The sequence below is a fragment of the Mus caroli genome, unplaced genomic scaffold (genome assembly GCF_978045245.1).
Source record: "Mus caroli unplaced genomic scaffold, Mus_caroli_1 scaffold_9, whole genome shotgun sequence".
NCBI lineage: Eukaryota > Metazoa > Chordata > Mammalia > Rodentia > Muridae > Mus > Mus caroli.
In genome coordinates, this window is record NW_028227264.1 from 75,066,277 (window position 1) to 75,353,528 (window position 287,252).

At 46.2% G+C, this 287,252-nt stretch overlaps 2 protein-coding genes across 15 annotated transcripts; one reads left to right on the plus strand and one right to left on the minus strand.

Annotated features, from left to right (window-relative positions):
- Positions 1–1,721: 1,721 nt before the first annotated feature.
- Pcbp3 (poly(rC) binding protein 3) lies at positions 1,722–197,929 on the minus strand. 10 transcript variants are annotated; one of them, XM_029482483.2, is made up of 17 exons: positions 197,746–197,929; positions 132,031–132,130; positions 86,650–86,726; positions 65,654–65,786; positions 40,732–40,886; positions 39,485–39,508; positions 38,656–38,688; positions 37,829–37,945; positions 29,770–29,901; positions 28,423–28,551; positions 25,026–25,169; positions 21,766–21,807; positions 10,846–10,924; positions 10,145–10,204; positions 7,736–7,788; positions 3,136–3,305; positions 1,723–2,445 (listed from the first exon to the last, which is right to left on the minus strand). In XM_029482483.2, the coding sequence occupies exons 4-17, from the start codon at positions 65,661–65,663 to the stop codon at positions 2,409–2,411; spliced, it is 1,185 nt and encodes a 394-aa protein (XP_029338343.1). In that variant the 5' UTR covers positions 65,664–65,786; positions 86,650–86,726; positions 132,031–132,130; positions 197,746–197,929; the 3' UTR covers positions 1,723–2,408. The 10 variants fall into 10 exon arrangements, with proteins under 10 accessions (XP_029338347.1, XP_029338346.1, XP_029338343.1 ...); XM_029482485.2 differs by lacking the exon at positions 86,650–86,726 and having other exon boundaries at positions 10,846–10,921; XM_029482482.2 differs by lacking the exon at positions 86,650–86,726.
- A 69,287-nt stretch (positions 197,930–267,216) lies between these two features.
- Slc19a1 (solute carrier family 19 member 1) lies at positions 267,217–285,756 on the plus strand. 5 transcript variants are annotated; one of them, XM_029482480.2, is made up of 6 exons: positions 267,217–267,274; positions 273,204–273,433; positions 276,767–277,520; positions 277,733–277,925; positions 280,048–280,189; positions 284,849–285,756. In XM_029482480.2, the coding sequence occupies exons 2-6, from the start codon at positions 273,251–273,253 to the stop codon at positions 285,113–285,115; spliced, it is 1,539 nt and encodes a 512-aa protein (XP_029338340.1). In that variant the 5' UTR covers positions 267,217–267,274; positions 273,204–273,250; the 3' UTR covers positions 285,116–285,756. The 5 variants fall into 5 exon arrangements, with proteins under 5 accessions (XP_029338340.1, XP_021030578.1, XP_029338339.1 ...); XM_021174919.3 differs by lacking the exon at positions 267,217–267,274 and adding an exon at positions 267,558–267,624; XM_029482479.2 differs by lacking the exon at positions 267,217–267,274 and adding an exon at positions 267,765–268,039.
- The last annotated feature ends 1,496 nt before the right edge of the window (positions 285,757–287,252 follow it).

A 287,252-nucleotide genomic window follows, 5' to 3' on the forward strand; every position in this document is an offset into this window, starting at 1 on the left:
AGAAGATGGCTTCAGGGCTCCTAGCAGGCTGCCTGGCTTGTGCACATGTCTCCCTAGTGCTGGGGCCAGCCTGAGGAGGAGTCTGAACTTCAAGTCTTGGGGAGTTGCCTGATGTCCAGGTGACATGGACCATTCCTCAACTACCCCCAAGTCCTGTAGCAGAAACACTGAAAATCAAATTATACATCCAGCCAATTCCACACCTGCTGGAGCCCCAAACTCCTCTGAGGCTTCCTGGCTCCAGTCCCCCTCTTCCCCCCACACAAACTGCCATAGGACAGACTATGCTCAGGCAGGGGGCACACATCTCCTGTCTGCTTATCCTCGAGGATGTCAGGGGGAATCAAGATCCCCTTACCATGGCCGCATCTCACTTTTAGCATACATCAGATGCAGAACACGTCTTGGTCCAGTAAGCTCTACAGACCCATATTCTCCTGTGAGCCATGACACAGATGTTGGGATGTCTCCACAAGAAAGAATGAGGCTCCTGCCTCTGAGGCTTCACCATCCTTGGCTCCCCTAGCCCTAGAGGTGTGGGTTGGACTTCTGTTCATAGAGAAGACCCAAGTCTACCTCACCAAGCACACCTACAGCCTGGAAGGTACCAGACCTCCTAGAGTTCTAGAGTAGAGGTGTGGGGGCGATGGTGAGAGCCAGCACCCACACACTCCCTGAAGGACATCGCCACCTTCACCATATAATAAACAAGAAGCCAAGCAATTTCAGCCTAGGGCTGGGTGGAGCTCTCTTACTCCATGGCCTGGCCTACACTAATGCGCTCTAGGCATGTGGTCCTTCACCTGACCCTTTCTCTCTAGCTGCATGCCCACCTGACTCCTCACTTGCCCAGTGCCCCATCACCTTTGGGGCCTCCCTTGGGCCCCATTTAATCCTGAACTTTTGATACCCCTATGTTGCTTGCTTCACTTTTTTAAAAAACCTTACACAAAAGCTGTTCTTACGGTATTCCTGGTTGACAGGCCCAGGGAAAGGCTTGTGTCCTCTGAGTCCTTGTCATCCCTCAGACCCTGTGTCTGGGTGCAAGTGGGCATGGGATTGAATTCTGGCCCTGACTTGCTGAGCGTGAAGAGTGGCCATGGAGGCTAAGCTCCCGTTTGCTGCTTCACTGAGCAACATCCACAAGGGATGGATCCAGGCAACGGCGTCAGAGACTCCTGGTTAAAACACAGGCCATGTGCCTGTCAGCCTGGCAGACAGAGTTCTTCCTGCCAAGATGGATGCTGCATACCCCAGTATCCTGTCTCAGGTCACTGTACCTAGAGGTGAGGACAGGTTCCAGGGCAGATGGCATATGCTGGACAGCTCTATCTTCTCTCCCAGCATGAGCTGCTCCTAGCCTGAGCTGGTCTCTGCCATGCTGTTCTTGCCTGAACCCCCCTCCCCCCAATCAGAGGTTGGGGGTAGGTACCAGGGCCTTTGGAGTTGGGCCACGGGCTACAACCAAGTTGTGTTGTGCCCTGGGCAACTGTACCTCTGCCCCGGCCCTCCACTAAGAGAAGGGAGGAATGGAACTTCAGTGCCAAGGGGTGACAGTGAAGAATGGTCCCTTGGGTGGTGTAAGGCTGTATGGATGGTGCCCTGTCAGACACAGGCAGTCTCCATGCTGGGCAGCTTTACAGGCTAGGACCTGGTGCTCTAGGACCTGGGCAAGAACAGAACCAGATCTTCTTACTCTCAGGCTGGGTACCAGTGCGTCTCACAGGGGGTATGGGTACTGAGGACAGGGTAGCAGAGAGAAGCCAGAGCCATGGGGGAGGAACACGACATTTATTAAACTCTGATGGGTGTAGATGAACTTTCTGGCAAGTCCTTGTTCTTAGCCATCTTGGAAGACACCTGGAGGGCACAAGTGCCCCCTCCCCGAGATATCCCAGTGAAGTCAGGGTCCCACCCCACCCTCTGGCACTCTACCCTGCTCCTTAGATACACCCCCAAGTCCCTCCTCTTCCAGACACTCCCTGCAGGTTGCAATAAAAGTACCTCTGATCCCTGCATACAACCTAGGGCTTGGAAATGAGTCAGTAGACTGGGTGAGAGAGGAGGGTCTCTGAGAACAAGGGACAGCAGGACATAGGAAGTGCTGTTAAAGCATCAAACCAACTTTTAAACAGACAGTCACATGGATACTGAGGAATAAATCTCTGAAACATCACATTTGGGAATACGTTGAGCAGTAAAGTAAAGAGCTGCATGCCAATGCGTGGAGGGCTACACTAACACGGAGCGCACAGGGCCTGAGTGGGCAGACACGCACTATCATCTGTTTGTAAAGAAAACGCTCTATTCATATCTGCAAGGAAGGACAGGCAGTCTGTACAGTGTGCCAGCTGGTGAGGCTGCGGGCTGGAGCCATCCGATGTGTGCAGTGGAGGACCTTGGGTAGGTTAGAGTGCACCCATCCCGGTGACCTCAGACGTCAGCCTGGAACAGACAAAGGCATGGGAGACATGTTACAGACTTCTGCGATGAGATGGGTGTGAGGCAGTAGGGGGAGGGCAACTCTCCATGTCCAGGGGATGAGCTATTACTTAGTGGCCATGAGCTGCAGGATCCACCAAGACAACAGGGGGAAAGCCTGCCCCATCAGCTCTGTAGCACTTAACCTGGCCCTGTGCCTGTCACTCAATCTTGCTGACAGAGTTTGGATCCTTCCAGGGTAGAGCATTGGGCCAGGGGCTAAGCACCCAGTTGGCTCCAGTGGGGGCTCCAGATTTTTAAGCAGGGGCTTCAGGACTGTCATAGAAGGAGCTGTGACATGCATAGGAACCCTGCGCTGTTTCAGGAGGGTTGCTCATACTGGATTTGGGGCAGGCGAGGCAGGAGCCAGGCATTTCCCTACATCCCTACCCCCAGACTTACTACAAGCCTGCCAAACCCCTTGCCTAAGGCAGACGGGCATAGCCTAAGTACAGGCTGGGAAGAGGGAAATAGGAAAATGGGCACGGCTCTCACCGTAGCTTCCTAGCTCCTTGTTGAACAGTGGTCCATTTCCCTGTGGAGGCTGGTCCCCATCACACCTCTCCCCACATGCCTGAACTTCTACTGTATCAGTCAGGGTGTGGGGCTGCGAGTCATAGCTAGTGAGGGCCCAGCCACTGAGGAATTGCTCACCTAGCGTTGATGAGATACTGGGCAAGGCTGATGTTGGCTGGGGTCCCTGTGATGGTAATCTGGCGCTCTGATGACCCTTCAGTGGCATTGGCGATTTTGATCTGAGCTCCAGACATCTGTCGGATTTCATTGATTTTGGTGCCTTGGCGTCCAATTATGCAGCCTATAAGCTAGAAGGAATGACGGAGGCATCTCTTAGAGAAAAGTCCAGCCTATCCCTTTGGGGGCATCTGTGGAAGCCCTGTGGGGTCACCTCAGGGGATAGGCTAGGCTGGAAACACTGCCTATGAACTCAGCGCTCTGGAAAGAACGCAGGCACTGCAAAGTCCCGAGCCTGGTCCCTAGGACAATGTGAGAGAGGTTCCAGCTCCACTGTTGACAGTCTTACTGCCTCTGCTGAGTGTCTTTCTGGGAAAAGTCCTCACAAGGGACATGGCCATTCTCATAGTGGCTTCCTCTACCTGGTCAGATGTGATTCAGGCTGAGTGGGGGAACCCTGTACCAGCTCTGGCCTAGCTGGGTCAGGGCCTTCTGGTGGTACCCTCACAGGGAGGACGGATGTGCCAGAGAGTAAGCACCACAGACACGTAGGAGCACCTGAGCTTCACTACTGCTGAAATCTATCCTTTGGGGGGACTCAGATGAAGCTGAGGAAAAATCCAAGTGTTTGCATGGTGAGCTCTGTTTAATGGATGCAGAGACCCGGGGCCAGTGAAGCTATCAGGAGTGTGGACCACTTCTAAGGCAGCTTAGGGAGGAGAGGACCCTCCATCCTGGAGGTCAAGATCTTTCCTCTGGCAACAGCTACAGGTGGGTATGTGTCTCTCCCGTCTACCCTGTTCCATGGTGGGGGCATCCTGGACCCCAGAGAAGACTGCAGAGGAGCCAGATGACATCCCTCAACTTTCCTCACCAATGAGTGCTCTGAGGTAGGAAAGGAATACTGGCCAGGCACCTGGCTGGCTGGGCAACATCCTGAGGTCTAGACACAAGCTGCTCTCAAGCACTGAGATGCCAGGAAGAAGGCTGGGCTGGACCTGAGGTACAGGAGGAGAATCTGCTTCCAAACCTGCACGATGGACAACAGGGCACCTGGGTGAGCGGAGGCACCAAGAGACCAGCTCTTGTCCTAAGGGGTATGTGCTCTGCGCTCTGCTTCCCATTATGGCCATCTGCTGATTATCTATATTTCTCACTGAGCTCTGACAACGAGGCTATCTGAACACAGTGAACCTCTCCTCCAGAGCTGTTCAGCATCTTGCCTTCTTATATGTCTCTGGGTCTCACCCGTCTTTATTTCTCAAGTCCTGCCCACTATTCTCTGCTCTGGCTGGGCTCTGCCCATGGCCTACTTCTCATGCCCATGTCAGTCTGACCCTGTGGCAGAGAGGAGGGCTTCCTAACGTGCACACAGCCATGGCTCAACTGACTTGCCTGCCTGTGCTCCGTCCTTCTGGCAGAAAAGCTATGGGGCTCTTCTGTGGTCAAGGCTAGGTGAGGCAGGGTGGCCCCTGGGTGGGAGCATGGCTCCTGCGCTGAGGGACAATGTGTGGCCACATGTCTTTGAAGACCATCATTCAGGAGGGTGCACCATAGGTATGGTCTCTTTCGCTTCTCGTACCCCTCCTGGCAGCTCCAGGATCATCTGGATTCACACTCAGGTTTGGGTGGCACTTGCTACCCTCCCAGCACAGACCCTGCCTGGTTGCTGCCATTTCCTCTCCAACAGGACCTGGAGGAAGCTGACCCTCCCTTCCTGTTTCTGTCTAGATTCATACTCTCTTCTTTACACCCGAAGTGTGTCTCTTGAGTGGTCCTCCCTCCTGGGCTCATACCTCAAAGATCCTAAGCTGTTCTGTGGCCTGTGCCCCACACTTGGAGGGGTTTGGAGCAGGAGAGATGTTGGCTGGCCCTTGAATGTACCAGGATCCCAACACACTGCTGGGCCCTGCTCTTAGAGGTGCTCCTGTGATGACTTAGGCCTATGGCGGGTAGCAGCTCAAAGTGCTCGCCCACGTGGCCTCACTAGGACCCCACTGACATCCAGCCCTAGGCTCATGCTATTCCCACCTATTTGGCTTCACACCACAAATTTCAAAAAGCTGTAGGAACGTGCAGAAACAGGACGGGTTCTGAAACAACGCCTGCCAAGCCCACAAGCACTGCGGCAAGACTGACTGGTCCCCTCCTCTCAGAACCATGGGGGAAGTATTGGTTTCCTTTTCTACTAAGACTCATGACCAGGGAAAGGCCTGAGCCTTCAGGCAGGTGCTCACAGCAGAGCATCGGGGCCTTAAGTGCCCCAGACTGAATGTCCTAGGGCAAGCTCTATAGCATTAGCCATATAGGAATGGTCTCCAGGTCTCCACCTAGGAAAGCCCATGTATCCTGGATAGAACAGATACATCATCTGCAGATGAGGGAGGAGACTGATTCCACTGTGAGCAGGAGATAGATCTAGACCAGTCCCTAGAAAGGGTCAGGATGATCATGTTCTGGTTCCTTCCTTGCGTCCAAGAATGGGAGGCTGCAGGTGTCCCTCCACTGGTCCTTGGAGGCCTTTAGCCTAGTCCCTTCTATAAAGGTCAGGGTGAGCGGAAACCCTCTATGCCATAGATTCTATGGCCTTCCTGTGCAGGGTGAAAAAGGGGAAGCTCTGAGCTGTGAAAGACTTCAGGGTGACAGGACAGGCTAGGTCAGCCAGTGTTCAGCCACTGCATGGCAGCAGAGCAAACAGGTCTGCTGCTCCCCACCAGGCCAGCCCTGGGTGCCCTTTAGTCCATTTCAGGTTAAACAGAAGCTTGTGTCCCAGTGCTGGTAAGGTAGGGTTCACGTTAACAGCCTTTCAAGAAGCCCTGGCTCCATCTGATGGAGCATGTACTGGTGAACCCCTGTGCTGGAGGAACCATCACACAAGGAGTGGGAAGAGGAATGGACAAAGCAGAGATCCTCTACACTTACAAAGCAGGAGTCTCACCCATAAAGATAGCCGCCAAGATGGTCCAACCTCCAATGTTATCAGAGCTAAAGGCTGCACACCAATGCTACCAGGTCACTGGGGCTGATGCCTATGAAGGCTCCTACAGACTAGGGAAACCTGAGGTTGTCAGGTAACAGGACAGATGCTTGGGGCTGGTGGCAGAGCCCCTTCTGGAGGCCATCTGCAGCCAGACGGGTTGGGTGAGGGTAGTGACAGTATTTCCTTGAAGTTCAGGGGCACTATGCAGATGGCTCATGGTTTCTCTCCTGGCCAGTTTACTCTGCTGCCCAACTGTTTGCCATCTACACTCAAGCCTCGGGGTCCCCTTAGACTCTTAACCTCTGAGTTTCCTGAAGTTGGTTCAGATGGAGGGGAGGGGCTGGTCTTCTAAGTCCAAGGTCTGAAGAGAGAAATTAGTAGGTCAAGTGCTTGCCACCCAAGATGAAGTCCTCAGCTTAATCTCCAGCACCCAAGTGTGGTGGCACATGCTTGTAATATCACAAGAGTCAGGTGGACTCCCAGGGTACCGTGGCCAGCCAATCTAACCTAATTGGTGAGCCCCAGGTCCTGGTGAGAGATTGTATCAACACCAAAGGTTAACCTCTGACCTTCATATGGAAACATACAGAAACACACAGACAGACAGACAGACAGACACACATACACACCCAGGGCCTGCTGTGTGAGCATGGGGACCCGTGTTTGGATCCTTGGCACCCACATTAAAAGCCAGGCTTGATGGCCACTGTCTGTATCCCCAGGGGCAGGGATGGAGACATGAGAATCTCTCAAGCTTTCTAGCCAGCCAACTAGCTGAGAGAGAGTGCTCTAGGCTCAGCAAGATCCTATAACATGGAGGAGCAACTGAGACACACAGCCCAGCGTCAACCTCTGGCTTCCACAGATGCCTATATGGGCAAATGTATATGTACACCCATAAAGTCTCTGTACAGACAGGCAGGCAGGCACAGACAGACAGACAGAATCAGACAAAAACAAAGACGGAGGCTGACTAGCTTTAGGGCAGAGAAAGCCTCAATACTAGACAGGTTGAAAAGGAGGTCACCCCTGCATGGCCCACACAGACTGTCCCTTCTGCTATCTTGGCACCCACTCTCAAAGACATGGGCTCTTCTTCTTGGTTCTCCTGGTGTGGAGCCACTGATTCAGAGACTACCACCACCTCTCGAGACCCCTGTTCAGCCTGAGAGGGCTAAGTGTGCTAACAAGCTCTTGAGACCACAGCTGTGGTTGGACAAATTAGGGGATGCTAGAGTAAAGGATTCAGACACCCTGTGACATACAAGCAACTTCTTGTGTCAGAGACTCTCAAACCTCCAGTATGGGTCATATCACTCCAGAGCCTTCCTGGACCACCCTACTCGCAAGGCCCCTAAGCCAGGGTACTGCTGCTGTTGTCAGACTCCCGGCCCAGCTCTGGTGCTGGCTGACTTCTGATTCACCCTGATGTTCCACTTCTTTCTTGTCTGCATCTTTCACGGGAATGGTATCAGTTGAAGGTGGAAAAGAAAGGAGGCAAAAGATGCAACAGTGGGTCCAGCCTTGAGGGTATCACTGGAACTGTGTGTGTAGACAGGCAGGAGCAGGGGGTATACTCACATCATTGGGAATGGTGAGCTCATGAGTGCTGGCCGGTGGGCTGGCATCCAGACCTGGGCACACCAAGGGAACATGATTAGGTTGGAGGAAAAACAGTTTACTGCCACAGCCAGATCGGGTCCATATTTCCTTGGGCCAGCTGAGGTGAAGAACAGCACAGTCTAGGGGCCCAGGCCCTGGTGCTGCCCAGGATAACCCAAACTCCAGAGTTCTAAAAACTCACACCTTGCATATACAGCCTGGCAGGCCCTGAGCTAAAAAGAGGGCAGGCGTCACACCTCAGGGGGTTACAAGGCAGCTGGGCCATAGACCACATTGGTCACATTGACATTGAGTGGTCTCCTCTGTTCAAGAAGACTTGAGGGTGCTGTACCCCACTCCGTTCCACACTGAGACCTTATGTGGGTTCCGCTGCAGGAAGCCACAAGTGGCCAAGCACCCACTGATAATTCTACTTCTGACACAATTCTGTCCAGAGGCCGCAGCCCATGGCTAGGCCCAGCTTCTCATCTTTGCAAGTCTCAACTATGTCACCAGATAACAGGCCACATGCAACTTCTCCCTACCTCAGAAACAGTGACAATACCCCCAAGGGACCGCCACAGTGGAAGGTACACTGGCTGTGCTTCTGGGATGGTGCATGCTTTGTACACAGCAGCCTCATTTCAGCAACAGACAGACAGCTCAGGTCTGCAAGTCCTGAAGCTGGTCCTGTTGCCTTTAGACTCAGCAAAGGTCCCTGCACAGGGCTGCTGGGTCCGGACTCAAGGCTCTATATATTCTCTAGATGGCCAGCTCTACACACACCGCTTCAGAATGCCCCAGAACCCAGGTTGTCCCCTCACTTGGCACTCTTACTTACTGGCCCTGCCTCTGCACTGACCCCATTCAGTACCACATCCAAACAGCCACAAAACCCAGGCTCCTCCCTATGACAATCTTGGGGGGGGTCCCTACTTCTATTTTTTTGTTTTGTTTTTTTTGTTTGTTTGTTTGTTTTCTGAGACAGAATTTTTCTGTATAACCCTGGTTGTCCTGGAACTCACTCTACAGACCAGGCTGGCTTTGAAGTCAGAAATCTGTTTGCCTCTGTCTCTCAACTGGTAGGATTAAAGGCGTGTACCACCACTGCCCTGCAAGCCCCTACTTCTCACTGTGCCCCTTATCTTCCCAACTCCCCTTCCAGCCTTGTTCCTTCCCACTAGCTCCCTGGATAGGCCACCTCCTTAAAGTCTCATCTCACATGGTTATTGGCTCCTGCCAGAGGGTGACCCCCAAGGGCGGATGTCTAGCAGTCGGGCCCAGGCAGAAGTGCTGAATGAACAAACCCATCCATCTCTGCCATTTACAGACTGAAATCTGCAGTTTCCTACCCCTCACCTCCTTTTAATAATAGTTTAAAAATACAATTATTTGGCTATTTTAGGGAATCTACAAACATTACAGACACAGGGACATATAAAATATCACTTGAAAGTACTACTGGAGTACTGGACAGGAGTTCCTGGGGCAGCAGGGGACATCTGTCAGATGTTACATTTGACTGGGCGAAGAACAAGAATCCTTTTGCAGGGACACCAACGTTAAGTGGGTAGTTAAGGGCGTGTCTACTCAGGACAAGGCTTCAGAGCCAGTTGCACTGCCCCATGCAGCTAACTGTTGCCTCAGCACACACCCTTCCTGCCATGTTCACCTGCATATGTACTGTACTCTAGGTTTCTACGGCCATGATCAAGTTGTCACACAAAAGCATGGCGTGACACTCTTTCTGAGGCTGCATCAATGGCCACGTGTACCCACAGTGGCACGAAGGTCTGAAGTGTATGATAATTCCCTCCTAGGACCCAGAAAACACACTTGGCCCCAGTCTATCTCTTTTCCCAAGGCTGTTTGTTCCCTGAGTCACCGCATCACAGACTACATACACATCACCCCGCTGTGTCCTGGGGGATGACATTTAAATGAAAAACAGAAGGTGCAGACACACCCAGCCCAGAGTTAGTGTCTATCTTCTAAGAGTTAGCGCCTATCTCCTTGGAATCCCATCTTTAAGAAGCACATACCATTCTGTGGTCCCCACAGTCATGTTCTCGCTATGCACCCCAACACACTGCACAGCTGGGGAATTAGTGGCAACTCGAGATAGGCCCTCCTCATGTGGGGCACAATGCCTTAGGCTACCCAACTGTGCACAGGGTGGCTCTGTACTTGCTCAGACACACCATTCACTAACAATGGAGCACTTGGCTCCTGGGTGGTCCCCACAGCTCAGTCCACAGCTTACGCCCCCAGAAACTTTCTACTGTCAGCCAAGTTGGGAGCTAGACACTCAGCTGTCATAGGTGTGGGTACCCTTGTCCTCTGTACATGCCCCCTGGCCTGCTCCCCCAGTCCTGTGGTCTGTTTTACCTGACGACTGGCCCATCAGATTTTGAGCTTCTTCGGAGGAGTGTAAAGGCAGCTTTTCTCCTGGAGAGCAAAGAAGAGAGAGGTTTAATGTTTTGCCCTCAAGGAGAGAAGCAAGGTCCCTTCAACTAGGAAAGCTCAAAATATGATTGGTGCATGCACAGCCGACATGCATGGCCAGTGTGTTTTCCACCAGCCATAGGGGTGGCTCTGCTTCAGTGAGGGACATCTGAGGCAGATGCCCGGCCAGGCTGTAGCCAGCCCCTCTGTCTGATTCACCACTGGCCTGAGTGCAGGCTAGCTCTGTCAGTGCTATCCTAGGAGGGGCTGCAGCAGCCAGGCCTGGGGGTCATTTCTGCGGTCAGAATGCTTGATGCAGGAAATGATGTGCTCCAAGCCTGGCCAGGAAAAGCCACCTGGGGATGGACTGTGGGTGACACAGAGCGCTGCTCTGCATGGAAGTCCCTCAAAAGGCAAGAACATGGAAGCCGAGGGGCAGTAAAGTAGCCCACCGCGGGAGGCAGACCGACCCGCCCGGCCTCAGCTGTATGCAGCCCACTGCGTTAACACTGCAAGATTCAGCATCCAGAGCTCTGGCAGCACCTGTGCTACTCACTGAACCGCAGGGAGCTCAGAGAGAAAGAGAGAGAAAGCGAGTCCCCAGGTGAGAAGAGAAGGTCAGAAAAGGGCAGCTGGGTACGTACCGGGGAAAGCGGGGTTGGTCTGTCCGAGGGGAGGAAAGGGGGTTTGCTGCATGGCCAACTGGTGGAGCTTGGTCAACTGCTGGGGGTAGGAGGGACACGAGAGCTAAGAAGGTTATTGTCATCGAGTACAAGTCACACCAAGTTAAAAATGGCAGTCACAGAACTTTTGCACAGAGAGGTTCAGAGGGGCCATGCGGACACATGGCAGACAGTGCAGCAGGACACAAGGACTTGGCCTGGGTGGAACCAATGGGCCTGGCTGCCAGCAGGCAAGAGACTGAGTGAATTGTGCCTTTTCCTTACAGGTCTAGTGAGGAGGGGAGGAGCCAGCAGCCCTGGGGGCGGGGCTCTGAGAGACACAGAACAGGACCAGCAGGGCTCCTGGGAGACCAGCAGATTCAACCTAGCTTCTCTGGTTCTAGCTTCACACCAGGCTTCCCCCACCTCCTGGACTGCCGGCCCCATTTTAAGGCAAGGCAGCCTGGGGGGTAGGGTGGGGAGCAGCTGGCTGGTAGATCTAGAGCCTGCCCTGTCTTGTCTTATATGGGGTCCAGGGCTTAAGTGAGATGTAGAGGACCCCTGAAGAAGCTTTCCATAGAAGTAGCATTGCTGCTGCTCGCTGCTGTCCCACCAGCTACACCTCAGCTCCCACCAGCCACTGAGCTTGTCAAGACAGAGCTTGAATATCTGATTCCATAGTTCATTTTCTCTGAATATAAAGATCAGAGAATAAGAGACTAGGCCTAGCCACACTTTTTGAGCAACAGTGCAGGGTGGGTAGACGCTCTGAACCACACTACCCTTTTGAAAAGCTAGGGCACCGTGCAGAGGATGGTACAAGGGCATCACAGAACAGGGGCCCATCAGACTGCAAGCACACCCACAGGAAAGGTGTTGACCCTTCTTTGCATGTCATCAAGCACAGGCTCTGGAGTCTGGCCTGGGTTCCTGCTGTCTTCACAGTTAGGTGACATAGCTGTCAGGGACTGAGACATTGTTATCAGAGGGCATTATGACTAGGGAGTGGGGTGCTCTGTAGAGATGTTGCCTTTGCTGCTGGTGAGCGCACCTCAAACAGAACGAGGGTCAGATGGACTCAGGGTCAAGCTGCTTGTCTAGATGCCTCCATCAGGGCTTTCCTGCACTCAGCCTCTCGGTGCAAGGCACCCTCAAAGCTTACATTAAAGCCCTGCAAAGACTGGGGATTGGCCCGATGCTGGCCTACAGGATGGCTTCTGGGGTACTTGCTGGCTGGTCAGCTCTCTCCTGCTCCTGTAAGCTGAGTGCCATCTCTGAGACAGAACTCACGAACCTGAGGCTTTAGGGTATTAGCAGATCCAAAAAGCCAGCGTCCTTAGCCTGGCACTGGGCTACTCTACCTTTTTCACATCTGACCTCCTCCCCAGGAAGATGGCAGAAGGACCTGGCTGCATCCTGAGCAGGTCAAATTAGGGGATGTGTGACTTGGGGTCAGACTCTGCTCAAAAGTCCCTTGAAGACATGGTATATGACAGGCCATAGCAGGAACTGATACAGTACCTCTAATCTCTGCTGTGTTGCACCATATAGGTGACTATGCCAGACCAGACAAAGCCTAGTTTTCATATGGCCTACATCTATGTCTGTTCTGACTCTGCATCAATGGGCATACTAAGCCACTAGAGTGGACACACTCGGCAAAGGCAGAAGAGCATGTCCAGAAGACCTTGTCATGTCTGAGGATGTAACAAGCTGTCTTCATCTGCCTGAATCCTCAGACTACGTATGGGGCAATGGTTGGTTTGAGATGGCAGGAGAATGGAATATGGAACAGGGGATATGGGCTAAGTGCCAAGGGAATAAGCCTGATGGATTTAATGTGGACCAAATATGTGGGGTCTCAAGGCCTCAGCAATTTCCTCTGTGACTGACAGCAGTTTGTGGGGTGCTGCCTCTATACCACCTAGGGTGAAGAGTCACCGTGAGCTTTGAAGGGCTTCCAAGCAGCCCATCTGCTCCATGGTATTGTCTCCTGCTGGTCTCACAGGTGATACCCATCTGCCCATGCTGGGCCTCAGAATCTACTCACTAGCAGGGCAGAGGAAAAACAATGAAACCTATGAAGTTGGCTCCACTCATATCAGACTCTGACGTTCAGAAGCCCAGTAGTCCCAGAACTCTAACCTCTTCTCTATTCCAATAGGTTTTCTTCTATTAAAAAAAAATTGCCACACTAGCAAATAAATGCAGTGGTGTCACAGGGGCAGGGCTAGGCCAGTGGATGGGCATGTGCTGAGGTAGTACACAGGAGAGAGGGAGAGCAGTCAGTATTCCCTTCTCGGAATGGCTCTGTTCTCATCAGGCTACTCTACCTCTTTGGAACTCAGTCTCCCCAACGGTTAGAGGATTAAATGCTGAGAGGTCTTCTACTTTTGCTTTTGGTAGTTCTGCCATGTTAAGATTAGTTTTAGGGGACAAGCCAGTGAATAGCAGAGCTGGAGAGATAAGGCTGCCCAAACCTGTAGGAGCCCAGATGAGTCCCAGTTGCCAGACAGAGTTACAGGATTTAGACTTTTCCCTGCTAAGTTTAGGCTTCCTTTGATCTGATTGTTTTTCTAGCCCAGTTCTTTTGTTTGAATTAAGCAGTAAGGTAACCTTTTTTTTTTTTTTTTTTTAATAGGAGCCCACATTTTGACTTCAAAACAAAACCAAAACCCTTGAACATTTAAATTATGGAAAAATGTAAAGTGTGAGACTTGAAAGTTGTACTATATTCTATGTTATGATATTGACATGAGATCTTGGAGACAAGAAAGGAAAGGCTATGGCTTAACAGTGATATTTTTGTACATCAAGTTGACAAGGACTAGTTAGTGCTAATTAGATCTTATTGTCAACTTGACATAACTTGCACTCACTTGGGAAGGGGGAGTCTCAGCTGAGAGACTGTCCAGGTTAGACTGGCCTGTGGTCACATCTGTAAGAGACTGTCTTGATTGATGACTGATGCGTGAGGGTCCTGCCCATTGGGCAGCACCTCCTCTAAGGGATGGGACTGGGCTATATGAGAAAGCTACCTGAACATGAGCCAGAAAGCAGCATTCTTCCATGCTTTCTGCTTCAGTCCCTGCCCTGATTTTCCTTAAAGATGGATTCTGACCTGGAAATGTAAGCAAATAAATCCTTTCCTCCAAAGTAGTGAGGAGAGGGAGAGAGAGAGAGGAGCAAGAGAGGAAGAGGTCATCAAGCAGACAGGAAAGAGACAAGTTGTCACACTGTATGATCTCCTGTGACCCTTTCCACTTGAGGGTGCTTGAGAATGCAAAACATAGACAAGTGCTGGTATGCTTGTAGCTCAGTGACTCATGAGCAAGTGAAGGCAGTGAACCCATCACACGGGCAGATGCACGTCATTGCACTGGGGAAATAGTTGTAGGATCTTCTGCCCAATTTTCAAACACAGTCAGTTGCTGCTGATTCATCACTGCACAGACCTTTCTAATGGTGCTCTTGAGAGATGATGACGCTGTATTGAAGCTCTGAACTCTGGTCTGTGCTTGTGTTTTCCTTATAAACTCCTTCCCTGACCAGAGAACAGATAGACCCTCTCCTGTGTAGTTTTCTTTCTAAACCTGCTTGCCACCTTTCTCCTCTTGTGGAGCTCTTGATACATGAGGATGTTTGCTGTCATGAAGAACAGCCATTGATTACCTCACTGTTGGGCATTCACAGATGGTCCCTTCTCTTGGGAGTATAGTGAATGCTGGTCACGATAGGCTGCATCGCCCTAGTAGCTTTAGACTCTGGACTGTCTAGAGGGCAACAGTCTAGTCAGACTCTCTCAGCTTCTTGGACCCAGATTACACTGTGTCCATTATTGCAACCCTAGAATAAACCTTAGTCTTTAAAAGGGAGTCTTTACAACGAAATCCTTCATCATCCTCCTTGATGATACCTTGTAGATTTTAGACCCATGTTCATTTATATAACATTTAAAACAACACAATTTCCCCCAAAGGCCCTTTGGGGTCTGGCTGTACTTGTAAACCAGCGTGGAAAGACCTGGCACCTTTGCAATGCTCAGTGTTTCTATCCATGAATGTGATGTCTCTTCACTCAGTGCATCTTTTAGTTGGAACTTTCAAAAAAGCCAGGGATTTTATTCGGTTTGCTTTGGCTTGATTTTTGAGGCAGGGTTTCTCTGTCTAGCCTTGGCTTTCCCTGAACTCCCTCTAAGGATCAGGCTGGCCACAAACTCGGGGATCTCTCTGTCTCTGTCTCTGCCTCCTGAGTTCTGAGCAACAAAGACAGGTTTTGTTTTGTTTGTTTTAGATGTAGTCTCACTTTGTAGCCACAGCTGGCCTGGAACTGTGTGGACCAGCCTGGCCTGGAAGTCACAGGGACCTGCCTGCTTCTGGGTCCTAAAAGCAGGGTTTTCAAAGCTTCCCTTCCTCATTAATTTCACACGAGGTTCTCTGTGAGAGGAGAATGGCCTATAATTCTAAATTCTGAAGTCTGCTTCACAGTCGGGTATGTGATCAAACTTTGTGAACCTCCCTGGGAATCCTGCAGTTGTGCCAGGTGTAGCTTATGGCATGGCAATCCTAATTAGGCCCATACATGATCTGTCGCTTACTGTCAGGGAAATATGCTGAGACTCCTGGGAGCTGTTTGTCAAACTCTCCAGGTTTTTTTTTTGTTGTTGTTGGTATTTTCCTAGCATCTCACATTCTACTCTTCAATTGGGGATACTCATGTTTCAGGCACGACTCTTGAAAGAAAATAAATAAAACTTCCCCCCAAAAGTTTTCATAGCCAGTTAGCTTTAGAATACACACACACACACACACACACACACACACACACACACACACACACAATCTTATATATGCTTTTCTCCTTGAATCCCTGGTACTGGGGATTGAACCTGGGCCTTGCATGAACTAAGCAAGCACTCTACCACTCTGCTACATCCTGAATGTATGTGCAATGATAGACTTCTATACAGTTAGCTCTATTATGCTAATCCTACCAGTTGTAAATTAGTAATAATGCTAATTTTGTAGATTTGTGTGTTGGGAGTTGGTTCTAATGCTTTGTTTTAATTTGGCTCCCAAAAGTCACCTTTCCAGACCTGAGGGTCCCCGGCTCCAGCCGGGCTTTGACTGGTAATAAAAAACTGTAGTACAGCCAATGGCTGGGCAGGGAGATGGAGGTGGGACTTCTAGACTGTGCAGGCAAGGGATGGAGGGAGAGAAGGAGAAGGTGAAGGAGTCCATGAAGGGGCAGTAAGGAGAACGTAAAGGCCCACCAACGTGTAAGCTTCCGGAAAATGGCTCTAGGGGCCAATCCCCCAACTGGGTCTGAGGTAGCAGAGATGAAACATGGATTTAGCAAATACTAATTCAAGAATACCAGAGGGGAGTGTGTGGTAGCCACGGGGAGGTTTAGAAGTGCCCAGCCACTGAACTAGCCAAGGCATTTCAAAATGAGCTGGTGTGTGTATGCACACGTGTGTCTTTCACTTGTGAATCCAGAGCTCTTGGCCAGGTACAGTGCTTGAGGGACCCACCAGGAGCCAAAGCGGATTAACTAACTCACCACTACATTTGTGTTTCTCCAATGCCGACTGTTTTCTTTGTTTGCCTTCCAGCCTTCCTCCTGGGATAACTTTTCTTTTCCTGAATGCCATACAGGAGGCTGTTAGCTATGGTCCTGTTGGGTCTAGCTGCTTTTCTACAAATGGCTATACTGAAGTCCTTTTGAGGCTCTTCTCGAGGCAGACTTTTAGGACACTAGCATTTCTGTCACTATGCCACCATCTTTGATTGTCAGGTTCTGATGAGAAGTCAACTATATCTCTGATCCTGTCATGATCTTATTCTCTGTGGGTCTGACTTGACCCTCGATGTTACTGTTTTATTTTGGCATGTCTACAGTGGAATAATTTTGTTTATCCTTTTGGACCTTGTTGGGATAGCTAACTGTGATGGTTAATTTCTCTTACTAATTTCAGAGACTTTCCAGGCTATCCCTCTTGGCATCCCTCTCCATCCTGGTGTCTCCTGGGCTGTAATGGCTGCCCGTAATCAGATCCGCTCTCCACCCTACTTAATGGTACTTCGTAGGCTTTTTAATGGAAATAAGTCATGGCCATAATAATAGGGGCTTCTGAGGTTGTGGGTATGCCTCAAACTCGGGGTGTGCCTCAACCACTGGCTGGCTCAGCAGTGAAGGAAATGAGGGAGAGGAAGAAAAGGCTGGGCTTCAGTCAACAGAAGGCCCATCGAGTACCTGGTTCTGGGGTGAGAACAGAGTCAGAAGGTGTGGCGACAGCTGACAGCCACAGAGTGCTATTAGCTCTCTCCTGTCTCACTATCAGAGGGAAGTGTATCCTCACCCATTCCCACAGGGTTCTAGAGGCAGATACTGAACAGGTAGGAGGGAGGCACCCGAGGGAGCCAGCCGTGCAACACTCTGCAGTGCCTGGCACCACCTGTGTTCACCACGACAGCCTTCTAGCTCAGAAGGTCTGTCACCTCAAATGCCAGGTTAGAGGGCATTGCCAATGTGGCACCCAGGCTATGCCCCTTCTCACGCCTCTACAGTTTTCAAGATGTAATAACTAAAGAATAAACATCTTACCAGGTCCAGAAGTTCTACATCCCCAGAGTCCTTAATGGCTGCTGCAGACACACTGGAATGCCAGCTCTCCCACTGACTTTCAGGGATCCTTGTCAAGGGGACCTCTAAGAGTATCCTCCTCTGGGATGTGAGCGATGGCCCTGAGGTCCATGTCACAGGCTAGTGCAAGGTGAGGTTAGGACACAGGTAGAGTGAGAGCACTGGGCTGGGGAGAGGGGAGATCAGGCTGAGAGAACGGAGCCGTAGTCTGTCAATATCATCAAGCTGCTGACTCACATTTACTTGCTTGCAGTCATCCTTTAAATAACAGGGATGCTAAGTAAGGGGGCGACTTGGAAGCTGAAGATGATCTAAGAGATTCATACACGAGGGTGACTTTGAAGTTCACTGCAGACAGTCCTGACTTAGGATGCTCTTGTTCAGCAACATAAACTGTACTGGGAATTTTGACCCTTTTATGGACTAGGCAGAGATGATCCATAGTCTCTTATGCTGGGTAGCATCAGTGCTTCAGTCCTGAGGGCAAGCCACTGACATTTGGTGCAGCAGTGCCCACCTGGAATGCTAGTATGTTAGGGTAGTTATATTTTTCAACTTAGGATACATTCAACTTATTCTATCTTCATTGGGACCTTGCTCCATGTAAACTGAGACCATCAGTGACGTCCTCCAGAGGAAACAATTGTGTCTTGGTTCAATTTCACTGGTGCCAGGAAAGTGACAGAGACATAAGATTCGAGGGACCAAGCAGTCCACCCCATTGCTCAGCTGTACGCCCAGGCTCTGCCTTCTGTATCACTCCTGTGATGCTCTGCCTTCTGCATCACTCCTGTGTCCCAGGGCACAGTACTGTTTCCCTTTCTTACTTACACCAGGCCTGACTGATGCTTACGGGATGCAAAGGTGCCTAGACACTTTCTGAGGAAGGCTTCAGAGCTGAGAACTGGATACAAAGGGACTCTCTGATGGACACTTTCCAGAGCTACTGCATGGCCATTCTAGAGAAATGGGCACAAAGGTGTGCAGACACCTAAGGCATTTGAGAGAACCAGATGGAAAGGATTATGGGAGCTTCACAAGGCTTCTGAGTACAGAGAATATACCAGACTGTGCTGGGCATGGCCCCTCATAGTTTCTGCAGTTCAGGAGTGTGTCCTGATGCCTTGAGAGCTCAGAAAGCCCTAAAATGTTCAGTAAATCTATGGCACATGGCATGCAGGCATGACAGGAGACAGATGCTGACTACAGATCAGCAGATGGGTGATTTCTAAACAAGAGTCAATCTAAAGCACTGCTTAGCCTGGGGCCAGGAAAAGGTGAGTGTTCTCATTCAGATAAGGAATATTCAGATCTTAGGGATGAATCTCCTGATAGCTCCCATGTCTGACTCCTGGACCTGCATATTCAGGTAAGTAATTAAGTAGCTAAACAATGGCTGTCACTGCCCTGAGATAAACTTCATAATCAATTCATATTTTCTAATAGCTATATTTGTATTCTAAGAAATTTAAGCTTAAAAAAAAAAAACTCTCTCAAGTCCTCGGCTCAGATAAAAGTCACCCTGGCCCTCATTACCCCTGTCACTGAATAGTCATTTTATTCCTCTTTGATGTGGATTATCCAAAGTCTTCAATTTTGTATGTGAAAGAAAGGCCCTTTCAGAAGTTTCACGTTTTGCTCACAAATCACATCATCTTGCTACAGAAAATAGAAAGACTGCCATAGGAAAAGCCATCTCATGACAAATGGCCCAGGTACTAGTTCATTCTGGCTCTTCTAGCAAGACGGCTTAGAACGGGCAGCTTATCAGCAGCATGGACTTGCCACTCCCAAGCATAGAAGCTGGATGTCTGCCATTAAGGTGCTAGAAAGCTTTGTCTGCTAAGGGCCTGGCTCATTTTCCAACACGACACCTGCAACACTCACTATGTCCTCACATGGTGGAAGGCATAGGAAGAGGGAGGTCAGTTCCCCAGATGCTTTCTAAGTGCATTAATCCACTCATGAGAAAGAACCAAAAGGTTCAACTAGCTCATGGAGACCTCGTCTCCTAATACGAACACCTTTGTGATTGGGTTTGAATATATGAATGTCAAAAGGATCTATACATACAAAGAACAGCACATGTCAAACCTCACAGGACATAGGCGGTAATAACTACAGTTGCTTGTTAGTTTAAATTAAGCTGAAATCATCTATAAACTAACCATTAAGCCATCCAGAGAACTATATGAGGAAGGAGACAATACCACACTGACACAGAAATTGACCAGAAAAACCAACCGTTATCATTCTCTCTCATGCATGCCTCACTGGCCTGTAAATCAGGAGGACTTGAAATTAGAGTTGGTTCCATCAACTCTAGTGTCTACATTGTTCAAGGGACACTGAAAGCTACAAGAAACCCACAGGACACCCCTCCAGTTAGTCCTTAAACATCTGGCTTTGGTGGCTTAAGTACTGATAAGCCTTAATCTAGTTCCCCAACAGCCTTCTCCCGGGGCTATCAGATGCTGCATTTTGAATTCGGTAGCACCACTGAATCTCAACAGTCTGCTTTTAAGTCTGCATCAGGACATGTGTATTCCTACATGGATGGAAATGCCTGCCTCAGCATCACGAGAAGACTGGGCCATCCTGGAAGTTATTTCCTGGCCCTCCCTGGCCCCCTTCACTCAGTCCTACCCACAATGGCTACCCTTGCCTGCCATGAGTATACAGGCTCTGCTCCCCCTTAGCCATGGCAGCTGGGGACAGGATGAGAGAGCCACTGCTGTATATTCTGGTCAAGGTGGCCTAAAACCTGGGTGTCTAAGTAGCCAAGGGCAGATGTGTCTGCTGTGATGACTGGAGGGTGAGATGCTATGGATTCAGACATAGCACTCCCAGCCAACCTATACCCAGGAACACAGCCTTGTGGGTATGGCCATGCCTGGGCAGGGATCTTCCCACCTGTGTGTTTCTCTATTTGTGTGTTGTTTTATCGAGGGGGGGGGGGAAGCAACATGTATTGTTCACTACCGGAATTTCCAAGCAACAACAGTGAATCCATATTTTAGATACTTATTTAGTGTTAGTTAATTCTTAAGGCCCCTTCAGCCCTGACTGCCAATCTTATTCTGAAACACATCTATTTCCTGTCCCACTCAAAAGCCAAGGTCTGCTTTCCCCTGACACTGCCAGCGTGTCTCAGGGCACTGAGTAGTGCATACAGGGGACTGTTCTAGCGGGAGCTGCTGAACCCAGGAAGAGAAAGCACAGTCTGGAAATACCGTAATGCAGCAGAATATTTGGCCAGCATGCTTGAGGTCCTAGGTTCAATTCCCACCACTATGAACCCAGAGTCCTTCCCCCTCATGTTTCTTTTTCCCCTCACTCGCATCCTCCCCAGCATCTCCTACAACAGCCCTACCTACTAGCATCTCTAAAGCCCCTAAAGAATGAGCTGTGCTCACGGCTGCTGCCCACGATCTCTTGGCCCCGACAGGCTTAGCATCACCATTGCTCTGAGTGTCTCCTCCTCTTCCTGTGGTACTCAGCTCTCCACTGGAGGTGAGACAAGAGGCAGACTGAGACTCTGCCCCTGATCCCCACAGACTCCCTCAGGAGGTTTTTAATTCTCCAATACAGATCATACATTCATACCAACATGCCACCAGGAGATGTCTGAACAGACCTAGACCAAAGAACAGGTGATGGGTCCAGCTAGATAGGCTTAGGGCTGAGCCCAGGAGTCCACTCCCACGATCAGCATCTTCCTAACTACAGGAGTTGAAGCTCCCTACCTGCTTTTGGCTTTCACAGTTAGGCCTTTGAACATGGGTAGAATCCATGCTTTGGTTTGGACTCTTCAAGTTTGACTTCACCAGACACACTGAATGCCCTTTTCAGGACACCTTAAGGGAATAGTTCTGATAATGTCACCTGACTTAAGTACACAGAAAGTGTCTTGTCTATGCTGGCCACAGGTGTTGAGCCACACTCTGTCAGGCCAGCATACTGTGGGGGTGGGTAGGACAATTTGTGGTCACAGATACAAGGCTAGGCCTGTGTGGGGGAGGGAAGTCCTGGATGGCAGCAGTTTGACATCAGGCCAAGTCCTCAACACAAGCAAGAATTAGTGCTAAGAGGTTAAACGTTATCCAAGGTCAGATGGATACAACAGACATAGGAGACATGGAGAAAACGGATTAATATTATTGTGTAATATTAATATTAGTAGCAATTAACAGCGGCGTGCAGGAAGGTACACAATAATGAAGAGAGGGAGAGAGGAGGGACAGAGTGAAAACTCACATCTGGGTGGGGGATGGCGTACTGTCCCTGGATTGTGTAGGCCTGGAGCAGAGAGAGAGAGAGAGAGAGAGAGAAAGAGACAGTTAGTCAGCTTGGGATGTGGTGGGATCTCTGCTTGTCAGCCACTAGTGACCCAGCCTAGTATGCCCTAGGATGCTAAGAACCTTCTGGGGACAGTGTTCTCCATCAGTGCGCATCTCCACCCACTTGGCCCTGAGTGGGGGGGGGGTCTCAACTACAACTGCTGAGTCCTAGGAGACTGCCCTGGCCCTGAGCTGTGGCCCACTGCTGTTTCTAACCCTGTTTCTAACTGTTGTTTCTCCTCCAACATTCTTAAAATTGTAAACCTATGTACGGATGACCAACTTAACCCCAGGCCCTGCCCCCAGAAAGAGGACCACTGGTTATGATTTAGCCCTCAAATGAAAAGAGATTTTACAAGTGATCAGTACAAGCTTTTGCCAAAGCTGTTAGAAATAAATGGGTATAAACTGGTCACAGTACTGACCTTGTTTGTTTTACCAAATCTATATGGAATCTCTTGGGGTTGGGGGAGTCCTCTCTGAAGGCTAGTGTGGTGCCCACAAGGCTCCTTTCACCACTTCCCTTGCTTCAAATCCGTATACCCTGCAGGCTTCTCCTACCCAGCCCCACTCTGAAACCCCAGGGACAGAGCCCTCAACAGTCCCTTCAACTATGATGCCCTTCGGCAACTCAGACAACAGACAAACAACACAGTCAAGGGAGAGCAAGACGACAGACAACTGTCTGGCTTCAGGGCAGTGCCATACCATGCTGGTGGAGGCACAGGAGTAAGGACATGACTTCCACCACCTGTGACCCACCCCTGAGGTCTCTGGATCATGTGTCATTGCCATGGACCCAGAACCTCCCACAATTGTTTTCAATGTGCTAAGAAGTTGTTGGATTTTTTTTTTTTTAAATCATAACCAAATGCAGTAGCTCACAGCCAGGTGACGACCTAACAGGGGCCTGGTTATAGGCCAGCAAGCCTGCTGTGGGATGACCAGGCTGCTAGCAGATGAAGAAAAATAATTCCAGCAGATATGGCAATTCCATGGAGAAAAAGACAGGTTAACTGCTCTGTGGGCGAGTGGGGGTGGGGGTGTAGTCTGGGCTTTTGGAGAACTGCTGTCAGGAATGATCTCTCAGGTCTTACCTACCCCAGGGAGCACCACCTGAAGAAGGAACTCATGTTATCATTCCTGGCTAGACTACTGGGAACTGAGGCTGGCTGCTCCCTCCCAGTCCTATGTGACTGAGCCGAGTGGCAGAGCGCAGCCTGGGCTGATGTCTAACATCTCTCACTCCCTTCCCTGGGTTGTCGCATATCTCAGTAAGTTCTGCCTGGGGGAGTTGTCAGCTTAGGTAGGCATGTAACAATAGCTGCAGAGTCAGTTACTGAGGATTCTAGGCCTCTTCATATATTTCTCCTAAAGCGTCAGATACCCAGGCAGCCTCTTCTGGGGTCTACCCCATGTCTTAGACACATGGGGGTGGAACCCTAGGGGTGACCTACCCAGAGCTAAGTTACATCTTTATTATTTTGGCTTACCTATAAGCTCCCTTGCAGGATGACTCTCCTAGGAGTCGGTCCCCTAGGTATAGCTAAGGTAATCAAGACCACACTGTTCTAAGGAAAGGGTGATGGCCTCTCAAAAGGCTAATACTTCAGGGTATAAACATAAGAGCAGAGTGACTGTCACTGCTGGGACTGGAGGAGGGGGTATTACTGGCTGTTATATAGGTAGTTGGGACTGGGGGGATGCTGGCCATGATCCTTCTCCATAGTGGCTCTGCCTTTGGAATTGGCGTGGTGACTCAGAGTCATGTAGTTTTACAGAGTGCACATGCATTTGCATAGAGGCCTTCTAATTCTATTGTGGATTTTATTTTATCGTGGATTTTATCCACATGGGCTATTGTAGAACAGAGAGATACTGTTCACACTGTTTCCTGACCTGTCAGCTAGCCATGAATCTGAGGAAAACACTAAAGAGCTTTGATGGGCTTGCCTGTGTGGTCCTATCTCTGACATCAGCGTGCTCCAGAGTGCAGCCCCGAGACTCACTCAGGCTGTGAAGCAGGCAAGATCTGCTGTACCCTAGGATGTGTCACACACTTGGTCTGTATCAGGGCACAAGACTCTCTCTCTCTGCCAGCAGTGGGGCAGTCCTGAGCCAGGAGACCATGTTGTACGTGTATGCACATGCACACATACATGCATGTGTTAGAGTAGGGAAGGGGATGGGGGTAACGAGTCTAACCCAAACATGCTGTACACATCGTTGCTGTTCTCTGTATACTGTGAACAAAGACTGAGGGGGGGTTTTCTATGCTTTTCTTTTCCTTTTTTGAACAATACAGTAAAAACCCCATGTCTATTCTGTTAGCTGGGTCACCTATGGGGAGTCTCTGACTTAACTCTCCCTTGAACAAAGACACACATTGCGGCCGACAGGACACAGAGCTCTTCTGGGCAGACCCCTGGCTGTCCATGTTCAAGTCATCCGTGTGGGTGGGGTCTTGTGGACCTAAGGTGGGCATCTGAGTTTCAGTGAGCTTGTGAGGAGACCAGATAGGGGCCCTTCCCCAATCCCTCCACTTCCTGGCCAGCGCTGGTCACAGACACAAGCTCTTCTCTGCTCTCCCACCCCTCTTCTCCAGGAGACAAATGCTGGCCACTAAATCCTCAAGGACGGGGCTTATAACATGAGCTCTCTGCCTGTGAGGATGTCTGCTCAGGCAGGCAAAGGGGTAGCAGGGATGGACCCTGCTATGGATGGCCATAGCGGAACATAGGGCTAGCCTTGAGGCCATTCATCTCTTCAAAGGAATGTGCCTGCTGCTATCTGAGGGTATGGTAAGATCTGAGATGTGCTTCAGGGAAAAATAGGACCCTGGTTCTCATAGCTCTAGAGGATCCAAACCCAAGCCATAGCCACCCAGAATGTTTCTGCCCATTAACTACCTAAGCTGCCCAGCAACGTCCACAGAGGTCTGGCAGGTGTTGTTAGGCAGCGCCTATATCTGCATGGGTTTGCAGGTCTCTCCTGCCTTGTACAGGGATCTCATTGGAAAATGTGTCCAAGGGATGTAGCTGTGAGCTCCAGTCCTGCTTTCCACCTCACCCCCCCCCCCCACCGCCCCAACCGCCTGGTGTGAGCCAGAGAGCTCTGTGTCCATCGCAGGGTGGGAGACGTGCACGTGAGAAGGCGAGAAAACCTGAGTGCACTAACGGGCAGCGGCGGATGCTGCAGTAAAAGGCTGAGGTTGGCAGTGGAGGCCGCGAGCGGGTCGGCTCTTACCTGACCACCTGCAAAAATGACAGGGGTGGAGGCGGGCTTTGGGCGGTAGGGAATGGTGGCACCTTTCGGTGGGGACTAGGAAAAGGGACAGGAGAGGGAGAGAGTGGTTAGAACAGCTTTGCTGTTGGCCTTGGGCTGCCTTCCCACGCCCACCCCTCTATGGAACCCCACCCCCCAGCCCTCTGGAAGTGGCCAGCAAAGGCTCTATAGGCCACAACAGTAAGGGGAGGAGCCGTCCAGGGCCATCAAAAGGAGATGAGTCTGTCCTCGGCACACGGAGGCAGGCTAAATTCTACATCTTCACTGCCTTCTTCATTGGGGTGGCCAGCCTTCTTCCAAGCTTGAACAGTTGGGTACCTATCCACAACAGACCTGGTGGCCAGCCAGGCAGGAACAGGCAGGATCGAGGTTCCACAGGAGTGCCAAGGCAGGTGGACCATGTGCTAGTAGCTGATACCCTGGACTTTGCACACCACTGCCGCAGCCCTTTCTTCTTGGTTTAGGAGATGCTGGTATGAAGATCCAATGGTAGACACAGCAGTGACTGCACAGAGGAGCAGCTGGCATCCTTTGCTAAAAAATACTCTTGGGTTCCTGGGAAAAGCCAACGTTAAGCACAACTCACATTAGGAACATTCTGGGTGGCTATGGCTTGGGTTTGGATCCTCTAGAGCTAGCCTATATCAGAGGCTGCTAAAATGGCTTAGAATCATTCCGTTTCACCAGGGAAAACTTCGGTAGCTTGCAGATGCCAAATGAGACTCCATGAGGATGAACTCTGCTGTAATCTTCCTTGATTGCTCTTGGGTCCAGAATGTAGGCTTCTCCTCTCAGATGAGTGAGTGCCCACAAGATGAACTCAGATGAGTTCTCAGGTGCCCACAAGTCCCACCTTCTCCGCTCTGGGTTAGTCAGAGGTGCTCAACTGCCCCCAGCTCCCGGCCATATCAGTAGCTGACGCTACCAAGGCAGAAGAGAGAGGCTGGAGCTCTTGGCTATGTGACAGACATAATATTCTCAACTTGACAGAATAACCCGGGAGACAAGCCTCCGGGCATGCCTGCAGCGACTGTCTAGGTTAGGTTAGTGTCTGGGCATGCCTGGGGAAAACCATTCTATGGGCTGGAGTCCTGCACTGAGTATAAAGGGGGAAAGTGACCTGTGCATTATTATTCATTGACCTCAGCTTCCTGACTGCAGATTCAGTAAGCCCGGGTGCCCTCTGACCTTGCCACCATGCCTTTCCTGACCCCATCCCCATGGTAGATGCTAAAATAAACCGTCCCATACTTTAGCTGCTTTTATCAGCTGTTTTGTTACAGAAACAAGTAACTATAGCACAGGCCATCTCTGCCTACCAGAGCCCGCTGAGGGTGTGACCTTGGAACAGTCCTTACTCTGGAGCTGACAGTAATGAGTAAAGGACTCTGTGCGGGCCCTTGGGAATGCCCGTATTCCCCATTGCTGGAGCCCTGCATCACAGAGAGCCTCTGTGCAAACCCTGCTTGCTGAGGTATCCCAGACAGACCCTAGGTCTGTGGTACAAGATCATAACCAAGAGCTCCAGTGTCCAGCACCTACAGTAGCTGCTACATCATTCAGACCAAGTACTTCAGATCCTAAGGCCACTGTCACCTGTGCTCCAGGCTGCTTCCCTCCTAACACGGGGATTCCCTGTGCCCATTCAGAAGGCCCAGTTTCATTTTTACCCACCCATAGATAAGTGATCTTCGGGGCTCACATGATCAACCTTCCCAGGGTAAGCAAGGGTGTGTGAGGTACCAGAGTTGTGGGGCAGGAGGTGGATAATGGCAACACCTGTTTTCTTTGCAGGCCTCACCCAAGTACATCTGCTGAGCTCAGTACTTTTCGTCACTGTGGAGGTACAAAGGACACACCCCTTAAGCAAGCCTGAAAGGCCTTTGATTGACAAGCAGGGTCTTTTGCCTCTTCTTGGCTGCCCTTCAGGTAGAAGGGAGGCTCTTTTCACAGTGCCTTCTTCCTTCCTGGTGAGGGAGGCCGTGCCCTTTTTGCAAAATGCATCATGTGAATAAGAGCTGGGTGATTGTTAGGTCAGCCAGTACCACTGACATCCACGATATGCACCGCCATGGTTTCTCTCATAGCATCTAGAGACTTGAGTTCTGACACACAGCCCTCTGACCCTGGCTCCACTACCATCAGTCTGCTTGGGACTTCTGACAACGATACATAGTCTGTCCTGAGAAGAGGGCTGCTGGCCCCTGATGTCCACTGCACAACTGCTATCACCATTCTTTGCCATTCCAAGGGTGCCACTGAGCGGACCGTGTGCTTCTCATTGTTTGGAGGTAGATGACAGGACAAGGAGCTGTAGTCTTTAGTGATGACCCTCGGCCTTGGGCTCCTGGGATTGGACCGTCCCATCACCCTGACCAGTGCGTGGGGAAACCCATATGAGAATAACATTTTGAAAAGCATTTTAACTTCACAAGATAGGCTTTAGGAAAAGAAAACTATGCAAACACTTAGAAAAGAGTTAACCGTGAGGTTTGGCTGAAATGTCTCAGAGCTGGTGACACAGAAGGTCCTTAGTGGTGTCACTTTTGTGGTGATGTGGCAGTGGCCTCAGCTTGGCCTGTGGGAGGGCAGAGCCCAGCAGTGCTCCAAACAGTGAAAAGCCTTGCTTGGGAAGGGTCACAGAAGTCGCTTGAGGGAAGGGCACAAGTGTAGAAGCTGAGGTGAATTCTCTCCATCCTTGACCAGAAATTCAGGAGGTTGCTCCTGTCCGGTGGCTCCTTCTCTCATCTCTTACCCCTCTGTTCCCACATCTCTCTCTTTACATGGTATTTCCCTGGGTCTGTCTGAGTCTTACCCAGTACTACCCCGGGATAGTAGTTCCCTTGAAGTCTGCAGACCTATAGGCCTGTTGTGCTGGACGGCCTGACAGACAGGAGATGCCTTCTTATCCTTCACCACACCAGCCTCTAGTCAGAGCAGTTACCACTGCCAAGGTTGAAACCTCATGATGCCCACCCCAACCCCCACCATGATCCCCCCCACTCACATCTAGACAAGACAATGGCCACAGGCTAGCATCAGGAGACACATCCAAGGGTGTCCCTTCAGCCTGCCTGGCTAGTGCTGGAGGCTAGGAAGCCCAAGCCTGAAATTTGCTTGTCCTTAATGTCTAATCTGCCCTCCTCCCTCCCCACCCCCATCCCAAATGACTACCCAGTTTCTCAGGAGCCTTAGCGATAAGGCTAGCGTATCACAGAGAGTGTAGCCGGCTCTGAGTGAGGCGGGAAGGCGATGCTGGGTGTGTTGGCCCACCGTGTTCATACTGTACCTCCAGCATGACCACACAGATCTGTTTCACACACTGGATGATGGCGTCTGGGGTCCCTGAGATAGTCACTGCCCGCTCTGTGGAGTTGGGCAGCATGTCACCTGCCACCTGGACCTGAGCACCTGTGGACTGCAGAGAAGGGCCGTTGGAAGGACCGAAAACTGGAGGCAGTGACAGGTTAAGAGGAGTGGCACCCCCAACTCCTGGGGACACATTCTGGGTGGTCTGTACCTGAAAACTCTTCACTAGAAACAGGGCCTTAACTGGTCACAGTCCCTCCATCCCGCATCTTACTAAATGTCACTGTCCTGTCACTACCCCTCAATCCTGCCTCTGCACAGCCTCTGAGGAAGCTGTGGTTTCCTGGAATGAATGGCACTGTCCCACCTCAGCAAGTGTACTGACTTGGTAGAGCAGTGGTTCTCAACCTTCCTATGCTGTGACCCTTTAATACAGTTCCTTACATTGTGGTGACCCTCAATCATAAAATTATTTTCGTTGTTACTTCGTAACTGTGATTTTTGCTACTATTATGAATTGTAATGTAACTATCAGAGTTGTTCAATAGTCTTAGGTGACCCCTGCGGAGGGGCCGTTTGACCTCCAAAGGGGTGGCCACTCATAAGTTGAGAACCACTGCTGTAGAGGAAAGTCTACAGGAGAATAGGATCGCCCTTTCCAACACCAAGAATAGTTCTTCCTCCACGGAAGTAGGTCACATGGTGGCCAGGAAGCCTGAGCCTGGGACCTGCCTGCTCTTGCTGTCTGGCCACCACATACCTCAGGTGACTACGTGAATCCTCAGGACCAGTGGGCCACACAAACTTTAGTGACAACCTTAGGGGTCATGCAGAGTGGACCAGGCATTGGCCAAGGGTCAGGCTTCTTACTTAGCATCTTTTGAGTCACAGAAGAGGACAGGAAGGGATCAAGGAGGGGTGACTGTTCTCCTGGTTAAGGGAAGGACTTAGCCTTCCTGAAAGTAACCTACTTTCAATGTCAAACCCACATCAGGTTCAGACTCCAATTAAAATCATCCTACGAGGATGCCCTGAACGACAAAGTGGCATCTCTCAGGCCCAGAGCATGGCTAAAGCCACGGAACTTGGGTGCTAAAATCTGCCTGTCCAAGGACCTCTAGCCCATCCTTGTTCCTGTGCAGGGCCTCTCCTGGCACAGGCCACTGTGTGTACATGCCAATGTAACAAAGTTTCCCACACCCCACTTCTCACTGGCAAAGCAGATCATCCGTTACATTTGGACAGCAGCTTTGAGCCACTGGGGGCTGCGGCATCAGCTCGTGCACTTACAGACGGTGTGGGAGACATGTGATAGGATGGGCAGTACCTCCCGGATCTCCTTGATCTTGGAGCCACCTTTGCCGATCAGGGACCCACACTGGCTGGCAGGGACCACTAGTCGCAATGTCACTGGGGGCTTGCTGGTGGCAGGGCTGTTGCTCATGGAATTAATGATGTCCTAGGGAGGAGAAAACAGGTGTGTTGGACTCCTACTAGTGAGCACAGTGTGGGGCTTTGGAACACTGTAAGGACATGTATGTAGCATCTCTGCCTCGTACCTGCTTCACTGCACACTGGGAAGAACTCAAGGTGCCCCATCCCACATAGGGAAGGACTCAGAGAGCAGAACCGGCAATCATGGAACCTCAGAGCCAAGCCAGGCTTAGAAGGAACTGGGACATGGGCCAGATGGTCACATGCACCAACTCTGCACATGGAACTACAAGGCTGAGTGGTCAGCAAGTCACAGTGGACTCAGGTCAGGGTATAGGTTAAGAAAATACAAGATCATGTCTGACTGCCTCATGAAAACCTATTAGGTATGAGGACAGACAGACAGATGTGTGGGGCCAATTTGCCTGGGCTCAGTGAAGAGCAGGTAGAAGAGCACTCTCCAGGGGCTTTTATAGCTACTCAGATGGACCTGCCAAGAGTCCAAGGCCCCATTTCCATGGAAACATGGAGGTACCTCTGCATCATGAAGCCTGATTATATTATAGAGGAGCTAGCCCAATTTGGGGGAAAGAAGCTGATACCAATATATACCACCATCCTAGAAAGCTACATCCAAGCCTGTGGAGTGCCGGGCAAAATGGCCAGACCTTGACCTCATGCCTTTCCCAGGTCTAGCTCCATTTCTAATTCCCAACTGTCCAGAAACAAATGAATCCCTATGTTACCAGGGAGCTTTGTTTCTAGTGAGCCACTGCTCCTGCCCAGACACTTCATCTGTGCACCAGGTAAAGTGGCTACCGCCTTGCCCCATCCAGACCCTCACACACAGCTTTCAGATGCTTTGGCTCCATTTGGGCAGCTTGCTCATGGCTCTCCGTTTCCTCTTGCCCTGGACCCAATCTAGGCAGAGGGCGCAGAGGCCTCTGTGCTCACTCTGCATCTGGACCCTCTCAGTACTGAGCTCTCCTTCTGGTCATCCCCAGCCTGCTCGCCATCTCTGATGGACTTGGGGCAAGACCTTTCACCCGCTATGGTGGCTTTCATGTGGCTGTCATATGCTATCTTGCCATTGACTGGAAAGGACTAGCTAGAATTTTGAAAACATTGAAGAGAGACAGACAGGACATTTTCAGGCCATTTGCCACCTTTTTAAGCAAATAAGGTGGTAGAAGGGAGGAGGCAAGCTTGGCTCAGGCCCTGAAACCACTCCCTATGGGTTTTTATTATGGTTTCCTGTCTCCTTGATGAAGGGTGTTTTTGGGACTATATGTGTGTTTTAGGAGGTAACAAAGCATCTCTTCACAGAGAGCTATATTCCTTAAAGCTGCTAAAAATGTCTTGGTTTTATTTCATTTGGGGGCACATCAACTTTTATACCAAATGTTGGGATACATGCTTTACAGGAGCCTGTAGCCATTACTAACACGGCCTAACATACCACAGTGTTCTGGGAAGCGGGTAGGATTGGTAGCAATTAAAATTACTAACACTTTCAGGACTTGGGGTTTAGTTCAGCAACAGCACGTACTTAGAATGTCTGAGGCTCTCAGTCTAATCCCTAGCATAAAACATAAAGTTCCCAGGATACCTTGAGATCCTTAGGCTAAAGTAAACCAATACTATAGCCATACTACCCACAACCTGCAGATACTTTTTTCTGCAATGGTCTGTTTGATGCTATGCTCTGCCCTGCAATAGGCAAAGATAGATGATAAATTCCTATCTAGGGGATTCAGGCTGCCCTATTGAGGCTGTTTCCCAGACACTGAGCCATAACTTTCCACTAGGAGGCGCTGTTTTCTTAAGAAAAGCAGCTCTGGAGATTCAAGGACAGAACACCAACAGCATTAACACAAAATGCAGTTGTGAAACTCTGGGGAGCTGATGCTTAAATCTTGGTTTCAAGTTTCACAGAGCAAATCACAATCTAGTATTCCACATAGCAGAAAAGTCACTCCAGTAATCTCAGAGATCCCGCAGAATCAGCAGCAGAGAGCTCATTTCAGACAATCACAGGGAGCTACTAACTGTGAAAGATGGACTGTCTCTTCCTGAGATATCATTTCAACATCCTCATCCAATTCATTGTGATAGTTTCCATCTGGAATGTCCTCCAAAGGTGCGTGTGTTAAAGGCTTGGCTTCTAGCCTGTGTTGCTTTGAGGAGATGGGATATTTAATTTTGTCGGTTAACTTGACAGGATCTAGAATCACCTAGGAGACCAATCTTTGGGTGTGTCTGTGGGGAGGTGTCTAGATGGCTTAACTGAAGTGAGAAGACATACTCTATAAGAACACTCACCACACCATTGCCTTAATATGAGCATCACCATAGCACAGCCTAGGGTCTCAGACTGAATAAAAAGGAGATCGTGAATACAATAGCAGCACTCATCTCTTCTTGACTACAGATGGAACGCAAGCAGGTGCCTCGTGCTCCTGCTGCCACACCTCCCCCGCCATGATGGATGGTACTCGTGACCTGTAAGCCAAAATAAGCCCCCCCCCCCCTTTAGTTGTTCTTCGTCGGGTATTTTACCACAGCAGCAAGAAAAGTAACTCTAATATAGGAGGTGATGGGAGCTTTAAGAAGTGGGGCTTAGAGGGAGGCTTTGATATCACTGGGCGTGTCCTTGAAGGGGAGTGTGGGAGTTCAGTCTCATCCTTCTTCCTTTTATTTGCTTCTTGGTTATGGGGTAAATGGTTTGGCTATATCACACATTTCTGCCACCATATGACAAAAACCCGAGTCCTAAAAACAAAGAAGTTACAGCTACAATTAGGTGTGATGCTAACTCTGGAGAACTATGGGCCAAAATAAGCCTTTCCTTTAGAAGCCGATGTGTCTTAGGTCATTGTTAATGGGAAACTCACCAGAGACCATGGTTCTGAGGAGTGGGGATATTGCTAGATATTACCGTTAAGAGTGCTATGAGGCTTTAGAACTGTTTAAGAGAGCAGTTTGGAGAGCCAATCTAGAAATGGCATGGAATATTCAGGTGGAGCTTGGACATGATTCTTATGAAGCATCAGTGTGAATGGGGGTGGGGAGGGTGAGGGGCACTGATAAGGCTGCAGTGGAAATGAGGACTCCACTTGGGGGAATAAAGAGCATGAGATTTAAAGACAACACAGCACATGCACACACGCACATGCAGAGAGGGAGAGGGAGAGAGAAAGACATGGGTAGCATTGGCTGCTCTTAGCCAAATTTCCAGTGAGAATCATAAGTGAAGATGAAGAGCAGGCTAAGTTCAATTCAGTTGTAGAGAGCTTGCTAGGCCAGCTCAGGACCCTGCTGCAATTTAAGAGAGGAAAACAAAACAAGCACAAAGCTGGAAAGTTTGCATTTTTTCCCCCAGAGAAGGAACATGTTCACAGGTACGGCAAAGGGTGACACAGTGGCCACAGAGATTTAAGCATCACTGAGCTGAAGCCAAGTTCTTTGGACCAGGGCAATGGCGGACGATGTCTGGAATAGATGTACCAATTCGTCTGGCCGCTGTCATCTCAGGCTCAGAGATGTGTAAGCACATCTTTGTCTCCACCATTTTTCAGAGCAGAGGCTTTAAGAAGAGAGCCTTGCCCATCCAGGATGGCCTAAGCCTACACCAGGAGGGTACTTAGACACCATTAAGTTGTATCCATATGAGAAAGATGAGATGAATCCATATCCCTGGATACTGGGCAGGTTTTAAAGCTCTTTCTAATCATTTATTTTGAATTACTGATAGTGTTAGTGATACATTCTCCAACTTTACTGTAAACATTCTTTTTAAATGTCTATCACTAGGGATATGAAATTTTGGTTCTCTAATTAGAAGCTATTGAACATTCTCTTGCTATCTAAGCTGCCTTGGGTATAAAGGATTATCAACTGAACAGCTGGCTGCCCTTAGCCCTGCACCGGCATCTCAACACAAACGAATACCTTGAGACACATGATGCAAGAGACTACAGCTGATTGTCCTGGCTCCTGAAGGAGCAGCCCTGGCCAGGGCTGTCTGAGTAGCTGTCCCAGACCTTTTGTGGTCACAAGCCCTGTGAAACTATTTCTAACTTGGTTGGGTGCGTGTGTGCAATATTCTATTATTGCTAGTGGCCAGGCTGGGATTAATCCCAAATACAAACCTTAGAGACCGTGATTTGTCCAAAAACTCCTTCTCCTGTCCTTAAGCAGGCAGCTCAGGCTTATTCAAGGATTCAATGGAGTCTCCTGGGGTGCCTCCCCCTGGTGTTGCAACATCCCCAGTAAAGACCTGGCTAACACAAAGACAGAAGCAGACTGCAGAACATGGTGGCTGTGGCAAGCCTGGCATTGGACACAGCTTGCCCACTGAACAAATGCTGGCCTTCAGCTTTGGCTTTGTGGCTGGGAAAGCATTGGCTGTGATCCTGTGGGCACCACGGGAGCCCAGTCTCACTGACACCATTTCTACTGCTCAGCAACCTGGTAACTGAAGATCCAGTGAATGACAGGTAAACCTGACCCAGTGTAGTGCTGCCCACAGACAGGTTGAACCCTCCCCAACCCACACACAGACACAATACTCTTTAATACTAAGCTCCCCAACAGCCCTATTAGGGACAGGCACCTGGTCTCTGAGACCCGGGCGCTGGTTTCTCAGAGCAAAGTGCCTGCAACTATTTGTTGGCAGTTGAAGCAGCAGCCACTTGCATAGGCCTGGGACTCCCCCATTGGTGGCACCTGCTGGGTTGAATCTGCCCAGTGGCACCAGTGTAGCACCTTGCTACCCGAGGATCCTGATTGCTTACTGGGATTCTGCCCCTAGGAGGAAGGGATGCTTATGATTAAGTGATCCCGACTGCAACTAGAGCCCAGTTCCAGAGCAGCAGCAGATACAGCAGCTGCATCCTGGCTCCTGAATGTGGTCCCAGTGTATCCTAAGTCTAAGCAGTAGCCACTGATAACTGAAGAAGCAGCTGAAGTTTAAGAATGACCAGGGAAGGAAGAAGAAAGGAGGAATAAATAAGGAGACAGAGACGTGACAGAGACGGCAACAGAGCGAGAGTGAAGGGAGAGCAAGCTCTGGAAGGGGCAAGAGAAGAGAACCTGCAGGTACTGGTTACCAAAAGAGTTTCCAGAGAACTGTCAAGTCTTCAGGGCCATGGGATCTTAGACCCCAGGCTCAGAACTTTAAGCCAACTGCTGCTGATAGCCAAAGGTCACGTGATACCTAACCCTGACATCAGGACTGTAATGCTTGCAGGGTTAAGTGTCCCAATGCCTGTGGTCTATAGGAGGATGGTAATACTAGCAAGAACCACTTGTTTCTGCTTCTGCCTGACTGCTGCCCCTGGGCACTGCTGTCAAGTGGTGAAGAACACCGAACTGCAAGAGGCCAGCATTGGAAGTTTCCGTCTACCTATGCTCTTTCCAGGTGAAGCTAAAGAACCCCAGTACACTGAATGGCAACACAGGGGGCTACGCATAGCTCAAGCTGGTGGTCTTCACTGGCGTTTGTAGGCAGCAAGCATGTAAGAACTCTAGGGTGGAAGGAAGGTATGGGAGCTCAGGCAGTATTCAGTAACAGAGTTACATAACTCAGTAGCAGAGTTATGGCCACCTTAGTTACTTTTCTAATGCTGGGATAAAACACTATGACCGCAAGCAACCTGGGGAAGAAAGGATTTATTCCAGCTTGCAACTCCCAGGTCACATTCCATCGCCAAGGGAAGTCAGGGCAGAAACTTAAGGTAGGAACCTGGAGGCAGCTGCTGATGCAGAGGCCATGGAGGGGTGCTGATTACTGGCTTGCTCATCATAGCCTTGCTCAGTCTGCTTTCTTATAGAACAGTGACCACCAGGCCAGGGATGGCCCCACCCACAATGGGCTGGGCCCTCCCACATCAATCAAATCAAGAGAAAATCCCCACAGACTTGCCTACAGGCCAATTTGACAGAGGCCTTTTTCTTAATTGAGGTTCCCACTTCCCAAATGACTTTAGTTTGACAAAAGCAGACAAGCAAACCAAACAACAAAAACACCACCAAGCAGGACCCAAGTCCTTACAGTCTTTAATTACTCATGCCCTCCCATGGTAAGCTTTGGAAACCAGACATATGACTACAGAAGCCAATGCTTGCCCTGCGAGGTGGTTTGTTTTGGCTCAGTTCCTTCCTATTCCCTTCCCCCAACCCCAGTTCCTTCCTTCCTTCTGGAATGATTGTAATGGGAATGTCTACATTATATCTTGAGTATGTAACTTGTGGGATTTTTGTAAGGGTCCACAGAACTTTGCCTTTCTTCTCTCCGAGACTCAGGCTTCTGATAGATGTCACAACAGTTATGACTTTGGGGACTTTGGGAGTTTGGACTGAGACATCTTGTATTATAAGATGAATCTAAGCCTTTAGGGCTAAGGGTAAAACTTCATGGGTAATGTCTTCCAAATATTCATCTGTCAAAGGCTCTCAGCTGACACTACTGAGAGGAAGTAGACGGGCCTTGTGGAGACTTTACCTCCTCTGAGATATGCTAGCAAAGGGCACTGGGGGATCCTGGCCTCTTTCTTATGTTCATGTCCTGGCCATGAGGTGGATGATTCTTCTATACCATGTGCTCCTACCATAATGTATGACTCGCTCCCACCAGAAGCCCCAAAGCAGCAGTCCTGCCTCACCATAGGCTACAAACTCTAGAAATGTGAGGCAAAATGAAGCACTATACTTTGTAAGTGGACAGCTCAGGTCTCTTACACTGACAGGAAGTTGAGCAGTTGTGTCTATTGCTCCTCCTCTCATTTAATCAGCCCTCGCTTGTCATCCACTCAAAATACACCTTCCTCCCTCATCGCTCCTTAATTTATGAAAACTGGAATAGGAGATATTTATTCTAATTCCATCTGTAGATAACCCCAAACAGAAGCCATAGCCCTCCATCTCCCAGAGTATCACTGATTCAGAGAGCTTAGGATAACACTGGGGAATCTGGTTCCAACCACTGAGACGTAGAGAGGTTCAGCAGTAGCGTTCCAATCAGTGACAGATACCTGGCCCTCCATGGACCCCCAATGCCTTGGCTAGCTTCTCTTCCTTCTAGGAATGCAGTCATTACAGTTATCAACCAGGCAACTGTAAAGTTCACAACTTTCACGTAGCAGCGGCTGTTCTCGTACCCACAGCCACCCTTGGGGCATCCCTAAAACTTCCCTCTGTCCATTATGTGATGTTCTCCTCCCCCAGTAATAAAAGACCAAGGCTGATGATCTCTTGCTATATAGCGAGCTCTACGTATATACAGCCTTTCCGTTCTTATTTTGCTTATACTCACAGAGCCAACCTCGTGATTGAACAACTTAACCACCCTTATTGATGACAGAAAAACTATGCCAGCTTGGTCATCACCATGTATGAATTAAATGGAAATAGTAAAATCATGAAGAGTAGCTCACCGAGAGCACATAGAAGTATTACAGATGTATGTGGATAGATTACAACACATGTATGCGGATATATTACACATGTATGTAGATGTGGATATATTACACATGTATGTGGATATGTTATACACGTATGTAGATGTGGATGTGTCCCAACATAAAAATGTACTTCTATCTCTAGCTAAGACACTCTTGGGGTGGGGGGCACTGCAGCTAAAACCAGAGTTGTGCTAACCAGGCCCTGAAGGTGTGAACACAGCCTAAGAGACACAACAGCAGCTATGTTGGGAGGCGGGAGGCCTGTGTTCTGAGGTTACCCATGGTGCCTGGGAAACCAAAAGGATGAACTTTAGGAAACAGGTAGGACATTGGTCCTCACAAGCTGGACAGAGGCAGGGTATTGAAGGTGACTAGAGCCCTTAAGGCTACCTTGTCACAAAGCAAGCCAGTGCCTCAACCAGTGAGACAAAGTGCTGGACGGGCTACGGCTGGGACTGGGTCTCACGCACGTGCCAACCTATGCCTTACCTCCTCAAACTTGTACGCGATCATAGCAAAGGCCTTGAAGATGGCGTCAGTTGGGCCTGTGATTGTAACGATTCTCTCTGGGCAGTTTCCCTCTGAGATGTTGATCCTGGCACCACTCTAAGGTGAGAGGAAAGAAAAGGTAGCTGGTGGGAGATGAAAGCTATCCCATGTGGGCCTTGCTTCTCTAATCTTGCATACAACTTTAGGCACAGACACTAAAAATGAAGCATGCTTAAAAAAAAAAAATCATTCTAAACAGTGGACTCCTTGCCAGGAATCCTCATCAAATTGGAAATCCTAAGGTTTTGTTTTTGTCTTTTAAGGCAGGGTCTCATGCGACCAAGCTGGCCTTAAACTCCCTGTGTAATGGAGAACAGCCTCAAACTTCTGTTCTTCAGCCCCTGCCTCTGTTTCCCTGGTGCTGGGGTCACAGGCATGTACCATTATGTATTCCCAGAGTAGGTTTTTGTTGTTATAACACAGGGTTTCTCTGTGTAGCCCTGGCTGTCCCAGAACTCACTCTGTAGACCAGGCTAGCTTCAAACTCAGAGATCCGCCTGCCTCTGCCTCACGAGTGCTGCAATTCCTCACCACCACCTGGCTACAATTTTAATTAGTATGAGGCCCAGTGGTCCCTAGGAGAGCTTATGGCCTCAAGAAGCTGGATGCTGTTTGTGTAGCATGTCAAAGAGGATTGCCCCTCGTTGCCTGGCATCCCTGATACAAGGGCAGGTCTATGAGAGCCACAAGCAGTACTATCCTCCACACCCTAGGGCTCACCAACCTGACCTGGGGATGGGATAACATTTAGGGCAGAGCACACTCACCTCTTCACGCATCTTCTTCACTGTTTCTCCTTTCTGGAATGGAGACACATAAGGAAGTCTGTCACTGCCAGATGCACAGAGGGTCCCTGCGCCTGACACAGCCCAGCCCTGGCTGCTAGTGGGGGATGTGGGGCTGCCTACCTCTGGTCTGCTCCCTGTCCTTGCCGGCCCCCATGAGTTAGCTGGTCTCTTTACTCACTGGGGCCCACAATCCAGGGGCACCACAGATGAATAAATCGAGGCATGAGAAGGGAGGTACAGTCACCCAGAGGTGGAGCTGGTGAGCTTTGATCAGACTCAGGCCCATTGTTATGACAGCACTACAGATCCAGTAGCAAGTGTGATGCCTGGCAGGAGCTAGGGTTACGAGATAACCAAAATACAACATCCAGGAGGGCAGTCTCTCCTCTTTCACAGGGCAGGGGCAGCGGGCTTTTGATCCCCCTGCACTCCCCTACTCTGGGAAGCAGCTTTCACTTTCATTGTATAAAGAGGAGGACAGTAATGCTTCCTAGGTCTGAAACCCAGAGCCCCTGCCAGGGCCGAGGAAGAACGTGTGTGTGTGTGTGTGTGTGTGTGTGTGTGTGTGTGTGTGTGTGTGGTGCATCCCGAGCCAATGGCAAGACTCACAGTACAGTAGGTTCAGCAAGGGAGGGGCATGGACAGAGCTGCCAGGGCAGAGCTTCCTGGGACTCTGACTTCCTCTAGGATAGTGCCAGTGAGGGCCTGTGTAACTGCTGGGGCTAGTCAGCACCAGGGGCTACTGATGTCTCTGTCTGTCTGTCAGCTTCTAGAGAACCAAGAAAGGCACGAGTCACTCAATAATTACCTTCCCGATGATGCTTCCAACTTCCTGTAGGGAAAAAAATCACAGAAAGATGATGTCACAAGGTACTCTGGGGTTGATGCTTCAGGAAACGGTGTCTCTGGCATGAGGGAGAAGTAAAGATTTTACAGTGTTGGGGGTGGAACCAGGGCCTTGTGTGCACCAGAGCACCGAGTCATACCCCTGCCCCATGGGAGAGCTGAAGCTCTCATCCAGAAGATGTGTCTGTGTTGGGTTGTCCAGGTTCTCTATGCCTAGCTGACCAGGGTGATCAGAAATGGAGCTGAGCTCAATTAGTCAACTGCCTAGGAGCAAGGCAGACAGTCAGATGCTTTCTAGATAAACAAGGAGAGAGAGTCACCCCTGCACTTAAGGCCTCAAGGAGACCCTGCCACAGATGGACAGGAAATAATGCCCCTGCCTAAGAGCACAGCACTGCCACATTGGTTTATGAGGTAGGACACTTGGAGAAGCCCCTGGCATGGCCTCCACCATTCTGCATTTGGATGTCAATGACTGTGGGGTATATGATCACCTGGATCACTGGCCCCAGCCTGTCCCAGCCCACAGGACAGCTCCAGGAAGCTTCCATCACGGTCTGTTGCTTGGGGCAGGGCCACCTGACTTTCTGCCATGGAAAAATAACCTCTTTCAAAGTCTGACCTGCTTTTTTCACTATTTTAACCAAGCTCTCGGAATGCTAGAGCTGCTGTTGATCCCTGTGGAGGCAAAGCATGGGCTCAAGAACCAAGAGGAGAGAATGGTCCTGTGTGGCGCTGCCATCATAGGAACTGTGTAGAATCCCATGTGGGGACGTGCTACGAGTAAGAAGGATTGGACGCTGTCCACCATGGAAAAGGGATGTCTGGGTGCAAGGGGACATGCTTTCTGGGGGAGCTGGATATTCCAGAACTGTTGTTCTAGTAGTCGAAATAGTACACAAAAGCTGGGAGCTAAATCTCTCAGGGTAGAAGAAGAGAGGTCAGGGCACCAGGTTAAGGGCTTCTGTCTTGCTGGGCCAGGTGGGGAGGTGTGACTCCTGGCTCTCAGGACAGCACCCACCTCTAGCAGTCAGGCACTGGGGTATTAAGGTATATGTGTTAGGTCAACCAGTCTTGAGTAGCTCTAAGGAAAGTGTCATTTGGACTGCACATGCAATAGCTTTGTGGGTTTGAGATTGTGTTGCCTAATGGGAAGCACAGAGCAGATCCCTGGTGGCCCGCTTTCTGCCCGACCTCAGCCCATATCACCTTTCCATGCATCAGTAGGCGGATGGTCAGGGTTACGTTCAGGCCACCTTCTGAGACCTTAGATTCCATCTTCCCTCCAAAATGTAGCTCAGGGTGGTGGCTTAAGGTGCCGAGGGTACTGTGAGGAAGGATGGATGGGGCCCAGATGGCGTCACCTGGAACAAAAAGGCATAGTTGTGACCACGGGTACTCTTCTTTGGACCTAGAACCATGCTCTGGCCTCCAGGGACTCAGCCTCCAGGTGAGTGGGCATGCCCGTCACCACCATAGGAGGAGTGGCACAGAGTTGGGTCCTAACCATGGGACCCTAGGCAGATCACTTAAGCCTTTTAGACTCAGTTCCCTCCATCATAAAGGATGCCCCGCTTAGAAGCCAGGCATCTCAAGAAGTTCTAGGGGAAGCCAGTGCTAGGCTACCCAGCCTGGTGAGCCTCCTTTCTTCTTGTGTTTCTTCTGTCCACTTTTCTGTCACAGCAGGGAGCAGCCTCTAGGTTAGCATGACCTGCTCCCCTTGAGGGCCAGTCTTTGCTGTCAGCCATCTAGAAAGGCTCCTAGACCCACGGCCCTCTATGCCCAGTTATTGGCAGCCTTCCCTAACATGACTTCAGTCTCTGGCTGCAGTTCTCCCACTAAAACTAAGATGTTCTCCCTGCACCGTGCTGATCTGTGCACAACAGCTAGTGGTTCACTTTATAGTGCTAAATTAGGACATCAGTTTATTGTCTGCAGGCAGAGATTACAGCTACAGGAGAGTGCTTGTGGAAAGTGACGTATGACTTTGTACCAACGTGGGCGGCCCAGAATCCAGGATCAGGACTTCCTGGTGAGCAGCTCTCCTTACTGAGTTCTCCACAGGCTCTGGGCCACTACCTTATGAAGCAGCAAGCAAGCAAGAGGATGGCTCACTCCCATCAGGGAGATACCAACAATATTAGCCAGGGTAGCATATACACTAGGGAGGCCTAGAAGACAGCAGTGGAGGCTGGGGGAGTGGATGGGGTGGGAGTGTGGGGGTAGGGGAAGGAGTGGCTTCAGCACAGTTTCTAAAAGCAAGAGACATAGCTGTCCATTCTCAGGAGATACTCTGGAGCTGGCAAGCATGAAAAGAGAAGACAGACTGGGAATGTGGGAGCTCAGCTCTATGGGTTGGGCTTGGGCAGCTCTCTGGAAGTTGCTGTCTTATGTGGCTGGTTGCTCACTGCTCCAGACAAAAAGCACAGGCAGATGGGAAGTTCTGCTGAGCGTGGCATTTGCATAGGCCCCAAGGACTGCTGGACCCCAGCTTGAGCTCATGGAGAAGAATCTCAGCAGGAGACAGCATCTGGCTCAGGAGACTCGAGCGACACTAAATAACACACGCCTATGCAGACAGCCTGTGATAAACCAAGCCAAGTCCTCTTTACAGGAAGCCCTGCTTCTGCTAGGGTTGATTTGCAAAGGGACCATAAACTGGATCACACTGTGGCTAGTCTGGGGCATCTCCTACCCATCATGGGGACAGGAAGGCCCTGTGGCTGTCTGTTACATAAATGTTTCCAGCCCAGGAAGGAGAAAGTAGGTCAGCGCCTGCCCCTGGTGCTTTGGGCTCCAGGCTGTCAGGAGTGATCAGTCACTTGGGCCAGTGCCTTTCTGCATCAGAGGATAAGACAGACACAGACACAGACATACAAACCCACACAGAGGCACATACAGAGGGGGTGGCACAAATGCTTTCTGTAGATTGGGAATGAGGAGCTGTCTGGTAGAACAGGTGAGATTGTCTAAGTCTCTCAGACTCGGAGATAGAAAAGCATCAATCTAGAGTTGCTGATGGGAAGAGATAAGCCAGAGGTCTGTTCTCTCAGTCAAAGGATCTGTAGGAGGTAGTAAATGCGGCTACACCCTGAAGCGGCATCTCCAAGTCCAGCCAAACTTTCCTCAAAGTAGGGCTAAGCTTTGGGTACCTCCAAACCCAGGGGCAATGAGTCCTGGCTCATGGTAGCAGTGCAGGCTGTAGTGAACCACAAGGGACTATGTTGTCTTGCAAAGCCAGAGAGGGACTAAGGTCTGGCTCAGCAGTATAGACCTCTACCCTTTTGCTTCCCACTAGCCGAAAAAGGCTTCAACAAGGTCCAGAGCTTTAAGCCTTTAATGTTTAAATGTTCTGATTTTAGCAGAAAATTGTCTGTCATGCCAAGACCTCCAGAGATTTCAAAGTGGATGAAGGGCAAGGTGTAGATGCCCAATCCCAAGCTAGTGGAGACATTAATATTAGCTGACATCTGCACGGCAGCCATCTTAAAAATGTTCCTTGGAACAACTAGGAATATTCTTTGTGTGGTAGTGTGTAAATGCACTGTGCATAAAGACTCCAGAAGAGGATATTGGCTATTCTTTCTATCACTCTCGACCTTATTTCCTTGAGGCAGGGTCTTGGGAACTTGTGTTCTTTAGCTAGTCAAGTGGCCAGCAAGCCATGGAGTGCCATCTCTCTCCCCTTCCTGGGCTAGGTTTACAGGGAGCAGGGGCCATGTCCAGCTTCTGCTAGCGCTGACATCTAATCTCAGATCTCCATGCTTATGCTGCAAGCACTCTTACCCCCAAGCCCAGGGATATGTTCTGCTCAACGAGAAGACACTGGCTTAGTGAAGAAACAAAACCCTTAGCAAATTAATAACAGATCTAAAGAACGGGTATGGCAGATGTAAACCATCAATGATGGAATAGGGGTCTAGACCATGGGACAGCAGAGATGGGCAGGTCATGGCCTACCTGTCAGGGACTAGAGCCAGGCAGGGCTGAGATGGAGATGCTGAGAGGGAAAAGGCTGCCAGATAAGAACTGCAGGGTCCAGGAAAGTAGGCTTTTGGGGAGTTAAGGAGAAGAGAGAACTCCAGGGTGAAGAGAAACCAAGAAACCTCTGGAGCTGCGCTCCACTCCAGGAGCACATGAGGGTGGGGGAGCGAGTTTCCTCAAAAGAAGCAGTGGTAGGAGGGGCTAACCAACACAACAGGTAAAATATGTCAATATGCACACACATATGGACTCACCACAGGGAATGTCACACTAGTTTGCATAATTAATACGTGCTGATAATCATAATTTTAAAAGAGCACTTTTAAATGAGGGTAAATACCATAGGCCTTTGTTCTCTCACTTCTAAAATTATTTCTAACGGCTAAAGTAAAAATGACTGAACTGTCTGATATGAGTCATATCTCTTGGGGCAGGGTACAGGAAGGGAAATTTTCTACCTTCAAACTGATAAAATGATGTCCTAAATTATTAACAAATCAAAATGGAATTTTAAAAAAAGCTTAACTCCAAGGAAGGCAGGAGGAAATCCTAAAAGTCACATAAATGAGAAAATAATCAGAAAAACAAAAATGAAATGACAGGCTTGAGCCCTAACAGTTCAATAATAAAATGTAAATGGTATCATTTTAAAAGTGACAGTAGACTAAAGCATCCACCCCTATGCTGATGACAGGAGTATAGGAATGCAATGGTTGCCTTGATGAGTAGGTCTGAGTATCCATATGCTGAGGAGTAAAACTGGGTTCTTATCTTCTACCTCTGTGTGTGTGTATACATATATACACATATACACATTTATACACATATATACACATATACACATGCTATGTTATATATGTATATACGTGTGTTATGTTATGTACATATGTTATATACACATATGTTATATGTATACATGTTATATATGTATGTATAATATATATATACGCATGCTATATACACATTTTATTTTTATATAACACATAATATGTTACATACATACATACATAACAAAAACAATGGGTGAAAGATCTGAAACTAGAAAACCACTAGGAAAAACTCTGTAACACTGGCTTCAGCAATGATTTAAAAAAAAAAATAATAATTCCCCAAAGCATAGGAAACAAAAGCAAAAACAGATAACAGGATTCAATCAGAGTAAAAAGCTTCTGCTCAGCAAGGGAGACGACCAGCAGCTGGACAAGACTATCTATAAAGCAGACCTCTGATGCAGGCTGATGGCTAAAATAGACAGGACATCTCATCACAAGATAGCGAAGGATAGGGCAGCAGGAGCTTCAGTAGACATTTCTCAACAGGGAAAATGAGAGCCAGGGACCAGCAAGAGCAAACCACAGAGAGATACCACCTCGAGCTGTGTCCTAGTGCTGTCATCAAGAGACTAAATCCTATTAATAAGGAAGAAAGGGACACTCTGTACACAATTGTTAGAACTGTAACTAGTTCTATCATCATGAATACAGAAATTCTTGGAAATGCCACTCTTGGACACAGATCTCAAGGAGATGAAATTAATATGCCAGAGACATCTGCACCTCCATATCCACTGTAGAACTATTCATAACACAAGACATAGAATCGATCTGTGTCCAACAACTCATGATTAACAAGAAAATGATTGTATATATACACAATAGAATGCTAATCTGTCATTAAAAAAAATCATGTCATTCAGTCCAACATGGATGACCTTGCATGGGATTGTGTAAAGTGAAATCAACTGCACAAAGTCACTTACATGTGAAATTTTAAAGTTGAACTCAAAGACGCAGTGGAGTGGGGGGGGGGCGGTTTGGGAAATTCCGGTTAAAGCATGTAAAGTGTCAGTTAGAGAGGAGAAATGCCTGCTAAGGGTGCATCTTATGGCATGGTCACTACAGTTCACAATTTTATACTCTTGAAAATGTCTGGCTCATAGTGAATGAGTTCACCACAAAAATGGTAAGTCTACAAGGTGAAGGGTATATTAATTTGCTTGGCTGAGTCATTTTATACACACAGAACACTGATAAACAGGGCTTGGCAACATATGAAACAGTTATGCATAGTAACCAATCTTCCAGTAATGACGCGATATGGAAATCAACCAGCACAACCCACCAGATTAACAGAAGAAAGAAACACAGAGTCACCCCAATGTAAGAAGAGAAACCTTTAGCACATTTCAGAACCCATAGAAGGTATTTTAAAATGAAAAAGTCCTATGCAGATATAGGAAACACCCTTAAGGACAACTACCAAAGGCCAAACTGGATCCTGCTGTGGCCGGGCACAGACACTCCCACACTCCCACTACTCTTGCCTTGAAACACAAAGTAGGACATGTAAAGCTTGATATGCCTGGTACCTGAGGAAAGGCCACACCCTCCTCTTCCTGGAACCCTCTTGTCTTCCCACCTCCATACGACTCAACCTAGACCTGTCCACAAGGTCTTATCTACTCCTGCCCCCTAGTCTCTGGCCCAGCTGGCTGGCTTCTTTGGGATGACTAGGTTTCTCTATGTATGTCTCAGGGATGGCTGCAGAAGGGTACTCTCAACACCCCCATTTTACCTGGGCCTGTTACCATCACCAGAGCCTACTGTGCTAGCCCCATGGTGTGTTCTTCCCCTCTTTGTAGGCAGAGAGCTCATGTTCTCTCTTGTGAGTCTGGTCTGTGTTGCTGTAACACAATACTGTTACCAGGCTTACCTGGCTCCTGATGCTGAAGACTGGAAGTGCCAAACAGCAAAAAAGTTGACATCCTAGTTTGGCAGGCCTCTGGATGCCTCAAAAAATGGCAGGAGGAGGAAATGGCCACAGGCAAAGGTGGCTAAGAACATGGGGTGCCCCCTTCTCAACCTGCTCTCACTGAAACCACACTCAGACCACAGCAGCCACCTTCACTTACCACCAAATCCTACTCCTCGCCCAAAGGAGCTCAGAGCACATTTAAGGAACAGGGAATACATACCATGAGTACTGAACCCAATTCAATTTCTATACACATCCAAGATTACATATGGCTCCCCATACCCACATCCTTGGATTTAACCAACTGCTATTTGAAACCTCCCATTCTAGGAAGTTCCCAAAGGGTTCTCCAAGGTAAGACTTGAATTTGCCACTTGAATTTGCCTAGCAGCATACTATGTCCACATCCTGCAGGGCTTTGCTACTCAGAACATCTTAGGCTTTCTAGTAAACAGTTGGAACATTTGCACATATTAGTTTGCCTGTCTTGAACACATACAGATATGTTTTGCCATTCTTTCCAAGTGTTATGGCATAAAAACTATGTAACATTGGCACTATATCCATGTATTGTAAGTCACCTGAGGAAAAATATTTAAAAGGATAAGCATATAGTATATGTGATACTGCACTATTTCATAGAAGGGACTTGTCACTCAATTTTGGTACCCCTGAGGTAGTGAGCCAATCATCACAGATATGTCTCCATGGCTTCCCCGGGTATTCATTGCTTCATCTACCCTCCGAGGATTTGCTGGGGTCAGTCAGAGTACAATGAGGAAGCATAGACTTGAAGTGTGTTGGGGTTCTGTGGGAGACAGTCTCAACCACAGCAGGATAAAGCCTGTGGAGTCTGAACTGTGATGTCCCAGCCACACTTCCACAAGAAGCCCACGCAAGTCTTGGCAGAGCATCCAGGCATCTAGCCCCATGCCTCCAAGTGACCATTCTCTCAACTCAAGCCACCGTTTTCAGAAAGAGGAGATGGCATGCTGCGGAAGAGAAGGGGTCTTCCCAAGGCTAGTACACAGGACCAGGAAAACTGTCACGAACCTAACCCTAAACTAAAACCTTACGGGAATCTCTCAAGCTCTTGAACACAAAGACTGCTTTTTCTCTCCTGCTTGACTGCTCTAATGGGAACACCTTGGTTTTGTCCCTGACTTCACTGGCCTCTTGCTCTATTTTATCATTTCCTTCCTTCTGCATGATTGCTCTGGTTTTAAATTTCCACAGCTGGAAACTCAGGATTGTCTGACATTTCTTCTTTCCCAATGAAGCATTCCACACTCGTTCTCAAGGCTGGATTTACTGATATATACTCTGAAAAAAAACTTTAATGCATTACTTTTTTTATTGTCCAAACTATCAATTTCCTTTGATACTTCTTTGACCATTACATCACGTAGAGGTACGTGCTTTGATTTTCCAAGTATCTGGATGCTGACAAAAATTTTAATTCCATTCTGGCTAGGAAGCAAATTTCATACGATTTTAATCATTTAAAATTAGGAGGCCTTAAAACATTAGCATATTACACAGACTACAAGCTACTAAGTGAATAACCCGCACGCACAGCAAGCTATCCATACCCTTTGCATTGTCCCATCGCCTCAGACTCTGGTCAGTTTCCCTATCTGTTTCCTATCCATCAGTCTCGGTTACTGGCGTTTATTTGTCTTCATGCCATAGACTGGTCCCTGTTACTGAGTCCACACAATACATGACTTTGGTTATTAGATTTTTCAGTTCCAAGACATTTATTTTTTATACCTCCTATTCCCTGTGGGTTGTTTTGCCTTTATATTTATTTTAAAAAGGTGAGTTCTGGCTCCTCGTACCTGAAGTCTCTGGTCAATCTGTCATGAGGCCATCCTTGGCCGGCATCTGTCAATCATTTCTCCCTCCGTAGGTCAAGATCATTGGGTTTGGGCATTTTAATGTTACCTGTAGACGCTCCATGCACTATCATATGACTATAAATGTTGCATAAATCTTAGGGGGAAGTTCCAGGTGGTCAGGTCCAGGGCTTCCTGTGTGCTATAGTTCCAATGTCAGGGCAGTCACAAGAGGTTCTGCAGTGACATGAAGTTGTGCAGTGACATGCTGTTGTGCCGACACATGCTGTCAAGTGTGCAGCACACACTGCACAACAGATTATCACAGCAGGAGGAGGGGAAAGGAAAGGGGGAGGGGGAGGGTCATTCCCCGTGGGGTTTTTTTTGTCAAAGGTTTTGCTGTGCTGCGTGCTATCAGATCCACACATACAGAGCCTCGTCCTGGGTGTTACACACAGTAAGAGATCACTTTCTCTTGCTGATCCTCTGGGAGAGCCCAATACCTCCCGGGAAAAAGCCAGGGTCTTAGCTTGGGTGCCAGACACCAAATGTGTCTCCAGGGCTAGAATGAGACTGAGACAAGAGGTTGAAGTCCTCACACCCTGGGCCTGGGCCTAGTCCTTCCTCTCTCCTTCCTCTATGTTTAGATGTATGAGTCATCACTGCCTTGGACAACCTATGTAGAATTTTTTCTTTTTTTAAAAGGAAAGGAAAACAAGTAGTGGAGTCTCTCCACTGCGTCCTAACGGGGCTCCCTCACTGCTGCTCAGATCCAAGTGCAGTATGGCCTCTGACCTCTGGGCAGAACTGCCCCTGTGCCCAGGCTGGAACCCAGAGGCTGAGTTATACTTTGATTCCCAGTCTGTCCCTGACATCAGAGTTCCACAGAAGCTGTTCTACATGTTCTTCCCAGAAGGCACAGTGGGTCCGTAGGAAGGAAAAAGCAGCTTGTGCTGCATTTTGACTAGAGCCCAAACCTTCCTTTAATTTTTATACTGATTAAAACAGCAAAAATCAGTTTATAACCAGAAATACTATAGTGAAATTCTGAAAACCCTAATTGCCTCATCACTCTTTCCAATAGCACTCAAGCCAACAAATGCTAGTAAAGGAGATGCTGCTGTAGCAAGAAGTGCTGTGCAACTATACAGCTGGGCTGCTGGGCGGCTTGGGCAGTTGTACTGCTGGGTGGCTGTATGGCTGGGTGATTGTACTGCTGGTCAACTGTACGACTGGGTGGTTGTACTGTTGGGCGGCTGTACTGCTGGCCGACTGTACTGCTGAGTGACTGTCCTGCTGGGCAGCTGTCCTGGGGGGCAACTGTTCAGTGGCAGCAGCCAAGTGCGATTGGTGCCCATGAGTGTGAGTGTGTGTATACACATCTGTCCTCTGTGTAGATACGCCTCCTGTTCTCAATGGCTCACCTTTGCTTTACATGGAGCAAGGAGGTGCTAGGAAGATAATCAGCAGGCAGATTCCAGGCCAGGCTCCTCACCACCAGCAAGCTAATTATGCACTATTTCCACACAGCTCATAAACAAACCTGTGCTTCAGACTAGAGGAACAAGACCTTAACATTGTAAATATCCTAATGGCAAGATTTCTTGCAGAAGGGAAGCAGACTTCAGGGGAAATGCATAAATAGTTAACAGGCACCCTGGATCTTGCACCAGCAACCACTTCCTCGGTGGTGCAACTTCCCAGAGTCCCTCATTATAAGAGCTTTCACCAAGACAGCGATGCAGAGCACCGGCAGCCACACATCTGTGGCCATGCAACCATGGTGAGTGCTGTCAAGGCCAGTGGCTCTGGCCTGCTCTCATTATCTGTGCTCTGTCCAGGCTGCACTCAGGGCCTCAGCTGTCTAGGAGGGATGCGGGACGGGGGCAAAGCAAACAGACTTGATTTATTCTGTTTAACAGCTCACTGCCCACATCAGGGTGCATGAGGCCATGGCAGCAGAAGCCGACAAAGCTGATTAGCTGCTTCATTTTCCTTGAGAGACTCACAATGTATGTAGGTCCTTGAGGCCATCCAGGCTGAGGGAGATTTCTGCAGTTTAATGCTCTTGCCAGTCACAGTTAGCATTAGAAAGATGTTTGGGACTTATACAACCTTGATTTCAGAGAACATCCTAAATAGCCTGTTCAGCTGTCACTCAAGTGTCAGGACAAAAAGTGACAAGATTAGGAGCAAAGAGCTCAGCCCTTTTGCCTTGCTCCAGGGGCTATTCATGGGCCTGGCCTGGAACCGCAGTGCTCTTTCTCTTCTCTTTCGAGCAATGGGCCAGGTTTCAATGAACGCTACTGACAGCTCTAAATCCTACAATAATAATAATAATAATAATAATAATAATAATAATAATAATAATATCATCTCAATATGCAACCCACATCAGTATACACATCTCTCTCAAATGTCCTCATTTTAAAAATACTGGTATCTTTAATGTGGAGGCTAAGCATAAGAGTTGAGTCCTCTGACATTACAGACACAGAGCTGTATCTCGCATTCAGGGTGTGGAAAAGCCCTGCCCACCACTGTGTCCTGCACCCCAGATAGCAGAATCTCTGCATGCTCTTTGTCTCTCCCAGACCCTCTGGATAAAGCAGGAACTCAACCATATCAGGGCCTTCCATAGGCCCACAACAAAGAGATTCTGGAACATTCCATATCACTATCTTTCTGTAGTTCTCACCAGGGATCAGGCATGAAGGGTGGGTGGATACAGCCAAAATTATAATCAGGGCACCATTCAGTGGAGAAATCAGACTTGGGGCTAGGACAGCTTAAAACAATCATGGTTCAAAGTCAACACTGGATCCTTGTCATGTCTTGCAAATCTATGTCCTATATGCTTCCTATAGGCCAAAGCTCTAGAAAAAAAAAAAGGTCAAAGTCTATACTCTACAGAAAGTAGAAAGAATTTCCTATGGCTCCAGCATCCCTGAGAAAATGAAGAGGATGGGGTGAGACATCCCCTAGGCAGGACTGGTCCTGGAAGATCATCCAGGACAAGCATCTTGAACGGCAAAGGAACAGTTGGACCCCTGCTAGAAGATGTCTATGAACAGTAAAGCTTCGAGCAGGAGGGGCCATGCTAGGCTAAGCATTGTGGGACAGAAGTAGCTGAAGTCCATGGAGCCCATTCACCATGCAACAGCAAAGGCCTCATGTCTTCTAATCTGATCTGAAGGTTACTGTACAGCTCAGTACTGCAATCTGGAACATACAATGGCCTAAGGACATAGCCGATGATTTCAGAGAGCAATGAAATGGACCAGGGTCTGTAGAGCAGGGAGGCCAGCCAATCAGAGCCCAGGGACAGCTAAGATTAGATGTACCCTTCAACAAGGGATCCTGAGACATCTCCAAACCAGGTTGGAAGTTCTAGTTAAGTACTGACTTGGCAACTTGCATGCAATGGGCTACTTTGGAGGTGGCAGAGCTCTCTACCTTGGACTTGGGTGGTCCAAGAACTCCCTCTGAGTGTACTTTCAGCCTTCTAGTAACTTCCTGCTTGAGTGCCACATGTCCCGATATGTAACATGTGAGGACCTCCAGGGTATTTAGTGGATGCACCTTTCCACTAAGGCCATGGCGGGAAACTGCAACAGAGGATAGATGGGCATAGGAAGGCCCAGGGGCAGTCATAAGGGATTTTATCACAGTGACTAAACTAACATGTTTATACCACCCTAGGTTAAAAGTTGAAATTTTACAAAGATACCATTTGGAAGAATTTTTTTAAAAAAGTTCAGAATTGGGGAATTACCCTAGAAAAGTGATGTATGGAATTTCTACATAGAGAAACAGACCCAAGAAGATCCAAGAGACTTAAATAATTAGAGCCGAGGACATTAATTCTTTTCAAACTCATCTATAGAGATAGAGATATAGAGATAGAGAGTCAATTCTACGGGCAAATTCTTTTCACATTTGAAAAATTTATGGGGTCAAGAGCAGTGCTGGAGAACATCCCATGGAGAACATCCACCATGCAACATGAACCTGTGACTTTAGTCCTGGCCTGCAGCTCACTGTCCAGGGCAGCACTGTGATGCTACCATCTGGAATGGATGCTGGGAAAGAGAAGCTGGGAAGACTTCCTGTTTAGGATTCCACACTAAGCCACAGCTGCATATCCGTGTGAGATGTGAGGAGAGAAGAAGAGATGGAGGATGTAAGAGACAGAAACTGGTGCTTAACATCTGGCAAGCAGGGGATAGACTTTCAGGACGTAGCACTCAGCCAACTGGGCAGGCAAGCAGGAACACGAGGCCTAAGCATTCCCTTACAGAGTCTACCCTCAGGCCAACCCCAGTGGTTCCAACAGTAAACATCAACTGGAAGCCTTGGATAGCATATTGTACAAAGTAAGGAAAAAGACTCCTTAGACAAGTGGTTCACAACCTTCGGGTCAAGACCCTTTTGGGGGTTGAATGATCCATTCACAAGGGTCATGTACGACCATTAGAAAGCACAGATATTTACAATTCATAACAAAATTACAGTTATGAAGTAACAACAAAATACTTTTATGGTTGGGGGTCACCACAACAGGAGGAACTGTTGTAACTTTAGGAAGGTTGAGAACCACTACATTAGACCTAAAAAGCTATTAGCGGCTAAGACAAAGACTGAGATGATGAACCACATTAGAATTAAGATTCTCTGTGTCCACAGACACTGTCAACAGGGAGAAAGGCAGCCCATATCGGATGTTTGCTGCATGGGCCTTCACTACTAAGGCACCCAAAGCAAGGAACATCTCTATGCTGCGCATGGAGAAGGGGCAGGAGCCTTTAAGAAGCACATCATGAAGATGTGTCCCTATGACACATATAGTATATATATAGTATAGTTGGCCTCTGTGTCTGTGGCTTTCATATTCAACCAACAGATTAAAAAATATTTGGAAAAAATATTGGACAGAACTTTTTAAAAAATAGTATTTTTTCAGTAACACAGTATGACAGCTGTGTACAGAGCACTTATAGTGCATTAGGTATTCTAAGTTACCTAGATATGATTTAAAGCACATAGAAAGGCGTGTGAGAGTCCCATCAAATACTATACCATCTGACAAGTGTCTGGGGAATTCTGGGACATGTGTGAGGAGTTGTGGGGTAGATATGGGACCAATACCCCAGGGGATGTGGAGGGATAGCTGTTTCTCAAAAGTCAGTCAGCCTCAACAGTTAAGAGGAAGCACAATTTAAAGTCACCATGTCAGTCAGCATGTGACGACCAGGATGACTATACTACAACAAAATCTTATCAGACAGACTAGAAAATTGCTTAGCAGGTTTAAGGCCACACTGCTCTCATCTCCTGGGGACTCACATGATACAAAGAGAAAACAGGGACTTCATGTGTGCTAGAGCACATGAGCATTGACATGCACACCACCCATAAATAAATTAAAAAACTAAAATTGTAACGGGAAGACCTGGGGAGCAGCGGCACAATGAGGAGGCTTCCTCGTTGCATTCCATTGTGTGTTCACTTGGGAAAAGCATTGGAAAAACAATGAAATGAACCATGTGTTTCAGCTAAGATCCAGTCCCAGATTCTGCCTAGCCCAGGGGTTCTCAACTTCCCTAACACTTTGACCCTTTAATACAGTTCCTCATGTTGCAGTAACCCCCAACCATAAAAGTATTTTCATTGCTACTTCATAACTGTCATTTTGCTACTGTTATGAGTCATAAATATCTGCATTTTTCTGATGGCCTTCTGCGATCTCTGTGAAAAGGTCATTCAACTCCAAAGGGGTCTTGACCCACAGGTTGAGAAACACTGGGCTAGACAGAAATGGTAATAGTTTAAACTAAATGATAATATGTAGGCTCAGCAGTACATAAGTAGACTAATGCTACATAATACCTTTGTGAAGTTTATTCTTCGGGTAGACAGGCGTGTGCTGGGCACTGTCCCCACCACACCTGGATGACGAATGCAGCCAGGGCAGGTAAGAAAGGCACATAGACAGAAGATAGGATGTGGGTACTAGGACAGGACACTCATCAGGCACAGCCTGTAAGCTCCCACACAGATAATGGAAAAGCACTGAATATAATTCACAGTATCACTGATCAGATCAAACCAGAGGAAACAGCTGGAAGCACATCTAAGTGGGTGGGGTGAAGATAATTCACTAAAGCACAAATGGCTGCACCACACACGTGCCTGGTTTCACATCTGTGTCCATGTTATTATTTTTTACTGGTGGTGGGTAGTAAACACCAAGAACTCCAAATTCTGGCTACTATCAAAACGAAGGACCACAGGTAGTAAGAGTGCAGGAATCAAGGAAGCTTTTCAAAATGTATCTTTTGAAGGAGAAGATGCTGCCTGCATGACAAGCAGGAAAGGAGAATTTTAAGGAAAAACAAATCCTAACCAGCCATGGAAGGAAGGGCTATGGGAAGTGGGGTCTCTGAACTGGGCCACAGAGGATGAGAGACCCCACCTTATCATCGCCCCTCACTGACTCCTTTAAGACCCAAGCAATGTGCTAAGTTGGACAAAAAGTACATCAGGTGTCAGTCATGAAGCTGCTAGGCAGTCTCACTCCTGCCTGATGGAACAAATGTTTATCGTGCCCACTGCTGTGTGTTTGCTTCCTTAATGTGGTGTCACAGAAAAGAAATCTTGGGCCCTGCTCCCAGAGTGTCACAAGGGCTCTGTTCCAAGATGGCCGCTGGGTCCCTCCCATTTCCAATGAAATGCTGTCTCTGTAGCAGGAAGTATGGTTGCCCTTCCTAAGGAAACAGCTACAAGGGAACCCATGGAAAAATGAGCCTCTTCCCTTTATACACCCTAGGCATGAGCACCAAAGCCTAACCTGGGTGAACTGCTTCCCCTATCACTCCTGGAAGTTAGTCGGGAGGAGCCTCTGTGACCATGGCATACTCTGTGCCCCAGTGTCCCAGCAAGAACTGAGGAACACTCATTCTGCTCTGTAGTGGTCTGCCACTGGCTCTAAGAAGAGGGAGGAGCTTTTGTATACAGGAGGCACAAAGGGACAGGGCAGCCACATGTGGCACAGTACCAAGTCCAGAGATGGGATGTTCTGTCATCCTTAGAACTGTGCGCCATGCAATGCAGATCTTCCTGACACCCTGCCTAGAAAGCTTCTTCAGAGAATGCAGAGTCCTGTAGATGCCATGAGGCCGATCCCCGTCCTAAGACATAGCTCAGTCTCACGGGAGGGCACAGTGGGAAAAGATATGGATGGATCACTGCTTCTTTAATGCATGGATGAGGACAAGGGCAAAGGAAGCTTTCCATGGTTGGCAGTGTGGTGACACAGTGGCCTGGCACAGGGCCATCAGCCCCACGAGGAAGGGAATTAACACTGTAGGCCAGGGCTTCTAGCAGTCTGGTTCTCCTGAGGCTGCAGGCACCAAGATCACAAAGATCTCCATGGAGGTCAAAGTGGGGCAAGGGAAGAACATAGAGCCAGTTTCCCCAGGAGGGTGTTCATGGCAAAGCCCCAGGCATGCAGCCATCAATGAGTTTAGAACCCTCATTCATCAACAAAGACAAAAATCATTGATTATGATTAACCCTGACAGAGAAAAAAACCAAGCTAAATTAGCTTGATAGGTCATCTCTTTGTGTCACAAGGTCTGGGCAGTAATACCGCACTGTTGTCCTGAAAATGCATATTACTTCAGATAAAATAAAATAAATCAGAAAACATATAACTGAGATCATTAAGAATCTTTCTAAATGATTTTTTTTTAAAAAGGAGAAGGATGAAAGACTGAAGTGAAAATAAGATTACAGATAGAAGTGACACCGACGAGCAGTGCAAGAATGTAAAGGGAATAGAAATGAGTGCCGCACAGAAAAGCTAATGCAAAGTAAAAGAAAAATGCAAGAGAAACACATTGGAGAAATAAAACATAAAAGGAAATTTAGACAAATCTGAAGCAAAATAACAAGTACAAAAAAACTCAAGAGCAAACCGAAGCTTGGAGTGTGACTAATTATACAGGATCAAATTAAGGCTCTAAAACCCTGCGAGCCGACGGCTGGCCTCTCGGCAGCGCTGATCTGGAAATGGTCTCGCTGAACCCAGGGGAAAATGGCCTGCGATCCAGGCCCCTGAGGGCCGCTGAAATCCACAGACTCGAGGCTTGGTGACTAGAACCAGAGGCTACAGTCAGGAAAGTCCCTAAGACCCCTGCTTCCCACTCACAGAGTCCTGCACCCAAGTCTCATGGTTGCCAAGGATCTGCGTGCACTTGCACAGACATCAGTATCCTGGAGGTGTCACCTGTCCATGTGTGCCTCAGGGCATCTGCTGGGCTCTGGCAATGTCCAGGCAGGGCTGACTCAGTAGGAAGCTGTGCAAAGGCAGCTCAAGGATTCAGCCTCCATGCCTCGTGACAGCACTGAGCTGCCCCACTTCCCGAATGCAGCTCAGGATTAGATTTAATCCCCAGGACAGCAGTGCCCCAGAGGTGCTGCTCTGGCTCCAATCCGCTCATGGCCTAATCCCTAAAGCCTTACTCACTGCTGCTGCTTTAATTTATTTCGGATGCACTTGGCTTTTTTTTTTTTTTAATGTCAGTGTATGTGACAGACAAAGAAATAGATGTGGAGATGAAAATTAAACTCTGTATTCACTTGCCAAAATATAAATGTAGACTTCTGAACTTAAAAATTGCATAAGCAGAAAGAAAGAAAGAAAGAAAGAAAGAAAGAAAGAAAGAAAGAAAGAAAGAAAGAAAGAAAGAAAGAAAAAGTTCAAAGCCCCAAGCTAGGTATCTAGGTTCTTAAAGTTGAAGCTATTGGATTCCATCAGAAGGAGCCAGGTTGTGGAGGCTGCCAAACAAGAGCATTACTGAGCAAGATCTAAAGGAGACGCCATATGGTCCCCACCAGAAGAGGTGAGGCAGGGAGTTCTGGTATCAGTGAACTCTAGTTCACTTCCAGGCCCATCCTTTCTTCCTAATGCCATGGGCCCAGGGTCTTTGGACACTAGGAATTGTTCACTGGGTACAGTCCTAAGGACCAGTCAGAAACAATGGCCAATCAGTGCAGAGACATCGGGACCCTTGGGGTGTTGCAGGTACACACCTGTGAGTCCATTGTTGGGCTGATATCATTCCTGGGTTCAGCCAACAATGGTGTCTGAAGCCCAAACATATGTCTCTAGTTGTCCAGAGCAGGGGCTTCTCGAGATGTGGCTGTCACAGTAGAATCTTCTTTAAGACTGACAGAAATGTCAGCAAAAGTATTCTGGAAGATACTCCAGCTAGCTACATTCCGCGTGTCCCAGTAGCTAGGCCTTGCCGAGGCCTGCCTTGCACAAGTACAGCACTTCATACATGCCCAGGACTTACACTTTAGGTGCAGACACAATCATGGCACAAATAATGAAGAAGGATAGCTGAAATGTCACACAGCACTTACCATACAAAACTAATTTGAAACCTAGAACACTCACATCCAAAGTGAGGCATTGCCAGGCAGCCATCGATGGCTCTCACACAGCACCGCAGTATTCTGCAGCATCCCCTGTCCCCTCCAGGCCTGGCCTTTGTGACACTGAGACTCATCCATGGTGCTGTGTAACAGGTGTGTGTCTCAGTCAGTATCACAGATCTTATCACAGAACCCCACAGCATGACCACCACCACCAGACCACCTTGTCTCTTACTGATGGTGTCAGCAGTCACTAGTTTGGGCCAGAGAAAAAAGCCACTGTGGCCTGGAATCTGGGTGTCCATGGGGCCATGTCAGAACTCACTTCACCCAAGTTTCACATATCCTGATGGTGAGAATTAAAGGTCTTCCTTATGTTTATTTATTATGCACTTTCTTTTCTTTAAAGATTTATTTTATGTATGTGAGTACACTATTGCTGTCCTCAGACACAACAGAAGAGGGCATCAGATTCCATTACAGATGGCTGTGAGCCGCCATGGGGTTGCTGGGAATTGAACTGAGAACCTCTAGAAGAACAGCCAATGCTTGTAACCACTGAGCCATTTCTCTAGCCTCTAGACATGGATATCTTTGCACAATATGGATTAATCAGAGAAAAGACTTGGCTTGCAGCAAAAACTGTAGATTCAAAGGGTATTTACACTAACAAGTTGGCAGACTTGACCAGCGAGTTCTACAAAGCAATGCAGTCCACACCTGAGCAAGCCTGCAGGGTATGTAGGCAGGCTGCCATCCTGACTCCTGCGCATGAGGCTGTCTGTGAGTCTATTCCCACTGTGCACTCCCTAAGACCTGCACACTGTCTGTCCGATTATGGTTCTGTGCTTGGCTGTAGCATTCCTGCATTTTGAAAGATGCTACCAAAATGACAAGGTGGCAGAGTTCCTGCACACCATCACACACTCATGCCTCCTGGGGGCAAGGGGTCACCTACAATGCCTCTTCAAAAGGACATACAGTAAACATAAAATTTCTCTGCCTGTAGTTCATTATTCTATCCCAAAATGTGTGTAGAGTTTGAAATTTAGTACTTTAAAAGGTAGCTTTCTAATTGACCCAATAGCATTTGTTGACTAGTTTATTCATTCTTACTGAGCTAATAGAGGAAAACAAAACTAGACATTCTTACCTGTCTCTGCCCCTTACTCCTATTTGACATTTTGATTATTCTCTTGTATGTCACACACACACACACACACACACACACACACACACACACACACACACACACACACACATGCATGTATGCATATATGCTCATAGCCATGCACCCCTGTGGAAACCAGAGGACAACTTCAGATGTTCCTACGTGCAACCCTATTTGCTTTTTGAGATGAGTCACTTACTGGCCAGCGAGTTCCCAGGGATCCACCTGTCTTTGCCCCTTCAGTGCTGGGGTATTTATACCTGGCTTTTTAATGTGGGTTCTGGGGACTGAATTCAGGTTCCATGAGTACTTTACTGAGCACCCACACACACGTATGCATAGCAGTCCTGATAGCATGTTCTTATACAAGTTTCCTTCTTTCTGTCCCCATAGTGTTAGAACGACTATACCCCACATCAGCAGTTTAGAATGGGTGTGCCTGTGCAAAGGAAGAGAGGGAGGCAGGCAGCTTTCAAAGTCCAGTACCATGAAGCAGGAAGAGAGTTCACACCCATGCAGTCCTTAGCTTTGCCCTTGAATCCCGGCCCCAGACAGGTCCTTTGTTCAGTAAGACCATCTAGTTAGAGACCTCATGTGACTACTCCAGTCTCCTCACCTCTCTAGGCTATCCCACTGAGTGGCCTTTGTACCCCTATCCCAAGGGAGGTTCCTGAGTCAGCAGGGGTCACAGCTTCTGCCACATCCTTTCCTGCCCCAGCACTGGCCTTGGGCTTATGCTAGAACTCTTCTTCAGTGCTAGCACTGTACAGGTTCCTGATCTCCACAAGCCTCTGAGCCCCAAGCAGGTGCAGATGGGGCAACCTGTGTCCTATCCTACAGAAAGCTCTGGTTGTACAACTGAAGCAGTGTGACTTGGTCCCACAGGCCCCACAGGATGGTCTGCTTGCACCTGACCATGTAAACACTGGCAGCATCCTCTGCTCTTCCAGATCTGGTACTCGGGCAGACACTCTGCACCCAACTCCAGCTGCCATACCAGGGGTTCTCAGACCCAGAGTGGCTATTACATACATATGGTACCTGGGAGGCCTGTCCTGCCTGGCTCCAGAGGCTCTAACTCCACTGATTTAAGGGTCTGAGGGGGGGAATCAGCATCTCCAGAATCATTAGGGGGATGGTGGGGATGCAGAGGTCACACCTAGACAACCAGAGTAACCATGATGTAATGCAGAAACCATAATTATGGGGTTGGGGGAGTTGCTGAAAGGGAGGCTGGATTCTATGGAAGAAGACCTACAACCTTGTCATGTGTAAGAAGCATTCTCCCAATCTGTCCCTAAGGGGTCTAAAGCAGCAAGCAGAAATCAGTCAGTGCAGACCTTCAGAGACTGGGCCCAGCTCTGCCCATTTCAGGGGACCCAAACACGATCATGAACCCCAATTAATGTGACCAGTGGAACCCTTGCCCCAGGCTGCTTCACAAGGCCATGGTGCTTTCAAATGACAGCTGGGCATTTTTACCAGTTTCTAATCACAAAACTGGGGTGGAGCCACTCGGCAGGTGCCAGAAGCATGTACTTTTGGGGACCTCCTGACCCCAACTCTCAATATGGAGAAATTAAACCTCTGAGTTCCCTGCCTTCTGAAGCCTTATTCCATCAGAGTAGACATGTCTCATAAGGTGGCTCTGGCTGGGCAGTGCTCCCCACTCCAGACCCTCCCCAGGTTTCTTTGCCCAGTGGAAGAATGCTTTGTTGAGGCTTCTGGCCTACGATCAGGGCCCAGCTGTCTCCTGGAATAGCGCATCCTTCAATATGGGATGATGACTTGTTTCAAACACTAGTACACCCAACTCCACAGGGGACCCTTCAAGTCCCACATCGACCACAGCTCAACACCATGAATATGATGAGGGTAGTGTGGACAGGAAGCGCCATTCTGTGAGGGGGGGTGGGGGGGATAGGACAGGCACACAGGCAGACACTCCAGCCTGTATTAGGGCTCTCCTCTGCACAGTACCATAGGCTCTATTACTTCCTCATAGCTATATTTGTATATCTCTCCTAAGAGTCCTCAAGCATACCCAGATCCCACAGCTGGGCTCAACTCCAGAGGCAGCAGGCCTCAGCCCTCACCAGAGAAATGATAGTGAACATTGTAAGTTGAGATGTCACATGAACATGTATGGGTGTCACAGCTGTATACCTTTGTCTTCACATGCTATAGATGAGTGCTCATTAAAAGCCTGGTTTCTGGGATACATGTTACATAAAGGTACAATGAAAGAGAAGGTGTTCAAACTGCATCCGTGTATGGGGCTTTCTCCAGGCATCAGATTAACAGCCACAAAAATATGGAGAATGTTACAAATTTCTACTCTGTCTTAGTCAAACAAACGAAACCCCCAAACAAACAAACAAAACTCTATGCTTCCTCAACATTGAAAAATAGTTAACTATTCTTTAAAACAACAGTTCTTAGCTTTTCTAATGCTGTGACCCTTTAATACAGTTCCTCATGTGGTGACCCCCGAGCCATAAAATTATTTTGTTGCTACTTCACAACTGCATCCTTGCTCCTGTTGTAAATCCTAGTGTAAATATCTAATATGCAAGATATCTGATATGAGACCTCAGAGGGGCTGCGACCCACAACCTGAGAACTACTGCTTTAGAATGTCAACATGAGACTGCAGATTGATCGTACCAGGAGTCCTTGTGAGCTTTGCACAGCTACTGTACTACACATGGAGATAGACAACAGTGTAAATAAAACCCAAAGTGCTTGTGCATATTCTTACAATGCTGGCCATATATCCCTGTCCCCTGGAGAATTACAATAAGCACAAATTTCATCTGAAAGGAAAAAAAAATTTCCCCAGTGGAACATACTCACATTAAATTGTTACAATGCTTATTTTGGTACACTATTTCTGGAAGTATTTCTCTGTGTCTGAATATGGCAGACATAGCCAGATCTGGCAAACACATATATGTTACAACTTGCTTGTCAAACACACACATCGGAACATCCTGAGTGCACTGAGCTTATTTACAAGGCAGGCAAAAATGTGAAATTTTATTATTTATAAGCTGTAAAATGCATATTAATTTTGCCAAGGTTTATAAACTATTACACACTCTCACACATGCTTAACCATGTGTGGATCACGTTCAATGACGTGCCCTGCAATAAGATAAGTAGTAAATGCTCAATATAAATATTAAACTCCAAAATGTACAGATTCCATTTATTCATAATGTGTGTGCATCAGGCTTTTGATATTTGGACTTCATAGCGTTCTTACCCATGGAAGCAAATAACTGTCCGAGTAACTTCCGAGGTGGAAGTCTCCAACAAAGACAAGCCCGAAGGAGCTAGTTGAGCCAGAGAGCATCAGGTCCCTGTTCCTAAGGATGCTCATATGGCCAAGGGTAAAGATTATATTCCCTTCTACAGCTGGTATTTATGATAGACAAAATACCTGTAAGATTGTATGCTTGTAAATAATGTCATCTCAATAGTAAAGATCATTAGAATGGCATTTACTCTCCCTAAAAACTGGCTTATGAAAGCAGAGGACCCAGTATGTAAATGTCTACCGCCGCTAGCACACACAACCCAATTCCACTCTTCCCACTGCCCAGCAGCTCTCTGTGCGCCATTATGGCAGTTCCTTTGGTACCTTCTCCCAACACATCACATATGTGACCTCGCCGTGCTCCGGCAAACCACCTGAAGATCTGAGCTAGGACTTAGTCAGTCTTAGCCACCTGTCCTGCTCCATTGACCACTCACCCAGGCCCACAGAATCCCCTTACCTCAGAACAAAGCAGCCCTGTGGGGTCAAGAGGATCAAGTTGGATGTGGGAACCAGACAGATGGTTACTCTTCCCGTTTAGAGAAGATGAAATGCTAACAGAGAAAAATTAGACTGATGTTTTGTTCTCAACCGAAAGAGGCCACCCATCCCATTGGCCTGGGGTGGGAACCGCGTGACATCGCCCAGGCACATGTGACCTACTTTTCGCCCAGCTCCCCTTGTGCCCTTGGAGGGGCACCCAGCACTCGTGGCTGTCATTTCAATGGCTCCTGCCCCCAACAGGACTGAACAAGCCAGTGTGCCTGCAGGACATATGCATAGCAGCTCAGCCTGAAATGGGGAGGGGAGATTGGCTAGCATTAATCCCGACATAGCTTTTCATATCAGCCATTGTCATTGTGCTGACCATCCACATACAGCTTGGGCAGAGGTGGGTCCCCAGCCACTGACTATGGTGTTGCCTCAGATTGACTGGAGACATTTGCAAATGCATAGAAAATTCCTCACCAGGATTAGTTATCCAAAAGGACCCAGACTGGAAATCCCTGCCTTCCCTATTTTTAATTCATTGTAGTCAGCCCTGAGAAGCAAGTCTATGCACACACTCAAAAGTGGAGGAGCACGCTAAGTCATTTAAGGTGTTCCAGATGTGGGCTGTGATGTGCTCATGCAGGATGCAGGGACTGTGTGAGGACCTCTAGGCTCAAATACCTGAGACCTAAATGGAGGGGAAGCGTGCATATTGGCCTCCATCGAACTGAGCAGTTCTCCTATCAAGCAGGAGAGAGTGGCTATCCCACGCTACTTTGATATTGATATGTTAATTTTACCCCAGCCACTTATGTAAGATCAGAGGAGATAATGACCAAAACACAAGCAAGCACATATAAGGACAGGCCAGGAAGAGCTATGGGTGTACTAGAAGGCAGACTGCCCAGTGAAAGGAGCTGGTCACTGTGAGCACAGAAATTGCTAGTAACTCTGCAATGTCCACCACAGCACAGAAAAGAAAGAGGAGTCCTGAAGCCTCACTGTACTGGCTGGTTTCGTGTGTCAACTTGACACAGCTGGAGTTATCACAGAGAAAGGAGCTTCAGTTAGGGAAATGCATCCATGAGATCCAGCTGTGGGGCATTTTCCTGATCAAGGTGATCAAGGTGGGAGGGCCCATTGTGGGTGGTACCATATCTGGGCTGGTAGTCTTGGGTTCTATAAGAAAGCAGGCTGAGCAAGCCAGGGGAAGCAAGCCAGTAAGTAACATCCCTCCATGGCTCTGCATCAGCTCCTGCTTCCTGACCTGCTTGTGTTCCTGTCCTGACTTCCTTTGGTGATGAACAGCAGTGTAGAATTGTAAACTGAATAAACCCTCTACTTCCCAACTTGCTTTGTCTTGTGATCTCCCTGGCATGTATTATTTATAGTATATAATTTCTGGGTCAAAACTACATAAATTATGTCAGGGATGCATGCCTGCAATGCTAGCACTCAGATTTGCTGGTCTCTGATCGGCCACTCATTCAGGGAATGTGTGCCTGGGAAGGACCATGGACCTTCACATAGGGCTCAGCAAGTCCTAGAGGGATGTTCTGGGCAGGGCAGGGAGATGACTGGAGGAACTAGGTCCTTCATCTTACCTGGGAATTAAGGCAGACAGCAGCGGGAACCTAGCCAACCCAGGACACTGACTCAGCAGAGACTGCTGTAAGAACTCTGACCTCCAGGCATACCAGGGCCCTTAACATCTTGAAATCAGAGTTCCGTGATTACCTCTATGGGACCTTTGCAAGAACCACAAAATCAGCCCCTTTAATATTGCCTCCTGGTTCATAAGGCCCACCACGTCCCTCTCCTCTCCAAGAGTATAGAAGTATTCTACCCCAATAATTGTGGGGGTAGGGCCGGAGGGTTAGGGAGAAAGCCTTCAATGATGTATGGCTAGCTGCCTGCCCATAATCTTCCCACACTAAGTAAGCTCTTGCCTATGCTGCTGTAAGTAATTCCAGGAAGTCATTAGTGCACTGAGACACAGTTGGATAGACTTATCCCTTTGGTCTCCCATTGCCCTCTCTTTCTGGGATGAATTAAAAACAGGCTCTTCAGAAAAAGCCACATGGCACTGGATGAGCTGTGTTTGCTCTCTCTTGACGCACACCCATACCCAGGACCCTGATTCTGTAAACCCTCTCCCACCTTGACCAACGAGTCATAACTCTACTGTCCAGCTTACCAGCAAGGGCTGACCCATGAAGTTCCCTGGGGACTGGTAAGGTTCTAAAGTGGGGTGCAGGCCTGGCCAGAGGAACAGAGGGGGTGGCTTAGAGATTGCTCCCCAGAACATTTCTCCCACTCGACCAGAGTGATTCCCCAAGAGCTAACCCTCCAGTCAGTTGCTCTGTGGTTCCACTACTACCTGCATAGAGGGCCTAGGTACATGCTTGTCCCCAGTGTCTGTGCACTGAGGCTCCTTACTGCTGCATGGGCCCTTTCTAACAACTTCTGGGAGTTCTCATAGGGCTTCAGATCAATATGCAGGTCTGGGCTGCCATGAGCCTATGGGAGGCACTGAAAGAAGAGAGAGAGTAACCTTGTGGCCTTCTCTCTCCCACTGTCTTTTGCTTTCCAGAACTCATGGCATTCATCCAAAGTTGCAACGGGTGGTAGAAGTCTTTATTCACTGCCACACACCCAACCAGAAAGCACCTGGCCTTCTTATTACCTATACCATCAGAAAGCACTATGAGTGACGATGAGCAGCCGGAATTAAATGATTCTACCATCGTATCAGCAAGCAGAAAATTGGAATAAAACCCCGTGGTGACTAGCAGTGTTTGGGCATAGACTTCCGTTCTCCAGACTCTAAACCTGTGTTTGCCTCGTGACTCCTGGTTGCTCAGGCCAACTGCAGGAGAGGGGTCCAGCCCGTGTGGGTAGCCTCTGGGGTGGACTGGGCTTGAGGGTATACACGCATAATTTGCTCACAGCTCCGGGAAAGAGTCCAAAGCATATACAGAAGTTCAGGGCCCAGAGGAACAGAGCAGGACAAAACACAGAGCAGTGTCACTGCTAACATGAGTGTTCCTTAAAGCTGAGCCTGGCCTTGCTGCCGCCATGCCTGGTGAATGAACAAACAAACAGCAGGGCTTTAGGGTAACTCACCTTCCCCCATAGGCAGGCTCTATGGTTCAAAGCAGGCCCATAGATCCAAATGCTGAAGCACACTGTGGCTCAGAGCACCAGCCACCGAAACTGAAGGTCTCTGGCAGGGCTGGCTTGGCTGGAGCTCACCTACCTGAAAAAGAAACACAGGTGAGTACTGAGCTCTCAACTCCTGGGCCTTGACCTTAGGACCAGCAGCCTTTCTTTCCCCATTCAGCAGAGCCATTCAGACATTCAAAGGTCTCTGAAGTGGCCAAGGCTAAGGTCTATGTGCGGAGGATATGTAACAACAGGGATGACCACGGATGGCCAGAACAGCACCATAAAGGCAAAGGAACACAAAGAAGTGTCTATTTCACAACAGGTGTCCCAGAGGAGATGCTATGAAGAATTGTATGACTGGTCTGCTATAATATTTAGCATACCTGCCTTCTACTTACATTGTTATCATATATGTCTTCTGCTTATAAGCTTTAGCATATGTATCTGCATAGGCACTAGGTTTGTAATGACAGTTATTAGATACACACTAAGTGCATTGCTGGTTTTCTGTGTTCTCAGTCCACACATGCAAGACCACCAGGCTCTTCAACATCACCTTGCAGGGTTGCTGCTGGATACCCGTCCACACTGCCTTTTCCTCTCCTGCCTCTCTACAGCCTCAGCCTGTGCTTCTGGCCTTTCACTTTGGGAATTCAGATTTGGTGCCAACACCATACGTTTGATTTCTGGTTACACACATCACTTTGTCATTATGCTCCTTGCTGTTTGTTCTACAGGTAATATCTACAGCACACACGCATGATTCTGTTCTACAGGTAATATCTACAGCACACACGCATGATTCTGTTCTATAGGTACATATCTACAGCACACATGCATGCTTAGTAGAGCACTAAACAGGCTTCCGTATACAGGATTTTGTGCTGGGACCTGTGCGATCAGTGCGCCAGCAGTAATCACAACCTAGGCTGTGTCTGCCCTTGCCAGAGCTGTCCAGCTGAGCAGCTGAGGGAGGCTGCTTCCTGCAGGTGTGGGCCACTCGCCCACAACATAAAGTTCCAAGGCAAAGGAGAATACACTGGTACAAAGGGATCCCGTGACAGCCAAGGTAGAAAGGAACCCACCCCCACCCTTCTTCGTGGGTCCCAGAGCTGGGAAAGCTGTTGCACAGATGTGGCACTGAGCGCTGAGTGCCAGTGTGTGGGGCACTGAATGTGTATATGGTATATGACCTAAGAAAATATTTAAAAAGTTAAACAAAGGGGTAAAGAGGTTCCTCATTGGTAAAGGGCCTGCTTATAAACATGAAGACATGAGTGAGTTCAGCCCCAAGCAGCTGCATATAAAGCAAAATGCAGTCGTATACACTTATAATCCCAGAGCTGGGAAAGCAGAGGCAGGGGGATTCCTGGGAGTTGCTGGTCAGTTAGCCTAGCCAAATTGGTAAATTTCGATAAAAGACTCTCTCTCAAAAAAAAATATTGAGGGACATATCTAATATTAATCTGAATTCCACACACATATACATGTGTGTGTACTTGCACATACCATGAAAATGCATGTACATGCAAGCACACACACACACACACATTAAACAAAATAAGAGTCAGGTATGGCTTTTTCCACCTGTCATTTCCGCACTAAGGGAGCCAATGCAGGAGGATCATAAGTTCAAGGCTACCCTACAATACAAAGCAAGACCTTCATTCAAACTCCAAGGGCTAGGGACATAAAGCAGTGCTAGGTTGTTTGCTTGGCATCCACAAAACCCTGGGTCTGATCTCCAATACTACACAAAGAGATCCTCTATTAACCATTGCAGCATTAGCTTGTATTTGTCTTTATCCCATCCCCACCCTGAATCACACTGGCACGACGTGGCGATTAAAAGTACACAGCCTACTTGCCCACACTGAGAACAGGCACTGTGGGAGGGGACTGGAACCTCTAAGTGAGTGAGTGAGTGAAGTACAGGGAAGGAAGCTGAAGCTGAAGCCACGAGCGGCGAACACCACAGGGCTCTGCTCAGGTGTCCTGCCGGAACTATGCTACATCCCAAGAGTCACGGTGAAACCTCTGAGAGAGAATCCAGCCCAGGGAACTCTTGTCCCCGGCATCCCAGGTGCCATTCCCCAGAAGAGGCCTCATCTAGAGACCCCCTCAAAAGTGACTCACTAGTGTTCCAGGTTTAGTGACAAGCATTCTGAAGACAGTGATGTGCCAACACTAAAATGGGTGTCTCGAGGAGAAAGCACCCAAACAGTAGCACCTCCCAGGTCCCTGTTCAAGGCCCTCAGAATTCTAGAAGCAAGGGCAGATTTTCTCAAATCGGCATTGAGAATTCTCCTGTCAATCAGCATGGGGCAAGAAAAAGAGCATAAAGATTCTGTCCTGATGATGTTACAGTGAAGTGGTCAGAGCCATTTGTCATGAAGGAACAATAAAACTTGCAGGAGAAAGAAGGGGAGCACTGTGGAGTTTTTGTAGCAATGGTGGTGGTGGCCACAGTGCAGATGGCAGAAGCGTGGGCAGCCCACACACAACTCCAGAAACAAGGCCAAGAGTGAGGGCAGACAGCTTCAGGACCAACTTCTGGGCCTCCAGTCGGGAAATGGTGTACATGAGAACTAACAGTCATGGACGAAGGTGCTTCAGAGGAGCTGGGGCAATGGAGGACGAAGGCGCTCGGAGCCGTGTTAGAGAGCTAAATAGAGGGCGAGAGAGCAGAACAGAGTTTCCCTCAGAAACAAGGGAGCTAAGACAGTGCAAGGCACCATGTGTTCATCTCCTTTCCAGGTATCCCACTCAGGTTGTTTGCTTTTTGTTTGTTTGTTTATTATTTATTTATGTGCAGGAGTGTTTTGCCTGTGTGTCACATGCATGCAGTACCTACAGAGGCCAGAAGAGGGTATCCGATCCCCTGGAACTGAAGTTTCAAATGGTTGTGAGCCACAGGGTGGGTACTGGGAATTGATCCAATGTCATCTGCAAGAGCAGCAAGTGCTCTTAACTACCAAGCCGCCTAGCCCCTTGCGGTTTTGCTTTTGTTTAAAGCTGCATTTTGCTGTCCAGCAGGAAGGGACATGTTCTATAGCACATGTCTCCATCAGACATTTGGCCTTGTTAGTGCAGACACCATAACCCTTTAGGGTAGATAGGAAACAAGGCACAGAGTATCTCTTGGGGTAAATGACCTTCTCAACGTGACGCTCATTACACTTTGGAGAAGAAACAAAGGTTTCACTGATGGCAAAACTCACACCCACCACAAAGCAGGACACTGGGCTGAAAATACTTGAGAGTAAACCTGAGTCTCTAATGAAACTGTGTGTACTTTTCTCTTCATTTCTCCGTAAATGACACAGTACAACTACTTATAGGGTATTGCACATTTCGAGTGATTCACAGATGATTTAACATATGTGGTAGATGTGACTGTGATATGTAGTATGAAGCTACTCTCTGAACGTCAGTGTCCATGTGGGCGGGGTGAAGGGGTGGGTCTTAGAACCAAGGTCCTAGACATGTTGATATAAACATGTCAGATATAAAAATAAATCTTGAGAACTAAAGGATTATAAAAGGAAAAGATATATAGCGGACTATAAAAAGAGAAACTATAGACAACATACCACATATTAAAAAGATATACAACAAAGAGGACTATGCTAAGTACAGGCTCAGTTCTGAGGGATGGGATAATCCCTCAGTTATATCAGAAGACACATGCACGGGCTTCTCTGCCTAGTCAAAGTTCCAGGTTAGGTCTATGCTATGCTCTCTATGGGAGACCCAAAGACTTTACAAAAATGAAAGCTAAGCACAAGGAGCAGGCAAAAGTCCATCAGTGTGATACACAGGAGGGAAGGGACAGGGCCATAATGTGGTCTCCAAGCCTGAGTGAGACCCAGCAGGTACCTCCTCCCCCAGAGACTTCACTCGCAATGAAGTTGTTTGGTGATGAACATATAGGAACAAGGTAGCAGAGAGGCAGCTATATGACACAGAAGCTTCAGTTGCAAGGAAAGGCAGCATAAACAGAGGATCTGAGCAAGGGTCATGGTCAACCCATCTGCCAGGCGATGAGGGGTCAATAGTAAATAGGCAGGGACATTGTCAGGTCAGAGGAAACAGGGAGGATGGAATACCAACTGGGCCGGAGACTGCAAAGGCATCTTAGCACGTTTGAAATGTCCACCCAAAATCCAACTTACTGTAGGTCACAGAGATCAACCCTGGTATGATTTATATGAATAGAAAAGGGAGGTATCGTAGCCCGTCATGGTGGCGCATGCCTTTAATCCCAGCACTTGGGAGGCAGAGGCAGGCGGATTTCTGAGTTCGAGTGTAGTCAGTCTAGTCTACAGAGTGAGTCCAGGATAGCCAGGGCTACACAGAAAAACCGTCTCAAAAGAAAGAAAGAAAGAGAGAGAGAGAGAGAGAGAGAGAGAGAGAGAGAGAGAGAGAGAGAGAGAGAGAGAGAGAAAAGAAAAGAAAAGAAAAGAAAAGAAAAGAAAAGAAAAGAAAAGAAAAGAAAAGAAAGTAAGAATAGAAAAGAAGAGAGAGGTATCAGAGGGCAGTGCTATTTTGACACAATGTGCTAACATGGCTGCATTTGAGTTTATAACTCAAAGTTGCTCGGGCATACTTTGGTCAGTTCTGCCTATCTTTTTACTTAGGATCATAGAGGCTTGTGGCCAACTTGAATCTTCTTTATGAAGAGCTCCCCACCTTAGGAAGCCCTGTGGTGGAAGAGCGCACATTTCAGCTTTCTGGTGCCATTGGTGTTCTTAGCCAGTTTTAGATTAAAACACAGTAGCGAAATAGTAAGATGTAGTGGCTAAAACTTAAGACGTGGAGCTGAATAGCTTTAACCAAAGGACAGTTTACATCACATGAAGAGCATTCAGGAAAAGATTCATTAAATTAGCCAGCAAGAAGTAGTAGTGTGAGCCACAGAGTCGTTCCTCCTATGTTACTCAAAGGCCTGGAGAACCAGCGCTTGTACAGCTCAATAGGAGACAATGGAAGTCCAGGAAGCCAGTTTGGCTGTCCCTTCTCTTCACAATGGGAATGCCAATGGGGAGGGCACAAAGGTCAAATGATAAATTAGCTCCCTTGCTTGTCTCCTTGTCTGCTGCTTTGAGGCCTGCTAGAACAACAGCAGCAACCATTCTGATGTCTGGCTGATCAGGCTACCATAGGCAATACTATCAGTCTCAAAGGGTAAAGAGCCCAAGTATGTCACATTGTCCTTGGGGGCATGGCAGCCACAGTTAACACCCTCAGGTGCTTTGTGAGTATACAGACTGTGCCATGAGGAATAAACCAATCAGGACATGGTGCGTGCTCAGATGCCTGAGGTCTGGAAGCATCTGGCCAGGCTCAGGGGCAAGCCAAGTATCCAAGGGAAACAGGAGTATTTCCTGTTGGTCAGTCCTTGCTCCCTGCAGCCCATCCAGGCAATCAGCAAAAAGCAGAACTGAGCAGCTCATCTGAACACACTAAGAAACCAGGAGAAAGGGGTCCGAGCAAAATGGAGCCACATGGACAAAATGGCCACTCACAACTCTTCACTAATGGGTTGGTGGCCATTACGTCGGCCATCAGCATGGCCTCTGCTTGGCCATTACACAGGCCATCAGCTCCATCTCTGCTTGCTTCACTGTACAAAGCCCTACTTTCATTCAGCTTTAAAATTAATGTTTATATCGTTTGCAGAAAAGTACAAAACAGTTACGGACAATAAAGAAAAATGTTGCACACTAGCAAAGAAAAATTCCTAATCATTTGGTATCCTTCCTCAAGGGTCATAGGTGGTGGGGGTGGCTGCCTTGCTGGCCATGGCTTGGCATTTTGTCTCCACTTGCTGGACCATAGAGACAGTCTCTTAGTGCACCACACGTTGGGAGGCTAGCATCTGAGGTGGCCCGCAAGACTGCCCACATGAGCACCAAGTGGCTGTTTTAGTGAAGATCAATTTGGTCACATTAGTTTCTTCTCCTGCTGCTGGATGCCCTTGCTCAATGGCCTGTCACTCAGAACCGTGGTCCACCTTGGAACATAGTATGGTTGCAAAATGTAAGGTTGGCCTCCTCTTAGCATGAAGTGTTTTAAAAAGCCTGTATAACAAAGTACTCGGGGGGAAAAAACTGTGATAGTCTTTAGAAAATTCTGCTACTTCTATGCCACTTTGAGGAAGGCTTTCGATGACTAATCCTATCATGTACACATGAATGTGTGTGTATGTGTGCGTGTGCATGTGTATGTGTGTGAAATTTCTCATGTACACAGAGTCACTTTTATAAATGGGTAATAACTACACAGTGAAACTTGATAGTGTTGACAAATTTGTTAAAATAAAAAATAAAACCTCTCAAAGAGTTTGCAACTTTCCCCTTATCTCTGCAGAGAACTCTGTTCTCTGTAGCCTTGAGGGCCACAGACTTGAGGACAGGAAACACAGATGGGAGTGGGTGACCTGCATCCTTCTTCATCAGGAAAGTGGAGCTTACACCTCACCATAGTTCTTTTGGCTGTGTGACTGGGGTCCATGGTAGGGTTTGCAGGGCCAAACAAACATCAGGCACCAAAAGTATCTAGGAGCTATGACGTGGATACCATAGACCAATAGGATGAGACCAAAGGGCTGCAGTGAGCACACCCTTGGTACCATCATTCTGTCATAGTGCCTGTGAAGGCCCCCAGGAATGCTGGGATTATTATACTGGGCAAGGACTTATGAGGTTGGGTTTCTAAACAGTCAATTTGGCAAGCCTTGGGACATGGCCACAGCCTTGGTGAGCCAGGGTTAGGTCGTTAGACCAGCCTTGCTACAAAGCCTTCAGAAGACCTTTTTTAAAAAAGGGGCCAGGAAGGATGGACATTAAGGAGGGCAGAATGGACTCCAGAGATGTGGGCTGAGGAAACAGCTGCTGCTGCTGCTGCAGAGGCTGGGTAGGGATGCCTGCACTGGGGCACTATAGAGGGGCTGCTGCTGAGCTGGGGAGCCGCCTGGGCCAGGAGAGGGGAGAAGAAGGTGAGGGCTGCTTATTTGTATATAACAGGAACAAAGCAGAGGCTGAGTCCATTCCTTTGATTCCTCTCCCATTGGGGAAAAAGCCTAATTCTGAATTATGTTCAGCATCATGTTAGCTGATGCCATTATCTTGATTAATTCCCAACTACTTACTGGTAAGGATTCTCTCTCATTAAGAGTATGTCTTCCATAAATAACAAAAGACAAGTACTTTATTAGAGAAGGGTCCGCTATTTCACAGTTTGGGCAGAGGGGGACAAACTGAGCAAGCCTTTTGGCTGTCCTGGGATGGCCTGCTCCTCTAACTCGGGAAACTGTTCAGAGAATAGCTCCTCAATCATTAAAAGTCCATTTAAAGGATAGATGGAGAACACATGAACATACATACATTCATGCATGCATATACATGCACATATACAAGTTTTATACACTACACATGCACACGCACACACACACACCATGGTGCAGCCTTTCCAGCATCATATTCTCTAAGACTCACTTAGGACTCCTGTCTCCCTCTAAATAAGCTTACTGTTCATAAGTTCAGCTTTGTCTTTATATATAGTATACCAATACGGCTTGGTGCCATCAGAGGCTTCTGTCAAGCTGTGTGTTGAAGAGCTTTCCAGAGAGGGGCTCTTAGAGGCAGAGAAGGGAGCCAGAACTCCTCTAAGGAGTCAGCACACATGACACTTAGGCCTGCAGGGCCCAGATGTGCAGCCCGGGATGTGCATCTGCTCAAATGCTGCTGTGCTGCGGCTATGGGTGTGATGGATTGGTCACTGTCTTGGCACAGACCTCATCTAAATCAGGATACAGGTCATAGGGGCTCCATGGGGGCCCTGGAAACATCATGTGAAGGTGGCCTCCTGCTGCCCAGGGCTCAGGATGGTACTGGCTCGCATTCTCTGAGAAAATCTCTTGAAACACTGGGGTCCAAAGATGCGGGCAAGGCACTGGGCTGTGGCTGTAAGGTTGGCAGGCAAGAGCTAAAGCTGTTGCCAGTTACCATAACCTGGTGAAACAGGGTCTGGACCACCACCTTCCAGTTTGCAGAAAGTTAAAACAGGCTTCCCCTTTGTTATGTGTGGCAAACAGAACAGCTTCTAGGACAGGCAGGAGGGTGAATTCCACACTGCAAAGGCCTAGGGCCTCTGAGCTGACAGAGAGGGTCATCAGCAGGCACCAAAGCAACAAGAACTTTCTGGAGTTTCTTTTCGCACATGGGTTTTTAGTGAGGAAGCACTGTAAGATGCACGTGTAGCTTCAGGTGGCCTGGTTGCTTACAATGCAAGTCTAGCAAACTATCTGATGCTTTCAGCATGCCAGGTTTGACTGTATACTGCAAAAAGCCCAGAGACAATCTCAAGTGTGGAGGAAATGTGGACAGGCTGGTGAGAAAGGGGCTCACAGGACGAGAGCTATGGTAGGAAGGTCATGGCTGGCCAGAAGCTGAGGTGGTAAATTAGGCGCAACTCATAAGCTCTGAGCAAAGGTATGTGTGGCCTTCTTTCTCCCTAGGAACCCCGAAATGTTTTCCATCTCAGAATAGAATATGAAGACCCACAACCTCATCCCATGCCCCCTTGCCCCAGAGTCTAGCCACAGGCTGGAAGAAAAGGTGGGGGCCAGATAAGCACAGGCAGCCACATTCCTTGTATCTGCCTACCATGCATGGCACATTTGGAATCAACACAACTTGCCCATGCAGTCTAATGATGAAGCCCTTCCCATCCCAGTTCACGGAGGGGCTCTTCCATTATAAGGGAGCTGGCAGCCAGCTGGCTTTACCCACTACCTCTGGATTTTCCCAGCCATGCCTGGGTGGGAGTCTCAACAGGACGAAACGCTCAGGGAGTAGAAGTGCTTTTGTGGTTATGGGGGTACCTGCTGGCAGTGATGAGTCTTGGGGGGACTCAGGAGAGGGCAGCAAGCACAGGGCTGCAGACCCCAGCATGTGTGAGACCAGGGACCAATGATGAGCCTGGGCCATGTGGCCATGAGGGTCTTGAGGAGCCTTGGTAGGAGAATTTCAAGAGCTGCGTCCTATGAGCTATGAATAATGACTGGTCCTCTTACAACAGATCATGATTTCCAGCAGAAGCCATCCAAGGAATGAACTTTAACTGAACAAATTTTCCTCTTGCTTACTCCAGGGACGAGGTCTAGTTTAGAGCACAGCAAAGAGAGGAGGAAGCCTGTTCAGGGACACAACTAATGAAGCACACACTGAAGAAACAATTCTACCGCAGAAACATGAAAAACTCAAGCTGGCAGAGATGTAGCTTCAGGCATGCTAGCTCTGACCATGAGCTGATGGATGAAATATACTAAGGGCTCTCTACACAGCTCACAGCCGTAGGCCTGATCTGTGCCCTGCACGTGAGGGTGCTAACCCCCGATGCAGCCCCAGCCTCCCCAAAGAAGGCTGGCTACTGTAGTCTGGGTGCTGTGGTCAGCAGGACTTCCATACTTAACAACTCCAGAAACACGTACTCATAACCCTTGCTGATGAAGCACAAACTATAAAAATACCAGGAGTCATTGCATATGTGGAATCAGTGCCATTAGGTGGCAGCAGAGCACCATGGCCTGCTCAAGCACAGCCGTCTCCCTTTCCTCAAAGTCAAAACTATGCCCTGGGCTTTGGCTACAGCCCAGCACTGAGCCCTCACAGCACCTGCCTCTATAATTCTAATGCGAACAGGAATCACCCACATTCCCACACTTTATCGTCCACAGCTATTTCTAGCTCCCAGGGCAGAAGTGAACCACGCTACAGAACTGAAACTGTTTCCTTCCAGGCTAGTCTAGAAAGTGTGTGCTGGCCTAATTCATCCCAACAGGGTGTCACAGTGTTTGCGTGACTTCAGTCAGTGCCCATGGCCTGTTACCACTTTCCCGGATCAATGATGCCTTTCTGTGACACCATTTATTTCACTGTAGGCAGCACCAAGGCCCAGTCTTGCTATTTGTTTGGGTGGGGGTGGGGTTCCAAAGCATCAAAGACTGAAGTGGCAAAATGGAATGTGGAATAGTGGGTACAGTTTTCTGATAGTCAGCCCTGCCTGGGTTAGCAGGGTGTGTTGTCCCACAGCCCTGTGGCCGTGGTGCCCTCAAGGCTTAGACATTTATGACAATGACTGCTGGAAATGTATGGTCCAGGCAGTAGGTCCAAGATGCTGGCTGAGCAAAGCCCACAATTGAAAGGGGGAACTGAGAGGGGTTCTGGGTTCCATGGAAGAAGATCTTACAATGTGTAAGGAACATTCTCTCAGTCCTTGCCTAAAGGGGCCTAAAGCAGAAAGCAGTCAATGTTGGTCTGCAGCGACTGCTAGACACTGGCCCATTTCAGGGGACCTAAACACGATCATGAACCTCAATTGATGTGACCAGTGGAACCCTTGCCCCAGGCTGCTTCACAAGGCCATGGTGCTGTCATGTAACAGCTGGACATTTCCACCCATAAATAATCATAACACTGGGGTGGAGACACTTGCCAGGCACCAGAACCATGCACTTTGGTTTCTTCCTTGGTCTTGGACAGGAAAGGTCAGGTAGGATCTCTGAGGACCACAGCCACCCCAGACAAATAGCCCCCGGGAAGAACTGCAGCCTGCCATCGGGGACTTAAAGTCACAGAGACAAGGGAACTTAACCTCTTGACAAGCCCACTCTATTTCTACTGTAAATGGATGGACAGGTCAATGACGCACCCATCCACCCAGCCAGCATCCAAGTGCGGTACCATTGGAAGCACTGAGCCAGATGCAGTCTCTGCTGTGTCAGTATGGGTGAGACAGTGTTCACTTGGCCTCACCAGTGAACAACATCCAGAACAGTCTCTCTTCGTGGGAAACTAACAAAAGCATGGCCTCCCTCGGAGATAAGGGAGCCCTCCTTGCTGTTCCAGGACAGTGTTCAGGAAATACGATTGCTTTTGTTAATTTTTGATAGACTCCCCCCTCTTTTTTTCTCCTCCCTCCCTCCCTCCCTCCCTCCCTCCCTTCCTCCCTTTCTGAGACAGATTTTCTCTGTGTAGTTCTGGCTCCCCAGGAACTTGCTCTGTAGAGCAGGCTAGCTTCAAACTCAGAGATCCACCTGCCACTGCCTCCTGAGTGCTGAGATTAAAGTTGTGCGCCACCACCACTCGCTGTCTTTAACAGACTTTCAAAGATCAGTTTTGGACTCACAAAAGACTGGTACCCTCTTATACACTCACAGCCCTCCATTATCAACACCTCCCACCAGAGGACCCTTGCTATAACCAACTATGACACCAACTATGATACATGGTTCCCTTTGGAAATACATTCTCCATCAGGGTTCATGCCTGTTGTATATTATTCAACTTCGGGAGAAGGTATAATGATGTGTACCCACGATTGCAGTACCACATAGACTAATTTCACGGCACTAAAAACGTCTCCATAATCTGCGCACGCATCCTTCCCAACGTCAACCTCTTGGCAATCACTCACCTTTGTTCTGTGCCTGTAGCTGTGCTTTTTCTAAAACAGCACGCGGTTGGATCATACAGTTTTGGGCATATTCTTTCACTCAGTACTAAGTATGATTTCTTCATGTCTTTGAATGACTGGCAGCTCAGTTCTCTCTAACACTGAATAGCGAACTGTATCGTCTGAATGTACCATGCTTTCCTATGGCTTCACTCATTGAATAATATCTTGTTGCATTTACACTTTTGGCCATTATGAGTGAGGCTGCTGCACATCCATGTACAGACTTCTGGACGGGCATAGCTTAGCTCATTTGGGTTGATATCCAGGAGCCTAATGGTGGCATTGTAAAATACAACAACTTCCATTTGCAAGAAACTCTTCCTTCATAAGTGACAAATAATAAAGTCTTCCTTCATAAATGACTATGAAATTTTGTTTCTCACTGTGGAGGACAGAGGGAGACAGGAAGAAGGACGGAAAGGAGAGAGGAAGAGAGAATGAATGAATGAATGAATTAATTAATTAATTAATATGAATTCTCAGTGCTCCACACTTCTGCCAATGTGTGGCATTGTCAATGTTCTGTACTTGGCTATTCTGGTAGCTGTGTAGTGATATCTCATTTTAATTTAATTTCCCTAATGAGATATAATGTGGGATATCTCTTTCATATATTGGCTACATAAGTATCCTTTCTGGTGTGGTAACTAAATTGAAGGAGTTTTCCCTGTGTTTTCCATCATAGTCCCGTAACAGTCATTGTTTTATAAATATTTCAGTCCGGGGCTCAGTTTTTCACTCTCCTGACAGAATCATATTCTATAAAGCAGAAAACTTCTACCAAAATTAATCACTTCTTTCCCCCATAAATTGATACTTTAACATCCTCTCAGGAAAACTAAAAGCCATCTTGATTTTCTCCTCTATGTTCCAGTTTAGTTTGGTGTTTTACAGTAGGTCCATTTTGAGTTGCTGTCTTTTGGTCGGAGGGGCCTGTAGATGCCAGAGTTTCCCAGCTGCTGTCTTGCCTAAGTGCACCAAAGATCAGCTGACTATATCCATTGACTTACTGCTGAGATCTTCTCAGTTATGAACTTGTCTATTCTTTTACCAACACAATATTATCATCATTACTGTAGTTTAAAGTCTTTAATTCCATTTATTGATTAGTGTGGGTGCACACACACGAGTGTGGAAATGTGTGCACACTCATATCAAGGCACATATGCATAGGTCAGAAAACTTGTGGGAATTACATCTCTCCTCTCTCCACGTGGGTCCTGGTGATTGAACTCTGGTCATCAGGCTTGGTAGCGATCTCTGTTGAGCCTGGGGGGTGGGCGATCTCTCTATTGAGCTTGGTGGTAGGCGATCTCTCCATTGACCCTGGTGGTGATCTCTTTCTGCTGAACTCTGTCATCATGTTTTAGAGAATGTTTTGAAGTCAGTAACATCATTTTGCTGTTTTCCTCTTTCCTCCACTGGACTGCTCTGGGTCAGTTCTTTCCCCAAATAAACTTCAGAATCACTTTGTCAGTGTCCAAAATAGAACTACTAAACATATTTATTTTATTGGGGTGACTCTACATCAAGTCATGACAAAGTGACATTATCACAATATTGAATCTAATCCTTGAATATGGAATATCTCTCCATGTAGTTAATTCTTCTTTGATTCAGTTATCAGTTTTTTCTAATAGTTGGCCATATATAGATTTTGTGTGTAGTGTATGCATGTGTGTGTGTTTGCTTAAGTATTGGGGGCCTGCTGAAGTGGTATTAGATTCTAATTTTAATTCTGCTTGTTTATTACTAGCATATAGTACTCTGACTTATTTTTGCATATTAATCTTATATCTCAAACTCTTTCTATAATGATCTCTTAGCTTTGTGACTTTTGGGTAGTTTTTGTCTGCTTACAATTTTTAATCTTAAATGTCCGCCTGAGGCCCAGATGCCCAAGGCTGGACTGGCAGCCTGTGGTTTTCCTGGGAGGTGATGGGAGCTTTAGGAAGTGCTTGCCACCTAGTAAAAAGATGTCAGCTCACTGCAAGTGTGCCCTTCAAGACAACTGGAACCTGGACTGCTCTCCTCTCCCCCTCTGTCAGACAGCCTAATTTTCTTCTCTAAGAAGTCACCTTGTTTTCAATCTTTCCTTATACTTCACTGATTCATATCACTGTGATTTAATTTTCATCTAGTTCAAAACATTTCTGAATTTCACTTTCTCATTCCCTCTCTCTAAAGACTTTCTAACATCACTTAAAAGGCAGGAGGGAGGGTCCTGTGGTTCGGAACAAGAGCCACTCTGACCCAGTGAGCCCTCTTTGATGCCAGGCCCTTTCCTCCTCCCTTCTGGTCCACTGTCACTTTGTGGAACAATAATGTGGGTGCAGGGAGTGCTCGCTACTGGAAATGCTTAGAGCAAGAGCTGTTTTCCAGCTTGAGTTCTAAACTGGAGGATCATCAAAATAAATTCTAGACAGAGATAAAAATGAAAAATAATATGTAACTACAAAATGCCATTTGCATTGGCAACTTTGCCAGCTGCTGTGATAAATTACCCTGATAAAGAAGAGAGGACTTAAGGGACAAAGAAGTCTACTTTGGCTAATAATTAAAGGCACAGGCCATCATGCTGGAAAAGTACGGATGGCTGGCTACACTGAATCCTCAGTCCGGAAGCAGAGAGTGACAGCTGCCAGTGTCCAGCTAGCTTTTTTCTTGTCCATGCAGTCTAGACCTAAGTGCAGGGAATGGTCCTGCCAATTTCGGGGTGGGACTTCCCACCTCAATTGACCAAGATAATCTCTCACAAGCAAGGCTGGAGGCTAAGCTAATCAGCCTGTTCTACGCAGACCTGTCCAAAGGCTTGTCTCCTAGGAGATCCTAGATCCCGTTGGGTTGGTAAGCCTTATTAACTTCCGCAATAGTCAATGTTTCTAGAGCACTACAATGAACAAACCCCTATATATCTTGATCAAAAGCAAGAACTCATAAATGAAAAGCGCTCCCTGGAAATTACCTTCTAACCTGTGACTTTCTCAAAAAGAAACTAGCTCACAAATATAAAACTCTCAAAGGATGAGCAGCAAGGAAATTCAGGGATCCTAGAGCAGGCAGCATCTGTATGAGAAGGATGCTGGTTACAGTGGCATCTAAGAAGCAGATGGCAATGCCAACACAGATCCTTGGAGGACAGAGCCTGCCCGCAACCCTGGGTCAACAGACAGGAGTAGAACCTGGCACAGATGCACTCTGGGAGGCAGTGATCCAGACCTGGGACCATGGCCATTGGAGGCTTGCTCTTCAGAGAACCTCCCACTCCTCCTCCCACTGCCAATCCTGTGACTCAACTCCTCTCAGTTCGGGCTCTTCATTCTAAATGGGGATCATGAAATATCCACCTTTCAGGGCTGCAGGAAGTACTCTATAATTTGCAAATGGTACACAGATAGATAAATTTTCCTCACACAATCCTAAAGTAAAAATAGGAGACAAGAGAGGCATTGGAACACGTTTACTATCTTAGTAGCGAATGATACCAGGATGCCACTGTCTGCTGGCAGAGGGGAAAAGAAAGGAAGGTATTCGTGGTGCACTCTAGATAACACGCCTCACAACCTGACCTCTGTTTCTCTTCTGCAGATTGTGAGGTCCCCAAGGCAGCCCAAGCTCTCTTCCTTGCCACAGTTCATAACCACTTGAAGAAGCCCAGATACCAGCGATGAGTCTCTCATCTATGTGAATCTGTCACACCAGCACTGTGACCATATCTTTACCTGGCCTTCCTTCTCCTGCTGGTTATCAGATGGGTCACACTTACTCTGAACAGGGTTGACACCTATCGAAGAAAAATTATCCCAGGGACATTGTCCCTGAAGACATGAAGGAGGTTTTCTTGATGTCTCTTCATGCCATCTTGTCAGCTCTTCTCTAGGCCTCCTAGTTTCTAAATGCACAGGGAAGGCAGAGGGAGCTGCCCATCCTACATGCAGGCAAGATCAGATGCAGGAATGAGGTACACCCCAGCTGGCCAGGGTCATGTCATAAGAGCAGTGGTGTTTGCTTCAACTGCAGACAAAAGGGGAAACAAGTCACATCCTCTTCAAGCACTCCTAGCTCTACAGTGACCAACCTTTAGAGCTGAGAGAGCTCACTTCTAATGGCCACACCTTTCGCTAGAAGCCTATCAGAGGACACAGAAGACGGAAGACTTTGCTCTGCCTGCTTGCTCTTGCCTTGCTAGCAAGTCCATTCCTTCACTGGCATTATCGCCTACTGGCTCAGGGTTCCAGTGTATACTGAAGACCAGCTGAGACATCTAGCCTCATGGAGTGAACAACTACTGGATTACTGAAGCTTGCACTGATAGCCACTGTTGAACTAGCTAGATCACAGCCTGTAAGACATTCTAATAAATCCCCTTTATCTATATCTATATCTATACCTATACCTATACCTATATCTATAATCTACCTACCTACCTATCTATAGATGATAGGTGGAATAAGACTCATTTTGTAAGTTCTGTGACTCCAGTGTCCACTACTGGCTGGTCTCTCTGAAGTTAAGGGTTAAGGATCTAGGGGATTCAGAAGGAAAGACTCAGACCCCACGGTTATCTTCCTATAGTCCAGTTCCAAATTCTTCTTTGATACTACCTACTACCACCCATCCAGAATGCTCACATTAGTTTCCTTCCCTTGATCTACCTTGGATAGAGGGAGCACTTAGCTTCCCATGCATGCAAATAAAAGGTCACAATTATGCCTTTCTTGATGGGAGCCAAACCCCTAGTAGGGGACACCCTTAGGCTGTGCATTCTCAGAAGGGCACAGGCCAAAACTGAGGCAGGTGTCCCAAGACTACAGTGTGATGATGTCCCATGTGGCCACCACGGTGCCAGGATAAGGATGACCAAGACACAGATATATAAGGAATACCTTGGCACAGATACCATTGTGGGAGGGGAGATGCAAACTACTTCCACACAATAGGGCTGTGTATCACTACAGGGTCAAGACATGAGAATCTTTGCTGGTGGTATCTGACATCCTTTGTTAACCTTCACTGTCAATTTGATGGTGTTTAGAATCACTTGGGAGATATTTATCTGGGCATGTTTCTCAGGGTGACTTAAGGAGGTTTAACTAAGAAGGAAGGATCTAGCCTGAAAGTGGGTGGTGTCATCCCATAGGCTAGCGTTCCCAGACAGAAGAAAAGACAAGAAAAAGAAGAGAGAGAGAGAGAGAGAGAGAGAGAGAGAGAGAGAGAGGGGGGGGGTAGGTCATGAGGAGCAAGCCAACAAGCAAGTTCCTCCATGGCTTCTCCCTCCAGGTTTCTGTCTTGAGCTCCTTTCTGCCCTGACTTGCCTCAGTGATGACTTGTATATGAAATACACCATTCTCTTCTATTGGAATCTTTTTCTCATGTGTTACACTTAGAAACCTGTTCCTTGAACATCCCTCCTATTGTGTATGCACCTCTTTTCCATGCTTTTGGCTTTCTTCAAGCATGTGACTGAGCTTGGCTGTACTCACACTCCTGCTGAAGCCTCAATCTGCCTGCCCTCTCCTGGAGCCCATACAGCTCGATTCTGTTCTCAGGGAGTGGCCCCAGCTCCTCTTTGGAGTTACAGGTAGCTGGGCATACTTTTTAATGTCAGGGCACAACCCATCGTCTGCTTTCTCAATGTGACTTGGGCGTGCACATCTCAAGCTTGTTCAAGAGCACTTCAGGGTGGAGAGCTCGTCCTTCTCTCCCACTCGTCTGTGCATCGAGGTCTTGTTCTTTATGGCCTATCTGCAATGCTCACAAATATTGTTTCAGTTCATTAATCCATATTCCTGGCCCTCTAACTGCAGACATCCCTGCCCCTGCTGTAGCTGCTGCTTAAATATGTCTTTTATGAAGGTTTTTGGATTAAGATGACAGTTCCTAACAACCTTTCTGTTGCAATAAACCACTAGAAGACTCCTGGGCACTATCTTTAGGCTCAAAACTCCCATTTTAAAGTATTGATGACATTTCAATATTGGAGTGCCACATAAGGCCTGAACCTACTTCCCAGCCTCACCTAAGGAGGGTACCACAAAGGCCAAGTGGGGCTGAAGGCTGCTTGCCTTGAGGTCCAGGCACAGAAAGGAAGCAGGAATCCAGTCAAGTGACAAAGCAAGAAGCTGGGAGCCAGAAGCATGGCTTTGGACTGGTGACGGGCCCAAGGGCCCAGCTCCCACAAGTAGCTCAGGCTCAGAAGTGAACTGCACATTGCTCTTGGGATCAGAGGCTAAACCATGTAGCTGCTCTGAATTTATTTAAGACTTAGCCAGCAATTTTTCCGTTGTCTGTAATTACCCCATGCCACTACATAACACTTGCTGTGTAGTTAACCAGCAATAACCATGGAAACCAAGTGCTGTTCTCGAACTGGAAAAAGTGTGTGTGGGGGGGGGAGGCAGGGGGAGTTGCTTTTTGTGTTTTTTGCTTTTTTAATTTCTTGGTTGTTTTCTACTTTGAGGGAAGTTAAGCTACGACCGCCAACAACTGGAACAGAAGCCAGGTGTGACATCCTGCCTTCTGCTATATCATCTCCTCAGGTTCTAGCTGTCCTTGCTCAGATGTCAGCTCTCTTTGCACCCATTTGTCACATGCTCTTACATGTGATAAATGGTACCCTGCTAAGATGCCACTCTGTCAGTTCCACCATGACCGTGCAACTATACAAGCATCACTGGAAAAACAAAAGCTACCAAGTACATGACACAGCTACGCAGGCCACATAACCCCAGAGGTCACAAAAGTCTCCTTTCTGGCTTTGCCCCAATCCCAGATTTTCAGACTTATCCCTGACAGCTGAAACAGACTTTCGATGTACACACTTGAATTTCACATGGAGTCCTGTCTTCATGCCTCTTGGTTTGCATTTTGGGCTGATGGTCAACAGCATCCTTAGGGAAGGACTTCCTTGTTGGAACCCACTGGTACCCACAGTACCCAGTGCTGGCTCTCCTCTCCCTCCTCCTATAGCACCTCAGATAAATGTTGTTGCTTCTCCCATTTCCAAAAGAATCCTAGCTTCCTCCTCCCCTCTTGCTTTTGCCCTGTGTAGTAAACCTCTAAATTACCTGTCCCCATGCCTGCACGTATTACTTACGTAGACTCTACCTTCAGTCTTCTTTTAAAGAAACATTTTCTTTACTCCTATGTGTTTGTGGGTGTTTGCCTGCGTGTATATCTGTGCACCACATGGATGCAGTCCCCAAGGATGCTGTAGGAGGACATTGGATTCCCTGGAACGAGAGCTATAGGTGCTGTGCGCTCCGCTCCCACTGTGGGTGCTTGGAACTGAACTCTTGTGTTCTGTAATAGCAGCAAGAACTCCTGTCCCTAGAGCCACATCTCCAGCTCCCCTGGGCCCCACACTTTCACTCTTGTACCCCCGAATCTCAAAAGCTCAAGGCAGCTTGTGGCTTCCCAGACTCATCCATTGGTCCTCACTCTCCCCCTCAGCAGGTTTGTCAGTGGGGATGGAAATATCCCTGGTCTGTGAGGCTGCTAGCTTATGTGCTTGTGGCTCCTCCTGTCCCTAGTTCCACTCCAGACAGTCCCTGCCTATTCCCCTACCTCCCCGGTTCTGCGAGGCTGCAACACCCAGGCCTCACTCTCTCCTCTGTCTACCTGTGCTCCCTCAATAGTCCATACTGTTTCTAGCTACACATGGGTTTGTCAGCAAAGCACAAGCCCACATTCCCTTCATTTTCTCTGCATGCCAGATGCTTCTCGCCCTTGAAGTCTCATTTCAGCTTTCAAATCAGTTTTGGTGGCCTTCCTGTTGTTCACTGAGCCTAAAGGTTGCTCACGTTCTTTCAGACATCGCTTCTCACTCTTTAGAAGACCTGGCCTTACACTTAGAAGCTGATGAAAAGCCTTAAGCTGCTACCCATAGTCAGCATGTCAACCGAAGCCAAACATGGACTTCATGCCAGGCTCTGATGAGGCTTGGGACAAATTCACCAGTGACCACACTGTTGGTTGGTGGTCTGTCCCCAGAGGTAGCCATCCAGAGTGGACTTCACACCTGAGGAAAAAGAACAAGCAGATACACTCGGCAGATAAAGGAACAGGACTGTCTGTTCTAGTCATGGGGTTCTACCCATGACTACTTCTCACTCGGATGCAGGCTGAGCCTCCCATTTAGTCTCTACTCACCCTGGGTCACCTGAGAGTCTATCCTACCCAGAAGCTATAGTGGTTCTGCAACAATCAGCTCTGGTATCTCTTCTGCATATATCTTGCAATAGCTCTCACTCAGGCTAAAGGAGGCTGTGGGGACCTACCCTTGCCTCTCAGAGCTAAGCTGCCCCATGCTCACTCTCCTTTGACCACACTGGCCTCTGGTGTTCCTCCACCATGAACTTTCATGCCAGCCATTCTTCTGCATGACTGTTCTGCTTACTCTCTCACCTTGGCTAAAGCATCGCCTTCTCAAGTGGGGCAAGATGTGTGCACATCTACACGTACACACACACACACACACACTCATGCATTCACACAGACACAAATGAGCACACACTCATGTGCATATCAACAGTCAAACAGACAAAATCACACATGTGTAAACTACCCCACACACACACCTTCCTACACATGCATGCACAAACACAAACATGTATAGACATATATACCCACACCCAAGGGTGTATGTGCTCATTCATACCCATATAAACCCACATTCACACACACAGGCATACTTAGATGCACACTTACACTAACACACATGTATGTACCCATTAACTCTTCTCCCTCTTCCTGTACCCCCCCTTTCTCCCCTTCATCTCTGAACCTATCACCAGCGTTCTCAGATGTAAAGCCCATGTTCCAAGTCTTAGCAGAGCCTGGCATAGAATCCACTTTGGTTAATGTTGATCTACCAACCCTGTAGCCGCTCAATTCCTCCAGCCTCACTTAGAATCACTCCACAGGTCCATGCTACCCTGAAATCGCTCATCAACTCCACTGGTTCTAACTCGTTGACAGTGACCATGAAGCAAATAAAGCGTTACCACCATTCCGTGTAGACAGGAAGTGACAGTGTGTGCGGAGAAGTCACAGTCATCACGGAATCCAGGCCACATGACTTGGGAATAAACATGTTCTTGCATTTCACTACAAATTACCCTTTGAACAGAAATGAACAGATGCGAAGCAGGGAGCTCTGAACAGTTCCTTCTTGAGAAGTCCCTGTGACGTGACATGGTAGAACGGGGTTACTGGGAAGTGGGTCAAAGTGGTGAAGCAAGGCAGGAACCAGAAGTCAGGACCAGTCCTGAGTCGGGGGGTGGGAAAGGGTGGGAGTTCTGGGCTGAGGTCAGGCACAGGCAGGCACAGATGGGCAAAGCAGGTTAAGGCAGGCAGGGTCACAGGTGGCCATTGTCTGGAACAGGACAGGGCTGGGTGGGCAAGTCACCAGCAGGGGTGGACGAGAGTACCTGGGAGCGCCTCCTTCTCCCGGCCTGGGGACGCCTGTCCTGCCAGCCCACCTGCTCCCCGAGGAGAGACTGTCCATCTACCAAAAAGCAAGGGAGAAGCGTCACATTACCTGAGGAACCTGACAAGGCCAATAACATGAAGGCACACAGGCCATATCCCATCTGACCCCTTCCCATGCCTCTCAGTCTGGGAAGCTCACAGAAACTGGGTTTGGTTATCCACCAGCAAATTGTCCCTATGGTTCATACTACGCCTCAGTAAAGAGATACCATGAATCCTAGCGTAGCTGCCTGCCCATTCCTCACACTAAGTCTTTATTGGTTATCCTTACCCAACCCTTTCTTACAGCACACTGCTACCGTACTCCAAAGCCTACTTTATCTGACCAGATTCATTAACTTTATCTTCAAAATTGTCTGCAGCTTCAGCGAGCACAGAAATGCAGCTTTCAAAATCCAACCGGAAGGCTTTGAAGGAGCTGTAAGTCCCCAGTGTTTGTGGAACAAAGTGATGAAGAGGAAAAGGCAGCCATTAAGGCCTGCAAGGGAGGCTTTGCTGGTCTGTCTACAGTAAGACCAGGCCCATCAGTCATAGCAGGGTGTCTTATTAGTTGGTGTTATGGAAGGCTGTCTTCTAAGCATAACTGCCATTACAGCTTTTTAAAATGTTTTATTAACATTTATTAGCTATACATAATATTAGGTTTCATTCTGACTTTCCATGTACAAGTATAATGTTCTTCAATCATATTCATGCCCATTTCCCTCTGCCAATAAACTTCTTCCCGATTGGCTCCCCCTTCTACCTCCATGTCCTCTACCTCTTGCTCTCTCCCTCCCTCCTTCTCTTCCTTTCCACCCTCCTTCTGTCTGTCTGTCTCTCTGTCTTTCTCCTTCCCTCCATCTCCCTCCCCACTCTCCTTCTGTCTGTTCCCTCCTGCTCTGTGTGTGTGTGTGTGTGTGTGCGCGCGCGCGCGCGCACATGCGTGCATCTTTCCCTCTCTTATCTTGTGAGTTTCTTTAGGGGTCTTTACAGGAGCACAGGCACCTACATGAGTGGCTACACTACTGAAGAAAACATCCTTCTTTCTTCCTATCAGCCATTAGCTGCATATAAACATCAGGCAGAAGTGGCTCCCATGAGATCCTCTCCTTCCCATGGCAGGATTCTGGCAGGCTCAATATTCCTCATTTTTGTGCCCTAACCCTGAGTGTAGCAGCCATATCATACCCCACATCAAGTGTTCCATAGTGCTACCCCACCCCAACTTCCTCTGGATCTTATTCTTTCCATCCCTACTCCTGCAGTGTTCTCTGAGCCTTGGAGGGGTGGTGCCAATGTCCCCACTTGCTAGGAATCTGATAGTCATTCACTCTCAGGACTCTGACTGGTTATGAGTCTCTACAATCACTGCGAGCTGAGTAAAAAGATCAAGGCTGACATTAGCACTAATCTATGGCCATAAACACAGTGGCTTAGAAGGCGATTTGACAAGCATACCGGGTCCATTTAGGAAACAACTATAGTATCTCCCTCACTCAAGCCTGTCACTTCCCAACCATAGGCTTTGGACTGGATTCAGAATATCAGTCATGAGGAGCAGGCATCAAATTAAAGAACAAAAAGCATGTAATTAGCATAAAATAGACCTTCCTCTATTGTACCAGAGGATGCATCTTCCTCAGCCAGACAGGATTGTTGCACACAATATCCAAGCTGAGTACAGCCGTGGATGGCAATTCTCGCTCACCAACCTGAATAGCAACTCCCAACACTATGAAGGCTAGCAAGCAGGGAGGAAGCATCCAGTCCAGTGGTAGCCTCATTTCTCCATGTCCTCCGACCAAGGCACGTGGCATCTTCAGCAATAGGGTCTTACAATCTCCTTCTAATGGTCAACCAACAGCATTTGCCTCTATTGTTTCATAAGCTCCAGGAGCCGCTCTGATCAACCATTAATAGGACAGCAGCCCACTCACATTAGGGCTTTTGGTTACTAGCACATACCTTCTAGGAACAGCTTTCAGTCCCTCCATTCCAAGTCCTTTTTTTACTTTTTGCTTAGCTTATCATATTTATGACCTTTCCGTACACCATGGGTTACTATGCCACTCCAACCTCAATCCCCGACATTTCCCATCTCACCCACTCCCAGAATTCCTATTCCAACTTTATACTGCACATGTTCTATATAACCCTCCATACCACACAGACAACAGAATCTTTTTACCTGTCTCATAGGCCTCCAGTTTTTCCTTCTAGTTTCCTAATACTTCTACATAAAGGCAGATGTATAAGGTAAAAAGCTGGGTTCCACCCAGGAGAGAGAGTTCACCGTCCTCCTGAGCCTGAGTTCTGAGACCTAGCGCATTCTCCAGGCCCTATTGATTCTTCCTGTAAGATTCCCACCTTCGTGTTTTCTGACTGAATGAAATCCACTGTGTTTAGGTACCACCCACTCACCACGGTGGACATCCAGGCTGATTTCCACTCCTTGCCGTTGTGAAGATACTGGCAACAAGCTTGGATGTACAGGTACCTCTGTAGTAGGATATAAAGTCCTTTTGGTAAATGGCCAGAAGTGGTGTACCTGGGTCGTACGCAAGGTCAGTCTTTAGTTTTGTGAGACACCCCCATACTGATCTCCACATTGCTTGAAGCAGTCTATGTTCTCAGATTCCACTTTCTCCACTCCTTCCCCAGCACCCATTTTTTTAATATCATTTTTGTTTTATGTATGCAAGTGTTTATCTGCTTGGATGTTGTTACTGCATGTATTCCTAATGCCTGCAGAGTCCAGAAGAGTGTGCCAGATCCCCATGAAACTACCTCTATGTGGGTGCTGGGAACCGAACCCTGAACATCTGCAAGAGCAAGGGATGCTCTCAAGTGCTGAGCCATCTTTTCAACCCCCATTTACTTATATTCCTGAAGATAGCTAGTCTAACTGCGGTGAGATGGGCACTTGCTATGAGAGAAATTGCAGACTATTTTTAATTTGTATTTTCCTTATGGCTAAAGATGTTGAACACTTTCTGAAATATTTATTGGCTATATGTATTTCTTCTTTTGAGGACTCAGTTCAGTTCCTTAGCCTGTTTTTAACTGGGTTGTTTAGTTTTGGGGTTCCAGTATATTATCCCTCTATCAGATGTACATACTGTAGGTTGTCTCTTAGGGTTTCCTTTGCTGTGAAGGGACACTGTGATCATAGCAACTCTTATAAATATTTTTTTCTTTTTAAGTTTGAGCTGACTTACAGTTTCAGAGGATCAGTCCATTATCATCATGGTAGAAGATATGGCAGTAGGCAGGCAGATGCGGTGCTAGAGAAGGAGCTGAGAGGTCTACATCTTGATCCAAAGACAGCAAGATGGCGACTGTGCAACTGGGTGTCCCTTGAGCATATATATGTGACTTCAAAGTCCACCTCCACAGTGACATACTTCCTCCAACAAAGCCACATCTTCTAATAATGCCACCCTGGGGGTGGTAGGTAGGCCAAGCATTCAAACACATGAGTCTATGGGGGCCATATCTATTCAAACTACCATAGCACACTTTACTATACAAAAGCATTTTCATTTCATGAGGTTCTATTTATCGACTTTTGGCCTAATTTCCTGAAAAACTAGAGTCCTATTCAGAAAGTCTTTACATATGCCTAGATCTTATCTGTATCTATATCTTAATCTATATCTGAAAGTCAATTCTCTTTTCCCCTCTAATGATTTTAAAGTTTCAAGTCTTTCAGTAAGGTCTGTAATCCATTAAAAGTTAATTTTTATGAATGGTGAGAGAGAAGAATCTAGTCCCATTCTTCTACAGGTAGATATCCAGGTTTTCTAGAACCATTTGCTGAGAATGCTATCTTTTCTCCAATGTGTATTTTTTTCTTTTTTTGGCATCTTTGTCAAAACTCAAGTGGCTGGAGTTGTGTAGGTTTATATCCAGGGACTCTATTCTTTTATCTTGATCTATATGCCTGTTTTTATGCCAATAATATGCTGTTTTTATGACCAGGGCTCTTTGGTATAATTTGAAATCAGTGATACCTCCAACCATACTCTTTCTCCTTAGAATTGCCTTGACGGTGCAGGCTGTCAAGGTCTCATAACAACAAACTTGTAAAGATTCTCAACCAAAACATTTCCTCCACTGGATTGTCCCATGGCATGTCTATGGAGTACTTTCTTAATTGCTCTCTATGGAGTACTTTCTTAATTACTCATTGATGTAGGAGGGCCCAGTTCACTCTTGAATGGTACCATTCACAGGCAGGTGGGCCTGAGCTGTATAAGAAAGATTGCTGACCATGAACTTGGGAGCAATCCAGTATACATCATTCCACTGTGGTTTCTGCTTCAAGCTCCTGCCTCAACTTCCTTTGATGAAGAACTATAAAGGATAAGGTAAAATAAAGCCTTGCCACCTCAAGTTGGTTTTGGTCATGGTATTTATCACAACAGAAACCAAACTAGGACACAAGGTCTTTTATTTCCAGATGAGATTTTAAAGTTTTTATTTTGTTGGTTTTTGTTAGGTTGATTGGGTTGTTTGTTTGTTTTCAAGACAGAGTTTCACTGTGTATCCCTGACTATCCTGGAACTCACCTGTAGACCAGGCTGTGCATTGGAATGTTAATGATGATTCCATTGAATCTGTAGATTGTTGGACAAGACAGCCATTCTACAATATAGATCCTTCTAACCCGTAAATATGGTATTCCAATGTCTTTTCAACTTCCTTCTACAGTGTATTAAGGTTTTCATTGTAGAGGTTTTTCACTTCCCACGTCAGGCATATAATAGAGTCCTTGGTTGTTGGTAGTGGTGGTTATTATTGGTGGTTTGGTTTTTGTTTGTTTTTTTATGTTATTGTAAATGGGGCTGTTTCCTTGATTTCTTTCCCAATATATTTATCTTTCATGTATAGGAAGGCTGGATTCTGTATTAATTTTATATCCTGCTACTTTACTGAAGATATTTTTCAGCTTTTTTTTTTTTTTACCCTGAGACAGGGTTTCTCTATATAGCCCTGGCTGTCCTGGAACTCACTTTGTAGACAAGGCTAGCCTCAGACTCAGAAATCCACCTGCCTCTGCCTCCTGAGTGCTGGGATCAAAGGCGTGTGCCACCACTGCCTGGCTTTATTTCTCAGCTTTTAAGAGTTTTCTGGTAGAGCCTTTAGGGTCTCTTGTGTATGGGATTGTATTATCTGCAAATAAGGATTATTTGCATCCCTTTTACTTGCCTCTCTTGTCTTATTACTCTTGCTAAGACTTAACAGTGCCACACTGAGTAAGGGTGGAGAGAGTGGAAACCTTTGTCTTAGTGGAAATGCTACAAGTTTTCTCCATTTAAAATGAGTTGGTTGTAGGTTTGTCATGTGTGGCCTTTATTGTGTTGAGGTGCATCCCATACTACCTTCAGACATGAGTCTGGCAACATCCCCTCCTTTTTTATTTTATAAAATAATTTGGAAGGGATCGGTGTTAGTCTTTTGAAGGCCTAAGAGAATGCTGCAGCCAACTCATCGGGGGTTGAGCAATTTTTAATTTTTAACTTGAGCAATTTTTAATTCCGGCTTCAATCTTGTTTGTTATAGATCTGTTCAAAATATTTATCTCATTTTGCTTTACCTTTATTAGGTAATATGTGTCTAGAAATTTATCCATGTTTCTTTTATACTCTCCTGGACATCTTTGGTATCTTGTATAATGTCTCCCTTTTCTTCTTTAACATCATTAACTTGGGACTTGACTTGTCTCTCAGTCTTTTCCTTAGTTTCGCTATTATAGTTTGTGGCTATTTTTTATCTTTTCAAAGACTCAGCTCTTTGTTGTATTCTTTCCTTATATATTTTTCTTTTATTTCTACTTTATTAACTTCTTCCCTGACCTTAATTACTTACATCTATTGCATTTCAGTTTGCCTTGTTCTTCCAAGACAGAAGGTGCATCATTCAGTTATTTGAGATGTCTCCGATTTCTTACTGTATGCAATTAGAGCTATCAACTTTCCTCTTAAGGCTTCATTGTCTCCCATAGATGTAGTATGCTGTATCTTCATTTTAACCCGATTCTAGGAATTTTAAATTTCTCCCTTGATTTCTTCACTATTCAGTGGTGTACAGTTGAATCAACTGAGTTGGTGAATTTTCTGTAGCTTTTTGCAGTTGGTTTCTAGCTTTGCTCCACTGTGGTTACACAGAATACAGGAAGTTGTGTCATTTTTCCTGAGTTCATTGAGACTTCTTCTGTGTCAAAATATATGACCCATTTTTGAGAGTGCTCCAGAGGCTGGTAAGAACAATAGGTATTCTGTAGTGCTTGGATGGAAATTCTGTAGGTGTCTGTTAATCTGATTTGATCTGTTATATCATTTAACTCCAGTGTTTCTGTTTATATCCAGATAGCCTGTATATTAGTGAAGGTTGGGTATTAAAGTCACCTAGTACTATGTTGGGGTCAATCTATAGCCTTCCTGGTAATATTTGCTTTGTGAAATTGTTTGCACCTGTGTTCAGTGGATATACATTAAAATTGTAATGTCTTATTGATGGAGTGTCCCTTTGACTAGTATAAAGTTGGGGTGGGCCAACTAAAAGCCCTGGATCTGGCCCTGGGTGGTAATTGGGTTGGTCAATCTGCCACCTCTCCTGTGCCCACACCACCAGGGCCAGGTCTACAGTACTGCCCTGATTAGCTCACCCAAAGTGCAGCAGCTGGTAAGGGGAGGGGCCAGCTCTCCGGCCCTCATGCTCTAGGGCTGGCTCACCTGAACCTTCCCACCAGGGTCAGAGCTCTACTGTGCTGCCCAGGCAAGGTACAGGGTCCACTCTCCTGAGTGCTGCAGCTGGCAAGGAGTAGGGCCAGCTCTTGTAAGATGTGTTTCTTGAAGGCAGACAATAGATACACCATATCTTTAGATTGGGAAATTAGGACTATTAATATTCAGAATTACTTCAGAAAAATGTGTATTGATTCTGGTCATTTGATTTTGTAGTATTTTGTGGTTTCATAATACTTGTTTGCTTAACTGCTGATCTAGAATATTTCCCTGCCCTCAGAGCCTCTTCAATATGATTATCATTGTCTTCTTCCAGTATTGTCTGCAGAGCTGGCTTGCCAGTTAAAAAATCCTTTCGAATGCTTTGCTCATGAAATATTTTCCCTATAATTTACAACAGTTTTGCTGGGTATAGTCGTCTGGGTTGTAGTTTGGATCTTACAGAACTTGAACTATTGCTCAATACTCTTCTACCTTTTCAAGTTTCCACTGAGAAATCAGATGTTACTCTGATGAGTTTGTCTTTATATGTGACTTGGTGTTTCTCTTTTTTGGCTCCCAATACACTTTTTTTTTTTTTGGAGTGGTCTTTAAAATTGTGTCCGGGTGTGTATAAGCACATGTACAAGCACATGCCAGGGGGTTTTGTGGAGGTCAGTGAACAGTCTGCACAGTAAGTTTCCTCCTTCTACCACATGGGCCAGGGATCAAGCTCAGGGTCATAGGCTTCTCGGCACGCTCTTCCATGATGAGCTGCCAGCTGATGCTCCGCTATGGCACTACTGCCGTAGGAGGTTCTCTAAGATCTAAATCTTGCATTGCACTTGGCCTACCCCTGCACGATATCTCACATCTTTTGCTTGTATATTATGGTTTCTGATTGTGTTTTTATGGTGTGTGTGTGTGTGTTTCTTGTGCTTTTTTGTTTTATTTTAATTTTGGTTTGTTTGTTTTCTAAAGAGAAAGAAGATATCGAGTTGGGTGGGTGGGGAAGTAGGGAGGATCTGGGAGCAAACTGGGATTGGAAAAGACTGTGATCAGAGTATATTAGATGAAAAAATATTTTCAATTAAAAAAGCATCATCTTTCACATGTTTATTCATTTTTATTTTATTTAGTGTCTCACAGAGCTTAAGTAGGGCCATCTATGTGACCCTGAATTTGTGGCTAGAATAAGACAGACACCTGACTTTAACAGATTGACCCTGTATCCTCTAGCCCAGCCAATCTTCTTCTTAGGTACAGTCAGCTCGTTCTGGATGTTATATAGTGACAGCTGGCTGAACATAAAGGCAGGGGTGCTTCTTCTTTCCCAATTCCAAAGCCTTTTAGTTCTGTGTTCACCAGCGTGAACTTTCTAGAATCTCCAGAACAGTAATGAACAGAAAAACTAAGAGCAGGATCGTGATGTTAAAAAGCATCCAAATTTCCACTGGGTTAAAATTTTAAAATCAGGCAAACAAATCACTTGGTTCTTCAGACTCTAACCCTGATGGACTGTGAGAGTCTAGGCCCTCTGTAGCAGGCCATGAAAAGCATATGACATGTGGCAGTCGACATGGGAGATGCTAGGGTGACACATAACCGAGAATATTGGTCCCAACAGAACACGTGTTCATAGGAGCCAGAGGTCTCACAGCCTCTTCATAACACCCTTTTGCTGCTGCTGATCCCCAGGGTGTGGGGAGCAGTTATGGGACACAGCCCAACTGAACAGCCTGAATGTCTGAAGTCATGTAAGAGACAGTGCTAGACCAAGTTTGAGAGCACACAAACATTGAGACAAAGCTAAGATCCAAATTGTCCCCTCCTTTAGGAAGAAACAACAGAGCATGAGCACATCCTACCACAGAGAAGACAAAACAAAACAAAAAACAGGAGAAAAACAGGAAGTAGAAGAATATGCTCAAAACTATGTATGAAATAAAATGGTTTTAGTCAATAGCCTAAATGTGCTTCAGAAAACAAAACCTCAAGAAGCAGATTAAAGCCCACGGGACCTCAGTCTAAAGAGAAGGGGTAGGAACACCAAGGAATAATCCTAACAATTATAATGGGTTAAATACAAAACAGTTACACACCAATGTCAAATCTCAATAAAGTGTAGGAAAAAAAATCCCACAATGTTAGTCTTTAGGCTTTTGATATATGCTATAAATCTGAATAACCAATGAGGTTAGGTACCTAGTCATGGACTACAGGGGTCAAGGAAAAGGGTCTCCCAAGGAAGTGGAAACAAAATATAATTTTACACAGGAATAAAGAGGAACTAGAATAGAAGGGTTAAACGAGGAAAGGAAGGAAGGGCAGAGGAAAGGAGGGAATATGGGATGGAACAGCTAACCCTAAAGGCTTTCTGAAAAACTATATAGAGGTTGTCTACTGTAAAAGCCTCCTAAAATGCATACATAGATAACAGGAAGCGAAATAGAGTCACCATGTAACAGGAGAGACAATGCCCCACCTAGACCTCTTAAACCACCATGTGAAACCTCCAGTGTCAGGAATAGGCCACACAGCGTGCTTTCCAAAGGATTCCATGGACTTCCCCCACTGCAAAATATAAAAATTATTGCCAATGGACTGGTTGTTCTCTACAACCTGATGGTAAGGCCCTGTTGATGAAGACAATACTTAAGTCACTGAAGACGGAGAAGTTGAATTTCTTTTAGGAAAAGGTGCCCAACTAGAAATGTCACCTATACTGACTATGGTTCATGGAAGGTACTCTGAATGCTACCAGAGGAGAAAGGCAATCTCTATCACCCAGCTACAAACCCTGCAACCTGCACCAATGATCTGCCTGCAAGATGTGTGGGTGCGATAGTGGCACAGACACTATGGGAGTGACCAAACACTTCTTAAAATTGGATTTAAGGTTCACTCCATGAGATGGAACCCACACCTGACACTACTAAAGCGGTCATGGGCCCAGAGAAAAACCTACCACTATTTTTCTGATGTAGAAACATAGCAATAAAATGATTCCTGATGACATTCTGCTAGATCCATAGATCAGTGCTTCATTCATCCTCCATCCAAGAAGCTTCTTCTTGCAATAAAAAGGAATTAACACAGACCCACAGCTGGACAATGTGCCGAGTGAGAGACTTCGGAACACTCAGGCCAGAATGGATGCCCTCAACAGCCTCCCCTAACCCCCACCCACCCAACTCAGTGATCTATGCAGAAGATTAGGTAGGAAGATTGTTAAGAGCCAGAGGTGATGGGTGGCTCCAAGGAAGCAGTGCCTTTCAGACACAACAGGACAGATGCACACAGGAACTCACTTACATTGTGGCCGCCCATATAAAACTCACACAGATCCAAGAGGGTCCAGTATTGAGAGGGAAAAGTGGACACAGAGTTCCACCCTTAACCAAGAAGATATTTGCAATTGATGGCTTCTGGAAAAAGGAAGATCTGTTCTCTCCAAAGGAAGTCTCACTGGGTATTTTAACCATATTCCGGGGTAGGTCCCATGCCCTAGAGTGGTTGGGTCAAAACAAAACAGGCTCTACTATTTTTCTGGCTTTTTGGGGGGAGTGGGGGTTGTTTTGTTTTGTTTGTTTCAGTGTTCGTTGGCTTATTGGATGGTTGTTTGAATTTTCATTTTGTGGGTTTTTTAAAGAGGGAGAAACATGAAAAATATGATCAAAATATATTTTAATGCAATATTGGGTAGGTGGGGTGGAGTTCAGAGGGCTGGAAGAGGAGAGAATACCTAACAAAAATAGACTGCATTTAAAAAATGAGGGAAAACGCCATATAGTTCTAAACAACCACCAACCCGCTTACTTATTCTCACCCATCTCTTCATGTTTCTCACTAGACCTGCTAGCAGAGAGCAGAGACCCCCTGCATGGTTTCATCCAATGGAGGATGTACAGGAGGGAAGATATGTGGTGCTCATCCCTTGGTGACATCCAGCGTCCACCTGGAGGGCCCTCTTTTGTGCTCAAAGGGTACAGAGGAATAAGCAGCACCCCCAGGGCTCAGAAGGCACGTCCAGAAAACCATAAGAAGCAACTGCAGGCAGAACCTGGTAAGGCCCTTTTCTTTCTTTCTGTTCTTCTCATGGAATTCATTACATGATGTGTCTTTCTAACGAGAAAGCTGCAGATTTTACTTGGTTGCACTTTAGACTCAGTCACTGGGCTGTGAGCAGCCTTCCCTGAGAGATAGATGTAACACCTCACTTGTGTGATAGGTGCAGTTCTCCCTGCTTCACTATGACACACACCATAAAGCCCTTCATACAGAAACCACCAACCAGATACGGTAAGAAGAACCACCATGGAATCTGAAAACTCAACAGACTGGTACCTGCATGCTGACCCAGAGTACTGAGAGAAGATACTCTACAGCAGCTGGACGTAAACCACCCTAAAGCCATGGTTCTAGGAATCAGACGAAACAATGTACCAGGAGTCACGTGAGGACAGTAACCGTCACCCCCATCACGTCTCAGGACCAGGGCCCATGGCTGTCCACATTGTGGGCTACAGCAGACCCGTGGGAGCATGCAAATGCAGCATGAGCACCTGACCATGTGAATTCTAGGTACAGTCTTAAGGGAACCACTTTCCCTCAAAGTCTAAGTCTTACCTACCAATCTTAACCACTGAAAAGTCTATTCAACTGTAGCCACAGAATGAATGAAGAAAACATTGTGAATGCTGACAAGAGACAGCAAATACCCTGCAGCACTCTTGGAACCCTGGAGCTTAGACCTCTGATGACCGGGTGAGTTAAACACAGTTGAGGGCTGATCCCAGTGGCTCAGTGCATGCTGCGAGGGCTGGCGTCAGACAAAACCCCAATGCCAAGCATACGCACCCTGGCAGAGAAGCAGGGGCATCACCTCTCTGGAGCACTCTGCACCAGCATGCCTCCGTGCTGGGTTCTCATAAACACTGGCAGCATCTTTGCGCCCATGGAGCAGCTGGTGAGATGCTCAGCTCCCTGCCCACGGAGAGTGACAGTATGCTCTTCATCCATCTCTTCTACCTACATGCCATGTTCTTGAAGAGGCCTGACTCCCATCCTCTCCCCCACCCCCACCCTGTTAGGCAGAGCTGACAGGCCAGTGGGCTAAAACTAGTAACCGAGTGCTGATCCACCAGCATCCCACATGGTGACTATGCTGAATAGGGTGCAGGAGCCTCTTCCATATTTCCTTTGCTAAACAAGTTGGTCTCCACCACTTAATAAAAGTGATGCTCTTGGTTTACATTAAACACACATGGGGCTCCTAGTGACCATCACCCCATGGACGGATGTGATCAAGCTCTCTCAAAACTGTGAATACATTTTCTAGGTAGCATCTGTTTGGCACTCATAGGAAACCGGGATTGCACCACGGGTGTAATCCTAGCTGTGAAGGCCCCGCTAATGATTTCACTGTGTAGCTGAAACGCCCGCAGCCGCATAGCATGTGTAAAGGCAGCATCAAGTTCAACACATTTTTTTAGAAGTGAGTCTGCCAGGGGCAGAAGTCTTCATTTCATCAAGTGTTTGTGCTCAGAACATCAGGGAGGCTTCCTGGCTTAACACAGGCCTTTGACGACAGTTGGATACACATGGCTAACAGCATGGCTGGCCTCTGCCAGTGCCACTGCAGCCTGTATCTATGGGTGTTGTCTCAAAAAATGGGAGGGAAGGCAATTCCATGTTGGGTATTAGAGGTCAGGGAAGGGTACAAACAATAAAGGATGGAAGCTGCTGTACCTGGTAGGAAGAATACTGCTGTCCTGGCATTGGGCCAACTTTAGCCATAGTACCAGTCCCAAGGCTGTATCTACACCCAGGCAAAAACAAGCCAGCCAACCTTGCTTCAGCTACATGAGAGTGGGTGCCCTAACTCATGGCTCCCTTGCCCTCATCCTGGCCCCTGAGAGAGCTGGAACTGGCCAATGACCTTCCAGCTCCAGCCTCCAGTGTTAGCTGATGCTTGATTCATACAACAAGACAGGACTGGGCCACATGGAGCTGACTAATGGCTCCTAAGTCTTTCTAGTCCCACACTCTCAGACCTTCATCTACTAAACTGGGGTGACAATTTACAACTTAGAAAGATAAAACAGCACAGCTCCTATGGAGGACAAGTTAAATGTGGAACTGCCACATCTACATTTAATTCCCAGGGAACTAAAAGTTTCCAAACAAAATAATAATAGCCATCATCGTCATCATCCTCCAAGAAGCTTTATGGCCAAGAAAGAACAAACAAATAGGCAAAAACTAATGTTCATCAACAGAAAAACAGAGTGAAATAAATAATTATTTATTCAGATATAAAAAGTAATAGGGGTCAGGGCTGTAGCTCAATGGTAGAGTTATTTGCACAGCATCTAAAAGGCCTGGGGATCAACCTCTTGAGCTACAATAATAATAATAATAATAATTAATAATAATAAATGCTAAAGCAATGAAGGTCAGAGACATGCTATAACATGAATGTACCTTTGAGAGTGAACACGGAGTGAAGGGAGCCCATCAATCAGACTGTGGTATATGATTACACATGTCTGAAATGTCCAAGACAGGCAGATACAGAAAAGGAGACCAGTGAAGGCAGGAATGGAGAATGGAGATGGCTGCTTCAGAGGATCAGGGTTTGTCTTTAGAGTGTTAAAATACTCTGCAACTGGACAGATGTGGAAGCTGGGCAAACCACAAATACACACAAGATGCACTGAGCAATGGATCGCCTTAAAAGTGGTGAATTCTACAGGATATGACTCATTTCTCAATATACGGGTATATTAAAGTAACCACCATGCAGAGCTGTGTTACATTCAAAAGTTGCATTTGGGGGACGTGAGAAGCAGAGAGAAACGGAGGAGAGTGCTGTTCGTCCACATTTGATCATCTGGTTTTTAAAGCTGCTGTTAATTATGTGTTGTTCTTCCCACTTGGGTTAAAAAAAAATTAACTACTTCTAAATAGTCCACAAGTTAATTAGCCATGAGACCCAAAGTGAGTAGCAACCACTCTCTGGCTAAGCAAAGCCCTGGCAACTACAAGAAATTGGCCTCCAAGTAACTGGACAACATCATTTATCTCTGCAGGGACTACGCGTGTTGTGTAAATGTGGGCTGCTCTCGTGAATGTGTAGCCGGAACTCACATAAGGGGCATTTTAATCTGTGCAGCTGCCATGACAAAATTCTTAAGTAGCTCAAACAGCAAGCCTTTCTTCCTGGCACTCTCGGGGGCTGCAGGATAGGATCAGCGTACCAGTACAATCTGGCTCAGGCAAAAGCTCAATCTCCAGCTTGCCCACTTCATGCACTCTGGGTATCACATTCCTGCCTCCTGCTAAGGGACACCATGGTCCATCAGTGGCTTCACTCAGGGCTTTAACTTAGCACCATGTCATTATGCCTGCTGGTCCCCACTGCATGTGGACCCTCTGCCATGCTTGGTCACTTTTTGAACCCTCCCTCTGGCTCAGTCCCCACTATCCACGCTGGACCAGAAACAGCTGCCCTAACTGTACCGCTCCAAACCTCTGGGGGCCACTGTCACAGTCACTAAGGCTCGATGCACTTCCTCTTTCCAGGAGCAAAGAAGCTCTGGCACAGTCCTGCTGGCTCTCGGGAAGCCACATCTGTCTCCATGCTTGTAATTATCACTTAGCAAACACACAGAATGATGACACCACTCTTTCCTTGCCAAAATGTGACAAATAGAAAACACTGTAAAGCTATTTTTGACATTCGATGATTCTATTTAAATTAAAAGCACGAAAACACCCTTGAGGTAGTGACATTGTCCCCTCCATGTACTGTCACAACCACAGCTCTGTGCCCGCCCCCTTCTTCTACAGGAGCTCTGTCTCTGCCAGGTGTACGAGAGGGTCAGGAGAGGAGGGCAGAGCCACAGTGCCTCCCACAGAAGGGGTCAGCATACAACCAGCATGTTTGGGCTGCCAGGACCGCACCAGTATTCCTGATCCTGTATCACAAAAGCAGTGACCTTAGTGGAGAAGGAAGGATGTCTAGCAGCCGGCTTTACATTTCTAAATAACACTACTTTTTCTTCATTTATTTCAGAAACAAAACACATGCTGTATGTAAACACCCCATCACACTAGAAGCTAAAGGAACTGTTTCATGTAGATGGAATCAAGACTAACCTCTATCAAACAACTCTCAAGCAGGACCACTGAGCAGACTAACCCTCCCTAAGACCACAGCACCAGCCAATAGCGGATCCTAAAGATGCTAGGCAGGGGAATAAGGTAGCGGAGCCAGCTTGGCCTGGGTCTTCCCTGCATATATGGTGCTGACTGCTGCAAAACCCACATCCAGTAACCAACCCTGGCCAGGTTGCTGATCAAATGCTACAACAATACTAACAATGGGACACAAAGCAGAAGAGTAGCAAACCCATGCTCTGCCTCCCCATCGGGGCTCCCCCATGATTCTCCCCCCACTCCTCCTCCTCCTCCTCTCCCTTCTCTTTTCCTCCTCCTCCCCCTCCCCCTCCTCCTTCCCCTCCCCCTCTTCTAAGCAGGTAATTTTGGCTTCTACACATCTGCATTTTGAATGTTTCTCTACACTCAAGTTAAAAGAATTAAAATTAAAAGGATAAATAACAAACCATCTACACTCAGACTCTCTCACACAGTGTTTTGACACATATTACATTGTAGTGCGATGCTCTTAGTACCTAGCAGCTGAAATGTCTGCTCCACATACCTCCCAAGTTATCAGTCTATATATGACTTAAACTACAAACAGGAGCTTATCATGTCAATAGAAAGAGAGAATAGAAACAAATGTTTAGAGCAAACACTCAGTTCTACAGGACCTGAGGACAATGGTGGGACACTTATGTGTCCAGCAGGCGGCAGCTTGAGACCCTGGTGTAGTAGTCATCAGACCACATGGTGCCTGGTCTGGGAACAACACAGAAGTGTGTGTCAGAGCAATAACAAGCACACAGCGCTAAAGGAAGTGAAACACAGAGTCTTTTCATATCACCAGGGAGTGGGGTTCAGGGGAGGAGCTTCCAGAAAAATCTATGAAAATAACCACAGAAGTTATGACACAGAACACCAAGGCTCAATGGCCCCTGAAGTCTCATGCACCCTACTCTTGTCAGACCACAAGAAAATCTGATAAATTCCTTTATGAGAGTGAGGTGGCTGGAAAATGCTTCTGCAGATGTTTTATAGCATTTCACCCTTAAAATGGTAGAGACTAGGCTGCACTTTAGGGTGAACTTAAAGGAGAAGCACTGAGTGATGGAGACAGGAAGGTGGTGTGATTCCCTCCTTGCCCTCTTAGTTCTTCCTTTTAAGAGCATACAATGGTCATGCATGCGATGCCATGCAGAGAGGAAAGGCATTCACTTAGGCCTGCAGTGGAGCCTGAAGGAACAGAGACCTCCGTCCCACAGCCTGTGAGAAAGCTGCCATAAGGGCAGGCCTCCATCCTGAGTTCAGTCAACATGCACAGCATTACAGTAGACCCAGCAAGAAGCACCTCTCCCCACTCTTCAGCTCCTGCCCCACCCCCACAGTGAGATAATACGGAATCATTGCTTTAAGGAACAGTACACAGCAAGAGAAACTAACATAATAGCATTTCAGCCAATGATGGATCACATGCATGGCTATGGTCCCAGAAAAACATACAAGTACAGCACATGCAATTACATGTAGAAAACATATTTTATGATAATGTACTACAGTGTTACTGTTTATGTGGTTGGTATGTATTCATATATTCACCCTACTTCTTATTGCTATTTTAGAGTATCCTGCTACATAGAAAAACAGCTTTCTTTAAGCAGTCAGCTGTGTGACCCCTTGATGTGGTCACCAAGGGGTCATCTCAGGTGACATAACAAATGCCATCCAGGGGGCATGAATGTATTGGATGATATTTGGACAAAGGGGGGGGGGACACCTGATGCAACATTTCTCTAACTATGCTCCCATCATTAAATGACACGAGATTGTCTGGAAAGGAAGTACTCGGATGGAATCTACAGAGATACCTGTCAAGAAGTTCAAACTAGAAAGCACAAGCCTGTGTCAGGAACAACAGCAGGCTTCACCTAAAAGTTAAGTAGAGAAACCACGTACAGTCTAAGGGCAGGCACAAGAAAATCTACTGGACAAACCACCAAGACTGTGTGGAAAGTAGGGAAGCCCTGTGGTACCCCCCTACTTGGGCAATGGTATCTGTGCCATACTATAGCTGACAAAGAAGAAAGTCAAAGTGAATGTATCCTACAAACATGCGTATCATACATCCCCTGGCACTCCATACCCAGCTGTAAGTCTGTGTCATGGCCCAGAGATAGGCCACAGCGGGCAGTCAGCATCCATGGGACATCAGAGACACTACACTGGGATGCAGTGATGGGCCACAGTGAGCACCTAGCACTCTCAAAATGCTAATTTTACTACGTGACAGAGAAACACTTCCTGGAAAATCAGCATTCTGGTTATTAAACACTGAAATATACCACCAGAAGGAACAGTAAGAAAACAGTAATCAGTGGGTTAAATGGCCCAGGCCTGGCCCTGAGACTGGCTGTACACAAGATAACATAGACTTCTAAGGGTAGGAAATACTGTCAAGATCCAGGCCCACCATACAACCTTTAGAGAGAACAAGACTGAGCTAGAGTGAAGTAAAAGTGACAGGAAGGACCTGAGTGGTTTGGTAGTGTGTAGGCAAAGGGGAGAAGCAGCAGGGAACACTGAGGGCAAAGCCTGGCTTCCATGGGACACAGAATGAGACATGATGAGCAATTTTCTCCCTGTGCAGGCTGTTCAAGAAAGCAATTCACTCAGGAAACTTTCCAAAGCACCTTGATAACTGTAGAGGTTTCCAATACATCTGGATTTGCCTACCATTTTATACTGTATTTTCTCTGTGAGGACCTTTTAAGTCTCTTGTGTTGTTTTGCAATTTCCTCCATGTCTTAGTTACGGTTTTACTGCTGTGAACAGACACCATGACCAAGGCAACTCTTATAAAGGACAATGTGTAATTGGACTGGCTTACAGGTTCAGAGGTTCAGTCCATTATCCTCAAGGCAGGAACATGGTAGCATCCAGGTAGGCATGGTGCAGAGGGGAGCTGAGAGTTCTACATCTTCATCTGAAGGCTGCTAGCAGAAGACTGACTTTCAGGCAGCTAGGATGAGGGTCTTAAAGTCCATGCCCACAGCGACATACCTACTCCAGCAAAGCCACACCTACTCCAACAAGGCCACACCTCCAAATGGTGCCACTCCCTGGGCTGAGCATATTCACACCGTCACACTCCACTATTTTACATACTTTTTTGTCTTATTATTCTTTACTCTGGAATTAATTCCTTAAGTCTAGACTTATCAGTAGCGCTCAACCTTCCGAATGCTGTGACCTCTTAATATAATCCCTCAGGTGAGGTGACCCCCAACCATAAAATTTTCTTTGCTATTTCATAGCTGTAATCTCACTAATGTAAATGTTTATGGTTTCCAATGGTCTTAGGGGACTCCAGTGAAAGGGTGATTTGACCCCCAAAGAGGCCATGACTCACAGGTTGAGAACCACTGCTCTCGATGCTCCAAGTCTGCTGTTCTTACACAGTCCCAGGGCCTGTAACCCTCACCGCTCCAGTCTTGACTCACAGGCTCTCACTGATGTATCAGTGTGGCTGTTCTGGAGGACACTTGCCACATGGTTGGAAATACAGGCACATAATTCTGCTTCTAACTCCTTAACGTCAGACTGTGCATATACGACAATGTGTGTCCCCCTAAAACTGAACACACAGAAATGCTTTTGCTAAAGGCCTATAGCTATCAAGTTATCTCCGGTTTTATCTATATTAAATGTGTTTGGCTCGCCTATCTATTCCTGAAAGATGTATTCATTAAGAATGAAATGCCAAGCAGGTGTCTTCTTTCCATTTTATAAGGTACTGTCCAGCCGGGTCACCACCTTCCTGTGACAGGCAAGGATAATGCTACTCATTTCTTGGAAGGCGGTGGCACTTTCCGCCTGTGTTTTACCTGGAGTTTTGCCACCATGAGGCAGGAAGGCAGAGTTGTTTGTGTCTCACCTGCTTGGTACTTGTCAGAATGTTTCAAATTGTACCCGGGTGGCTTTTGATCCTGGAAAACAGCTGGATATTATTTTTTCTAATATTACTTCTGCTATATTGTCTCTTCTTTCTAGAAAACCAGTTAATCCTATGTGAAGTTTTAGGGTCCCCACTCCAATCTGATATCTTCTCTTACACATCTTTTGGCCTCTGCTGTATCCTGGGCACTCATGGTAAAAGCTACAGAAAAAAGGTACGTACCAAAGGAAGCCAAGAAGCACAGAATGTTAGGTAGCTGAGTTTGCTAAAGAGGAGCAATTCAATATGGACAAGAGATAAATCATTAGACAGGACATGGAATCTCCATACCTGTAATCCTAGCATGTGGAGGGTGAGGAAGATAATAAGTTCGAGGCCTGCCTGGGCTACCATGGCAAGTTCTAAGCCAGAGTACACAGGTTATACAGGGCAGCCATATCAAGAAAGAAGGACAGACAGACACATTGACTGACCAAAAAAAAAAAAAAAAAAAAAGATAGCCTGGGTTGATTTTAATGTTAACAGAGGCTATTCTCAAACCATCCTGACATCAAACAGAATTATAGATATATACAAAGATATTTCTGAAAAACATTTAGGAAATTGCATTTATAGATGAAAATTCTTCACAAACAAAATTATAAGTCCAAGTGCTTATGATACAAAGTCTAAAAGTCATGGAGGACAGAACACTAATTCCCCTAAAACACAGACAAGGAGACTTCGTGAGATCAAGACCACCTTGATGGAAAAACTCAGTCTATTTTGAGGAAGAAAATCACAGGTCAAAATTGTGATTGTGGCTGCCAAAAAAACCAACCCTCTTAGGCAACATATTATAACCAAGTAGGCTTGACTTATCAATGCTAATTCAACAAGCAACAAGCAACATGATTTATCATTTTGTAGATTAAAAATTTTTTAAACATACACTTCAATAAGTATTTGACAAAACAAACTTTTGACAAAACTAACAAAATTATAAGTAACCTGTCAAAATTCATGGAATACCCATGGTTGTCTGCAAACTCCTTACCCATAGCTGTCGCTGTATGCAACTAAAACCATACTCCTTAAGAAACACTAAGTAACCCACACCTACCCCCACCCCCACCCTGAGATCAGGAATGGTGCAAGGCTAGCCAGCCTCATCACGTCTAGTCACCGCCACCCTGACATGATGATAATGAAGAAATAAAAGAACACGTGGACTGTGGTCTTGCAAGAAAAAACAAACAAGAACAAAATAAGACTTCGAGATGCAAGTTTGGTAGTGTAAAGTCAGTTGTATTTATTATCTAAGCTAGCAAGAAAAATTCAAAATGAAATCAGTTGCACCTGTGATAGTACAGAATAGAGCAAAATACTTAGACTGAAACTGAACACAACGCAAGCCTTGCCATGTAAAAACTACAAAGCACTCATTGTTGGAAGATTTAAAAAGACCTAGAGAAACATAAGCCACTCTGTCTCCCTGGATTCAAAGACTTCCTGTTGTTAGCATGGGAATGCCCCCTAGATCTATCTACAGACTGGAGGCAATCCTTGGCAAATCTGCCCTTATTTGCAGGTGTGGGCAAACTGACCCCCAAACTCACACTGAATTATAGGTGATTCAGAATAGCCTGAGCACCCTTGAGCCACAAGAACAAAGGCAGAATGTTCATCCTGGCCTGTTTCAAAGCATCGCTAGGCTAGGCCTGCAGGTGTAGAGAGAGTATGCTCTGGCACAAGAATATACCTGTGAGTCATGGGTTAGAACTGGGAATCCAAAAATAAACCTCATATCTATAACTAGATCTTTTTTTTTTAACTAGAATGCTAAGACCTTTCAAAGAGGAAAGAACAGTCTTTTCAACAAATTGTGTTATGACAAATGGATCTCCTCATGTAAAAGAGTGCTTTTGGACCCCTGATTCATACTATATGCTGAAGGTAACAACAAAACCAGACAAAAAGGCTAAGATTAGCAAGCTCTTAGAAGACATATAGGTGTGAATTTGATTTACATATATTTATTGAAGGCATGGGAATAGGCAATAATTTTTTTAACATGACTTGTAGTATAAGTAGCTAATAGGAAGAAAAAAATGGATAAATTGGGCCTGATCAGAATTAAAAGCTTTTCTGTGTCAAACGACACTACCAAAGTTAAAAGGGCAATCCATAGAATGGAAGATATTTTATAATGGTCTTATATTTGATAATAGAATTGCATCCAGAAAAGCCAAAGAACCCTTACGATTCAACAATAAGACAAACAGCTAATTAAAAATAGGCAAGGAATGTGAATGCTATTTCTCCAAAGATACACAAGTGACTAATAAGCAACATTCAACACTGCCAGGCACTGTGGATATGTTCAACAATGCCCCAATAAGGTACTTTCCTACCTAACAGCATAGCACCTGTTCAAAAGCAAAGATAACAAGTGTTGACAAGGATGTGGCAAAAATCAGGATGCATACCCATCTTGTCAAAGGGCAGAGCATCTTTGGAAGACAGTTGAGCATTTCCACAAAGTTAAATACAATGTGTTATGGAGGTTGTGAGGGAAAAAATGTTATCAACAGTCTTAGTCACATGCAGACCCTGGATGCTGCATTACAACAGTGCCAAGCAAGATGTGCTCATGGTACAACAATGGGATCAGGAATGGGAGTAACCAACCAGTTTCCTATTGGGTGTGAGCCCTGGTCTGATACTGTAAACCCAGCCCTTCTGTCCATAGAACCTAGCGGGGTTGCTACTGAATATGTGTGTATGTAAGTGCATGTGGAAATAGTGTAAAAGCAAGGAGGAGAAGCAGATGCTGATTCCCAGGCACAGCAAAGATGTGATGACCTGCATAAGACCTGCACCAAGGCTGGACCCATCCATGTTCCTTCATGGACGGGGCAGGGGTTCATAGGCCCTCTTCATGCCATGAGGTTCTATAAGGCACCAAAGGGCTGCTGACAGGAGAGAGATTTCTTTCAGTGGTGTAGCCCGTGCTCCCACAAATAACCCCTCACCTAGGTTTATGTAAGTAGCCCTATTAAACTCGCTGAATCATTCGCTCACACAAACACACACACACACAAACACACAAACTTGTTCATATTTAAAGATAAAAATAGAAAGTTGAATTAAGTTTTTAAAAGAAAGCATAATGCTGGTTAAACTATCAAAGAAAACTTTAAGTACAGTTTGAAAGACACACAGATATGGATATCAAGTTTAACTTACTAACCATGTACAAAATGTTCAGGCCCTCAAACTGCAGGGCAACAGAACTTCCAAACACAAAACCATTTATGAGACAAGACCACAGTATGCCATCCTAAACATGTGTAAAAGTAATATGGAGACCATCAAGTCTACAGCCAAACCCTTGGAAATCAAAACACTTAAAATGCTTTAACACATAGGGCAGAATTGGCACACATCTTAATACCATCACTCTGTAGCATAATCTACAAAGCAAGTTCCAGGCTAGCCAAAACTGTCTAGGGAGACACCCTCCCCAGGTCAATTATTTATATATATATATATGTGTGTGTGTGTGTGTGTATATATATATATATATATATATATATATAGAGAGAGAGAGAGAGAGAGAGAGAGAGAGAGAGAGAGAGCTTGATTTAGTTAGTGGATTTACTTCACTGATGGATTCATATGATAGCCTCATTGGGAGGTAGGACTTAGGACTTACTTCATCTTTTCATCATCTAGGCAAGAAGGAAAGCAAGACAAGAGTTTGCGACAGAAACCATAAAGGAATGCTAAGCAATACATATATATCCATGCTAAGCAAACCATGGAGAGCAAGCAAGCCAGTTAGTACCACTCCTTTATATACATATCTGGGTGTGTATCTGTGTGTGTGTTGTGTGTGTGTGTGTGTGTGTGTGTGTGTTTGAGTGTGTGTAAAACCCAGGACTATCTTATCTACCTAGAAAGAGGGCATTTTCTTGATTGCTATGATACTGCAGGACTGAGCCCACTATGGACAGTACCATCCCTAGGTAGGTGAGCCTGGGCTCTTTAAGAAAGCTAAACAGAGACCAGAGAAAGAAAGAGAGAAAGAGAAAGAGAGGGAGAGGGAGAGAAAGAGAGAGAGAGAGGGAGAGAGGGAGAGAGGGAAGCGGAGAGAGGGAGAGGGAGAGAGACCAAATCAGTGAGTGGCACTCCTTTATGGTTTCTGTTGCAAACTCTTGTCTTGCTTTCCTTCTTGCCTAGATGATGGAAAGATGAAGTAAGTCCTACCTCCCAATGAAGCTATCATATGAATCCATCAGTGAAGTAAATCCACTAACTAAATCAAGGCCCTCATAATGCAATTATCACTCAAGGATTAGATCCAGCAGCTGGGGACCAAGCCTTTCAACACAGGAGATTTGGGGGAGGGGACTGTAATCTAAACCACAGCCCAAAAACTACTTTTGTTTTATTGTATTATATTTTGTTTTGCTATACTTTTTAAATCAATGGATGAATGAAAACCTAGATGCTAGGGTAAAGGCTAACAACTTAACTGTCATTCATACTTGCTGGGGGAGGGACAAATCTGTTTGCATCAATAGACTGACAATTGATGTATCAATTACCCTGACAGGACTCATGTTCAGGAGAAGCTGGATGTAGAATTAAACTCCACAGCTTTTGCTTTTTGTTTGTTTTTGTTTTTTCAATCTGTGCTTTTTTATTCGGTTATAGTTTCATGGTCTCTTCTTTTTAGAGGTGTATCTTTTGGGGGGCAGTATTTTGTTTTCTTGATATGGGGAGGGGTTTCATTTTTGTATTGGGTTTTTGTTTGATTGGTTTTTTTTTTTTTTAAGAAAAATTAAAGTTAGGTGAATAAGGAGGAGAGGGGATCTGGAAAGATTTTCAGGGAGGGAAGAATATGATCAAAATATATTTAAATTTAAAATTTGTTTAAATGATTTAAATTATTATAAAAATAATACAGCATGAATGAGTTCCTCTAATTCGGGTTTAGAAAAGGCATGAGCCAAGGAGAGTGGTGGTACACACCTTCAGTCCCAGGACTGTGGAGGGAGAGGCAGGCGATATTAATCAGGTCGAGACCATCCTGATCTACAAGGCAAGTTCCAGGCCAGCCAGGGACTCATAGTGAAATTATCTCAAAAACTTGAAATTCAGATGGAAGAATGGATATAATTTAAAATTAAAGCAATTGACACAGGGGAAAAAAAGGCAAAGTTAAAAAATAAAGGACAGGGGCTGGAAAAATGGCTCAGTGGTTAAGAGCACTGGCTACTCTTCCAGAGGACCCAGGTTCAATTCCCAGTACCAACATGGCAGCTCACAACTGTCTGTAACTCCAGCTTCAGGGGACCCAACATCCTCATATAGACATACATGCAGTCAAATCACCAACGCACATAAAATAAAAATAAATAATTTTTAAAAAGTAAAGTACAAATAATAAATTGCAGAGAACAGGGCTGGAGAGATAGTTAAGTTATTAACACACTTGCCACACAAGAACGGGGTCCCTGGGGCTCACTGGGGAAAAAAGCTTTAGATCTCCGTGAAAAGAATCCTGTCTCAAAAACCAAGGCAACAGCTGCTGAGAACTGACCTCTACACTCATGTACATGAACATACACACACACAATACACCACAACAAAAGAAATGGTATCTTTAATGTATCTACCAACAATCCATCCATAAAATTTTCCTAAACAGACAGAGGCAAAGATCAAGAAAAGTGTATAAAAGTCATGAAAAGAAAATACTGAGATAAAACAGATGCTCATTTCACTGAAAGAAATGCAATTTAAAACATCCATCACTTTGGGAAAAACTTAAGCATTTCAGAACAGATTCTGTAGGCCCAGCACTGGTTGTGAAGCCACTTAAGACATTCGTGCTGGTGGCTTGGAACATGGTGACTGCTCTGGGAAGGGGATCTAGGACTGACATCAGACCCAAGGGCTACCTTTGCAAAACTTTCCAATAACATGAGAATACAGATGCCCAAGGTCTCCCATCAGAGCACTGTTCAAAATTTCAAAATACAATAAACACTCTAACAGATGATGAAGCAGCCTAGAGTGCAGAGAGGAAAAGAGGGTCTGGCCCTGGTTGACTTGAAGAAGACAGAGACATAGAAAAATCTCAGAAACATGGGCCTGGAAGGCTGCACGGCACTCTGGACCAAACTCATTCAGTTCTCGGCTCGAAAAGTTAAAATAGCAAATGTTGTTCTAATTCTGCTCTCTATATTTTATAATGAAATAGTGAAAAGGGAACATATGTGACAACATATGTCATATATATTCTATGTGAGAAAGTTTGGAAACATGGATGTGTTTGATTTTTATAAAACGCAATACAGAAAATATATTTAACAAATATTTAAAATTAACTCACAGTACTGTATGCTGGTGACCATGTTAGCCCTGGGGGCAGGAAGGAAGGTCTGCCTTCTAGCACTGACCAGGGGAGTTTCTTTCTGAGCACATACCCTCCTGACCCAGGGAAACTACCAAGCAGAACCAGGAAGAGCTTCACAGGGACTAACAAGTAAAAGATGGTCTCAGAATATCATTGTCACCTGAGGGGCTGGGGTTATAGGAAGAGAAATATTGTAGCATTGAGTTGTTTTTTTAATTTCTGTATATATGCATGCATGTTTGTATATATACATTTGGATGCTTAACATGTAAGCATATGTGTGTGTATACACATAGTGTCTTACATGGGTGTGTGTGTGACTCGTGTGTGTGTGTGTGTGTGTGTGTGTGTGCATACATAGTGACTTCCTAGTGCTGACTTCTATAGACCTAGAAGCAGAAATGCACTAGTAAATTGTAAAAAGTACCCCTATGCCAGAACTCAGTCTTTAAATATTTCCATACTACAAAGAACCAAGGACCTTGAAGGAAATCCTGATGGGGCCTGGGAAGACTAGGTACAAGAGAAGCTTAAAACATCAAATAAGAAAATAATGAAATGTTTTTGAGTTTTGTTTTTTAAGGTGTGGAAAAGAAAGCAGAGAGAAGTAATAGTCCTTCCACTCTCATCTTCTGTACTATCTGGACATTTGAAATCCCAAACCACAGAAGCACATGAACAATAATATACATCCAGAAAGTAATGAATTAGAAAAATGGAGCCGGGCAGTGGTGGCGCAAGTCTTTAATCCCAGCACTCGGGAGGCAGAGGCAGGCAGATTTCTGAGTTCAAGGCCAGCCTGGTCTACAAAGTGAGTTCCAGGACAGCCAGGGCTATACAGAGAAACCCTGTCTCAAAAAAAAAAAAAAAAGGGGGGGAGACTTCACAAAGCAAACCCGATAATAACAGATAAGCAAACAGGGAAGAAGGGAAGGCTCCTTCTCAGTGGTCCGCATAGTGAACCAACAGCACAGACAAGCATTGCAGGAAAGACTGATCTAGACAGACCATATCAGCAGATGCTGAGCCTAGGTCTCTGCTACAGAACAGGATGGGCAGAGCTTGTGACTCTAAACCAAGGGCACCTGACATGTAAATCCCTCCCTCCCTCCCCCATGTCCCTAAAACAGGGCAGGTAGACATTCTGTGCCCCAAAGTGGACTCATGACAAGAGCATCATTCACATAGGTGATATCTAAGGATGCATGCACTAGATCATAAGGACACACCCAAATGCATAGGATTGTTGAGTGGTTTGGCATTTGCTTGGGTTAGATTTTGAAACTGTACTCTGAAAGCCCAGTCTGGCTTGAAACTGGTTATGCAACCCAATGCCAGCTTTAAACCAATGACAACCCTCCCACCTCTGCTTCCCACAGTCCGGTACTGGCATTAAAGTGCAAGCTAGCATGCCGGTCGAGTAAGGAACTTTTATTTCATAAAAGAGATTGTATTTGTCAAAATGTCAATAGCACCCAAATGACAGAAGCCTTGTGGGAAACACTCCAAATTAAGAGTGAACACAGCCACATCCAATACTGCACAGTTCCAGGCTCTGGGTCCTGACTGTAGGGAGACATTTGGCAACTTGAGACGTGCTCAAGTGTGGGGCTGCCAGGACCACTCAGTAGGTAAAGACATTTGCCACACAAGCCTGACAGCGTAAGTTCCATGGAGAGAACTGACTCCACAAGGGTGTCCTCTGACAATACGTGACACGCCATGACATGACCCTGTCCCTTCCTCCCTCCCTCCCTCCCCTCCCCTCCCCCCTCTCTATTTCTATTTCTCTCTGTGTATTTCTCTGTCTCTCTCTGTTTCCATGTCTCTGTCTTGTCTTTCTTTCACATGTACCCACTTTTTTATTATTTTTAGTTATAATTTTTTTCAAGTACCGTGCTTCAGTATCCTAAGTTTTCAGTCATAAATTTTTCACTATCACCCATCCATCACCATCAGCCTTCTGCCTTTTCAACAGAAATGACTCAAAGTTGTCTTATGATGGTGATGACAACCCAAGGACGTCTCTCTGGCCCCATCGCACAGGGTTTCCGCACTTCTTGCTGGAGAGAAGGAAATGTGCCCCTGATCAAGGCCACGGACACAGATGCTAACCCTAGCCTCAGCACAAGCCACAGTGAGTGCATTCCGGACTTCTCTGAGTTAACAGTGATGTTGAGAAGGGACGAATCCCAGAGTCTGGACTTGTGCCTGTCCAATGCTGACTCATCTCAGATTTCTGCTACCTTGGTAATAAAGTAGGAGAATCAAAGACCTTGAAGTCACAGTGAGGAACTTCTGCCTGGAACATTACACTCATTACGGAAACCATCTGGCCATATATTTATTCCTAGAAAGAAGCTGACCCTGGCCCCCACACTATCTTATAGCAGTTAAAATAGTCTCTAAGTCCTGCCCATGCCTCCTCTCTAGGGCACTGAGCAGGTACATCCTAGAGGTGGGAAAGCAGGGGAAAGGACATAGCCAAGGTCACAGAGTGATTCCAGGAAAAGTCTGCAATTTCTGGATTCCCAGGCTGAAACCTGACTCCTAGCCCGGCTGGGCTCTGATCAGAGAGCTCTGATCCCATGCTTTCCCAGACTCAAAGTTTGCTCTTGCACTTCTCTAACTACAAAGAACCTACTAGGTCTGGCCTAAGACCCAGACCTTTCACAGTGTGGGTAGGTGTAACAGGCAGTCCCCTCACCAGCTTGTGAAAAAACTAGGCCACAAGTGTGGGGGGGTGAATCTCAGCAAAGTGGGCACAGCTGTAGATAAAGTCTCACACAGTAGAAGAGAAATTGACCAGGAAACCAGGAATAAAGCCCTCACCACCCCTCACACATACACTGAAAACCTCCTATGCTAAAGTCTAGAGGTTCTGGGGCCTGTTGCTGTCTGCCCTTCATATGCTAAGCCAAGGCAGCATTTAAGACCAATTAATACAGTATGTATGGTTCTTTCCACGGAATAGGAGAGAGCAACGAATATATACTATTGCTTTGTGGGAAAAGAAAGAGAGACCCAAGGTAAGAGGGATGATAAAATGATAAAGTTTGACCAGGAAATTAGCATCCTGGGTCCACCCTGAGTGACATTCCTAAGAGCCAGGTGACATCAGCTGCCCTGAGCTGGAACTTAAGAGTATGACACAATCACCTCATAAACAATATTCCTCACTCTGCCCCTCACCTCACACCCAGCCCTAGGAGCACAGCAGGAAACTGCGGAGCATCACTACCAAGCATTTGTCTCAACGTGTCTTAGAGGAAACAGTTCTCCACCCCAAGCACCTATGATGGGCTACAAGCGATTCTCTGGCTCCAATCATTGTCTCTGTCTTGTGGGCTCGCCAGACAGTCTGGCAGCAGGCAGTAAAAGGGGTACATGAGTCATCTCATCCTGAAGGAAGGAAGAAAAAAAAAAAAAAAAAACAGCCAGCTCCTCAACAGCAGATGGCAGTCCGAGCCGAGTCTCTGGGAGGAAAACACACTCTAGAATCCTATGAAAGGAAAGGCAGAGTGAAGAAGGCCCAGAGGACTAATAAGAGAAAGAAGAAATAAACGATTGCCTGACATCTCACCAGCTAGTGGCTAAGCCTCATTGGAGCTCCAGGAAACTGCAGGATACCTGCTGGCTAAGGAGGCATCGGTGTAGGGAGAAGACTATTTCAGTCAGCCATGGCTGGCTAGTGAGACTCAAAGCCTCCACAGCCATGCGTACCTTACCCTGTTCTTTGAAAGGAGTGACTGACCCTCTTGGTATGTAACAACTACCTATCTTCATATCTCCACTGGTCTAACTGGTCTGAGGCCCTTTCTACACGGAAGATCCAGATTCTATACACTCACACACACACACACACACACACACACACACACAGAGCTTCCCCTAGATAAGTCTGTTTGCTAGGGCAGATGTCAACAATACTGTGCTGATGTTGCATCTGCTAACAGGCTTTCCTTTTGTCTCCCCCACCACTTTGTTTCTGTAAGACAGATTTCATTATGTAGCCCATGTTGGCCTCCAAACTCATAATCCTCCTGCCTCAGAACTCGAACCCCTGCTCCAATGCTGTTACTATAAGCCATGCACCATTATACCCAGCTATTGCTCTTTCAAACAGTAAGAGCTCTGGTTGGCTCTCCCAGACTGGGCACATGTTTCCATACCCCCACCCCTTTCAGCTGAGCACTCTCATATATCCTAGGCCTCACCTGTGGCAGACAGAGTCTTCCCCCAAGACCTTCTGTCCTCTTTCATGACAACACAGATTTGGCAGAGGTCAGGGCAGTCTGCCAGAGCACACTTGGCCCAATCACCTGCCCCACCATGGAGACTCGTCGTCATACTACCCAATCTGGATTCCACCTCTTTTGAAGATTCTGCAGACTAGCTGATTAGAAACTCCATGTCCGTGGGGGGAAAAGAACATAACAGATCACAGATCAAGAGCCACTGTTACTTGGGGCTATTTTTACTCTTCTTAGTAGCCATTTAATGCCCAATCCTATATCTGGCCTAACATCGCATCTCGACTATCACAGAAAACCTTTGGAGCTAGTTCTTGGCAGATCACATTCCTACCAACACTAAAGCTAAGAATGTGTTCAGGTAAAATGTAAAACTGACAGCAGCCTCCTCCCTCACCTGCATGGCTACCTGTAGCTTGCCTATCTGTTGTCCTCCTCAGTGAAATCTGAGTTGATTCATGACTATCTTTGTTCTGTTTAGCTCAAGCCCAGCCTACTTGAGCTCCCAAGCTAGTGAGAAATTCCACCTCAAAAATGGGGGGGGGGGGGGCAGGGGGGAGGAGGGGAAGGAGGGAGGGAGGGAGAGGAGAGGGAGAGAATGCACATATTCAGTCCTGTAGACCATCTCATTCAGAACTATTTGAAACCTTGTTCCTGTACCATGGCCACTCATGTTTGGCTCAGAATAAACTAGCTCATACTCATTTTGGGATGGAGCAATGTTTTGTATCAACAGTATATGGCTGGTTCTGGATACTGACACCTGGGAACATACCTTGGACCCTGAGTTCCTAGAATGACTTTCCCCTCTGTCCCACCTTCCTCCTTGCCACAAGCAATCCATCTAGAGTCCACTCAGCTCTAAGGTTATGGGGACACAGCAAGAGACAGAAACCACAGAGAATGAGCCGCCAGCAGAGCTGGGCCAGCAGGGGAAAGTCGGTGCTTCCCTACCTAGTACTAATACATCAAAGAAGGAAACCATCATGGGCTGGTGGCATGACTCCGTTGGTAGAGATGCTGGCTACCAGGCCTGAAGCCAAGAGTTTGGCCCACAGAACACATATAATGGAGAAAAGAAGTAACTCTCTGTCTTCTGACCTCCACACCTGCACTGTGGCATGCACACTTACATACCCCCCACACCCATACAATAAATAAATGTTTATGGAGAAAAAAGAAAAAAAAAATTTCATCTGGTTGATACCAGTTGGTTTGGGAACCTCCTTCAGCTGTTTCACCTTCCTACTGTGGTCACCAGAGGAGATCAAAGTCACACACACACCTTCCCTGCAGCTTCCTCCCCTAGGACTTCTGATCTGTCAAAGACATTCTTCTGCTCCCCACAAACTCTAGACTCCATCTCTGAGCATGATCTCTCCACCTCTCTGAGGGGTCACATCCCCATTCCTCTTGAGGGTGTATGACTTAGAACAAAGTGAATGGCCCCTATTAGTCCCCAAACCCCATGGCCACCTGCCCAGAGCACACCTCGAAAGGACTCCTATCCCTGGTACCTTCTTGATGCACAATGGCCATCTTCTTGACCTATAGTTTAAAAAGCAGAACTTCAAAATTCTTTAAAAATAATATGCTCCCTCCGGGCAGTGGTGGCGCACACCTGTAATCCCAGTACTTGGGAGGCAGAGGCAGGTGAATTTCTGAGTTCGAGGCCAGCCTGATCTACACAGTGAGTTTCAGGACAGCCAGGGCTACACAGAGAAACCCTGTCTCAAAAAAACAAACAAACAAACAAACAAACAAAAAAAAAGATGCTTCCTAGAGAAAGAAAGTATCTCAGGGTTAAACTAAAACATTCCAGAATAGTGAACAAAAGTATGAGATAATATATATATATATATATATACACACATATATAGATAGATATATAGATATATATAGATATATAACTTTCATTCATATATATTACAAAGAGAAAATGTTATAAAGGCATTTACTAAAGTCCCATCACAAACAACAAACATTAGAAATAAAGGGACAAGGCTATTGATAGATCTTTTGATAAAATGCTTGCCATACAAGCCTAAGTTTAACCCCCAAAATCCATTTTTTAAAATGGATGTAATGGTCCATGCTTGTAATCCCAGTTCTGAAGAGGTAAAGACAGGCAGATTCCTAGGTATCCTTGGATGGCCTACCCAGCCTACTTGAGCACTAAGCCAGTGAGGGAGTCTGCCTCCAAAACATGAGATAAAGATGGAGCAGAAGAGGGAGAGAGCATGTTGGAGGAATAACATTCAAGATTGTTCTCTGGTTTCTACTCCTGTGCAATATATATGCAGCTATGTACTCTCACATATAAAAATACTCATACATGTATATCCACATACAGACAAAAAATTAAAGGAAAAGAAACTTTAAACATGCAGGGACACTAGCCTTAATCCTAACCCCCACAGGAGCCTTGCACTGCCCTTGATCCTGAGTTTTACAATAGTTATAACACTATGGAACAGCAGCCCTAGCATTGACCTAACTGTAGCTCTAACCTTAGACTAGGCCAAATAAAGTATTGGGAGCTTATTGCAAATGAAGAAATAGTTAAGAGAATTGGTAAAATCTAATGCATTTTCCCCTTAAAATCAACATTTGAAATCATCAGTGGAACTCATTACATTAAGAGATGAAAGGAAGGCATCAACTGAGTGCCTGTAGTTTGGAATGTATGGGTACACATGTGTTGGGGTGCCCATGTGTGGTAGTGCACATGTGTCCGGGTGCACATGTAATGATCAGAAGTGAATGTCAACTGTCTTCTATCAACCTTCACCTTCTTTTCCAGACAAGCCCTCTCCCTAAATTTGGAGCATGCTATTATAGCTAGACCAGGCAGGCAGCAAGGCACCAGGATTCTCCTGTCTACCTCCCAGCGTGGGCATTACAGATGTGCACCACCATGCCTGGTAGGGGCTTCTCATCCCATCTGGGGTCCTCAGGCTTGTGCAATAAGCACTTTGCCCACTGAATCATCTTTCCAGCCCCAGCTGAGAAAAACAGCTGCAACTAACATGTTTAGTAAACTGTAATTTTCAATTTTTAAAAACAAATGAGAAGTAGCAATAGAAAGAAACTCTTAAACATAGTGAAGAATATTTGGCAGCCAGCTACAGCAAGCAGCATTCGGGCCTAAAGAAGATATCAAAACTCAACTACAACTCTCATCGCAACTAAAGCCATCTTAACACACAGTCACACACACACGCGATTTTCCTCTATACTATTATGTCTCGGACAAAGGCAGCATCAAAATCCCAATTACAGTAACCAGGTGACATGAGTCAGTTGAAAAGGGAGTTGAAGGGGGAGAATTTACAGCAAAGACGACAAATGATGGTGAGACAACATGGCCCCTATGACAGAAACTGAAGAGCCTTCCATTGCTCACAGTTTAAACTACAGGTTTGAAGACAGACACAACTGTAATCCAGGCACTCAAAAACACTGAGGCAGAAGGATTTCTATTAGTTCGAAGCCAGGCTGGGCTATATAACAAGTACCAGGCCAGCCAGGAATATATAGCAAGTCACTGTTTCAATCAACCAACCAACTAATCAATCAATCAATATGTGATTCATTTAAAATCGCATCTTGGGCTGGTGAGATGGCTCAGTGGGTATGAGCACCCGACTGCTCTTCTGAAGGTCTGAAGGCCATCCTGTAATCTATGTGGCCCATGGGCTAGTGTCAGACTTGCTTGGGGTAGCATCCATCTCACATGGTAGTACAGCAGCTATAGAAAAGGAACATGTAGGCTGGAGAGATGGCTCAGTGGGTAAAAATACTGACTGCTCTTCTGAAGGTCCTGAGTTCAAATCCCAGCAACCACATGGTGGCTCACAACCATCCGTAATGAGATCTGACTCCCTCTTCTGGAGTGTCTGAAGACAGCTACAGTGTACTTATATATAATAAAAATAAATAAATCTAAAAAAGAAATCACATCTCAATGGGAATAATTTTGTTTGTTGTTTACAGCATCTCCTTATGTAGCCAACACAACCTGAAACTCACAATCCTCTAGGAAGCCCCAGATTACAGGTACACAATTACATTACTGTCTTTATTTCAGCGTGATTCACTTTGTAACCTAAAAAGTCCTTCTAAAGTTCTTCTAGACAGCACAAGGCCAGAAAAGCCAGATGACTATTTAAAAGAGCAGAATTCTTGATCAGATGGTTAATATCCTATAAGATTACAATCATTTCAACAGGAGTGAGGTGCTATGTCAAAGAACAGACTGACCACTGAAGGAACACTGAAGGAACACGGTGTACCACACGGAAATAATCACACAATCACTGGGGAAATGAAGCATTTTCCAATGTGTGAGGTTTTAATATTTAAGAAAGATTTAATATTCAAAAAATTATTTAGAGTCTTTATGTTTCTAAATCTCAAGTGAATTACACAGTAAAGATATATCTTGGTGGTACAGCTCTTGCCTAGCATGTGTGATGGCCTAAAATCAACTCCAGCATCCACAAACAAAAGAATGGGTCAGCCAGCCAGCCAGCCAATCAACCAACCAACCAACCAACCAACCAGCCAACCGACTTAGGGATGCAGAGATTGCTCAGTGGTCAAGAGCACTTGCTGCTCTTTCAGGGGTCCCCAGCACCAATATCAGGCAATTCACTGCACCTGTAATTTCAGCTCCAGGGATCAGGCATTCTCTTCTGCCCTCCATGGGCACCATGCACATGTACACACACAGGCACTGAGGCTCACACATAAATGAATAATGAAAAGAAATCTTTTAAACCCCCCCCCCCAAGGCTGGGTAGTGGTGGTGCATGCCTTTAATCCCAGCACTTGGGAGGCAGAGGCAGGCAGATATCTGAGTTCGAGGCCAGCCTGGTCTACAGAGTGAGTTCCAGAACAGCCAGGACTACACAGAGAAACCCTGTCTCGAGAAACAAAAACAAAAACAAACAAACAAACATTCCTAAATTTTGACACACACACACACAACAGCCCCATGACAGAAACATTCATATACATGTGTGCACAGGGTGGAGTGTGTAAGCAGAACATGTGAATTATATATGCATTGTACACACATGTATAGTTCATGTGTGTTCCATAGATATGTGTATGTACATATATACACACATATGCATACATATACATAAGTATATGAGTATAGGCATAGCCTGTTTGAGAGGCAGCTGCCTGCTTAGCTCCCTCCCAGGCTGGCAGAAGAGTAGGGGATAGGGTAGAGAAGTGCCTCTGTTCTTCACTGTAAATACAGGGTAGCCCTTACCAGAGCTTGACATCTGATATCTGATTTGATGGCAGTGTGAGGAAGGGAAACAGGAGTGACAGAGGCAGGTCACTCTGCCAGAAATGCTGCAGGAACTGGCCAGGGTCCAGGGCATAGCCGAACCCTGGCCCAAGAGACTGCAGGAGGCAAGTATGCATGGCTATACAGCCTCCCCACAGCCCTGTGCTCTGAATGCGCACAGCAAAGTGAAGGGCTTATATGATGCCTGGAATCTAAGAAGCTGGGGCAAGTCACCACCAGGATCAGGACAAGAAGGGGCCACTCAGTAAGGTCTGTGGCAAAACAAACAAACAAACACCTACATCTGTCAGGGTAATGAAATGCTCTGAAATTTTTTCCATCATTTCAAATGTTTCCAATTCTGTAAGTTCTCAAAGTAATCTGAATAAAATATAAAAAACAAATAAGCAAACTAATATTAAGAGAGAACAAAAGACCAATCTTTATCCAGGGATTTGTTCTTTTTCTCACTTCTCTGACATTAGCATAGGTGGAGAAAAAGGAGCTCTGAGACGGGACTAGGAGCAGCTAAGGAGCAATGAGCATTAGTCTTTGTCAACAAAATACAGCGGGACTGCAGGCTCACAAGCCAGGAAGGGCCCTCCAGGCCTTCTCCAGGGAGGGCAGTGTTCATCTGGCTCTGGGGGATAGAGGAATTCTTAGGGAATATCGAAATGGAAGCCAAGTGTTTCCAGGGCTACCGCTTCTCCTAGGAAGCTTCTGCTCTACCCGAGCTCCGTTCTGGTTTGGCACACAGGCCAGGAATCCCACCGGAAGCAACTGTAGTGCCCAATCAGCGTCACCCATGGCAGCAGAGGCATTCGGTTCCTAGCAGCTCAGTACCCCTAACAGCTCCCCCCTGACTGGCAGTAGAGGCCGCAGGTGCCCACTAAAAAGCTCCTGCCTCGACTTGACTCAGGCCTCTGGGAGCTTCCAGAATCTGCCTGCCTGCCGAAGCCCGCCAGAACCCATTTGCTCACAGCCTTGATGGAGCAGGCTGTGCAGCTCACCCCAGGCTCTCAGCCTGGCTGCTTTGTCACTAGGTTTGAGCCCACTGTGCAGAGCAGACGGCTGAGGTAACTGTGATGGATTCTGGCTCAGCATCCCGCTTTATTTCCAGCATGGGAGGCCAGATCAAAACTCAAGGCCTCCATCTGCCAGGACAATGAATTGGCATAAAAAATATGAAGGTGTTTATATGCCAGAGACCCAGAGGCCTTCCCTGGAGATTTCTGTGAAAATTGGAGATGATTGGCACATTTATAAACGTGCTTTTCAGGCAATGGGGACTTGTTTGGATGTCCTCTCAGAAACACATTAGCAGCACCCATTTACAAAGCAGAATATCCAGCCCAGAGAGAACACAGGCTCACAGCCCCTTGGTCCACATTCGTTCCCCATGTTCTATTCTCACCCTGTTCTGCACAGACTCAAAGGATGATGCCACTAGACAGCTACCCTGATAGCCCCTTGACCTCGCTTCTGCTGCATGCCCCTGCAGGTACCGCTCCTGCTGTAACATCTCCTTGCAGCTCTGTGAACACACTGGGCATGCCCCAAAGCCACTGTGTCAATTCCCATGAGCACAGAACCATTCATCTACAAGCACCATGGGACTCGCCCCAGGACCCTCTGCAAGGCCTTCCTCAGATGCCCACCATCCCAGAGTCTAGTTTAACTACCCCACTGGCGTGGAACTAACACTACATTCTCCTTGTCTTGTTTCCTTTATGGCCTGGCATACAATATACAGTATTAGCTGATTGCAGCCATGTTTTGTGTCCTCCACAAGGATGTCAATATGCTGGAGGAATGCCCGGCCTTTCCCAGGAACATCAGGCACATGAGTGAATGAAGGAACAAAGGGAGGCATTTGGCCCAGCAACTTGCTAATAAAAGCTCTCTGCATAATAGTCGGGACTCCAGGACTACACATGTCCCAAGTCCCCAGCCTTTCCTGTCATCTCTCATGGGAGGCTTATGAATATGTGACCACTTTTCTGTTGTAACAGTTCAGGGAGGTCAGTGATCTGTGACTGTTGAACTCTCCAGAGCCTCACAGGGCTGCTGTCAGGCCCAGTGGGAGGCTTGCCTGGGAGCTCTCATCTCACTACCATGGAGTCAGATCTGGCCTACCACTTACAACCTCAGTAAAGTACCTTCCCTCTCTAAGCCTGGGCTGGGGGCGGGTCATGAAATAGCAATACCCATTTGAAGAAGCACTATAGGGATGGAGATAATAACTAATGGAGATATTAGAGATAGCCAGCACAAAGCAGGTGCTTCATTAATATTAACAGCTATTATTCTTACTTAGGTTTTCTATGACAGACTGCTTAAAAACCAAGTCTCCTGCTAAAAACTTTGTAAAATGAAGCATAAAGACATAAAGAATCTCTCTCCAAAGCTAGAGACACACTCCAAGTAGAGATGCAAAGAGCAGTATAAGACCAAAAAAAAAAAAAATGCCCAAAGCATTTTAAAGATTTGGCTAAAAATTTTGAGCACATGCATAAATGCATAGATCCAAAAAACAATAAAAAAAAATTTAACCAATGTACATCATAATCAATTACCTAAAAGAAAAATCTTAAATTTTTCCAGAGGGCTAGTTGAGCTGACTTTGCAAGTGGGGGTGCTTGTCACCAAGCCTGATGACCTGAGGGCAATCCCTGGAACCTACACAATGAGAGAGAATCAACTCCCACAATCTGTCCCCTGGCCTCCACATCAACACCATCACACATGTGCATTGATACATATGTGCACATATATGTGCATGTATATACATATACACAAATAAATGTGAACAATGTATTTTTTCAAGCTGCCACAAAAATAAAAGGCATTAAAATCTACTTAAGTGTTCTAGCCTAAAAACAAACAAAAAGAATAATTATAATTATAGTAGCCTTTATGCCATTTGTATATATCCCATAATACCACTGTATACTTTAAATATACATAAACAATAAATTTTATTTCTAAATAAAAAACATTATATAAAAAGGATGAACACAGACATGGTAGATGGGGGGATGTTTTAGACAGAAGGATGCAACCCAGAAGCAAATGAAATGCTATCCCTGGCTAGTGAAGAGAAAAGCCATCAATGGTGGATGAAAAAGACTTTCAAATATCAAAGGATAATTCTGAATTTTTCCAACAAACAAAAACTAAACTAATCCAATCCAACATGCCTGAACTACAAATAACATTAAAAGAAGTCCAAAATGTAAAAGGAAAGGAAGGGAGGGACTTCAGACTTGGAGGAAGAAAAGATATTGGAAACAGCAAAGACATTAATATAGAAGGTATGTCTTTTTATCTTCAAAGATAACAGACCATTTAAAGCAAAAATAATACTAATGTCATAATAATACAGAAGTAGAGATGTATGATAATTATAACCTAGAGAGCAAGAGCAGTGAACTGGAAATAGATTACCGTATGGGCTTATACTATGTGTGGACTAATAGTGCATTCAAATGAATTGTGTGAACTGGAGATAATACCATGAGTGCCATGAATAATCAATCCCTAAGTTGTCTCAAAAAAAAAAAAAAAAAAAACCAACGATAGACATAGCTAATAAGATAGTAAAGGAGATCAAATTGGCCATCCAAAACTGGAAGAGGGATCTAATAAAACTTGAGAATAGAAAACCCATAGCAAAATGACCAAGTTATACACAGTCATATTAAACACAAATGGTCTGACCATCCTGATTAAACTACATAGGTTTAAAAACTTAACTAAGGGGGCTGGAGAGATGGCTCAGAGGTTGGGAGCACCGATTGCTCTTCCAGAGGTCCTGAGTTCAATTCCCAGCAACCACATGGTGGCTCACAACCATCTGTAATGGGATCTGACTCCCTCTTCTGGAATGTCTGAAGACAGCTACAGTGTACTTACATATGTACATATATAGATATATAATAAATAAATCTAAAAAAACAAAAAGAACAAAAACAAAAACAAAAAAACTCAACTAAAAAGTGACCATGGGGACAGGAAGTAGCTCTGTGATAGAGCACTTGCTAGCAGGCACAAAACCCTGAGTTCAGTCAATCCCTAGCACATCCCCCAACACACATGCACGTGCACACACACATACACACACACTCACACAAAGAGACCATACTGAGTGAGTGCTTTTTATAAGAAACATCTTTAAATATAAGCATGTACACAGGTTGATAAAATGATGGGGAAAGATATGCCGTAGTAACATCAAGTAAAAGGTAGAATGACAACACCCATATCAGAGGAAGAAAACAGGTTTTAGAGAAGAACACCTTCTCAGATGTAAGGAGATTGCCTTTATGAAGGGGTCAGAATTCTCCTGATGCTCCTGGAACACAGGGAGAACTTGAGATGCTCACCCAGCCTCCCTGACCGACCCTCCATGTTGTTCAATCCTTTGCACACACTCTGATACTCCATCTATCAGTACCTTCCCTCCCTTATCATAACCTAGGAGTCTCTGTAGACTGGTGCAACCTGGGCACTAAATACGCTCCTCCCTTATCTTCTCTGTAGCCAACAAGGAATGCAGACTCATGCATACACTTCTGTACTGAGAGCTGACAGCAGACCTTCTTAGCAATCATCCTGTCCCCCTGCTTGCCTGACCATGTCATAGGTCTTCTCTGCATGTCGCTATAGCCCCAGCTGTCCTTTCACTCCAGAGAAGTGTACTCTGGGTGCATGTGCTAGCTAGTTAGAATACCCCAGTAGGCCCCAAAACTGTGTGCCCAAAGTAAGAAAGTTATAGAGAAGAATCCAAGGAAGATACCATGACTGTGCCATCTTCAAGCGTCCTAAAGGTGTAGAACCTTTACTTTTTCTTTTGCCTCATCATTAGTCTCTGTTAGGAAATATCATCCTGATGAAAACCTTCTGTTGTGGGTGAGTGGCTCCTCCTCAGTGCTGGGGTGTACATGTAAACCCATGCCAATGCGAGAACCTGGCTCAGCCTGTGCCACCTGGATCCCTCCACTCTAACGATCCCCCATCTCACCTTAGGCTACTTCTGCCCCAGGGCCACACACCTGTCACCTAACTGAGCCATCAGCTCTTCAGAAAAGTCTCCCATGACCATCCTTTAAGCAATGTCCCAATCATTCTCGTATAGCTTTAGTCTATCCAGCATAAGCTACTAACTTTTCCAGTAACTGTTTTCTCTCTCCTCACCCTAAGAAGAGAGCAGCATGGTACCAAGGACCTCAGCTCTGTCACAAGCAATGGGCAATGAATGGCCCAGGACCTGGGAAACAGCTCCCAGCAGATACTGGGGGAGCACATACAAAGACGACAGGCAGAAGTGGGAACCAACACACAGGTCATGGCCCTGTCCCTGGAAGACAGCATACTGAAGAGTATTTAGTGGGGTGTGGGGAGAAGTTTGTAGGGAGTTCCAGGAAGTGCATGCCTCCACATCTGATGGTGTTCTCTTTCCACCATCTCTCTTTTTTGTTTAAAAAAAAAGTCACAGAATAAAGTAGACTTTTCAAATGAAAGGAGGAGCCATTGTATCTAGCACCAGATAATTCAGTTAAATGGAAGAATTAAAAAACATAATCAGAACACGAGGATTTGATCAGATGCTCTCTGTCCAGAATTCAGGTGCTGCACTTGCAGATACCCAGGTGACAGCAGTGCAAAAGGCATCCAGGTGGCACAAGCCAAGCCAGGCATGGGTTTCCATATAAACTACACATACACATACACATGCACATACACATACACATACAGTGCATTTACATATACACCACAGCACTGACTGATGTGAAGCCACTCACCCACAACAGAAATGGTTTTCATTAGGATAATATTTCTAAAACAGGAAGTAATAAGGCAAAAGAAAAAGCAAAGTGCTTTTAGAGCACTTGAGGATGGCACACACAGTCATGGTATCTCCCTTGAGTTCTCTATAACTTTCCTACTTTGGAGCACACAGTTTTATAGCACACTGCAATATTCCACCCAGGGCTCTGGATATAGCTGTGTCCTCTATGTCCCACCTGCTAGCAAAGGAGATTCCTTCAAGACCCTTTGAAGTTCCAATCCAATTTCTCCTGCTCTGGTCTCTGGTCCCACACTCTACCACACCACACCACCATACGTCTAATATACCTTTGTTATTAGCGCATTTTCAGTGACCCAGCTAACATCCTCCATGGGCTTTATGCTCATGTCATGGCAGGGTAAGACTGAAGCTCCCTCTAATGCTGTATGGTCTTCTGGAGCCTTTCCCATTAGGAAGGGATGAGCAAGCAGGAGAGGGAGGGAAGGGAGAAGGGGAGAGGGAGAGAGGGAGAGGGGGAGAGAGGGAGAGAGGGAGAGGGGGAGAGGGGGAGAGAGGGAGAGAGGGAGGAATGGAGAGAGAGAGAGAGAAAGAGAGAGAGAAAGAGAGAGAGAAAGAGAGAGAGAGAGGCAGTACTTGTGGCCTGTCCTGTGAGTGGTTTTAGCCCAGCGCTCCAAAGGCCACCTTGACAATTTGGGACTAGATGAACTGGTCTATGGAAGGATACATCAGGAAATGTGGTGTTTAGGCACTCCTGGGTGCCATTTTGCTAAATATATCCGCAGCCGCTAAGATCTTCATGGCTTGCAATAAAGAACTCCCCAATCCAAGCAGACACAGGGAGGGCGACCTTGACTCGTGCAGATCTAGGGGCAGAGTATCTCATTACCATGCCTCCGAAAGCAGAACAGAGTTCTGCAGTGCTGACAAGATTCAGGAGGAGGACGAGCTGGGGCTTAAAAGGGTTCCTACTGGGGGAGGACAGGCGATGGTGTTCCGACTCAATTCCCAGCACAGATTCACTGGTACAATTACCATTTCTAAATAATTAGCACTCGAGGTCTCAGAGGGACGGGAAGGAAATAGTTGGGGATGAGCTTGTTTACTCCTCCAACTCAAAAAATAGCATCCTGAGGACAATGTGTAGCCATGACGCATCTGTGGAGGTGGGAGGATGCAGACCTCAAAGGGCTATGGCCCGTCCCTCCATGCAGATATCCAGGCAGAGAAATCCCTCCACAGAGAAGTTCAGTGCCTTGCCCACATCTAGGGAGGAAGGGTTTTTGCTGTTGTTTTATTTTCCTATTAGAACCAATAGATCATACATTAGGTAAGTATAGGCCTAGGTGTTAGGGTCTTACTGCCGTGAACAGACACCATGACCAAGGCAACTCTTTTAAGGACAACATTTAATTGGGGCTGGCTTACAGGTCAGAGGTTTAGTCTGTTATCATCAAAGTAGGAGCATGGCAGCATCTAGACAGGTGTGGTGCAGGAGGAGCTGAGAGTTCTATATCTTCATCTGAAGGCTGCTAGTGGAAGACTGACTCCCAGGCTGCTAGGATGAGGTTCTTAAGTTCACACCCACAGGGATACATCTACTTCAACAAGGCCACACCTTCTAATAGTGCCACTTCCAAGGCCAAGCATATTCAAACCATCACAGGTGTATATACTCATATTTCAATTTTTTAATCAGATGGGTACATTTTATTTATGATAAGCCTCCAATGGTCTGTTAAGAAGTTTTTGATTTGGTGTCAGTATGTGTGGACTTATGTTAAAAATGTCAACTTCCTTGCTAGTACTTCCCTAGCTTTCTGAGTGGGTCACTTTCATTGCCAGACTGGCTCTATCTGTCCACTCACCAGCACTGCCTAAAAATACATCTGCTGGACTTTCCAGACAACCTACCACATGGCAATCAGGGTCATAGAAATCAGCTGCGCCCGGTCTACCACAGCGGGCTCCCTGCACAGACAGCAGGCCATACAGTCACACCCAGCTCTCCATAAGCACCGGCCACTGTAGGATGTGTGCCTGTCCTATGTGTAGCAACCTTGGGAATTACAGGAAAGCACAAGAAATACCCCCAGTTCCCACACACAAGTGTTAACGGTGGCTTGTGTTCTCCCAAGAAGCTTTCCATGGTTACACCTATCTTGAAACAAAACAATATTTCTATAAGGACTAAAGGATCGAGTTAATAGTTACATAATTATTCTCTAGCAATAAAAACATATGTTCTTTCTCTTGTAAATATAAAAGTGGCATGTGCCCATTGAGGGAAACTTAGAACATTCAGAAATGTGAGAAACTGAGTAGCATTGGTCCAACCTCCCACGGAGACGTCACAAAGCTTCAGCTGTACCTCCTTGGGCTTTAAAAGCCATACCTTCCTGCGCATGCACCATACATACAGACAAACAGGGAACTCTATGTTGTATTCACCATTCCTTATACATGCTAATCCCATGTGCCAGTGTACTGGTGTATATCTTCATGTCATGAGTCACTTCTATGAACACTAATTGCTATCTAATATCCCATTGTGCTATATAGAAACACAGTAACTCATCTACTTAATCCTCTTATTATTTGGGGCTATTTGATTGCTTCCAACTGTTAATTATTTAAGTTAATACTATAATGAGTATTTTCTGTACATAAATTTAATATTTCTCTGACTACATCCTAAAGGTAAAGTCAGAAGTGGGGGGAAATTTTCGAGGTCCATAAATTTTTTTTTTAAGTTTCTCATACACATGAACAATGAGCCCTCTGAAAAGCTGCTTTCTACAGCCATACCAGGACATAAGATGACACTCTCAGGCTCTGTGCTTCATGGACAAAGTACAAGTCTTACAAATCTCAAGTCAATGGTGAGTGAGACAGTAGGTGAGCCATGCCTGGGCACTGTCTCTGTCTCTGAGTGGTAGGGTCAGCCTCACTCTGAGCTGGCTTGTAGTTGTGTCCTATTGTGAAATACGGGCTCACCATCTGACTAGGATATGCATGGTGGGATGGATCTGACCAGGCCTGTGAGGGGTTAAGAAAAGTTACACCAAAGATCCAACAATGTAGGTGAGTACGCTGGAGACAAGAAACTCAGGGATTTTCAACTACAATTATTTTTTAAATGAATCTAATCGTAGTAACATTGGAGCAGGATTCAACATCACCGTGGCATCAGTTTATAACGGTCTGTGGTCAATTCTCACCAAAGGTAGCCTCCAGAAATACTCACAGACATGCCTGAGCACAAGAGTTTAGACTCTAATACTATGCCTACTCTCCACCAGGTTGAAGGAAAGGGTCACCAGTAAACAAGACACCCTCAAATGTCTGAAGCTACCACAAAGCTTCTACGTAAAGGAAGCTCTGGCTGAGTTATCTCAGCATGCAAGAGTATAAGAATCCTCTATTTCAACTCTGAAACATAGACCAGACCAAACTCGAGGTATAAATCGTCTCAGAATATACAACTATATAGTCTAGCTCACCAGCTAGCTGGTCTAACTCATGCATCCCACTCTCTAAAGATCTGAGATACAACTTCCAGGCCAGGGAAGTTAACTTTGTTATCAAAAATACAAAAGGCAGTAGGTGAGGCTACTACTATGGTCCTACCAGGGTAGCTGCAAGGTGATGTATGCCCGCATCTCCAACAATCTAAATTCAGCCATCAATTTCGTGATCTCTACACTTTTGCATGCCGTCACTGCCAATGTACTAACAGAATAATTCACTAACAGTAACACATATTTCAGACTAGTGTTTATATTTAACTTATTAAGTCTCAAAGTACAAATAGTGAGTGTACCAGGACGCTCAGATATTAAAAACCTTTGCCACTCCTCACAATTCTCTTGGCAAACTGCGGGTGAGGTGTCTGCTCATCACCTGACCCTGACAGGTTACCATTTCCTTTTACTGAATGAACTTTGACATATGCTACATTTTACCTTACAGTGTTGGTCCTCTTTTAACTCCCAGATGTGGTAGCATGGTTAGGGACAAAAGATTTGTCCATATTTTCTGCTTTAAGACTACAGATCTTCTTGGGGTTTCTCAATTCCCTAGAGCAACTCTAGCTGTTCCCTCCCTCAGCGATGGATGGATACCTGGGAGATTTCCTATGCAGAGACCCCTTTCTTCAGCATCAACTATAGGCCTGGACCCAAGGGACAAACTGACCTTGCTCAGAGCACTGTGAATGCTCAGCTAGAAATGCTGCAGACGTCTCCACACTCTGAATACGGATACCCATCACACCCTCTCTGATAGCTTAACCCCCCTAGAGAAACTCGGCTGCAGCCTGTCTAGAAGCTCTGAAAGTCGTGGGCTCTCCACAGGCTTTACTTCCTCAGTTCTTAGAGCATTTGACATTGGAGTCAGCAGGCTGATACTATGTTCTTTTCCAGCATGTATGCGCAAACTATGCAACTCACTTCCTTGTGAGCCATATGATTCATTTCCATAAAACACCTCATACTAATCATATTCTTAATTCTTAATTCTAGGCCAGTGGGAATGGAAGAGAATCATCACTTCCAGCACCCTCTCTTCCATATAAACAAAGTAAAATTCTCCCCGATTGCCTGTCTAAGAACTCCGGAAAGAAAAGGTTGGAGGAATACAAGAGTCCATTTTTCAAGACCAACAACTAGATCGTGGTAAGAACAGCACATGGTAAGAAGGTGTTTAACTTACCCTGTTCTCATCCCCTTCCCAGGTTCACCGAGAGCTCAGGGTTGGGAGCCACGCGCCAGCTACCGGAAGGCAGGGCAGGAGTTCACCGCAGGAAAACCACCTACATTTGACAAGGAAGAATGGCAACTCAGTAAGTGAAGCATCTACCTCTGAAAACTAGAAAGGGAGAGAAACTTCAACCCCATTCAATCATAAGCAACAGTAGATTTTGGGATAAAAAACATACGAAGAGACAGAAAAAAGACTGAAACAAGACTGAAAAAAGACTGAAACAAGACTGAAACAAGAAACAAGACTGAAAGCTGGTGCCTTACAAAGGCCATGGACAAACCTGTCCCAAAACAAAAACAAAAACAAAAACAAAACAAAAGTAAACAAAAAAAGACAAGATTAAAAATCACTAAAATCAAGAAACAAAGGACATTATTACTACTAAATGTACAAAGATAAAAAGAATAAGGGAAGCCGGGCGTGGTGGCCCATGCCTTTAATCCCAGCACTCGGGAGGCAGAGGCAGGCAGATTTCTGAGTTTGAGGCCAGCCTGGTCTACACAGTGAGTTCTAGGACAGCCAGGGCTACACAGAGAAACCCTGTCTTGAAAACAAAAAAAAAAAAAAACAAAGACAAACAAAAAACAAAACAAAAAAAGAATAAGGAAACAGAATAATTTATATCAACAAAATAGAAGAAATTAACAAAACCCTATAAACATAAACAAAAATCAAAGAACAAAACAAAACAAGACAAAAAAAAACCCTAACCCTAGAAAATATAAACAAACTTGAAACAAGTAAAGAGATTGAATTAGGAAAAGAAAAAAATTTTTTCAGGAGTCGGAGAGATGGCTCAGCAGTTAAGAACACCGACTGCTATTCCAGAGGTCCTAAGTTCAGTTCCCAGCAACCACATGGTGGCTCACAGCCATCTGTAATGGGATCTGATGCTCTCTTTTGGTGTGTCTGTAGACAGCCACAGTGTACTCACAAATAAAATAAATCTTTAAAAACAAAAACAAACAAAAAACAAAAAACAAAAAAAAAAAAGGAAACAAAACTTTCCCCAAGTAGCTTTTTGGTAAATTCTCCAAAGTGTTGGGTTTTTTGTTTTGTTATTTTAAATGAACGCCAATTATTCCCTAACTCTTTCAAAGAACATAACAATATGTCATATGTCATCCTCTTCCATTCTATGACATTTTATGAGGCCAGCAATAGTCTGACACAAAAAAACATATTTAAAAAATAACTCACAGAAGCCTGAGACAAACATAAAGACTGAGACAAATCACAACAAAGAACTAACAAGTTAGATCCAGAAGTACATGTGAAGGGTTATCCAGCATGACAAAGTGACACTTATCCAAAACTCAAGGCTTAACATCCAAATTGTAACCAGCATCATAGGAGTGTTAGTGTACTCTCCCATGCTTAACCCCATAACCCCACACACATAATGCCAGTACTTGGGAGGCAGAGGTAGAGGCAAGAGAATTTCAGCTTCAAGGGCAGCCTGGGGTACAGAACTGAAAACTCGTGCCTATATCCAAGGGAGAGCTCGGTGATAGAGCAAAGCAATAATCACTTATACTCCCCCTGGTGGGATGATGATGTGTACTCCCAGTCATGGTTTCTATTCTTAGCCTTCCTTTTTTTTTCTATTTTCTGTTAGCTTTTTGACTTGGGAACATGAACTTTCAACTTTTATCTTTTTAAAATGCATAACTTTAAAGACATCAGTTTTGTTCTGAGTACTACGTTTTCTGTCTTGTTTACCCTGGTCATCATTTGGTACTAGATAACTCCATTGTGACTTATGTAATTTGAATGTTTGGTTTTTTTTTCAAATGTCAAACACATTGGCTTTCCTTCTCTGTGGTTTCATTATTAGCTCTTACTTGATTCTTTTGGTCAAAAAACATGGTCTGAATTTGAGATTTACCTGATGAACAAATAAGGAACAGATTTTTTTAATATTTCACATATTTCAAGGAATTACATATCTCTATAGGCTACAGGTTGTGTGTATGACCATATAACTGAACCTGCCATGTGTCACTAAAACCTTCAATATTACTTTGTGTGTGTGCATGTGATCTACCAATTATTTTAAAAGGAACACAACAGCTCCCATGATTGCATATCAGTTTTTCCTTCTGTAAGCATTCTATATAGGCTGAGACTTAGTTATTAAATACAGTGATATAGCACCAAACAATGTTTCACTCAGTGACAGACCACAGCAGTCTCATCAGAGAATAAAGGAGCTGAGCCAGGAGAGAAATGCTTGAGCCTATGAGTTCAAGGTCAGCCTGAGAAATACAGTAAAAAATAAATTAGGAAGGACCTGAGAAAGTCCTGTTTCCCAGTAGTACAGCAGCCACTGAAATGCCACAGCACACTGCCTTACTGGTGTGTTGTGATGCTGGTATAAGCACACTCACTGTACGGCCATTCCCATAAAACTACAATACAATAACTATGTACAGTATATAATACTGCATAGTGACAATAGACTATGCTTATTGTGTTATAGTTTTATCATGTTCTTAATGTATACTGTTTCTACTTAGAAAAAATTAGTTTACTGTAAAGCAGCTTCATATTGGGCTTTCAGAGGGTATTCAAGAAGAAGAAACTGTTATCATAGGAGGGGACATCTCCATGCATGTCATTTGCCTTGAAGACCTTGCAATGGAACAAGATGCAGAACAGTGGTTTACAACCTGCAGGTCACAACCGCTTTGGGGGTCATATATCAGTTAGCCTACATATCAAATTTTACATTATAATTCATAACAGTAGCAAAATTACAGTTATGAAGTAGCAATGAAATAATTTTATAGCCCAGGGATCACCACAACATGAGGGACAGTATTATAGGGTCACAGCATTAGGAAGGTTGAGGACCACTGGTCTAGAAGTAGAAGACAGTAACATTGATGGCCATGACTGTTGAAAACCTAGTCTAATGTGAATGTCTGGGTAGTTTGTTTTAACCACTTTCCCCAAAGAGCCAAGAGCTTTCTGAGTGGGAGATAAGTGTACATCTTTTCTTTACTGCTAAAGAAAGAAAAGCTTTGGGAAAGTACATCAGGGAGTGTGTGCACAGACCACCACCCTCACACAGACAAGAAACACTCAGCATCCCCCTAGTCACCAAAAGAGCAAGCAACTTCTGACCAAATGGCTCTGTACATGTGACATTCTTGCCATTCAGACTCCCTCCTAAAGCTGACGAGGAAAATACTGAAATCTGACACTATGCAAGGGAGGTCTAGTTCATTCTAGTCATAGCTTGGAAGTAAAATGTTCCCTGTAGTGAGAACTTTGGTTTCTTTAAAAAAAAAAAAAAAAAGTTATGTTATGTGAATATGTTTATGCTTTAATCCCAGATGTGAGATAAGAGGCTCCTTCACAGCAGGTGATTATGATTTGCCTCATGCACTAGCAGGGGCGTGATTTTTGCCAGCTGCAGATAATTTAATTCTGGGGACTCTGGAGAAGTTATAAATGGGAGAGGCCCAAGAGAGTCACTGATGACTGCTGCTCCCCCTGCTGCTGCATTTGCTGGTTTGCTATTGCTGAATATTCTGATGATGAAGATTGGATTTGCCCCAGAAACCCAACATCCCTAATCAGCAGGAAGTAGCCTAAGGAGGTCTACGTCCCCCTTTCCCTCTAATCTTCTTTCTCTCCTACCTAGTGTTGAAGGACTGGAAGGGATCAGAGTGGAATAAAGGTTGGAAGGGAGGTAGAGGTATAAGAACCCAATAAAATGCCTACACACACACACACACACACACACATATATATATATATATATATATATGTATATATGTATATGTATATATACATATAGATATATAGATATATAGATATATAGATATATCTCACATATACATATATATACATATAGATATATAGATATATCTCACATGCTAACATTTTCCTACAAGCTTATATGTTTGAACATTTGGTCCCCAGCTGGTAGCATTTGAAGGAAAGGTAGAACTTTTACAAGGTGAGACCTAGCTTTGATGAGTGGAACTCTAAGAGAGGTGAACCTTACTAATTACATCCTAGCCCCACTTCCTGCCCTCATTTCTTTTTTGGTTTTGTTCTGTTTGTTTGTTTTGTTTTTTGTTTTTTGAGACAGGGTTTCTCTGTGTAGCCCTGGCTGTCCTGGAACTCACTCTGTAGACCAGGCTGGTCTCAAACTCAGAAATCCGCCTGTCTCTGCTTCCCAAGTGCTGGGATTAAAGGCATGCGCCACCATGCCCACCCTCCTATTTCTTTATCTGCCTAGATATGAGGAGTCCCAGCTGCATGCTCCCACCACCATGAAGCTGCCTGTGCTACATCCTCCTTGTATGATGGACTATGCTCCACTTTGCTGTTATTGTGATAAGACACTGAACAAAAGCAACTTGGGGAAGGAAAGGACTTATTTGGTTTACACTTCCAGGTCACAGTTCATCACTGAGGGAAGTTCCAGTGGGAGCTCAAGCAGGAACTGAAGCAGAAACCACAGAGAAGTGTTGCTGACTGGCTTGCTCCTAGGCTCAGCTGCCTTCTTTAACAGCCCAGGCCTGCCTGCCTGCCTGCCTGCCGGGGGATGACACTACTCACAGTTGGCTGGATCATTCTACATCATACCCACAGGTATGCCCATAGGCCCATCTGATAGAAGAAATTCTTGAACTGAAGGCCCCTCTTCCCAGGTGTGTGAAATTGACAAGCAAGACATCACAAACTGCATGCCTCAAACTACTATCCAAAACAGCTCTTCCTACCACTAAGTTACTTTACTGTGTTGTTGTTGTTGTTGTTGTTGTTTAGATTTATTTTTTTATGTGAGTACACTGTAGCTGTCTTCAGACACTCCAGAAGAGGGCGTCAGATCTTGTTACGAATGGTTGTGAGCCACCATGTGGTTGCTGGGATTTGAACTCAAGACCTTCAGAAGAGTAGTCGGTGATCTTAACCACTGAGCCATCTCACCAGCCCGTTGTTGTTGTTTTTAATCACAGCAACTGTAATGGTTGGTGGTGTTTGTCAAGTCTACAGACTCTACAGTCACCTAGGAGACAAACCCCCAGACATATCTATGAGAGATTATTTTGGATAGGTTAGCCTTTGACCATGACTGTTGGGAGCCAACTCTTAGCAGAAAGCAGCTATCATCTCTGCAGCCATCTCGGGCTATTTACTTTTCCACCCTGACGAGAGACTTGTTTTCCTAGCATGATGTTTTTGCAAGAAGCCCACCACAGCTGATCATACTCTGATAACATCTTGTTTTTCTCCTCTACATCCTGGACTTGTGGTTAAGGGTCTCCAGCTGCACTCTCCAGCATGTGCATATATACCCATAGTTGCCTTCCAATAAACGAGACTTGAGACTTGATCAGGCAGACTGTCTTGTCTCCATTCTTAGTGTCTCTTGCCCCTCAGTCCCCACTCTCTCTCTTGCAGGCCCTGTTGACTGGCCTGAGGACCGGGTCACATGTCTAGATTATGCTAACTGGGGTGGGCAGACTCACCTTAAAAATGGGCAGCACCATTCCTGGACACCACCAAAGAGAAGGCTGGCTGAGCATAGTGTGCCTCATCCCCGGCTTCCTGACTGCAGCTGTAATGCCCAAGCTCCTGCCACCGTGACCACCAATCTCCCCACCACGGCAGACTGTGGTCTTGAACCGTGAGCCAAAACAAACTCTTTCTTCCTTAAGTTGCTTTGCCAAGTACTTTCTTATGAGTACATACACATGAGTGCATGTCCATGTGTATGTCTGTGCACCACATATGCACCTTATGCACATGGAGGTCAGAAAAGGGTAACAGATCCCCTGGGTCAAGAGTGATAGGGAGTTGGCGCTGCCATGCGGGTGGCTGCAACTCCAGCTCTCGTTCTCTAGAAGGGCAGCCAGAGCTCTTACCACTGAGATATCTCTCCAGCCCTATTGTCAGAGTTCTTTATCATGGCAACAGGAAAAGTAACTACGACAGCATTACAAAACAGAGCTAACAGATCCCCATCAGAAAAAGTCCTGAGAAGAGCTGTTGGAGCAGATTTACAGATAGGATCCCTCCCCAGCACAGGGATGCTTGTGACAAAAGGAATCAAGCACATGTCCACAGAGAACCCCAGGGAAGCAGACAGTCACATGCTACTGTGCTTTACACCTGCCAGCATGCTTCTTGGTGCTGCTGTTGAAACAGGCCCCCGGGCCATGCAGGCGGGACCCTCCTGAAAGGTGACAGAGCAAGCAAGGAGTCAGGGCTGCAGACACATTTTCAGGGAGTCACACATTGCAAAGAGAGAAGCCAGGTTCGTGGACGGCTTTGATAAGTGGTTGAATGGAAGCCTCCACCCTTGTAAGGTGCAAAAGCAAACATGGCCTCCTCCAAGGTTAAGCAGAGCTACGCAAAAGATAAGGTACTGTTGACATGTGGACAGAACTAGACATATAGTCTTCTGAAGGGCAAACTTGGCAGGAGAAAAACCACATGCAAGGTCAGAGGCTCGGCCTAGCTTGGATGGAGCACCAACCACACTATAGGGACCCACGGTCAGCAAGCTGTAGAGGCAGGCTGCAAACCAATGCCAGAGATATGGAAAGAAAGGCCAAGGTATTAGCCAACTGGGATTTGCTGTGAAAGATCAAAGGAAACCAAGTTCAATGTCAGAGCAATAGTAGCATGCTGCAAGCTAGGACAACAGAAGAATTGGTAGTCTAGACATTCACCCCCCAAATTCTCCTGACCTATATGGATACTTCATTGCAAAGGCTCAATATCATGCAAATAAATTATGCATTAGAAGCAACCCCACTAGAAATGTGTAGTCATAATTATTATAGGTATGTAGACATCAAGAGAAAATCAAGCTAACTAACCACAGACCACTGTGGTAGGAGACACTGTCAGTAGGAGACTCAAAAGGCAAGTCATCTGAGGGAAGAGAGGGGCCCAGAGAATCAGTTTTCAAAACTGGTCTACCAGATAAAAACCCAGCAAAGTCAGGGAGCAACACATTAAAATAATGAACTATAACCTTATACCTACAAGAACTAAAATACAAAGAACCAACAATACCTGACAAACACTGACAGAGAGGTAGGAACTCTCATAGGCATGTGGTAGAGGCAGGAAGTGTGAAAGAGTTGGGATCACTCAAAGGCAGCTGGACAGTTCCCTACAAACTACACACACTCTGACCATAGCACCCCACCATTTTGCTACCTGGAATATCCCCCAAATGAGATACATTCACACAAAGGCCTATACACAAATGTTAATGCTGGCTTAATTTAAACTATCAAAAAAGGAAGCAGCCAAGATATCTCTTGATGGATGAATGGATAAGCAGGCAGGGTCCATTCATAGAATCTTATTTGCAATAAAAAGACATGAGCTGACTGGCTACAAAGACACAGATGATTCATAAATCAATAGGTGCCACAGTGAAAGAAGCCACTTTGGAAAAGTTATGTTTTGTGTGACTCCCATAATAAAACATTCTGGAACAAGCAAAATAAGCCAGAAAATAGCTCAGTAGTTATCAGTGACTGGGAAGGGGAGGTGGACTGGTAGAGAGAGCATAAAGAATTTTTAGGGCAGTAAAACTGTATATGATACTGTAATGACAGTTATAAAGATATAAAGCAATTAACCAGAATTTATAAAATTTACAGCATTAAATGTAAACCTGATGGTGTGAAATGTTTACAGGAATAATTCAGAACCTTGGAGCATTATCCTAAGATAGGCTGTGGAATTTGACAATACAGCCTTCACTACCATAAAAAGAGTAAAACTTCTCACTAAAGAGGTGGGTCAACAGTGCTCATCTAAGCCACTCTGGAGATGGCGTGTCTGGTAGGCAAGAGGTGAAACAGAGTCCACTCAAGCCTGTGTTCTGGCTGAGCAATGCAGGAATGGTGGGCAGTGGGAACCAGCTGCTTCCCTTTAAATGGAGGGTTTACTCACAAGCAAGAGAAGTGACCCACTGACACAGGGCAAGAGTTAGAGGCTGGGAGACACATATAGCTCCATGGATCAGTCAAGTAAGAGGACCCAAAAGCAACCAAACCCAGTAGAGCAATCAGATTAGGCACTCTGACATTGGCTTCTTTTAATATTTGCTGATAAGAAGAAACAAGGATTCCTTAGAGATATGGATGAAGCCAGGACAGGAGCAGTGAGCCTAGACCATAAAATCTAGGAAGGAAAAAGTCCTTACTATCACACACACATATACATACTCACACACACATTCACATACACATACTTTTTCTCTCTCATACACAAACACAAACACACACACACACACACACACTGATGAAGGTATAGTAAAAAGATACAGAAGTCAACTGAAAGAACTCCCAAAGTCTAAAGTTGGAATAATTTAAAAAATAAAGTAGTATAAAACAACTATAAACCAAAGTATAAAATAAATGACTTCCTACCAATAAACAGGAAAGAACACCCAAATCTCTAAGGCTATTTCCAAAGTGTGAATAAAGAGACTCTGGGCTCACTGAAGTGAAGCACACCTCCCTAGAAGTATTCCCTGCACACAGTGACTTTTTCTCCAAATACTATGGAGCACACACACACACACACACAGAGGAGGGAGGGAGACAGACAGACAGACAGACAGACAGACAGACAGAGACAACAGTCACCATGCTGGAGAACCTAGAAGTACATCCCCAGCATGTGTTCAGGTCCACGTGTCAGTGCTAAGTTGGGCTGACTGTGTGCTTCCTTGTGTGAGACAAATGATGCTCCCATGTTGCCTTTTCCCCAACCCCCAGGACCCTGAGCCACCTGCAATGGACCCCAGCAGAGGTCAGTAAAGAATATTCTGAAAAAAAAAGTCAAGGGCATCAAAAATAAGAGACTGAGGGCTAGAGAGAGAACTCGAACTTAGGGACACTGATGCTCTTCCAGAGGACCTAGGTTCAATTCCAAGAAGCCAAATGGTGGCTCACCACAGTCTTAGGGACCCCACTTATGGCCACTGCAGACACTGCACTCATACTTTGCCCAGGCATATATGCTGGCAAAACATCCATACACATAAACCTGGGGAGGGAGGGTTGTGTGTGTGGTGTATGTGTGTGTGTGTGGTATATGTGTGTGTAGTGTGTATGTGTATTTTGTGTATATGTGAATGTGTGTGTATGTTATGTGTTTGTGGTGTGTATGTGTATATGTTGTATGTGTAGTTTGTGTGTATGTATATGTATAGGTGCATGTTGTGTGTATGTGTGCATGGTGTGTGTATGTGTGTATGGTATATGTGAGTGTGTGTGTGTGTGTGTGTACCTTTCAAGAACAACAAAAAAAGGGGAGTGTGAGAAGCCATCACCTTCAGGAAGGTCTCTAAGCAGATGGGGATTACCTGTAATGTGCCCCCTGAATGGGACCTTGGGAGAAGGAAGAACAAAAGAAGGAAACTGAGGAACCCTCAAGAACAGATCTTAGTAGCAGTGCCTCTGTGGTGGTGGTAACCAGGACAAGTGTGCTTTGCCGAGTCAAATGACAACCTGGATGTGGGGTATGTAGATTTTCTCTATAATCTTTGCAATGGGTCTAAGAAGCCTACAACTCTAAAATAAAACATTTAAAAACAACAACAACAAAACAAAACAGGATCAAAGAAAAAGAGGCAGGTCCCTGTCTACTCCTAGAGGGAGAAATGCAACTTTTTCACAGCAGCATCAAATCCTGAAAACCTGTCACAGATGACAGGGCAAAGGTGTGTCCGTGGGGGAGGTGTGTCCAAGAGGCAGCACAGCTCAGACCTGTTATCTGGGGCACTGGGTTACTCCTAGTATATTTAAGAAGTCAAATTTTCTCTGCCATAGTATGGGATGTGCTTGGTCCTAAAAGAAGCAAAGAATACAACCGCTGACTCAAAAATATTGCTTAATTCCAATGATGAATATTCAGCTTAGGACACTGAACATGAGAGACAGAGAGAGAGACAGACAGACAGAGACAGACAGACAGACAGACAGACACAGAGACAGGTTGATCAATTTTGGACACATGAAAACTCTTGACATTAGTGGGTCACAACCTCATGAAGTGCTCTTGGTGAGTACCTGCCACGTGTGGTGGCTTCCTGTATACTGCTATACCCTCATACCAATTCGGCAGATCTGAGACCACTCTTTCCTCTTCACAGATTCACAAACTAAGGTAAGACTAAGGTAAGACTGCTAAGCAGTTTGTACAAAAGTCTTCTATCTAGCAAGCAAGGGGGCCAGCCCATCTTTGCAACCATACTTCCCAGGTTGAGGCTCCACGGTTCACCCTCAGGGTCCCTCCCTCTGCCTGTAGCTACAGTGCTGAAGATGTGCCCAGCGGATCTGCCACACAGCCACACCCATCCACAAGCAGAGCGCTCTAGACAATGAACATTTTCTTGAGTGGTGCAAAGGCCCCTACAGGGACAAAGGGTTCTTCCTACCAGAGAAAGATCAGGCAGTGGCGTCTGGAGTCCGTCTTGAAACAGGGCCAGGGCCTAAAAGCTTCCAGAGCCATATGAGTCACACCCATCAATATGCATTAGCTCGTGGATGGTACCCTTCAGGGGTGTTTCTGAGCCAGGCAGGGATTAACCCTTTTCTCTACCAAACTCTCCCTTCCACATGCTGTGCTGACTGGCTTTTCTGGCTCTCCTTAAATGAGACTGACCTTTTCACTAGCAATAATAAGTTACATTACAGTTTACAGATGGTCCCTTCACTCTATGTCCTAAACATGTAAGCTTCTGAAAAACAAGTCCAAAAGTCGTATAATGTCCAAACCTCGGGTGCTGTCCTCCCTGACTTATTGGCTAAAACTGTGTCACAAATACATCCCACAAGCAACGTAATCTGGGCTAGACTTTGAAAAGCCCTCAGATTTCCCCCACCAGATAGCCACAAGCCTGAGGACACCTTCAGGGTGACCAGAACATGACTCATCTCCTTGGTGAGGCAGGCTGCTGTTGCAATCCACCCGGATACACACACACACACACACACACACACACACACACACACACTATAACCCTAAATATGTTCCTTTCCCACAGGGCTAGACTAAAACTCTTTCCAAACACCAGGCCTGTAAATAGTGTTGCTCGTGGAGCCATAGGAAGAAGCATGGAGGAGGAGCAGGGTTCAGGCTTCCCTGAGCCAGGCTCACCTCGGTCCTGTCATTTCCCATAAACAGGGACTTTGAAGTCAGAGAAGCCTGTGGAAAAACTTGGCTCAGAGGGACCCGCACATCTTGGCCTTGGTGTCCATCTCCTCTGTGAGCAGCCAGCTAACTGCCCAGGGATGCAGAAGCAGTGTTGGGATGATGCTGGGATAAGGATGGGATGAGGACGGGGCTCTGGACCTAAGCAGATAATTAAGCACAGAGGCTCCTGGCACTTCCCTACCTACACTCTCACAGGAGCCTAATAACAGCAAGCAGGCAGTACACAGGAAAGCAGGACTCTCCCCTCCTTCAGAACCTCCACTGCACTCGAACATCATGACCCTAATAACCCAAACTGTACTTGGCAGCCACCCTCTGGAGCAAATCTGATTACATCTGCAGAGCATCATGTGTCTGAGCCAGAGCCTCTCATAGCATGGACATAAAAAGTACAGACTCCACATCCCCATATCTACTGGATCTAGATCTCGATTTTAAAAATTCAGGAGACAGGCTGGAGTGATGGCTCAGATATTAAAAGCACTGAGTGCTCTACCAGAGGACTTGAGTTCGATTTTCAGCACCAGCACAGAGACTGACAACCATCTGTAACTCCAGTTCCAGGGGATCCAACACCCTCTTGTAAACTCCACAATGTGGGCACATGGTGCACAGAAATACGTGCAGAAAAACACACACAAAGCTCAGTAGGGATTTGTACACATTAAAGTTTGAGACACTCTGGCCTGGCCTCTGAAGACAAAGCAACATTCCTTTCTGGGGCTTCTATTGAACTCAGTGCCCTGCTCTTTGGATGGGTGCTCCTTCCTTCCTCCTTTGCTTCCTTCCTTCCTTCCTTCCTTCCTTCCTTCCTTCCTTCCCCTTTCTTTACTCCCTCCTCCTTCTCCCTTTCCTTTCCACTTTTTCCTTCCCTTCCTTTCTTTCCCCTTCCCTCTGATAGCTGGGAATGTGCACATTCAGGTACCAAAGTGAGCCAGGGTGAGCCTCAGAGCTAGCACCAAAGCTTCAGAGATCAGATAAGCCACCTGGGCCTCACAGCCATAAGCGCCTCCAACCATCTCTTACCAACCCCTTCAGCTGATGTACTAAGAGGCTTCCTCGTGCCACTGTTTATGCCCCCTGGACCAGAGTTTGCTCATGAAGCCAAAAGCATCCTCATTCTACAGCACTGACAGGTTCCGGGGAGAGGGACAGGAGGAATTATAAAGAGGGGTAATTAGAAAGAGACAGGAACAGAAAGTGTGGGTAAAGAACTGGGAGCACAGAGAGGCAGGGAAAGGAAAGCCTGCACTGTCAGGGGAGTGACCACGTTTAGGACTCCGCCCTGCAGATCAGTGGCTTGAAGACAGGCAGGTCAGACAGAGTCACCAACACTCCCAGATGCTAAAGTTATGGGGTCATACCAGTGGCTGTGAGCCTCCCACCCCCTAGAAATTCTACCTTTCCAGGCTAGAGGGTATGGCAGAACTCTCCACTCTCAGGAGCTTTCCTGTTCCAGGAAAAGGAAATACTTGCTTAGGCCCACTGAGTCCAGTGTTCTGCAGTCACGGGATAAATATAAATAGACTGTACTGGCAACTCAATGCCTGCATGGTGGTAATCTATAACACATACAAGTAATGGTCATTTCTGACACCAAAGTCTACAAATGACCCCAGAGTTCACTGGGCATGCTCTGTGCTCTCACTTCCAGGGTGGACTCAGTAAATGACACTGTGGCCAGCTCAACATCTTACTTCTGCCTCCTGGGCTAATGGCGACGAAGAAGGTCAGTCAAGGATGGCTGACATGCTGTTTTTGTGTGGCATGAAAGTAAGAATGGTTTCTAGGCTTTTAAAAAGCAGAAGGGGAGAGAAAAAGATGAGCCTACACATGACCAGACAAAAGCATATGCAGATCCCTGGTCCCTGGTAGTCCCAGATAGCTGCTGTCTCCAGTAGAGGTCCACTTTGGCAGCCACTTCCCCTACAAACCAGTTCTAGAAACCCCTACAATGCCTCAAAAAGTAAAGTGGAAGTGGGATGTCAGTTTTCCTAGGAATCTCCAAACAAAACAAAAATAGCCATTAACTATTGGTCCCTAAGGAACAGCTAGAGTTCATTGTCTCCATGCCCACTGAGGATGGTCCAGCCAAGTGAGGACCCAAAGAAGCTATGTAGTCCAGTATCTATGTATCTATGTAGTCTTAACTGGTTAGAAGAGCAATGTCTCACCTTCAAAGCCACCTGCTGGAACCAAGAATCCAGTCTGGGTCCAGCATCGACCTGACTAGGAGACCTCTGCTTCTAAGGATAAAGCCCTGAGCTCCAAGGCATTTCCAGGTTCAGTATAAACAGCAACATTATAGAAACACAGGAAGGAGCCAGGCTTTCAGGAAGCAGCCTAAGAGCATCCGCACCCCAAGCCCACGCTACACAAAACAGCAGCTGAGTGCTCCTAAGTAGGACTGGCCGGCCGGAGAGCTCTCCTCACGCCCAGTGGAGTGGCCCTCGGGACTCCAATCAGTGCTCCAAAGCAAACAGACACCCGCCCCGACAGCTTGGTGGAGGTTAGCTAGAGACCAGGTTCCAGAAACCAAAGAAGGCAGCATTTGGTTATCTTCAGCCCCAATTGCTGTAATGTATTCCACAGACAGCGCTCTCTGTGCCGTACACCTGCACTATATCACACCGCTTTGTAGGTCATTTGGCTCACAAAATTGATTTAGGAGAGATTATTCAATTCCATTTTACATTTCATGTTTTGGAGCCGTGCCAGCAGCAACTGCGGTTCTTGCAGAGGTCAGGAAGCCATGGACGAGGCGATCCCTTACCATCGTAAATGGAACTCCATATTCTCTTATGAATTTCCTGTCAATCTTCAAATTACTTCAAATACAATTGCCCTTCACTTAGACAGTGTTTTATGTCTCCAATCCTGCCTGCATCTGTCCCCTATCCCATTACCTCCTCCATGGCACCCAGCACTCTCTCAGATCTCCTTGAGGCGCCTGTCTTGGGGACAGCGACAGGGATGGGAGGGGCACTTCCGGCAGCCTCTCCTCTGCAGCTAGCTAGATCCTTAATCGCACCAAACAAAGGCTCATATATCTTGCACTTTTAAAAATGTCTGCTTCAAGGGGGCCAGCAAGATGACTCAGCAACAAAAAGCACTCACGACTCAACTGACAAGCTGAGCTCAGTCCTCTTAGCCGACATGATGAACGGAGAGAAAGCATTTTTTCACAAGTTGTCTTCTAATCACACAGCGAACACTGGGCCAATGGACACAAATTCTGAGTGGCATGAGGAGGCCTCTTAGAACTCAGGTTAAATATCATGTGTGTCATGACATGGACACATACACACATGCAGGAGCACACAAATATGGACATGCCCCACACGCATGTACATATGGCCCACACATATGCCATAAGTAAATGTAAAAAAAGGATTTTCAATTTTATATAAAATTCCTCTTTCAGAAACTCAGATGCAGAGAAGATAGACAGACAGACAGACAGACAAATGAGAAGAGAACTATGTAGAGAAAAATGAGGCCTTCATGAAGGGGAATGAAGATGAGAAAAGGCGATGGCAGGTTCAATAATAAACATTAAAAATCACTACAGCAGCCATCTGTATGTAAAGAAAATTAATATGTAATTACCTTAGTAGGGGAAAAAACTCCTGCCAGTCCTACTTTCGTCCTGAGCACCACCCCTTCCTTCCTTCCTGTGGTGGATCCATATTGTGTGATGTGCTTCTCAATGTGAATGTGGGTGGCCAGGGGTCAAGGCTGAGATGTCATCCTCACTTGCTTCTCCACCTCAGATGGGCATGCCGCCACTCATGGCTTTCATGTGGGTGCCAGAGAACTGAACTCAGGTCTCATGTTTGCCTACTAATCACCTTACCCAAGCCGGGAGTTGTGGTACATGCCTTTTAATCCCAGCTTCTATCCCAGGGTGGTAGAAGCAGGTGGATCTCTGTGTTCAAGGACCCATAGAATCAGTTCCAGGACAGCCAGGGCTACACAAAGAAACCCTGTCTTGAAATTTAAAAAAAAAAAAAAAATCACTTTCCCCAGTGAGCCACTTCCCCAGCCTTCCTTAACCTTCTCTGCAACTGCAGGAAAGCTATCAGCTACCTCAACAACCAACACTGTCAGCTGTCAGTCAGTCAACAGCACTGTCACCAGGACCCTCCATCCAGCCAGACATTGCTTCCCTTAGACAAAGCCTGCCTTTACCTCCAGAAATTCCACACTTCCAAGGCCAGTGCCTCCTGAAGCCACCTCCAAACTTTGATCTAGCCTTGCCCTGGGCATTGGTGTCTGTATGCCCTGTCCATCCACCAAGTGTTAAGTCAGTCCTAAACTGATTTACCGCATCCTAACCCTCTGCTAAAACCAAACTCAAAACAGCACTCACTGCTGGGCTCCCACCTGACATGGTCAAGCTGCAACCTCGGGCCTCCTGCCTCTCCATCCTATGGCTCTGCCTAGCCAAGGGATTTGGGGATTTGTTTTTGGTTTTGTTGTTGTTTAGTTGTTTGGTTGCTTGATTGATTGGTTTGGTTTGGTTTAGTTTAGTTTTGGGTTGTTTAGTTTTATTTTTGAGAGCTATGTTTTTTTTAATCAACTTTATTTAATATCTCTGTACACCACCACCCCACACTTAAATACTTATTTCTTTTTATTTTTTATTCTTCTCTCACACATTACATCCTGACCAGTTTCCTCTCCCTCCACTCTTCCCAGTCCCACACATACACACCTCCCTCTCCTCCTCCCCAACATCTATTCCTCTTCCATTTCCCTTAATAATAAAAAAAAAGAGTAGGTCTCCCAGGGATATCAAACAAATATGGCCAACAAATTACAGTAAGAGCAGGCACAAACCCTCATATCAAGGCTAAACAAAGCCACCCAGTAGGAGAATAAGGATCCAAGTTCAGACAAGAGAGTCAGAGACACCCTGATTCCTAATGATATTTTCTTATACGCTTGGATTTGTGTCTAGCCAGGTTGTCATTAGAGAGGCACCATCCAGCAACTGATGGGAGCAGATGCAGACCTACAGCCAAACACTAGGCAAAGCCAGGGGAACCCTGCGGAAGAGAGGGAGGAAGGATTGTAAGAGCCAGAGGGGTCAAGGACACCATAAGAACACAGCCCACAGAATCAACTAAGCCAGGCTCACAGAGATATAAGTCTGAGCTAGGCGCTCTGCATGCATGTTATGGTTGTGAGTGTTCTTCTTAGAGATATATCCAAGGTTTTAAGCAGGCCCTGAAACCCCTGCTTCAGACCACACCTAAAACCCACTCCCCTCCCATCTCTACCGCTGTTACCCTAGAAACCATCGCCATCATGCCTTCCCTGAGCTAATGGAATGACCACCTAGTAATAGGTTCCACCTTCTCTCCCAGTCCCCTGGAACAGCAGGCAAAGTCATCCAGTGAGGGACCAGTCCATTCATAATCTCTAAATAATCCTGCAATGGTTTCCTAGTATATCCAAAGAAAAGCTGAATTCTCCCATTGGCCTTCTCTTCCTGTCCTCAGATGCCATGGCCTCTCAGTCACATGACCTGCCTCTACTTTGCATTTCTCTTTTATACCATCAGTATGATGCAGCTCCCAGTTTGTAACTATGCTTTGGATTTTGAGGTAACCATAGATCCACATGCTTTACATACCCTTACCTGAGTTTCCTCCTAAGAGGAACGTTAATATCAGAGCCACTGGATTAACACTGGCAGTTACAACTCAAAACGATCCTTCAAGGAAATGTCATGATGCTCTCAGAGCTATAACCACATCCCTCCAAAAGCTACTCCATAGTCCTTCACAACCTCTCATTGGCTCTCTGTGTCCAGAACGTCAATTTCAATGACACTGAAGTAGGACGTTCAGTATAAATCCTTGGGAATCAATTTTTCCCCAGTTTACTTTCCTGGGATTCACTCTATTTGTGTTCAGTCCTTTTCACTGCTGGCTGGGCACAATGTCACAGGTGTGTTTATCTGTTGATTTATTTGTCCCTCCAAGGAACAACGCCTACCCAGGCCTTCCCTAGTTTCTGGCTACTTCAATGGACATACTGTAGATAGTGTGTGAATGGGTTTTCAATAAAGAGAGCTTTCATTTCTCTGGGACAAATGCCCAAGAGTTTATATAACTAGCTTATGTGGTGGTAGCTGCTGTTAGGATTTTAAGCACCACCTGTCCCATGTCACATACCAGACAGCAATGTATGAGGGATCCACTTCTATCATGTGCTATAGTTTGCTGTTATCACAATTTTTTTATTTTATCCATTCTGGTGTGTGTGTGTGTGTGTGTGTGTGTGTGTGTGTGTGTGTGTGTGTGTCTTTGCATTTCCTAAAGAGTGGATTATCTGGAAGATGTTCTCACTTGCCATGTGCCATCTGTAATATCTCTTGATAAAATGTCTCAAGTCTTATATTCTATTTCTATTAAATCCTTTATTTTGCTGCTGATTTTGAGAGTTCCATACATTATAGGACCACTTTCCTCTGGTATATGATTTTTAAATATTTTCCCTGCATAAAATTATCTTCTCATTCTTTGAACATAATCCTTTTTAATTCTGATGAGATTCAATTTATTTTCCTCCAGGTAAAGTTTGAGTCAAGTATAGAATTCCCTTATTCTTTTCCTTGAGTTTTAAACGTTGGGATTTTAGATTGAGTCTGACATATAATTTGAGTTAACTCTGTAATGACATGAGAAACAGACTGAGGGACAAATTTTCAACCTGTGAAGGATTGTTCTAACACCATTACTGGTATGGTCATCCCACCTCCATTCACTTGCTTTTGGACTTGAGAAACTTATATGCAGAAAACAGTATCTGCAGGATCTGCTATTCTGCACCACAGATGTATATGTCTATCTTTTGAGCAGTACCACATAATCTTCACCACAGAGCTATAAAGTAAGTCTTAGAGGGGAATGGTGGTGCATGCCTTTAATCCCAGCACTTGGGAAACAGGCAGGTGGATTTCTTGTGTGTCCCAAATCATCTGGTAATAATACATAGTGAGACCATGTCTAGGGGGGAAAGAGTTAATCTTTAGGGTGGACAGAATTGTCTACACTTCCTTTTCAGTTTTACCTCAGCTATCCCTGCTACTCTGCTTTTTATATAATAATTTGGAAACAATACCATTAATTTTTTTCATTCCATGAACATTGTATGTCTGTCCATTAATTCAGATCTGCCATAATTTCATCAGCATTTTGAAGTTTTCAGCCTCCAAGTCCTATGCTTTTATGTTAGATCTGTAGCTAGCTATGTCTTCATTTTCCAATGATTGTACACTATTTTAAATTTGGTGTCCAGATGTTGATGATACACAAGAATAAAATTAATTTTTGAGTTTATCTTTTATTGTAAAAATTAATGGATCACTAAGTAGAGTAGATTGTGTTGTAGATCCTGGGGATTTTCTACATAATCACACATCTGCAGATAACCACACACTGTCTGTTTCTGCATGTGCCCTGCCATCCTTGTGATTATTAAGTACATCTTTTAAAGTTTACAAACAGATCCCTCACTTCCACTAACTCAAAAGCAAAAATATCATCATGGCAGCATCCATGACCTGTTAACAAGATTCCCCCACTTTGCTGTTTCCCACCTATCTGATATGCCAATCATATTTTAAAAAAGTGTATTTACAATTTTATTTGTTCTGCTACTATACAGAATTCATGGAATTCTTACCGCACTGGAACATAGAATATGAAATAAACTAAGTCTGTGTGACCAAGTCATGATCCTTCATATTTGGCTCAGGAATAAACTTTCTCTCATCCCTTTTGAGGTCAGAGCTGTATCTTTTTACTTTAACAGTAGTCTCAATATAGGAGTCCAGAATCCATTTTTCACTAAAGGAGACACCAGGATGAGAGCCAGGTACCAGCATGGGCCCATTGGGCCCAACCATCCAGGGTTCCTACCTTGAGTGGATATTGTGAGTGGACTTCTCTTGGCTTAAATGATGATCTATTTGTTTATTCCATGCTGATTTTTACATTCTATTTGTTAGGCACCTTTTTTTGGTCGCTTTAAAAGCATTTGGTTTGAAGTATCGGTGTGGTCTGTTTGCTTTGAAAGCATTTTGGGGTCTCACCATTGACTGTTAATCTGCTAACATTCTGTGCTTTTTCTCCAGCTCCTCATCCAAAATCTGGGAAAGGATCTGTGAAGAAAAGCTGGTACTCCTATTCCAGCTGATTTTATGTTTGGTAAGAAGTGTTTTGTTTCATTTTGTTTCATTTTGTTTTTTGAAAGGTAGCTGAACATCTGCTCTGCAGTGGTTTGCATGAGGACATCATTGGTCCTCAGCTGGTACCACTGTTTAGGGAGCTTACAGAGTGTGTCCTTAATGAAGGAAGTATGTCACCAGAGATCAACGTCAAGACTTTAAAGACCCACACCACTTCTATTTCCCCTCTGCTTCACTCTTGAGGATGAGATTCGAACTCTTGACTTCCTGCTACCACCACCATGCCTGCCGCTAGCCTCCATGCCTGCCACTAGCTGCCACACTTCTCCAGCTTCTTCCTGGAAGCTCAAATAAGCCCTTCCTCCTCTCTGTTGCTTTAGGTCATGGTGTTTTCTCATAGTGACAGAAAAGTAACGAATACAGGATCTAACTGAAGAGAACTTGACTTTATAGTTTGATTCACTCAATAGGGAACATTATTTAATATCTCTAAACTGTTGTTGCTGTTGCTGTTGCTGTTGTTTGTACGCTTAACTGAGCATCGTAATAGAATTTTTTAAGACATAATGAGCACCCTCTTTAACTGGGATTTTAAAACATCTAAAGACAACAAACAATAAATTTGGCAACTTACAAATTAAAAAAAAAACTAGGAACTACATCTAAATTAAAGCATGTTAAAAATAGGAAATTATTTTTTAAAATTTAGGGTTATATCAGAACTAAAGGTAAATTTTGAAAACTCTCTCCTTAATTCTCTAATCTCATTTGGTCTGCTGAGTCCTCGCCCCTTCCATCCTTGCCTCCTAACAGAGCAAAATTCATATAAAAGGAAAAACTGTTATGGTGTTAAGTAGCAATGGCCTGGAAATGCTCGCCTTACTAGCTGGCCTCTGTAGAGCCGGAAGTTGCTGTGTAGGCAGCCAGAAGGAAACTCTAATCAACATTCCTGATCAGCCATGAATGCTAAATGTCAAGGTGCCAAAATACCAGGCAACACACTCCTGCTGGTACAAACTGTGGCAAAACTGTCATACAAGTAAGAAGGGAGATGCCTTGAATTGAGGTAAACAACTCAAGTCTCAAGAAGTTCCTAAAACTAATAAGATATACAAGACCCCCTCCACATGGTTATGGAAACAGTAAACACCTTCTGAACAAGGAAACTCTCCAACCAAGCTACCCGAAGGACACTCCAACCTCCTGAGCTGCCCGAATGTCATGCAGCACACAGTTGCAGCTTTTGTTGTAACTCAAGCTTGGGTGGGCTTTTTGGTGACACAGTTGGCTTTGAGTTGTCCATTCTTGTTGGAACCCCTCACCTATACTCCGATAAGTAACCTCAACAAATTCACTGGCTTGACGAAGCAGACAAACTGTAAAATCATGGCTCACATAATATATGATCTATTTTAAGATAAAAGCTACAGAGGGAGCTGGAGAGATGGATCTGCAGTTGACATCAACAGCTGTTCTTCCAGGGGACCTGGTTTGATTCCCAGCCCCACATGATGGTGCAACAATCTATAACTCCAGTTCCAGGGGTTCTGACACCTTATTCTGACCTTACCAGGCACCGGTCACATAGGAAGTATACATAAGTACAGACAGCCTAAACACCCATAAACACAAAATAAAGCCTTAGATCAAACAAAAAAGTTCCATAGCTTTAGAAAAAGAGATCCCATGCTATATTTGAAATCCTCATTTGTAAAGGCCTTTTCCCTTGGGAAACCCAGACTCATAGTATTTGTATCTATTTATAAAATCTGGTTTCTTAAATACATGAATGAAAATTATAGAAAGGGAAAAATGCACAAATGGTACTAGTATATTGTAAAATCAACTAAAGCTTTGGTTTTTATATGAAATCTATTCCTTTTGGAAAAGTCCATTCTCTCCCTATAAATTACACGCTCAGAACCATATTTTTTCTGGAATCATATTTTTTAAAAAGTAAAAACTAGCTCTGCCTCTCCTGCTCCCTCAACTCCCTTCCCCATGCCCTAAATAAACTCTATTCTATACTAAAAAAATAAAAATAAGAAGTAAAAACTATAAGATCCATCTTTATTAAAGAAAAACATACACTATTATATGGGACTTTTAAACATGAAGACTTAAAAATTCAGAAGCAATTATACAGTGAGCCCCTGGGAAACAAAAGACACCTTGATAGTTTTATCAATTGTGAAGACACACAGCAGCCAAGACTGCCGTCGGCCTGAAGGAAAAGACTCTATCTATCATCAGAACTTGTAACCAGTTCCCATACTGCAAAGTTTAAAAAGAAATAAGGAAAAAAACATCCAAAGAAAACACAAACATCCATCTGATGGAAATGGCTATGACAATCCAGGACTGGAACAGAATTCGACGGGGAAATACAAACATTGAAGAAGAGGACTCAAGCTGAAATAAAGAATATTAAAATTTAACAACAGCAACAACAAAATCTACGAGACAGGAACATCCAGGAAATATGCACCAGAAAAACCCCAGACCTTTGCATTATAGACATATGAGAGAGAAGAATCCCAAGTCAATGGCATAGACCAGATATTCTACAAGCCCTTGCCCAAACTAAGGGAAGACACCCATACAGATCTAAGAAGCACATAAACAAGCAACTAGACCAGCCCAGAAGAGAAAATCCCCACAGCATATCATAATTAAAACACTAAGTAAGTATACAGAACACAGAAAGTGTATTGAAAGCTGCAAGAGAGAAAATACAAGTCACATAAAGTCACATACAAAGGAAATCCCATCAGACGAACACCTGATTTCTCAACAGAAACTTTGAAAGCAGGAAGAGCCTGGAGCGATGTGAGCCAAAGCCTAAGAGACTATGATGCCCGCCTAGACCAATATCTCAGCTAAATGATTCATAATTAAAGAAGAAAAGAAGAAAAACTTTCACAACATAAACAGCCTAAAAAGTTTATATCCAATAAACCAAACTTCAAGAAAATACTGGAAGCAATATTTTGGGTTGAAGAGAGAAAGGAGCATTGCCAAGAAACTGTGGAAAGGAATACACATCCATTATTATTAAAATACAAAGCACCACTTAGAATGACACACATATCAAGAGCCCAATGACGGAAATTAGCACACACATTTCAATAACTTTAAATACCAATGGTCTCAATTCTCAATCAAAAGACTCGGGTTCACTGAATGGATTTAAAAAAATCTATCAATCTGTTGTCTATAAAAAACACATTTTACCTTTAAAGATAGGTGTCACCTAAGAGTAAAGGGATGGATAAAAGTACTTCAATCAAATGGGATCAGGAAGCAGGCAAGCACCACTCTCCTAAAATCCGACAAAACAGACTCCGTTTTAAACCAATCAGAAGACATAAAGAGAGGCACTTCATCCTAATCAAGGGAAGAGTTAACCAAGAAGACATTACTATCCTAAACATAGATCCACCAAATTCTGGTGCGCCCAATTTCATAAAAAATGTACTACTGGATTTGAAAACATTAATCCATTAATAGTAAGTGATTTCAATACCCCACCTTCTCCAATAGACAGGACCTCTGGGAAAAAAAATAAACAAAAAAACCATCATAATTAATTAACATCATATATCAAACAGACCTAACAGATATTTACAGAATAGTCCAAGCACTAAAGAATATACATTCCACTCAGCAACACACAGAAGCACAAACCACATCTCTACAAACTCAAAAGAACTGAAATAACCCCTTAGGATCCCCATCTCACCACAAACCAAATATAACTTAAAACTAACAAACCAAATCCAAACCCAGTTGACAGCAAAAAATAAAAATCGGACCAGAAATCAATGAAATAGGAAAGAAAATTATCAATGGATCTAGAAACCGGTTCTTTGCAAGAATAAAGATTAACAGCCCTTCAGCCCAATTAACCAAAAGAAAGAACGAGAGGTCCCAAATTAACAGAATCCACCAAACGAGGAAACATTGCAACAGACACCAAAGAAATCCTGAATATTATTCAGGAATACTTTTAAAACTTGTACTTCATTAATCTGGAAAAGAAATGCATTAATTTCTAGATTTGCCCAAATCTCTAAAATTAAAACAAGAAGTCAACAAGCAAAACAGACCCACAACAAACAAGGAGATTGCAACAGAAACCAGCCCAGCACCAGATGGCATCACTGCAGAATACTACCAGACTTTCAAAGATCTACAGCAACAAACAGAGGGAATGCTCCCAGACTCCTACAAAGCCAATATTACTCTAATACCAAGGCAAGTTAAGACCCAATAACAACAATAACAACAAAGAAAACTGCAGGCCAACAGCCCTAATGAACATGGACTAAGAAATGTTCCACAAAATACTTGCAAACAGAATACAAACATACATTAAAAAGAGTACCCACCAAGACCAAGTTGGCAGGGAAGTAAAAAAATGAACCACTGCTACGGTGAGCAAGGTTGGGGAGCAATAGGGAAGGGACTAGTGAGGTCCAGGGATCTAACCAAGTAAATGGGGACAAGGGGGAGGAGCTCTAGTTACAAAGGAGGAGGGAAACAGAGGAGGAGGGAAGTAAAATTACACTAGGGGTATCTGAAAGTCAGGAATCGTGCATTAACTATCCACAAAAAACACACAGACATCTGCATATAAATATGCATACATAGTTTAAATAGAATTTTCTCATCTGAGTTGACAAGGTTCCCTCCAAGAGGCAGGGACCACCCTATAAACCCTAACACATAGCGTGAGAAGTTCTCTTTTGAGCTGATGGTCAGGGTTGTCCAAAAAGATTCCCAGAGCATTACAGACTATTGCTATTGCCCTTGGTTGCTCTCCAGGGGTGGAAGATAAGTCTATATTGCTGAAGACACGCCACACACTTCAGACACAGAGCCCAGAGAACCCTGGGAGGAAATTAACAGAAAGTCTTCTCTCTGAGGACTAGCTCTCACAGTACAAAAAGCCGACATGCAAGCTTCCAAAGGCTAGGGAGCCCCCAGCTCTGACACCTATGAACCACAACAGCCAACATGGCATGATAAACCTAAGGGCACAGTAGTGCCACACAAAACTTGGCAGTAACCAACAGCTCTCTAATTGGACTTGAAGGCCAACTCAACAAGTGGAAAAGCATGCCTGGTATTGGAAATCTAGCCACTACCCAGGGCTATTGAAGTCATGCGTGGTGGATGTTGGAGGAGAACCTACAACCACCACCTTACTAAATCAGCACAATCTCTAACCACCTTCTATATATTTGCACCCACAGGGAAGTGTAGTTAGTCCTCACCCTTCATCAAGGAAAAGTCTCTTTGCAACAGGTGAAGACTATTACAAAAAAAACACACAACCAAACAAAACACTGAGTGGTGGAGCCTAGTTCCAATGGAAGCATCAACAATACAACTACCACACCTAGGGCTCAGGAAACACTGCACAATAGGGGGTGGGGTGACGGGTGATTTAAGAGCCAGGGTAACATGAAATTTACTGTGTGATTGTGTCTCCTAGGAATGTCGGAAGCTACACAGATAAAGTCTTACCAAGATGACTGCCTAAACATGAGCTGAGCACAGACAATAGACGGGTCAAAGCAAATAACCACCTAAGACCATGAGTCCTTCACCCTACACAAAACTACAGACAACTAAGGAATGCTGAGAATAGGAAAAAATGGTCATCCCTGAAAAGATATGTACATGTAACACACAGACTGAACAGGTTACAGTTAGGAATGTGGATATACATATATGCATGTGTGCTGGCTAGTTTTTGTGTTAACTTGACACACACTAGAGTCATCTGAAAGGAGGGAACCTCAGCTGAGAACACACCTCCATAAGATATAGCTATAGGAAAGCCTATTAGGCATTTTCTTACTCAGTGATTGATGGGTGATGCAAATCTTGGGCTGGTGGTCCTGGATTCTATAAGAAAGCAGGCTGGCGGGGCATGGTGATACATGCCTTTAATCCCAGCACTTGGGAGGCAGAGAGGGAGAGGGAGAGGGAGAGGGAGAGGGAGAGGGAGAGGGAGAGGGAGAGGGAGAGGGAGAGGGAGAGGGAGAGGGAGAGGGAGAGGGAGAGGGAGAGGGAGAGGGAGAGGGAGAGGGAGAGGGAGAGGGAGAGGGAGAGGGAGAGGGAGAGGGAGAGGGAGAGGGAGAGGGAGAGGGAGAGGGAGAGGGAGAGGGAGAGGGAGAGGGAGAGGGAGAGGGAGAGGGAGAGGGAGAGGGAGAGGGAGAGGGAGAGGGAGAGGGAGAGGGAGAGGGAGAGGGAGAGGGAGAGGGAGAGGGAGAGGGAGAGGGAGAGGGAGAGGGAGAGGGAGAGGGAGAGGGAGAGGGAGAGGGAGAGGGAGAGGGAGAGGGAGAGGGAGAGGGAGAGGGAGAGGGAGAGGGAGAGGGAGAGGGAGAGGGAGAGGGAGAGGGAGAGGGAGAGGGAGAGGGAGAGGGAGAGGGAGAGGGAGAGGGAGAGGGAGAGGGAGAGGGAGAGGGAGAGGGAGAGGGAGAGGGAGAGGGAGAGGGAGAGGGAGAGGGAGAGGGAGGGAGAGGGAGAGGGAGAGGGAGAGGGAGAGGGAGAGGGAGAGGGAGAGGGAGAGGGAGAGGGAGAGGGAGAGGGAGAGGGAGAGGGAGAGGGAGAGGGAGAGGGAGAGGGAGAGGAGGGAGAGGGAGAGGGAGAGGGAGAGGGAGAGGGAGGAGAGGAGAGGAGAGGAGAGGAGAGGAGAGGAGAGGGGAGAGGAGAGGAGAGGAGAGGAGAGGAGGAGAGGAGAGAGGAGAGAGAAAGCAAGCAAGCAGGCTGACTAAGGCACAAAGAGCAAGCAGCACTCCCCCACGTCTTCTGCATCAGCTCCTGTCTCCGGGCTCCTTCCCTGTTTGAGCTCCTGCCCTGACTTCCTTCAATGGTAGATTACAATGTAGAAGTGTAAGCCAAATAACCCTTCCCCCGACCCCAAGTTGCTTTTGGTCATGATGTTTCATCACAGCAATAGTGATACTAACTAGGACAGGGTGTCAAAACAATTATGAAAATAGAGGTCATGAATGTGAAGGAAAGTAGGGAGGGCTATTAAGGGAGAAAGGGAAAATAATGTAATTAAGATCTTGAAAATAAAAGAAATAATTTTTAAAGAATTTCTGTCCCAAACAAGGTGTTTGGACCAACACCCAAAGTTGTACACACAGAGACAGAGAGATAGAGACAGAATCAGAGAGAGACAGAGAGAGAGACAGACAGACAGACAGACAGACAGAGACAGAGAGATTAAACAAAAAGGTTTCTTTCCTAATCCTAGCCCTCACTGGGCAGACCCAGCAGCAGGTTCTTAGTCTCCTTTTGTTCCTGTCTTTCCCTGATGATCTTGCCTTGTTTCATGTCTCCTGATACTATCTGGTACTGATAAAACTCAAATATACTATGTCTTAGTCACTGTTCTCTTGCTGTGAGGAGACACCATAGCCAAGGCAACTCTTATAAAGCAAAGCATTTAACTGGCGGCCAGCTTAGAGTTTTAGAGAGTTAATCCATGAAGCTCAAGGTGGGGAGGGAGCTGACAGGAATGGCACTGGAGCAGTAGCTGAGGTCTTACATCCTGACCCACAGGCAGAAGGCAGAAAGAGACTGGGCATGGGATGGGCTTCTGAAACCTCAAAGCTCAACCCCAGAGACACACTTTCTCCAACAAGGTCACACTTATTCCAACAAAGCCACACCTCCTAATCCTTCCCAAACAATTCCACTCACTAGGAGACCAAGCATTCAAACACATGAGCCTATGAGGCCACCCTCATTCAAACCAACACACTCTGCTAGTCTGGATCCTGAACCCCTCAACTCCAGGCTTAGATCCATGCACATTCCCATATTAAAATAAAACATCAGTCAGCTTTCATTTCAAAGGGACAAGAAATAGTTTATTTTGGAGGCAAATATGAATAACTATGGTCTGGGAACACAGATTTAGGATACCCCTAATTCTATGTTCCAATGTATTAGCAATTTCATTAAGTATTACAGAACATAGAAAGTCACAGACACTTTTACATCAATATGAAAATCTCTGTTATAGACCTCAGACACCACTGTGACAATAGACTTAGCTTTTGAGTTGACAGAAGCTAGGAGCCTGACTCTACACTTTAAAGGATTAAGCACAAGGTTAGTAGGTCACATACAATGTAGGCAATGGTTGATTATTAAGGAGACAATGCAAGATGATTTGTAATTAGGCTCTGGATATTTCCCATCCCAAGCTCCCCACAAGCACTGAGGTTTGTTCAACTGTCACCCTATGCAGGTGCAGCTTCTTCTTGGGAACTTTGTTCACAGCTCCTCCATGGGCTAGGCAGCCCATTTGGGCCAATCAGGGGCTAACAAATAACTTGCTATTATCATTTAGATCTGATTTTTTTTCTTTTTTTGATACAATACTCATATGTGATATAACATTTATATGTGACATAAGAAGACATTTATATGTCACATATAATAGGAATATTATGTTGAAAATTAAAATAATCAAATATTGTCCACCTTAACAAAGTTAAGGTAGAAAATGAGGGAGACATGTAATTTAACCAAATAAATTATATATAATTTATAATAATCAACTGTGTTTTTCCCTACATTTATTTGTACCTACAAAATACTTTATATTTGGGGTGTTTAAAATAACTTATTTATCTTTTCATTTTAGCAATATTTTAACCAGTTTGATTTTATAGCTATCAGTTCATATGATGTGGCTAGCCCTAGAGAAGACTGGTTTTTAATATCTAAGCTATTATAACTCTTACTTGTAGATGATAAATTGATATCTTCTATTCTCTTCATATTATACCAGAACAGTGTGAGGAAGTAAACAGGCAGTTATATTTATATTATAGAAGGAATCAGATGTCAATCAGTTATATTTATATTATAGAAGGAATCAGATGTCAATCAGTTATATTTATATTATAGAAGGAATCAGATGTCAATATAGTGTTAGTTTGAATTCCTTTTAAACAGAATTTTCTTTTTTCCATGTACCAAATATTGTTAATAATAGTGATAGAAACAAAGGGTCAGACTTGTCAGAAATTATTATTTTAGAGGCCTGGTAGGTACAACCAAATGTTATTATTCTTTAGTCTTAACAGGAAGGGAAATGGGAAGCTAAGAGTCATTGTCCATTTCCTTTCTAACACTAAAATATGGATATTGTTTAATACTTTTGATCTTGGCTGAATGTTCCACAGGACACCTTAAATAATCAAGAACACTGGCTCTTACAGCAGATAACAGGCATAGAAAAGCAGATAAAGGCTGGCTACTTTGTCCAGACATACACGGGCTCTGGCATCTATACTCAGATCTTCATGCAAACACTTTATTTACACCCGCTGGGAATCAGACGGTCTTTTCTGACCTCCACATGCATATGGTGCACATATGTACAAGAAGGCCACACACTCAGACACATGAGATAACGTAAATCTTTTTTAAAGTTGTTTTTGCTTTTCAGTTAGGAAGCTATGGCTGGATCCAGATGCTATGGAGAGGCAAATGGATTAACAAGTCAAGTATGTCTTTGGCAAGCCTGGAAGAGTTGTCTGGTGGGATAATACAGCAAATTGCACTTAGCAACGGGTTCAATAATGAACAGGAAATGGCAAGGAACAGGAACTCCAGGGGTGAAAAACTAGGTCTATAACTGCCCCCGTAATTGAGACTACTTAGGCAATCTTCACTCTGGACCTAAAGTGAGATACTGGGAAGGCAGAGGCCCTAAGGTGAGAATAAGACTTAAAGAACTGCAGGGGAAATGTAAACAAGGGCGTTTGAATTACAGTATGGATGGAAAATGAGGACAGAATTCTACAAGTGTTACTACTTTATGCTTTGAAAAGGTAGATCTTAAACCCAACCAAGCTCTTCTTGTATAAGCTTTTCAAAAATAAGGTCCTAAGGCTTCTGGGTAAAATGCTAAAATTAAAAGTGTCACCGGTGAAACTCAGTGAGAGAAAACAACAAAGATAATACACAGAAAGTTCTTATCCTGGATAAAGAAAAGGTCTGTTATCAAGAGGGTGGAGAATCATAGCCCAACTGGTAACCCACCTGCCTGCTACCCGCTCAACAAAGCCTGACTTTGAAGAAGACTGGAAGAGATGGGAAGAGCCCACAATGGAGTGCAAGAATCCAGAGGAGCCACCAGGACAGGACCTACAACCTCCCCTCTCTCACCGACCACAACCCGGACTGAAGTTGCTCCTGCTATGAACCATGTGCCTGCTAGAGTCACAGGGATCTGAGAACTTCACCTTTCAACTCAAGCATAAGCTATGCCAGCTATTCACTCCATTAAGTATTCTTCTTAAATCACGGGCTTTTGTGTGTATATGGGTGTTTGTGCATGTACATCTGTGCAGTCCTTGTGTGCCCAGTGCCAGCAAAGGGTGCTGAATTCCCTAGAACTGTATGTAGTTCAGATGGTTGTAAACTGCCACGTGGGTCCTGGGAATTGAACCTGGATCTTCTGAAAGATCAGCAAGCATTCGTAATCACTGAGCCATCTTTGCAGCCCCTCCATAAGCATTTTTTTAATTTATTATTTTCTACTAACTTTCCACTCTGCACATATGTCTCAGGGCTATTTACATTTCTCCACTCAGTTCACCGTAGGGGGTTCTTCTTTATTTACTTTTTAAATGTATTTTTGTTTGAGTGAGTGAATGTCAGGTGTGAGCAGGTGCCCTCAGATGCCAGAAAAGGGCATCAAATCCCCTGGAGCTGGAGTTACAGTTTTGGCTGCTGTGAATCAAACTCAAGTCTCCTGGAATAACAGAAACAGCTCTTTAACCAATGAGCCATCTCTCCAGCTTCTAGAACATTCTTTACTACTCTTCAGCAACATGTATAATATTTCCTATTTTCTACCTGCATCTTCTTTCTATCACCCTTATTCCCTTTCTAGTTAGGTATTAAAAACCTTCCATGGCTCTAACAATCTCTAACAGTGTCCCAACTTGTCCCTGCTAGCTACTTTAATCAGATCAGTTTGTTTTTCAGAATCAATTCAATACTTATTCATTATGCTTACCTACTGTAATGTTCAGTCGCTCCTAATCTTATTAACTAAAAAAGTACATTCCGTACTATCCTTGGTTGTTTATCTGCCAATGTTATTGAAGTCAAAGGGCCCACTATTCTTAACTGGCTAGCAAAAGCAGCTGTGGCTACTCCTGCGGTTAATATCCTGCTCAGGCAATATTATGGAGATTACACCAGGAACCCTGAGCTCCTAGACAGAGGAACTATTTTCTGAGCCATACACTCCACTCTACCACATTCAGTCCCAAGTGAACATTGCAAATGCTCCAACTGAAAGAACATAGGTTATAAACATAGTCGTGACACCAGATATGTAAGCCTCGGTGTGGTAACTAATAAACACACACGCACAGCAACAAGACAACATGGCTCCTCAAAGTTTTCTAATCCTATAGTAATAGCATCTAGTGAGAGAGGCAATGAAATTCCAGACAGAGAACTAAAAAGAATGCTTATAGCCGGGCATGGTGGCGCACGCCTTTAATCCCATCACTCGGGAGGCAGAGGCAGGTGAATTTCTGAGTTTGAGGCCAGCCTGGTCTACAGAGTGAGTTCCAGGACAGCCAGGGTGATACAGAGAAACCCTGTCTCGAAAAAAAAACAAAAAACAAAAATAAAAAGAATGCTTGTAAGTACACTCAGGAGACAGAGTGAGGAAGAACAGTGCCCAAAAGCTCTTGCTGCTCTTTCAGAGGACCAGAGTTCAGTTCCCGCCCACTTCAGGCAAGTTTACAATCACCTGCAACTCCAGCTCCACGGGATGAGGGCCTCTTCTGGACTCTGCAGGCATCCCCAAGAACATGCCCGGACAAGCACAGACACACATAAGGAAACAGTAAGGGAGATATTTCTAAGTCCTTTTGGAGGTGTGTTCAAAGAAGAAAATGAGCTCCTGATTGCGAACACAGGCAGCTGGCCGAAATAAGGCAGGCTATGTAAGTTATGAGACAGGTATGCAAGAAAGACAGAAATACATAAGAAAACACAGCCTGCAATGCTGGAGAGGAGAAATATGTCAACACACTGTGGAAAGTCTGCCCAATCGGATGGATGTGAATGAAGAGAGGACACAACCTCTGAACCTGAAAGCAAGATGGGAAACTAGAACATTCAAACAAGGACAGAAAAGAAGGGACAAATGGGGACATATGGGAGACACTCTGAAAAGACCAAATCTACAGATAAGAGTCAAGACAGACACACCAACTTATATAGGAAGGTAGGCCCAACAAAATAACAGCAAATTTTTAACAGGGAATTTAGAAGCCAGGAGGCCATCGACAGATGTGTTATAAATTCTGAAAAACAACTGTTGACCCAGACTATGAGACACAGCAAAAATACATCACATTAGAAGGAGTTATAAAATTTTTCCACGATAGAAATAGACTAACTGAGCTATGATAACTCATCTCTACAAAAGATACTTAAAGAAATCACACCAAAGAGAAAAACAAGTCTATCTACAGGACCAGGGAAGTGAATAAGCCACCCTAAAATAGTAGTAAAACAAGAAAGAGAGACACAGAGAGATAGAGAAAGACTGAGAGAACAACAAAAGTGTCAGGAATCAATACAAACCTTTCTAATAATAATAATAATAATTAATAAAGTCTCGGTCCCTCAGTCAAAAGACACAGACTAGTAAGTAGGCTAGATCAAAAAGCAGAAACCATCTATTTGCTGACACCAGACAATACACCTCACTACAAAAGACAGACATGATTTGTTTTAGTTTGATTTCAAATACTGACCAAAGCAACTTGAGAGGAAAGAGCTCCTTGAAGCTTCAAGCCCATCATGACGAGAAGTCAGCTTAGGAAGTCAAGGCAAGAACTGAAGCAAAGACTACAGAGGAGTGCTGCTCTCTGGCTTGCTCCCCATGGCTTGCTCAGCCCACTTTAACACGACTTAGGAACACTGGCCCAGGAGTGGCACTACTTCCAATGCACTGGCCCCTCTATAAAAAATTGTCCCTCTATAGGCTAATCTTATGGAGGCATTTTCTCAATTAGGAGTCCTCTTCCCATATAACTCTTGCTCTGTCAAGTTAGGAAAGAAAGGATGTAAAAAGGAAGGACAGATGGACCACATAAACAGCACACGATCTTAAGGGGGAAAAGGCAGAACGAGGCACCCCAAGCAAATGAACCTGGGAAACAAGCAAGGGCCACTTACTGTTCTAGGACAGACATCAAGCCAAACCTACTGAGGAGGCTACCTCATACTGATTAAGGAAGCACCCATTAGGAGGATAATTCTGAACACAGGTCTACCCAATGTCATAAAACAAATTCTAATAGATGTAAAGTCACTAATTAACCCCTGCACAGTAGTAGTGGGTGACTTCTCCATTCTCACCAGCTGACAGGTCATTCTGACAGAAAATAGAAATATTTGAATTAAATGACACCGTAGAGCCAACGGACTTGATAGGCATGTATGGACCATTCCATCCAAACACTACAGAATACTTAGTCTTCTGTGCAGCCTATGAAATTTTCTCTAAAATTTGTCATACATGGGACAAAAAGCAAGTCTCAACAAATACAAAAATAATTCCTTGTATCCTTTCTGGTTACAATAGAATCTACAAGTCAACAGCAAGAGAAGCCTTACAACACAAACTCAGAGATGAAACACACCACTGAATGAAGAGAATCAAACAGAAATGGAAACACAGCATTTAAAGCTTATGGGACAAAAGTCAATCAGTCACAGGGAATTGTTTATGGCTGTGAGTAACCACATTAAGAAATCAAAGAGATCCAAATAAATAACCTACTGATATACATTAGGAGCCCAGGAAAAGAATAAGCCAAATCTCAACCCACTCAACAGAAGGAAATCAGTAAGATCACATGAGAAATTAATAGAGTGGGAGGGGATGGAATCAGTGAAACATGGAGCTGACTCTTTGAAGATAAACAAAATTGACAAAACTATGGCCAAACCAACCAAAAACCCAATTTAATAGAATTAGAGATGGAGAGGGAGTCATTACAACAGAAGACCAATAAAACTCAGAAAACCATTTGATCTTCATTCTACTAAATTGGAAAAGTCTAAACAGTTGAATGTCTAGATGCCTATGGCTTCCAAAGTTAAGCCAAGATGAGGTAAACAAACAGAGGGATAACAAACACAGATACTGCAGCACAAATTTAAAATCTCCAAATAAGAAAGTTATACTCATTTTTTGTGAAATTAATATTATCTGGGTACCAAAAACTGCTAAATGCGCACGCACACAGAGAGAGAGAGAGAGAGAGAGAGACTATTAAAGACCAATTGCACTGAAAAACATAGATGAAAAATTTCTCAATGAAATATTTACAAGGCAAATTCAATAACACATCAAAAAGATAATTCACCATGATCAAGTTGAGTTTATACCAGAGATGCAAGGACGATTTAATATATGTAAATCAATAAACATAATAAGCTACATAAATGGACTCAGTAACAAAAAACACAGCCATCTCAATAGACAGAGTAAAGGCTCTTATAATTGATAAACGACATCATCAAGGTGTCAGGATAAAATCAGTAGACCCCCAACATGTCAAGGACAAAAAATACTGAGAAAGAAATCAGGAGGAAAAATCTTATTCACTATAGCATCAAAAACTAAAAGCTTTTGAATAAACCTAACCAGGGAAGTGGAAAAACCTTTATAATGAAAACTTTTAAAACAATGAAGAAAGAAATCGAGAAAAACACGAAATGGAAGTACTTCCCATTCCCAAGGACCAGAAAAACTAATACTGCCAAGATGGCTGTCCTACCAAAAGTAATCTACAGACCCAATGTAATCTTAATCAAAATCCCAGTACCATTCTTCACAGAAATAAACAAAAGAACCATAAAATCATATGGATTTTATGACAAAACAAACCTAATGGTGGAAAAAGTACAGCTGGAGCTAGCACCATACCTGGTTTCATGTACAATGGAATTTTTCGGTTCTGTCTGATACAAGGGTCCTCCATTGAAATATGTGTTTAACAAGGACTATCTATAGAGATCAGAAAGCTAGAAAGGGCTCATGAGACCAGGGAGTGGAAGAGACTTAAGGTGGGGAGAGAGCAGGAGAATACATGTAATGGGAAAGGGGGCTCAGATAGTGAGGGTAAAAAGCTTTAAGAAAGGATGGGGAGATGAGGTAAGAAAACCGTAGTTGCTGCGGGAGCGGTAATCCTTTTCATCAGGGGAGCAGCTGCTTGTAAGCTCTCCATAATACAACAGTCCCACACCCATACACATTCAACCAGCCCTAACTAAATTCAGGGGAGGTTTGGTTGTTGTTTTAAATTACCAAAGAAAGAGTAGAACATTTGAGGAAAAGAAGGAAAATAAGAAGTCCAGAAGCAGTGGCTGGGATAAGAGAATAAATGGCATGAATATGATCAAAACATATATGTTCCATATGTGTGTGAGATATATGTGTATATATATATATATGTGTGTGTGTGTTTATATATATATTCATATATATACATATTCATATGTTCATATATACATATTTATATGTTCATATATACACACATATATGAAAATGCTAAGTAAAATATTTTTTAAAAGGAAGGAAGGAAGGGAGGGAGGGAGGGTGAGCTGAAGAGATGGCTCAGCAATTAAGAGCACTTGCAACTCTTGCAGAAGATCTGGTTTGGGTTCCCAGCACGCATGCACCAACTCTCAATCTTCTAACTCCAGCCCCAGGATCTAACACCAATTTCTGATATCTTTGGGTACTAGGCATGCTTGGAGTACAAACATACATGGTGGCAAAACATCATACACATAAACATAATATTTGTAAAAATTAAAAACTTTTACAAAGAAAGAAAAGAAAAAAACAAAACGAAACCTGAGAGCTTGGGTCTAATGTGGTGACATCACTAATTCCAAAGAAATTCTTGGCTGGGACTGTGGAAGCCATGGGCCGATTAGCTCATTGCTAAAACCCTGGCAATCGTGCTAGCTTCTTGGCCTAGCCCCAAGAGAAAGTGATTTGAACATTATACACCATTAAGCTGACTCAGAGAACAAATGACTAACTTTCCGATAATCAAGATTTCGCCATGGCCATTCTTCATTTTGATTCAACCTGAGTTTAATGCATCATGACTAATGATTCCGGTCTACACTAAAGGAAGTTTCTCTACTGTGGCACATCACTCCCAGCCATCCTTCTCAGGGCAGGAACAGGAGCCTCCTAGTACCTTTCAAATGTTATGGCAGCCATTTGGGACCACCTGTGAACACTGCCTCACAAGCAGGCTAGAAAGCAGTGGTTCTGTCCATGGAAGCTGCGCGAGGTAAGGACCAGCCAGTTCATTAACATCACCAAACATAGCCCTGAGCCTCAAGTAGTCATTCAAACATGGTCCACAGACAGAAAAAAAAAACTTCATTCACCAATAAATTCACACACCACCTAATCTACACTACTGAAGGGATCGGAAAGTAAGTCGCCAGCCAGAAGCAGTTCCAAATCACTGTCTCCAGTTCTGTCACTCTTCCATACTGTGGATCCTGTCTAGAAAGGTCAATTTCTCTCCCTCCCACTGCACTCAGCAGAGACCTCAACTGCACACTCCTCCTGGTGACAAAAATCACAGGAGAGTGAAAAGCCATGTGGACCTTACCATGGGGCTTCATGTCAGGCCTTCTGACTTCATTTCTACCTTCAAGATGCTCAGAGGCAGGACCCCCTTGATGCCAGCAACTGTTCACTGCAGTCTGGCCGGATGTACAGCCATAGCAGGAAGAGCTAGCTCTCCACGTATGCTGTTCTCCAACATCCTGTCTTTTAAAAGACCCATTCAAGTATAATGTGCTGTAAGAAATCAACTAGAAACTTAACTTTACATGTTAAGGAATATTCTAACGATGATCTGAAAGCCAATACAAAGGGAAATACAATTAGTCAGAATTTCTTACTCCCAGATCCCCACAAGAGACTCTCTGTAGTTACACAAGGAACACAGAGGCTGCCCTTATGGAAAAGGATGAACACATAGGACTCCTGCACTCAGCCTTGTCCCCATTTTCTGACACACCTCACGGGACAACTTCTATCACAAGTAGTCTACCCAATATCTTCATTACTTTTACTGTTCGAGGCAATAACCAACCACTACAGGGAAGTCACAGCACAAAACTTAAGTCAGCTAGTCATCTAGCATCCATAATCAAGAAATCAGTGCTGATGGTTGTGCTCATTCCCCTTTTGCCATTTCATTCATTCTAAGATTCCTGCCAAGGGAATGGTACTGCCTATAGTAGGCACCATTGATTTGAACCTAACCAAGATCATTCCTAACAACAGGCAATGAAACGTGACACCTGTCCAGGGGTCTAGACTGTGAGATTGCTCCAGTCACTGAGCACAGCTGGCCATTCCTTCCTACTCAGAACCCTTGTACAGAGCAGCTGTGGAATCCAGGACCAATCAATACTTCTAGCCTTTCCTCATATTCCTAGGCAGCTTTTCAGTTTAATAAAGCTTGCCCTAGCAACTTGGTTTCCCTCTTAACTCAAGAAAAAATAATCTCTTAGATGATCTTAGAAAGACCATCTACAGTATCTATGATCCTCTCCTCCACACCTGGCAGAAACATCTATAGCCTGTGCACTAATAAATGTTGCTGGATATCAGAACCATCTGGGTTGGACCCGTGCTACAAAGTACAATCACTGTAGGAATCATTTGCCTCAAAAATAAACCCTGACGTCAGTTTCTAAAATTATTTATAATATTACAGTTAAAATGAAGCCCTCAGACAGCTACCACTCAGCAAAGGTCACTCACCTAAAAAAGCACAAACAGCTCAATCGTCACTTGCACCCAGAATCAGGTCCAGTTGACAGTTTGGTAACAACACTCTTCCTTAGGCTCCATAATATCCTCGGCCCTAGGTTAGTAGTTGTTGGTTCTTTGTGTACTGCTTACTAGCTTGCTCCTCATGGCTTACTCAGCCTGCTTTCTTGTAGAACCTAAGATCACCAGCACAGGGATGGCCCCACCCACAATGGGCTGGGTCCTCGCCCATCCATCACAAATTAAGAAAATGCCCTACAGGCTTGCCTACAGCCTGATCTTATGGAGGCATTTTCTCAGTTGAAACTACCTCCTTCCAAATGACTCCAGCCTGTGCCAAGTTGACAAAAAATAAAAAATTAAAATTAAAAAAATAAATAGCCAGCACAGTGAGGGCTGGTGCACACACATGCCACAATGCACACATGGAAGTCACAGGACAATTTGTGGAACTCAGGTTTCTCCTTCCACCATCTGAGTCCTGGAGACTGAACTCATCAGGCTTATCCAACAACTCTCTTTATCCACTAAACTGTATTACCAGACTTCTAATGGGTTTTTTAGGAAGGATCTCACTATTGATACTTACACTACTAAAAATTAACAAAGAGATTTTTAAATTATTTATTCAGTAGATCATTTAAATCAATAGTGAACTCATTATATAATAATAAAATTAACATTAAAAGTAGATTTTTTTTAGAAGAAAATTTAAAACCCACGATGAATAGAAAACAGAGTCCTTAACACATCTGCTTCTACATTTGGTCTGACATGCTATATAAGTTTGGGTTTAAGTATGTGAAGAAAGGGCTGGAGAGATGGCTCAGCAGTTAAGAGCACTGACTGCTCTTCCAAAGGTCCTGAGTTCAATTCCCAGCAACCACATGGTGGCTCACAACCATCTGTAATGGGATCTGATGCCCTCTTCTGGTGTGTCTGAAGACAGTAACAGTGTACTCATAATCATAAAAATAAATAATTCTTTAAACGTATGTGAAGAACATCCAGCCTCACACAGACTTGTGGTGGGACACAAACAGAGGATTCAGACAGCATAACAAGTCATACTTGTTTGATAGAGCATTAAAACTCAACAAGTAATCTTCTTGCAAGTCAGCTGCAATATGGGATCTGCAACTCCATCAACTCTGAAGACCACTTGGTATATCTACTAATGTTTGCTCTGTGAAAAAATATTTCCCTCTGTGTAATCTTTCGATAACAAATATGATTTCCCTGAGTGGAAATATCTCCACACTTCAGCACACATCCCAAATTCACATATATTAAAGTCATCCCTGAGTTTCCAACCAACCATGGTCGATTCAAGTTTCCCAGAATTCTAACTTCTGCCTGAAAGCACAAACTTTATCATTTGCAACAAATACAGGCAGCTTTTCCCTTGAAATAGCAGGTCCCCTTATTCAATTTCCAGATTATCAGCCAAAGTCACAAGTTGGAGTAGGCATGCTTTGCTAGGTGTTTTACTCCCCCAACCCCACCCAACCACGAAGAAAACAGTTATGCAAGGAAAGAGGATATGGCTTAATTTCTAACCCAACAAAGGCATAAACATTTTTTTCCTCAAAAGAGCCTTTGTGCTTCCACCTACAGAAGGACATTATGCAAATTCCAATCCCATAATATGCCACTGATATTAAAAATATATATAACACTAAGGATATTTGAAGGAGCCATATGGAAGCTGTCTTAGTTAGGGGTTTCTGTTGCTGGGATAAAACACAACGACCAAAAGCAACTCAGGGAAGAAAGGGTTTATTTCTCCTTACAGTTAGTTCCACATCACGGCCCATCATCAAAGGAAGTCAAGGCAGGAACCCGGAGGCTGGAGCTGATGAGCAGAGGCCATGACGGAACACTGCTTACTGGCTTGCTACACAACTCAGGACCACCTGCCCAAGGGAGGCACATCCACAATGGGCTGGGCACTCCCGCATCAATCACCAATTAAGAAAATGCCCCACAGGCTGGTTTACAGGACAGTCTTAGGGAGACATCTTCTCAGTTTAGAGTCCCCCTTCCCAAATGAGTCTAGCTTGGCTCAAGTTGACATAAAACTAACCAAACATGGAGCATAATATTTTTAAAGATATCTAGATATATGTGGAATATATAGTATATATGTATGTGTATATGTGTGCATTTAAATATGCATATACTAAATATGCATATGGACACACTCATGCACATGCACACATCACACACACACACATTATAAAGGAGTCTAATTGGAGTTACTCTGCACAGAAGCCACAAGTTGACAAATAAAAAAAAGCCCCCGGTACCAGACAGATATTAGATACCTCTCGTCAAGCTGTTAGTCAGGGTATGCCATTGCTCTGCCCACCAGCACTTGAAGGTAAGTCCCTATGGCTAAAGATACCGCACGGACACAGATTGGTCACAGGATATAGAGGAATAGAGGTGGTGCTACTCAGCAGCTCCCTCCCTGCTGGCTAGCTCTCACAGTACTGGAATGTGCTGTGCGGGTTTCTAGGAAGAAAATAGCATGAACAGTCACAAATGCTCACATCTGTGACTCATGTGAACTACAGTAGTGACAGACATGGCAAGGTATTATTCCCATGGTGCAATTGGTGCAAATGTTATGCGTGTAACCAACGACTTCCAGGTTTGGATTTAAGGCCCACTCCACAGGAGAAAACACATGCTTGCTTCTGTAAAACTGGCCAAGAATCCATAGTTGGAGAGTTCCCAGAAGTGAACCTACTATCAGTCTGCTAAATGGACACGTTATCAGACTTCCCTAAAAATTCCTATCTCTCTACCCACAGATCAGTGAAGCTCCCCTGCGATCTTAGCAAAGACGTTTCCTTGCGCAGTAGATGATCGTTAATGAAAATCGCACAATTGGTCAAAGTTCAAAGAAGTATTCTTGGAGTGCTCAGCCACAGATGAAACATCTATATCACACACACACACACACACAAAATCAGGGACATAGTGGAAAAGAGGCTGGGGGGATTAGAAGAGCCAGGGGTCTAGAAAGACTACAGCAAGAACCAGAGAAAGGTCACCTAGAAAGGCTAGGACTGATGCATGTATGACTCAAGGAAGCTATAGCTGCCTACACAAGAGCAATCCAGTCAATTCTGTAGTGATGCCCAAGCCTTCATCCCCTAACTAAGGACCTAGTGGCAGTTGATGACATCTGAGAGAGGGAGAGTCAGTTTTCTGTAAGGGTATGGCCCCTGATGGGGTGACCACACTCCAATGGATGGCCCCATGACCAGGAGTATATAGACAACACAAATTGGATTCAATGGTTTGGTTTGGGTTTTTTAAGATTTATTTATTTTATGTATGAGTACACTGTTGCTGTCTTCAAACATACCAGAAAGAAGGCATCAGATCCCAGTACACACGGTTGTAAGCCACCATGTGGTTACTGGAATTAGACTAAGGACTTTTGAAAGAGCAGTCAGTGTTCTTAACCGCTCTCCAGTCCTTAATGGGTTATTTTAAAATTTTTAAAAACATGAAGCTGAGGGAGATGGAAGATAGGAATAGGTCTGGGGAAAAACTACAGGGTAAATATGATCAAAAAAAGAAAACTTCCACTGCCTTAGAATGTCAGAGACTTAATATTATTTCATTAGTCTATTTTCTTTATTACAACAAAACACCCCAAGTTGGATAGCTTCATAACGAGAGAGGTCTGCTTGGTTCCCAGTTTTGGACCTTAAAAGTTCAAAATAAGGTGGCCCGTTTGGACCAGTCTGGACTGTAGTGACAGCCTCAAAGCAATGGCACATGTGGGAGAAGTCACAGTACCAGATGAAGAGCCAGAGGGCAGCTCATGGGCCAGCCTCGGGCTTTCTAACAACTCACTCCGACAAGAACAGACTCAGAGTCCAGAGGGCTTATCTTGGGAATCCCTTCCGAGGGCATGTCCTCAGCGACCTAAGAACCTGTCATAGGCTCTACCTCTCAAGAGCCCCACCACTTCTACACCGCCAAACTAAGGGCCAAGTCTTCAATATACAAACCTCTGGGGGAAAAATACATTCAAACCATAGGCGTGCTCTTATGTTAAATTCAAGCAAATTCTTTATTATTAAAATAGAGATTTTTCTGGTGAATATGCACCCCATTGTATATTTTGGACAATGGGACATGGATGTGATATGGGACAATCCTTATTCTTTTGGCCTAGATGGATTTGTTGAGATCCCATCCATGCATATTCCTTTCTTTCTTCCTTTTCTTTTCTTTTCCATTAACTAATTCATTTATTTACTTTAATCCCTATAAGAGCTTCCCCTCCCTCCTCTCCTCCAAGTCTTAATTCTAAATTTATCAAGGGTATTGGTAAGGAGTACAATCCTTTTGGGTGCACACTGCTAGTGAAGAACACCTTGACTGCCAGTAGAGACTGGTCCCATGGTCTCCGTCTGTGCTAGAGGCCACTTTTAAATCATCCACTTTTAAATCATCCACACAAATACATACCAACAAGAAAAGGGTTCCACTGCATAAAGTCTCAACCTGACAGATCCAGGTAAGGACATGCCCTAATGACCTGGAAGCTTTCCAAGTATCCTGAGGAGGACAGATCACAAGGGATTTTACCGGATGACTGTACATATAACAGACATAAGAAAAAGGTCTAACTTTACAAGCTCCATCAACATTTCTAGCGTGCCTAGCTCAAGGGCTAGTCTTCAGCAAGCATTCATAAACCCGAGCCATTCTATTGATGCATCTGCCATGACTGTCCTCTCTGAGCTGCAATGAGTTCTCTGTCCAATGGTGACTAGTAAGCTCCTTTCCAGCTCCAAATTCCAATCCAAATCTTATGCTACTCTAAACAGTTCCAAAACTTTCTCTGTGAGTTCATCTTGGTGGCACCCAACTGTGTACAGGGCCTTGAGGATGCTGTAGTTAAGATAATAGAGGTAGAGAAAAAGGCAGTACAAGGTGGGCTATAGTCTACTGGGAGAATCAAGGGACAAATCCCATTTTAACATGCATACATTAGGCAAGCTATTACATCTTCCTCAGTGTAAGCCTCCACACTGGTGACAGGAGACAGAGCTACATTGTCTATTTTTGAAAACCCCATTAACTCAAAACTTTAAGCTTCATAGAGAGATTTACAGAAATATGAACTTTAAGATGAACAGTTTCTCAGCAGGCAAAGTAGTCGACTTCATTATTATCTGTTTTGACTAATGAGATACTTAACAAGATAGTCCTGTGAAACTGGGCTTGGTGATATACACCTAAAATGGTAGCACTCTGGAGAATGAAGCAAGAGACTCAAGAATTCAATGCCAACCCAAGTTATAAAGACAGACAATAAAAAAAATTTTTTTTAAAGCAGGCAATTTAGCAATCAAGCAAAAAAAGATCACAGAAGACATTAATATGGACTATGGTTGCTTTAGATGTGATGCTGTGTACACTTGTAATCTCACACTGAGGAGACTGAGGCAGGACGATTACAGTGAGGTCTAAGTGAGCATCTGCTACATAAAGAGACCATGTCCCTTAAAAACCAAAGGAAAAAAGAAAGAGAGTGAAGAAAGAGGAAAGATGAGATGGTCTGTGCACCTATACTATGCAAGCATTAAAAACTTAGTCCCCAAGACCACAGTACTGAAAGGTGAGAGAACACTTTTAGGTCAATAGGTCACCTGGATCTCTCCCTTTCTGACCCCAACTTAAGAGGTTTCCTTCACCACAGATTCCTACCATGCTGTGCGGCCATATCATGGGTCTAAAGCTATGAAGCAACCAGATTTGGGGTTGGAATCTCCAAAACCATCATCAGGAAAAAAAAAAACAAAACAACAAAACAAAAATCCACTTTCGTCTTCTAGCTAAAAGGTCACAGGTGTTTTGGCAATGACGAACACAGTAAACTCCACAGAGGGGCAGGCTCATTAGACTCCGTCCCTCTGCAATACCGCCAGGCCTCGGGACTGACTCGGGCAACAGACAATAGGAACAGTTGGCCTCAGAGGACAAACTTAGTGAGCTAAATAAATTATTAATCCCCTAAAAGTACTTGGAGATAAAATAATAATGGCTTCTCTACCCAGAAAGCTTTTACTATTGAACATGTTTGAGCATCAGTCATCTCGCTTTGCCTCCATAATGGCCCCAGGAGAAGCACAGGCCGGGCAATTCCATCTGCCTTTCGTCAGAGCAGGAAAGAGGGCCTGGGAACGAGCTTCCTCAGACAAAAAGGGAAGGCTCCTCCAGAGTGTCTGCATTATTACAGGCTGGCCTCTAAACTGCTTCCCTCATCAAGCCCATTCATCTCATTTACCTGCTACCTTAGTCCAAGAGAAGTGGAGCATCTTGGGTTCTTTTCTTGTACTATCAGAAAAGGCTTGATTTTTTTTTCCATGTGAATACAGTTAAAAATAATAATAATATAAAAAAAAGACAGAGACTACCATGCCTTTGTAATAGCTGCCCAGAAAACTGCCAAAAATGTACGGCTTCATTTCCAGGCAGTGGAGAAACACAACAGAACAGAAAATGGGTCAGATGATTTCCAAAGAAAGAGCTTGAATCAGAAATTCCCCTCTTTTAAAACTTTTCTATCATTAAATACACATTTCAACAGACACAAATTAAGGCAGAAATGGATTCTTTGAGAAGTGGTACCAGAACAAACCCTGTAAGCTGATAATGACGAATTGCTTTATAAACCATGAAGTATTGGTGACAGTGTTACCCCAGAAGTTAGTCTGTATACAAATACAACCACCAGCTCAGGGAGAGAAGACGGGAACGACAGCTATCTGCAAGGCTGTCATCCACACTGTTCAATTGAGCCATCACATAGAGTCACGCTTGCACAAAAAACAAGCCAATCTGAGAAAGACAGCAAGGCATTTAGATAATACTGAAACAGGTGCCTCAACAAGCAGGGAAGGCCACCCTGTCCCTAAAGTAAGATGTAAGGCTGCAATTATTCTCAAAGGCCGATGACAAGCTGAAGATACAAGACAAGCTTATAAGCGGTTCTCTCCCACCTATAACCAATTCCTATTATGGGTCATGTACGGAGAAAACACTTCCCATTTTGCTTTGGAACCACAAACTGCTAAGCCCTAAGGCTTCTAGAAAAGCAAGCCGGCCCTCCCAGGCACCACAGCTTTATTCTACTTATCGGCCTGGCCATAGGATTACATTGAGTTGTCTCCATTAAAACTAAAGAACTGGGGTGAAGAGAGATGGTTCAGTGGTTAAGAGCACTGACTGCTCTTCCAAAGGTCTTGAGTTCAATTCCCAGCACCCACATGGCTGTTCACAACTGTCTGTAACTCTGATTCTGGGGGACCCTCACACAAATATACATACAAGCACATGAATTAAAAATAAATTTTTAAAAGGCTGAAGAATCATAGAGGTGCACAATGAAAACAGAATCCCAAATTATTCCTCCAAGCAATCCTGTAATTCAACAGATGCAATGTCTAGCACAATAAAGAAAGTAAATATAATGAAGGAAAAACAGTAGCCCATACTTAAGCAGAGCCACAGAGATACAGAAGTCAGAATGATCTAATACATCCTGTACAATAAAAATGCAAACAACCCAATTAAACAATAGGGAAAGATCTGAGTAAACGTTTCAGAAAACATACTAATGGGTAGCAAGCACACGAAAAGTTGGTCAGCATTACCAATCACTAAGGAAATGCACATCAAAATCTCAAAGAGAAACCACCTAAACTCACAATAATAGCTAATAACAGGGGGTGGGGGAGACAGAAAATAACAAGTTGGTAAAGTTACAGATGATAACAACTTGTGCTTTGGAGTTTGTGCTCAAATGAAATTTGTATAAGTGAAGATTCAGATATTCTTAGATGTACGCGGATGGCTTTCTTCACTGTAGTCAAGAGACAGATGCAACTTGAGTGTGTCAAAGGGCAAACAGAAAAGGAAATGTAACAAGTATATGATGGCTAGTTTTATGTCAACTTGATACAAGCTATAGTGTTCAAAGAGGGAACCTCAATTGAGAAAAATGTTCCCACCAGGCCGGCCAATGCGAAAGGTTGTAGTGCACTTTCTTAATTAGTTATTGAAGTGGGAGGAGTCCAGCCCATGGTGGGTGGTGCCACTAAGCCGCTGGTGGTCCTAAGCAGCAGGCTGAGCCGGCACTCCCAACAGCTCAGGCCGCCAGGTTCCAGTCCTGTTTGAGTGCCTGCCCTGATTTCCCTCAGCAATGGAGTGTGACCTGAGCTGAAATTAACCTTGCCTAGTCAAGCTGTTTATGATCATGGTGTTTTATCACAGCAATAGGAACCCTAAGTAAGACTAACTAAGAATATTATCCAGCCTTTAAAAAAAAAATGAAATTTTGACACATTCTACTATGTGGATCAACTGTAAGCGAAAACAGTCTCAAAAAAAAAAATACTGCTCATATGAGATACCTAGAATAGTCAAATTCACAGATATAAAGTAGAATAGTGACTTTTAGAAGATGAAATAAAGCTATTGTTTAACTGGTTCAGAGTTTCACTGTCTTACAATTAAGGAGCTTCTACATGGCTGCGCAACAATGTGAATGCAATGAATATCACAGAACTGCACATTCAAGTATATGTTTAAGAAGCTGGAGAGATGGCTCAGCAGTGAAGAGTGCTCACAATCTGAGCTCAAGTCCCAGGACCCACAAGAAGCTGCTCACAACTGCCTGTAACTCCCGCTCCAGGGGATCTGGCACTTCTGGCTTCTGCAGGCACCTATACTCATTTTCATGTACCCATACACACCATATACACACTACTAAAAATAAAATAAGAGGCTGGAGAAATGGGCTGGGAGTGTTTAGTGTTCACAGAGAGCCTGAGTTTCACTCCTAGCAGCCATCTGGTGGCTTACCACCACCTATAACTCTAGTTCCAGGGGATCTGACACCTGCAGGTTTGTATACACACATAGTGAACATACATAACTTCAGGCACCACACATATGTGTGTGTGTGTGTTTGTGTGTGTGTGTGTGTGTGTGTGTGTGTGTGTGTGTGAGTGAGAGAGAGAGAGAGAGATTTAAATAATGAAAATTTAAAATAAAATAAATCTCTAAATATATATGCTCTAAATGGTAAGTTTTATGTTATACATGCTTGACAACAAGAGGAAACATGTATTTGGACAGGAGACACAGCCTGGCAACTAAGAGGACTTGCTGTTCATAGAGGACCAAAGCTCAGACTGCAGCACTTGTATAAAACTCTGATGTGCTGTAAACACCTACAACTCTAGACCTCAGAGAGCCAATTCCCAATTCTGGCCTCTATGCATTTACGGGTACACTCACCCACATATACATGTGCACACACACTCATAAAGACACACATAAGGGGCTGGTGAGCTGGCTCAGTGGTTATAAGTGCCGACTGCTCTTCTAAAGGTCCTGAGTTCAAATCCCAGCAACCACATGGTGGCTCACAACCATTCATAACGAAATCTGATGCTCTCTTCTGGAGTGTCTGAAGACACACTACAGTGTTCTTACATATAATAAATAAATATTTTTTTAAAAAAGACACACATAAATAAGGCATACAGAAAGACACACCTAAATAAGGAAAAAAAATCTTTCTTAAACAAATGACTATATGCGCTACCATTAAAAGCAAAAACTGGTCATTAGAAACTATTAACAAGTAACATAGCTCTAGATTTTTTAATCTAAAACTGAAACATTTCAAGATCATAGGTAAGTTTCAAAACACTAACAGAAGAATTCAAAATTAAGCCAAAAATATATTCATAGCATGTGAAGTCAAAATCATGGAAATACACGACATGACATCTAATACACATTTAACTGAAGTCCCGGAAGGAAAGGAGAGTGAGGATACTGAAGTAACAGCTGATGATCGTGGCAGCAAACTCTCCAGATTGATGAGAGATGCTATGCCTCGCATGAGAGAATAGCGCATCTCAGACAGATGTGTGTTGAACTAAGTGAAATTACAGAAACGTGAGGGTGATGAGAAAACCCGGTGAGCAGCAATAGAAGACACACAGGTTACAAGCAGTGAAGTTACACTGGCTACTGATTGCTGACCAAATACAAGAAACATCAGACACTTTGGATAGGCGTGCATGTCCAACGTGCTGGAAGAAAACAATGTCCATGTGAAATTCAATGGGGGGAGAGGAGGATTAAGACTGTGAGGGGGTGATATTGGTCAAAACAGCAAAGACATACATCCAAAATTCCTCTCGCAGGAAAGCAATGGAAATTGACTAAAAAAAAAAAAAATGAAGCAACCAACATTACAGGAATCTAAAAATTTGACTGAAAGCTTATCATAAACTGGGAAGTGTTTGTTAAAGAAAAATAGCTGAGTGCCGACAAATACCTACAGTGTTTTAACATGCCCCTCTCCTATTATCTCTACCTCCATATCACAGCAGTCTCAACAAACCAACAGCATCAAACAGAGAGACTCACTGCAGAGACTTATTCCCAGAACACCCGGCACTTATGCGGCTAGTAGAATGTGCTTACAAGGCTGGCTTCATGTGGCCTAACTCAGAACTCAGCCCGTGCACAAAGTACTTTCTTCACAAGTTTATATCAAAGCTACTGGACCGTACTGCTTGATTTTTGTGACTACCTAAGACACAGGACATCAGATTGAGCAAACAATAACCTAAAAATAACCCCCAATACTTACAAGGAAAGTACGGGAATGAAATCTGAAGGACCCTGGGATATTCGTAGAAAGCTAGAAGGTCAAATCCATCAGAGATCAAGGTTATACAAATACCCAGAAAAAAGCCGAGACTCCTGGTTGGTCCTAAGCTCTAACACAGAGCTGACTTGGAAAAGATATAAATAGGAAGTGAGTGCCAGAGCAAAGTTAGGACCTGGCAGGCTGAAGTTTGCCTAGTTCATGCTTCAACAGAGACATATGTCCAAAACTACCGACTTTACAGCAGCAAAGCCATTAACAAACTGAAACCACTACAATTAAGTAAGTGGCTACAACACCACCACATTTGGGAAGGAAAAAGAAGCAAAGTTTCAGGGTTGCTACATTGTATCACTTAAAACAAAGAGGTTTCAGCCAGCCATGATGGCACACCGCCTCCAGTCCCATTTGAGAGATGGAAGCAGGGGAATTAGGAATTCAAGTTCATCCTCAGCTAAAACTCAAGTCTGAGGCCAGCCTAGACCATGAAATCCTGTGTGTGGGAAGGGAGGGAAGGAGGGAGGGAGGGAGGGAGGGAGGGAGGGAGGGAGGGAGGGAGGGAGGGAGGGAGGGAAGGAGGGAGGGAAGGAAGGAAGGAAGGAAGGAAGGAAGGAAGGAAGGAAGGAAGGAAGGAAGGAGGGAGGGAGGGAGGGAGGGAGGGAGGGAGGGAGGGAGGGAGGGAGGGAGGGAGGGAGGGAGGGAAGGAAGGAAGGAAGAAAGGAAGAAAGGAAGGAAGGAAGGAAGGAAGGAAGGAAGGAAGGAAGGAAGGAAGGGAGTTTTAACAAATTATGACACATAAAGAAAGAAGAAAACAGCTCATGTACAATGGGGAAAGCAATCACAAGAATTGCTTCTAAGGGAGACTCAATATTTGAATCATAAGACAAAAAAATCTTAATACATTATTTTAAATATATTTAAATAACAAAATAAACCATATTAAGGACAGGAATTCATCAGAAATGCACCAAAAAGTTATTGTAGCTGATTCATCCCTGCATGTAATGTTGTCAAGTTGGCAATATTCCATGTTTTAGTCTTTCTTTTCCTTTCTGGTCCCTCCCCCCTTTGAGACAGGGTCTCATTTTATAGGTTTAGATGGCCTGGAACTCACTGTATAGACCAGGCCAGTTTCAAACTTTCAGAGATTTGCCTGCCTCTGCCTCTTGCCTCTTGTCTCTGTCTCTGTCTCTGTCTCTTGAGTACTGGGATTAAAGGCCTGAGGCACACTACACCTGGTTCTTAGTCTCCTTTGTGCTGCTATTTAAAAAATACCTGAAGTTGAAGAGCTTACCAAGAGATTCTTTGACTCGTGATTCTGGAGTGCTGGTATCCTGGCTATAACCCTGTGGCACGGCTATGCCACAGTTCCGTTCTTCTGCACTATGGCAAAGAAGCACAAAAGAAGCTGCCTCGTGCATAGAGGGGACATGTGAGAGGAAGAAGCGAGAGAGATGCAGAGGTGTCAGCCTCTCTCTCCCACAGTGATGTGCCTTTTTTACAGTTCCTCTGAGTGAGACCATGATCCTAGAATAAAGTATCAACCCTACTTAAGGACCTACGTACCTGCTGCTTGTCCCTACCGATCCCTCACCGTCCTCTGGGGAATCAACCCTACAGCATATGCAACACTCTGCAAACTACCTTCAGACTCAGTACAACCTTTACAAAATTCCTGTCATGCCCCACTACAACTCCCCATTTTTTAGAATTTCAAAAACTAATCCTAAAAGTCATGGGAGATGTAAAGGAAAGAGAAGCCAAAGCAATCCTGGGTGTGGCTTTTAGTTTTTTTGGAGTTTTGTTTTGTTTTGTTTGTTTTGATTCTTTGGGATGAAGGTCTCATGTAGCCCAGGCTGCTGGCTTCTGACTTGCTATGCAGCCTAGGACCTTGAACTCCTGACCCTCTTGCCTTTACTTCCCAAGTAAAGGGATTATAAGTGCACACCACCATCTTGCTTTACATGGTAAGGACCGAACCTAATGCTTCTTGCACTGTAGGCAAGCACTACCAACTACACAGTATTCCCAGACTCCCAAACAATCTTAAGAACAAAGTCAGGAGGCTCACATGTTCCAGTCTTAAAACTTACTAAAAACTACAGCAATCAAGGTTGTGTGAGCCAGGCTCAATAGTACAGACTTTGAACCCCAGCTACTTGTTGAGAAGCTGAAGCAGGAGGTCTGTTCAAGTTCAAGACCTGCCCAAGCAACAGAGTGAGTTCTAGGCTAACCTGGGCAACGTAGTGAACAAACCTGTCTCAAAATAAAAACTCAAGAGTAAGGGATGAAGCTCAATGGCAGAACGCTTTCTTATTGATTTGCATCTCAAGGCCCTAGGTTTAATCCCTACACTAAATATATAAATACATGCATAAATATATAAAGTCCTGTCCTTTAACTAATCTTATAGAATTTTGCCTGTGTTTTCTGCTGGCAATTTTAGCATTTCAGGTTTTAAACCAGGGTGTCAGATACACTTGTAAGCAGTCATAAAAATAAGATAGATGAGTATATAGATCGGAAGAATAGAATTAAAGGTCCAGAAATGCTTGAGTCAACTGACTCTTTTATTTTAACAAAAGTGCTAGGATTATTCAAAGGGGGAATAGTCTTTTCAACAACTAGTATTATACATTATATTCAATTAGATAGCCACCTATAGGAACATTGAACTTAAACTCTTCTCTACATTGTAAAAACTTAACTGAAAATAGGTAGGCATATAGTACATACATGTAACCCAATTACTCCAGAGTTGAGACAGAAGTAGCATGAGATTAACCTGGCCACATAGTGAAGACTTTATGGGTGAGGGACTGGGAAAGTCTTAATTAGAAATCATTAATACCTGGAATTAAACACTGTTGTCTGTCTTCTGGGTTGGCAGGTCGGTTGTTTACATCATTATGACCTGGGGTTAAACTATACTCTATTTTTATTTGTTTTCTCATAGCTCTAGAAAGTAAACCTACTAGTCCTGAGGAAAGTGAAGCAAGCATCCCACTACTTTGAGCTAACTCTCAACCCAACATAGGTGTCTTAAGCTGCAAAGCACATGGAACAAAAGAAACAAATAAGTAAACTGAATCTCACCAAGATGAAACCATTTTTGGTGGACCAAAAGACCATTCACCCAGTTGGAAGAAAAGTGTGAATGTGAAAACTGAATATCCACACAAGAATGAAATTAGATCCATATCTATCACCCTGCACAAAAAAAAAAAAAAATTGATCCAAGTGCATCAAAGACCTCAATTTGAAACCCGTGATGCTAAAACTGCTACAAGAAAATAAAAACCATATCCTACATGATACAGGTATAGGAGAGGATGTTCCAAGTGTAACTCTATCTGCCCAGGAATTAAGGCCAACAATTGACAAGTGGAATTTCATAAAACTAAAAATTTTTCAGGGCTGGAAAGATGGCTTACCAGTTAAGAGCACTGACTGCTCTTCCAGAGGTCCTGAGGTCAAGTCCCAGCGACCACATGGTGGCTCACAACCATCTATAATAGAATCTGATTCCCTCTTCTAATATGTCTGAAGGCAGCTCTAGAGTACTCATATACATAAAATAAATAATTTTTTGAAAAAAATTTGCATTTCAAAAAAACCCTAAAAACTTTCTATACTGTCAACTGAGAGAAAAAGAGACCCACAGAGAGAAACAGAATCTTTCCCAGCTACACATCTGACAGAGGGTAAATATCCACGATACACATACACACAAAAGCACCAAGACAAAAAAAAAAAAAATGACCCAATTTAAAAATGGACAATGACAAGGTAGAAGATTAGGAAAGTGTAATCAGAATATATTGTATAAAATTTTTTTTCAAATAAAAAAAAATGGGCTAGGGATCTGAACAGAGTGTTCTCAATAGAAGAAATAAAAAATGCCTATGAAATACCTCAAAAAGTGTTCATCGTCCCTAGCAATCAGGAGAATGCAAATTAAAACAACTCAGAGATTTTTATCTCAGCCCAGTCATATGGCTAAGATCAACAAAACGACTGACAAATGCTGGTAAGGATGTGGGGAGAAGAGAATCCCCATTCACTGTTGGTGGAACTGCAAACTGGTGTGGCTACTGTGGGGATCAGTACACAGACTCCTCAGAAAATGAGTCTTCTATATGATTCAGCAACAGTATCCCTTGATGGACATGCCCATGGGACTGCACAGCCTGTTTCACTGATACTTATTCAGCAACATTCATTGCTGCCCTAGTCATGACACTGACAGAAACGTGTTGTAGACAATGGAATTCTAGTCCGCTGTAAAGGAAAATAAAACCATGACATTTGCAGGTAGACTGGTGAAACTTGAAAAAATTATGAGTGAGGTATCCAGACCCAGTAAGACAAACACTGCGTGTTCTCCCTCATCTGCAGTTCCTAGCTCCATGTCTTCAGATATAAATGGAGTTCTCATCCCCTATTAAAGAAGCTCCTCTTTACAGCCAACAGAGGCCATTACAGAAAATCACAACAGGACACACATGCAGAGACATCCGATCGTGGGGAGTCCAGCTCAACGGTTACATCTGCAACATAAGCCCTTTACCCAAGTTTAGGGAACATTGCAAATAGGGAGGTGAAGAGATTGTAGGAGCCAGAGGACCAGGAAGTCTGCTGTGAGACTGTGTCTCCTAGAAATGGCTGCCTAAACAAACCAAAACAATGCCAACATCATAGATGCGCTGACTCAGAAGGTCGGGGGGCGGGGGGGGCCTTGTGGAGTCCCACCCCAGGACAAAGAACCACAGGCATTAATGATTGCTCTGAGAAGGAGAGTTGGTTATCCAATGCAAAATGGTTAGAGAAGTCATATACATGCAAAGAAATAGGCTCATCAGGTTGCATTTATACATTTGTACACATGTATACACACACATATCTACACACACACATACAAATGTAACCATCATAAAAAAATAAATAAATAAAAAGAAGCTACTAATGTAAGAGCCAGACAAGGAGGAATATGGGAAGGGATGGTGGGAGAAAGATGAAAGGGGAAAATGATGTAAATATATTTAAGATTTAAATATATTAAATAATAAAAAGAAAGATACTTGTAGCATATACATCTGTTAAGGGACCAGTAGACAAAACCCCTGTAATGCAACAGTAAGAAGACAAATATTCCAATTTTAAAATGGGTAAAGCATTGGACAGCCAGTTCTCCAGAGAAAATGTACTAACGGTTGATAAGTACATGGATGGGTATTCACTACCATTAGTCATTAAGAAAATAGTCATATAATTAATGCCATAAGTGAGATACCACTTCCTGCCTCTTGGATAGCTATGATTTAAAAAAAAAAACAAACTAGAAAATAAAAAAAAAATTACAATGGATATGGAAAGATTGTAACCTCATACAATTCTGATGACAATGTAAAACGGCTTGACTTTTTTTTAAAAACACTTTAGCAGCTGAACAAAGAGCTGACCCAGCAACTCTCCTCCTAGGTGTGAACCCAAGAAAACTAAAAAAAATAAAATAAAAAATAAAATAAAATTCCAAATGTCCACCTAAAACTCCTTAACTATATAAGACAGTACTATTCAACCATAAAGAAAAGAAATAAAACACTATGGCACACTGCAACATAGAAGACACTTGAAATTACTATACTAAATAAAAGAAAGCAGGCAAAAGAGGCCACGTGTTACAGATTCCATTCAGGAGAAATGTCTGTAACCCTCACATCCTTAGAGACACAAGATAAATTAAAAGTTGCCAACGCCAGGAGGAGAGAAGAACAAAGAGTTACTACGAGCATACACATTAACAAACAGCAACTAGGGATGGGCATGCACTTACTTGCTTTTTTTTCATTTTTTGTTTTTATGTTTGTTTTATTTTTTTTTTCTGTTTGTTGTTGCTGCTTCTACTGGTAGTTGAATACACATCAAAAATTACAGAACTGTGAACTTTAAAAGGATGAATTCTGTCTGTTATATCTTAAACATTTTATGAATTGATAAAAGTGGAATAAAAATACTTTTAGGGGAAAAACAAAGTACCTAACACTAGCCGATCTGAACTAAGAATAAGAAGTCCATTTCAACACGAGAGGAATAATCTCAGAAGGAAAGTCAGAAATGTCAACAGAACAATGAAGAGCAGAGAAAAACTGAGAATGAATGAAAAGCTTAGAGAAAGGTAAAGGTGCTGTGACAGTGTGAATATGCTTGGCTCAGGAAGTGGCACTATTAGGAGGTGTGGCCTTGTTGGAGTAGGTGTGGCTTTGCTGGAGTAGGTATGTCACTGTGGGCATGGACTTTAAGACCCTCATCCTAGCTGCCTGAAAGTCAGTCTTCTGCTAGCAGCCTTCAGATGAAGATGTAGAACTCTCAGCTTCCCCTGCACCATGCCTGCCTGGATGCTGCCATGCTCCTGCCTTGATGATAATGGACTGAACCTCTGAACCTGTAAGCCAGCTCCAACTAAATGTTGTCCTTTATAAGAGTTGCCTTGGTCCTGGTGTCTGTTCACAGCAGTAAAACCCTAACTAAGACAGTTAGCTGTGTCACATAATCTGGATGGTCTATAATTTACTATCTAATCATGACAACTACAAAACGCAAGAAAAATAGAACATAGCTTCCAATATGGAAAGGGTTGCAAACCTACTTTTTTTTTTTCAAAATCACAAAATTAATTCTAAATGGGAGAAAAATGTAAGGTGGGATAAAATACACAGGACTGTGAATTTAAATTCAAATTATCGGTAGTTACACTTAATGTAAATAAACTGAATGTTTCAAGAAAAAGACAAAAATTGTCAAAATTAGGTAGGGGGAAAAAAACCTAACAAGCACCTTGCTTCCAAAGGAAATATTTAAAGTGTCAGAGCATAAAAAAATTACATTTTGTAGATATGAGACTGAAACAATCAGGTCTGGCTATAGGAACATAATGCATCTCCACCATGAGGGCAAAAGCACAGGGCTGGGATGGAGACGATGCTTAAAGCACTCGGCTCATCAAGAAGATGAAGCTAAGTATGCTGACACTCTCAGCACTGAGGAGATGGAGCACAAGGATCCGGATGAGTTACGGCCAGCCTGGACTTCATAACGCTCTATCTCAAAAACGAAAGGACAGAACAATCTTAAATTTGCATGTTCCTAATAACACGGCCCTCAAATATATATGAGTAACAACGGACAGAGCTACATGGAGAAATAAGGCAATCCATAATGAAAATGAAATCATGTTGGTAACAGATACAACAAGCAGACTTAAACTAATAAGAAAACAGCTATGATTAATATGTTTATAACTTAGCTGAAGAGAATGTATGGAGTTTTGAAGTTAATCTTTCCATATACACAGGAATGCCTTTCAAAAAGCATAGCAGCAGATTTCAAAGGATTAAACTCATAGAAAGTAAAATCTCTGAACAATGTTAACTACACTGGAGAACCAACATAGACAATAAACATGTGCCTGGAGTGTCTCAGTAGTTTTCTGAATTACCTGGAAGTCAAAGGAAAGCTCATAATGAAAGATGTTAAATAGAGTGAATAAATTAAAACAAACCCTGGAAGATACAACAGAAATATCATCTATTAGGAAATATATCATTTTAAGCACATATACTAGAAAAAAAAAAGAAAAAAGAAAAACTACAAATTAATCAGGTATCCATCTCAGATTAGAATGGGGAACAACTATGAGAAAGAAAAACCAGAATCAAGTTTCACTCACAGCTTGGATGCACAAATCTCATAAAGAAAATCCCAGCCATCTGAGTCTAACCATACACCCTAAGAACAAGCTGGCGTAACACTTAAGTGTCCGCTGTGGCAAGTTTATTCAGATTTTTTTTTTATTCTGCATCTAACGCTGTTCTTTATTTTAAATATTTTTCTAAATAAATCATACTTTAACATAATGAAAATATTTTTAGTAATTAGTCTTCTTCTGACCTCCCTCTTTGCGAGGTCAAGTAGTTAATAAATGGGGAGAAGAACTAGCCTATGTCAGAACAGCCATTTTGTCTGAGTAATACAAGCCCACCACACCTGTGTGTCTTAGTGTCTCTATTCAAATGCCTGAAACCAATTGACAGATAGGAATATAAAAGATTTACAAAGACAGGAAGTGAAGAGGATGTGTAAACTTTTTCCCAAATATTAAGGGAGTGCTTCATATAAACATCTATAAATAGAATCTATATTGTACTTTGATGAATAATTTAAAAGCACTTTGCAAACAGGGTTAAGAAAACAGGAACCTAAATGCTCAAAAATCAATGCTTCTGTCCTATCCCAACCTGGTGAGTTATAGAAACAGACTTTTAAATTGTACATTATTTTTTGGAAATGCCATTAAGCTAGATACTAAGGTGTCAAAAGGCTTAAAAAGCATTTACAAGCTTTGACAGAATAGCTCTGCCTTCTGAAAGTTATCCTGCAGAAGTATTCATCAATACACGATCATTTTGTATAGCCTACTTACCAAAGCTTTATACTACATAAAGTAGAATAAATATTCAGTTATAAGGAAGGACATCCACTGGACTAGGATGTTGCCATCTATAACGGAATTTCCGATTGCTCATGACAGGGTGGAAGTTCTCATAATTTAGAAGAGGTAAATTAGTTTGTTTGATTGTTTGGTATGGGAGCATGAACACAGAGTCTCCTGCATGCTAAGCATACACTCTACCACTAAGCTGTAATCCCAGGCCTAAAGGGGGGAAAGCACTTATGGAATATGTTATGGAATGAATCACAATTTTAAGATATGCCTAGCATATCATACATTATACATACATCACAAGACACACACACAGAATAGGTGAAAGGTATTGGCTATCTTTTGATAATTGTCTTACTACTTGCTTCAATTTTTCTAAACAAAGCATTTGTATTACTTTATGAGTAGGAAAAAAATGCTTTTTAAATTAAATATAAACTACCTCAACTAGATTGACTCTTCAGCAATCCAAACATATTTCTACTGAGTCTACTAGGGAGTCAGGAGACATCTGCACATTAGTTTTCTATGGCTGCATGTGTTATAATGACAAACTTATAAGCTCAAACAATATGGCCTTATCCCACCATCTTTGCAAGTCAGGAATCCCAGCAGGCTTAGCTGACCCCCTGGCTTAGGGTCTCCCAAGGCCATAATCAAGGCGCTGGTCCTGCCGTGCTCTCTCACTGAGGATGTAATTAGTCTGTGTGTTGGGGAAGGGGGCTGTTTCCCTGCATTGTAAGTCTTCTAACTATTCCTTCTGAGTCCATCCTCAGCAGCAGGAGGCTCCCCTGCATCTCTAGCCTTCCTACCTATTTTTGAACAAGTCGAAAAAGGATTCTATACATTAAATCCCCAACAAAATGGAATTTGGCATAATACAACATAATACAACATGGAGTAGCACCTGTCACCTTGGCCATATTCTGTGGTCTAGAAGAAAGTCACAGGTTCCACCTACATTCATCCAAGGAGAATTTTTTTCCTTTTGGAGATGAGTGTTGTGAAGGGGCCACCTTAACTATATCCAGCGTCTCAGAGAGCCCAGGCAATGGAAGGAAGTGTGTGCCAGGATCTGAAGCTCTCTGACCAACTGACCACAATGAACACACCGCTGCTCTGTGCACAGCAAAGGTGGAACAATACTATAAGAACAGGGAAATGTGAGCTCACTAAGGGTCAGGGTGAGCACAGTGAATTGCCACCAGAGTCCAGAGGATGCACCTGCCTCAAAGGAAGGCTAAGCATTAGATATCTGGAAAGAGAGAGAAAAAAAAAAAAGGTACTTTTCTCTACAGAAATGCAGTACTCCCAGGACAAGTTTTAGAAAACGTGAGAACTGGGTTCCCTAAAGGTCCCAAATATGAAGGTTTAGTCCCCAAGGTAATGGTACTAGGAGGTGCTGTGGTGGTGTGCCCACAAGTGCACTATGAGACTGGGATCTCTGACTTTCTGCTTGAAGACATGGGCACTGGCTTGATGTGGCAAGCGCTAACACCAGGGGCCCAAATATACGTGCCACAGGCCCAAACCCAGGGGCCACCAATTCAATTAACCCTCCAGAGCAATGAGCTTACTCTCTTTGCTGCACAAGGAGCTTATTGTGCTGGGTATATATACTAATGCAAAGCTGACTACTCTACACGGGTTTATCCACAGCAAATGCAAATCCCAGATGGGCCTAGCTTCCCATCCTAATTGGCCTCTTATAACCAACAAGCCTGAAAAGTCTATAGGCAAGATCTAGAGGACAACACATAAAGGGTTTGGGTGCCCTCTCCATCATCAACATCCATTATTCTTTCAGTGTGATGAATATCACTAATACCTACCAAGGTTCAGGTTCCCTACGCTTGTGAGACATGAGAGATTCCACTCACTGGTCCCATTTGATGTGAGCAGATATACCAGCAAGCCCTTCTTGTTGACTGTCCATCCAACAGTCTTGAGGCTCTAAAAGGATCGGATGCTGAGCATCGGGGCAGTTTTGACACAGGCATGCAGCTGCATACCTACCCAGCATCTCGGAGGCTTAGGCAGGGAAGTTTTGAGTTCCAAGCCCAACCTAAACTACACAGAAAGACTTCAAAAAGAAAAAAAAAAGGTAATTTTGTCAACTTCCAGATGACAAAATATGTTCCCTTCCAAAAGCTGTTCCAGAGTGGGTGCAGCAAGCCCTAGACACCAAGTCTGATAACAGCAATCCAGAAGCTCATCACAGTGACCAGTGCCCCTTATGAATATGTATGACAATCCTAAATGAAATAAGAGTATAATTCCAATAACAGGGTTTAATGTGGTACATCATGACGAAACAAAAAGCATATCCCAGGAAATGAATGATAGCTTAAAATTTACAGATTTAAACTAATTTTTATTTCAGTGGAAATATAAAGAAGAAAAAATTTTTAAATGTTCTAAATAAGTATATTTGAAATATTAATAAAATCAAAATATATATTTTAGTTTCTCTGACACAGGGTCTCACCATGTAGTCCAGTCTGGCCTTGAGCTCAAAATCCTCCTGTCTCAGTCTCCTGAGAGCTAGGATTACAGGCATCTGTCATCATGCCCGATTGACTGTTTAAAAATGCTTTCGTCAAACTATTAGTAGAAGAGACAATTCATAACCCAAGAAAAGGAATCTACTAAGATATAAAAGCGAAGTTCACTATCAAACTTCTAACAGGATTACTCCTAAAGTGAGACACAATACAAAGTTAATCTTCTCCAGTTTCCAGGAGCTTTGACTAGTACTTCATCAAAAGTAAATAAATTACTTAAGGACTGTAAACAAAGAAATTAAATTAGCATTGTGTATAAATAAACCACACACATACACAGAAGAACACCAGGCATGGTGGGACATGCAGGTGGATTTCTGAGTTCAAGGCTAGCATGGTCTAGAGAAAGTTCCAGGACAGCCAGGGCCACACAGAGAATCCCTGTTTTATAAAACAAACCAAAACCAAACAAAACAGAAAATTCATCCACACCATGTGTGAAATTCGGTCTGTTTCAAAAGTAGCATTGCAGATCACTGGGAAAAGGGTGATAATAAATGGTAATTGCACAGTTGGGCATTTTTTTAAAAATTCTAAAAGCAAACCTCTACCTCACAATGCATATAAAAATGAATTCCAAGTAAAATATAAAAGCCAAATATTTCACCGTTTTAAAAAGAAAAGTCTGTCTTATAACTTTCAAATTACACAGATTCCTCAAAAAAGGCCCAATAGCCACAAATCATAAAGAAAAGATGGATGAATTTGGCTACATTAAAATTAAACATCTATTCATCATAGCAACATTTTTAAACTAATAATAATAATAATTTTAATAATCGTGGGATAAAAGTAGAATCAAAAATCTGTGAAAAACTCCAAAAAAGGCACAAGGACACAAATCAGACAATAAATAGATAAATGATATAAGATTACAATTTTTAGGGGAAAAAAATCCAAGTAGAGAAAAAAAAGGGAGATGGGGTGGTAAAAATCATCAAACTCACTAGTAATCAGGGAAATGCAAATCAAAATTGTGAGATATTTCAGACCTACCTGATTGGCAGCACTATTATCTAAAGATTAAAGAATGCCTGAGGCTGGGAATCAAGCTTTTGGAAAGTAATTGACACCAACAACAGGGGCTGCGGCCCATGGTCTCAGTGGTGTGCACCAGGACTACTGTCTTCCAGGGGCCCAGAACAGAGCAAAGGTGAGCCGATGGAGCATGGCGCTCTGCAAGCAGAGGCTGAGCCAGCTGCAAGGACTCTGGAGACAGAGTGGAATTCAGGTCACACAACACTGCCTCACATACCCACATCCTGTTTGGGAATAAAAGCAGGCATCACAATCATGTTGACTTGGGGCAAACTCCCAAACAGCAGGAATCACCTCGGTTTCTAAGGCCAATCTCACTATGTGACTTTCTCCTGAAACTTGACAGCTAAGAATACACAAAAAGGTCCCAGGCTACATCAGTTTCCTGACCCTGCTGCCGCCACAGTCGATCTCCACAAGCATGTTAGCTTAAAACATCACCTTTGGTTACCCTACAGTTCAGCAGACAGTCATGTCCCACTAGACTAAAATCTAGGACTGGGCTCCTTTCTGAGACCCTTCCTTTTCTTTCCTTTTTCTTTTTTTTTTTTTTTTTTAGTTTTGTTTTTTTGTTTGTTTGTTTGTTTTTTGTTTTTTGTTTTTTCGATACAGGGTTTCTCTGTATAGTCCTAGCTGTCCTGGAACTCACTTTGTAGACCAGGCTGGCCTCGAACTCAGAAATCTGCCTGCCTCTGCCTCCCAAGTGCTGGGACTAAAGGCGTGCGCCACCACTGCCCGGCCTTTCCTTTCTCAGGGGCTGCTACATTCCTTGGCATATCCTACTTTGCCCTCAAAGCTAGTGATGTAATCTAAACCTTCTCACCTCACATCACTCTAACACTGACTCTGTGTTTCCCTCTTCCACTTTTAAGGATGCTTGTGACAACCCAGGATCACCTCCCTATTTTAAAACCAACTGATGACCCGCCTTTTTCTGTCTGCTACCCAATTCCCCTGCCAAGCAACACAACACATCACAGGCTTTGGGATGAGGGCATAGTGTCCAGAAGCCATCATTCTCCTTATCACACAGCCCATCTCTAACTCACCAAACACACACACACACACACACACACACACACACCAGAATCCCAACTCCTTGGGAATACCCATACACATACCCTCCCACTTCCATATCAACGCTGTCTTCCAGTCACACTAACCTCCTCATCTTTTTCTAATCAACTTATTCCATCTGTGCCCAGACATTTACAACTCATCCTTTAAGGCTTAGCCCAAAGGCTGCTTCCCTCTCTGAAACCTTTGGATTTTCCAAGCTTATCGCCCCTTAGCATACCCAGCAGGCTGCTCATCCCAACAGCATCACGGTGTAGCCACGTGCAGCCACCTGTTTACATGTTCTTCCTCAGTACCAATGAGGGACCCTTCTATGACAAGAACTGTTTCACTCCCACAACAAGCTCCCAAATCACAACACAGGATTTAGCAAGAATATGCATCCTTGTTTTAAGTTTCTCAGAGTACTCCTGAAACCTGGATGAAAAGGGAATCCCATAAGAAACACAAAAGAAACACCATAAGAAACTTGGGACCAGACAACCAGTTCAGGTAATTATTCCAAAACCCAAAACCATCTTCTCAACTTGATGCTGATGATGAGCAACCTTTCTCTACCTGGTACCCAGTTGCCCTGCCAAGCACCATAACACATGACACTTACCACTATGTGAAAACCTGTATACAAGTGACACCTATCATTTCTTACTGCTAACCTATGGAACAATTCTAAAAGTAACCAACAAAATTATCCACAAGAGAAATAAAGACTTGATCCAGTATGGTTTACATTCCTCAAAGTTACACACACAACATTAGATGTTGCTCACCATGAAGTGAATGCTTGACAGTCACCAAGACTCACATTCTGTCTCTCTCCAGGGAAGGATGAGAGAAGTGTGAGGGTGTTACAAGTGGCACTGTTTAGGGACACGCTGCCCTGAGAACAGATACCCGTACATATTGCAATCAAGGGCCCTTTTTGGTTTGATGTTAGTTAAGAAGACACACACTTGTTTAATTTCAATGCTCATTACTTGACATCCCTAGCCCAAAACTCCCCACCTGGAGAGAAAAAAAAAATCATTTTAAAATGAGAGACACTTGTTTGTTAAATGGAACCTATTATTCAAGTCCAGCAAAGCTATCCTGCCTAATTTTTCTTTAATAATGTGAACTCTGAAATTATTTTAAATAAAAATCCAAAACCCATTCTCATGGAACAGAAAGTTTGAAGGAAACCAGGGATTGGGGGGGGGGGGGGGTGCGGGGAGGGGAGACGACTGGTTCAGTACCATGGACAGCGGATCCACAACTTGTCAGAGTCCTCACTATGGAGGCTAAAGGCTGCCCCAAAATCTACAGCCTTTCAGCAAATACTTAGAGTGAGGCGATTTCAATGTGTGAGCAGGTGTTTTTATTATATTCCAAAGCACTCGTCTCCTTCACCAAGGGTATATACAACATACATCTACCAATTTCCCTCAGACATCTCATTTACAATAAAGCTCTGAGGTTTCTGTGCACACAGAAATGACTTTGCCCCGGACACACTGGTATAGATCCAGAACTCACAAAATGGATACAAAATCCAACCTCTATTGTCTGAACTGTTCCAAGGACCTAATGGAACTTTTACAATTTACACACCCAGCATACTCTCTGGTATCCACCAAGGCAGAAAGGACAGCCTCTTTAAAACAGCTAACATGGCCTGGTTCAGTGGTATATGCCTACAGTCCCATCATTTGGAAGGCTGAGATAGGAAGAAGATCTCAAGTTTCAGGCATGTCTAACCTGTGTCCCAGTGGCCACATGAAGCCAAGAATAGCCATAAATGTGGCTCAACAAACTTTAAAACCACAAACTTTAGAATATTATAAGATTTTTTAGGATTATTTCGTAACTCAATCGTGAAATTATTGAGCGTGAAAAACTTTATAGATGATAATGCTGTCTCACAGTGATGTGCTTGGAACTTAGGCAGATTTCTGAGTTCAAGGCCAGCCTGGTCTACAAAGTGAGTTCCAGGACAGCCAGGGCTATACAGAGAAACCCTGTCTGGAAAAAAAAAAAAAAAACCTGGAAAACTCATCATAAATCTATGCGAATTTTCTTCTACCTACAAAAGAACATTACTGGGGCAGCACCAGCTCTGAATTCCAGACACAGTATCTGACCCTTTCCATTCTAAAGACCCTGTTTCTAACAAACTTATTTGACTACTGAGTGAGTCTGTCTTCGCACATGTGTGCACAGACAAGGCAAAGTACTCCTGTGAGGAGAGAGATGGTGGCCAGAGGACAACTTTCAGGAATCAAGTCACTCTTTCCACCAAGGGCTCCAGGGACTAAACTCAGATCATGAGGCATACAAAGCAAGTGCTTTTACATGCCACGCTGTCTCACCAGCCTGGAAACTTCTTTTCCCAAGCTTTACAATACTAAGCTCTGACTGTGTGCATGAAGTTATATAAATTCCAAAGTGTGTGCACTGAACATGCATCGTGTTAATATTGGTACCTACACACAAGCAAGAGAGGCTGTGGAGAGAAGGGAAGGCTTCAGCTGAACTTGTAGCTAGAAGATGGAGCTTGCTGAAGGACCTCAAGTCTCAAGACCACATGTGGTGATCCTCCAGCCTTTCTTAAGTTCCAGCCATCTCCAGAGAGTACTGATCTACACACGCCCCTCTCTGGAGCAAAATGGTCGTATCAGATGTTAGATAATGAACTGTCTTTGTTGTGGGGACTGGGGGTCAGTTCTCCGCAGAGACACAGCCTGCAATTTTTCTGGAACTGAAATCACAATTAAGTCCAAAGAAGAGAAATGGGCTACAAGTTTGCATCAGAACGGGAACTAAATTTCAGGAAGGCTGTGTCAGAGAAATGGGCTGAGAGGGAGAGTCTGGATGCTAGCTCTGCAGTCTGGCCTCCAAGGGTCTTTCTCCAAAGCCCTGCCACCCAGGATGCCTTTTGGTGAGGCACTAAAAACCCTTCTCAACCTACAGTGCCATCGGTTCACATACAAAGCTAATGAGATTTAAAAGTCCGTAGTGCTGCAAAGAAAAGTAAAAAGAAAATAGCCAATCCTGGGGCCCACCTTCCATTAACTTACAATTCTCCTATACTAACAACATAGTGCAGAGTAAGAAGCCAGACAGCTTCACACTTCCACTAAACAAAACACTTCGGGGAAACAATAAGAAACTGTTCTGGAACACACCTCTTTCCCAAAACAGAAAAGACGGCCATCAAAAAAAAAGAGAGAGAGAGAGAGAGAGAGAGAGAGAGAGAGAGAGAGAGAGAGAGAGAGAAAGAGAGAGAGAGAACCGGCGCCTGTCTAGTCTACCTGTTCAGGCTCTAATGGATGGTGCGGGAAAACCTGAGGAGAACTGAGAGGAAAGAAGAAAACGGGAGACCACGGTGGAGGGGAGAGGAGAAAAGGCCGCACCCTGCCCTCGCCCCACATCCATCCTCTGGGCTTCCTTTTTTTTTCCTCCCCAGCTCGTCTCAATCACAAGACATCCGTCTAAGCCTTGCAAGTCCCAGTGAGATCACAGCTATTGTGTGTTGACCCGAAAGCCTGCAGCGTAATGTGCCCACTAACAACTTCTGAATTTAGGGAGGGAATAGTGAAGAGGCCTGGGTTTTCCTGAGTGGCTCTACCCCGACCCCCGACGTAGGCCAGGGCCAGTTACCATCAGACTTTCACAAGGACCCTAGGCCGTGCCTGAATCCAAGAACCACAGGCAAGAGCTGGAGACTGAGCCACTCACTGGAAACTTCTGTCTAGGACCCTGTTCTGGCCCCGGCTCCAAGCCCAAGGGGCTACCAGGAACCACTCTATTCGGGGAGCCCGACCCTCGGCCCCACACTCCCCCCCCCCTCTCTCAGTAAGTAATTCCTGCCTCAGCCTAGGACCCCAGTCTCAGCCTGGGAAGCTGCTTCCCTTGACCCTTTGCTCAGCCTGGTACACATGCCTCTGGGATTCCCATCTTCAGTCCTCCGACCATCGCTTTGGCCTGGGACACCCCCACCCTGCTTTAAGCCTGGGACTCTGCACTAAGCCCTGGAACCTCAGCCTTGAGCCCTCAGAGCTCGGTACTCAGTCCTGGGATCCCCGCCCTCAGCCTAGGACCTTGGTCTCGGCCTGGGACCCCTACCTTCAGCCCAGGACCCCCGCTCTCAACCTGGTACCCCCTATTCTCTCCCAGGACCTCCGCCCTCAGCCTGGGACCCTCACCTCAGCCTGGAATCCTCGCCTCAGCCTGGGACCCTCGCCTCAGCCTAGGGTCCCGGCCCTAGTACTGAGATCGCCAACCTCAACCCTTCCCCCAGGATCCCCAACACCCCAGCTCGAATGAAGTTTTCTGACTGCGAACTGTCCGGTCCTCTGGCCTTTGGCGGGGTCTCGGCCGGCCTGGGACGCGGCATGCGAGCTACCTCCGCGCTGGACCCTCCACACACACTTCAACCCGCCGCCACTCACTCACCTGCCCCGCCGCGGACAGGGAGGCCGCGGACCAGGTAGAGCCTACGCTGCGGGTCGGGTGGGGCAGAGGAGGCGTACACGGCGCGACGCGAAGCCCGAGGCGACCCAGCGGCGGCCGCGGCGTCTCCTAGCTCAGGCGACGGTAAGCAGCGCCTCGAGCTCTGGCCGGAGCACTGCGCGCGGCGAGGACCCGCCCCCTCCGTGCAACCAGCCACTCCTGCGCAGCCCGCCGCCTCTGGCCCCGCCCCCGCTCAAGGGCAGGGCCTGAGAAAGCGGGCGCCGGGAGCCAATGGAGCTGCGAAACGGTGACCATCACAGCCAATCAGAGCACGGAAAGCTCTCCGGCTAGAAGCCGTTTAGCGTCTAAGGGCGGTTAGGGTTGGGCGGGGCCCCACTCTGGGGCTGGGAGGAGGCGGGGCTTCTGGGAAGGTTAGTCAACTGGCGGGGGCGGGGACAGTACGGGGCGGGGCCTGGGCAGGAGCAGAACGGGGCGGGGCCTGGGCCGGGCCTGGGGGCGGAGCCTCCAGAAGGCTAGAGGGAAGGGAGTGGATGCTTGGTTGTGAGATGGCTGCGGGGCCTGCATCCTCTGCAAGTGTTTGGCACACGCAGTTAGCGGGAGACTGCAGACACCCAGTCTCGCACGCGCTGATATTCTAGGGAGGTCAGTTGGACCCACAGCCCTTCGCGACTATGTGGGCCTGATCCGTTGACCGCAGCCGTTCGCGGGTGCCCCTCTCTGCTTGAAAGCCTTTGAAAGCCAACACAGCCCAGACTGTAGAACTTGTGTTTAGGTTCTGGGCCTGCACACCTGTCCACAAGTGATTCAAAGCCGATGGAAGAACTGGCTGTGGTAGTAGCTGTGTGGGAAAACATGTCATGTTGCTGTTGTTATCTTTTGTGCACCTTTCCTCGGAGGTGCCCTGCTCTATTTTGTGTCAATTAACTATCGTTCTCATCGGACTAAACTTCCTTCATCTGATTGTTCTCTATTAGCTTAGGCTTATTCCTTTCTGCACACCATGAAGGTAAAGGAACCAGGCCACATTGTAATTCCAGAACTGGTAGAAGCTTCGAGTCCTGGGAACTCTGCCTTCCATCAGTACCTAGATACCCAGGAGCCCAGGGTCATCCTTCCTGGCTTCCTGAAGCAACCTAAACCAGCCAGAGAAGGCCTCTTTGGACTTGGAAATCAAGCTTTGCCCTTCACAGGTAGAGAGAGTGATCCACATGTTTACCTCCAGACATTCGAGAAGCATCTCTGGGAAACAGAGTTGCTTTTTTGTTGTCATATGAACAGATGGGTGAGCAGAGAAGTGGGTTGAGGGTGACATTCTAGCTGAGATGACAAAACTCATCCGGCCCTGAGTCTCAAACCCACCAATGACTCACTTTGGTGCCAATAACGATATATCATACATGCAAAGGGGTGTATACATAGCTCTGTCCCCTCAGCCCTCCACCTGTTACAATCATGATCTCTATGGTAGAGTCGGGAAGACTCTGAAGGTCTGAAGCCTCACCATAGTAACCAAGTAGCTCTTGGGAATGCCCAGAGTCCTGTGAGTATGATGTCCTGGAATCCACTCTGAAGGGAAAAGTCCTGGTCCCCTGTATCAGACATATACAGTAGTCACTTGGGATCGATGAGTCAGAAAGGAGTGTGCTCTTATTTGTCTTCAAACATAACCTGTGTGATCCAATGACAACCTCTGAAAAGAAAGGGCCTGGGTCCGGGCAAGCAGGAGCTGTCAAAAGCCTTACCCAGCAACTAAGTGCAGCTGCAGCAAACCACGAACCTTTACCTGGAGAATCTAGAGAGCTTATAGGCAGCCTTGTTGCACGTTACTACGCCTTAGCCCTGTGCTATGGTAGAGAGGAAGACGGAAATTTGGAGGAGGGCATGTCAGGTAGCATGCTAGGAGTCCCTGAGACAAGGATTTCCCCTGGGAGACGAACACAAGGGATTGACATTGAACCCAGCAGCAGTACCCAGACCTAAACCAGGACTTGAACTAAGATCCAAAGTGTCCCCAGGATCAGCTCAGGCCATCGGCCTCCTGGGCTCTGCACAGTGGCTCCGGAGGCTGGAGCTGCATCAGGCTCTGTCGAAGCACCCCCCACCCCTCCAGATTACAGGTTGCCAGCCTCCTACTCTACTCTCCAGGAGCCGTGGGGTTGGGGGGGGGGAGGGCTCAGCTGCCTACATCTCCTCCTGGAAGACACACTTAGTCATTAGAGTAATGATAGTGTTTTCAAGGCAGTGTGTTGGACCCTAACAACTTTCAATTATTTCCAGTTCCTGCCAACCCTGGGAAGAGAAAAAGCGGTTCATCTCGGAGCCCCACCCTTGACACGAGAGACAATTGAGTAGGCTCTTCCTTCCATATCCTAGCAGATCTTTGAGAGCTAGGGCAGGCAGCCCCTCCCCTTGGCTGTGTGGCAGCTGCTTGACCCATTACCCTCCCTCCACACGTCCCGCATCCCCTCCGAACGCAGGCTTCCTGCCTTCCATTAGCACTACCAGTAGCTGTCAGCATGGTCCTTCCCAGGAGAAGTGCACCCGGGGGCTTGCATTTATAAATAACTCCATGGTGTCTTGTTGGGGTGTGGAGAGTGGGGAGCAAAGGAACCTTGTAATTATCATCTGCTTACTGTGATGTCAGACCAAGCCCTAGGAAGTCTCTGAGCACTTGGTCCTCCAGATTGCCACACATGTCCCTGCCACCAGAGAGCTGGGGGACCACAGTTTCCAAAGGCTGGGACATCTGGAGGGGTGGATGTGGAGGCCCCCTTTAGCTCCACATTAGATGGCGCAAAGTGCCGGTAAGATAGTTACACACAGAAAGCAGTCACAACGGTAATTAATGTCAATTCCTCTGAGACAAGGAGGCCTCCCCCTCCCCCCCTCCGCCCTGGTGGAACACAGCCCAAGCCCACACCAGCTCAACAGCTGCAGCCCCTCCTGTTCCTGTTCAGGCTGTCAGAGCTACGGGTGGGCAGAGAGCAGAGGGACAAAGTGTGGGGCAGGACCTGAAGTGGCCTCTGCTGACCTTCAGCTGGACTCCACTTCCTTGCTGAAACTTCCTGGAGCAAAGGACCCACCCGACCATCAGAACCACCCTCTGCACTAGGCCAGGAACAGGAGCAGACACCTCACCTAGTGGAAAACCAGAGAAGCTGTACATCTAAGCCCCTCTTGCTGAGGGGCGCATCTCTAGCTGTTTCTACTACTAACTCCTTCCCTTCACCAAGACAGCTGCTGTGCTCTCTCAAAAAAACCTGCCTGAGCTAAGCAGGCTGCTCTTAGAATTCTGGGAGCCGGGAGGGTGTATAGGGAAAATCAAAAGACAAGAAGCCAGTGCTGTATTGGATAGCCTGTTAAAGAACTACAATCACCAGCAGCATCATAATCACAAGCATCACCACCATCACCATCATCAAGACTGAGTCCTAGACCTACCTTATTTAACTTAACCTGGTTAATCCTGAATCTGATTGTTACTGAGTGGGCCAATCAAGGGGCTCTCTCATCTTGCCTCACTGCCCCGTGTGAGTGGCAACAGCCACATGCCACAGCCACATACTGCCCTCACTTGACAGGATCCTGTCCTTGTGACCTGGGATGGAGTGCTACAGAGGCTGCTCTCACTAAGGGGCCCCCAGCTAGAGTGGCCAAGCTGTGGATAGCACCATGAATTGAAGCCACATTCACCCAGAGACCTCCAGGGGAAAGGCAGAGAGAGCCTCCAGTTCTCACAGACACAATCTTCTCTCACAGCTGGTGTCGTAGCTTGTGCCTCCCTCCTTCCAGAGCATGGTTCTGTGAATGTTGGTGCTTTCTGCATCCTGAGAAGGCTCTGGTCACCTTTTACTTTCCCATATTCCTCCAGCCCCAGTCCCAGAGGAATCCACAGTGAGCACAAGGACCGGGGACCAGCACTGCATTACTGCCTGCAAGTGGCTGTGCTTGGCTGGATGTTTCTTCTATAAGCAGGGAAAGAGTATCAGGGTCAGGAACATGGGTCCAGCCAAGCAGGGAACCTTACAGGGCGAGAAAAAAAAAATGGCTGGCCATCGGTGACTCGCATGCAGCTTCCAACACCCAATTGTGAGAAGGACCTGGGTAGCACAACTCACTGTCCCCAGTGGATGACAGCTAATGCTGTCTTCCGGCTCTCGGCACTCATTCCCAGAGAAAAGTGAATCAGCAGCCTGCCTTGAAGTAGTACCTCTAAAATAGAGACTTCTTAGGCCCTGGAACCTGCATCACTGCTGGAGAGAGACAGAGACAAAGAGAGGCAGAAGCAAGCAAAGACAGACAGACAGACAGACTTCCTCACTGCAGTCAAGCAGTTCCAGTCTCCTCCTTTTTATAAGCAACGTTTCTGATGTGTTTGTGTAAATGGGAGAAAAGCCGAGTCTCCGTGCATGCCATGTGGCAGCAGAGCCCCCCGGGGTCAGTGGGGCTTTATTTCAGGAAGACTTTCAGTGCAAAGGCAGCCAAACACCCCTCCCCTCCTCTGTGCCTCAACTGATGCCATTAAGACTAAAATTAGAACCACTCTCTGTTTTAGTCATGAGCCCCGTGGCACCCACCACCCTCCCCCTTCCCTCCCCACCCCAAACATCCACTAGGTAATTAGAAAGATACTGGAAGGGAAACGCGATGCTTTCAGACTCTAGATCCTGAGGAGAGGCTGAGCCGACCAGAGAGGGCAAGAGCCATGCGTGACCTCTGCTTACCTGCACGCAATTAAGGGTCAGAACAGACTTTCACTCTCACGTGCTGCTTTTTAAAATTAGAGGCCTCTTAGAAGTCAACTGATGTGACTGTCTCTAAGATCCACGGAGGATTTAAACACGTGGGACTATTCAGACGATCCCTATAATAGAAAGAAGCTCGCCAGGAAGAGGTCCAGCCCTACCAAGACTTTACCAATTTTTCTCGGTAAGTGTGGGTACAAGCTACTTCCTCATAATCGATGGTCTCCAGAGGTTTAAGGTGAAAGTTCAACAATATGAATGACAAAAAAAATAAGCCTTGAAAAGGGAAAGTTACACGCAGGGAGCACAGGCCGCACAGGGCGAACAGGCCACACTGGGAAGGAACACATTGGGAGCCTAGGGGGCCTTCCCTTTCTCTCCCAATTACAATTTCCATCACCATGATCCTGGGTCCAGCAAGTCCATGCCTTCAGGATTCTGACCTAGCCAATAGGAACTTGTCTGACCCCCATCGACGAGGCTAGGCAACAAAGCAAACCATTAAGAGATCTACAGGCAGGCTAGAGAGAGATGGCTCGGCGGTTAAGATCTTGCAGCCGGGCGTGGTGGCGCACGCCTTTAATCCCAGCACTCGGGAGGCAGAGGCAGGCGGATTTCTGAGTTCGAGGCCAGCCTGGTCTACAAAGTGAGTTCCAGGACAGCCAGGGCTACACAGAGAAACCCTGTCTCGAAAAACCAAAAAAAAAAAAAAAAAAAAAAAAAAGATCTTGCACTGACTGCTCTTCCAGAGGTCCTGAGTTCAATTCCCAGCAACCACATGGTGGCTCACAAACCATCTGTAATGGGATCCGATGCCCTCTTCTGGTGCGTCTGAAGACAGTGATGGTGTGCTCACATGCACAAAATAAATCTACAGGCTTTCACTCTGGTTCCCTTCCTGGACTCACATCTGAAGAAAAAGCCATAGGGAAGCTTCCTCCTCCATAGTGAAGGTGGAGATCACGTGACATCCACCACCGCCTCCAGCCCCTCAAGGACTTGGGCAGCACCAGAGATCCTAGAACCCTAGACTTAAAGCCTCGCGTCCCACTGCTGCTGACCTCTACTCAGTTCCTAAAGAGACAAGTGGCAGAGGAGGCACTTATCTTCAGCTTTCTATTCCCAGGCCTCAATGCCATCTGCTGCAGCTCAGAACCGGGGTCGGAGTCCCTCCTGAGGACATGCATGCGCACACATACGCATGCGCACATGCACGTACAGACCGCTAGACAACCACCCGGCCAGTCTGTGTCCTCAGCACCTTCCACTACTCTTCCACTCTTTGATAACTCCAACCCCCTCTATCTCAGGTCCCAGAAAGATCAGTGACACTAGCTCCTCAGGCGGTAAGATAGATAAGGGGCACCTGCCTTTCCCTGGGGCACTAAGCATGTACAAAGCATTGTTAAAACATTGCTAAAAATCTATTAAGATCAGTAGACATGATGGTACACACTTTTAATCCCAACATTTAAGAGGCAAAGCCAGAAGGATCTCTGCAAGTTCAAGACCAGCCTGATCTATCTAGCAAGGTCCTGACCAGCCAAGACTACATAGTGAGACCATATCTCAGGGTAAAAAATAAAATCACTTTTAATGCTTAAGTTTATGTCATAAGCACTCCTATTGAAATATATTTTCCTGTAAATAAGCAAAGATGATGGAGATGGGCAATTTGACTCCATAGTTAGCAGCTATTGGTCTCTCCCTTATTCCCTTTTGCAAAATAAGGAACAGTCTCACAGCCAGTCAGATTACCCATATGCCAACACCAGCCATCTTAAACATCCTGCAGAGGCCTTGACACAACTTTACAACAATCACAGCTGATTGCCAAGGCGATGTAACCTCCTCCCAGGCTGTCTGAAACAATGTATGCCCCATCTTTTTGCTACCGCAACCCTACATCATTCTGCAAGCATTCTTACCTTTAAAAAAACAAAAACCAAAACCAAGAACTGATCCCTGGTTCTCTATTAGAGGGCTCTCTGCAACCTCTACAGGCCAGGCTGTGATTGGCCAAAACGAAACGCATCCAGGACTGTGATTGGTGCCAAACAGCAAGAAGTTGATTGGTCCAAACACAAGCTGGCTAGCTCTAAGAAACAAGGTTGTGATTGGTCCACAGCGAACAGCTGTGATAGGTCCGCCTCAAGCTTTATAAGCAGGCTTCTCCAGCTCCCTGAGTGTGCTGGGAAATACTCCCTTTGCTGTCTCTCACAATACTGCTGCATTAAACCCAATAAAAGACTTTATCAAATTCTCCTTCCTGTCTGCTTTCAGAAACGTGGACTGAGCTGGAAGCCTAAAGAAGTGGGAAGAAAAAAAAAAAAAAATGGTGGAGACGGCGGTGATCAAGCCAAAGAGTGAAGCTACGGAAGGAGCAAGGCACCTGATAGTTCGACAGCTGAGAAGATAGCCACCCCTGCCACACGCCCAGCTAAACCACCATTCAAATACAAAGACCAAGAATGTGTTACAGACCGTCTCTTAAGTGACCCCTGAAAGTGGCAACCCAAGGAAAAGGAGCTGAACCCCAAAGGGTGATGTGGTTTCAGAAGCCGCAGGGTGAGCTTTTTCCGGCCGTGACTTAGTGTGTGTCCACGTTCGCGTGTTTGTGTGCATGTGCAGTGTCCTGTGTAGATGCGTGTGGACAGTAGAGGTCTTTTTCAATCCCTCTATGTCTTATTGTTTTTTTTTTAATTTAATTAACTTACTGCGTGTATCTGAGTGGTGTATGGGCACACGGGCCATGGACCTGTGGGGATCCGAGGACAGTTTGTGTGGAGCCGGTTCTTTCTTCCCTTCTACCTTTATGCTGGTTCCGAGGATCATGTGGCAGCTCGCCCCTTAGAACCATTTCACCAACTCTCCGCCTTATTTCTTTTCTAATATTTATTTTCATTTTATTTTATTTTATGTATTTGCCTACACCATGTGCATTCCTGGTACCCACGGAGGCCAGAAGAGGGAAATCAGACTCCCTGGGAACTGGAGCGAGCCTCCGTGTGGATGCTGCAACCGGATCACCGGTCTTCTGGAAGAGCAGACTCCAGCCACCCTCTGCCTTATTTTTGAGACAGGTCTCTTCACTGAACCTGGGAGGTTACCAATCCAGATAGGCTTACTGGTCACAGAGTCCAGGGACGCTCCTGTCCTCATTTCCCAAACAATGGGATCATGGACATACACTTTCACACCAACATTTTTTGCATAGGTACCAGGGATTTGAACTCCAGTCCTCCAGCTCATAGGCAAGCATTCTACCGACTTAGCCATCGCCCTAACACCCGCTTTGCTCCTTCGAAACTGATTACATCTTGTGTCTGGTCAGAGCAGTGCAAAGCTGACACAACATGCAAGTCATTTACAGGGTTCCCGGCATAAATCCCTTCAGACTGTATGAGTGTGAACAGCCACCGGCAGCTAAGCAGGCAGTGACTGGTATGGAGAATTTGAAAGGAAGCATGACGGTTGAGGCTGGGCTGCAGGATGAATCCACAGAACTTCTCTTCAACCTCTGCTTGGGAGAGTCCAACAGTGCTAACTGACTAGAGCTCCTCGCTGTCTGGAGGTGGGCCTGTGTCTACTCCTTAGGGCCACAGACTGTCCCTCCCTGCAGATGATCTAGATCTCTCCACTTCCCATGCCAGCCCTATCCTTTCCAAAGGGCTGACGTGCCTAGCCAAGCCTCTCCACCACTCCTCAGAAACAGCCCACCTCCAGCCAGCCACAGGCCAGGGGAGGGGCTACTCAGTCTTTGGAACGTGTGCTTGCTCAGTTGCCAGGACTAGCCTGGTCTAGGGACTCAGGCTAGGATCTATCAAGGAACATATGAATCTAGGTGGAGACAGTGGTTCGGCCTCAGTGTCTTGAGCTGCAAGGGAGAGCCAGAATTGGGACAGAGGAGGAGCTCTGAGAGGACTTCCATAGGCCTGGGGACAGATGCTCTAGGTATGGATGCTGGAGACTGGGGTTTACAGATTCCTTATCAGTAGCTAACGGTATCCCTCACAAAGTAGACAGTCTGCTTTAGAAGACACATACAACACGCACTTGAACATGGGCGTTGTCTCAGTTTGGGTTTTGTTGCTGTGAAGAGACATCATGACCAGGCTATTGCTACCCCTCACCTTCTGCATCAAAAGGCAGAGCAGGAACAAAGCCCCAGCATCCCCAGCTTCCTGAGCGGGCAGTGCCAGCAGAACTTTGGAGATCTTGTATATAGGATCTGCTCCTTCTATGTAAACATGAAGCTATCTACAATCAATGGAAAATGGAACTACCCTGCGGAGAATGGAGAGACGCAACAGCATCGTGATAACAGACATTCAGAACTGTGCTTGACATTATGTGACATTGTTTCTAAAATCTGTTAAATCTGTGCCCTGTATCAAATGACTATCATACGTGTTCATTTTAAGATGTGGGACCATTTAGGAAAAAACTCTTCCATAGGAAGGATTTCGGTGTTTTCTGGTTAGCGAGCTAGGACTGTGATGGGGGTGAGGGGAGCAGGGGGAGATGGAAATTTACCAGCTGAACTTCACCAAAAAAGCCTTTGCATAATTGATGGATGGTCTGAGCAAAGAATACTGTGAGTTTTTGGAAGTACAGCCAGCAACACACTTTTTACATTTTCGATTTGCATATTCTTCTGAGATGTTCTTTTTAGCTCTGACAGCCAGCTATTGAAGCAAAACGTCTTAGATGGGACCCTTGGAATCACAGTTTCCACCAGGCACTAAACCAAGGTGTTTGAAATAATAGAGCATATTCATTCACACCAGCCTCCTAAAATAGGACCATAATTACTAATTTTAAATTGATAACTTTAAATTAGTAATTGTGTTAAATTGCATGCGCCATGGTTTTTTTTTACTTTTTTTTTATTATTTTATTTTTGTTAAATAGGTAGAAGTTTTTGAACTGCTTCATTTTCATCTCAACCTTGCTTCAGTTGGGTATGTTTGACACTGTACTTAGTATCTTCCATTAAATAAATCACATATGTTTGAAGAGACCAAGTCATGTGATAGGCTGGCTGAGTATAAATAAATAAATAAATAAATACCATCAGACTAAAGAATTTAATTTACATGCAATAAAGTAGGCGCATGTGTGTGTGCGTGTGTGTGTGTGTGTGTGCGTGTGTGTGCATGTACGTTTTACTGGGAATTGAACTTAAGAGTCTTGAGCATGCCAGGTATGAAGTCTAGTACCCACCTTACCCCTGGCCCCCAAAAGGTTTTAAGAGTTAAAAACAAAAAACTATCTGTCTTAGGGTTTTACTGTTGTGAACAGACACCATGACCAAGGCATCTCTTATAATGACAATATTTAATTGGGGCTGGCTTACAGGTTCAGAGGCTCAGTCCATTATCATCAATGTGGGAGCATGGCAGCATCCAAGCAGACGTGGTGCAGGAGGAGCTGAGAATTCTGCATCTTCATCTGAAAGCTGCTAGGAGAACACTGGCTTCCAGGCAGCTAGAATGAAAGTCTTAAAGCCCATGCCCACAGTGACACGCCTACTCCAGGAGGCCACGCCCACTCTATCAAGGCCACACCTACTACAACAGAGCCACACCTTCTAATAGTGCCACTCCCTAGGCCAAGCATATTCACACTATTACACTATCAAAAGGAAAATTAGAGACATACGAAACAAGTGCAGTTGGCTGCAGTCATAGATGGCAATACTCATTTATTTTCTTGAAGAGTCTGCGAGGAGAAAACCCCCCTGCCCCCTCCTTGAGTCCCCAACTATAAAACAAGAAAGAGAGAAGTCTGGTTTGGGGGCTGGCAGGAGAGTCAAATGAAGAGACCGGCATTACCAATACTTGGCATATAGCAGCTCCCATCTGAAGGCTCCCTCTACCCAGGCAGAACAGCTTGAGTCCCCAACAGTGAGCTGCCTCCCCCTGCAGATGGACCCATCACCCTAATCATGGCGAAGGTGAGGGAAAGGAATCACAGAACAGCTGATGTAACATCTCAGGCTATACAAATGCAAGTGCAAAATTTATGCCTTATATTTTTCCAGAACTTGCTACTTGTTCTCGAAGACACAGACTGAGCCATTCCCCTGGGCTCTACTGCCCCTATTCAAAGAATGGGACCCACCAGACCCTGAGCCAGGCTAGAATGGACAGCATTTGCCTCTCCAGTTCCTCTGAGCTCTCTGGGGTCTGAACCACTGTGTGAAACTGTTAGTCTGCACTGCCATCCTGACAATAACTTGTGGAAGTACAGCAAGCCAGTAGGCAGCATTCTTCCATGACTCATGCTTCCGTGTTCCTACCTTGAGGAACTGCCTGACTTCCCTCAAAGGTGGAGTGGGACCCGAAGGCATAAGGTGAAATAAACCCTTTCCTTTCCCAAGTCAGCTTTGGTCAGTTTCTTCTTCTTCTTCTTCTTCTTCTTCTTCTTCTTCTTCTTCTTCTTCTTTTTCTTCTTCTTCTTCTTCTTCTTCTTCTTCTTCTTCTTCTTCTTCTTCTTCTTCTTCTTCTTCTTTTCTTCTTCTTTTCTTCTTCTTTTCTTCTTCTTTTCTTCTTCTTCTTCTTTTCTTCTTCTTTTCTTCTTCTTCTTCTTCTTTTCTTCTTCTTCTTCTTCTTCTTCTTCTTCTTCTTCTTCTTCTTCTTCTTCTTCTTCTTCTTCTCCTCCTTCTCCTTCTCCTCCTCCTCCTCCTCCTCCTCCTTCTCCTTTTCTTCTTCTCCTTTTTCTTTTCTTCCTTTCCTCTTCCTCCTCCTTTTCCTCTTCTTCCTCCTCTTCCTCCTCCTTTTTCTCCTCCTCCTGCTCTTCCTCCTCCTCCTCCTCCTCCTTTTTAATCACAGCAACAAAGAAATGAATGCGAAAGAGCAACTTTCATTTTTAAGAGGAGGTTGCTAGGCTACTACATCCCCTCCCTGCCCCTCACAAGGACCTTTGTTCAATTCAAGGCAGCCTGGTCATTGCCAAGAGTGCTGTCCAGAGCACAGTCATGAGGTTGGTATCATGTTACTACATTGTACTTAAAGGCAAAAGAATCAACAACAACAACAATAATAAGCGACACCATGTCCCTGTTCCTTTAACTTATGGTAAAAATGGAATCTTAATCAGTTCAAAGCTGGGACAGTTCTCCTATAAGCTTGGGATTAGACGCTCAGAACCACAGCAGCATGCATCCTGTGACGTCCGTGACCTCGATGCAGGATGGGTCCTCAAAGTGCCTCAGTCATGAGAACCCTGCAAAGCCCGCCACTCTGTGTGTTGCTCGAGATAACAAGTGACACTCATCCCAAGACAAAACTGGAATTAAAATGTTCGGGGGTGGGGGTGGGGGGGCGGGATCTGCAGCTGAGTTTGATCAGAATGACGTGACTGATCCTCCCTGTGAGTTTATGTCTCAGCACGCGTAGTGCTTTAGATTAAAGCCCTCAATCCTGGAAACATAAAACATTGCCCTTCTTGCTGCCTGTCACTTGAAACCCTAGTATTTGGCTTAAGCTTCCCCTCCCCCACCCCACTCCCACCCCTCGCCTGCCCACCCCTGCCTTTAAGCTGCCTGTCACCTACTTTGCCCTAACAGTGATTTTTACAAAGCAAAGATATTTAAGTCATGGAAAATCAGTACCCTTCCAAGTGACCTGTATACATGAGAAGTTAAAAGATTGAAGTGCTTGCTCGTCTGGGCCATGGAGCCTCGGAGCCTCGGAGTCTCAGGGGCCCAGATACCACATGGCTGAGACCAATGCCTGACTCCCTAAGAGACCCAGCCTGCGGCAATACCCACCTTACAAACATAACTGTGTCTTTTTTTTTTTTTTTTTTGCTTCGGGTCTGCCTTAGTCATTTTTCTGTCGCTGTGACAAAACACCCTGACAAAAGCCCCTGGTGAGGGGTGGGAATAGGGGAGGGGTTTATTCTGCCTCACAGTCCAAAGTTTACAGTCCATCACGGGGCGGTGGGGGCGGGGTGGAGACAAGGCTTGCAGGGGCTTGAAGCCTAATCACATCTGCCCAGAAGCCTGTCTCAGGGGTGACTCTAGAGTCTGTCACTTGCCGGTTAACACTGACCACCCCAAGGTCATACACAGTACCCCTGGGTCAAGTCTAATGACTAAGAAGAGAAGAATCTCAGCCATAGGATCCCCATTCTGCTCCTCCTGGCATGGTAAGGGTGTGCCTTGCTCTCTACCTCTCGCTCCTTTCTGTTAGTTCCATCTTCCTTCCACATACTATACTTCTCTTGGCTGTCTGAAAGTGCTTGTCCATCATGTGAATAACGTGTAGTTTAAAAAGAAAAAAAAACTGAAAGTGAATGTCCCACCAATGCTCTGACAGCACCCCAGATAGATTGCTGCTATTGAAATTAACGTGCACCTAGATGTTGATATTGTGGGGTCTCGATTGCCTCTGCGTGGGCGTGGATGCTTTGTGGTTTGTGACCCTGCTGCCCTCCAGTCTGCGTGGGCCGACTACTTCCTCTGGTAGAAGGGTAAATATAAGAATCAACGCGATCTGCTACCTATATTTTCTGGAGGCCCCGCTGTCACAAGCATGTTCAAGGTGGACCTCTAGTCTCCCACACCTTCAGTGATGAGGTCACACTAGCAGCAAACGATACCCAGAGGAAGGAAGGCAGAATCTCACTGCTCCTCCTCAGAATACTCTGGGAGTCCCACGGGGATCTGAGCAACTCTTAGCCTGCTCTGGAAGTGCTATTATATATCCAGGTTCTAGAAGTATCGTGTTTCAGCTGAGCAGGGTAGCTCCCACCTTTAGCTCAGGCACTCAGGAGGCAGAAGCAGATAGAGTGAGTTTAAGGCCAGGCCTGATTTGAATCGTGAATTTCAAGACAGCCAAGACTGCATAGAGAAACCCTATCTAAAACAGGGGAGGGCAGAGGAGGGGGAAATATTGGTGTTTTAAAGACTCATGATATAAGCTTCCTGCTTCACTCTGGGACATTTTAGGAAGCAGGATCTGTCCAGTTAAGTGGAAGTTGCCACTGAGGTATTTACAGCTTGATGCTGTCTGTGTGACTGTGGTGGTTTGCATAAGTTTGGCCCCCATAGATGCATATGTTTGAATGGTTGACCCAGGAGAGTGGCCTTGAAGCCTTATTGGAGTAGGTGTGACCTTGTTAGAGTTGGTGTGGCCTTGTTGGGGTGGGTGTCTCACTGGTAGGGTGGGCTTTGAGGTCTCTTTCTGCTGCCTTCAGTAGAACTCTTGGCTCTCCCAACATCATGTCTACCTGCACTCTGCCATGCTTCCTGCCATGATGATAATGGACTAAACCTCTGAAACTGTAAGTCAGCCCCAATTACATATTTTTCTTTATAAGAGTTGCCTTGGTCAAGGTGTTTCTTCACAGCAATGGAAACCCTAACTAAGACAGAAACATATCCATGGCTCATAACTGTCCGAGGAGAGCTGTGGTGCCACCTACTCCACAAAGACAACAGATTTTTGCCACTGTGGATCCAGAATGATGATGTCTCCACGTCTACTTCTGACATGGATGAGGTACCTGTCAAAGAAGCAGTGATGCACTTGTGAGTCCATCCAGAGGTCTCATTCTCCCCTGGCATCTTCTCCCCCAAATTGCCACAAAAGTGTCGACAGCAGGAAAGAAGGATAAAGAGAACTGGGAGTTATCTCAATGGTCCAAACAGGCAGAGCAGTCAACTGAGAAGGAACAGAGAGGAGCAATGGGGTTGAAGACCCAAAAATCCAAACTGGGTTTTCCTAAACAATTGATGAAATCAGCAGAGAAACAGACAAGGAAAGGAAATGATAAGTTGTTTCGCCACTAGTGAAATGAGTCAACTCAAACCAGATTAGATTATATTAAATGCAGGTTTATTGGGCGGCCAGGGAAATAACTATGGGGAGAAGGGGGTATGTGGAGAAAGAAAAATTGCACATACAGAGAGAGGGAGAGAGGGGAGGAGGGAGAGAGAAAGAGAGAGAATGAACAAAAACATCTGGTTTATATAGGAAAGAGCCTCTGGGGAAAGGGCAGCCTGGCCCCTGAGCCAGAATGTTCAGGATTGGGGGCGGGGTATTCCAGGTAAGGACTGAAGGATGCTGGGAGAACCTGGAGGTCAGGTCTGCTTTGGTATGTAAAATATGTACCTCAGCCCCTTGTCCTGGGGTCTGAAATCAAACATCTAGTTACTACAGTCGTCTGTCCTGAGAAATGAACATCCTCCAATGGTTCTTTGGCTACTGTTTGCATACAAGAAGATTCAGGAAGTTGGGTGATAGATGAAATGGACACATTTACTGAGACCACCCAAAGGGGCGGATACCAGAACATGAAGGAAGAGCACGTGCCTTCCATGTGTACGTGTGCTTAGTCAGAAAACAAGGACAATTAATACCTGACATGGCCAGAGCTCCTCACAGAGCCGGAATGGAAACCCCCTCCCCCGCCCCCAGGGCAGTGCACAGTACAGAAGATGTAACATCACCAAATAAAGATCAAGTATCATCACCAAGTCATCAAATTAAGAAAAAAGTCATACGGCCTACTCAATAGATAGGGAAAGAAAACATTTTAAAATATCCATTCTGTTTGTGATTAAAAAAAAAAAAAAAAAAAAAAAAAGCAGCAACCTGTCATGAATAGAATTTCCCAGGAAGAAGCTGTCGGTCCCATTGAACTTTCTGCAAGGTTGACTAACTGATTAGCACCTCAATGACTATACAGAGGTTGGAATATTGCTGGTCCCGGAACCTAATTAAAATTTCTCTTGAGCTATCATTAGCTTCCTTAATAGCCATCCCTTACCCACCTCTGTGAGTGACCTAACATCCTGTGACTAACAGACAGATGAGCCTTTTGGAATATATCAACAAAGCTCTGCTTTCCAGCAACCAAAATGCTAAGAATGTTATCAGGCAGTATTTGAGGTCTAATACCTAAGATGTCCCAGCTTTCCTGGCATTTCCACCGCTTAAAGTACTTAAAAACTGCCTTGATTCATGACTTTACCTTCCTTCCTTCCTTCCTTCCTTCCTTCCTTCCTTCCTTCCTTCCTTCCTTCCTTTTTTTCTTTCTTTCTTTTGCTTCAGATGGGGTCTCACTATGTATCCCTAACTGGCCTGGAACTCACAAAGATCTGCCTTTCTCTGCCTCCCAAGTGCTGGAACTAAAGGTGTGCACCACCACACCTACCTTGATCTATGAAATTTTTTGTTTTGTTTTTGCTTCAGAATAAACTATATCTTTAGCCTCTTTGAGGTGAGAGCTGTGGTTTTATATCCACACTGAAAAAATAAGTGCTACACCCTTCATCCTGCCTATGAAGAAGCTCATAGCTTCTCAGTGAGACCCACAAAGGAACAGAAGTGGTCTCTGTCCATGGTGCTGCAACATTTGCTGTCAGGAGGAAGGACAAACCACAGCACTTACTGCACACCACACAAAGATAGATTTAAAGTGGATCATAAATGGAAAGAGCAAGAGGAGGGACAGACATTACAGAGTCTCGAGAGGGAGCACAGAGAATGTTTTTTTAACCTTGGTATTTTATCCTCAGGCAAGAGAGAAATGATACTAATATCAAAATTAGAATCACCAGATAGGATTGCATCAAGATGGAAAACTCGGCTTAGCAGAAGACACCACGTAGAAAATGCAACCACAAGTCCTGGGCTGCTGCCTACAGCACTGACAGCACAGTTGTAAGACAAAGAACTTCCAACCAGATAAGAAAAGATAATCCAATAAACCCACATGGGCAATATAAGTGGTAGTGCAGAGGTCACGCAGTGGGTAGAAAGAAAGATTTGTTGGGGATCAGACTGCCAAGTCCATCTCTCAGGGGTGGGGGACAATAGAGAAGGGCAAACTGGCAGAAAAGCAAGCAGGTTTTATATGGCAGTCAGCAGGGCGGGGATTTGAACTGATAGAGATGGTCTAGATTGAACAGGAACTGCCTTAGGAGAACTGCTTTCCTAGTAAACATTAAAACAAGCTCACCAGCACTGCCATGTAGGGTGTGTGTGTATGTGTGTGTGTGTGTGTGTGTGTGTGTATACGAGCATTGGCCCAACAGTCAATAATCCTATAAAAAGTAACACAAAAACCACTATTACTTATCTGAGAAAATTCTGCTCACCACCCTGGATAACTCTATTCAAGTGTCCATACTCCTGTTGCTGAATGCGGGCACTACCCAGGTTCCTAATACTTGAGTAAGACTGCTGTGGACATATTGCCAAGGCTTTTTGTGGGCAGAAGCACCTTCTTCTTTGGGGCAGTGATTGCCTTGGGGTAGAACTAAAGCTACAAACTGATAAGACTAAGTACAGGTAAAGATATATATCAATGGGAACTCTCATACCTTGGTGATGGCAGTGTAAGGGCAGAGACACTATATAAGACATTTTGAGGGTTTCCAGCAAAGCTTGACATAATTTCTACCCCATAGCTTAGCAATTCTACCCCAAGGCAATCACTGCCCCAAAGAAGAAGGTGCTTCTGCCCACAAAAAGCCTTGGCAATATGTCCACAGCAGTCTTACTCAAGTATTAGGAACCTGGGTAGTGCCCGCATTCAGCAACAGGAGTATGGACACTTGAATAGAGTTTATCCACAGTGCAAAAGACTACTCAATCATCTCAGGTATATGTAGGCCACAATATGATACTCAGAGACCAGAGTAAATGAAAGAGGTCAAACCCAAAAGAACACACACTCTATGTGACATAAAGAAAGCTTGAAGTAAGCCAGGTAGTGGTGCATGATTTTAATTCCAGCATACAAGAAGTAGAGGCAGGTGGATCTCCGTGAGTTTGAGACCAGCCTGGTCTACAGAGTGAGTTCCAGGAGAGCCAGGAATACCCAGAGAAAAACCCTATCTTGGGGAAGAGGGGAAAAGAAAGGAAGGAAGGAAGGAAGGAAGGAAGGAAGGAAGGAAGGAAGGAAGGAAGGAAGGACAGATGAAAGAAAGAAAGAAAGAGAGAGAGAGGAAGAAAGAGAGAGAGAAAGAAAGAAGGCAATCAGCAAGCTTGAGGCTAGAAATTGGAAACTGGAATGGGAAGAGGCTACTGCCCAATGGGTGGGGAAAGGACATCCAAGGAGCAAGGATGCTATTTGCAAGAGTAGAGCATGGTGCAGACTACTGAGATCTTCATGCTACATCACTTGATTTTTAAAGAAACCAAAATTCTCATTGCACAGGTCTTTCTTATGAACACGTGGTGTTATTTCTCTCAGGACGTTATGGTGACTGAAATAGTTGGGCTCTAGGACAGGTATGATGCAGCTGGCCTAGGAGACTCCTCTGGTACCTCACCCCACCCCCATCTGCCAGGTCTTCACCACAGAGCCCTTGCCTCACAAAACTGCAGATTTTTGTTTATAAGACTTATTTTTCATTTTAAAAAAAAGATGTATTTTTCTGTTTTGAGACAATGTCTCACTATATATCCTTGGCTGTCCTGGAACCCACTCTGTAGACTAGGGTGGCCTCAAACTCACAAAACTCCACCTACCTGCGTCCATCTCCTGAGTTCTGGGATCAAAGGTGTTTAATGCCAGCTTATTTTATTATTGTTAGTTATGTGTATGTGAGAGTCTGTGTGTGGGCATGTGCATGTAAATATGAGTGCCCACAGAAGCCAGAGATGTTAGCTACCCATAGAGCTAGAACTGTAGGCTGTTGTGAGATACTAGACTTGAGTACTGGGAGTCAAATTCAGGTCTTCTGCAAGAACAGTGCATGCTTTTAACCACTGAACCACCTCTTTAGCCCCCAACCTGTAAATCTTGATGGTTCCCAAGGGAAAGTCAGACCACCTTTAGAGTCCAAAAGAGATGTGAGCTAGGACTCATGAGTTTGGAAAGAAAAAAAAAAGCCTATATCCTCTTCAGCTAGTCCTGCCTCTGGGAAAGTATCAAGGTCCTTAAGACTAGCAACCAAGCCTCTCTTGCCCTAGCAATGACTTGGGCAAGATTTTAGGACCTTCCCTAAGGCAGTTACACATGTAATATGACAAAGATGGCTACATTTGTATCAAGGCAGTTACACTTGTAACTGGACAAAGATGGCCAGGTTTGTATTTTTGTGAGGTCAAAGGGAGGATAAAGGGTGGTTCAGCTATTTCCTCCCATCCAGGGTTTATTTTCCAGCGCTCACCATACAAATCGGGAGTGTTATTTCCCAAAATGCACTTGTCTTCCCCTCATTGATTCCCTACACCCTACCCCCCTCTAATGTGCTGCTGTAAATGATGGAGGTAGCTCTGGGGGGACTAGGACTATTTCGGGGAATAATAGAAACGACAGGCAGGCTTTTCATGCTAGAGCTGCCCACTCTCTGCCCTGGTGGCGTGGCCAGCCATGCACTGGCAGGCAATAGCCGACCTGTTTTATCTCATGGAGGCTCTGACTCAGAATTCTACAGTCTCTCTACCCAGCTCACTAGGTTCCCATTGGTGGGTCATTACCATGTCAACCCCATACTTCAAACCTCCCACAGCCTTTGTGGTGCACATCTGGCAAACCCATGCTTTGCCACCATACCTTTCTCTCTTGAACCCAGACGAACCACCACATGAAGGAAAACACAACACAAACTTAGTTCAGAAACAACGGTAACTCAATCACTAGGCACAACAACTAAAACCTAATCTTGTTTATTTGTTTATTTATTTTGGTTTTTCGAGACAGGGTTTCTCTGTGTAGCCCTGGCTGTCCTGGAACTCACTCTGTAGACCAGGCTGGCCTCAAACTCAGAAATCTGCCTGCCTCTGCCTCCCAAGTGCTGGGATTAAAGGTGTGCGCCACCACACCTGGCTAAACCTAATCTTGTAAACCTTATTAAAACGGATTCCTCCGGTGGCAAATCCTTCTGTGATACCAAGAAACTCTAGCAGCTACATCTTACCGGTATGCTGTTCCCATTTCAAAAGGCTCTTTCTCTTGCTTCCTCTCTTCCTCCATCCAACCTGTAAGTCCCGCCTACTCGCTCAGTGATTGGCTCCTTTATTCATTAGGGTATTGGTTCACAAGAAGCCACCTGAGTATGTGACTTATTCCTCATTCCAGACAGCCTCTCCCAGGAGAGCAGAATTAACATAAAATACAAGCAGCACAGAGCCATCCACAACAGAGGACACAACTGGGGCTAGAGCAAACTCAGTGAATGGTGAAGATCTAGAAGTGGAGAATGTCATGGATTTCAAGCAAAGTCACATTCTTCAGTTACCAGTCCCGTCCTCCAAGCAAGAAGCTCTAGAATTGGTCCTGCATCCGATGTTGACCAAGAGATGCTCTCGGGATACAGGTAAATGTGGCACATGCTCCAGATTGGTATGACAGGCTGGGGCTTTGTGACATGGCTACAAGACGATCTGAAGAAAAGAAGAAATGCCATGGAGGGAGATGTGTAGGCTTAGAGTTTTTTTAAAAAAACCTATTTTAATTATGATTCTTTAACAGTTCAACCTTCCTTCTAGCCCACCACCCACCAGAGGTAGGGAAAAAGAAAGGTTAATAGGAAATGGGAGTTTGTGGACTTGTTTAGAAGTAGTTCTTTGGGGCAATTTCAATCTTCATGGTCAGAAGTCCAATCTTCTAGCAAAACACCAAACACAAGCAGTAGCATCTGGATCCAGAAGAAACCACGAGGCTTTGCCAATCAACACAAGTCCACGGAAGTGGCAAGAAGCAGCCAGAAAACAACCAGAGGTTCTTTGCTGTGTTTCTCTCTAGGAAGTCATGACAAGAAAAGATCAGCAAAGAAAGCAATGTGAACCAGTGCAAGAGCATCGTCAGCGAAGACCAGCCTCAGTGAAGCCTTGCGGAGGCCAGCAAAGAGTTGCAAGGTAGACCAATGCCAGAGCACTGTCCACTGTCTGTTGGGTTATCCTTACACTTTTCTCAAACATCAAGTCCCTCTCAAATGTCTGCTCCAGCAAAACATAACATTGCCTTTCATGAGGCAACTTCCGGAAAAACATTACATGACACAACTAAGTCTTCAAAATAAACCAAAAGTTTCCATTTCAGAGATGTCTGAATCTAGACAGGACATGACCTCTTGGGATGGGGAGAGGGGCAAAACTGGCACCCTACTCATATAGATGCCCTGAGTTCCTAGGTCTTGCCCCATAGAGCAGGTAGATGACAGCTAGAAGCCCTATATAGCTCCCTGGACTTTGCATGTTTATATAAAAGGCTGCCCATGAATATATATCTATCGGTAAGATGGGCACCTCATGTTGTTTGCCAGGTTTTCTTGTGGGTTTGTGCACTCACTAGCAAAGGTGACATGCCTTAAAGAAACAGGAAACCATGCCACACTATTTTCCAAAATATGCTTGTCTTCTTGTTTTTCCCTCTATGTGGTGCTACCATGATGATGGTAACTCTGGGGACAACAGTTTGATGTCTGCCGAGAAGATGCAGAGATGCACACTCTTCAGGGAAGGACGATTCTCTAGACTCTGAACTGCCTCAGCTTTAGCTCCCCTGGCTGTCAGCCCCACCCATGAGCTGATGATAGATGACTACACAGAGCATCTGTACCTAGATATGCCATGACATGGGGACACAGTGAGAGGGTTCAAAACTATGTGCTATGGTCCTGGCAGGCATGGATAGGGTTGGCCCCTGCTGCATCAGCAAGACTGCAACCCATCAGGATGCATCTGTTACAGTTATCTCCTAGTCCCCACCCCAATACATGTTCCAGGTAGGAATAGAGAGCTTGGTCACCCCCTTCCAGCACATTCTCTGCCTAAGAAGCTTCAAGGGACCTAGAGCTTGCCCTTGCACACACCTAGGTCCCGTATGTTTTATTCACTTATGTTCTGAATATTTCATGGGTCCTTCTCCCCCAGAGGCCTGAGAGCACTCTCAGAATGGGGTACAAATGCACAGCATGTCCTTGTCAGCTGCTACTCCTTCAGAGAGCGGGATGAGCAGCTTCCACTCAAATTAGAATGATCTGTCTTGCCAAGCAGAAGCCTGCTTCTAGGCTTTTGTGTTTTGAAGGCATTGCCTTAAAAAGCTTCAAATTAAATAAATGTTTGTGCAGTTGGCAAGGACAGTGCAGCAGGTCTGCTAAAGAGCTGATCCTTGCCTACAGGGTTCTGCTGCAACATTGTAAAGATGCAAGACATGTTTCTTCATTGCAGAACACACCAGGCTCAGCAGACAGCTGCGAAGCCTCACAAACTGAAGCTATATCCCTTACTATATCCCTTGCTACATCTGGCTCCAGGGGAGCCAACAGAGCCAGCTATCACTGTGAGATTCGATCCCCTGGAGAAGACAATAGGACTGTCACCCACCACAGTCATCACAGCCCACTCCTTTCTATCTACACTGTCCTTAAGTCTCTAGAGCACATCAAGGGGCTGAGACAATGCCCCGTGGTATCCTGGTTGCTCAGCCAGAGAAAACAGGATTCACCGGTAGCACAGTAGATCACATGGGCAAACACAGTATACCCACACACTGGTCATTTACGTGTGAACACACACATAGTCACACAGGTATGCACATGCACATGTACACAGGGGTCAAACTGAATTCACTACACACTACTAACTAACCCAAGTTTATAGGTGTGGGTCTGTCTACAGAGGCTCGATCAGCTCATCTGTCAGAACTAGAAGAGCTGGGGAAACTACTTTAAAGTGTCCACTGGAAAACAACAGGGACTTCTTAAAGCAATGGAAATGCTTAGGACTGAGGCCTGAAGGATAAGGAAGACAAGGGTGATGCGCTGGCTGGAGGACCTTGTGCTCTGAGACAGACCACAGCCCTGACCACAAAACTTGAGGCTGAACTATACAGGGGAGATCGAAGTCTAAGCACCAGGGAGTGGAGGACCAGGAGGACCAGGAGGACCAGGACAGGGGAAGTAGAGTCCAGGAAAAGGGCCAGTGAGGTAGGAACTGAGTGGGATAGCCAATTCCAATCCTAACAGAGTCCTTGGTGATTTGCTAGCCAAGAATTTCCTTCCCTAAGTGTAAATGCCATTATTCCTTGTGGATTACGTGGGTGAGCCTAAGATTTCACACCCATCACAAGAACTCTTTTAACAGAGAAGATCAGGAACCCAGATCTGGTGATGCCTGGTTCAAATACCTGGTGGTGCAGGCCTCTCATCCAGGTATTTGAAAGGCCAAAGAGAGAGGACCAGACTCTCAAGACCAACTTGTGTGTGCTACAGAGTGAGTTCAAAGCCAGCCTTGGAAAACATCCTGAGAGCTTGTCATGAATTTTTGTATTATTAATTTTTTTATTTATTTATCTTGGATGTGTATCTGTATATCCCTCCCTGAATATGTGCACATGCACACATGCCATGACACGCATGCAAAGGTCAGAGGACTACTTACAGGAGTCCATTCTCTGCTTCTACTCTGTGAGTTCTAGGGATCTAATTCAGGTCTTGATAGCTTAAAAGGTTTTGCTTTGTTTTCTTAATAAAAAAAAAAGAGAAGGCCGGGGATATAGCACAGTCATAGTGTATCGTCTAGCATTTTCTGAAACCCTATGTTTAATCCTCAGTAACACAGGAGGGAGAGGGGGAGGAAGGGAGGAGGCAAAAGCGGAAGAAATAAAGGGAGGGAGGAAGGGAAGGAAGGGGGAAGGAAGAGGGAGGGAGGGAGGGAAGGAAGGGAGAAAGAGAAGGGAGGAAAGAAAGAAAGGAAGGGAAGGGAAAGGAGGAGGTAGGAAAGAAGAGAGGGAGGAAGGGAGGGAGGGAGGGAGGGAGGGAGGGAGGGAGGGAGGGAGGGAGGGAGGGAGGGAGGGAGGGAGAAGGAATGCCAAGGACCACAAAATGAAAATCAACAAGGAAGGTGGACTGGCTGGTTTTGTGTGTCAACCTGACACAAGCTTGAGTTATCACAGAGAAAGGAGCCTCCCTTGAGGAAATGCCTCCATGAGATCCAGCTGTAAGGCATTTTTTTCAATTAGTGATCAAGGGTAGAAGGACCATTGTGGTGCCATCCCTGGGCTGTAGTCCTGAGTTCTATAAGAATAAGCTAAGCAAGCCAGGAGAAGCAAGCCAGTAAGAAACATCCTTCCATGGCCTCTGCATCAGCTCCTGCCTCCAGAAGTTCCTACCCTGTGTGAGTTCCAGTCCTGACTCCCTGGTGATGAACAGCAGTGTGGAAGTGTAAGCTGAATAAACCCTTTCCTCCCCAACTTGCTTCTTGGTCATGATGTTTTGTGCAGGAATACAAACCCTGACTAAGGCAGAAGGTAAGAGAGAAACAGCTGTAAAGAGACCACTGTGCCATCACTGATAGCCTGCTCTGAAGGAGGAAGTGGGTCCCAGAAGTAGGCTTGAGGGTGAAGAAGGGAGGCAAGCAAGGGAAGGCAGAGAGGCAAGCAGAAGCAAACCCCAGAGGGGGCAAAGAAAATTAAAACACTTGAGAACGCTAGTGCCCGAGGTAGGCTTGGACAGTGCAGCTGAAGAGTCCTTGGAGGAATCTGGCCTAAGATGACGGAGTAATTTACACCAATCTAAAGCTGTCCCTACCCAATCCCTAGGGTAACCGCTGAAAGAATCATGATTTGTAACTGGCCAAATCCAAGAGGATACACACAGAATAAGAGTAATCACCTCAAAAGACCGAGGAACAGAGAACGTGGGGAAAAAGAAACAGAAGTGCTATGAGCTTAAACCATGCTGTTAATTAAAATGCAAAGAACCATGTTTCCACTAAAAGGTGAGGATTGTGAGACTGTGTTAGGCAGGACACATGAGCTGACAAAATGATGTGAGGAAGAGGTGTGAGCAAGAGGAGGGCAGGACAGAGCAGGCATGCACCACACAGGTGGGGCCAGAGCAAGCAGACATCATCACATAGGTGGGGCCAGAGCAAAGCAGACATCATCACACAAGTGGGGGCAGAGCACAAATCATCACTCGGGTAGGGAGTAAAGAGGGCATGCACCACACAAGTAGGGGGCAAAGTGGGCATGCATCATCACACAGGTGGGGACACAGTGTGCATGAATCACACTGGTGGGTGGGAGCAGAGCAGGCATGCATCATCACACAGGTGGGGAGCAGGTCCAGGACCCCTGGGAAGTAGGGGGCTTGATGCAATGTTCTACAGGAAAACGTTACTGAGTTTGCAAGTAATAATCTACAAATACAGAAAATAAAGTTGCAAATGGGAAGGGGATAGACACATTTATAGTTTCAGAGAGAACTTCAGAGCCCTGCTTAGTAACTAGCAGAACACTTAGAAGCTAAGGAGAGACTGTGTGAATCAGACCCAGTTGGTGAAGATCATTGTGTTGGACAACCTCACAGTGGTAAGAACAGTCAGAGCCCCTAGCCCCATCAGCTGCTGCCTCCGAGTCTCCCTGACCAGAGCCTGCCTTCCATTTGGTGAGGCCTATAACAAACATCTCTACACAGAGTCGTAGAGCCCAGCTCCCAGCAAAGCTTCACAGTTAATGGGGACAGAGTAGTACTCTGAGCATGTGAATTTGCAGCTTCTGTAGCCGGAAGGGAGACAACTAGGGGGAGACACAACCTTCCTAGTGCTCTGACCCTTTAATACAGTTCCTCAGTTTGTGGTGACACCCCCCCCAACCATAAAATTACTTTTGTTGCTACTTTATAACTATAGTTTTGCTACTGTTGTGAATCATAATGTAAATATCTGATATTCAGGATATTTAATATGTGACCCCGTGAAAGGGTCTTTCGAGTCCCACAAAGGGGTCCTGACCCACAGGTTGAGAACCACTGGTCTAGCAGACTGTATGGTTGGATCTGCTCCCCTTCCTCACTGCTTCTAGCCAGGAAGCAGGCAGAACTCATGGCCTTTTGCCGGTGCTGGGCTCTAACCCTAATACTTACCCTGCCTCTTGAGTTCCACTGTCCAGCATGTAAAAGGGGTGAGGGCAGTAATGTTACAGGTCCAGGACCTGCGTGACCCCTAGTGACTTCCTAGATACCTTCTCAAGACAGAACACATCTTTTCCTCATTATCCCTTGTGATGGATATTCCTGGTTGTCACCTTGACTACATCTGGAATGAACTACAATCCAGAAGTGGAGGGCTCACCTGTGATCCAGATCTTAAGGCTGGAAGACACAGGCTTCTGACCTGGATCTTGACATGCAGATCTAGAGGCATAGTAGCCATGAAAAGCTAGGCCCGTGCAAGGTAGTACAGGCCTTTAGTCCCAGGAGACTGAGGCAAGCAGATCTCAGAGTTCAAGGTCAGCCTGGGACAAAACAAATTCCAGATCCAGGCATGGTGGTACAAATTTTTTTTTGTTTGTTTGTTTTGTTTTTTTCAAGACAGGGTTTCTCTGTGTAGCCCTGGCTGTCCTGGAACTCACTCTGTAGACCAGGCTGACCTCAAACTCAGAAATCTGCCTGCCTCTGCCTCCCAAGTGCTGGGATCAAAGGCGTGCGCCATCACACCCGGCAGTGGTGCACATCTTTAATCTGGGCCACACCTTCTGCTGGAGGCCCACATAAGGACATTGGAAGAAGGAAGGCTCACTCTCTTCACCTGCTTGCACTTACTTCTTCAGGATTCTAGCTTATTCAGAAGACCAGGATACACAACTAGCCTTGTGGGACTGAGCAACTACTAGGCTCTTGGACTTCCCATTCACAGCTGCCCGTTGTTGGGTTAGTTGGACAGTAGGCTGTCATTCCAATAAATTCCCTTAATATATAAAGACATTCCATAAGTTCTGTGACTCTAGAGAACCCTAATACATCCCTACAGAGGGGAAATTGGAGGCAAGGACATTTTTTTTTTCAGAAAAGATCTCTGTTTTTCCACTGGCAAGTTGACTCTCAGGCACACCATTCCAACCAAGAATCCCTGACTCACCATGGCCGACAAGCTGTTCACAGTTTCTAAAGCTGGACCGAGGAGCTTCAAGGAAAGAAAAGGTGAGTTCCCGAAGCCCCTTCAGCACCTGAGTTCAGAGGTTCAAGGACTCTTGGGAACAAGCATCCTTGTTTGAAAGGATAACAGTGAGTCTGGAACCCACAGGGACCTTGAATAGAGACATCTGAACTTGAATAGAGACATCTGAACTTGAAAGAACCAGACCCTCAGAGGAAACCTTTACTTCAGACCCAGCTAACTGATCAGGAGAAGTTAAAAACAGAAAGGAAGAGCCTGCTCTGGCAGCCAGCATGAAGCCTGAGTCACCTCCCAGAACCCCAAGATATAACGTGGCTTAGTGTGGCCCTAAGCTGACAATGTCCTCTAGAAAAGATGCTTAATAAACAATAAAAGGTATTGGGCTGGGATGTAGCTCAGCTGGTGGAGCACCTGCGTAGCATGGGGGAAACGCAGGGTTAGAACCTCAGTACCCCAGGGACTGAGTATGGCAGCTTATGCCAGGTCATAGCAGGTTCAAGGCCAGCCTGGGATGCATGAAACCCTGTTTTAAATGAGAAGAAAAGAGAAGGTACTTAAAGTAGATAGGAGAGCATCAAAACCAAGAAGCAGGAGGCTGGAGAGATGGCTCAGTGGTTAAGAGCACTGACTGCTCTTCCGGAAGTCCTAAGAGCAAATCCTAGCAACCACATGGTGGCTCACAACCACCCAGAATGAAACCTGACACCTTCTTCTGGGGCATCTGAAGACAGCTACAGTGTAGTTAGATATACTTATAAATAAATCTTAAAAAAAAACAACAACAACAACAAGAAGCAGACACAAACACAAGAAGAAAAGGATGAGTGGGGACTGGAAAGATGGCTCAGCTGTTAGGAGCACTGCTTTCAGAGGTCCTGAGTTCAATTCCCAGCAACCACATGATGGCTCATAACCATCTGCAATGGGATCCGATGCTCTCTTTTGTGTCTGAAGACATCAATAGTGAACTCACATATATAAAATAAATCTTTAAAAGAAACAGAAAATAAAAATAAAAGGATGAGCAGACTTGAAATCAGTAGAAAAGTTAGCCACAAATTCTACACAGATGTGTATGAAATCTGACTGCACTGGATATCAGTCAATTTCTCTATTCTATGACAGAATGCCTTACAGAAACAAGTTAAGGGAGAAAGGAGTTATTTAATCTTGTTGACAGCCTACAGCACACTGGTATCCAGTTACAACATAGTCATACTAGTCAGACTAGGGCTGGGCTATATACCCCAGGACCTCCCATTGACCCAGGCTACATACCTCCTGAAGATTCCACAGTCTCCCAAAACAGTTCCACCAGCTGAGGAAACTCATTAATGTGTAAGGGACATTTCATACTCAAATGATTTCAACAGTTGAAAAAGCCATCAGTTCATAGCACAGAGGGATGGAGATGAGAAATACCTCGTGTCAGAGATAGCACCTTGTGGATGGAAGATCTGTGAAGTTGGCTGAGATTAATTAGAACAGGAGAGCAGATGGAATGAGCTGAGGTGATGGGGAAGAAAGAGCCAGAGGGAGAGAAAAACCCCAGGTGCCAGTCAGACCCTAAAGCTTCAATGAATCAAAAAAGAAACAGTAAGCCACACCTGGATGTATCCAAGCAAGACTGGAAGGTTTTCAAAGACAAACAGAGTCTAAAAGCTGCTAGAGAGAAAAACCAAAGGTAATCTAATTAAATAGCAATTAAGTGTACGTTAAACAGCAACATAGAAAGTCGTGAAATAGTATCCCCCACCCCAAAGGTCTCAGAGAAAATAACTTTTAACTGAAAATCTTTTATTCTGTGGAAGAAAAAAAATGTCTGTAGTCAAACTAAACTGTGACTTTCACTAATAGCCATAATGGAATAATTGGGTCCAAATTTCCTCTCTTTTTCAACCAGTAGAAATCTGAACAAAGTATGTCAACCATCTCTTAGACAGAGGACAATGGGCAGCTTTGAACAGGGATTGACTGGTAGTCAGAGAATCTGCAGGATAGAATTCAAGAGAAGAAAGGGCTGGAGAAGGAGACAGAGACAGAGAGAGAGAGACAGGGACAGACAGACGGACAGACAGACAGACAAAGACAGAGGGACAGGGAGGGAGGGGCAGAGATAGAGAGGAAGAGGGACAGGGAGAGACAGACATGTTAGCTCTTTTCCACCATCTGACAAAATCTCTGAAAAGTTCGCTTCCAGAAGGAAGTATTTAATTCGACCCATGTTCAGCCCATCCGCAGCTGGCTTTACTGTTTCAGACCCAGGAGAAGCAGAGCATCGTAACAGAGAACATGTGAGCAAAAGCTCTTCGGCTCATAGTGACCCAGAAGTAGAGAGCAGGAAAGGAGGTGGAGACAAGACAGGTCCTTCAAAGACACACACTCAGTGACCTTCTTCCTCCAACGAGGGCCCTCCTCCTAAAGTTCCCACCCACTCCCATGAATTCATCAAATTATAAATCCACAAGTATGTTTACTCACTGAGGAAGTGCCACCTTGTTAGAGACAGCGGCAGCACGGGGAGTCTGCCTCCAGGGCAGACTCAGATCTGAGGAGAGGGAAAGAGGTGAGAGGTTAAGGGACAAGGGAGGGAGAGAGGGAGGAAGGGAGGAAGGGAGGAAGAGAAGAAGGGAGGAAGGGAGGGAGAGACAAAGGGAGGGATAAAAGGAAGGATAGAGGGAGTGAGAAAGGGAGAGAGGGAGGGAGGGGAAGAGAGAGAGAGGGAAGGAGGGGAAGAGGAAGAGAGGGAAGGAGAGACAGAAGGAGGGAGGGAGAGAGAAGGAGGGAAGGGGAGAGGGGGAGGGAAAAAGAGGAAGAGAGACAGAGAGAGAGAGATGGTGGGAGAGAAGGAAAGAGGGGGAGAGAGGGAAGGAGGGAGAAAGGAAGAAAGGAATGGTGGAAGAGAGAGGGAGAGAGACAGGGAGAGAAGGAGGGATGGAAGAAGAGAGGGAGGGAGGAGGGGGAGAGAGGGAAACACAGAGAGGGAGGGAGACAGAGAATGACAGCAAAAAAAAAAAGTCCCTTTGAGACTGTATACTGGTCTGTATAAATGAAGTAATAAAGGTCTTTTAAAATATTTATCTTTATTTGATGTATATGTGTGAGCACCTGCATGTATCTGTGCACCATGTGTGTGTTTGGTACCCATGGAAACAAGAAAAGGACATCGGATTACCTAGAGCTAGAGTTCCAGGCATTTTGAGCTTTACTATTGAGAAAAAGCTCTCCAGCCCCATTAAGGAATTTTTAAATCTTTAAGTAAAACTTTAAACAAACAAGTCAACATTTGGTTGAGTTTGGAACAATCATCTAAATTTTCCTGACACCAGAAGGTTCTTAAAGCAAGAAAAAAACCTCATAGCAAGTATTTCAAGACAACTGAAGCCTTTGCTCAATGTTCTTGATTCGGATGTGAGTTCTATACCTTCTGTGAAGACTTTAGAAATATTTAAGAAGTGTCTCATTGCCATTTCCATGAGATTACAAAATTCATAACACTATTTACTGTTTGAGTGAGTTCCTATAAGATTTATAGGAAATCCAAAGTTTTGACAAAGATTATAGAAGCATAAGCATTGTTAGTGTGGAATAGAAGGCACAATTCAAAATGGAAAGAGGTCTATGAGTCATCAACTTCCAGTGCCCACCCAGGAAGCAGACCAGGTGACAGTATGCCTTACTTCTCCTGGACAGAAAGACAGCACTGATGGAGGAGTCAACAACACATGGGGAGGAGCCAAGGACACAGGGGGAGGAGTCAAGGACAGAGGGGGAGGAGTCAAGAACACAGGGAAGAGTGGAAGAGATGGCTTAGTAGTTAAGAGCACTTGTTGAACTTGCTGAGAACCTGACTTTCGTTCCTAGCACACATAGCAGCCCCTACCTGCCCGTGACTCCAGCTCCAAAGAATCTGTATATCCTTTTCTGGCTTCGTCAGGCCCACACTGGGCGTCTCACAACCACCTGGAATGTGGAGGGATGGTATCCTCTCTGGCCCCCCACCTTCTTAAACAGTCAAGCCAGGAAAAGCAGGAAGTTGGGCATGTGCTTGCCCAAGATGTGTGCAGAGGGAGAGACAGTGAATCTGCAATGAGTTCCAAGCCAAAGAGTAGAAAGGATGTGTTAATAGAACACATGATGTGGAAACCCACATGTGCCACTGACTGCAGAGACCAAAATGAGCCACCATAATTTCATTCTTTTCTGCCTGAGGTTCTACTTGCTCAGGACGAATGGACAACACATGTCTGCCTCTTCCTCTGTTTCAAAGCATTCCCCTACCAGGTTTGTGACATTCTCAGACCGGCTAGGGGCTTCCTGTCCACGGGCTATAATGTTGCGATTATTGTGGTCTCCCTTCTCCTATACACACCCAGTGGTCACAGGAACCCAGATTGCTGAAGTCCTCAGCTATGACAGCAGCTGTCCCTCATTAACCTTACCACTTTGTATTGAACTAAGTTTATGGGAGGGTTTCTGCTCCCCTCTTTCCTATTTAGCTCCCGCATAAACAACACAGAGATATCAAAATTTATTAACAAGCTACAAACCTAAGCTGGGCAGGTTCTAAGACTACTGTAACCCGGCTAGGCTATTAATAACCAAATAAATGCCCTGCTGCTTGCCAGGTGAGACTTGCTCTGTTTCATGTGTATCCACAATGTGAACTCCTATAGGCCACGTGCTTGTGGTTCATCCACGTGATTCATCCTGACTCATGGTGACCTCCTTCTGTCTCTCCTCTCTCCTTCTCATGGTCCCTACCTGAAACCCCTTACTTGATTTCAAGTCCTGCCTTCCTCACTCTCCTGCCCAGCCACAGGCTCTAGCCTTTTATCCTCCAATCAGAGATTACTGGGGAGCATTCTCTACAGCACATTGTCAATGCAGTGCCCTTACCCAGACTGCACCCTGATCTTGGGGCACAGAACTCAGCATCCGAATACAAAACACACAAGACCAACCTCATGTCAGGCACAGACCCCACCTCGCCATGAAAGCAGGAGTCAGGGGGAGATCTGTGACCATGTACTAAAGGAACCAGGTCTTGACAAGGCAGAAGAGATTCCAAGAAAAGGGAGGAAACCCTTGGGCAGTGGTCAGGCTTAGGGGAAACATGGCTGCCTGCTGATACACTGAAGCAGCAGCTAAAGTAGGCATGCCATCTACTGCTCAGGGTGGACTTCAGGCCTGGGAGAGCATACATTTCTGTTGCTTTGTCACCTGGTCTGTGGTGATTTGTTAGGGCAGCATGCTGGGTGCATGTGTGAGGGAGGAGACCTGGAGACAAAGTGTGAGTATAAACACATGTAAATGGGGGGTTGTGGGTATGAGTAGTGTAGCAAGCAGTGTGTGTGTGTGTGTGATGTCACATGTTGAGTGTGAAGTCTGCATCTGTGTGGGTGCCATTCACACCCACAAAGGTCTGAGGAAGCACAGATGGGTTAGCCCCTCTAAACACCCTTACCTTCCCATCTTGTACCCAGGGCCCATCTCTGTCTCAGGGTCTCCCAGCCTGGCCCACGTCTCACACATAACAGTAAATAGCTTCTAGAAAATAAAGTGAAACAAAACCTGCGGGTTGAAAGAGTATATTCAGGAACAACAACAACAACTACTAGTAAACAAAATACAGATGACATGTACCGGAAGTAGCTCACACCAGCCTTGGGAGCTGTGTTGAGTTTCCAAGGGCATGTGAGTCACTTGTCACCTCTGTGCACTAAGTTAATATGGATACACAATTAGATCAAGTATATATTTTTAAAGGCAGTCTTTGCTTATACCACTGCTTTCTAATTATTTCCCATGGGACCAGTACCCTGAGGCTACTGACACAATTGTCTTTAGGGAATCAAGAGGTGACTGTCCCATTGTGTAGCTTCATTTCCTCCCAATTCTCATCTCAACCACAGCACTTGGCTTAAAATTTGCCAGCCTGAGAGGGACTGGAGAGATGCTTCAGAGGCTAAAGCACTCATTAGGCAAACATGATGCCCTGAGTTCAGATTCCCAAGAACCCATGTAAATGTCAGGTGGGTGGAGTGGCCCACCTGCAATGCCAGCCTCAGAAGTCGATAATAGGAATCCTCGGAGCAAGATGCTCAGGGAGATAAGTCATGCTGGCAAGATCAGGGGATGATGATACAAGCCATACCATGAGTTCTTGGGGTTGCCTCAACAAATGGGGGGAAAGAACAATCACAGATGATATGTAACATCAAACTTGGGCCTCAACACACAATTGCATACCTGCACATATATTGTTCACACACATATAAACATGCATACGAATTCATGAATGTAACACACATACAAAGAAGTCCACCAAGTCCACCAGCATGGGAGTTTTGTCAGAAATTTGCTGAGCCTACAAATCAGTTCCCACTCTGAGAGCCGAGTCCCTGACCTCTGAGAGACACTGGTAACAGAAAGCAATGCTCTAGGGACTGTCTTAGGTAAGGTTTCTATTGCTGTGGTCAAATAGCATGACCAAAGACAACTTGGAGGGAAAGGGTTTACTTCGGCTTATAGCTTGTCCATCATCTAGGGAAGTCAAGGCAGGAAGTGACACAGAGGTCATGAAGAAATGCCTCTTACTGGCTTGATTCTCATGACTTGTTCAGCCTGCATCCTTATACCATCCAGGACCCACCCACCCAACAGTGGCACTGGGCTCACCCATATCAATCATTAATCAAGTAATTGCCTCATAGGCTTGCCCACTGGTCAATCTGCAGGAGGCATTTTCTTAATTAAGGTTCCCTCTTTCCAAATGGCTCTACCCTGTGTCAAGTTGGCATAAGGCTACCCAACACAGGGACTGGATAGAAAGCAAGACACATATGGCTGGAAAAGAGGAACAAAAGAATTGAGGCAAAATGAGCTCTAGGAGTTTTGTACCATCCAAATTCCCAGTCACCCCCAGTCACCAAAGGCTGAAGAGAAGCCCCCAGCACAGTTGAAGAAGTTGAGGATCCAATTGGTGAGACTTTTAAAAGGTGTGTGTTGTCTTCTGTAGTATCTGTACTACTAGCTCTGTAGTAGACTCTCTTTGCTACCTTGTGTAATCTGAAAAACAAACTCAAGCAAGCCTGCACATGATTCTACCCACTGATCCATCTCACCAGGCAATGGCAGGTCTGTATAAAGGCATTTTGGGAGCCTTCCAGGTACCTAAAATCACATCAAGTGCTGCAAGGATCTATGAAAAACGCCTACCACTTACTTCCTGGGGTTGGGAGGAGCTCCTTTCTCATTTCTTGCCTGGGGTGTTTGCATTATATACAGTGTACATATATCGCCCACATTCTTCCTATTGCATAAACATGCTCTTTAGAAGAGACAGGCTACACGGGACATGGAAATGTTGGGGAAAAAGAAAAGGTGATGATTTATTAAGCCAACACTACCCAGTGGAGAGCTAGCTGCTAAAGCGTCACGACAATCCTCCAAAGTCAACAAAGATGACGCTGTGAACGTTGAAGAAGAGAAGAATAGTTCTCCAGGTCAGATCAGGGTCGAGCTCATATGCATCTAAGAACACAGCTCCAAACACAGAAAGAAAACCCTGACAGAGCCACAGTGTTTGCCATAAGTGTCATACCTCTCCCTCAATGACAGACAACAACAAAAAATAGGAGAGTTCAAAAGAAGAAACTAGGTTTAGTCCAAACTATGTACGTCTATTTATTGTTATTTAGTCAATGTCAAGACATAGAGCCGTATTGTATAGTGTGATCTCATTGATATTTTTAATGTATTTGGGGCAGAGGGGCCCATACATTCTCTCACACATACTTTTTGGTTTTACAAATCATTTTCTGAAAGACTACGTGTGTAAGACAGGGCAGAGAAAGATCGTCTCCAGTTTTATCACCCTTACCGTGTTTAAAATTTATCATGCACATATATTAATTAGTTTTAAACCCATTTTCAAAAAAGTAGGGGAAGGAAAAAATACTTTAAATTTTGATTAATTAACTTGCCTTATGAACAGCATCCAGCTGGTTTCCCAATTACTGTGTCAACTCAGATTAGTGACAGAAATAATTACACAAAGTCAATCTTTAGAGGAGAAGAATGTAGTGTCTGAGCTTCCGTCTATTTATTAGGAAACTGAAATATGTACCAAAACATGACAGACCTTCCAGGGGAAAGTGCTCCTGTGAACCTCCACCTCCCCTTAGAGCAACTATACCACTAAACTCTGCCAACCTTCTCCAGAGGACACAGAGAGGATGAGCAAGATAGAGAGGGGTTAGGGCACTCCCTACATTGGACATCTATTAGGCATGGACCCATCTTGGACTACTACTAATGTGCTTGAGTCATTTGTATTTCAGATGCGTTTATCTCAATACAGGGCAACCCCAAGAATGCATTATGAAAGAATGAAAAAATTAGAGTGAATGAATGATAGAATACATGAATGAATGAATGAATGAATACATTAATGAATGACTGAATACATGAACAAATGATTGAATACATGAATGATTGAATAAGTGAATGAATGATTGAATAAGTGAATGAATGATTGAATAAGTGAATGAGTAAATGTGTGAATAAATGAATGAATGAGTGGACGAGAGACTGAAAGAGTACTGGCTCACATGAGGATCTTGACAAAGATTTGATAAGGCCAAGGATGAGTCTCTCACTGCTGACAGTTACTGGCGTCCATGTTTGCACACTAGTCCCAGAACGATCTCTGAAGAAGGTTCTGGAACAGGAGTGATAACTCTTCAGGCATTCTTACCCACTGTTCGTTCTCCCTCCTCCCTCCACTCAATCCCCACACCTTGAGGCAGAACTCTGAGCTGTGTTCAGGGGCCTCCATACATGCTCGCTCAAGGTCGCTCCACCTCAGAAACAGCTCCCATAGTTGCCCTTGAGAGGGAGGCTGCAGACGTCCAGAGAGTCCGCAGAGTGGCCCGGAGCCAAGTGATGACGTCACTCGGCTGGGCCAGAGGCCAGAAGCAGGCATGGTGTCCCCTGAGATCTGCTTGGGAATATGACCCTCTCTCCTCTCCTTCCTCCCATAGGACGCAGTGGTGGGTAGACATGATCATGTCTGATTGAGTGGGTCTCAGGCGCCACTGAAATACTGCAGTGGGGGTGGACTCAGGCAGACATTCAGGGAGCACCTGAGATGCAGCAATGGAGCAGAGGGAAAAAAATAAACACAAGCCCAGCACAAACATCCAGACGGCCACAGGCTGAGGAAAGCGGTCTCTCAAGTGATAACTCACCGTGGAACTAGCCGTGGGTCTGCCTCGGGTCAAGGACGGACCTGGAGGCACTGATTTCTAACAGTGCGTGCATCCATGAGGCTGCCACTGCTCATTTGATAACAGGTCCTAACATTTATAGATCTCTCGGCTCCTAGCTGAGGGGTAGCTTGTCTGGATCTGGATTTGCACCAGTGAACAAGGGTTGACTCTCTGCATGAGTCACACGCTTAGCTGGAAAGTCCTCCCTACATACTTATATGCCTGCTTTCCACATGATTCCTATGCCCCATACCATACTCCTCCCTATATTGTCTCCGGGATCCCACCAGTACCCACGCATCCCCTGTTGGGCCCATGCTTTCATGTGTTGCTATTACTATTAACATTTTAAGAACAACAACAACAAAGAAAAAAGAGATCATTCAGGTCAAAGAAAATATTTCACATATAATAGTGAGACATTGTTCTTTATCAACATACTTGGAAAACAGAGTTTTGGGGGCTTTTTTTTTCATCTTTTCTAGAAGAAGGGGGCCCATGGAGTCAGAAACACCGCATCTCACGGAGGTCCTGAAGTCCTGGATCTACACTGCAGCGTCATTGTCTGGCAGCGAGAGTCACGTGGTTCTCAGAGCATTGGCTGTGTGTCTTCAGGACAGAGCAGGACCCTTGCCCTTATCTCCAAGGCATCGTGGAAGCGGGTCAAAGCTCATGTGTCTCAAAAAAATCTCCCATTCCTATGAAAAAGACCTCAGGAGGAATGATATCACACTAGGAATCTCTCCCGTATCCCCTTCTTCTCAGAAAAAAAAAAAGAAAGAAAGAGAGAAAGAAAGAAAGAAAGAAAGAAAGAAAGAAAGAAAGAAAGAAAGAAAGAAAGAAAGAAAGAAAGAAAGAAAGAAAAAGAAAAAACAGATACAAATGACTTCCTAGCCCAGGGGACACCCAAACAAGCCAGGTGGTCACGTGAGCAAGACCTAGTTGACTCATCCCGGCTCCCCAGCCATTGGAGAGACTTTGGACACAAGGACAGCTGGTGGAAGAAGCCCAGAAAGAGGTTTGCTTCTATGCTGACCCTTGCGGCCCTTGAGAAGCATCCCCAGGACAGCGTATGTCATATGGTGGGGACTTAGGGCCACTGGGGTCATAAGTACAGGGCCACCACTGTCCTGCTGGAGATAAGTATCCTGGCAGCACAGGCCTATGTTAACTGGGTGTGGGACCCACCTGCTACACCTCGGCCATCTGGAAGTTTCCTTCACTGGTCTCCTGAGTCTGTCCTTTCACTAACCCTATCTGAGCCACAAGAGGACAGAACCTACTCTTAGCTCGCTACCTGCCTTCCTGGTTCCTTAGGAAAACAGTCATCCCACAGGAAGCAGCGAGATACCAACTCGGGCATGTTCTCTAAGCCCAGGGCTGCAGAGCCTAAGGATGCAAATGTGTGGTAAGGGTGTCATGCTAGGCACTCTAGGAAGTCCATAGCCAGGAGGATGAGGTCACAAACATCCCAGGGCAGCAAGGACAATGAACTTGGCTCTGCAGGAAGGCCAGGGCCAACAAGTAGGTTCACACACACTGTTCTACACTGTTTCAGCCACTGCTTCCTGACAGGTCCTCCTCGAGGCAAGGAAGGAATGCAACAGGGAGGATGCAGACCATCAAAAGGAATTTGCTGGGGTACAGACTGACTTCCTATGTTTGATCAAGATGCACGCAAGTCCACCCAGAAACTAGAATGGACCCAGGCCTATAAGACTGTTCCCTGAACATGCTCATCAGATGTCACATGATGAGTGGGCCTAGAATTCCCTGGCTCAGCCTCTATGGCACTCAAGGACTTCTTACCCTGAGAAAGGTGATCAAACATCACAGGAACAGAGGGTAGGCCTCATGGTACCTACACCTTAATCCTACCAAAGCCACCTTGCAGGTCAGTGGCTCACGAAAGCCAGGAGCCTAAACCGAGAAGCTTCTGCCTCATCTTACATCACGCTGAACAAGTCCAAAGACTCTAGTGGTTACCTGAGGATCCTAGGTTCCGATTTGCTTCTTGTCCCTCATCTCAGGTCTGGAGCTTAGCTTGACTCTAAGTGAGGTGTGATGGCTCATCTTTGGAATCACCTAGGAGATTGGTAAGGTGCATGTCTGGGAGTGTCCATAAGAATGTTTCTAAAGGGATTAACTGAGATCTACCCTGTATATCCTATCTTCATAGGCTAGGGGCATGCATGGGCCAAAAGAGAAAGAGGGGAAAAACTCTCTTTCTACTTCCTTAACACCATGATGCAAGCCGCCCTACCACACCCTCCCCATCATAATGGGGTGAACCCTCTGAAACTGTGAGCCAAAACAAATCCTTCCTTCCTTCAGTTTTTGTTAGCCATTTTTTCCCCATGAAGATAACAGCACCAGTGCACAAGTCAAGGGCAATCTTGTCTTTCTCGGGCAAGGGCAAACCAGGGTGGGGCCAAGAAGACTAGGGAAAGATCTGCTGTCAACGATGAAGACAAGCAAGGGACAAGAGAGTCACCATGACTAGGGAGAGCTTAGAGAATCCAGCCAAGATCCATCTACAAATGAAAGATGATAAGAAGAGTAATTCGCTAATGGAACCAGGACAGGCCACGTAATGCGGTGTGCAGGGCTGGGAGCCACGGTGCTTCTGTGTCTAAAATACAAATCAGCTCTGAACGCTGCTTTGCAGAGGAACCAGGCAGATGACACTGAGCTGGACACAGGGCCCGGCCACACGGCCCAGACAAGCCACTAGGACCAGCAGCTCAGGCAAGCAGCATGCACCAAAGCTGAGGCAGTGGGCTAGCTATGTCGACAGTTCTTTACAGAGAAATAAATAAGTACATTGTCTCAGCATGTGGATTTTCTTTCTTCTTTAATAAATGGTTAAATGATATGTACACTAAAAGTTATTTTTGAAAGAAAATTATTTATGATTTGTAATTAATAAATGCCTGGCCTGTTTTTGTTTTGAGACAGGGTCTTACTATGTAGCCCTGGCTTGACCTAGAACTTCCTACGTAGACCAGGCTTGCTTCGAACTCTTAGACATCCACCTGCCTCTGCCTTTGGAATGCTGTAATTAAAGGTGTGTGCCACCACACCCAGGTTCATGTTTGACTTGTCTGTCTGTTGAATATACCTATATACCCAGGGTGAGGTGACAGGGTAGGAACTTACACAGAGTCCTGCTATGTCTCTCTTGAGAACAGTTATTAACAGTCACAAATGTGTGTGTGTGTGTGTGTGTGTGTGTGTGTGTGTGAGAGAGAGAGAGAGAGAGAGAGAGACAGAGACAGAGACAGAGACAGAGAGACAGAGACAGAGAGACAGAGACAGAGAGACAGAGACAGACAGAGAGAGACAGAGAGAAACAGAAAGACAGAGAGACAGAGACCTGCTCCAGGTGTCCCTCTCGCCATTTCCAGGCAGGCCATAGCAGAGAGCGCTTTTCTTCTTGTCCCAGTAGAAAACCCGTGAAAAACAAGCAAAGTGTAATAGGCAAGCTATCTGGCTCACTTTTGGAGCCAGCTGGGAGGCCCCCATCTTGTGCTGTTTCCTGTTGCTGCATCATTAGGTCCTTGAAAGGCTTTTCGGGAATGATCTGCTTGCCTACTTTTGATCTGTATCATTAACTCAGAGAAGACACAGGAAGTAATGGCGGCAGTAGTGGCGGCAGCAGCAGCAAGGAGAGAGCAACCGGTGTTTCAGAGAACAGCCAGAGCAGAAATGATGGGGAGCAGCCGTGAGGAAGATGAAGGATGTGAGGAGCAGAAATCTCGGGACTTTGAACCTTAGTTCCTGGTAACGTTCTAGGGAGTGGACAAGGATTTCAGCTACTCTGGTCCTGAACAGGTTGTTGATGCCAAACAGAGGGATCAGACACTGTACACCAGCACTGCCACTCATCGATGCGTGGCGCTCTTCAATGCTGCTTTTCAGAGCTGCCCACGCTGTGGACGACAACACCTGCCGAGGCCAGTGTAATACTTCTCCAAATTCTACAATAATAAGTTCTCAGGGCTCAGAGCTCTGTGCCTCTGCCTCTGCCATCCTAGTTCATAGGCCTTGGACACCTGAGGGTCTGAGGTTACAAGTCTACTCGTGATTCCTATTCAGGTAGAACAGTAGAATAAACCCGGGCAGCTGATTCGTAACACATCAGTGCAGGCACAGAGAGGTGGGCAGGATGTAAGCCTGCAAAACAGCCTAGGATGTTGGGATAGGTGGGACGTGAGCCTCAACAGGGCAAAGCGCATAGGCAGACTGCAGCTTCGTTAGACCAAAGCTGCTGACTACCCAGCACCTCCTCTCTAAAATGGACACAGACCGTGAGGAGTTGAAAGCTTAACCCTGAGCCATGAGACGCTGATCCTGGTGTCGGAGGACAGTGGCATGGGAGTGGGCTAGAAAGGGCCAGGACCTGAGCTAGCACCTCAGCTCTTAGGAGACATCCTTAAGATTGTGCATTTCAAGATGAATCGATTAGCTCTATCAATAAATACTGCTTAAAGTCCCATGAACCAAATCTCCACTTACTATCTCTTGAAGCTCCTCAGGCTCCTCTTGGCGCCCCCCAGCCCCCAGGCAGGCTCCCTGGCATCATGGTGAACCTGCATGTTCCAGGAAAATCCTGTATTAAGGACCATCTGGAGCAATGAAGGTGCATGGTTGCTTCTCCAAAGCTTCCTGCACCTTTCCTACATATCTGCAAGATGCCCACAGGAGAAAGGGTTCCTTGGCACCTCCTGGTGTCTGGCACACACAGGTGCTTCTTTCTGGAGTAAGTCCCACCTCGAGAGCTTTCTTTCTATGTGCGCTTTGCTTCTCTGAGAGCAGATGGTTTATGCCCAGCTGGCTAGTCACTTTAGATAGCCACTAACCTACATAAACTCGTGTGTGTGTGTGTGTGTGTGTGTGTGTGTGTGTGTGTGTGTGTGAACATATTATAATTTTCTGAGGAGGGGTCTCATGTTACCTAGAAACTAGTTTCAAGTTTGTTGTTATAGAGCTGAGGAAACCTTTGAACCTCTGATCCCCCTGCCTCCACTTCCCACGGCACATCATGCCTAGTGTCTTACTTAAACTTTCTAGTGTTGCAATAAAATACCATGACCAGGGATGGTGAGATGGCTCAGTGGGTAAGAACACCCGACTGCTCTTCCGAAGGTCTGAAGTTCAAATCCCAGCAACCACATGGTGGCTCACAACCATCCGTAATGAGATCTGACTCCCTCTTCTGGAATGTCTGAACACAGCTACAGTGTACTTACATATAATAAAATATAAATAAATCTTAAAAAAAAAATACCATGACCAAAAAGTAAGTTGGGGGGGAGGGGTTATGTGGCTTAGATTTACCGCACTGTAGTCCATCCCTGAAGGACTCCAGGAGCAGAGTTCAACAGGGCAGGAACCTAGAGGCAGGAGCTGAGGGAGAGGTCACAGAGGGATGCTGCTTACTGGCTTGCTCATCATGGCTTGCTCAGCCTGCTTTCTTATAGAACTCAGGACCACTAGCCCAGAAGTAGCACCACCCTCAATGGCCTGGGCTCTCTCATACCAATCACTAATTAAGATAATGCCTTTACAGACTTGTGTATGGCCTTATTTTACAGAGGCATTTTTTTGCAAGCAAGGTTCCCTCTCTCTGATGTCAATATCTTGTGTCAAGTTGACCTAAAACTAGCCAGCACACCTGGTTTATGAAGTGCTGGGGATCTTACCCTGGGCCCTGTGCATATTAAGCAAGCACCCTACCAACTGAGGTGCCATCTCCAGCCTCTGAAGCATAACTGTAAAGAGATGTATTATACTTACTTATTTGCATGCACATGTGTCTATACATATGTTCATTTGTGTGGACACATGTTCCACAGAACATGTGTGGAGGCCACAAGCCAGCCTGTAGGAGTTCCCTCTTTCCACCTGTGGGTCTCGTTGAATTCAGGTTGTCAGACTCGGCAGCAAGAATATTTACATACTGAGCCATCTCACCAACCCTAAAGCATAATTGTAAAAGAGGTAAGGAACAAAAGAAAATCAAGCCAAACCACAATTAGAAGATGCCCTGTGACCCATGTCCTGTGACAGATACTCTGGCTTTGAGCTAGAGCATCTTTCTGGTCCTGTAGTAGGGGGCAGCCACCCTGTCATGGAGCCTCACCTGCTGTTAGACGCTTGTGAGGGGAACAGCAAGAGGGTTCTATGACCAGGTGTGAGGTGGGGGCCCTGGGTATAGGACAATGAGCCTGTCCCCAGGCTGAGTGTCCCTCAAGGCAGTTCTTTCCACCCTTCCTGGGCAGGGCCGGGTTGCCCTCTGCATTGGTTTGACTATGGGCAACACAGCCTTCAGTGGCTGGGTAAGTACCTAGGAGTCCATTTGCTTCCACTCAGCTCTGCTGCCCTCTACTGAACAGGGAGGCCAGCAAAGGCTGCCCCTGCACTTGGGGACCCTATCATGTGGCTGTTCCACAACCCTGACAGACATCAGAGTCACACCTGCCTCAGGTGCCAGCAGGTGAAACAAACAAGCACCAGGTGTTTTGTGATTATTTCCCTGCCTCAGAAAAAAGAACAGAGTCAGAGGATGGACACACATATATACAGACATAACACACACACATGCATGCACACACACACACGCACAGGCTTATGCACACATATACACAGAGACACACACATACACACGCTCAGCAAAGTTTTCAAGAAAATCACAGCAGGACCCTGTTATAAGTTCCCACCAAGATAAATTTAATACCGAGAAACAAACACACAGGCCTAACTCACAGATTCTATCTGGAAACAAGGAGCCTGGGGAGAGATCAGGCTGCCTGCTCAGGGCCTCCAATGGGCTACAGTGACTCTCAGAGACCCATCACCCTGTTGGAGCTTCAACAACTGGGGAGCCCATCCCCACCAAGGGCGGCCTGAATTATGAACAAGGGAAGGGTCAGCATGAAGATGGAAAAGGGCAGGAGGGAACGCCTGCCTACTGACAGCCCTGGGCAGGCACTGGGGGAGGGGCGATGGGACGGGAGGGGGCAGGAGGAGGCTTTGATGTAGATGGGAGGCTGAGACATCCTGGATAAATCCTGGAACTCTTAGCTCATTTCTCTCCTTGTAAAGCCATCACACAGGACAGGCTCACCCCCACCCCCACCCCCAGCCATATGGGTAAAGCCCCAGACTCCTGAGTCAGGCAGAAGTAGCCAAAGGATGAGGAGACTCAGCCAGCCAGTGCTGTGAACTGGACAGTGACAGGTCGCCAGACACAGGATTCGGCAACTGCTGGAGTTTGCCTGACTCGGAAGAGCAGGGTAGGAGGCACAGAGGCTGAGCTAAAGCTTTGCACAGCCACAGGCCTGGTAGAACAGGGAGTATGATTCACCAAGAAGAACTCAGAGGCAGGAACTAGAAACAATGGGAGAGTTGAGGCTCTGCCCGGTGTAAACCTAGCAGGAAGTCACAAAACGGATGAGTTGGGCAAAAGGTGGGTGCCCAGGAGGGTTCCAGAAACCTGAGTGCAGGTTTCTCCCAAGTCCCGTCCTCTCAAAGTAAAACAAAGATTAGATACGGTCATAGGTCTGATCGGTAAACTGGAGACTGAGTCTGCACACAAAAGAAAGACAGAGGTGGCAAAATTATTAGAGGAGGCACAAATCAGGATAGCCCTTTTTTTTGAAAAATTAAAAACAATTTTTAAAAAACAATTAAAATAGAAAAGGCCTGGCTGACTGTGTCAGGTTCTTCCCCTGGACCAAAGTGGAATCTGTGGATGCAGGATGCCGTGTTTATGATGATGCTCTAAAAAGTCAAAGGGAGAAACAGATGCATGCTGGGAATATAGATTTTGAAACTATGCTATGTGACCTATGGGGGGGCGCAGAGGGACAGCTTTGCCCACTCTCCTCTTACTACAGTGCACCTGCTGAGGAGAAAGGGTAGCAGGGGGGAGGGGAAAGAAAGAGGGAGAGGGTGACCCCAGAAAGTTGGCTGGGCCTAGTATTTCAGAGCTACCACCTTGCCTTCCCCACTGAGGGCATCAGTAACAGCTCAGCTTCCTCCTCAGGCCAGCCTCCACGTCTGCAGGATGGAGACAGAGGCAGAGTTACAATTCACAATGCTACTGCCACACAAGGGTCACACAGTGCTGAGCACAGAGCAGTGCTCCCAGGTGACCTGGCCCTGTATCATTACACATTTATGATGTCATGGGGGATGTTAAGAAAGATAACTCCAGGGGTCTGGAGAGATGATGGCTCAGGAAGTTAAGAGGAGGCTGTTCTTCTAAAGGACCCGGGTTCAAGTCCCAGCATCCATATGGCAGCTTACAACTGTCTGTAATTTCAGCTCCAGGGGATCTGACACCCTCACACAGACATGCATATAAGCAGAACAGTAATGCACATAAAATAAAAATAAATCATTTTTAAAAGAATAAAAATGGAAGGAAGGAAGGAAGGAAGGAAGGAAGGAAGGAAGGAAGGAAGGAAACTCCAGCAGTCAAGGGCTCTGTGGGCTTCACTGTTTGAGAGGAGCCATCAGTTCTGTTCAGAAGCAAGCTCCAATCTCCAGGATGCCTAGAGCAAATGGCCTTAGATGGGTATTTCTTTTATTTTCTTCCTTCCTTTTTGAAACCAACTCACTCAATTGTTTCTTTAAAGGTAAACAATATGGGGCTGGAGAAATGACTCAGAGATTAAGAGCAATGACTGCTCTTCCAGAAGTCCCGAGTTCAATTCCCAGCAACCACATGGTGGCTCACAACCATCTTTAAAAAAAAAGAAAACAAACCATGGCCCCCAATCCCTAAGAATGCAAGAGCTATGGGTCTAAAATACCACGTGGTCTGAACTTCAACCCTTAAGTCTAGACTGTCTGGAGAGTCATTTCTCTACTAGGCAGTATTCCATAGATCTCAGAGTATCAATATAAGTATCGATAGCTATCAGTTAGTGTTGCTAGTATCACAGGAATAAGTATCAATATAGTATCTTAGAGTATCAAAGTAGCTTTAGTATTTTCAGACTTCACATGCATACTCCAGGACCATCCAAGAAAGAGAAAGGTCCTTCCATCCCAGACCTCCAAACACATACCACAAAACAGCCTTGATGATGTAAATGGCTTGCCTACTCCAGAATAGGACCTGGGTGGAGACTGGGCCAGGTGGTTTCATATCACCAGGGCAGACTCTTCCGTTGTGGAGGGTGAATCTGCCTAGGGGAAGATGGACAGCCAGGCAAAGTGTGTGCGTTCCCACATGTGTGTGTGCATGTGTGTTAGATACAAACCAGGGTAGGCAGTAGCTCTATCAAGCCACCAAATAAGAAAACAGTAACTATAGGTTCCCAGTCACTGGGCAACCAGGTATAACGCTACCCCGGCTTGCTCACCTCAGCTTCTGCCCTTCCCTAAAATCCAGAGCCACTGCCAAACCCTCACCCAGAACTCTTTCCAAGGCCCCTGCCTCCCTTATCCTCCCCCCCCCCACTCTGTTCTGCATGTGCCAAATGGCTGACTTTGACCTTTGACCCAGCTGCACAGCACGCTCTGGGGGAAGCTTGACCTGTTCTCTCCCTGGAAGCAAAACAACAGGGCCATGAAAGACGCCACTTTCCTTGGGAGGAATGTGATGTCCAGCTGTTTACAACCTTATGAAAATACCCAAATAGGGCCCAGAGGGCCCAAGCATGATAGCTGAGGAAAGATTTCGTTACTGGCTACAGGGTACAGGATGCTGGACCCAGAGAGAATGCATTACTTTCTCAAGGTCACAGACAGGAGCCGGCTCTTACCCCAAGCAAACTGCATTAACGCAGACCTCTGAGCAATTCTGAGATGCCAGACTCACCTCCACTCCTCTCCAATTGAGATGGGAGGAGAGAGGGTGCCGTCTGAGCAGGCTTAGACTGGAGTCTGAAGGCTCCCCTGGCAGGACCCGGCTGCAGCGCAATCTGATTAGTGCACAACACGGGAGCCGTGATCCGATTAGACCCTCAGCCCCATCCTGCTTTCCCTGGATGGAGGTGGCTGGAGACAGGCAGATGGCGGATGGAAGAGGGGTCTGGTTTGATGCTGGAGATTAAAATGCTTCCCTGGGGAGCTGCCAGCATTCTCCTGGCTTTGGCAGCAGAGTCGGCCTGGCAACTGGAGAGAGGTCCATTTGAAAAATTAAAGATGTGAGGGAGGTAGAAATATCTCTGGAAATTTCCATCAGTGTGCTGGTGGTGGGAGGGGCTCAGCCTGGTCTCTCTCTCACACAGCACACACACACACACACACACACACCACACCACACACACCACACACACCACACGCCCAGGTTTTTTTTACAGGCTACCATCCTCCTGCTAAGCCATCTATTGGGTGCCTACCCTGGGTCTCCCAAGGAAATGAGCAACACGGAGTTTGTTTTCAAATCCAAGAAACAGTCAGAGGCAGACATTGGCGAATGCACACAACTTCCGGCCTCTTTCTCACTCTACCCAGGCTGTGTGCAGTGTAAGGAGAGTGGACAAACACTGGCCATCCCAGTGCTGAAACTTCTGCTATGTAGACCAGGGTGGGTTTCTGGGTTTGTAGACTTGCGGAGCTGGAGTTAGTTAGTGCTTTAAAAATCCAGAAAGAGGGGCTGGAGAAGTTAGCACAGCAGTTAAGAGCATTATACTCCTTGCTCTTCCAGAACACCTGATTCAATTCCGAGAACTCACATGCTGGCTCCCAACTGCTTATAGCTCCAGTTACAGAAAATCTAACCTCCAGGGACACCAGGAATACCCATAGTACACAGACATGCATACAGATATAATACATACATAGATGATAAAATGATAAAAATAAATAAAATGCAAAAGCAAAGTGAACATATTGGTAGGTACAGAGAACAGGCAAGTACTGTAGCTCTCGTGATGTCACTACATCATGATCTGCCTCCAAACTCACATGTCCAGTGTCTTTCATCCTCTTGCCTTCACCATGAATGCAAAATGTCACTTTAAAAATACAGTCTGGTATCAGGAAATGATGGTGCACACCTTTAATTCCAGCACTTAGGAGGCAGAGGCAGGTAGATCTCTAAGTTTGAGGCCAGCCTGGTCTACAAAGTGAGTACCAGGACAGCCAGGGCTACACAGAGAAACCCTGTCACGAAAACAAACAAAACACCAGTCTGACATATCAGCACTTATAAACGTTATTAAACATCATGGGCCGAGAGGTGGCTCAGGGCAGATACTTACTACATAAGCTTGAGGATTCATGTGGAGGGGCAGGGAAAGGGGTAGTGTGGACTTGTAATCCCAGGGCTGTAGAAGTGGAGACAGGCAGATTCCTGGGGCTTGCTGGCCAGCTGGGCTAGCCTAATTATCAAGTTGCAGGCTAGTGGAGACCCTGCCTCAGAAATACAAGGCTCCAGAGGGACACCCCCCCCAACTGATCTGTGGACTCGACATGCATTTACGCCTTCCATACATGAATATGCTCATGTGTGTACATGTCTCTCTCTCTCTGTCTGTCTCTCTCTCACTCTGTCTCTCTGTCTGCCTCTCTCTCTTACACACACACACAGAGAAAGAGAGAGAGAGAGAGAGATCATAAATATATTCTATCCAGAATTTCACTGTGGCCTTGGAATCTTCTTTTTTTGTTGTTTTGTTTTGTTTTTTTTTTTTTTTTTCTGAGACAGGGTTTCTCTGTGTAGCCCTGGCTGTCCTAGAACTCACTCTGTAGACCAGGCTGGCCTCGAACTCAGAAATCTGCCTGCCTCTGCCTCCAGAGTGCTGGGATTAAAGGCGTGTGCCACCAACGCCCGGCTTGGGATCTTCTTTTCTGTTCCTTCCTGGATGGCAGCTGTCACCCTGCTCTGGTCATTGTAGATGAGCCTGTGCTTCCCTTCGATTGTGGAGGTCAAAGGACAGAGGGACTGTTTGGATCCTTTACTGTGTCTGGCTACTCTAAACACTGCCCGCATCACTGCATCGTGTGGGTCAGTACATCATCCCTGGTCATAGTTGTATAGCATTTCAGTGTCTGAGTGAGCCCAGCCTACGTGTTTATTTACTTGGGGAGAGTTGGGGGTCTATGATGACTTTAACATCATAACACCGATCAGAACTTAACTCTTGCTTCTGTCGAGAAAACAGGAAAGCAATGGCTGGCCCACAGAAGAGGTTCATCTTTATTTTATTTTCTGTATATGGGTGTTTTGTCCGCATGTATATCTGTGTACCACATGTGTGAAGAGCCCAAAGAGACCACAGAAGAGCACCAGACCCCCTGGAATTGGAGTTATAGATGCTTGTACCCAGCCATGTGGATGCTGGGATTTGAACCCTGGTCATCTGCAGTAGCCAGTGCTCTTAAGTCATCTCTCTGGCTCCTTCCCCACCCCCGATCTTTAACTTGTAAAGTAACTGAACCTGTTATTTTCCCACTCCAGGGCAAGTGGTCAGTTGCTCCTTTTCCTTGCTCCAGACAGCATGTTCTGTTTATTTTTTTGTCCTTGACCACATGTTTCTTATTTTTTTTTAGGCAGAGATGGGCTTGAACCCAGGTTTTCTGTATGTTGGGCAGGCTGTACCAGCACGGTACATCCCCAGCCCTGTCGGGGTTTTTTTGTTTTGTTTTGTTTTTGTTTCTGTTTTGTTTGACCAGTGGTGCATTGGGCTACCTATTATCACATTTGAATTTGTATTTTTTTTTTCCCTAATGAATGACGACAACTTTTCATAGGCTTCTTCGCCACCGGCAAAATCTTTTCTCACGTTTTCCTAATATGATTTTCTTCTTTGACAATAAACTTTATCTCCCTAACAGCTTTAGATGTTGCAGGGAAATTATGAAGCTGTCTCTGTGTTCCCCTGGTCCCACACCAGTGCCACCATAAGCACCACCCACCATAAGGCACCGCCCACCATAAGGCACACTTTGTCCTCATGGCCAACTAGGACCCGGGTACTGCTTCCAAAGGCTGTTCTTCCGGTTTCCTCAGTTTCCCTCTACTACTTTTTTCTGCTCCAAGGTCCCACTCAGGGAACATGTGGCAGGCAATCGACACGTACTCAGGCCCTCCCTGGAGGCAATAGCTTCTCATTGATGACCTTGACTGTACTGTTCCAGAATGTTCTGCACTGACACATGCTGGGGTCCACTGTGTCCTTCCGAGTCCTCTGGTGTCTTGGTTGTTGGGTAGAAAGACCACACATGAGCACAATTTCATTGCATGTAAGAAAGCACATAGCCAGCCCAGCTCAGCACTGGGCTATAGACCTGGCTCTGCTGCTGAAGGTGTTTCTAGGTGCCTCAGCCTCCCTACCCATGCTATTCTTAGCGTCTTCTTTAGAAGAAAACGTCTCAGCACGAGCACACTCCAAGTAGGGCTTGGCACTCACCCCTTGACGACACAGGCTTGTGAACCCTGCCTGTTTTCTCTCTTACACTTTAACTCACCTATTACCTTGGCATGGACTCTGCTCTCGCATGGGTTATATAATCTGGAAATGGTCTGTATGGCTCATCATCACCCCAGTGTTGGCCTCTGGTGTCTCCTTAACGGTTTCCATGCCTCCTTCCGTATTGCCCATCAGAGTGATGCTCACTGTCTGTTCCAGGATGCCAAACTCCACTCGCACGGACACTCCAGGCTCATCATCTGCACTGTTTGCTTAGGTTTGAGGATCAGTCATTTGTGTGGAAGCCTCGATCTTGCCACAGAAAGTGGTACTAGAAACCAAGATCTGGATTCTCCTGTTGCCTCTTCCGCAACCTTCATCATACCTGAGGCTCCTGAACTAGACAGACAGCAACATGTTGTCCTCTGGGAGGCTCTACCCAATGGCTGGCTTGGATGGATGCAGATACCCACAGCCAAACAGTGGATGGAGCTTGGACACTCTTATAGACGAATAAGAGGTGGGATTGGGACCCAGAGGGGATGGGAGCTCCATAGGAAGACCAACAGAGCCAGCTAGCTTGGACCCTTGGTGTTCTTGGAGTCTGAACCATCAACCAGGGCGGGGGACATGCATGGGCTGGACCTAGGCCTCCCTGTACATTATGTAGCAGATGTGAAGTTTGGTCTTCATGTGGGTCCCAAGCAGCTGGAACAGGGTCTATCCCAAGAGCTTTTGCCTGTGAGTGGGGTGTGTTCTTCTAGCTGGGCTGCCTTGTCTGGAGGGCACCTGGCCTCACAGAAACTTGAAGTATGGGGTGGGGTGGGGGAGAGGGGAATGGGAAGAGAGACTGTGGGAGGGGTGGCTCAGAGATTAAACAGGTAAAATAAAATTTAAAAAATAAAAAAAAAGAAAACACAGGGGAGAGAGAGAGAGAGAGGGAGAGAGGGAGAGAGGGAGAGAGGGAGAGAGGGAGAGAGGGAGAGAGGGAGAGAGGGAGAGAGGGAGAGAGGGAGAGAGGGAGAGAGGGAGAAACCAAGATCTGCGGAGGCTAAAGATGTAACTCATTTGATAGAGTCCATCCCCAGCACCCTGTAGACTTGGAATTGCTGGGATACACACATAATTCCAGAACCAAGAAGTAAAGGCAGGAAGAGAGGCAAAGGCAAGAGAGGGGAGATGAAGCTGTAACAGAGATACCAGAGGCCAACACCAGGGTAGTATGAGCAACACTAATGTTGCCAGACTATGGAACCCGTGTAAAAATTCAAGGCCATCCCTATATGCATAGGGATTTTATTGACAGTATGGGCTACAAGAGACTCTGTCTTAAATTTAAAAAAAAAAAAACAAGATTAACTACATCTAAGCTCTGAATAGTTCACTACACTAATGCTCTTGAGCCCCTTGGTGGAGTAAAGGGACGTATACACAAATGTGTCTGTGTGTACATACATGCACATGTAAATATTTCAGCACGAACCTGGAGCGTATTAATGAAGCACCATTCCATTTTAATGTCCCCAGCTTCAACCTGCAGAAAGGACTGCAGGAACCCTCTGGCTTCTTTTTGCCCATGTGGTCTTTCAGGACCCCAGTGAGATGCCACCAGCTGCTTACCCAGTTGTTCAAACTTTGTACTGCATCGTGGGAATTGCTGGGCACACCCCTGGCGGATGACTTTACCATCAAGAGCCCAGGACCCTTCTTCTCCTGACCCTGCCCAAGTTAGATATCCCGTCGAGGTTGACCCCTGCCCCTCCCATCAGAGCACATTGTGAAAGGGAAACACAGGCAAAGGAGATGAGCCAGCTGTTCTACCCTGGGTTCCTCCTTTCTGGGGATGCTGACGAGGGGCCAGGACCTTGTGGATCCATGCAAGGATTTTTTTTCAAGGTTATGGCAACATTGAACCAAGAGCAAGTGTTTGTCCTAACTGGGGAAACCCCAGTGAGTACTCAGCTCTGTAAATGACTTTATCGGGGCTTGGAGGACTGCCCTCTATAACTTTAATTTTTTCAAATCCTATTTTTTATGATGGTTTTTAAATGCTTTAAACCTTCCTTGTAACCCACCACCCACCAGAGGTAGTGGGAAAGAAAGGATACAGGGGAGGGGAGGAAGTGGCCCTGTTTAGAAAAGTTCTTTGGAACAACTCCTCTGTGTTACCTGGAAATCGGCAGTTCAGTTCACAGGTCAGCAGCAGCAGCAGTTCATTCCACTCACAAACACCTCACAGATACACCCTCAGTCCAGTTCGGTAGAGTCTGGATAGCAACAGCAGTGACACAACCTAGCAGAGACAGCCAGGCCTCAGCCTCAGCTTGAGTCAGCTGGAGAGACCAATGGGAACAGCAGAAGTTCTAGGCTGTGCCTTTCTCAGGGAAGCAAAAATCAGTGATGAGATACTCACAAGCGTTGCAGAGCTAGCTGTTCCAGCAAGGCAAGCTCTGTCTGTGTCACTCTGGGGAGACCTATTTATACCCTCCAAACATCACCTGTCCTCCACGGGCCTTACCTCAGCACAGCTCTTGTCTTAGCATATGCATCCAATCAGCCCGAGTCCTTGGAAGCGGCAAGAAACTGCAGCACACTCCCAGAAGTTTTTGATGTGTTTCTTTCTAGGGAGTCCTGACAAATGCAGCTCAACTACACAGTGTAAAGTAGACCAATACATGTGTGTCCTTAGCAAAGAATCCTTCATCATCGTGTCCTTTCACGTGTTTGCTTTAGCAGAACATCGTCCTTCTTGTGTCTGCTTCAGTGAAACGTTCCTTCACGAGTCTGCCTGAGCCTTTCAGACCTGTGTCCACTTTAATGAAACGTTCCTTCATGTGTTCGCCCCAGCAAAAATCCAACCAGCTTTCCAAAGAACCTTTAAGTTTCCACTTCAGTCCTCTCTTCCTCTCTGTGGTCTCTTTGGCCTTGGGTCTTCTCTCGAACACACCCACCTAGATTCTAGGGTGTGGAGCAGTGTTCAGAGCTTGGCGGGCCTGTTTTTAACTCTGACATCTAACCTATGACCTCAGCCATCTTTACCTCTCAGGCTTCCGGGTCTATGTCCCCAGCTATAGGATACCAGTCCCTCAAAGAGCTCAGACCTTCCTGTCCTGGTTTGTTCTGGTCTATTTCTATTTCCTGCTACCACTACCAGAAAGGCCAATCCCACATCCCTGATATCCAGGTCCCCAGCATCACGGTTCCAAGGGCCCCACCAGACTTCAGTTATTTGAGGTTGGCTGAATTCGGGTTCAGGCTCCATAGCTAATCTTCAGCTGGGATAGAGAATCTTCTAAAACCCGCCCAAAGGTCAGCCCCTAGGGGTTTGGAGGATTTCCCTTGGAGGCATGTATGATCTGTGTAGTGAGTGCTATGTGTGGTTGAGGTACAGGCTTGCTTCAAGTTCTGAACATTCCTTGTAGAACTGAGGAAGTCTTGCTGGATTCAGGATCTGTGTTTGAGGGTTCATCTTCCGCTGCCAGGCCTCAGCTCTGATGTTGTGACCCAGTCCTTCTGAAAATGCAAGCCTGAGAAAGGGTACTGTGATGTCATTTTCACACACAAGAACAGCCCCACCGGCCTGCTGTAACTTGAGTCTCGTTTCTTCATGCATAATGCCACTGTAAAAGGGCTAAGGACATGATCTGCTCCTCGTTATTTTAGTCTAGGCTCTCAGAGGCCATTTGCCCATAGCTGTGAGTCATTCAGGTCTTGAGCTTACATCATTACACAAGACTAGAGAATGTCCTCTTCTATCATGGCCGCCAAGGGGCAAGCACAGCAAGAGCGAGGTTGGGAGGGGATTGCCGTTCAACCATTTCCTGTCTTGTCTTCTTCCTTCTCTTGATTCTAAGGGTGGCTGATAATCAGAGACATCCCAGAGCAGAGGAGCTCTCAGAATGGGAAAAAGAGCAGGGATCTCTGTCCATGCAGCCACCATATATAGCAGGGCTGTGGTCACTTGGCAGTCTGAGAAGCTGGGCCTCAGAGCAGTTGACCCAATGCCTTTGTGGCCCCATTTACATCTGAGCAAGCCTGAATCCTTGACTCCTCCCTTGTTTTTGTTATTCTAGCACCTTGCTCATTCCCACGTTGGTGAGCTCTGGCTGTGGACCGCTGGGTGGGTGCCTCCCCCAAGGCTGGAAAGCATGAGCTGTGGAATAATGGGGTTAAGTGTATTTCTGCCTCACCCTGGGCCGTGGTGGCAGTGAACTCTGCGTCTAGCGATTTACCTTATAAATATCCTGGTGTGTGAGTAAAACCATGAATATTCAGGTGACTTGTTCCTCACTGCTGCTAAACAAGGGCGTGGAAGTGCTTTGTGTGCTAGCGTGTAAAACAATCTCTAAGACATTGCTAAGCAGAAATGCACAGCAATGCTGGCTGGCTGGCTGACTATGGTGTGTGAGGAGGAGAATATTTACTGGCCAGACAGACTGTGCCTGGTAGCCTCTACTTGGGCTCCTCTAGCTGGGGGCTCTGCCTAGAAGCTCTGCCTGGGAACCCCTCCCCTGACACAGACCTCGTGCTCCTTTGAATGGGAGCTACAGATGGGAAAGTGGCTCCAGACTAGGTACCGTGTATGAGCAGGAAAAGACTTCTTACTGTGAACGGGGTTTGAGTCATGCAAACAAACTATCCATTTAATAGAACAAAGACTTTAGAATTGACCTGGAAAAAATATCTCACCATGATGACTCACACCTATAATTCTGGCACTTAGAAGGGGGAGGCAGGAAGATGATCATGAGTTCATGGCCAGCCTGGGCTATATAATAAGATCACGTCCAAACAACACATCTTTTAAACTCTGGAAGCTACCCTTGTTTCCAGTGTGTGTGTGTGTGTGTGTGTGTGTGTGTGTGTGCACATGCATATATGAGTGCATGCATGTGTGTATGTGTGTGCACATGCATGTATGTGTACGTGTGTGTGCATACATATGTGCATGTGTGTACATGTGTGTACATGTGTGTCTGTGTGCACACACATGTGTGTGTATGTGTGTGCATGCATATGCATTTGTGTGTCCCCTCTTATTATTCACTGACCTGAGGACACACAAACACACACAGCACACTCCCATTGCTAGTCACCTACTCCTACTATTCACCTACTTCTAGAGGTGCACTGGAGGGTCGTTCTCTACCCTGACCAATTGGAAGCCTGCTCACTTCCTTCTGCAGCAGCCGTGTGGGCTGTCTCTACCCATCCGTGGGATATGAATATTGACTGCAGGGGGCGCTGCGGAGGCCTGCATGTATCCTCTGTTTATTTCAGCAGCTTCCTCGTACCTGATCTGTTTCTATGTTTCATCTCTCAGTACTTTAACCTTTGCCTTTCTACGTGTGTGTTCTGGGCCTCTGCCAGCTGTTGCATTTACACGTGCTGTTCCATTAGTTCCCTCTCTCGTCCAGCAATGCTCTGCTTCACTCTGGGGGTACCAAGATCTGCAGCCCTGCAGCCATCTAGGCTAAGAAACCAGCCTCCACCCTCACCTCAAGTCCAGTGTGCCCCACCCCCACCCCAGTATGACACTCACCAGAACATGGCTCCTCCACCTGCCAGCCTTTGCTGAATGAGCCCTAGTGGGCTTGCCTACCCATCTCCTCTGGAGATCCTTTCGACTCCCCAGGGATCTCAGGAGTCCCCAACACTGTGACAATGGAAACAAGTACTTCCTTTTCCCCTGGGGAAAAATCAGAAGCACTCAGCAACTGGAGGTGGCTAAGTCACGATTCCAAACCCAGTCACAAAGCAAGCTCAAGGCTTATATTCCCACCTGGGTGTAATAGCAGGATTGGCAGATAGCCCAGCAAGGACACCCCCCCCCTCATAGCCACCCTCACCCAAGTCATCACCACTGTCCCTGAGGTCCCCACTGCTACATCCTCCAAACTCCTGTACTTCCAACAGCAGGAGGCTGGGCATTGCTTGGTTTAGTCTTAGTGCAGCATTTCGAGAATTCAATTAGTTTTAATTAGTACAGATTTAATCCATTTTAATTAGTTTTAACTAATTGTAAACTCTTAATTAGTAAAAACTCGGGCTTTACACCCAAGAATTTCAGACGGAAGACTCCCCTTTACCAGTTGGAAATAACACGGACATGGCAGATGTTGGGAAGTGGCAATCAGGGCCTGATTCCTTCACAAGGCCTATGCCCCTTGCTGGCTGCCTGCAATATGCCTGTCAGCTTCCATTCCCACCTGAGGATGCTCGAGTGATGCTTTGATCACGTGGACTGGGTCCTAAAGGCTTCTGCCTATATGACATAATATGTCTCTCTATCACTCCCTACTCTTTCCACAGGATCCTTGGAGTCTGAAGGGCACTTCTCCTGGCTCCCCAAGTCCCTGGTCCTTCTTCCCAGCTCTGTAAAATCCTGCCACCTTTATGCTTTGGGGCTTTTACCATGACCTATGTATGACCTTTAAGGTTGATCCTGGATGCCTGCCCACTGAAGATATGAAATTCAGAGAGATTCCCTAATACCTCTGTCACTCCCTCATCTACTCTACTCCCCCCAAAAAATATTGGGGAGCCAGGATGCTGAGGCAAAGTGCAAGGACTGGCCCTGCCCTGCCTCCTCCTTACCATCCCCTCCTGTTCCCCGCCCTTCCCCAGATGTCTTAGTCCTGGGGGCTCAGAGGACGAAGAATGGTGAGAAAAACCTCTAGGTCTGGAGTCAGTGCCCTGGACTGATGTCACTTCACTTCTGTGACAATAGATTTCCAGCTCTGTCTACTAGAGATGTGACCCTGCCAGCTGGGGGTGTGCCTCAAGCTGGCATTGCGGGACCACCAAAAGCAGGGACACCTAGAGACACTTAGCATACATGAGCAAAGCAGGAGGGGGTATTCTTGGTCATACATCCTCCACCTCAGATCACAGCCCAGCCAAAACAGGAAGCAGGGGACCAGGTATTTCAGGGAAGTGTGGTTTCTGCAGCTATTCTGCCTTTTGTAGCCTTGGAGCCCGTTTAACCTCAGCTCCTCTGCCCCATAGAAAGAGGCTGAGCCCGAGACACAGCACCAGCCTTTGACAAGGCTCTATATCAACCTTGAATTTCAGGAAAAACAACTAGAGAAAAGTCAAGTTCCCGAGGTGCAGCGTGAGGAAGCATTGCTTAGAAATACTAGCAAAATAAAAGGAGACAGTATTTTGGAAATAGGAAACTGGATCTGTAAACATTGTCAGCTAACAGGAAACCCCCAGGGAGAGGAGGAGGAGGCAGAGGAATGGTTGCCGATTCTCAGTTTTCACTAGGAAAAAAAGAATAGGATCAACATACAGTGTTAGAGTTGGCCAAATTGAGACAGAACTCAGAAAGCAAACTCACGCTAGGGCAATTCTTATCAATTCATCAAAGGCAATAGAAAAAAATAATACTTAGTGCTATTAGCAATAGCCAGAGGCAGGTGCCACTCAAGCATCCATCATAGGTGATAGGCAAAGGGAAAGAGGCCCATGCACACAATGGAGACTTACTCATCCTTTCAAAGGAAAAGTGTTCTGGTGTATGCTATACAGCATGCCAGGATCTTGAAGACATTGTGCTAAGTGAAACAAGCCAGTCGCAGGAAAGGCACGGTCGATTTTGTTCACCAGGTTCCTGCTGTCATCAAACCACTGACACAGAAAGCAGAGAGGTGGCTGTAGGGGCTGGAAAGTGGAGAGATTGCCAGTGTTTTAATAGGGTCAGAGCTTCAGTGCAGGGTGATGGGGGTAGTCTAGAAATGGCGGTTATGACTGTATAGCCATGTGAAGGATTCTGCTGTTTGTCCGGTTACCTGAAAATGATTCAAATGGTAAATTTCATGTTATATATGTTTTACCATTCATTAAGAATAAACGTAACAACAGACTGGCCTGGGTTAGGGTGGGATGGGGGCCAGCTGTGAGGCCGAGGACCACCCTGCTCTTAGTCCACTGGGACTTGACACCTGGGAATTCTCTCAGGTTGGCCGGGGATGCAGCCTCAGATGTAATCACTGTATACTCTTGATGCCTGGTGATGTGTCCTCTCCTTAGAACAGCGATCCTCAACCTTCTTAATGCTGTGAGCCTTTAATACAGCTCCTCACATTGTGAAGACACCCCCTCCCATAACCATAAAATTACTTTTGTTGCTGCTTCATAACTGTAATTTTGCTACTGTTCTGAATCGTAATGTAAATATCTTTTGGAGACAGAGGTTGGCCAGAGGGGTCGTGACCCACAGGTTGAGAACCACTGTCTTAGACCTCACCCCTGGGCAGCCACATCAGGAAGGACCTGACAGAGCTCATCGTGTAGAACACACTAGTTTCCCAGGCTATTCTGGGGAAGAGGCACCCTCTGGGGAAGGTCTCCACAGCCTGCTAGCCACCAGATCCAGCAGGGCCATGTTAAAGGACAGAAGCTGCACTGATCTCAAGCTAAGGGCCAACCAAGGCTTCCTCTCAACCTCAGATCCATCTTTGGATAGGGCAAGGCAGGTTTAGGAGGTTGGGGGGTGGGGGGGGCTATGTTAGAGTGTTCTGCGCACACACATTTTGAATTTGAGGAATCTATACCCTTGGGTTTGCTGGGGGGTAAGGAGCTGTGTCCCAGGCTAATGTAAAAGAGACTCAATGCCCTTTGTCTCCTGAAATGTCTTCCTGCTAGCAACAACAAGGATGAACCGCTGGTTCCTTCTGTCTAAAGGCCCCATGGACCATTCCGAGTCAAGGACAGTCTCAAGCCAAGACCTTGGTTCTAGCTCCCAATTTTGAGCCAAGTACCTCCTGTATGCCACTGTGGATGGTAGTGGGTAGTGATGATGTCCCTCCTCCCAGGAGTCTCAGGTCAGCGGCATCCTGGGATTGAAAGCCAGAGGTAGGTCTCTTGGGACTATCCTGACCTGAACTGGGGGAGGTGTTATCCCTCTGCTCCATTGTGCCTAATCTGACCCAGTAAAACCAACCCCTCATGTGCCCTGAAGTCACTGTGTGACCACACTGCCCCCTAGTGGCAGAATGGTACACCTCCCTGCACCGGCAGCCATCCAGTTCCATTGGGTTTTATTATCTCAATGATACATGCAGCCTATCAGTGAACGGTGTGCTTCCTACCACCATGGAGAGACATAAAAACTGAGATCAGAGAGTTCTTTGTACAGTGATGCCTAGTACGCGACTCCTCTCTGCCTTCCAAAGACTGCATGCATTCTGGGAATCCAGAGAGCTGTGAAACAGACCCTCGGGTTCCAGGAACGAAAGGCACTGGAACTCAATGGGAGGGGAAGGAAGCGTGTGCAGGACCCAGTAGAGCCCCGAGCAGCAGACAAGCTCCCTCATCCCATCCTCGGCTCCAGGGGGGCTCAGGAAGAGCTCACTTGGTCGGTTGTCAGCCTCTGAGCTGGGCCATGCACGGCAGTAACGATGGCTGCTGTGAAGTGGGTCAAGATGTCTGGCACTCAACTGGACGCCGGTGGCATGTGAGACTAAAGGATGTCACCAACCCCCGCCTGATCCCATTTCCCCCAACCACAGCCATATGTAACAGGTTTGGGACATTGTAGACTTCTACTTTTGAGTATCTGGTTCTTTCCAGGTAAACTGGCCCACATTCTGACTATTTTAACTGATCTTGTCCTGCAGACTCTGCCTCTGTGATTTTTTTTAAAGGTGGAGAGATATATAGAAAGATAACCAGTGTCAACATCTGGAACACCTGCATATACATTTGTCCAGGCATGTGCACTCGGGGAGGGAGAGAGAGAGAGAGAGAGAGAGAGAGAGAGAGAGAGAGAGAGAGAGAATCACAGCCCTGAAAATATTCTAATCAGTCTTCTGATTGAGTCATGGAAATGAAGCCAAAACAGCAACCTATCCATAGACCAATGAATGGGTGTGAGTTCGTAACACACGCACCCACGCATCTCACCCAAGAACATGCAGAGGAAAGCTAATCATTAATCATTCTTGAGCTGTATTATTCATAGAGGAGTGTGTGTGATTCAAACATGCTACACGTGAACACTACCTCTTAGCTCTAGGACATTGCGTACCGCCTGTATCCAAAGGCCAATGTCCTACTACCCAGCTGGCCATGTTTCCTCCCACCCGGGCCTCCTGGGGCCCAGCTTCCCGCTGCTGTCTCCCTCCTAGCTGCATTGGCCTGACTCCCAGTAGGGCAGTTAGGAGCTTGCAATCTCTTCCACCCCAGGCCTTTCACCCATGCATGGCAGAACAGAAAAACCATCTTTATTGAGGTGCAATTCACAAGTAAGAAACACTCAGTCATGTGATTAAGGTTGCTGTACCTAATGACCACATTCTGCCTGTCAAGAGAGTTCACATGTAACCCAAGAGCCCAGCCCTCCCCAGTATCCTCTGCTAGCCACAGGCTTCCTGGCAGAAGAGAGCCTTGCCATTGGACAGGGCACACAGGAGGGACTCTTGCCCTGGGATGCAAGGATGTCACCAACCCCCGCCTGATCCCATTTCCCCCAACCACAGCCATATGTAACAGGTTTGGGACATTGTAGACTTCTACTTTTGAGTATCTGGTTCTTTCCAGGTAAACTGGCCCACATTCTGACTATTTTAACTGACTATTTTAACTATATCAACAACACTGTAATTCTGAAGAGTCACCACAGAGGCCATGGGATTGTCCCTTAGGTCCTGCCACATGTCTGGGTTGCTGTTAGTTGTGAACAGTTTTGAATAAAAGTGCATGAGCCTTGTAGGAACATGCTTTGCTCCTCCTGAGAAGGGGGACAGAGTGTTGGACACACTTGACTTTTCCAGAACAGACATGCCCTTGCCACCCGTGATTGCTGCGTGTTGTCGCCAGCACTTAGCACTGTCTGGTTTTAAGTATTCTTGAGGGCACACGTTGATTGGTGAGGAACGATAGTGATATTAGACACACTTTCACACGCTCAGACTCAACTGTTCAGACCTTACATATTTTACTTTTATTACATTTATCTAGTGTGTGTGCATGCTTGCCAACACACACACACACACGAGTCAGCAGACAATTTGCAGGAGTCAGCACCTCTGTGTGGGTCCCAGGAATCTAGCTCAATTTGTCAACCGAGGTAACAAGTGTCTTTAACCCCTTTGATGGCCCAGATGTTTCGTATTTTAAAAATTGGGCATCCAGCCAGACGTGGTGGCACACGCCTTTAATCTCAGCACTTGGGAGGCAGAGGCAGGTGGATTTCTGAGTTCGAGGCCAGCCTGGTCTACAGAGTGAGTTCCAGGACAGCCAGGGCTACACAGAGAAACCCTGTCTTAAAAAAACCAAAAATAAAAAATAAAAAATTGGGCATCCCATTTTCTTAGTTTCTTAATTCTCTCTTTTGGAGACTTTGCTTCCTGGATCCTTAATGCCTGCCTAAAGGAAGCACTCTTGCCTTTGGCATCCTATTTGGGAAGATGAGGACTCTTTTTTAAATCCCAGAACTTAGTACAGAAGTTTGGATGCTGAATGTCCCCTGAAGGCCCATGTGCTCAAGGCTTTGTTCCCAGTGTGGTATTACAAAGAGTGGTGGCACTTTTTTTTCCCTTGAGACAGGGTTTCTCTGTGTAGCCCTGGCTGTCCTGGAACTCACTTTGTAGACCAGGATGGCCTCGAACTCACAGACATCCAACTGCCTTTGCCTCCCAAGTGCTGGTGTGTCCCACTATTCATAGCTGTTGATGGTATCTATAAAGGGTGGGAAATCTTTAGGTTACCAAGTGCACACCTTGACCTTGAAGGGAGCTGTTCAATCCAGCATTTTCCTGGTTCCTTTTGCTTCCTGGCTGTAGCCTGAGCAGCTGTGGGGTTCTACCAGCTCCTGCTGTGGCCCTCTGCCTCACTACAGACCCAAAGCAATAAGGCCAAGTCACTATCGCCCAAGATAAACCTCTCCTTTTGATCAGCTAATTGTCGCAGGACTTCTGTTCAGCGATAAGGAGGCATGTGGACTGCCATAGGACTCCTTAGGATGATGGAAATGGACCACACCCAAGTTTTCCAGTCCACAGCCAAGAGCTTTGGGCAGCAGGCAAGCACGAGATGTTCACTAGGCAACTGGAGTTTACTGAAGCAAATGTAAATGGTGTTATCTTCTAGTTTAGGTACATGACCCATTTGAAGTTGTATTCATGAGTACAGATAGATCGGTTTTGCCCACCGCCCCACCGCCCCACACATACACACACCGAGCTGGGAATGGCAGCCTGGGTCTCATGCAAGTTGGGCAAGCTCCTGTCGCAGAGCTACCTCATTCCTGGTGTCTGCTCCAATCCCATGGTGACCTCAGTCATTCTTGAACTCCTTGAGTTCTCAAGACTGTCTTTCCTCAGTGAGACACTTTTTCAGAGAAATTTTTGGTTGAGACAGGGTCTCTTTACTCATTCCTGGCTGTCCTGGAACTCATTACATAGACCAGAGTGGTCTCTGACTCACAGAAAACTGCCTGACTCTGCCTCCTGAGTACTGGGATTAAAGGTATGAACTATCATGCACAGCATTTAGCCTTTTTTTTTTTTTCCCATGAGCTTTTGGTTCTCTTGCCTCTACTTCTTGAGTAGAGTCCTGGGATTGCCAATAGATTTATTAGGAATTTTTTTTCCTGAGAACTGAAGTTTTTAGCAAAGCAAACAAACCACACATGCTGGTGTCGAGGATTTCACAAGAGCGATCCACTGGTTATAACCTTAACGTTGTGACATGCTGGAATGTTGCAGATCCACAGCTGATTTCTCTTGGGCTAGGTTTAGTTCCCTGAATAGCAGTCATTGCCCACTGCTGTGTCTGACCCAACACCCTTTGGATTAAATAAAGCCTTTAGAATGTATTAACGGCTTCTGCCAACCCTGAAGCTAAGAATATCCTCAGAGAGCATCCAAAGCCCATAGCAGAGACTCCCTTGCTTGTCTGTAACCTGCCTACCTAGTGTTTCCACCAATGGACTTGGGAAATACCTTGGCATCCTTTTGTTCTGTGGGCATAAAAGTTTGTGCAACTGCTTCTATGTCGGAACATGTTATCCCGAGCAACCAGAATCTGCATTCCTTGGCTTGGAATAAACCATCCCATTCTCAAAGGGGAAGATGGGAGGGATGGGGGCTCCTTCATAGTCTGTATTATGAAGACATGCTTGAACTCCACGTTGTAAAAAGGAGTTGGGGATCCATGTTATGAACTGCCCAGCATAGACATGCTGCTAATGACTTGTTTGTTCTGTATTAACCCTTCCCAGCCCAGGTGGCTCTGAGGTGTACAAGGCTGGCACCAGGAGAAACCAACTTGACTCAGCATTTTAAGAAGTGCCTGAGCCCAGCCATCCACAAAAGGAGGGAAGAGAGAGAGCAAGGCGTGGTTAACAGGAGAAACACAAACATCACAAGTTCAAATGTGTGCCTGACCACCAGACAAGAGGGACAGGACTGAGCTCTGGAAAGACCTGAATCTCTAGTTCCCTCTCACGTTCTCCCTGTGTAGCTGCCGGCCAGAAATGAGATGCAAGATTGATGTCTAGGAAAAGAATGGAGGAGGAAGAAAGTAATGTCTAGGCCAGCCAGACTACTGAAATCTGAAGGGGCACCAAGGACCCTGGCTGAAGGTCCAGGCTCAAGAAGGGCCCCACTCATCACCTTTTAGGACCTCAGAGGTGTGTGTGTGTGTGTGTCAGTGTGTATCTGTGTTTATCTCTGTGTGTGTCAGTGAGTGTATCTGTGTATGTTTGTGTGTGTGTGTATGTGTCAGTGTGTATCTGTGTGTATCTCTGTGTGTGTCAGTGAGTGTGTCTGTGTATGTTTGTGTGTGTATATGTGTATGTGTCTGTGTGTGTGTTTGTGTCTGTATGTCAGTGTATGTCTATCTCTATATGTGTCTGTATCTGTGTGTGTGACAGCAGGCCCCTCACCAGGCTGCTGCTATACGTTATTTCCTTGCTGACAGGGTATAGCAGACATTTTTCCCTCTCACTGACAGCATCCAGACCTGTGCTAGAGCAGAGGCTAAGGGGACCTGTGGATTGGGAGGGGGCAGCAGGTCTCCTGAGGTGCCCACTCAGAACCATCCAGAGTCCTGGACAGAAGAGACACCATCTACCATAACAGATTTGAGACACCCTGCCCAAGATGGCCTCCTAAGCTGAGCTTGAGAGCCTCTGTTCCACCATGGCCTCCCAAATGCTGGTCCTGAGGCTCTCAAGACCCAGAAGTGACAATAGGGCTCCCAAGCAGAGGAAACCAGCTGCCTAGTCTCCTGTCCCCACCGATGCCGATGTCAGAGCTGATAAAAGGACCATACTAGGCCTACTCATTTGTCCAAGTAGCTGTCTCAGTCTTGCTTCAGCAGCCACATGTCACTGATGCAGGGGCTATAGAAAAGGGATAGTCGCTGCCTTTAAGGCATCCAAGATTCACCTTGGCCACTGGGATGGTATGGTGGGTTCCTCTAGCACATAGCACGGATGCCTTCCAGAGCCCTCCCTCCTCTGTTCTTTCTCTCCCCTTTCCATACTCCCTCACTGGACTTCCCACCTTAGGCCCAGAGTTTACTCTGCCAAGGCTGAATGATCACCTTAGCTCCTCCCCCTTCTCTGGATATGTTGCAAACTGACCATTGCCCCTGCATAGCAGCAGGACTCAACTCTTAATATTCCTTTTCTCCACTGGCTTAAGGCCATCTGGCTGCCCTTTGGTACTAAGTCCTCCTGTCCTGGGAACCCCACTCTTGAGGGAACAGATGGTCCTCCCTGCTTCAAAGTGTGTCCTTCTGAACCTGAAGGGTTTGGCCAGGAGCTAGATGGGGCCACTCCTAATGTCATGGAACCTATAGGATCCTTATGGGAGGCCAGCAAGTAAGTGGCCTCTGAGTAAATTTCCTCCCCAGAGTGTCTTCCAGGCTGGGTCAGAAACAGATGCATCTCTTAGGTCAGGTCATGTACTTGGTGCGTGGGCTAAGCTTTGTTTCTTAGTATTACTACTGCTATGATAAAACACCATGAAAAGGTTTATTCAGCTTTCAGTTCCACATCATTGTTCATTTTCAAAGGAAGTCAGGACAGGAACCTGGAGGCAGGAGCTGATGCAAAAGCCATGGAGGGTGCTGCTTCCTGGCTTGCTCCTCATAGCTTGATCAGCCTGCTTTCTTATAGGACCACCAGCCCAGGGATGGCCCCACCCACAATGGTGTCCTCCCCCATCAAACATTAATTGAGAGACTGCCTTACAGGGGGATCTTATGGAGGCATTTTCTCAATGGAGGGTTCCTCCTTTCAGATAATTCTAGCTTGTGTCAAGTTGACATAGAACCAACCAGCACAACCGACCGTTGGTCAGCTTGATACACAAACACACCACTGTGAAGCTACACCCTTTCCTTTCCTGTTCTTCCCCAAGATCACAAGTAACGTCAACTCTAAAAGTCCCACAGTCTTTGAAAATCCAAACACTTAAAAAAAATTCAGTCTTTTCAGAATAGCCAGTCTTGCTTAAAATTCAAAGTTTTCAAATTAAAAGTCTCTCAGGGCTGGAGAGATGGTTCAGTGGTTAAGAGCACTGGCTGCTCTTCCAGAGGTCCTGAGTTCAATTCCCAGCAACCACATGGTGGATTACAACTATCTGTAATGAGATCTGATGCCCTCTTCTGGTGTGTGTCTGAAGACAGCGACAGTATACTTACATACATAAATAAATAAATCTTTAAAAAAGATTTTTAAAAAACACCTTGTAAAAAACAAATTTAGGCTGGGCGGTGGTGGTGTACGCCTTTAACCCCAGCACTCGGGAGGCAGAGGCAGGAGAATTTTTGAGTTCCAGGACAGCCTGGTCTACAAAGTAAGTTCCAGGACAGCTAGGGCTATACAGAGAAACCCTGTCTCGAAAAAAACAAAACAAAAACAAACAAACAAACAAAACCAAAAAAAAAAAACCCCAACCAAACCAAAATACCTTGTAAAAAAGATTAAAAGTCTCTCAACTGTGGGCTTCTGTAAAATCAAAAATAAATTAAATACCTTCCCACTTCAAGAGGGAAGAATCAGGGCACAATTACAGTCAACTCAAAATAAAACTAAACTCTAACAGTATAGATTACTCAATGCCCAGTGTCTGGGATTCACTCACCATCTTCTGGGCTCCTCCAAAGGGCATGTCTCTGACTCTGCCCTCTTCAGCACACATAGCTTGTCTTCTTAGGTTCTGATTGGCTGTACTTCTCTGCTGTTTGGAATCCCCCAGTACTGGAGTCTTCTGCTGTAACTGGGCTCCACTTTCACCAGGAGCCTCTCCTGAGCTCTCTTAACCCTGCCATGCAGTGCCAAGCCTCAGCTACTCTCCACTTTCACACCTTTGAAACCACCACCACCACCTAAGTGATTCTCACACTACCCAGCTCGGCTGCCAACAGGAGGTGCAACCTCGGCCACCTCTGAAACACAGCCTCTGTGTGCTGACCCTGAGGAAACATTTCCTAGATTTCACCTCAGTGATGCTGGTCTCGTCTTAATCACAGCTGATTCATTAGTGCCAGCTGACCAGCATCCATTGTCCCAGCCAATCCAAGGTTTTACTTTAGAGGTTCTGGTTTCTTGTTAATCCCAGCTAACTCTTCCGCTCCAGTTGACCAGGCACCACAGATCCCTCACACAAATGGCCCTGTAGAGTCTTTGCTTCTCCCTGAAACTTCACAAGCCAGGCTGTGGGAAGCCACATGTGCCATTGCAGGGTGGAGCTGGCTTCCGACGGCCACCACGCATACATAGGCAGTAAAGTTTTTTTGCCAAGATGAGGTTTTGAGAATTAACCAAAATTAACCAATCAGATGAGAGAGAAGTTAACCAATCAGATGTAGGCATGCAAATGAGGTGGTAAGCATAACCCAAGCACAACCAATCTGGGTGTGAGACACGCCTCTCCTAGGCCTATATAAGCAGCACCAGTTCTGGGCTTGGGGTCTCTTCACCTCTGAATCAAGCTCTCCCAATAAATGTGCGCAGAAGGATCCTGTTGCAGCGTCGTTCTTGCTGGCGAGTCAGGGCCAGCCTCTGAGAGAGACCAGGCCTCTTGTCTGCACGGATCTCAACATTCTTCCCTTCCAAACTCCTAAGAACAGCTCACCAAACTCTCAACCCTCAATGGCTTTTCTAGCACAAGGCTCCTCGTTAGGATTACTATTGCTGTGGCGAGACACCACGAAAGCTTTGATTGGCTTACACTTCCATATCCCTCTTCATCACCAAAGGAAGTCAGGACAGGAACCTAAACAGAGCAGGAACCTGGAGGCAAGAGCTGATGCAGACGCCATGAAACAGCCTTGCTTACCGGTTTGCTCCTCGTGGCTTGCTCAGCTGGCTTCCTTATAGAACCCAGGATCCTCAGCCCAGGGATGGCACCACCCACAATGGGCTGTGCCCTCTCCCACCAATCACTAATTAAGAGACTGCCCTACAGCTGGATGTTATGGAGGCATTTTCTCAACTGAGGCTCCCTTTTCCCCGGTTGCTCTAGCATGTGTCAAGCTGACATAAAACTCGCCAGCACATCTTGTTGAGGGAAGGCTATGGTTCTGTCTGAGAGGGATGTCTTCCTCTACTCTAGTATACGCTTAGATTTCCACTGTGCGTTGGGACACCTTGTGCTGCTGGTAGAGAGAGGTGGACTCTTGGAAGCAGTCACCCCAGTAGATTCTGACCTGGCCCTTTATGGTGAGGTGATGTGAGGCCTGGCTTTTCTGGAGCTGGGCAAAGGCTAGGCAGGCCACCTCAGCCAGGTCCTTGATCCGGAACAATATGGACTTTGGGACCATTAGCAGTGAGCACAGTTGCTGGGCTCCCTGGCTGGAATGAGCATGGCAGGGAAGCCCTGTGCTGTTCTTTCTCTCCCTGGATCTGACTGTGGCAGCTCAAGTGTTCTCAAGTGAGCTGGACAGTGGGAGGAAATGGCAACTGGGCTGCTTTCCCTCATGAGCCCTGCCAGCCAGAGGCTAGGATGGTGACAAGTGCCCATCTTATTCTTCAAACGCCTCTGCATAGCAGTCATGCCAGTCTATCTTGCTGGTAGGAGGTGCGGAGCTAGAGGACTCCCCAGAAGCACCCCTGAGCTGGGGTGGGCTGCTTGTTCCTAACCTCAGAGCCCAGCCCCCACTAGGCAGCCTTGCCTCTCGCTGGGAAATGGTCTGGAGAGGTAGGGTGTTAGCAGACTAGCCCAGGTCCGTGGGTTCACAACCTGTGGGGGAATCAAATGACCTTTTCACAGGAGTCACCTAAGACCATTAGAAAACACAGATAGATATTTGCCATTATGACTCATAACGGTAACATAATTACAGCTATGAAGTTGCGCCAAAAATAAATGTATAATTGGGGGGGGGGTGTCACCACAACGTGAAGAACTTTATTAAAGGATAACAACATTGGGAAGGTTGAGAACCTCTGCTCTGGATGATATTGGATGGGCAGAACCCACGTGTCCTCTAGGGGTAGTTATGCTGTTATCAGGCAGTGAGTTAGGACGGTCTTCCAGGGTTTGGTACCCTATGGGATTGAGCTGCAGAGCTCACACATGCTCCTCCAGATATCTGTGGCTCTGCAAACTTCAGGCCTTGCTGCAGCAACTGCGACTAGAACTTATAGGCTGGTTTGGGGTTTAGCTCGTGGCTCATCCTGACCCCTCCCACCTATGGCTCCTTCCTGGGTAACAGCTCTCACTCCCATGGGCCAGACTGAAGGCAACTGCCATGCTAACACTAGCACTTAAACAAACAGTAGGTCACTTTATATCCAAGAAACCATTCCTCAAAGCACTTACTACATTCCCAAAAAATGACCATGCCGGCTATACGGAGCCTTCTCAGCGCCAGCATCTGATATTTTAGACAGCAGACATCCCGGAAACTTCCTCGTTCTTCCCCAAGTCTTCTCCAAATGACCCAGGGTGAGTGGGGTTGGGTGGGGTGGGGGAGGCTGGAGAGATGGCTCAGGGGTTAAGAGCACTGGCTGTTCTTTCAGAGGATCCTGGTTCAATTCCCAGCACCCACATGGCAGCTCACAATTGATACAGGGACCATTCTACCTCTGGTCCACCTACAAGGTGCAGCTCCTTCAGGAATCCTAACACAGGGATAAACAGGGCTGCAGGAAGCCCAGTGCCCTGGAATAGATGCTGCGCTTATCAGTATCTTCCTCTCTGTGACATATGGGCCATGTAGACTGGGTACCACTACCTGCTCCTGTGGGTAGGGTGTCCTCACTGAACCCCAAAGGGGCACAGACCTGTCTGCCACAGAGATAATCACAATCTCCCTCCACACCCCCTCTACCTCCTTTACCTTGCCCTTCAGGCTGTAAGTAGTAAGTGGCCCGAGGGTGTAGGTAACCGACACAGCCAGATATGGGAGTCTTCCAGCTCACCCTAAAATTCCTCCAGCTACCTGACCATCAATTCCAAAGAATGTGACATTTGTTCCTGTCCCTTTCAACTCACAAGGACTTGCATTGCTGGACCAAGTCTGGCATGGTTAATGGCAAGGGTCTTGCAGATTTCCCAGGCAGGAGGTGGGGGTAGCAGCCAGCCCCAAGAGCACATGCATGCCTGCTGCCAACTTGTAGAGAGGAGCCATTGCGTTTTCCAAACGCCCCATGAGGCCCGCCATTGCTTTCCACAGCTCTGGCCGGAGAAGCACTCTAGCTTCCTGATTCCCTTGTATAGCAACTAGGTGGCCAGCACCTTTGCATGTACCAAGAAGGCCCAAGTCCAGAGGGGTGTGGCCGCCATGGGTTGGGGAGGAGCCGTGCTGGTGTGGAGACTGGGTGCTCACACCTGGGACCCCATTCCTATAGATGACCATACCTATAGTCTAACCTCCGGGCACCCCACCCACCACCTTGGGAATCTATTAAACCAGAGTTGCTGGTCGGCCATTCCTCTTTGGACCCATGACCCTCCCCATTCGTTCTACTTTGCTCCTAAAGTGCATGGTTTCTCTGGGTCTGTCTTCCAGGGCAGCTAAGGCAGTGAGTGACCCTGCCCTCGCAAGTACTCCGCCAAAACCCATCAGGAGGAAAGAGGCTGGCTTCAGGGAGCCCCGCCCTTTCCCAACCCACCTCAGGCTGCTAGCAGCCTCCCACCTGCTGAGCATCAGCTGAACATCCCTGCTGGGGTGAGAGTTTGGAAGATTGGGGGATTGGTGGTGAAGGAGGGTGGGGTGGGGCCTAAAAACGCTTAGGCCAGACTTCTGTCCCTGTTAACAGTCAAGTAGGTTGATACAAGGTGAGTAAGGTTGTGTGTATGTCTGTGTGTGTGTAGGGGCTCTCCATGCATAGCCCAGAGCAATCTGTCGGTGCCCTTGGAACCTAAAGAAGCGCTGATACCCAAACGAGGGGCGTGCACAGCTGGTGCAGCGGCCAATGCCTTGGTGCTTGGAATGAATGCTTTAGCAGGTGGTCGCGGGGCGCTCGTCTCAAGAGGAGCCGGACAGAGCCAGCGCAGACTTCTGCAGGCCAGCAGGGGTCAGGGGCGGACCCGGGGAGGGGCCTTGGTCTTAGGCCGGGCGGTCACCTCTGTGCTCGATCAGATCAGGCAATCTGCTGCGAGCTGAGACCCGGTCCAGCGCTGGACGGGTAGGGGGCTCGTAAAGGGGCTCAGGCGGGCTGCGGGGCCCAGGGGTTGGGTGAAGAGGAGACGGGATGGAAGGGGGCGGGGAAGAAGGGACTTAATGGAGAGGCGGACAGAGAGGGTCGGCTTGAGGAGGAAGCACAGGAGCCGGAACAGTGGGCGAACGTACTGAAGGGGGCCTGGAGTCTAGAGATGTAGGGTCTTAGGGCACAGGCTAGCAGATGCGCCACCGGTCGTCCGCTCCTCAGGGAACCACATGACCCACGCGGTAGCTAATCTCCAAGTGTGGAGGGCGCGTGCATGAACCCCCTGTGGAAGTAGCTGCGGGTGTAGCCAGGTGTTTGCCCCGCCTCCTGGAAGTTCTGCGGCTGCGCCTCCTGTCTACCACATTGGTCACTCCTTCGGGGCGTGGTCAGTCAGGTAACCACGCCTCTCCATGCGGCCCTTGAGCCTACGCGCGGGTTTTTGGGTGTTGTAGTCTGCGTGTGCTCGAGCTAGAACGCCGGCTACTGGCTGAACCAGCTACAGGCCTGTGGGACGCAGAGCTAGGAATCCATTCTATGCGTGCCTGGGGAGCCACGGGGTAGTGCAAGGTACGGTTCTGTTCCTTCCGGTGTCCTGAAGACGAAAGCGGGCTGAATTCTCCACTACAGAGGACCGCGGAGTCCTTGGCGTGACTACAAAGCTCCGGGCAGGGTTTGTAGCGTGCGGAAGGCGCATGCGGGGTCTGCTGGGTGGAAGACAAGCAGAAGTCTTTGGGGTGCATAGGGGCAGTAGGGTAATTGTGGGACACGGGCTAGTATCTGTGGGGTGTCAGGGTCCTTGTGTGAATACAGAGTATAGGTGAGGACCTCAGCGGTACGAGCCCCGGGGCAAGAGTCTTGAGTGCTGGCCGGCATCCTGGGCTCATGGTTGCAGAACCGTCGGGAGGGTAAATCCCCAGGCTGCCTAGTGGGACCTTTGAGCGCCATTTCTCTCCTTGTCATTCCTCTGGAAAGGAGTTCTTTTGCTTTCAAAGTATCTTCCTCAGGTCAGGAATCACCACGTGCGCCTGCCCCAGCGACTTTAGAGCACGTGTTGCCTGCAAGGAAACCCCACTGCCCACGCCCTGGACGTGGCGCGCCTCCAAGGCTCATTGTTTAGCTCAGAGGTTGTAGGCACCCTGACAACTGTTAACAACTTCCCTTTGGAACAAGGTGGAATCTGCAGCTTGTACAGCTGCCTGTAATAGCCAGTCTTTTCTGTACTTCCAGCATCTCTGTGACAGGGATAGTAGTCTTGGTTAATAGCCTAGGAATAAACCATATTCACGTGACTCCTCACCCTGTGAGTGTGCCCATCCTAACTTCCCTGTCTTCACGATGCTGGTCGGAATCTCAGCGGGCTAGAAGATGGTTGTGGGCCTTCTCTCAGTGGAGAGGATAGACTAAATCCTTAGAGTTGCTTGCCTGACTGTTAAGAAGTAGCCTCCTCCCAGTGAGACTTCAGAACTCTGGGAGCAGCTCAGATGGACTCAGCAGGGCACAGAGCCTCTGACTTTACATAGCCTCATGCATTCTCCGGGCTAGGGAGCCGGATGTGTGCCTTCCAACAAGGCACTGGGGCTGAGGAAAGAGATTGATTCTGGGCATTTGAGCCTGTGGCAAAGATACAGTCAACACTCAGCCACCACAATGGGAGAGGGCATTGGTGTTTGTTTTCCCCTTATACAAAAGGAACCTTCCTGTTTCAAGATAAAACGAAAGTGGGCCTTGGAAAGAAGTTTGTGAACAGTTGTATTCCACACTTCTTACCCATCTCCACCCGTACCCCCATCTCTCACACTGGTGCTAGGCTGGTCAGAAAGGACTGTGTAGTGCCCCTCCCCTGACACCACAACCCACCTGGGCTGCCAAGGATTTCTTTCAGTTGCCTGGAAGAGGTTGCAAGTTAAGCCACACGATGCTCAGGGCATATGGAGTCCGGGTCCACTGTGAGGGCTGCAAGCCATGAGCTTCCTTCCATACTCAGTTCCAACTGTAGAGAACAGGATTCCCCCTCATCTTTCTTTTGGCTGAAGAGAGCTGAACTTAACTTTGTTAGGAAGAGCAGCCTGGGCTCTGAGCTAGAGAAGGAGGGTATTGTGTCAGAGCTGGACACTAACTATGTGGCAGTGATGTTACCTCCAATAGAGTGTCATAAACTGCCCCAGGCAGTCTCTGCCTAGGTAACAGCCTAGAGAATCCAGGCTGAGACCACCTGCCCCGTGCAAACAAGAGTTTGGGCCCCTGTTTTTTTGACTTGGACCCTGGACTCCCTGGCCACTATTCTGAATAGCAGCTTTTCCTCTGGCTGGCCTGTGGCCTGCCCAGTAGTCACTACTCCAGACCTAGAAGCTCTGGGAAGTTTGTGCTTCTAAGCTCTCAACCCCTAGTCCTTCCCATGCTATTAGCAAGTCCTGTGGGAGGGTGGCAGAGCCGAGCCTGCGGCTCTGGAACTGGGGAAGGCAGTTCGGGAAACGTTTCAAGTTTGAGCAGAGCGGCAGCTGGAGAAGGCCAGAGGGCCTGACTGTTCCTGTTTCTACCTCCTAGGCATGAGGGCCCTGGGCTTACTTCAGACCCAGGCAGTACCTCCTAGCTTAGATGAGGGAAGAGCCAGAGGCAGGTCCCAGGCACTTGTGGCTTTACCAAGAGCCAGTCCCTAATTCCTAGTCCCCAGGCATCTAGGTTTTTCTGTTGAACGGGTGTTTAAGTGGAAAGCGTGAGCTGGGTGGGGGAGATGACTTGGTACGTGGTTCCCCAGAGACTAGAAGGTGCCCATGTGTCCCCTGTGAGCACATGCCGGGATCCTCATCAGTCACATGGTCTGAGCAGAGAAGCCCAGGGACTTGGTCTAGGCTCCTGGCTCTTGTCACTTGAGATTGCAGAACATCTTGTGATGTAGGACAGCTCCCTTGAACAGACTTGAGTGTAGGACGGGCGTGTGGGTGGATGGAGTTTTCAGAACCTCAGAGTCTATTTCCTGGGCCTTGAGCATTTAACCTAGCCACTTACCGTTTTGTTTTGTTTTTTTTAGCACTAGTTAGGGTAGAACAGCCTGATAATCCTAGCGGGCTCCAGGAGTTCTTCAAATGGTCTCTTCAGCCATGGTACGGTACCTGTTGAAGGACCAGAGCCAGATCATCTTACAGACCCCTGAGAAGGAGGGCCCTGATGAACTCTCTCCATGGTATAAACGTATAGTGCCGTGGGTGTAGCAGCCTCGGGAGTCTGTGAGCTATACATATGGAGTAATACAGAGTTTATTCTGTACTGGTGTCTGATAACGTCTACTATCCCTGGATTCTAAGAGACACCAAGTAAAGTTGCTCCTGTTATCTCTGGGGGTGACCTCTCAGATGAGGGCCACCTAAGCCTATAGTAGGCACAGAATCCTAGATTTAGCTATATTCCTGGACACCACCTAGCCTGGGGGCTGCTTTAGTTTGGGCAATTGCCCAACCTGGCCAGCCTTAGCAATATGTGTTGAGGTCTGCCTGCACCTGCCTCATCCCCTCTGGAGAGGTCAATGCCGCAGGGTGAACCTCCTGAGTGCTGTGTCCTTATTGGCTGTTTGTGCTGCTCTGGGGACATTTGAGATGAGGCTAAGCAGGACTCAGAGTTTGTTCAGCTGAACTGATGTAGCCTGTGTTTGTGTTTTCTCCAGCCAGGCCCCCTGCCTGGATGCCTGTTTCCATTCTTGCATGAGAGAGAATGTGGGTCCCAGTCCCAGGCCCTGCGGCTTCCGGGGAGGGGGTGGGTGGGGGAACCACCGCTGCCTGAGCATCTTCCCAGACATTCCTTCCTTCTGGACCTCTGGATGCCCCCTGGCTCACCCTTCCTCACAGCTCCCAACAAGCCCACAAACCCCTACTTCTTCAAGGTCCCAACTGTCAACCTGCTTCTTGTCGCAAAGGCAGGAGTTAAAGGAAGGGCTCCTGGGCAGTCCTTACAAGGAGCTCACACACTGAAGGCCCACAGGTCACCTTTCTTTCTTGAACCTCTGTGTTTAGTGGGAACTCTGAGAACACCCTTGGTCTCAATGTGGGGTCCATGGGTAGAGAATCTGGACCCCCCCCATTCTTCTTATATCTGGGGAGTTTTCTTTGCCTCTTGCTCAGGGCTTGAAGGGGACTCTTAGCCCAGATTAGCAGACACTTCCTGGATCAGGCTGCAGTGAGGAGCAGAGGGGATTTTGGGGAGCCTGTTGTGGAGGGGGTATGCCCTTAGCCCCACTAGCCCCTGTATACAATGCCCAGCCTCAGCTCCAGGAGTTGGCACACAGCTCCCTTTTGGCCTACACGAATGCTTTATACACAAGCCCGAAGCACATGAACCTATAACATAGAGAGATGTGGCTTTGCCCATGAGCCCGGATAACTTGGAGTCCTGATGAGGGGGTGCAGCTCCTGACTTTCTCTTAGCGAGGACTGCTGGCAGTACTCACCTGGACCAGAGCAGCCCGTGTCCAGGACAGAATCATGAGACAGAACCACTCTGAGAAGCTTGGTTCTCACATGCACCACAAATACTCAAGACTTCCTTGGGCCTACATGCTGTGAGGTCAGGGGTCAGCAGCTGCATGGGCTGGCTATCTGGGGCTGGACCTGACCTACCTTGGGAGGAGATCCGTAGCCATTTGAACATCAGATCCACCTCTTCCTCTAGGAGTCCTTGAAGGGACTGTGGGGTCCCTCAGGTCAGCTCCTGCTCTGTTCCTTAACCCTTCTCAGAGCTTGCGTTGCCTTGCCCTTGGTGGCTCTCGGTTTCTTCAGCTCATCTGTCTGTCCCTCTGACTGCTCTTCCCGTGACTAGTGTCCCTTAGAGCTACGTTCCACTGCTGTGGGGAGGCTATGAGTCAGATACGTTGTACTCGAAGCCACCCTGACTGACCTCCACGTTGTGTCCTGGTGCACAGCCCCTTTTCTTGTCATCTCTACACCTAGGATTCCACTAGAACAGTAGCTCCCAACAGCACCTGAGGTGAGCTGTTCCTAAGTCCTGAGCACCCACAGGCTGCCAAGCCCTTGAAATGAATCTGAGGTGCTCCCAAACGGAATTTTATTTTATATTATTTCATTTTGTTTGTTTGTTTGTTTGTTTGTTTGTTTGTTTTTGAGGCAGGGTTTTTCTATGTAACCCTAGCTGTCCTGGAACTCTCACTCTGTAGGCCGAACTGGCCTCGAACTGAGAAATCAGCCTGCCTCTGCTTCCTGAGTGCTGGGATTAAAGGCACGCACCTCCACGGCCTGGCTCCTGAATTAAAATTTTAAGTGTTATTAACTTATTTAATAAAGTAAGCTAATTAGTTAATGTGACTTTTATTAGTACTTGATTAATCGGCCTGCGTGGCTGAGACTGGTTTGCTTGATGTTCTCCTAGAGGCTGTGCTGGCCTAGTCTGAGGGATTGGGCTCCTGGTAGTTCTCAGAGTAGGTTGAAGATTTGGGCCTGGGGCCTGCAGCCTCCCAAGGCTAACACTGGGTCTCAGTTGAAAGATTGAGAAGGAGTGGTTTACCTATGGGCTGCTTTGCTGACACCAGACCCTCTGCTTTTCCTTCCTTCCAGGTGGAGTGTCATCTTGGCACGCCAGTTCCCATGAGGACCTGGGAAACATGGTGCCCACTAGCCAGGTGGCAGAAAAGCAGGCATGCGAAGAGCCCAGGCAGGACCACGAACTGAAGTCCTGGCGATGCCTGGTGTTCTATCTCTGCTTCTTCGGCTTCATGGCCCAGTTGCGTCCTGGGGAAAGCTTCATCACACCCTTTCTCCTGGAACGTAAATTCACCAAGGAGCAGGCATGTTGCTGGGCTATGAGGGGGTTGGGGAAGCAGCAGCATGGGGTTGGGAGTGGGGTTCCCGAGTTTGATATATGGGCAGCTGAGGCTGTGGGAGACTGGGTCGGATGTGTGTTTGGCCCTACCCAAACCCTCCACCAGCTGTGCTGAGCCCACAGAGAGCCTTGACTCTCTGATTCATGAACCCAGCCAGATTGTGAGACACTGGGTACCATAGAGAGGACACCTGTCCCTGCTTTGGGCCTGAGGAAGAATGTAACCCAAGGAGTGCCAGCTTCTACTACCAAACGGCTTGTTCATGCCCAGCCACGCCCCACCTTGCTTGGCACCTGCCTCCAGCAGGGACTTAGCTGTTTATGTAAAGAGATTATTGAAGGCATTTTCTTCTTACTCAGCCATGGGGACAGAGGGTCCTATTGAAAGTCTGCTAATGAGCTTAAGTCCAGGCAGACGTGGAGACGGTTTATTTTTTTGAACTTGCACCTCACACCATATATAAGACAGGGCTGGACAAAGAAGGAAGAAGGGTGTGACTCCTTCTCACCCTGATTTGTAGCTTTTCTGCTTTTGGCGAACGGGTGCTGTTCACCATTACTGTTACAGGAACAAGCTTGCATATAGAACTTCTATTATAATATAATAATAAAAAAAGTCCTTTCTGATTCGCAGCCGGTAATGTCATAGCCGTACACGAAGACCCGAGGTCAAGCCCCAGCACTTACATAAAAACTAGCTGTGTGGGGGGTGTGGGTGGGTGAAGGCTAGCAGATCTCTGGGGCTCACTTGCCAGGCAGCCTAGCCACTGAGCCCCAGGTCCCAGTGACAAACCCTACCTTGGGAAACAAGTAGATAAGCACCTGAAGAATACTTTAGCCTCCACACGTGTGCCTACGCCTGTACACCCTTGTACACACAAACACACACATACAGACTCCAGAGGTTAAGACGTCTGCCAGGCCTTACCTATCACTAGGAGACAATGGTCACAGGTACTGTGCACAAGCTGGACACTGAATCCCCTCCATTTCTCTCCTGGATGGGGGGCTCCTGGCAGCCCCAGTGCATTGCTGCTGTCCCTGAGAATGCTTGCTTTTCTCGTTGCCCTGCAAGCCAGGCACTGGCCAGGTTAGCCATCTTCTGAGACTTTCCCTGTTCTGAGTCGGTGAAGGTCCTCGTGGTCTAGGTCTGTCTGGTTCTTTCCATTTCATCTGTGGCTCTTGGGAACCATGCTGTTTCCTGATGCTCGTGCCCCGCCCCACTCAGGTCTAGCCATCCTTCCCAGCTCTCTTGGACCAGGTCGTGCCAAGGGTTCCTGTATCCCTGCCCTGCTGTGTCAGAGCAGGCCTCCTGTTCTGTTATGAGCAGCCGATCCTGTACTCATAGTGTGACCTTTGCCCTGTGCCCTCCTGCATCTGGATCAGGGCTCAGCTCTGTACTGCACAACCAACTGGGATGCTCTGATGCCTGCGGATTATTGGGCAGTGCTGGGCTTAGGTGGCAGGAAGAGAGCTTATACCAACTGGTTGGCTACCTGACACATCCTCCACTTTCCAGAGACCTTTTATAGATGTCTCTTCCCCAGTAACCTTCTAAGTGGGACCCAGGTTACAGCCCAAAGCACAGAGACACCCCTACCCCTCACCCCCCCTCACACACACACACCCAGCCCCTCAATCCCTTAACTGAGCTAGAATCAAGTCAAGCAGGCCAGGAACTTCAGGTTGTTTACAGCCTGAGTCCTCCCTGGTGCTGAAGATCTTTGGAATGTCCTGGCAAGGCTGGATCATTGTGGAAGGGACCTTGAGGGGACCTTGCGTGCTTAGGGTTGTTAGGATTATTTGGGGTGAAACTTGATCTCTGTGGGGCACAGGATCAGGAGGAGTCACTAGGTAGGAAAGAAGGATTCTCTTGATTCTCTGATTCTCTGGAGCTTCTGTGTGTATTGGCCCTCCTTCTTCCCTCCCCAGCCTCAGTCTCTGAGGTCTGATTCATCAGCTGCCCAAGGTAGCCTGTGGGTGGCCTGGGGCAGCCTGCACTTGGCCTAGGGGTGTCAGCAGTCCATCTGGGCTTGACATGTCCCTTCTATACTGACCCATGCTCTGTTCACTCTGTTCGGGCTCTTTAATTTTCCACACCACTGGGCTGGCCGTGGTGTCTGCTGGTTTCTGGGGCCAGTGGGTCCTTTAAGAGTCAGGTTGATGGTTGCTAGTGGTTGGGCTGAGATATTAGCACTAGGGTGTGAATGGTTGGTCACACTAGGCTGTGAGTCAGTATGACCTGAAGTCCCAGTCTCTGGGAGCCCAGGAGGTCCCATCTGGCTCCCCTGTGTGTACATTAGCTGGATCTAGAATGAGGTCTAAAGGAGCCTCTGCTGAAACTGATTTTGGCCTAAGAGGAGATTCCAAGCATGTCCACTACCCAGGGAGAGAGGTCAGGAGGACATTACAGCTTCACAGGGATGGAGGCTCTCCCTACAGAGCATCCCTGGGGCCTGAGGCACCTGGCTTGGCCTGTCCACACTGCTAGTGGGCCTTGGCTTCCTTAGGCAGTAAAGAAGAGTCTGAGACAATGTCTTCTGATGCCTGCCCTGCAGCAGAAAGCCCCCCCCCCAGTCCCCCCCACCATCCTATGCCATAGCAAGAGCCAGGTGAGGGTGGCTACCAGAAGCTGGCCTTAATAAAGGCCACGAAGGTTGGATTCCACAGGCAGCATGCCCGGTTCTGCCTAGTGAGGTGGGCTGGAGGAATGGCCTCGTCCTCCTGCTGGCCTTCCCTCCCTCCTGTGCGTCCTCCCTAGCTGTCTGTTGTGCTCCCCCCATGCCCACTTCTGTTTCCATCCTCCTGTAATAGGGATTGAGGAAACCTGGGTTGGTGTCTGCTGCTCTTTGTACTCTTCTCTACCTAGGTTTAAGATGAGTGCAGCCGACTGCTCTTCCAAAGGTCCTGAGTTCAAATCCCAGCAACCACATGGTGGCTCACAACCATCCATAATGAAATCTGATGCCCTCTTCTGGTGTGTCTGAAGACAGCTACAGTGTACTTACATATATAGTAAACAAATAAATCTTTTTTTTTTTTAAATGAGTGCAAGTCAGAAAGCCTAGGATAAGGTAGTCCACATGTAAATGAACGGTGGCTACCCCCACAGTTTGACAGCTTCTTGTGAGTCACATGCCTGGGGTCTGCAGTTTCTCGGGCTGGAAACTCTATCTCATAGTTTTCTAGGCTTATGTCGTGGTCGATCAGGGAGCAAGGTAGACTCTTACATGCTCACTCTGAAGTAGTCAGGGGAGCAGCCAAGTGTCCTTAATAACCAGCACCCACCCGTCCACAGGTGACCAATGAGATCATTCCAATGCTGCCCTACTCCCACCTGGCTGTGCTGGTCCCGGTCTTCCTGCTCACCGACTACCTGCGATACAAGCCAGTCCTGGTCCTGCAGTGCCTGAGCTTCGTGTGCGTGTGGCTGTTGCTGCTGCTGGGCACATCTGTCATGCACATGCAACTCATGGAAGTTTTCTACAGTGTCACCATGGCGGCCCGCATCGCCTACTCCTCCTACATATTCTCCCTGGTGCACCCCTCCCGCTACCAGCGCATGGCCAGCTACTCACGGGCGGCAGTTCTGCTGGGAGTCTTCATCAGCTCTGTGTTGGGCCAGGCGCTGGTCACTGTAGGACATATAAGCACCTATACGCTGAACTGCATCTCCCTGGGCTTCATCCTCTTCAGCCTGGTCCTCTCCCTCTTTCTAAAGCGCCCTAAGCGGAGCCTCTTTTTCAACCGCAGTACGCTTGCACGTGGAGCCTTGCCCTGTGAGCTGGATCAGATGCACCCGGGCCCTGACCGGCCAGAAACCAGGAAACTAGATCGCATGCTGGGCACTTGCAGGGACTCCTTCCTGGTGCGCATGCTAAGTGAACTGGTGGAAAATGCCCGGCAACCACAGCTGCGTCTCTGGTGCCTCTGGTGGGTCTTCAACTCTTCAGGCTACTACCTGATCACCTACTATGTGCATGTCCTGTGGAGAAGCACTGACAGCAGCCTCAGCTACAATGGCGCCGTAGATGCTGCCTCCACACTGCTGAGTATGCACCGGAGGGCCCTTGCTGGTCCCAGCTGGACCCCAGTGGGCCTGTAGTCCAGCCCTACCCCTTGCCCTGGGATAGACCACTAATGTAGACCGCCCTATCCCTTGCCCTACCCTGCCCATGCTCCAGAGCCACCCTAACGCAGTCCATCTCTCCCATGAGTGCGCTTGCCCGAGCTCAGCCATGACTGAATGCCTCCTACCTCCCAGGCGCCATCACGTCCTTCTCCGCGGGCTTCCTGAGCATCCGCTGGACTCTGTGGTCCAAGCTGGTCATCGCAGGTGTGATCGCCATCCAGGCCAGCCTGGTTTTCTGTATGTTCCAGATCCGGGACATCTGGGTTTGCTACGTCACCTTCGTGCTTTTCCGAGGGGCCTACCAGTTCCTTGTGCCCATTGCCACGTGAGTGAAATGGTGTGGGAGGGGCTTCTGGAAGGTTCTGTTGGGGAGCATAAGGCAATGCAGGCAGATATGCGGGAGGCCTGACCTGTCTAGACACTTTTGGCTGTGTCCACTACACTGCTTTTTCTAGGCCTCGCAACCCCTATAAGGACAGAGCACCCCCTGCAGTCTTAGTTCTCGCCCAACTCCGCCAGTCCTTTCTGAACCCCTATAGTGTTGCTGTCCCATAGACCACCTAAAGTTGACCAGTACCCCACCTTCTCCTCCCCTTGGAGGGCATCAGATCTCATTACAGATGGTTGTGAGCCACCATGTGGTTGCTGGGAATTGAACTCAGGACCTTTGGAAGAACAGTCAGTGCTCTTAACCGCTGAGCCATCTCCCCACCCCCTTTCCTTCCATTTTCTAACCTGCACCCCCTCCTGCTGCCTTTGACCTGCCCTGCTTCCTTTTCTGGACTTGACCTGCTTGCTCTCCCAGCTCCTCTGAGCACTGCTTCAAAGCTGCCCGGCACGGACAGCAGGTGACCTCTTCCAGACCATACTAGCATACTTTGCTTGAGACCTGTCTTAGTCAGGGTTTTACTGCTGTGAACAGACACCATGACCAAGGCAAGTCTTATTAAAAAAAAAAAAAACAACATTGAATTGGGGCTGGCTTACAGGTTCAGAGGTTCAGTCCATTATCATCAAGGTGGGAGCATGGCAGTATCCAGGTAGGTATGGCGCAGGAGGAGCTGAGAGTTCTATGTCTTCATCCAAAAGCTGCTAGTGGAAGACTGACTTCCAGGCAACTAGGGTGAGGATCTTATACCCACACCCACAGTGACACACCCATTCCAACCAGGTCACACCAATTCCAACAAGGCCACACCTTCAGATGGTGCCACTCCCTGGTCCAAGGATATACAAACCATCACAAGACCCCACCCAGGCTGGTATGGAGGGCACACACACTATCATATGTGAGGACACACTCAGCTCATGCCAGGTAGGCCTCAAATATCCTCGCAGAGCTGGGCTGGTGGTACACAGCCTTTAATCCTAGAACTCAGGAGGCAGAAGCAGGCAGATCTCTGTGAGTTCCAGACCAGCCAGAGATTCATGGTGAGACCTTGTCTAAAAGAAACGAAAAATAGGCTCGCAGACACATGCTCACATCACCAGACAGACAACACACAAACACACCCCATCCACTACATGTGCACTACACAGGCCATGTTTATACCATACATGTACATGGATCAGCATGCTGCCATATATAATACATGTGTGTGTTTTATATATGTGTGTGTGTATGTATATATGTGTGTGTGTGTATGTATGTATGTGTATATATGTGTGTATGTATATATGTATGTGTGTATGTATGCATATGTGTGTTTGTATATATACACACACAAATATATACACATACATTTTTATATATCATAGGTTTCATACACCATATGTACTTAGCATTTGCACTGTGCATAGCATACATACATGTGCCCACACCACATACAGACACTTGCCTTCTGGTACGTGCCACCTTTTGCCTGCCCACTGTCTACCTCTTCTGGGAAGAGCTTGGTTCCTTCCTCCCTCCCAGGGCATCCTAACTTGCCTTTCTTCCTTCTTGGACTCCCTTCTCACATCCCCTGGTGACATATCCCTGCCCTGTGAGTTGAGAGCGCATTCCTGTTCCCAGTCTTCTGGAGTCAGTCTCTATAGGCATGTCCTGATTGCCACTCCTGCCCTGGGTCAGCTCCGACTGGCTGGTGGGTGCATGCTGGGAGGGGAGGGCAGTGCTATGCACAGGTGTGCTGGCTGGGGACCTTAGAGTTGCGTGTCTGTGGTTTAACTCAGTCTGCTGGTTGTATGACTCGATACTTTGCTGTATTCCTGGGTAGATACAGGAGTCTCCCTGGCTTGGGTTTGTTTGTTTGCTTTTTGGGTTTGTTGTTGTTGTTGTTGATGATGATAATATGTTTGTCCAATTAGATGGGATCTCACTCTATAGACCAAGCTGACCTGGTATCTTCTGCCTCTTGCACTGTGATTAATGATGTCTGGCTGTCTTCTTACCCCTGCCCTACACGGTGAGTTTGATCACAGTATTTTATTTTTTTTAAATCTCCCAGTTTTCAGATTGCGTCTTCTCTATCTAAAGAGCTCTGTGCATTGGTCTTCGGGATCAACACTTTCCTAGCTACTGCGCTTAAGACCTGTATCACACTTGTGGTCTCTGACAAGCGGGGTCTGGGTCTCCAAGTCCATGATCAGGTAAGCCCCCACCCCACTTCAGTGCCATGTCTTTGAGGGAGGGAAGCCCATTATGTGGTCATGGTGAGGGCCTCCTGGTGTGCTTCACCGTCAGGGGACAGAGACTGCAGCTCCATTGTCCCTGGAGTATGCAGAGTGTGGCCCACATTTGGAGCAGGAAGTAAGACGATTGGACAGGCTCACGTTTCTAGGGGCAATGGATGTGGTGAAGTAAGCCATTTTAAAATATATATATATATTTCTTTATATAGTATTCCATCTGCAGAAGAGGGCACCAGATCTCATTATAAATGATTTCATAACTACCATGTGGTTGTCGGGAATTGAACTCAGTACCTCTGGAAGAATAGCCAGTGCTCTTAGCCTCTGAGCCATCTCTCCAACCCCGAAGTTAGCCACTTTTATCTATCCATGTGCCTCTACCCTGCTCCTGTCCAGATCCAGGTTGGCCCTTTGGGACTTGGAGCCCTGGCTGGGCCTCCAAGGCTGGCTGAGTTGTCGGCCATTTCTGAGAAGCCTTCATCCGACCTTGTATGTCCTCACCTGGGCCTGGACCAATGACTTCACATGGTTACAGCTCCTTAACTTTCATGTCACATCCCTGTTGGTGATCGTCAAGACCTGATGGCCTTGAGCCCAGATTGGATGATGTCTGAAGTGTTCAAGTCCAGGAGGGAGCTAGGCAGAACCCCTTGGTTGGAGCTGGTATCAGATAACGTTGGCCTACCGGCCCCCCTTGGGATGCCCTCAGTTTTCTCACAACAGCCAGAGTTTTTCTTGTGTGTATCTGAGAAACCCCTCTGATGGGGGCAGCATGATGCAGGTACTAGCCACACCAGTATGGACTTGATAGTCAGCCCATGAGGAGAGATGATATCCTCCAGGCTGGGCAGTATCCTAGACAACCTGTGAAAGCCTTTGGTTTCCCTGGGCCATAGGCCTGCAGGTTGGTGTGTGCCATGGAGGAGTGCTGACCTGCCAAGGGTTCCTAGATGGCACAGCCCTGTCATTGAAGCTTGGTGTTAAGTCTGGTGGGCCAGTGAGGAGGCAGGTGGAGCAGGTGCTTCCGCATGCAGGAGCGGACCAGCATCTCAGTAGGAACTGGCTGGGAGCATCTGAGGAGACACGTGAAGTGAGGGTGCAGTCCTGCCATGTAAAGCTTGAACTTACCTCCAGCTTGCCCAAATCTCTCAGTGCAGACTTCCTGCAGACTGGACCCAGGACAGTCAAGTCTGTCTGTCCTCAAAGAGTAGGGGCTCCTAAAGTGGAGGGGGCTGTCCAAAGAAGCCTCCGGGGGAACCCAATTGGCCCCAGCTATAGTGTACTAAACATGTGATTTGTCTTTTAGTCACTGACTTCTAAGGACACTGTGTTCTCTTCTGTCCCCTTCTCCCTCCATAGCTGCCTCTTGTTCAGCCTTTGGCCGCCAAGTGGGTGGGGCCTAAGAGACTCTTTAGAGACTGGTGCTGCCCTGTGTTGCCCGTGTTCTGTTCCAGCTGCCCCGCATCCAGCTTCACCACATCCAGCTGCCCTTGCTAGTGTGTTTCAGTGGCGTGGGGTAGGAGGCTCAGTAAGAAGGGGTCTGGGTCAGCTCTTTCCCAAAGGACTGGCCACAAGAGAACTTCTCTTCTTGAGGGTTCCTGGTCGGTCCTATTCATTGGCACAGACTATATCCAGGGGTCCCCTGAGAATCAGGAGTATTCCGACCCTTTCCTCCTGCTTTGTACAGTCAAATTTCAAGATGTATACTGACGTTTCTCTGGCTGGTTTTCTTTCCAGCATTGTGTCTTGTTCATAGTCAAAAGAGATGCAGTCTCCTGCTCTGCCCTCTCATGCCTCATCCTGAGTTGGGAGACAGGCTAGGGCAGGAGTCCGGGCAATGGGAGCAGAGCCAAAGACCACTGAGAACCAGGGTGGAACCTGGGGACTGTGGGTAAGGGCCAGCCTGGATTTGCTGTTTTTTTTTTTTTTAAGTTTGGTTTTATTTGCATCCAGTTTAAGAAACCATGCAGAGAGATTCAGGGTCCCATTTCTTTAGCACAGTGTCATAATTGGGATGTTGATTTTTTTTTTCAGTCAAAATCCAGAACATTTCATCCCTTTGGGGACCCTTGGAATCTGTCTTAGGGTTTCATTGCTATGAAGAGACACCATGACTGAGGACATTTAATTGGAGCTGGCTTACAGGTTCAGAGGTTCAGTCCATTATCATCATGGCAGGAAGCATGGCAGCATTCAGGCAGGCATGGTGCTGGAGTTGCTGAGAGTTCTCCATCTTCATCCAAAGGCAGCCAGGAGGAGGGTCTTGAAGCCCACACCCACAGAGACTCCCTCCAACAAGGCCATACCCACTTCAAGGCCATGCCCACTCCAAGGCCACACCCACTCCATAAGGCCACACCTCCTAATAGTACCACTCCTTGGGCCAAGCATATTCAAATCACCACAAGATCCTTTCTTGGCCACAGCCACTCCCTTCACCTGTGACCTGGGAATAGGTGTTCTCCCTGGGTATGGCTCCATTCTCCTGTGCACCTACATGCCCTTGAGCTTCTCCTCAGATGGGGCAGGTAGTGCCATCGCTACTGTAGGCTGTCAGTGTGCCTGGGATAGCTGCTGAACTTCCAAAGCGCAGTGGGCTGTGTTCAGTCCTCAGATCCTTCAAATTCTTCCCTTGAGTTTGTGTGAATGTAGGTTTTATTTCTTCTGGATGGGAGCCCAGAAGTGGAGCTGTAGATTCCCAGTGGGGACCACTGCTATCCCACCAGCAGGGTATAAGAATCCTTTTCCCTAAATCTTCACCAACGCGTGACACACCTCTTTCCTATTAGCCATTCACACGGGTTGTTGCATGCTTTTCTCTTGGATTCATTTGTGAAACCAGAATTTAGTCTCTTCTACCCATCTCTTTAGAAGGCAGTAATGATCTGATGTTTGGGACTGCAAGGGCATCCCAAGTTATGTGTAGTGTGAAGACTTTATCACTGGGCCCTCTTATTGTTGACAGGCCTTTTGCTCTGACATTTTGCCTGGATACCTTCAGAATCACATAAGACAGTGTTAATCAAATCAGTTTTTACCATGAAATGTAACTTAGAAACCACAAGCCAGGCATGCTGTTAATGCCAGCACTCAGGGAGCTAAAACAGGAGAATTGTGAGTTCAAGGCCACCTGAGCTACATAGTGAGCATGTCTCAAAAAAAAGAAGAACAGAGAAATCAAGGGAGGAGAGGGAGGGCTTGTTTGCTATGGTCTCTCATGATCAGTTAATTCCCCTTGTTCCACAAGCCCTCTTTGGTCTAAATGTCTCTTACCTTTCATCCCTTATTTCTTGCTGTCTCCTCTTTGTATTTCTGGATTATTGTTGCTGCATGCTGACCCTTTTCATGGTGGATGGTCTAAAAATTTTCTCACGTGATTTCAGTACCTACTGACTGCCTTTGGTGTCCACAGGCCTTGGTGTGAGGTCATCGGTTTTGATGTAGTGAAGCAGTAGCAGAGGTCAAAGGTCTCCTGGTGCCGTGTGCTGAAGCCTTGCCCTCACAGCTCTGGTTGTGTAGGTTGGCATGCCTTCTGGGTAGAGTAGGAGTTCTAAGTCCAGTGGTGCTCCTCTCCAGTGCAGTGGGCAGTGAATGCCTCATCACTCTAGGGGTGTGTGTGTGTGTGTGTGTGTGTGTGTGTTTGGTGGGTCCAGTTGCCCTGGGTGGTTGTTACTGACATCATGAGGTTAGAGGCGAGAAGCAAGGTCATTGCTTGGCCCCACCCAAAATGTCCTTCTTTGTGTCTGGTGTGACTGAAGTAGTCAGGCAGTGCCTTCCCTCTAGCTGCATTCTACCTGTGCCAGACTCCAGGCTTCTTCTGTTCCAAGATCCATGGAGCAAAAAGAAATACCCTAGTACTTGCCGTACCTTTAGTGGGTCCTGAGGTCTGGCTGGCTGACACTTCTCTCCACCCTTCCCCAGTGGGTGTGGCTCACAGCATCCAGGAGTTTGATTGACACAGGGGAATGGGAAAAGGATGTCAACCCTGTCTTCATAACAGAAGTCCCAGTGGCTGTTTCTGAATTTGCTTGAAATGTGATCATTTCTGAAAGGGTCCCAAGGGGCTTCAGGAAGCTTACCTGCCTCCACTGGGGCTACTCCACTTTCTAGGACCTTCTGGCAATAACCAGATTCCTCTCTAGAAGGGAATGTACCTGGTCCTTCAAGAAGGGGTGTGGCCCATGATTGCCGGGCCCCTGTCGGTCACTGCTGTGCACTGCAGGCAAGGCTATGCCCGGTCTTGACTGTGGCCAGGGCCTAGGAGAAACCCTAGGGCATTGTCCTGGAACCCTCCTGGTGGCCATGGGAGTCAATTCCATGAAATTAGAGCCCAAAGACCAGCCCTTGAGGACCACACAGACGCCAGACACAGGCTTGGGTACTCTGGGGAATCTTTGGGGAATTATAAGTAGCCCTTTTATGTTGACCATGCTGTGAGAGAGAAGAGAACCAGCCATCTTGAGATCTACCCCAGGGCAAAGCCTATGACTCTTCAGTGTCCTCTGGTCACCTGGAGGCTGGGTGATAGAGAACCTCAGTGGAATTCCCTTAGTAGGGCAGGGGTTGGGACAAGGGTGGGCACAAAGCCTGCGGTCACCCAGACTCTCTCTCTTTCAGTTCCGTATCTACTTCATATACTTCCTGGTGCTGTCTATCACCTGCTTTGCCTGGGCAGGGCTGGATGGCTTGAGGTACTGCCAGCGAGGTCGCCACCAGCCCCTGGCCCAGGCCCAGGAGCTGAGGAGTCCCTTGGAGACTTCTGTGCAAGCGATAAGCCTACAGGATGGAGACCTAAGGGGACCGCAGCCCTCAGCGCCACAGCTGCTCTCAGAGGATGGCATGGAGGACGACAGGGGAGACTTAAGAGTTGAAGCCAAGGCTTGACCTTCCTAGCTTCATCCCAGTTCAGCGACCGGATTCCTGACTCAGAGGCAGCCCCTCCTGTTTGCACTCCATCCTGAACCAGCCTGGGCCTGATGCTACTATACACAGTGCTCCCAGTCGATGTTGCCTTGAGTCCAAGACATACAGGGGGGCCCCCCTGTTGCCTTTTAGGAGCCTTTAGGTTAGGCCACAGAACCCTTTTTAGGGGCCACCTGTTTTAGTTGAGGGGCGATAGATAGCTTATCCTTCCGAGGACCCTAAACCCAGCCTACTTCATGCTTTAGCAATGGCTGGAGCCTGCTACTGACACTCAAGGGCAGCTCCCTGGCTTTGTGAACCTCATGCCAGGCCACTGCGAGTCTGGGCTGTCTATTGCTTGCCAAGAAGAACCTGTGTCGGGCTCAACTATGCCCACCAGGCCAGTCTGCATTTTGCTCTGGGAAGTTCTGGGCAAATCATGTCTGCCCCTCAGGGCTAGTGAGGTAGCCCGGATGCCAGCCAAGGTCCGCTGAGCCTGCAGAGTGCCAGTTGCCTGCCCTAGGCTCCTGGCTATGCTGCCATACATCCTTCCACTGTCGGAGGTGCTTGTTTAAATGGTTATCTGATTTTTTTTTTAACTTGACATTAAAATGGAGAACTACCTTGGGCTTTTCTGTTGTGAGACACTAGAGTCAGAGGAGCACTAGGCATATTCCTATCAGATAAGGTAGCGGCAGACTTCAGCCCAGCGTCCTCCCTTGTCCCTCCTGTCATCCCTAAATGACTTGTCACACAGCCCAAAGGAGTGTAGGTGTGCCAGCCTTGATCAGAACCAAAGTCTTCCTAGAGGGGAGTGCCTGTAGGAGTTTGCACTGCGGAAGTGGGTTTCCTGGCTTAGCTCTTGAAAGCCATAGCTGTGAGGTTAGACTCTGTGGCAAGCACACTTTTCCCGATACGTGCTGGCCTAGCCTAGCACATATGGGTATGATTGCTGTCACCTGGCTAAAGCGAGGACACACACCAGAGACTAGGCCTTTGCTGTCCTTGAGTTAACTCCCAACTCCAGAGCAAGAACTCACTCCCATAGGGCACACAAGCAGTATCCAGCTTGCAGTAATGAGTAATCAGCTCAGTAGAAAGCAAGATTCTAGTCAAGGTGGGGCTGCTGAGCCAATTGTACCTTAGGACCTACCTGCAGGTCCACTTCTGGAAAGGTCATCTTGGAGACTCTGGGCCAAGAAAGAGGCTGCAAGCAAAGCTGGCCTGTCACCTGCTGGTGATTACAGAGGACACAGGGCCTGCTACATCCAGAGTCTGCCACAGCACTCTAAAGCCTTGCTGAGGAGGGCTAGCTCCATCCCTCCTAGGCTTGGTGATCTTGTAGGATACCACTGATGGGCCTTTACCACGGGCAGAGATGGTGTGCGGCCACCCCTGCTGTACCAGCCCCTACCCTGAAGCCTTCAGTGGTTCCTGATGTAGTAAGACAGGGCTTGCTGGTACTCAAGGCTCTCCCAGCAAATGCTGTCCCCAGCAGCACCTGCCCACCCACCCTTCCCTGCAGCTCTGCAGCCTACACCTGGCAACCTATACTGGCTGGAGGCTTTGGACATGGTCTCCTCTGCTAGGCAAGCACAGTCCTTTAGGGTAGCCACAGCCAGGATATGGTAGCCAATACAAGTGGTGGGTGTGAGGCTGAGTAAACATACTGTGTAAAAATTGGGAAACTTGTTTTATCCACTTGCGTGCTTGCTCACATGTATGTATATGTATCACATGTGTGCCCGGTAACTCTGGGAGCCAGAAAAGGGTATCAGAGCCCATGAAACTGGAGTTAGGGATGGTTGGAAGTTGCCAAGCTGATGCTGAGAACTGAGCGCAGGTCCCCTGCAAGATCACCGAGTAGTCTTAATGAGCCATTTCTCCTAGCCCCCTCTACGTGATTCTGAAGTCACCACATGTGCACTGCTGGATACCAGGTGGAGGGTACTGTTAGCATCTGCACATGTGTGTACAGTACATTGTGTGCATTCATATGCCTGCTTACCTTTGTATACAAACATACCTGCCTATATATGCATGCTTCTGTATACCACACATTCATGCATTCCACTGTACACCTGTGCACACACACATGAATGGTCCCATGTGCAGTCTG

Coding starts and splice junctions, on each gene's coding strand:
- Pcbp3 (XM_029482482.2), bottom strand. Junction 39,509..40,731: donor GCCTACTGATGCATGGAAAG/GTGATATGGGCT, acceptor TTTTCCCTACAG/GAAGTTGGAAGCATCATCGG. Junction 21,808..25,025: donor TGCAGCATCCGCCGCTGCCC/GTTAGTGCACTC, acceptor TCTCTGCTCCAG/GCCTACACAATCCAGGGACA.
- Slc19a1 (XM_029482480.2), top strand. CDS start 273,251: ATGGTGCCCACTAGCCAGGTGGCAGAAAAGCAGGCATGCGAAGAGCCC. Junction 273,434..276,766: donor GTAAATTCACCAAGGAGCAG/GCATGTTGCTGG, acceptor ACCCGTCCACAG/GTGACCAATGAGATCATTCC. Junction 277,926..280,047: donor TTCCTTGTGCCCATTGCCAC/GTGAGTGAAATG, acceptor TAAATCTCCCAG/TTTTCAGATTGCGTCTTCTC.